The sequence below is a fragment of the Trichosurus vulpecula genome, chromosome 5 (genome assembly GCF_011100635.1).
Source record: "Trichosurus vulpecula isolate mTriVul1 chromosome 5, mTriVul1.pri, whole genome shotgun sequence".
Lineage (NCBI taxonomy): Eukaryota > Metazoa > Chordata > Mammalia > Diprotodontia > Phalangeridae > Trichosurus > Trichosurus vulpecula.
Window position 1 is genome coordinate 42,024,411 of NC_050577.1, and position 288,358 is coordinate 42,312,768.

The 288,358-nt window shown below is 42.5% G+C and overlaps 2 protein-coding genes and 1 pseudogene across 2 annotated transcripts; 2 read left to right on the forward strand and 1 right to left on the reverse strand.

The window, feature by feature from the left end:
- Positions 1 to 16,241: 16,241 nt before the first annotated feature.
- Positions 16,242 to 209,247, forward strand: TMEM108 (transmembrane protein 108). The gene is made up of 4 exons (XM_036760493.1): positions 16,242 to 16,318; positions 191,710 to 193,965; positions 203,618 to 203,772; positions 209,006 to 209,247. Exons 1-4 carry the CDS (start codon positions 16,279 to 16,281, stop codon positions 209,126 to 209,128), a joined length of 2,574 nt encoding a protein of 857 aa, XP_036616388.1. The 5' UTR covers positions 16,242 to 16,278; the 3' UTR covers positions 209,129 to 209,247.
- Positions 40,180 to 81,827, reverse strand: LOC118852093 (annotated as a pseudogene).
- Positions 209,248 to 215,162: 5,915 nt separating the features above from the next.
- Positions 215,163 to 277,444, forward strand: BFSP2 (beaded filament structural protein 2). The gene is made up of 7 exons (XM_036760494.1): positions 215,163 to 215,627; positions 252,554 to 252,636; positions 254,743 to 254,899; positions 256,481 to 256,642; positions 261,977 to 261,979; positions 267,744 to 267,872; positions 277,193 to 277,444. The coding sequence occupies exons 1-7, from the start codon at positions 215,169 to 215,171 to the stop codon at positions 277,442 to 277,444; spliced, it is 1,245 nt and encodes a 414-aa protein (XP_036616389.1). The 5' UTR covers positions 215,163 to 215,168.
- The last annotated feature ends 10,914 nt before the right edge of the window (positions 277,445 to 288,358 follow it).

The following is a 288,358-nucleotide window of genomic DNA, read 5'->3' on the forward strand; positions in this document are numbered from 1 at the left end:
ATTTCAATTCATCACATTGTCTAGATCTCAGTTGTCACGTCTGGCCATGTTGAGAACAAGAAATACATGATTATGTATTATCTGGACTTCTCTCCCTCACCACTCTCTCCTCAAACAAAGCCCATATTTCTTGTGTCTAGATTTTCTGGATTGTATATATTCACTATAATAATAATAGGACATTGCTGAGGCCATCTCCGATAGTCCTGATCCATATCTGGCCTGGACCCAGATGGCTCTGGAGGAGAAAGTGAGACTGGTGATTTCACACAGCCCTCTCTCACTTAAATCTAATTCTCTTGCAAGTCATGGCATCACCTTCCTGATGTTATGGTCCTCTTGGAGAATGAAGGATGAGCAACAACAGCAACAGGACATTAAGGCCGTGGCAACTGAGGGATATTTCAGATACACCATTACAATTCCAGTCCACAGCACAAGATGAAGAATTTAAAAGTCAATTCTTACATCCTATTTTGAACTAAAGAATTTTAAACACTTTCCTCCTTAATAAGCTTACAGACGGCCTAGAATTTCACTCCTTTCTCCCTTTGTAGAAAGGAGGAAGTTGGTCTGCTTGGTCAGCTCTAAATCCACAAGACTAGGAAACCAGTTTGTGGCAGAGAGCCAAGACTCAAACCTAGGTCTCCTGACTCTTAAGTTAACAACAGAGAACCACTGCAACAGTAATAACATCTGAAATTAATATGGTACTCTAAGACTTTTAAGTTCGTTACATGCATTAAGTAAGTGCTCTTTGCAAGATGCCCATGCCCGCCTACTCCCACAGCAATCACGGGCACTTCAAAGTGCTTTCTCAATCACAGAACACTACATAGACGTAGGTGATTTATTGATTTATTTAGACAGGTTTTAGTTTTGTGGGGAGCTCGCTTTCACAAAGGCATGTCTTTGAAATCAAGATTAGAAACCGAATACTCTCCTGCAGGTTCAAGTGCTGCTGTTGGGCCCCTAACAGGCTTCATTACCTTATTTGATACACTCACTAGAGTGTGGCCTGGAGATTTTTGACCTAGTTGGCCTCAGAAACTTTTCTCTAGCATTTATGAGCCAGAAACGGTGGGGTGTCTTGTTTTATTTTGTTTTGTTTTCCCCCCGGGGATCAGTGTTCTACTAGTACGTTAGCCCTTCAGCTCTGGGCAGGCAGGATCCCAGAGCCAGCAGGCATTTCAGCCAGGATATCGGATAGTTTCAAATTAATTGGTTAAGATGTTGTGGACTTTAGAATTCTTCCTTGAAACTAAGATCCCTAGTCAGTAGATCTTAAAGTCTTATCTGGTAGGTTCTTAAGTCCAGAGATAATTGCCATCACCCACCTACTCAGAAACATTCTTTGGAGCCCAACTGCTTACTGAATTATGTTTAGACCAGAGGTGTCCAACTCTCCAAAGCAGATTACATTGTAATTGGGAATTATTTAACAAAATAAATAAAAATATAATAGAACATAGATAATGGTAGTGTGTGGTTTTCTAAGTCAGTGTGGTAAACAGGGATCTTTATGGAGTGTTTAGTAACCCTGGGTTTCTATTTGAGTTTGACACCACTGGTGTTATCTCCAAGGGAGGCAAGTGATGCAGGGGATTTGGTGCTGGACAAAGTAGGTTCAAATCCCAGTTCTGCCACTTATTGCTTGCTTTAATGTATGCTTTAATCTCTCCTGGACTCAGTTTCCCCATTTCTAAAAATGAAGGAGTTGATCATTTTGAAAGTCTTATGTATTCTCTTTCTAATTAAGTGCCAAATAATCATGATGATAGGATTTAGAGGTGGGAAGGAACTTAGGATCTAAAATGAAAGTGAGAAGAACACAGGATTTGGAGCCAGAGGGACCTGGGTTCTCTGCTGCTTATTACCTGTGTGACCTTGTGGAAACAACACTGGCTCTGGAGTCAAGAGAACCAGAGTTCAGGTCCCATCTCTGAGACTTATTACCTGAGTGCCTTTGGACAAGTCACTTCACATCCCCAGGACTCAGTTTCCTCTGCTGTAAAATGGGAAGATTGAACTAGATGGCCTCTGAGGGCCCTTTTAATTCATAAGAAATAGGGGTACAGGGAGTAAAGAGAGAAAAACCAGGAAAACAATTTATGCAAAAAATAGCATTGTAAAAAGAAATCACTTTGAAGGGTGTGGGTAGCAGAGAATACTCAAGCACCCCCATTTTGTCTGTGGTCCCCCCTCTCCATCTCTGCCCCTGCTGTTGCTTTCCCCCTTCCTTACTGCAGAAACAGCGAGGGTCTGGAACAATCCTATCTATGAGGGCAGTTATGAGAAACCACTAACCTGAACCATCACCTTCCCTCTTGCCCTCCCCTCAATCTTATTCCCAAGCCCCCATTAATAAGCCCCGGGCAATCAAGAGATGCACTTTACCTCCTCCCTAATTAAAACCTATACAGGCTACCGTTTTATGTAAGTTTGAATTACACAAATTTAAAAGAATTTTGAAAGAAATCCACATTCCAAAAAACCACCCATGTTAACTTTAGAGTACTCTGCTCTTTCTCCCCTCCTGCCACTCTGCTCAGCGTTTCAGGGCCCCGCACTCCTCACACACCCCCACTAAAAAAAACAAACCTTATAAAAATCCTTCCAAGTAGAAGCAGGATAAGCGTTGAGAGCCCCACCAGTGCCAGGCCGGGGGCTTGGCTTGAGACCTCCAGCCCAGAGAGAGGAAGCCTTTGCCCCGCTCCCCACACTTGCTGGAGTATCTGGCCCTTGCTTGTCCCTCTGTGTTTGGGTGCCACATCTCTTGTCCCCAGGCACTATGTGTTGCCCCTACTCTCTTGTCTGTGTCCATGTCTGGCCCATACATGTGCCCCACCCCCTTCTTCTTCTGGACCCTGGCTCCATGGGTTCCTCCTTCTGCTCTTGCTTCTCAGTCCCCATGTGTCCTTGAACTCTGTGATAGCCCCTTCCTTCCATGGGTGAGCAGCCCCTTTCCTGCCTCCTTCCCTACCTCCCTTCTCCTACATCTCAGGAGCAAATTTACATAAGTAAAAATCAATATACAAAGAGGTCTGAGGAATTGGCTTCTTAAGTAAAGCAAGAATGTCTGTATAAGCTTTGTTCTTTTGTTCCTCCTGGGAGTCTCTGACTACATGTGGGGGTGGGGCTTCCTTGCTGGTAAACTTAATAAACCCTAGTTGGTTCCAAAATTTCTGCTCTGGTTTCTATTTCTGGTTTCTGTTTTTTCTGGTTTGGACAATTTTACCCACAAGGACTTAAGAACTACATAGCTAATATGGAAATCTATTTTGCTTGGTTATACGTATTTGTAATGTTTTTTTTCTTTCCTTCTCCATGAGTAAGGGAAGGGCAATTGGAAAGGAAAGAATTCAGAACTGAAAATATAATTTTAAAAAATAGACTTAAAGACTCTTCTCAATGTGGTCACTGACCATTTATCAATGATGATGCATGCCACCCACCTCCTAACAGAGAGCTGATGGATTCAAGTTGCAGAATCAGACATACATTTTTCGCTGTAGCCAGTGCAGGAATTTATTTTTCTTGACTAGGCGTATTTGCTACAAAATTGTTTTTAATTTGGTTAGGGGAAAGAGATCAAGGAAAGTAGAAAAGGACCCAAACAAACAAAAATATTTATAGCCGCTATTTTGCAAGGACAAATTAGAAACTGAGGGGGTGCTCATCGATTGAGGAATGACTGAACAAGTTATGGTGTATAGAAATGCTGAAGAGAAGGGGATGATTTCAGAGAAAACTGGGAAGACGTGTATGAACTGATTCAGAGTGAAGAGAGAAGAACCAGGAGAACATTCTGTAGTCAAACAACAGTATTGTAAAGACAGCCAACTTTGAAAATCTTAGGAATGTTGATCAACATATTAGTGGACCATGATTCTGGAGGACTCACGATGAAACAATCTACCCACTTCCTGATAGATGATGGACTCAGTGTATAGATGAGACATTTTTTTTTGGACATGACCATCGTGGGAATGTGTTTGGTTTGACTGTCCATGTTTGTGACAGATTTTTTCCCCTTGTTTTCTCAATTCAGGGATGGAGAGGGAGAGGGAGAAAAGGCAGATGTTTGGGGAGGAAATTAATTTTAAAAAGGAAAAATTGAGAGGAAGAGACAGAGAAAGAGATGGAGAGAAACAGAATAAGTGCTTCTTTACCGAAAAAAGTTGGGTTGGATGACTCTAAATTCTATTTCAGTTCTAGATTTATGGCCATGTGAACCTCCATTCTCTGACTCCAGACTTTCTTTTTTAACTTTATATTCTGCTGCTTCTCTAAACTTTCCCTTCACATCAAATTGGAGGCCTCTATACTTCAAAATACACTTTCCTATCTGCTTAGCTTTGCTTAAAGAATTCCAGGCACTCTTGATACTATCTTGACTGTTTAAATATTTCGTGTCCTTCAAGGCATAGATCAAATGCCATTTCTTTTGTAAACCTGATCTACTCCCTAACCAGGGAGATTCTTTCTCTTCTGAATGGCAGTGTTGCCTTGGATTTCTCTCTCTCTCTCTCTCTCTCTCTCTCTCTCTCTCTCTCTCTCTCTCTCTCTCTCTCTCTCTTCCTCTCTCTCTCTTCTCCTTTTCCTCTTCTCTTCCTCCCCGCTTACTATAGAAATTTAGTTTCTTGATACTAAGCCCTGTGCCTTATTCTCCTTACCACTCACCCCAGTGGCTCATAAATAGTAATTGTTCAGTGAACATTTTGAATGAATGAGAATACCCAAAGTGGCCAAGCATGATGGCACATACCTGTACTCCCAACTAATGTGGGGGCTGAGGCTGGCAGATCTCTTAAGCTTAGGAGTTCTGAGCTGCAGTGGGGATGTGCCATTTAAGCATTAATACATCAAGCCCCTAGGAGCATGCACTCTCATTTTGACTAGTGATGGGCAAACTGGCCCAGATCACAAATGGAGCAGGTTAAAGGTCCTGTGCTAGTCGTAGTAGGATGTGAGTAGCCTCTGAGTAACACCTGGACTTCGAACCTTGGTAAGATTGGGAAATCTGTCTTTAAAAAAAAATGACTGGCCAAAATGGTCATGTTGTCATATAATTCTCTCCTACTTGCCAGGATTCCTAATGGATCATAGGATCATAGAATCATAGGACTTGGGGCTGGGGGGGCAGAGTTTTAAGATTATCTTGTCCATTTCCCCCCTCCCTTTTACAGGCGGGGAAACTGAGATCCAGAGAGTTGAAATGACTTAACCAAGGTCATATAACTAGTAAACAACAAAGCTGAATTCTAATCCATGTTCTCTAATTCTGTGTGCTCTCTCTCCATCTCTCTCTCTCTCTCTCTCTCTCTCTCTCTCTCTCTCTCTCTCTCTCTCTCTCTCTCTCTCTCTCTCTCCCCTCTTTCCTAGCCTCCATCCTTCCCTCTCCCCCCCCACCCCCCAATTAGGAGTATAGTAGATGAGAGAATCTTCCATTGCCCCACTTGGGAATTTCACCAAGCTGTACCTTTTGTCTCCAGTTTCAGGGATTTAACTGTCATCATCTCCCTACCAGGTCATTCCAAGGTTCTGGGAGAAGCAAAAAGTCCCCCAAAAGGTTGGTCCTCCCATGTTAGAGGTTTGTGACATTTTACCTCTGAGTCAGTCCCCAAGCCCATGCACAATCTCCTGCCTTCTGTTCCTTTCCTTCCTGGTGTCTCACATCTTCGATTTCTAATTGTCATGTACAACATGGGACCATATGTGGCAACACTTTGCCTTTGCCTAGGTCCTTTCTTTGGGGGAGCTGAATTTACTCCACCGACACCATCTCATTAATCATCCTGACATTCCCATGAGCTAAGTGGCAGGTACAAGTGTGAAGTTGATTAAAGTGAGACAAAGATGAAAAATACCTTGTGTTGCTTAAAGCTCGGCTTGGATATAGAAGTTCAGATCTAAATATTTGAGCAACATTGGCTCATTTTCTCCTGTTTTAAACATAACTTGCAATTGCAGCTTAGCCTGTCGCCCCTCATTTTTCTAAGAGTCTCTAAAAAGCTAGTTTTAATAAAGAGAGCAGAAGTGTAACTAGGACACAGCACCCTAGCCATAGAGCACCATAGCTTAGAGGGCTTAGAAATGTGAAATAATAATTTTAAAGGTTAACCAGTGTTACAGTTAATTGTGTTTGCACTGTACCCCTTATCTTGGCCCAACCCGCCATTCCCTATCCCTGTTGCATCCCCAGCAGTGAGAGTGCCAGGGCGTCTATCTCCTCTCTTCTACTGAATTTGTCCTGATTACATTCTGTATCATTTTCAAATCTTGCATTACAAACTTGATTCGATGGGGTGTTTTGTGCTGTTTGATCCAGTTCCCAGAACTGCTACTCAGGCTCTGAAAGAGTACATGGAACTAAGTATTTTTAAAGCTACTTTGCTTTAGTCTAGGGTCACAAGAAGGAAGACTTTCTGTGTCTGTGAGCTGTGTGACCTCAAACAAGTCATGTTACCTGGCTGAGCTTCAGTGTCTCCATCTGTAAAATTTCTTCATTCGTTTTGTCCTGACCAATCACAAGTGGTAAGAGATCTTAGTGGTCGGGATATTAGTCAGAATCATTAGGGATGGAGAGTAGAATGAAGATCCGGCAATCATAGATCTCAAACTTAAAGGAATTTAGAGCTCTCTAGTATAACTTCCTCATTTTACTAGAGAGAAAACTGAGTCCTGAGAGGGAAGTGACTTGTCCAAGGTCACACAGCTAGTAAATGGCAGAGACAAGATTCAAACTCAGGTCCTGTGATTACAGGTTCATCAATCTTTCCACTTCACCACCCTGACCCTGGAATGTTTTTCTCCTTTTTGGCTTCCATTGCTTCCTTCAATACTCACCTCAGATCTCCCCTTCTTCAAGAAGCCTACCCTGATCCACCCCTCCTACTGCCTCCCTTCTGAGCTTGCCCCTCATTGACACTGTATACAACTTGTATGTACATAGTTATTTACCTGTTGACTCCACTATCAGGCTGTCAGATCCTTGAGTTCAGGGACCGCGTTTTTGCCTTTCTTTTTACCTCCAGCCCTTTGCACAGTGTCTGGCCTGTAGTAAGTGCTTAATGAATGCTTATTGATTTAATTAACCCCATTGCCTTTCATTGGTAACTAATCAGAAGTTGCCCTGGTCCTATTAAATATACAAAGAAGTTGAGAGTTTTACTTCACATCACATAGCAAGTTAAGTGTCCAAATTGGGATCTGCTTCTCTATAAACTTCCACCAGTGGTTCCCAGTTTTCCCTCTGGGGTCATTCAAAGCAGTAATAATTATTACTCTTATCAGTATAGCTAATAGGTATATAGCCAGGCACTGTACTAAGCTGTTATGTTCCCATCTCCACCTAAGTTGTTTTCTTCTCCAAGCTAACCATCTCCTTTACTTCAATCAGTCTTCATCTCTTATGGTCTCAGAGCCCCTTAGCAACCCGGCCATCCTTATCTGGACAGTCTCCTGCTTGTCAGTGTCCTTTCTAAAATATGGCACCTAGAACTGAATGTGAAATGAACTCCAGATGTGGACTGACCAGAACAAACTACAATGGCACTATCACCTCCTGAGTCCTAAATCTATTTCCATCCATCCTAAGATGTTGTTTGGTTTTCTGGGGGCTATACCACTCTCAACTCCTAGTGAGCTTGCTGTGGTCCACTAAAATCTCTACGGTTTTTTTCCCACATTAACTCTTATCTAACACGTCCAAATGTAAGGTTTTACATTTATCTCCATTAGATTTCATCTTGTTGGATTCAACTCATCATTTTAGCCTCTTGAGATCTTCTTGGATTTTGACACTGTCATCCAATACATTAGCTATCCTACTATCATCCAAGTCATTGGCAATAGTGCTATACAGTATTCTGAGGTCATAGGAACTATATTCTTTGATTCATTTCTCCTGTAGCTTCAGGCTTTGTAGAGCATTATGTGATGTTCAGTAAATCTTGGAATACCCTTAGCTTTTAGTAGTGCAGAGATTATCCCTACTGGTGTGACAGCTGGCCTTTAATCTCAACTTTCCAGGTGTCTGGGGCTCATGCTATATTCTAACCAATTCTTCTTTTGTCCTATATAGTTATCCACTCCATTTTCATTCCTTTCCAGCTATCTATTCACATCAGCATAATCTGCCTGCCCTTGTGGGGCTGCTTAACTTCTGAGCAAAATCCATTATATGACAGACTTTGAAGATTAAACCAGAACCATGAGTTGAAATTGATTCACACCAGCCAGCAATTTTGGAAGTGGTATGCTTTTTCTCCCTGGTCCTTTGTCTTAAAATCTGGAAAAAGAGAGAAAAAGACCTCACATAAGTAGTTGAATTTGAAAGATTCAAACTGGCTTGCTCCAGAGCTTCAAAATGCTGCAATGTTTTGCCTTTCCAAAGCCCTTGCAAGAGAGCTAAAGGTCAGTCCCAGGTTTAAAGCAACCTGATAGAGTTTTGGGAACTTCATATGGCCTCTTGTTCCCAGTTCACCCTAAGAAATTAACACATTTTTCAGGACAACTGTCCTGGTACCAGAAAGCAATATGCCTTCCTCCAGGTTCCTGAATCCAATTTCAGAAGATGTTTTTCAGGCATTGTTAAAAGAAGAAGAAGGAGGAGGAGGGGGAAAGAAACAGAAAAATAAGGAGAAGAATGAATTTTCTGTGGACAGAAATTATCTTTTTCATAAGCACTTCAGGCACCATGATGAAGCATACCCCTCTCATATTTGGCATCCAAGCAGTATCATTTAATCCCTTGACCTCACTGTTCAGTGTTTAACATTAGAACCATAAAAAGGGAGGATTTTAGACAGATTCCTTGGCTGGTACAAGCTCCGTTCTGTCTCCTTGAATGAGATAAATGATCTTAATACGCTTACATGCCATAAGAAGCAGCCTTGAATTCTTGTAACAAGCACAGGCCATCATTGATTGTCATTCTATTTATAGCCAGCTGCTGACTTCAGGACCCGGGATAGCGGTATGCCACACTACAAACAAATGCAAATAACGTCCAGCAGGAAGACAGGAGCCCATGAAATTGTTATCCCAGGCCCCAGTAGTATTCACCAGTAATTGGTACACTCAATACCGATTTCTTTTTAGTTGAGGAGCAGAATTTCTCCTTTGTTAGAAATTGTGCTTTTTCTGGCAGCCCTATCGACCTCCTTTTATGCTGTTAGAAAACCAGTCAGATCAGGAAATTAGGAAGGGAGGGAGTAGTGGGAAGTAGCTATGCTGGAGGCGACTTTTGCCTTTGCAAGCTATGGGGACCCCCTACTTGAGACAATGGGGTCATTGCCTACCATAGGTCCAAGTGCCCTGTGGTCAGGTGGTCAGGACTTAGCAGCAGGAGGCCAAGAGCTTGACTTTCACTGAATATTCCCCAGGGCTGGGGAGGTCCAAGAAGCCAAAGATCTTTAACGAACATGAAGGCTATGAGTTGGGATACCCCCAATGCATTTGAATAATGATGCAATAACCTATGAAGGCTTTTCTTTTCTCCTTTTTTCTTTTCTATTCTTTTCTTTCCTTTTCTTTTCTTTTTTTTTAACTGAACCTGTGATTTTATTGGTATAAAGAGGTCGCAGTAAGGGGCCTCCCTCTAAGACTACAGATTCTCACCCATTCTATAATGTTCTTAGAGAATCATCTAGAACCCTGAAAAGTAAATTGACTGGGCCAAGATCACACAGCCAATATGGATCAGAAGGATAACTGGAACCCAGGTCTACCTGACTCCTAGATAGGATTTCTGTGTACTGTGTATGTTATCATGCTGCCTTTCATGACCACAAGTATGAGAAAACTAATACTTTTGACACATTTCTTGGGTTCAAGTCTCAGTTCCATTATTTTATGACCTGAGGTAAATAATTATACCTCTACAGTCTCAATTTCCTCATCACAAATGAGAGAATTGGATGAAATTGATTAGGTTCCTTAACATTCTATGATTCTGGGGGAACAGGTATCAGGAGTACAGGTAAAGGTATGTGTGTGGGGAGGATGGAGACAGACATTCAGCTCATTGAATTATTGCCTAAGACCCCTCCAAAGTTTCCAGTGGTGAGGAGGTGGCTTGATAATAAAAGCCATTCCATACTTTTTTTTCTGCTCTGCCAGAAAAGCTCATCCTCCCCAGTTTACAGTGGGGGTTGGGGACACAGCTGTCATGACAAACTCTGTTCCATGACCAGGTGAGTAACTAGTTCTACCTATCCAGGAAACATGGGATTGTTGGAAGGGAAAACAGTAGTTTGAGTGGAGAGATAAGAAGTATTTTGAAAGGGCTGTTCTTTTTAGGCAAGGGAAATCAGGATGCTGATGTGGAAGTGTGTCTCTTAACCTCCTAGAGTGCTGTGGATAATAACAGAGGCACTTCCTTTGCATAGCTTAGTCAATAGGCCTGCCATTCCTTTGGGACTTCCCAAGCAGAAGACAAACATGCTCTCTGCTTTCATTCACATGGGTATTTGATCAGCAGAGAAGAACTGTTTGTTGGTTTGTCTCACGCGACTAATGTGTTCAAGAGCCCTTAGATAAATCACGGGGAAAAATGCCGTGCTTTGGCAAATGCAATGTATTGCAGGGAGAGCAGTGATTGCTTTATACAGGTATTTGGAAGCATTTGGTAAGAGGGTATGTGACTGTGTTCTGGAATGAGAAGTGAACCAGAAGGCAGCATACTCTGGGAGCCAGGTGCTCCTCCTTCCTGATCTTAGTCAGTAAACATTTATGAAGTGCCTACTATGTGCCAGGCACTATGCTAAGTGCTGGGGATACAAAGAAAGTCAAAACATAGTTCATACCCTCAAGGAACTCATAGTCTAATGAAGGAGACAACATGTAAACAACTATGTACAAATTAGCTATCTACAGAATAAATTCCTTAACTGTAAAATGGATAGGTTGAACCAAATAGTCTTGAAGAACTCTTCCATTTCATGATTGGAGCTCTGTCATTTTCCTTTCTCTCCCCCTGCCCCAATTTTCTATTACTTGAGTAGTAATGGTCATTTCATGTCCTAGCAAGAATCATAAATTCAGATTTGGAAGAGGACTCGGGAGATTATCTTATCCATTATCCTTGCCTTCAGGAAGGTAAGATACATTTTATAGATGAGAAAACAGGCCTGAAGGGGACATATATCAAATAGTTCTTCTTTCCAGAACTGCAACCCACATTTTGTTCCTAAAATCCCAAAAGTTGATACTGATGGCCCCGTATGCACTTGAAACTGAGGAGAGAATTTGATGCTGATGATAATATCTTGGCAACAAGTGTGAAACTGATTACAGACATTTTTGATGAGGTTGTGAGAAGATCTTCATGCTGAATCATAATTTCCTTCATAGACTTATAGAGTAATCCCTTTGATTCAATAATTATTGGCTGATTTAGTTCAACCAATGTTTATTAAGCCTGTAAGAGACAGTGGGGTGCTTTGGAACCAGGAGGAGCTGAGGTCCATTCCTTCTCCTCACACATAATGATATATGGCAAGCTGCTTCAACTTTCAGTGGCCCCATACCTCTCTTCTAGACTGGAGCTATCAAACTCAAATAGAAACAGATCCCTTCTGCTTGTGTATTGACCTACAAAATCCCAAATTTCCCTTATCTATGTTGTATTTTAATTTATTGTCTTAAATATTTATTTTTAGTTTAATCAATTTAATTTTATTTATTTATTACTTATTGGTTTAATTTATTGGGGTAGGGGAAGGTGTGAGTTGGACATCTCTGTAATATAGACCAGAAGATGCATAATAGTTGCTAATCAGAACTGCACCCAGCAGAGGACGTTTCCTCACTAAAAGTTGTCTAGACTTTTAAAGTTATCGGGTCTGGATCCCACCACCATATGTGCCACACATTAGACTTCATTTAATGGCTTTCTGGAGAAAATGACCATGATTCCCTTTTCCCTTTGGTTTACAGCATCCTAGATTCATATGGAGAGGATGCCTTAAGGGTCCTCTCCTCCAGTTTAATTGTACAGACGAGAAAACTGAGACTCAGAAAGGGGGAAAGGCTCATCTGAGATCATAGCTGATGAATGATAGAGCCAGGACTTTCACCGAAGTCATAGGAGCTAGCATTCGAATGAAGAAAGACAAGCTGAGAAGGCCCCAGGCACTAAGGGGAAAAGGATGGGCTGGAAACTCAACTTCATAGCCTTCTCAGTGAGTCATAAAATTGATGTGCTCCTTTCAAATTGATTTGAAATAGCAAAGCAGAGGGATCAGCCATTCTTCACCTTTCCCTGATATTTGGCTCTCTCTCACTCAAACATATAGGGCCATTAGATTGAAGAGTATTCCATCCAGGGAGCTACAGTATGCAGGGTTGTCCCAGAAGAGGCACAGAATAAATATTCTTTTGATTTAATAGAAAATGGAGTTCTAGGAGGTTTGCTTTTCTTGGTGTCTGGCCTGGTCATTTTCATTCCATTTGGAGGGAAGATACTTTCCACTATGCTGATAATTAGCTAAAACACCCTATCTCCTCTCCTATTCCTGAAGTTGGCCAGTATTTTCGTTAGCACCTTCTCCTCCTCCCCCCTCATTAAGCCATTTGGGTTGTACTGTGAGTTTCATACTTTATTAAAGACTTGGGCCAGATATTAGTTATTATTTATGGAATTCTACTAGTACTATGCATCCTCTGAAGAGAATAGACATAAATGGTAGCCTGATCCTTTATCAGTCTTCATTCTCCTTAGTCACTTGCAGAAATGGATGCCTTTGACTACCCTTCCTTTTTGAGAATCATCATTGGCTTCCAAGACTGCTCTCCACTGGTTCTTCAACCAGTATGAGTTCTAATTCTCAGTCTTCTTCACTGGTTCGCCTTCCTCCTCTTGATCCCTAAGTGTGGGTGTTTCCCAAAGCTCTGTCCTTAGAATGCAGATTTTCTTTGTCTCTATCTATGCTCTGTCTCCTATTCATCCACTTCTATGGCTTCACTTATTACTTCTATGCCAATAATGCCCAAATCTATATAAAGTGCACTGACCCCTGAAATCTGCTCTCATGTTTCCCATAATTTGCCTCAAACTCAAACTAAGCATGTGAAAAACTGAAACCACTACCTTCTCCAAAAAACCTAACCCTCCTCCAGACTTCCTTGTTTGCATTCATAGTACCATTATCACTTCCTAGTAATCCAAGCTGAAAACTTCAGACATCTTTGACTCTTCCCTCTAACACATTCACCATATCAATCCATAGCCAAGGCCTACCTTGGTAAAGTCTCATATCTGTCTCCTTCTTTAGAGAACCACCTAAATAATCTTCCCAAAGCACGGGTCTGACCACAGTCACTACCTTGCTCAAAAATCTTCAGTGGCTCTGCACTGGCCTAAAATAAAAGAAAAAGAAAACTCCTTAGCCTGGCATTTAAGCCCCTCCATTTTCTGGCTCTATCCTAATTCTCCAGCCTAATTTATGTCACTCCCATTTAAGCATTGTACATTCGAGTCAAACTAGATTACCAGCCATCATTCAATTCTTTCCTTCTCTCTCTGGCTACACACATTCACAAGTCTCTCCTCCAATCCTAGAATGCTCTTCTTCCACATCTTTGCCTGTCTAAAATCCTCTGCTTTCAAACCCCAGCTTAGATACTGCCTCCTCACTGAAGCCTGGTCCCAGCTGAAAACACTTTATTCTTTCCCAAATTTCTTATTGTCCATTGTCTGGACTTTTTGTTTCTACCTCATATCATCCTTATTTGTGTTTGCCTCACTTCTTCCTTCCCACCCCCACTTCAGAATGTAGGCTTCCAGAGGGCATGATCCCTCACCTTTGTTTCCCCGGTGCTTAACACAATGTCTTATACATTTATTGTTGTTCAGTCATTTCAGTCATGTCTGACTCTTTGTGACCCCATTTGGGGTTTTCTTGGCGAAGATACTGGAGTGGTTTGCTATTTCCTTCTCCAGCTCATTTTACAGGTGAGGAAACTGAGGCAAACAGGGTTATATGATTTGCCCAGAGTCACACAGCTTAAGTGTCTGAGGTAGAATTTTAATCAGGTCCTCCTGACTCCAGGCACAGTGCCCTATTCACTGTGCCCCCTAGTTGCCCAGTCTTATACCTAATAGCCCCTTAATAAATGTTGGTCTCATTGAATTGAAGAGAATTGGTATAGTGAAGAGAACAGTATTTAGAAACAGAATACCTGGATTCAAGTCCTAAATGTCATTTATGGTTTGTATTGGGCAAGTCACTTAATCTCTTTGATTCTAAGTTTCATCATCTGAAAATGCGTAAAATAGTATTTTTACCACCTGCCGCACAGAGTTGTTGTCAGCAAGTGCTTTGTAAAGAGTGAAATGCTAGATAAAATAAACTACTATTAATATCAAGAACTACTTCATCGATATGAAGAAATTATATATTATTATTGTCCTTATTATCATTATTATCTTTATTATTTTAATCCCCTTGGGTCATCTCATTAAATAAAAACAGTCAAGTAACAAGTATTTATTAAGCACTTTCTGTGTGCTAGGGACTGGGCTAAGTTCTGGTGATACAACTACAAACAAAAGGAAAGGCAGCCCCTGCCCTCAAAAAGCTTCCATTCTGATAGGGGAAGACAACACAGAAAAGGGAGATTAAAGGGGGCGGGGAGAGGTGCCTGCATGGAGGCATGCAGGAGAGTGAGAAGAGCTTAGAAGGGAGTAAAGGATGGCTGAGACCCATGCCCTTCCCAAAATGGAGGCTCCAGAAGAAACTCACCAATTGGAGAAGGGGGCCACAGAGCAGAGGAATGTTCCAGGGTGAGAAGGCAGCTGAGGCATGATGTTGAAGCCCAGAGAGTCAGAAGCAAAACCAGGAAGGAAATGGATAAATCCAAACGTGAGACAAGAATATAAAATAAAAGAAGCTTAAAGCTTTCAGACCTTCCTGAAGATAGGCTAATGAAATATCTTTGTTCTTATTCTGATGTTATTGGCTGAAATTTGGTGCATTTATTTTATATTCTTATATATTCTACTCCATGATAATATAGAAGAGTATCTCTAGAACATTCAAATAAATGTCTATTGTTAATTTTTAAAAAATTATTAGCCCTAAAGAAGAGAGTCGAGCAATTAAATAAATAATTCTTTTTATTGGTGTAGACCTCCTGTGTGATCATTTAAGTCAAAGGATCATAGATTTAGAGTTGGAGAAAGATCACATATGCCATTGTGCCCAGCCCCCTTATTTTAAGGAATGCTGATTCCCAGCAATATTGACTGACTTGCCCAAGGTTATATAGCTAGTAACTGTGAGAGTTGTTGTTGTTGTTGAGTCATTTTTCAGTCTTGTCTGACTCTTTGTGGCCCCCTTGGGATTTTCTTGGCAAAGATACTGGAGTGGTTTGCCATTTCCTTCTCCCATCGGTAGAGGCAGGATTCAAATCCACATTATCAGACTCTGAGCTGAGAGCTCTTCCTTCTGAATCTTGTTGTTTCCAATACATCCTTCCCCCCTCCTCACTCATAAGGGTTTTTTTGGTCAAGCACAGAAGAAGAGAGAGAAGTGGTTATAGTCTCATTGATTTGGAATAAGCTTCCATTCTCCATTTTTCTAGTATAGATCTGTGAAGTAAATGGACCAAACCAGTGAGAGAGTAAGGAAGGAGCTGATTGTTCAATTTTTATGAAACTCATAATTTGTCCATGACCTGATTTCTGCCCCATTTTACCTGTGTCTTCTTCCTCTTGGACTATAAGAAGCAGGAGATGTTGCTTCCTTTGAGTCATAGATATGGAGCCATAAGGGGCTTAAATGGTAAAGAGAACATTCTTAAGTGACTCCTTGTGGGTTCAACCATTCATCCAAAATTACACATGAGCACACCTAGTATTAAGAACATTTTGTTTGGGGGGTTGTCTTCTATTTCTGACCTCAGGAATTCAAATGAGTTCTCAGGAAACTCTTCCAAAGCTCTGAAGCCAGATCTTCACTTTACATTCTGGTTGGAATTTCCCTGGAGAGATGCACAGTTTGAGAATTTGATTGATGGCTCTGTTCAAAATGAACTATTTGTGGTTCACCCATCCCCAAGACCCCCTTCTGGAATGATAACATTGAGGGTGTTTTTAAATGGTCCATTACAACCGTGGTAGACATTAGTGGAACTGTTTCTGAACAGCTGGATTGGATTATGTTCCCTGAAGGGAAAAGAATGATTCTATTCTCATGATAAATTTTCTTCTCTCCATTTCCCAGACAGAATCATGAATAAACTGGAGGACAAGCAGGACCAGATGATACCATGAAGAGAAGTTTACAGGTCCTCTATTGCCAACTGTTTAGTAAGTAGAGTCTCTATTTCCTCTTGCCTCTAATACAGCAGTGTTATCATTGTCTGCTGAGTTCCAGCTGTGTCTGCATCCTCTAGACAGCATCTGCAGGAGAGCCTGGGATTGGTCAGAGAGATGGAATGCAGTGAATTATCCCTCTCTTTATTAATCTATATGTTCAACAGTCTCCTGATTTTCTCTTATGTGAATATGTACCACTGCTCAGTGTTAATTAATTGTCATATGAGTTATGAGTCTTATGGTTTCTTCAGAGAATTAGATGTTGAAAGCTCAAATGTTTCTGTGTCACTGGGTAGAATAAAAAGGTCTTCCATTCCAGTAGAGCTACATGCATTTTTTGGTTGGCAGGAATCAAGATTGTGACTATACCACTAAATTACTGTTGTCTTAAAAGTGCTTAAGCTCATGGTTGAGTGGGGAAGTGGAGCATCTAGCAGAGTGGTGGTTATAAGTCTGTTCCTCGATAGCCTGGTCTTCCTACCCACTTCCTCTTTCTCCATGGTATTTTCCTGACTTTGCTCTATACTGAAGATTTGGATTCATGGCTTTTTCATTAAGAGTCTGTTCTCTTGCCCAGTCCACAGTCACCCCTGGAATTTTCACTTTTGTAGATTTCTGACTTTTGATCTCAGGGCTGCTATTTTATTGATCTGTGGAGCTGGACATTGTGCTTGGACTGCTGACATACCCCCAAGCTAATCATTTGCCTCCCACCTGTTAATCACCCTGATGGATAGAAACAACTGTAATGGCACTGGATTTGTTATTCGTGGATTCTTTCTTTCTTAATCCTATTTGTTGGAATTGGCAAACTGACACCATTTCAGCCCTAGCTTTGCCCCCTCAAAGTGCCATTGGATAGTGTAGCTTAAGGGAAATTTACATCTTGACCCTTCCATAATCATTCTTGCTAAAGTCAATGGAAGCTCTGTCAGTCTTCCAGGGCTGGCTGTCTGGCTCATGTTAACACATGCTAAATTTGCTTTACATTTTTTTGGAGAAAACAAAAGGAGTTTGGAATGCAACCCACAAATCAGCCCTTTGATTTGAGTACTTCAGGGTAGATTACAGCCTCCATATGAAGCATAGCATCTCTGAATAGCATTCTGGCTGAATTTTTAATTGGCAAATTTCTGCCACCGAATTTTAATCCCTCTAACACTGATCATGTTAGCTCATTTGTATCATGGTGGATGGGAGCCAGTTATGTACAAGTCTTCTCTGGGCACCATTCTGGACTGTAGTGACATTTTGGTGGGGTTGGGGAAGGGGACCTAGATTTAATTGATAGGAGAACTTCTTCTACCAATGCAGATAAATAAGTAAATCATCTAGCCCTTGTTAAATGCCAGTTATGAAACAAGAGTTATTTTGGCACTGGGGATATAATGGTAAATAAGTTAACAGCCCCTGCCTACAAAGAGATGACATTCTACCAAGGGGAGACAACATATACAAGTATGGGTACATTCCAAAGAGATATAAGATAATTTTGGATAGAAGACATCCATAGCTTGAGATGAACCTTGAAGGAAACTAGGGACTCTAGGGATTAGTTACTGTTGGTAATTTAGAGGTTTAGAGTGTTGCCTGGGGGCACTGGACACTGGGCACTTGAGCGACTTCCTAAGTGCCCCAACCAGTATGTCTGAGGTGGAACCTGATGGGTTCATGTCCATGATCAGGTCTTTATGATTCTGAGACTAGTTCTGTCTCCACTATTCTATGCTGTTTCTCCTGTAGTGACTTTCCAATGCTTGCATAACAGAGGAAAGGTTTTAGCGCATGGAAGAAACCTCATTAGCCATAATGTTGTCTCCTTTGCTGACCAGGTACCTGAGAGTATATGAATATTCACTAGGTCACATATTATTTTGTGGGTATCGATGGGACTAATAACTCCTATTTATAGAATTTTTGGGTTCTCAAGGCACTTTGCTTGCAACAGTCATGTGAACAAAGTGCAAACATTATTGTACCCATTTCATAGATGAGGACTGAGGCTTGGAGAGATGAAGTCATTTGTCCACTGGGAGGGATGAAGCCTAAAATTCTGATGTGAAATGGAGACTAGACAGCATGGTGTAGAGTGAGGCATCACACTTGTGGCCACTAGCAGCTGCCTGCAAAGGAACCAGATTAAAATGCAATTAGGAAATGTTTAACAAAATAAACAAAGATACCATACAACATAAATGATATTAACTTGTGGTTTTCTAGATCATTATGTAGCCTTGCAGGGGTTCCTTTCTATTTGAGTTGGATATTACTCATGTAGAGGAAAGCCTTGCTAGAGTAGCTGCCTGGAGGACCCACTTCTAATCTTGCCTTTGCCACTATATAGGTGTGGGATGCCAGTCAGGGCCTCAGCCCAGCCCATTGAGGTATGTTGGACTAGATGGTCCATAGCCTCACAGATCAAGAGCTGGAAGGAATCATAGACATCATTAGTCCAAACCCCTCATTTTAAAAAATTGAATTTGTTTTTGTAATCAACAAAAATTGATTTTCTCTTTCTCTGCTCCTCCCCATTGTAAAAGCAAAAACAAAGTCCTTGTAACAAATATACATAGTCAAGCACAGTTGGTCATGTCCAAAAAAGTCTATGTCTCCTTTTGCATCTTGACTTTATCACCTTTGTCAGGAGGTGCGAGCCCTTCATTTTATAGACCAAGAAACTGAAGTCCAGGGAGAGAAGCGAGAGGCCCAAGATCATATAGGTAGTAAAAATCCAAGGTGAGATTTGAAGTCAAATTCTTCCATTCAGAGCTATCGGTCTTTCTCAAGCAGTAAGTGGAGCATGACGCTGCCTTTGGCTCCTGTTGGCTGTAGGATCCAGGGACTGGTTTGGATTGCTCCGTATGCCACTGCAATCATCATATGAGCCAAGCGATGTAGAATCAGTTTGCCATTTCATCTGTTTATTTTGTCATTCATGTTCTGTCCTATATCACAAAACCCCTCATTTACAAAGTTGGCTAATCAAAACAGAGGACATGTGAAAGATGAAGGGACATCTCCATGGAGACTGTCACGGGAGTTACTGAATGGAACTGAATTTGAGCTCTTCCATTTCCAGGCAAAGTCCGCACTGGAAATTTGGAATGATCCAATGGAGACTCTATTCTTCTACTGAGCAGACAGGGATATTCATTGAACCCACTCTAATTAAGCATTAGTCTGGTTTTCAGCCGTTTATACTGTCAAGTCTACATTCTGATATCCATCTTCATCTTTCTAGTTATTGTCTCTCCCACCACCCAACCTGGGGCCCTCATCCTATGCCATCTGTACTCTCGCAAGAGCCTTTGTTATAGAAACATTAGCTATTATTATTATTAACCAATCTTCTAGCCTCTCCTAGACAATCCATCCTCTATGATGCTGTCAAAATAATCTTCTGAAATCACAGCCGTGATTATCACCGTCTGGCTCAAAAATGGTCATTTGAACATTTCCCCCTAATTAATAAAGCAGTAAATTCCTTTTTCTGTTATTCAGGGCCTTTTGTGGTATACTACTCACCTTAGTGCCCTGATTTTCTATCCTGATTGCCCATGTTTGTGATATGAGTAGTGGAAAATGAAAATTTCTTTTGAAAATTAAAGAATCATAGACTCTTAGAGGTCATCTGCTTCATGTGCCTTCCAAAGCATGAATCCCCTTTGACCTTATCATTGACAAGTGGTCATCCAGCCCCTGTTAGAAGAGCTAAATAATGAAGCAGAAGAGCGGATGAGGGGTGCTGAATAATTTTTTACTTCACTTATGGCAAGTTAGGGAAGGTCTGCCTCTTTCAAATTTATATTTAGCTTTTGTTTGGAATTGGAAAAACAGAGATGTAAATAAAATAGGTGAAAGCTAAGACAGAGGCAGAGAGAGAAAGAAAGAAAGACAAAGTCTCTCTTATGGAGAAGACATATTACATATATGCATTTTCCGAGATGTGATGTTATCTCAGTACTATTTCTGAAGCCCAAATCATCCCTGCCAGTCACCAGTGATAATGTCAGGAGAAAGAGCTATTTATTTTCATGCAAAACTCTTCTCCTGGCAACAGTGTTTCTTCTCCATGCTGACTGCAGCATCAGCCATAGCCCCCAGCACGGAGCTAGCATAGGACAGTCATTTCAGTTGCGAACCCCAAATTCTCTTCTTACAAAACCTATGTATCAGGAATGAATGTTTGCTGTCTGAATATTTGTAGTCCTTTCATTGAGGGGGAAAATAACCTGACAAAAACAATCTTAAGAAACCGAGAAATCTTTGTGTCAGCATCAAACTAAAAAAAATCCTATTTTTGTATGTCTGTCATTAAAAGATGCTATTTAAGATGCATCCTTATGTTTAAAAATAAATTGTTAAACGTAAGTCTTAGAATCACAGATTTAGAGATGGAAGGAATGTTTAAAATCATCTGGTTGACTTTATAGACAAAGACACTGAGGCCCAGAGAGTCTAAATGATTCGTCCAAGGTCATATGGGGTAGTAAATATCAGAAGGGGGGTTTAAATTGGGCTCCTTTGTCTCCAAATTTAAAACTCTTTCCACTGATCCATTTAAAAGGGAAAAGTGCCAGGAGCCACTTGTCTGGACAGGTTAAACCTTTGGATTCATTAACAATGTGGTATTTGTGAGCTTCTATTAAGACAAAACACATGTCCACATTTTTTTTATTATTTGTTCCAAACATATATTTATGTATCAAGCCAGTTGTACTTGCATAAAGAGATGTGTAAATGACTTTCTCTCATGAGATTCTGAGAACACAATCTTCTTATACGAACAGCCTCTCTTCATCTCCAGGGCAAGTTGTCATTTAAACACCACATCCTATGCTGAGATCCACGTACTGAATGTAAGGTGATATATGTATGTACTGTGATTGAAATTTCATGTTGGAATAAGAGCCCAGGGTAAAAGAGAATAACAGGGGAGTTGTCAAGAAAAATCTACAGGCTCCAAGCTGTGGTACATCTGGCAGGATTTTGTCTTGAAGAAGCATAGTGAGCTAATCCTAAAGCCATGGGTTTTACCATAGATGCTATATTTTTTGCCATTCAGGGGGATCACATGATCTGGTATGGAGAGATGTGAAGGGAGAATGTTCTAGGCATGGCGGACAGCCAGGGCATATGCTTAGTAAGGAGATGGAGTGTCCTCAAGGCAGAGCTGTGATTTCTTATGAATGTGACTAGGACATCAACCATCGGTGACATGGGACAAACAACACATGTCACTATATGACTAGTCCTTGAGGGGGATTTAATTAAGAAAGAAAAAAGATAACTTAAGACAAACTAAGGTCCTGTTCAAGGACCTTACAAAATCATTGGGAATATAAATTAAAGCAAGGTAGTTAAAAACGGGCATCCAAACCTGCTGGTACTGTCTGTTTCTTCCTACCCGAGCACTAGTCCATCCATACTCTGACCCCAGTTTTGGCCCTGGGCAAAGAGCATGTAGTAATAAATAGAAGAGCTGAGATATGTTTCTTAAAGGTAGGGATTCTTAATCTTTTTGGTATCGTGGCCTCCTTTGGCAGGCTGGTAGCGTCTGTGCGTCCCAGCTGAGAACAATGTTTTTAAATGCATAAGATAACAATAATAATAATGGCATGTATATTGTCGTTGTTCTGTGTTCAGTCATGTCTGACTCTTCATGACCCCATTCGGGGTTTTCTTGGTAGAGATCCTGGAGTGGTTTGCCAGTTCCTTCTCCAGCTCATTTTACAGATGAGAAAACTGAGGCAAACAGAGTTAAGTGACTTGTCCAAGGTCACACAGCTAGGAGGTGTCCGAGGCCAGATTTGCCAGACATTCACAGCCCTCAGGTTGAGAAACTCTGCTTTGAGGTTGGACTGGTTTTTCCCTTTGTTTCCCCAGTTCTTGGCACACAGTGGTGCTTAACAAGTACTTGTGGATTGATTTGAATCATTGGAAGATATTTTTATGCATTTTATTTTATATTTTTATTCATCATCACAATGAAGGTTTTTTTCCCAAATATAACCTGGATTTCACTGACATAGAGAATTCTTGGTGGGGAGACTCCCTTTTCCAAAGCAGATAGTCTTATGTTCTGTATCTGAGAAGTTAAGTGACTTGTCCAGGGTCACACAGTTAATAGATGTTAGAGACAGGACTGGCAGCCAGGGCTCTCCTGGTCCAAAAGAGTATTCTTCACATCGTGTGCATGCTGCCTCTTAAATACAGAATCTAAGACTGTTTGAGCATCAAGGTAATTTTTACTGTTGGTTCCTAGGACCCAGTATCCAGTTCTTCTGCCTCTCTGTGCCTGAGTTTTACCTCTGTTGACTGATTTCTCTCCATCTGGCCTCTGCCCCTTTTGGTGGCTCTCTGTCTGTCTGGGCCCCGCCTCTGTCTTCCCTCTCTCTCTGTTCCTGAGGCTGTATCCCTGTTGACCATTTTCTCTCTCTCTCTGCATTATGCCCTTGTCTGATCTTCCTGTGCCTTGGCTCTGGTCCCCTTTGCCTTCTCTCTCTGTGTCTGGGTTGCAGAACCCAATTTACTGACATTTAGCAGTGTTGACCCCCTATTACCCAGGTTCTCTGAATGGATGTGCCTGATCTCCTGGATGCTGGTTTGCTTTCCTCCTTAGATTCCTATTTTCTCCTCAATAATACTTGAGCTCTCATTTATGACATTTTTATGCCTCTCCTTTTACTGATCTCCTGACCATGACCCATTGTTGTCTAGACACAATATTCATTCATTCCGTCTGGTCTGTCTGGATGTTAGTCCATCGAGCCCTAGTCTATCGCTGCCTTAAAACTCAGGCGGGCCAAACGTTCTAAGGATTTGAAGAAAGGGGCTCTTTAAAGAATATTTCCTACTTCAACTATTATTTACCAAAAATCTAGTTTCTTTGATTAAAAAAAAAACCTCTTATCACCACATAATAGTAAGTAAAGCTGAGACTAAAAGGCCTAGTTATCAATCGACTTGTATTGGAGCATATCTCAATTTGTTTGATCCTTTCCTTCAGTATTCATATGAACATTATTTGGTGCTAATTACTTAAATAGAAAGCATGCAGACCGCCTCTTCTCAAAGGAAATAACTTCCTATGCTCCCTCCTCTTTTCCCTCCACACTATAGCAATTCTTTTAACAGAGTGGCCCACAGTATCTTGTATCAACACGGACACCGCCTCGTTTTTTTTTCGTATTTGTCATTATAGTACCTAACAGTAGCAATTTCTTGTCCCATCTCTCCAATGAGACTCCTATTACCTCCCATCCCAGACTACTCTGTAACTGTCTTTAAAAACAAAATTAAAACAACCCCAAAAATGTTCTTTTATTTCCAGGTGCATTCAAATCATTCACCAAAAAAGAGAGAAATTTGGCTCCTTTAAGAGGAAAGTTGTCTTGAACAGAGGCAAAATGTGGCAGGGTGTAAATAAGCAATGATAAGGAAAGAGTGAATTAGCCAAGGAAAGTAGCCATGGAAGTCTGGTTGGCCTTTCTCCCTTTTTTCTTTTCTTTTTTCATCTTGGAAAACCATCAAGAGATCTTAAAGATTTGATCTCTCCCTCACATTTTTTAGTTTCTTAGCTGAGAAAAACCCTACAAATCCCACAATTTCCATAGGAAACTATAAAGAGAAATGACGTGTGAAAAACAGTATTTAATGCCTGCCTTCTGCGATAAGCCGAGCAAAATAATTAGAGGTTTTTTGCCATCCAGAAGAAGAGTTAGAGGGAAGGAGGAGCAGGAAGACGAAGGGAAATGGCACGTCCTGAGACAGAGCCAAGCTGGTGTTTTGAAGTCCAAAGCATTGTTGGAGAAGGAGGAGTCGTAGTAGTAGTAGTGGTGTAGTACAGTAATAGTAGTATAGTGGGAGGAGGAGGAGGAGGAAGAAGAGGAGAAAGAGGAGGAGGAGGAGTATAGTCGGAGTAGGAGCAGTAGCAGTGGCAGAAGCAGCAGTAACAACAGTAGCTAACACATATAGCACTTCAAGGTTTGCAAAGAATTTTCCTATATTGCCTAATTTAATCATCACAACAACCCCACGAGGGAGGTGTTGTTATTATCCCTATTTTACAAATGGGAAAACTGAAGCTGTAAGCGACTTGGTCATGCTCACACAGCTTGTAAGTGTCTGAGGCAGGATTTGAACTCAAGTGTTTTTGACTTCTTGTCCAAAAGTCTATCCATTACACCACCTAGCCACCTCTGTAATACAAGCTGTGAAGATTTCCAAGCCTAGAAAGAGAAAGGATGAGCTCCACCTACAACTGGGAAACCAACCTAGCCCTTAGTATTACCTAGGTATTTGTATTTCTTTCAATCTTGTTTCATTCTTTATCCCGCGCTCCCTGTTAGAGGCATGCCATCTGCTGCTTCCTTCTTCCAGTGAGAGATGTGAAAGCAGGGGAAAGGAGCTCCTTCAGTAGGGTCAGACACGTCTGGGGGATAAAGATGAGAAAATGTGCTCAGTCTAGTTCTTCTGAGGGCAGGAAGCTCGAGTCTCAACTCAGAGACCCGCCTTATTCTGCATTTTCAGGTTCTTCAAGGCAGGAAGAGAGGAAAGAGGAGGAAGAGGAGGAGAAGAACCTGGAGGAAGTGGTAGAGGAGGAGGAAGGGAACAATAGCTCACATTCATATGACGCTTTAAGATTTGCAAAGGGATTTATGTATGTTATCTTCTTTGATCCTTACAACAACCCCGTGAGATGGATGCTATTATTCCCTTTATATATATGAGGAAACTGAGGCAAAAGGGTGAAGTGACTTGCCCAGGGCCACAAAGCTAGTAAGTGTCTGAGGCCGGATTTGAACTCAAGGGAGATGAGTCTTCCTGACTCCAGGCCCACTGTGCCAGCTAGCTGCCCCCATTCAGGCCTACCCTCCCTTCGTTGTATCTTATGTTCCCAAATTACCTTTGTCAATCCTACGGCCATCAAAACTGTCTTTATCTCGGCTTATCTAATCTTAGCCCTGTTTTAAGAGGATATAGCAGTAAGAGGAAGTTAATAATAACTCACATTTATGGAACCCGTTAAGACTCACAAATGCTTTACATGTGTAAGTTTATTTGATCTTCCCAACAACCCTATGAGGTGGGTACCACAGGTGTTTTTGCTCATGAGTAAACTGAGACTTGGAGCTCACACAACTAGTAAATATTAGAGGCAAGTGGAAACTCTGTCATTCTGTCCTCCAAGTTCACACGCTTTTTCACTGTCTCAAGTTTCCTCTTTCTTAATTCACATTCTGGTACGAATGACTAAAACTGCCTTCCCCCATTCTCTCAGGGGGTATTTGGACTTTTGGGGGGCAGTGGGGGTGGAATTATTCAGGAAATTCCAACAACCCTGTGAGGTAGGTGTTATTATAATGATGACCGCTTTATAGATGAGAAAACAGAGGCTGATAAAGATTAAGCGACTTGTTTGTGGTCAAATAGAGTCTGTGGAGGGATTCAAACTCAGGTCTTCCTGACTCCAAGTTCAATGTTCTTGCAGTGTTCTTCATATTTCTACTTCTGTTCTTCACATCAGAGCACAGCCACTTTGGGGGACTGTTCCCCTGATAGCAGCCACCAGAAAAATACCACCTAAAAAGCACTGATCGCCTGGCTTAGAGGCTCGCATTTGTAAACCTACTGAATGTTGGCACATTTTCGACCCAATATTTTCTCTGCCACACATGTGTACGCACACACACACAGAATGAAACAAATCAACTTCAGCTTCTGGATGCCTATACCCCTGCTCACTCTCACTAATTCAGAATGATCATAAAATCTGACCCCAGAGAATAGAACTGTGACAAGAGGTGGAAAGTTCAGGCTCTTATCACCTCTCACTCCAGCTACTACCATAGCCTCCTAAATGGTATTTCAGCCTCAAGTCTCTCCTCCCTCCAATTCATCCTTCACATAACTAGTGAAGTGATTTTCATAAAGGACAGGTCTAACCATGTCACACCCCTTCCCCTGCTGATTATTTTATTACCATTAGGATTAAATATAAACTCCTCTGTTTGGCATTTAAAGATCCTTACAACCTGTCCCCTTCCAATATTTCCAGCCTCCTTGTACTCTGCTCACCGCCACATAATCTATGGTCCAGCCACATTGGGCTACTTGCTGTCCCTCTCACAGGAGGCCCCATCTCCTCTCTCTTTGTACTACCTGTCCCCAGGCCTGGAATGTTCATCTCCACCTCTTAGAATTCCTGGCTTCCCTCAACACTTAAATCAGATGCCTTTATCTGTAGGGGTACTTTCCCATTCTTCACAGCTATTAATGCCTTCCCTCTCAGATTTCATTCCATGCCTGTTCATAGCTTAAGTCCACCTGTTTATGTCTGTGCTGTCTTCTCTGTTAGAATATAAGCTTGTTGAGGTCAGGGACAGTGCTCAATCTGCTTAAGCTTACAAAATAAAATGGCGGACATGAAAATCTCTTCGTTCCAGTAGGTCTCTTACTCAGTACTTAGCTGTACTAGAATACTTGCTATTATCATAAGATGACAGATTTATAACTTAAGGGAACCTTACAAATCATCTAGTCCAGCCCCTTCATTTTTACAAATGAGGAAGCTGAGACCTGAAGAGGTAAAATAATTTGCCTGAAGTCACCCAGGTAATTAGAGGCAGGGGATGAATTTGAAGCCAGGTGCTTGGACTCAAAAATCCATCTCTCTTCCCATTGTCCCTTTATAGGGTTAATTTGTGGAAACAAGAATTTAGGGCTGGCACCTTTTTTCCCTCACATACAAGTATTTGTATCTATTATGCACAGATATGAGGCCATCACAATTCTGAAGTGAAAGTCCTTCACTGATACTGTTGGTTAAGAAACCATCTGAGGTTGGTGAAGATAGCTAGTTCACAGAAGACCAAAGAATTCAGACCTTTCAGATTTCTAATTTCGATTAAATATCTTTTCAAATTTCCACTGTAATTGAAAATTTACATAAGTCAACAGCTCCCTTGTGTGTACTTGCATTTCCATGTGAAATTAAACGTTGCCAGCACTCTCTAATTGCGAAGGCTGGTTTGGCTTAGTGAAAAGTAGTAGTGTGGAAGCATTTTGAAGAAAGGAAGCTTTATTCCATTCAAGTACATACAGTAAGACAGCTGGCAGGGCTATGTGTTTCTGTCTGTATGGGGGGGGGCAGGAACCACACTTGATACCTTAGTTTTATAAGTGCCTTAATTAACAGGATAATTTGTAATTAGCAAATTAATTGCTCTGTGTGTAAATGTTCCTGCTTAAGTAATTCTTACAGATGCTCAAAAAAGAGCTTGTTTAGTCTTTCACTCTTACATAGTTTAACTCCCCCCCCCCCCATTTTGTTTGCACAGTAACTTTAGGTACCAAATAGTTTTTTTTTTCTTTCCATCATGCAAAAGTGAATTTCACTCAAACATGTGCCAGCCCAGATTCCAAATTAGTGGAGCCCCACTTACTGAGATTTAACTGCCCAGTTCTGCTTCATTTCTTGCAGCTTTACTGATTGGACCAGAATGACTAAGGCTAACTAGAGTTGGACCGGAGGCTTTTTGGAGGAAGGGACTTTTCAGAAGAATTTTTAAAAGCCTAATGTTGATATAGCCTTGAAGCTGCCCTCAAAGCTTCTGTGGTTCTGGAAATTCAAACATCATCCTTGTAAGCTGTAAGAGGAGAGCTTCCTAGCCCTCAGGATGGGATTCTGGGGACCCATGAGAGCTAGTCATTGCTTGCCACTCAAACCCAGCAAGTCCCTTGAGGTCTTATTTCTCCAGTCTCCTCTCAGCAGCTCATCCATTTCTCTTCTCTCTGCTCTACTTGCCAAAAGTTCCGGTATTTTTTTCCTAAATAAGCATCCTCCCATTGAACACTCCCCACCCTGGCCTGTTTTGTCTTTCCTGCAGTACCTCATACAGAGCATTTAGGGGATCCCAGGGCTGAGGGCTGGGCTCATTATTCACCATCTCCCTCACCTAGCCCATTTGATGATCATCCTTATTGCTTAAGACACCACAGGATGTCATCCGACTTGTGAAATGATGACATCTGCTTACTTAATCGGCCCACAAGGAAGGAATTGACTTCAGTTGAGACTATGCATTCAGGCCCAGGGCCTAGTTACTGCTTAGCATAGGCTTAGAAGGAGTGGTCACTAATGGGACAGCTACGGACATAATTATATAGTTCTTAGCTTCATATCAAAAGACAGAAACAAATGGGGTTTCCTATGCCTCAGTTTCCCTGTCTCTAAAATGAAGAGGTTTGACAAGCCCATCTCTAAGGGCCCGTCCAGCCCTGAGACTCTGTGAGAGATCTATCCAGACATTTTCCATCGTTACTCCTCGTGTGATCAGTCTGGTTAATGTTCTGCATAATGACTTTCTTTATATCTTCTTGTCGAATTACAGTGTGTACTCCCTACAGCTCAGTAACTTAGCTTGAATGAGAATCCTGGAGACCTAGGAGATGAAAAGTTTCTGGGGTTTTCTTTGGAAGTTCTTGGTCCTGATGGTGTAGTTTAGGCTACTTGGCCAAGGTGGGTTGAGAGTAGGGAACCTGTCTTCAATAGAGGGCAGAGAAGCAAAGCCTGGTAATGACCAGTATCAGAGCTAATAGCCCCAACAGGAGAACCCCAATGGTACCATCAGGAATGAATCACCATGGAGGACCAGGAACTTAGGACCAAAGTACTTTGGCAGTGGTGACTCATTACTAAGACAACTTAACAGAAGCCCAGCTGCCCTCTCTCAGCAGCAGCCTGAGCCATCATTATCAGGGATGGTGTCCAGCCCCACAGAGACCCTCAAATGCCATGAAAGAAAACAGGCTCATTTGTTTAAATCTAAAACTAAAAGATGGACAAATTCAGCACTGATTGACATGTGAACAATGCATGTTTTTAGAATGAAGAATGAATGTTTTGGCTATCACTGCGTTAAAAGTGGGCACGGTGGACAGAGTGATGGACGCAGAGTCAGGAAGCCTCATCTTCCTGAGTTCAAATCTGGTCTTGGACACTTGCTAGCTGTGTGGCCCTGAGCAAGTCATTTAATCCTGTTTGCTTCAGTTTCCTCATCCGTAAAATGAGTTGGAGAAGGAAATGGTAGCTAGGATCTCTGCCAATAAAACCCCAAATGGGGTTATAAAGGGTTGGGTGTAACTAAAATGCATGAACAACAACAAAAATGCTAAAAGTAGGTCAAATGCCCAAAACAGGTACATTTAATGTCATCCTTTTGCCATCCTTTTCCCCTATGGCCAAGACAATACAATTAATAGTAAAAATGAAATAAAAATTAAGCTAACTCAGGGAACTTAGAAAGAAAAATCTAGGAGGAAGATACCAGCATAAATAAAATATCTTCATGATGTGAAGTTCTTAGCCTGGCACATAGTTGCATAATAAATGTTTATTGGTTGATCGATTGAAGGTTTGATGGTTCTGTGGTCTGATTCATGGAGCAGTCTTCACCAGTGGTACAGATCTGATAAATGATAATGTTTATTAACTGATTAATTGAAGGTTGGATGGTTCTGTGATCTCATTCATTGGGCACTTCACCAGTAGGGCAGATTTGAACCCACCTTTGCCTTCTCATCTCATGGGGGATCTGTTGTCTATCTTGTCCCATAAATTTTTCACAAGAGGCCCACCCACTGTGTTGGGGGTCTCCCTAGATCTTGTATGGATCTTGTCCATTGATTATCCATGATTCTTTCTGCACAAATCATGGATCCAGAGCTGGAAGGAACACTAGAGGCCATCAAGTCTAACCCCTTTACTTTACAGATGAGGAAAATGTGACCCAGGTAGATGAAGCTACTTGCCTGAAGTCACATGGGTAATAGATTTTGAACTCAGGTCCCTTGATTCCAAAACTAGTATTTCTTTTTCCTGTCATATGATGCTAACTTCCTAATCATTGGCCCATTTCTTTCTCAAGTCCTAATTTCTTTTGAAGTCTCTTTTGTGCCACTTTTCCTACACAATTCTTTTTTCTTTGCTTTTTTAAATTTAGTATTTTATTTTTCCCCAATTACATATTCATTTTAAAAATTAAATTCCAGATTCTCTCCCTCCCTCCCCGTCTCCCTCATTGAGAAGGCAAGCAATTTGTTATAGGTTGCACATGTGTAGTCATGCAAAACATATTTTTCTATATGATTCTTTATTCAATGTAATTCAATAAACATTTATTAAGCACCTACTATGTGCCAGGCACTGTACTAAGCCATAGAACTATCTGTTGCCTTTTGAGAAACCTACAACTTTTATTTTTTGGAGACAGTAGAGAAATAGTGTCACCTGAGCCAAAAGGATCCACATGTGGACTGATCTCTCTCTCTCTCTCTCTCTCTCTCTCTCTCTCTCTCTCTCTCTCTCTCTCTCTCTCTCTCTCTCTCTCCATCCCTCTCTTCTTCTCTCTCTCCCTCTTTGCCTCCCTCCACCCTTCGCTTCACTAACAGGTATCTCAACTGCATATTCTGTTACTTTTTCCCTTTATTGTTTTCCTAGAAGTTAATCAGCTGTTGCCAGAAGAGGCGCAGCATCACTGACAAGCAACCCTTTCTGTATATTTATAGGAGCCACTGTAGATTAAAAAATGTCATTTTGTGGATATAGTGTTCTTTTCTTCCTGAATGCTCAAATTGTTTCAGGACATGCTCAAATCCAAATAAACACTGAGTTAGATGTCAACCCAGACAGGAAAGATTACCCCTGATGGAGTTTCTCTCTTGGAGCAAAAAGGGAATAGGGCAAGAGCAGATTTTCTCAATTTGAGGATCTTTTTAAGGTCTAGGATTCTGTCTCCAAAGCAGTAATCATCCTGTCCAGGTAAATTCTCCCATTTGCATTGCAGATGATGGTTCACAAAGCTCTCTGACCACAATTCCATTTTGAGGTAGAGAGTGAAGGTATCATTCTCCCCATTCTATAGTTGACAAAGCTGAGGTTGTGCTTTTAGAACTCTTCATTTGAGTTTATCCTAGGCTTGGGTAATCTCCTGGAGTTAGGTCTAAGCTTTTCCAGGTTCCTTGCATAGGAACATATGAGCAAAACTCCTGTATTTCTCCATCATCTCTGTCACACCTTTTGGGATGGGAAGGAGGCAGTCATATATCTTGTTGTAATAAGGTTAATGGTTGCAATACTTCTCAGATAATCTTTCCTTCTTTTAGCACAAAGTACAGCTAGGATTTAAATGTCCTCTATGCTTGTTGGAGGATGCAAATCTGAATCATTTGAACCCCCACAATCCAATCCAATCCAATAAACATTTGTTAAGTGCCTACAATGTGCCAAGCACTGTGCTAAATTCTGGGAGTACATTTAATGAAGACAGTTTCTGCCTTCAAAGAGCTTAAAATCTAAAGGGGAAGAAAGTCTACAAAAGGAGGCAAGAAAGCTGGGTGGGGAGAACATGAGGGGGTACCAAGCCTGGGCACATCTTGTTCCATAGAGTTGAAACCAGGCAGAGCAGCAGAGTGGAGTGAGCTCAGAATTCAGGTTCTGCCCTCTGTAAAGGAAGGCATTGGGAGGAATTCAGTACTCCATTCTCCAGCCCTCCAGCCAGAGGGGAGAGGAGGCTGGGGGAGGTGGTGTCAGTCAAGGCTTGAGTTAGCAGCTTGATAGTGAGTTTGGAAGTGATGACCTTATTCTAAAGTGGTGTCTTGTTCCATGGGGTTGAAATCAGGCAGGGCAGCAGATGGAAAATAGATCAAATGGTTAATTCAGTGTAAGTTTCTCTCTTGAGCAAGGGATTTTCCCTGTGTCTCTCTGCCTGTCTCTGCCTCTTTCTTGATATCTCTCTCTCTCTGTCTCTGTCTCTCTGTGTGTATGTCTGTCTTTCTGTCTGTCTGTCCGTTTCTCTGTCTGTCTCTCTCTCTCTGTCTCTCTGTTTCTGTTTCTCTGTGTGTGTCTCTCTCTCCATCTCTGTCTCTGTGTCTCTGTCTTTCTCTGTCTGTCTCTCTGTCTGTCTCTGTCTCTCTCTCTCTCTCTCTCTCTCTCTCTCTCTCTCTCTCTTTCTGTGTCCCTCTGTCTCTGTAGTTCTCTTCCTCTGTGCCTCTCACAGAAATTTTCTTCCATTTTTCTCTTCTTGTTCTGTTGAGGGGGGAGGTATGAAGGGGAGAGTGTAAGATGGAGAAAGTTTTGAAAGAGCTCAAGTTGATTGCTTCCTCAGCATTGATGCCTACAGCTTTCCCCACCCAACCACCCACTGTGGATGGAAGTCTATTGCTTTATTTTCATTATTAGTTGTAATGATCACAGGACAAGCATATGGAATTTCTGTCTCTACCTATACCTCCTCTCTTTTCTCTGTGAACCATTTTCCCAGGATAAATGCAGAGACACTAGTTCAGCTCATCCTTACTGATGAGGATATGTGCCCTTGTTAGCAGGAAGGCATAGGCAAACTGAAGAGCATTTAGACAATAAAACCAAGAATGATATGATAGCTTCAGGGAAGGTATGGATCATTATCTAATAAATAGCATATAACAGGTGATATATGTGAAGCACTTTGCTAACCTTTATTGCTAACTAAACAAACACCAACTATGGAAGCAGGTCATGAAGGTGTGGTAGAGAGGCCTAGATGAAGCCCAAATCTACCTTTGCCTGTCTCTGTGCCTTGGATCATGCCTTCTCCCAGGTCTTGAATGGACCTCACTGCCCCCACCACCACTGGTTGAAATCGTTCCTTTCCCTTGAGGTCCAACAGAGGTACCACCTCCTCCTTGAAGCCTTCCCTGAGGTCACCATCTGAAGGTGATCTGTCTCATCTTGAATTTCTCACATCACTGTTTCAAACACTTCTTTACATTTAGCACATCCTATCTTTTCTACATCATAAGCTTCTTCAAGCCAGGTTTATATTATCTTTATGTCTCCAATACATGTAGTATTCACTTGATGCTTTTTGGGGGGTGTGGGTAGGGGGAAATCTGGACCTGCGATTTCATTTCCTTACTCCCAGTGAGGAAATCTCCTTCTACCATTGCAAATTACCTACTGCTCTCCAAGTCATAGACTTGGGATTTGTCAGAGTGTCTCACAACTAATTTGTATCAGAGAGGGAACTTGAACCTCAGTCTTCCTTCTACCATGGCCAATTGTCTTTCCACCATGCTATCCTACCTCTCAAGGCATATTTATTGAATTGTGTTGAATTGGGCCTCAGTTTCCTTATTTGTCAAATGAGGGAGGCAATGACTAGATGGACTCATAAGTACCCTATCAACTCTGAATATTTGACCCTATTAAGTGAATTAAGTAGGCAAATGATTTTTTATTTCATAAGTGCTGGGAACTCTCTCACTGTACTTCTCAAGTAGGCTATGACTTAGTAGTTAAACCTGAGGAGTTGCCTGGGGCACAGAAAGATGAAATGAATTGTCCACAGCTCAGATCAGAAGTGGGATTTGAACCCGGGTCTTCCAGACTCCAAGCTGAGCACTCTATCCAACATGCCAGTTTGCCAATCAAATTGAATTCTGATCTCACCTGACATAAGTACAGAAGGATGCATCTGATAGTCTTGTCCATGTGCTCAATAATAAGGCTATGAGTGGTGTCCAGTCCATTTGGGAGAATGATGGCATTGCAGACAAGAGCATATGTGGCTATCCTGAACCCCAAGTGGCCTGGAACTGCCCGGGAGCTCTCTCTGGCCACTCCAAAAAGGCCTTGCCTACATGGGGGGATTCTAACAGGTTCTTTTTAACACACACATTTGTGCCTGTGGGAATGTGGGAACGAATAAAGTACCTTAAGCGTGAAGGGTAGTGAGAGAATCAAGAAGAGCAATTGACCAATGTGGGTGGTTCCATAAAAAGATATGAGCAGGTGATTTGTGATGGGTCTGTGGGGAACAAAGGCATCTGAGAACCTTAGAGTCAGAAGAAAGCATTCCAGTCCAACCTATACCTGAGCCTTGGATCCTTTCTCGGGTAATAAAATTTCATTTCCCAAAGAGCAGAGAGGAGAGGAGAGGAGAGGAGAGACAGAGAGAGACAGAGAGAGACAGACAGAGAGACAGACAGAGAGAGAGAGACAGACAGAGAGAGAGAGAGAGAGAGAGAGAGAGAGAGAGAGAGAAAGGAGGTGGAGGGAGGGAGAGGGAGAATTTTAAAATAATCAATTAAAATAGAAGTAAATAAAAAATTTAGAAGGAGACACAAACAGGACAATTTTATGACTACCATGTTAAATTTAGTGAATACTTTTTAAAAAAACACTATATACCAGAAGTTCACAGTTTCATATCCTCTTTTTTGTTCACTGTAAATTGAAATGTACATTTTGATGATAAATGTTTATAATGAAAAGGGAAGTTAAAAAAATTTGTAAAGCACTTTGCATACATTCTCTCTGCTATAGAAAATGCATACCTGGATTTTAACCAGGCATTGGCCAATGTTTCCCATGCCATCCTCATAGAGAACAAGCATTTATTAAGTGCCTCCTGTGTGCCAGGAATTTATTAAGTGCTTTATGAATATTATCTCTTTTGCTTTCCAGACAAGCTGGAAAGGAATGGGCCAGATAAGAAGACATTTGAGCCTTTCATTTGAATGATATGGTTGGGTAAGGAGAGGTTCTTTATAACATTCTGAGGAATTTAGTCCATCAAATAACCAATTTGGGAAGGGCATGTGACAGATGTATGCATTAATGAATTGTTGGTTGAGTTGTAAGTTGGTATAACCATTCTGGAAAGCAGTTTAGAAGAAAGTGACTGAAATATTCATACCTTATGACCCAGATAGTCCACTATTAGGCAGAGACCTCAAGAAAGTTAGCAACAAAAGGAAAAGTCTCATGTACATCAAAATATTAATAGTAACATCTTTTTTTTAAATAGTAGCAAAGGCCTGGAAACCAAGTAGATGCTCACTGATTGGAGAGTGTCTCAACAAGTTGTGGTATATTAATATAATAGAAGACTGCAGTGCTGTAAGAAATAATGTATATGGTGAATATAGCAAAGCAAGGAAGACTTATATGACCTGATGTAGAGTGAAATGAGCATAACCAAGAGTGTATGAACAAGACAAATGAGATAATCTTTGTAAAAAGCACTTAGCACAATGCCTGGCTCACAGTATATCTTATTCCTCTCCCCCTTCCTTATAGAAATGTGCATGGAAAGAAAAACAAAAAATCTAAACTGAATGTTGAGAAGGTATAATGACCAAACTTGGCCCCAAAGAAGAGCTATGAGGAGGTGTCCCCTCTCCCTACTTCTTTGCACAAGTGAGGGGCTGTGGGTGTGGAACAGAGCATATAACGTCAGACTTTGGGGTATGTTGGCTTAGTTTTGCTGAACTGCTTTTCCTCCTTTTTATTCTGTGTTATAAGGGATAATCCTCTGGGAAGAGGAGAGAGGAAGGCTATACTAGACAATGTCTTGTTAAAAACAAAAGATAGTAATAAAATATATTTTTCAAAAGTACCTGCCAGATGCTAGACTAAACGCTGAGGATCTAGAGACAGAAACAATCATCCCTATCTTTAAGGAACTTACATCCTACTGTGGGTTTACATTACGTATAGAGTCTAGGGTCCTAGACTTCGAGGGAGAGGGGACTTTAGAGGCTGGGAAGGCCAACCCCATTGTTTTCTAAATCAAGAAACTGATGGCCAGGGAGGTACAGGTTAAGTGACTTACTCAAGATCATTCAGGGAGTTTCAGAGGTAGATACAAAGTAACCTGAGTGGGGTATGGAGAGACGGAGAAGGGGGGAGAGAGAGAGAGCGAGAGAGGGAAAGAGGAAAGGAGAGGGAGGGAGAGAAAGGGAGAGAGAGGAAGAGGGAGGGAGGGAGGGGGGGGGGTGAAACAAACAAACACATGACCCTTGCTGTCAAAGAGCTCATATTCTAACGGGTGGGAAGGAGTGCATTCCAGGCATGAGAAACGTGCCAGAGTGGTTATGAGGAGAGTACTATGCAAACTTAAAGCATTCTATAAATGTTAGCTATTATTTTAGTTACCATCATCACCCTCTTAGCTGCCCCGATCTTTTCCTTTATGTAAATCGGTTCTCTCCCATATGGTACAATAGAAAGGACACTGCGCTTGGGGTCAGAGGATGTCCAAGTTCAAGCCCCAGCCCTGGTTCTGATCAAAGCCCAGCTATTTGCTGCCCATGTTCACATGTCCCTAAGTCTCCCTGAACTTCAGTTTCATTATCTGTGAAAGGAGCCCAGTCTGCACCCTGCTCTAAGGCCCCTTCTTCCTCTAAATTTGGGCACCTGAGCCTCAGGATGGCCAACATTTGTTCAAAGGGCCCTTCCCTGAGTGGCCTTAGAGCAGGATTTCAGGGCTTCTTTTTTATTCTCTCTCTCTCTTTTACCAGCCTTTCCTTGTTAGCAGAAGTTAGCACGGTGGTGAGTAGTCGTTTACCATGTGTCTCTGCCTTTATACTCAACAAAGTGAAAAAGCCAATAATAGAGGGCTGAGATGGCCGGTGTGTGCAGGAGGACCAGGTCATGAGCAGCATCTCTCATGAATTGATGTCTGCTTTATGTAATATGGTCACAGCGGTGGGGGAGCACAGTGCCAGATGCCAAGTGACCTGAGTCTGCTGCTTTCTAGCTATGTGATAACAAGCAAGGTGCCTCCTTTACTTGCTCTTTTCTCTAAAATAAGGTGCTTGGACTCATGACTCGATATGGAGTCATGAGACCTGGGTTCAAAGCCCAGCTCTGTTACTACTTATTTGACTCTCCGGGCCTCAGTTTCCCTCATCTGTAAAAAAGGGGAAGGTCATGCTAGATGACTTCTAAGGACCCTTCCGGCTCTAAATAGTTGATTCTAAATGCAAGGTCCCTTCCAACTATAACATGTTAAAATACCACATTATAACATGGATATGAAAGACTCCTGTCAATGCAGGGGCTGTTTGTATTTTTGCACACAGTGCGAAATGTGCTGACTGTGGGTTTCCGGCTTCTCGCATCTTCGTTTTTAGACTTCTCCCAGCACTGTTTATTTAAGAAACCCAACGATCCTGCAAAATTAATGAGCACAAACAAAGTTGATTAGTCTTCCCTTTCTATGCAATTACCTCGCAGGGGGAAAAAAGACATGACTCCCATCAATATTTAGGAGAACTGCAAGAGACTGTTGATATGACACAGTAAATTCTTCTAAAAGCAGTGTGGTAAAGATGCCTGAAAGTATATGATTTGTAGTGTGATTTGCTAGAATTAAAGGAGTCCATTGCTTTGCTTTTGAATTATCCAGCCTTTTTGGATCATAAACTACTTACCTTCCAACTGAAAGGAATTCTCCTTAGATATATGGCAAATGGAGACTTTCCCACCTAGCCTTGTCTCTGGGGCGTAAAATAGGCTGCTGTATGGATTTACCTCCCTCCCATCTTCCCCCTTCCTCCCCCTGTCCAAGAAGTAGTTTATTTTCACCGGTGGAATTCTGTCCCTAGAGACTGAAAGAATAAGTTAGAATCATAGACCGACCCTTCATTTTCCAGATGAGATAACCAAAGCCTAGGGCATGGAATGACTGGCCCAAAGTCACACAACTAATTCGTAGCAAGGTTTTGAAGGTTGGGAGAAGGGAAGGGTTTCTTTTGAAGATCTATTTAGAGATCTTTTCTTCAAATACACAGAGTGTTCTGGCTTAATGAATCCATTTAAACATCCTTTCCATTGAAAAGCCTTTACAACCACATCTTGATTATTCAGGAGCTGATTAAGGAGTAGTTAGATAATGTGGGGCTCCTCCTCTCCTCTGGCCTTTCACCTTTGGGAAGTTTCATTGCTAATTAGCATCTACAGCAGAGGATAGGGAAATGCTAGAAAAGGAGGGTGAAATAAACATCAGACCTTTCTGCTATTACTTATAATTGAAGATAAAGTGCTTTTCCCCCCTCGTTATTAACAAAGGATTTCAATTCTCTTTCCTCAATTGCCAAGAATGATGGAGAGTTCCTTTGAGAATCTTAGAAATGGAAGGGACCTTGGAGCTCATCTAGCCTAATCCCTTCCTTTGACATATGAGGAAGCTAACACACAGAGAAGGAGGGGTATTTGACCAAGAGCATCTAGCTAGTTAGTGACAGATAATAATGATGATGATAATAGGAGTAGGAATGGCTGCCATTTATATGTGTTTTAAGGTTTGTAAGGCACTTTACAAATCCAATTTCATTGGAGAGGTAGGTGCCTGTATCACCCACATTTTAGGAAACCAAGGCCAGCAGAGGTTAAGTGACTTGCCCAAGGTCACACAGGTAATAAGTATCTGAGGCTGGGCTTGAATTCAGGTCTTCTTGATTCCAAGTCCAGTGCTCTACTCTGTACCACCCAGCTTCCTGATAGTACTAACATAGACAGATCCTTAAATAAACATCAAGAAAAGTACCAGGAAATCCAGAGTGGGCCTGGGGTAGGATGTCGAAGTGGTGTACCTGTCATCTACATTTTTTTGTAAACCATATTCTAAATTAGAAAAGTTGGCTTATCATCAGATTAGGCAGTTGATAGAGGGCTTCCTTATGACACAGTATATTAGACTTGGAAATCTTAGGTTGGAGTTAGAGGCCCCTAAAGGCAGGATGAATGGCCTTTATTTGGACATTCATCATCACCGACTTAGCAGGTGGGTTTACTGCCACTGTTCATAGCACTGGCAAGATTCCTCTCTCGGCCTGGCTCTTTAAATATGTCACCCTGCTTTCATACTTACTGAGAGGGTCTTCTCCCTCCCTTTCCCCCTCCCCTGACAATACTGGGCTTGTTTTATTTTGCCATGTCTAGTTCTCTGCGGAACAAGTATAGAGAGCAAGCTGACTGGCAAAGTCATCAATTTCAAATAATCCCTAGAAGCCAATCACCCCAAATGGAACTGACCTAAATATGGAAGTTGTTCCTCGTCACTGGCCTCTTCTCACTCATCCTATCTATTGCTATCACCTTCCTGCTCTCCAGTTTTTTACTCTTCCAGGACAATGATACATTACCCCCTCCAGACACTCTGCAGGTCAGCCAAGCCAGCCTTCTTGGTGGTCCTCATACCCAACATTCCATCTTTCATCTATGTGCCTTTGCACAGGATTTCTCTAATACCTGACTTTGCTTCCTTCAACATTGAGCTTACATGAAACCTCCTAAATGATGCCTTTCTTGATTTCACCCCGCCCCCAGCTCCTCATACTTCTCCCCACCCCCATTCCTTGTATTCATTTTGCATACACTTAAGTTTGTATTTTTTCTTCTTTAATAAATTGTAAGCCTCTGGAGAGCAGGGATTGTTTCCTTTTTTCTTTTTTATCCTCAGCACCTGGAACATAGTACAAATGTTATCTTGATTCATCATGGTCATGAATGATACAGATATACGAGCATTATTATCATCTTTTCACAGACAAGGAAACTGAAGTTTAGATAAACTAAGTGAATCCTTCATGGTTGTATTGCTTGCAAATGTCAGAGGTGGCATGAAAAGTCTGAAAGCAAACCAGTATCAGTGTAGCCACTAAGATGTGGTGCTAGGCACTGTGAAGATACAGAGACAAAAACGAAACTTCCCTTGCCATTACAGAGTTTAATTGGGATGTTGGAGTGGGAAATGGTGAGATGATATGTCCACAGATCAATAAATACCCCAAAATGGGGACAGGAACTGGACCTATGATGTATAGGGAGCTCCCAAATGAGGAAACCACCTTTCTACCCAAGCAGGTCGGCATCGTCCCAGCCATTTGCTTGCTTAGAAACATGCCTCAAGAATGGAGAGGTTGTGTCTTTTTCCAGTTATACAGAGCCAGCATGTGACTACGGTGGGACTTAAAGCCCGGTCATCCTGTCTTTGATGCCAGCTCTTTACCTCGGTGGCTCAGTGGATACAGCACTGAACCTGGAATCAGGAAGACAGGAGTACAAATTCTACATCAGACACTTAGTAGCTGTGTGACTCTGGGCAAAGCAAGCTCTCTCTGCCTCAGTTTCCTCATCTGTAAATGCGGATAATAATAGTCCCTGCCTCCCAGGGTTGTTATGAGGATCAAATGAAATAATATTTGTTTTGTTGTTGTTGTTTTAAGTGAAAGGTGTTTATTACAGTTTAAAGAGGAGGATAGTATATACAATGAGGCAGTCTGGAACTCTTCTGTTTGTTCACCATGTTGGCAACAAAGGCTTGAATGTTAACATTGAAGATATTTACAGCGCTAACCTTATTTTTACACACATCCATTTATCATGTGGTACATTATTCCTTAGAAAACATGTCCTATAAACTAAATAAATTCTTATAGTTTAAAATAAGCTTGTAGCAAAATATGTATCACCAAATAAGATGTTAGTTTTTTTGTTTGATTGGTTTTTGGCAAGGCATTCAGAAGGGTTAAGTGACTTGCCCAGGGTCACACAGCTAAGATATTAGTTTTTAATGCATAATACTTTTAAAATGTCACAATTTTGTGGCTTCTGTATGTTTAATTACTTGATTCAAACAAGGGAATGGAACAAAAAAGAAATCACCAAGACAAGCCTGTTTTAGGATTTTTAATTCAGTCCCTTCTACTTTCACATCATCCCCAATTAACTGATACACATAAGTGACAAGTATATAAGCCCAGATATCCATCAATATAAATGAAGGAATGATGTTTGTTTCCAGAGCATTATATGTTCTGGTGGCAGATTCTGGATTAGTATAGAATTTATCTTCATGTTCAAAGCCCTCAAATTTTGTGTGTGTGTCCTGAAATGAGAATATCCGCATCCCACTGCCTTTGTAGCAATACTAAGTTGGCCACATCACCCCATGGAATAACTTGATGTCCATGGACCAGACCAATTTTGAATGGCCCAGCTGTCACGACCTTCTGTTCTGAATAATTCAGATTCTCATCAAAGTCTCCTCTACCAACGCGAACATCTCCAGCTAGAGTCTTTATATACCTATAACTTTCTTTGGTGCAAAGGTTTCCAGTGCAGAGAATGTGCTGAATTTTTTCAGGCACCAGCAGTTTTTTGAATTTAGCTATTTCCTCTACACTATGTTAGCCGCCATGATAACAGTGATCAAATATTTATCAAGGTACTGCTTTGTGCAGGGGTCAATGCTTGATTATAGAGATCCAAAGAGACACAAGACATGGTACTTGCCCTCAACAGGTTTATAATCTAGATGGAGATAATGAACACATGCCTCAGAAGAGAGTTAAAATGACAAGAGAGCACCTAAGTGCCAGATGAGTGGTGCAGACACAAACTCTCACTGGAATTTGGAACAATGAATGATCACCAAAGGTGGAATGGGTGGGCAGGCTCCAAAAAAGACATGGGACTGGGGGCAATGGGAGAATTTACTTAGCAAATAGCTTTTCTGATAATGATCACCTCAATTCAGATGAACCTGGGTTGTAGACTGAGGATCAGGAGTAATGGGCTCTGTTCCTAGCTCTGTCACTAGCAAGTCTGTTGTGTGATATACAAGTCTCTTACACTCTCAGAGCCTAACCTGTATAATGAGTTGGGAGGGAGGAAAAAGGAGTGAGGAATCAGGCGTTAGGGTATAGAAGATTCCCTCAAGCTTTAAAATTCCACATTGCCAAAAATTACAAGTGGTAGTTGAGTTTATAAAAATTTGATTTCTCTCCACTGAAAATTGAAGTCTTGGCAGCCTGTGCTTCCTTAAAGACCAAACTCGTTGAATGTGTTTATAATTCATCACATGTGGTAATTTGAACAAGGAGCTATAGCCAATTCTTGATAAATTGGTATTTATTTTGTATATTCCATGCATTTACTTAGCTATGAATGTGTACAATAGACAGTAAACTCCCTGAGGTCAGGGCCTGTCTCTTGTATTCCTCTGTGTCTGCTAGAACAGTGCTGGGCACATAGTAGATAATTTTTTATTGGCCCTGTGATAACCTTAGTATAGGATAGGAAGCTCCAAGTAAGGAACTCCCCTGATGTAGATGGTCACTGTATAGACAGAGATGTTAAGTGGTCTGCATAGCATCATACAGCTTGTGACAGATATCAATCTCGAACCCAGGACTTCCTGACTCTAAAGCCAGCTATCTCTCTACTATACCATGCTGCCTCAGCCACCCAATGAATATTTTTATGTGATCAATGCTTATTGATCCAAGTGATTGATCTGTTGATCATCTAAGAGATGGAGGCAGAAGGAAAGAGGGTTGCTCATGAACACCCCCAAAGCAGAGACCAGTGTGAAAATTTGTCCTGCTTTTGTCATCAACCACCCTTCCAGTCAGGCACTCCACCCAATAGTCACATGGCAAAGATGGCACCCTGATTGACCGTGAGGTTGGCAAGCATGGAGAGCCCATTAGACATGGCTTTGGCACATTTTGTATAGCCACTTGGCTTTTATTTTCATCCTGCTGGGGAATTTCTCTGTAGGTGGTGAATGGTTTAGAAGAATGAGCTTTGGTCTGGACCTTCAATTTTCTTATGTAAGGAATTCCCTGTGCAAAAATGCCCCCTGCAATGCAGATCTTGGCACCTGGTACAGAACTTAGAGTTGCCCAGGGCACAGAGTTATTTAACTGGGAGCAAACCACACGCTTTCTCCTAAGCTTCCCTTTCTTCATCTGTAAAATGGGAATGATAATTCCTATAGTACCTACCTCAAAGGATTGTTGTGGATCAAATAGAATTCCCATAGGGAAAATACCTCATGATCTTAAAGTGTCCATTGCTGTTGTTTGTGAGGCAGCTTAGAGACAACTAGCTCGTGCTACAGTGGATAGAGCACTGGACCTGGAGTCTGGAAGACCTGAGTTCAAATCTAGTCTCAAACTCTTCCTAGCTGTGGTACTCTGGACAAGTTACTTAACGTCTGCCTCAGTTTCTTCAACTGCAAAATGGTGATAATAGCACCTACTAACCAGGGTAGTTGTGAAGATTGAATGGGATAATACTGGCACACAGTAGGTGCTTAATAAATGCTTGTTCCCTTTCTTTCCCCCTTGTCGTTATTATTATAGCTTTAACATGGGAGGTTCAGCATTCTTGGTATAATCTGGTTCTTCTTATGTGAACATCATCAGTTCTCCTTTGTACTTACTTCAGGTCTTTTTAATGTCAGGGTGGGGGTGGGGGAAGCCCACACCAAAGGGATGAAGCTAATGACACATGTCAGGTGCTGTCTCTGTAATATTCAGGGAAAAAAACGTAGCAACTTCCAAAAGAGTTGGGCCATTCCTTTAATATGTAGATGATTCTTTAGCTCATTTAAGCTCATTATTTTTCAGTTAGTGGCTCTGGTTGAGCCATCCTTATGGCTATATTTTTAGACGGCTTAGATTATTATAGCAACTGTGAAAAAGGGATGGGAAAAGAAATCTGGCTGCCAGCACACAACTCCCCTAATTACATTTCTTGAATTGAATTCCCCCTTCTTTTCTCCCTCAGAGAATATTGTCCCCCTGATTGAATGCCGTCACCCTTGGGTGACTGCTGACAAAGCTGCCAGCTGATGAGTGATGTTTGAGGATGCTGGTCCTCCTCCTCATCCAGATGCTTATTCTGTGCAACAGCTGGGCTTCAGGAGAAAGGTTGGGTACCCAGCGTGCCTGGAATGCCATCTCCTTCAAGCAGCTCAATGAGCCATTTGAAGAGTTGGTCTCAAGACTGCTATTTCTCAACAAAGCTTCTAAGAATTATAGGAGTTGATGTGGGAGAAGAGGAGGAGGGGAGGAGGAAGAGGAGGTAGAAAAGATGAGGGGAAAGCCCCAAGGAGGTCATGTAAGTAGCTGTGGTAGAAAGACAATTAGAATAATAAAGTATAGGTAGCTGTAATCTTTGGAACAGGATTTCTAAAAATGAGGCTGGTGAGAGAGAAGTTCTGAGAGATTTGTTAAAGATGAAATCTTCAAGAGGCTGCTGGGGAGGGGTAAGGAAGGGGAAAGAGCTTAGGTGGAGTGGGCTGACCTTCACTGCCATTTTCTCCTACTTCCCCTCTATCGAACTGTGTGCATAGTTCTGACCTCTATTAGAGCAGTGCTCAGGACCCCGAGGAAAAGAATCCAGAAGTGTGATATGGGGCATTAAAGCTGAAAATTTAAAAGCCTGGGCAGGTAAAGGGTCAAAGTTTCAAGGTGGAAAGAATTGGGAAATAGGAATAAGAAGGATAAAGTGAATGAGAAAAATTTCCATGATTGGGACCAGAGTTGGGTCACACATATGAGATAAAAAGAGGGAAATGGAGGAAAAGAAGGAAGAGAGAATGGGAAGGAATTCAGAAATGACTGAATAAATTGTGGTAAATGAATAGAATGGAATATCGTGCTGTAAGAAATGATTAAAGGGGTGGATTCAGAGAACCCTGGGAAGACTTTTATGAAATGACAGAGTGAAAAGAGCAGAACCAGGAGAATGATTTACACAGGGAAAGTCGGCTGTGAAAGACTTAATAATGATTGGATCATCCATTCAGTAACCAATCATGACTCCAGAACTTATGATGAAGCAGCATGCTTCCCATCTCTTGGCAGTGGGGTGATGGACCAGAATGGCATAATGAAACACACATTTTCAGACATAATCAATATATATTCATTCATTTTGGTTGACTATACTTATTTATTTCAAGGGAGGGCACTTATGTTTTTCACTGGAGGAGGTGGTTGGGAGAGAGTGGAATACTAGTAATAGAGATGCAAAAAAAAGGAAAAGAAAGAAAATAGCATCACAAAACATTTTTAAAATATAGAGAACAAAGGAAGTTTAGACGGAGACCTAGACAGGCAGGGTAATATTGGAGGAGCCATGTTAAATTTAATATCTACTTTTTTAAAGCCTTATCTATGCATAATAGAGATTTATTGTTTCCTATCCAATTTATTCTTTGTGGATGGAAATGTTCACATCTATTGATATTTGCCAGGTTCAGAATAAAAAAAGAAAAATGGGGAGAAATGAAGGTAAAGAAAAAAATTTAAGGCCACACATAACTGTAAGCTCATAGTATGAGGGATATGGGGGGAAAGAGGGGACTGGGCATGTTAATTTATTGGCATTTTAAGCTCTTGGTGAGGACTTTCCTCTAACCGTACCAATCAGTGCCTTCTGTTCAACATACAATCTTTAAAGAGGTGAATGGCTCCACTAAGAGGTTAAGTGACTATGCCCAGGGTCATACATCCATGTATCAGAAAATGGTGAAAGTAGGAACAGGAAGCAGAGACGCTTCAAGGTTGAGCTTCCTGGATGGAGGGAGCACAGCAGATTAGGAGAATAGTTAAGCATTGATTTTGGACTTTGGTCTGAATTTTTCTTATTTACTTTATCCTTCTTATTCCTATTTTCCAATTCTTCCTACCTTGAAACCTTGACCCTTACCTGCTCAGGGTTTTTAAAATTTTCACCTTTAATGCCCCACATCACACTTCTGCAAAACAAAACTCAAAGCAGCCTGGATTCTTTTCCTTGGGGCTCTGAGCACTGCACCAATGGAGGTCAGAAGAATTATTTTTTGGTCTTCATGATTCTTCTGAAATACCAAATGGGCCATTCCTCAAGTAACAGGATCACAAATGTGATTCTGTACCCCTGGAAAGATCTTCCATTAATAGGGATAAACAAAAATTGACATGCCTCAGAGGGAGAGGAATTTTAAAATCTAGGGAAGGACACTGAAAGGAACCCACTGATAATGTTTTTTTTTAAATAAAGTCCATCCACTAACAAGTACTTATTAAATACTTGTTTATGTTTATAGGGAACTGTGTTAGAGACCAAAGGGGATACAAAGAAACATAAGAAATGGAATTTCCATCCAGTAGCCCTAGGTAAAAGAAGAGTGATTGTGGAACATTCAGGATACCACGCTAGTCATCATTATCATCATGGAATCATAGATTTAGAGATGGAAAGGACCTCACAGACCATCCAGGTCAACACCCTCAGAGGGAGGTTGTAACTTGCCCAAGGCCATGCAATTAATACCTAGAGGGGCCAAGATTCATCCTCTGACTCCAAACTGGGTGCTCTTTCATCACTCAGAGAGAACTGGAAATTCAGAGATTGCCTGCCATATTTCCCTAAAGTGACACAGCAAGTACGTGGGGCCTTAAGAAAAGAAGTGATATGCAAAAGTTTGTGCAGCTTAGAGTCAGAAAGAACCTCAGGGTCCATTCCAGCCCCCTTACTTTACAGATGAGGAAACTGAGGCCCGAAGAAGAAAAATGCCCTAAACACAAGTAGTAAATAGTGGTGGGATTTGAACCCAGGTCCTCTGATTCCAGAACCATTGGCCCTCCCAATGTAGTTTGTTGTCTCGTGTCACTGAATATCAAAGCTGAGAGAGTCTTTAGGGGTCACCTTGAACCACTCTCTCAGGTGACATATAACCTTTGACCTGAGGTCAAAAGTTGTATACAAAATCAATAGCCAAGCAGAGACTCGAACCTAGATCGCCGTTCTAGGTCCTCTTTCCCTTCCCTTCCAAGAACGTCCACTCGAGATGTGGAGATAAAATTCCTCTTTGTGTCCTCTTGCCATATGTAGCACAGGTGCCTTATATGGAGCAGGGGAGGGGGCTCCATGTATATTGCATTCCATGAAAGTGTGAAAAGAGATCTAACTAGACCAAGCAGAAAGCAATCAATTCTCTCAAGTCTAATGTTGTAAACAGTGCAGGAGAAGCAATAAGGCATAGCTTAGGAGATGAGCCAGCCTTAACTGTTGTGCCCTGAAACTGTTAACTGCAATTTCCACTCCTGAGGATTGGGAATAAAGGCCTGAGCAGCCAGAACTATTGCTAATTTCAACTTCTAAGAGAAGTAAGGGGTAAACACTGGTGTTCACAAATTGAAAAGGGATTAAAATCAGGAGGGAAAACCCTATTAATTTTAAACTTCTTAAAGCATTGAAGTGGCAGTAGGTTGAGACTGTGAAGCAAGAGGAAGTCCTGGAAACTAGATGGTTTTAGGAAATTGTAATGAATTTAGTACATAGTTCATCAGCCTAAAAATCCTACATCTGGGAGGATGTTTGCTCACAGCTGTCTAGCAACCTAATCAAGGCTTTCCAAAAGAATATCCAGGGAACCCTTCACTCAGGAAAGCAGGAATTTTAAAAGATTGAGACTCCTGAATGAAAATAGCACAGCAGGTCAGGACAATTCATTGATTTTTGTACTTCAATCCAGGTCTAGAATTGGGCCTTCATGATTCCAGAGCAAAAGAATCCTGAGAGATACCTTAAGGAAATGGGATAAAATATGGACATAGAGAGATGCAGATGAGGTCAGAAATAGGGGAGGATTTTGAATGTGAAGAGACCTAGGAATATTGTAAAGCATTGGTTGAATGCAAGGGAAGCAAACTAGAAGAGCAGGGGAAAATTGAATCAGATTCTGGAGCCAAACCACTGGTAGAAAGCCTGTAGCTGTACCTTTCCCCCAACTCCCCTGATCAATCTGCCATCTCCTCAATGTGGGTATTCCCTTCCACAGTGAAGACTGCAGTCCATTCATGCCTGCCTATCCTTTTTGTCTCATCTTCCCCTAAATCTTTCATAAGGGGTCCACCTAACCCGCCTGAGTTTTTTCTCTTGTCTTCTTTTGACGTTAGTAAATACCAGTGGAGTCCAAGTGCTTTTTTCAGTTACCCTTCACCCATGCTACAACACCAAAGCATCCTCTTATTTCCCTCATTCTTTGTTCCTCTGATGGCATCCTAGTCACCCAACACTCCTTTACCCAAGAAGCCCAAAACAGGAGAAAAATGCAACTCTTCCTCTCTCCAGTTCCCTTCCCCTCAAATTCAAGTGAACTTTGACCCACAGTGATATCAAGAAGCATTAAAAAGACAAAGAAAAGCAGAGAAACAATGTTTAGTCCTTTTTAAATAATGCATTACAATTGTCATATTTTAAGCATTCATTAAACTGAACTGATGTTGACCATATGACTAATAAGGGCCCTTCATACTCTCAAATTCTCTGATTCCATGTTGTCATGGAGGAAACCAAATTAAATGAAGGTCTTATCAAAGGCCTTATGAATGCTAAATCCTGTGTGATTGAAATATTTGGGGGTTCATTTCATTTCTGTTTCAGGGTGCTTTCCTTCTGGTATGCTGCTCTTTACTTCTCTTCCTCCAATATATTTCTTATAGTACCACATCAGGGTGCTTTCCCCTGCTGCTCATTGTCTTTTGGGGGAGTTTTAATTTTCTTATATGAATCGGATTCCTAGACATTGCATTTCTGTTTTAGAGTTTCTCTTGTTAATTGGACAGGAAGGATGGTTTCTTTTCAACTTTTCACTACACCATATTTCCAGAAGTCCCCAGTGACTAATTTAGCCTGTGATGAGTGTCTGCCAAGCTCTTCTGGGTGTTCACAAAGACATAGAGACATGTGCTAAGCATCCATTGTGTGAACATCATTCTTTCAGGGTTAGTGGATTTACTAAGTGGGATAAGGCTATACAGTCCCTGTCATTATGAGGTTTACTTTCTTGTCTTCCTTAGAGACCAATAAAACCAAGCCCAAAAGTCACAGGAAGGAGTGAAAAGTGAATGCCATTTTAATTATCAAATTTGATAATTGACAATATGCAGGTATAGGAAAGCTATGACTCCTCCTTACCTCTGCAGGGCAATCAGCAAATCAGCTGTTGGAAAGATGCAAGGAAACTTTGGTGAGTTTATTTTTCTATGGTCTCATGTGATAGATTTTTGAGGGTTTCTTGGTACTGAGGCTGAAAGCCCACCAAATGTTTTCCATCCATCATGCCCTTCAGTTCTTTGCAGTTTACCTTCATCAAGGTGAACTAGGCCTACAGAATATCTTAGCAGGCATATGAGCATTTGCTTGGTGGCCTAGGTGACTTCAGGCCATCATCCTCCCAATATTCCTACCTCCATGGTCCCATCAACTCCCCTTAGGTAATACATGCTTGTCTTCTCTTAACCAGTTGTTATAGAGCTTGATAGAGACCAGTGAGGAAGGCAAGGAGAGTAAAGAGATAACATTGGCAAATGTAGCGAATGCAGTACAGCCATATAGAAACACTCAATAAGACTGTGGGCCTGATGCTGTGGTATAGTGAAAAGAGCTCAGTGCTCTTAGTCTAGAAAGTTAAATTCTGATTCCAGCTTTGCTACTGAGTAATGAAGAGTGTGATTTGGGAAAGGCACATAACTTTACGTCTCCATTTCTTCATGTGTAAAATGGAGATTGGGCAGTAAGGTGGTTCAGTGGATAAAGCGCCAGGCCTGGAGTCAGGAAGACTCATCTTGGTGAGTTCAAATTCAGCCTGAGACACTCACCAGCTCTGTGACCCTGGGTAAGTGACTTCACCCTGTTTGCCTCAGTTTCCTCATCTGTAAAATGAGCTGGAGAAGGAAATGGCAAATCACTCCAGTATCTTTGCCAAGAAAACCCCAAATGGGGTCGTGAAGAGTTGGAAGCAACTCAATGACAGCAAAAATGGTGACAGGAGACTTATAGATTCTTAATATTGAAATTACTCCAGCCATCTCCCTTTACAGATAAGCAACCCCAAAAAGGCTAAGTAACTTGCCCAATGTTGTGCAATCTGGGGCAGAATTAATAGATAGAGAGCCCTGAACTGACAGGAACAATCTTGTTTTTAACTCTAGCGTCCCGCACACATGATGATTACTAAATGTTTGTGACACATTTCAGAGAGGCGCAGGCCCCCTGGGGCAGAATATCATATACCTTAGGAGACAGTTTCTGCGTTGGATGTCTTTGTTTTTCTTTGTCACAAGGGAGGGTTCGAACTAAAGGGGGAACGAGTGGGGACTGACTGTAAGATAAAGGGATAAAATGTCCCAATAAGTTTTTTTAAAAAATAAATATTTGTTGAATTAAACTGATCCTGACAAGGACAAGGAGCCCAGATCTCCCAGCTCTTACCCAGACTCATCCTATATTAAAAAGCCGGGGAGACATCCCATCATCTCAATGTCCTTTCCAGTTTTGAGCTCTAGCATTTTAATGGATTTGGAAAACTTGACGAGACCGGACACAATGAAATGACAGCAGCTTCGGAAGTGGCCAACACTTGCTGGGCTGAAATTGACCCATCTCTCTGAAAATAAATGCTCTATTCTTCTGTTATTTTCTTATCCCAGCTTCCAGCCTGCTGCAGGTGGCATCTTATGGTGTTACTGAGGCCAGACAGCTTGAAGAAATTAGGTAGTACATCGTCCCCCAGGAAAAATCCAGATTGGCCGATATCTTTAATATTGGAAAATTATTCAGGGTATGGTAGCAGGAATTGGAATCAGGAAGGCAGGAGAGAATGTAGGTAATTGTTGCTCAGATAATTAGTATGGCACCAGCACCCTATGAGGCAAATCATTTAATCTTTCTAGGATTCCCCATTTTCTCATTTGTAAAATGAATGGAATGGATTAGAGAATACTAATAATAATGTTATATAATATCATATCATATCATATCATAATGATAATAATAGCAATAATGGCTCATAATTTTAGTGCTTTATGAACTTTGTCTTACAGCTATTGGTATTTTTACAGATGAAGAAACTGAGGCTGAGAGAGGTTAAAATGACTTGCCCAGGGTCAAGCAATTAAGAAGCATCCAAGGCAGAATTTGAATGTAGATCTTCCTGATTCCAAATCCAACACTTGAAACACTATGGTACAATACCTTCCAATTTTTACAAGTCCATGAGTCTCTGAAGCTTTCTCCTTCTTCGGTTTATGTCCTGGACAGCAAGGAGTGGGGTTTGATGGGGCCTATGGATATCTTGAAAACCACTTGAGTCTGTCTCTTTAATATTCATGATCTGGGGTTTCTGTGCAGTGTCAAGGTTGTGTACCAGGCATCTCTTTTATGACCTGAGTTGTCACAGGCTGGTGAATAATGAGATGTTTGGAGGAGCCATTGAAGGATTAACTGGAGGGTCTTAGCCAATCCCTGAGTAGCAGGAGCTAAGGGGCCTTCATGAAGAATTTATTGGAGTGATTCATCTTCAGCTCCTGTGAACAGATTACATTCTTATTCCATTGTGGAAAGTTTATAGCCAGTCTCCAAGTAGTACAAATGTATTATTAATAATCCTTAGAAAAGCAAGACGTTGTTGCATGGTTTAAATATTACTCTTGTTCAGTAATATTGAATTGTCTAACAGGACCTCATGCAATCATATGAATCTCAATATATTGAAATTTAAATCAATTTGAAACAAAGCCACAAGAAGATTTTGTGTTCTTATATTTGTGACTAGTAAATCTGCGTCCCTTCTTAGTGCCCAGCATCATGATATTATAGAGCTGGGGTTGATGAGTTAGGTTCAAATTAAAAAATGAGGCATGGCTCCCTGGGTTTCCTATTTTCTTGAACAACTGTCGATGAAATGACCAAGGAAAGAAAATGAGCTTCCATGTTAGTGTTTCCAGGGGCTTCCCTGGACAGGATATAAGAGAGGTACTAGGTTATAAGAGGATATAAGAATAAGGATATGAGTTGTACTGGGAAAATTTGTATGAACTGATGCAGAGTGAGGTGAGCAGAACCAAGAGGGTAGTTTACATGATGACCTATGTCAAGAAAACAAAAGAAGACAAAACAGCATTAAAAGACTTAAACTCTTGAAGCAACTGGTAGTTTCTTTGGAGAACTGACATGGAAGCATGCCTCTTGCCTATTGGCAGAGAGGCGATGAAAGCTGGAGGTGGAATGAGGCATACATTTCCCACCATGGTCAACATATTGGTTTGTTTTGCTTGACTGTGTTCATTTGTTGAAAGGGAGCTTTGAATTGTGGGCAATGAGGGAGGGAGGTCTTTGGAGACTGGTAATAATGTTTTGAAAATCTGAACTTTAGCAAAATGTAAAGGAAGGAAAAGGAAAGTGAAAGCATAGAACCCAGAGTTCTAGTTTTGTTTATGCGCTGTCCTAGCTGCATCCACATTAGGCTCCAGCCTTTTCTATCTCGGTGGTATTGGGAAGATCAAGGCATATTATGTAATTTGTAACAATGAAGTATAATTAATAATTATTATTATTATTATTATTATAATATAGAACTAGCCTCTCTGGGAGGGCTAAAGGGAGGAGGACTACATTGGGCTAGATGGTTTATTCTATTCCGAATGTCCCATGAAGGCCCATCAGTTCACTCACTATATTCATTCATTCATTTAATAGTGCACTCATTTAGAGAGAAGACAAAGATATGTATCTAGGGTCTTCCTACTACAAGGAAGGTTCAGAATGGATTATACCCAAGATCTCAATATCAGGTAGAGTTTCAGAATGTGGTTTGTGGAGTTTGGGAGAATCTTAGAGATCACTGGAAGGAAAGATAGAATCTTACTCAGAGGAGGAGGGGAGGGAGTGAATCTGTAAGGGAGCCATGCTATGGAGGAGGATCTCAAGATGGGTTGGCTTTAGCCAACAAGTGTTGCCAATTTGTGAACAGGAGTGAAGGAAGACCCAATAGTGTAGAGCAAGGGTGGGGAACCTACAGCCTCAAGGCCACATGTGGCCTTCTAGGTCCTTGTATGCAGCCTTTTGGCTGAGCCCAAATTTTACAGAACAAATCCTTTTCTTCAGGGAATTTGTTTGATGAAGCTTGGATTCAGTCAGAGGGCCACACTTAAGGACCTAGAGGCCACGTGTGGCCTCAAGGCTGAGGATTCTCTACCTCTGGTGCAGAGTATTAAGTCCAACCAGTAGACCTTGGTTTCCTGGTAGTTCTAAAGTTCTTGCTTGAGTTCCATGCTTTCCTCCCTATAGATTAAGTAACTTGTACTTTCAGCATCACCATTAGTCACTCACGAGGCTTCCTGCTACCTGAGTGGTGTACAAACTGATGCAGAGCATAATGAGCAGAAGCAGGAGAATCCTTTCCATGTTGTCCTACATCAGCGACAGAAAAGAAAACAGCATGGCCTTCCTCACCAGGGAAAAGTTGAGGATCCAGCGGAAATCAGAAGTGAAACTCCTGAATTTGGAGTCAGAGAGCCTGGGATCAAGACCCTGCTCTGTTACTTCCTAGTTAAGCAATCTTAGGTAATGGTGAGCAACGTGGTCAAGGAGAAAGAACGTTAACCTGGAGTGACAGGACCTCGTGCTGTCGCCTTCCTCCTTGTCTAACCTTGAGCAAATCATTTGCACTTTCTCAGCCTTAGTGTCCTCATCTGTGAAATGATAGTGTTGAACTAAAGGTGCCTTCTATTTTCATATCTTGTGAGCCTACGTGTGTGTGATGATAAAAAGGCTGGCGAGGTTTTCGTCGTACCTCACACACTTTGTCTCATTTGAGCCTCATAATAACCCTGTGAGATAGGCACCCTAGGCACTATGCCCATTTTGCAGGGGAGGACACTGAGAGGCAGTTTATGGTCTCTGTGTAGATTCTGGGGGGAGGAGAATCCCATTACTTTTCAACTCTCTTGATTTAAGTTGAGATGAGGGAGGGCAGTTTTACCGCTAAGATTGCTCACCTGTGTGCCCAGTGAGTTTACATTTCAAAACTGTGAGAAAGGCACTCTGGAATGACATATTTTCCTTATCTAGAAGATTCCTTCAAGATAGATGATGGCTTTGCCTTCCTGACTAGCCTTCCGTGCCATCCAGAATTCCACTGGATCATAGAATTTAGAGCCTAGAGGGCTCTTGGAGATTATCTAGTCCAATCTCATTTTCCAGATGAATAAATGTGTACAAGAGGTAAAGTGCTCAGGGCTCATTTGCCCCCTTTTCAGAAGCCTTCTGTCTCAGCTTTGGCATGCCAATGTAGCCTCTGATGATGATTAGAAGCAATTGTTATATAATCTAAACCTAAGCTATATGTGCATTTTTGCCCACTAAAGGTCCATTTCCTCCTGGGAATGCCTCTGTAGCGCTGTACCTAGCTCTTTCTGTCATTGCTATTTCTTCTCCACTTCCCAAGGTGAAAGAACTCAGACCTATGGGGAAAAAAATCCTTATTTCAAAGGCCTATTTATTTCTGAAGCATTTAATCATAGCCTGAGAGGAAACTGGGCTATAGTATGATTCGGAGAAGGGAGAGGCAAAATAATGGTAAAACATAATGCCAAGTTCAGCACAGCTCTGATTCTGACATTCAAATTGTATTGGCATGAATCCAAGGTTGGTGGGGGCAGGGAATCTTTTTGCTTCCTCTGAGTGGGTTACCTTGGCATTGTTTTACACTTGAAAATGCTAATATGGACAAGACTCCTTAAATGGGAACAATTGTAGTTGATGGTGCTTCCCCATGATGCCTGCTTCCTTCCCTCCCAAGGCTGGTGGGTTATATGTAAGCATTACTCTGTTTAATCCTTATCCCATAGCTATGGGGCAGGCTGGTAGTAGTAACCTTACTGGGAGCTGCTCAAACCAGGAGAAGGCTTCTATTGTTATTTGTCATCTTTGCAAATAATATTATTAAATTCTGCAGCAGTTTTTTTTCTTTGTTGCTGTATGGGATTTTTCAAGTCCCAGGCTCATCATAAAAATGGCACCTTACCCCAAACTGCACAGCAGGTGAGTGAGGAAGCTCTTAATAACCACCCAACCATTGTTCATTAACATCATCCCTGATGTAAAACTTCACATTTGAAGGGATTTTCAAAATTCTCCTCCTGTCAACCTCAGCCATTCTCTAAATAAAGTAAGCAGTTCATTTAAATGTAAGACCTTTGTAAAGAATTGGCCCTAAACTTAATTGTGGTACAGATTCTTTACTGCTTCTCTTCCCCAATCCCTCTGGAATCTGGTTTTCTCTTAGGCAATGACTCTGACGTACACTCCGTTGTTTTTCATCCTTTTAAGGCTGCTGGCTCATTTCCTGTAATCTCTCATTTATTTGAATGACTTGGCACAATTTACCCCACTTTGCCTCCTGTCCTGATGCCCTCCATCCAACCAGTCTTTCTGCCTTTCTTTTTATCTGTAGTTCTGGGTTCACTAAATGAGTGAGGCTAATGGAAGCAGTCATCTGGTTACCCAGTCATTGTACATCGTCATTGTTTGCATAATGCAAATTTGGTACAGTGATCCCATCAGGGGACAAAAGTTAATGTTGAAAATCAAGATGAATTCATTTTAGGTCTTTTGGAAGAAACCTAAGCCTAACTTCTTACCCTAGGCATAGGTGGGTAACATCAGTCAGTTTCAATTCAGGGGAGATTTCTTATTGAAATGCTTTTGAAAAAAGCAAAAAGTCATCCCAATAACACTGCCTTACCTAGAAAAAAAAGTTTTGGGTAATGTCACGCCTGACTGGAGCTAACAGTACCTAGTGAGCTCACCATGGGAACTAATTGAGTTCTACTTGGTGCCCTTTGCTTCAGTAAATACAATTGACAAGAATAGTTCACAGCCTCTTAGAGGTGGAAGGGACCTCAGATTTTAATTCATACCTGAATAAGAATCCCTTCTACAAAGTACTTAAGTGTTCATCCAGGCTTTGCTTGGAATACCTTTAGTCGTGGGAGGGATGTGTGGTGGCAGGATGAGGATGAGGAGGAAAACTACTACCTCCCAAGGGAATCATAGTGCTTTAGCTAGCTCTAATTGTCAGGAAGTTTGCCCTTCTACCAAGCCTAAATTTGCTTCTTTGAAGCATTACCTGTTGTTCCTGTTTGGCCCAAAAGTCAAGCAGAACAAGTCTCTCATCTTTCACAGCTACTGGAAGCCAGCTATCATTTCTGACCCCTTCTCCAGGCTACCACCAATTCCTTCAACTAATTTTAAAACAGTACGAACTCAAGGTCCTTTACCAACCTGGCCACCCTTCTCCTGGACATTCTCGAATTTATCAATGCCCTTCCTGAAATGTAGTTCTCAGAACTGAACATAATACTTCATACCAGAGAAGTATACACTGAAATTATGCCCCTCTTGATGCAGCCTAAGAATTTATTAGTGTATCACCCTGTTGACTTGTTGAGTTTGCGGTCGCCTAAAACATTTGGATTATTTTTTTTTCAGACAGAGTTCTGTCTAGCCATACCTTGTGCTTGTGAAGTTAATTTTTTAGTCTAATTTTAAAGCTTTACATTTACCCTCATTAAATTTCATTTTACTAGATTCAGCCCTTTATTTGTTTGCATAGAACTTTACTATTTATAAAGGATTTCCATTACAACGAGTCTATAAGAGAGGTCATGCAAGTATTGTTGTTCACATTTAACAGAAGAAGAAACTGAGTCATGCAGAGGTTAAATGATTTGCTCAAGATTATACTGCTGAGCTGAGGCACAAACCCAGAGAAGTGCTCTTAAGTTCCAGAGACAGTACAGGACTATGGACAGTAAAAGCCCTTTGATTGTCTAGGATCTCAAACTTAAATCTTTCTGTGCCTACTAGTCTGTCAACAAAACTATTTCATGTTTTGAGCTTTGTGAACCCAAGTAATTATAAGAGGAGCTAGTGGCCACCCTTGGAGGAGAGTGACAGATAATGATGTCCCCTGGTTATCTGGTTTGGGGCAATCAAACAGAGAAGTGAAAGGCCTTCAAGTTAAACATTGCGCCCCTCAGAACAGGAAGGATTCTCTGACACAAGGATTAACAGTGCCATGTATCAGAATAGTTCCAGAATATTGAGAGAGAATGGAGGTGAGGGAGGAACAGAAAGTAGGAACTCAAGAGGGACTTTAGGCTGCGATACTAGAGACCCATCATGCATAAGCCTTTCCTCTTATAACACATTTAGCATTTACAACTTCAGGCAGAGCATTTAAGCATTCCCATTAAGGTATTCACAGGCTGTAGATGCGTCTGTGCTTAGGATCTCACTCCTCTTCCATGACTTGAACCACATAATAAGTAGTAAAATTCAGTTCAACATGTATCTGTCTTGGCACTTACCTGTTAATCAACAAATACATTTATTGCATTCCTCTCTGAGGAGAATGTAAACTCCTTGAGGGGAGGGAGTTTCATTTTTGTTTGTCTCCTCATCACAAAGCCTAAAAAAATGCGTATTGAATTGAATTGAGAAGCATGAAACCATTTCTGAGGCTAGCTGAGAACCACTGACTGTATAGCTAGGAGCCTGACATTTCTCAGGCCTTGTTGATATCATTTACTACAGCGAAACATTACACTTTTCTTAAGGGAATGTAGTGGAGAAAGAGGAGGGATGCTTCCAATGTTTCACCCCCTCCCAATAAGATCCAAGCCGCATTAATTTATCATTTCACATTTCTATTTTAAGACGCTGTTAATTCCAATAACTTTTGATGGAGGTTTGAAACTCAAGTGTTTTAATGAAGGCATAAATCAAACAGTCATAACAGCTTCCTGCAAATGTTCTTGCACAGAGTCATCATCAAGAATGGAGGTTCCCTGAGGCATAACTGGAAACATTAACCCTGCCATGGTACATGCTTTGCTCCAGGGCAACCAGAAATTTACCTAGCTTGAATAAGATGTAAAGCAATCCCTGCAGCCCCAAATTGAAGTCAAAGAACTTGGCCTTGTGGCTAAAATGGCACCCACCCCATCCCTTAAGTAGCTGTCCACCAGAGACACCACTCCACCCTTGGGCTTGGAAAGCGTAAAGTTCAGACCAGAATTTCATGTATCAAAAGGAGGCGACTCAAAGTGATTTTCCCTTACCCTTTAGGATATTGTTGTCATTCTTAACTGTAGTAACCAATAATTGACAATCTGAATTTTCCAAAAATACTTTTCTTGAATCTCTCCTTTGCTTCCAGTACATTCTACTGAGTGTGGTATCCATCTTTTTCTATGTTCTATCTTTTCCTCATAGGATGGCAGCATTGGTGGCAGGGACTATGTCTATTTCATCATTGTGTCCTCGACATGTCTTCAACACCTTGCCCCATGCTTTGCACATAGTAGGTCCTTAGAATGGAATGGAATTTCAGGCTGTATTCTGAGTTAACATTTCCAGGAGCATTTCATAGAACCACATTTCTCAGAGATAGAAGGAACCATAGAGACAATCTAGGGCTAATCCTTACCTGAGCAAGAGTCGCCCTCTCCCCACATCTCTAACAGATGGTCATCCTATCTTCACTTGAAGGCCTCTTAGGGGCAATATGCAATCTTCCTTGTGCAACCTCTTCTTTGGGATATTAACTCTTGGCAGGTTTTTTCCTTTTATTGATCCCAGTCTGCCTCTCTATTCAGAGCTCAGAGCTATGTCCCCTGGGACTGAGCAGAATGGCTCTAGGCCTCCTCCCTGACAATCCTTCAAAGACTTGGAGTTAGCCATGGTTTCTCATCATCCTGATCACCCTCTTCTGGGTACTCTCCAACTTATTAATGTCTTTTCTAAGACTTGACACCCAGAACTGAAGATAGCACCCCTGAGATGGTCTGGCCAGGGCAGAGTGCACTGGGACAACCACTGTCCTATTCCTGGACACTCCGGACATTAGATCATGGATTGAACCACTGGAATTTTGCAGCTATAGCTCTTATGTCCTGAAATGAGAAAGTGTTTTACCCATGGACTCGATTCCCCCTGGTATTTCTAAAAATGTTTTAAAATATTCACTTATTTATAATCTCCTACTTAATGCAATTTCCCCATACTCGGGGTATTTCTGTTCCAACATACTGTATCTCTCTTCTATAGAGTTATGTATTATTTAAATGCATTTATTATAGGTTGGGACATGCACGAGCATTGCAGATTGCTTAGAATGTTGCCCTCTGGGCAAATTTTTTATATGAACTGCATCAATCTCTTGATCACCTTCTCCCCTCCCCCACCCACTTTCATTCGTAGAGTATCCTGGCACCAAGAGTTACCATGGTAACATAGAAAGATTGTTCAAACAAAAAAAAAAGAACAAGAGCAGAAATATATTGAGCTTTCTTTCATCTTCCCTGCTCTAGGTTCTTCTGAACCCATCAAGCAAAGAGCCAGAGATTAATAATTTTCTAACAGAGAAGTTTTTCTTTACATGTGTGACATCACAGGATTTAGAGCTGGCTCGGATCCCAGAGTTCATCTAGTCAAACCTCCTCATTTGAGTAAACTGATGAGTAAACTGAGACCCAGAGAGATTTTTTTATCCCAACCACACTGCTAAGGAAGTTCAAATGGGAACCTTAAATTGAAGTATTTAAAGATACCTCCTAGAGGTGAGAATTACTGTGTTGTAGATCGAGGGAAAGATTGTATATTATGGAATTGGGATGTTCCTTTCCCATGGTCTATTTGACTTGGACCCACTGGGGGGAAGGAGAAGGGGGTGAGCATGGTGGGCAGGAAACTAACGTGGTACTGTCAAAGGTCACGAAGTTATACTTTTAAGGATCTAGAATAGGCAAAGAGGTAAGCTTGGGCACAACAAAACAGTCAGTAGAGGGCTGGAAGCCAAGGCTGGGGGAGGGGTGGGCCACCTACAAGGTAATGAATATGATTGATGCCAGGTTTTTAACAGAGTCTTAGCAAGCTTAGAGGCAAATGGACATCTCTATGTGCAGCAAAATGGGCAGCATAAGGGAAATTACCTAAGACCTGACAGTGGAAACAGAAATAGAAGTCCAAGCTTAAAGCTAGGGTCAAGATGGGACCTAGAAAGATTAGCCAGGGATTTGTCAAACTCAGTGAATTTGAAGCATCTGACGGGACTTATGCCATGTACCTGATGTCTCCAGTGGATTCTCCATGGCTCTGGCTTACTCTGAATTCTCCTTAATGAGAGACCCCAGTCTTAGGTATGGTAGCATATAGTACAGTCCATAGGCTCCTAAGGAATCCTGTATGTGAGAATGGCTACAGTGGGAATTAAGAATGCTTTTGCCCTCTTAAAGCAACAAAGATGAAAACCATGCAAGGAATCGGGAGGAGTCATTGCAGTTGACTTGCGGGAAATGATCTGAATTTCTTTTGCCACTTAAAGTGGCTAACAGCAGGTTGGGCAAATTTATAAAGATGGCAAGTGCAAGTCTGCTGATGGAGTATTCCCAAGAATGAGCCTTGCTAAGTTGCAGAAGGTTTATCCCCAGGAAATTGGCTACCAGGTGATGGGGTGAGTTGTTTGTTTTTGGTCAGAGTCTAGAACCATCAATTATTAAGGTATGGTGAGATCAAGATCCACATTCCTTGAAGGATTTCCCCACAGTAAACCGAGGATTTTTCAAAGTACTAAAGAAATATGTTTTATATACTTCCTACCTAGGAAATGACCAAAACTGCCAATTTATCCATGTAACAGAATAGTCTTATACCCACCAATAATTGTGCCATATTGTATTTCAAAGTCAGATTCTCCCAGCATACAGGTTATTTGCTAGTAACAATGGCAACTGGAAAAAATAGTAATTTAACAAATAGTAGCCTAGAATCTTGAAAAAGCTTAAGGCAGCTTCTCAAGGACCAAATTTGTTACAATTTTTCAAGAAATACTTTTCAGTCTTCATCTCTTCATTTATTTTCATTCATGGCTTCTTAACCGTTTTTTGCCTCTTGGACCATTTTGGCAGTCTGATCAAGCCTGTGAGCCCCTTCTCAGAATAATGTTTTTAAATGCATAAAATAAAATAAAAATAGGACTGCAAAGAAAACCACTTATATTAAAATACAGTTATCAAAATATTTTAAGTTCATAAACTTCAGGATAAGAATCATTGTTATGAGGAGGATTATATAATTCCCTAAGGAAATTGATTTGTAATTCACTTAATTTTATTATGTAATTTCCTGTGGTATACTTTTAGGTGAGAATTCAGTTTGATTCAACACAAATTTACTAATAACAACAATAGCTAACATTCATATAATATTCTAAGTCTGTAAAGTGCTTTACATATGTTGATTTGATCTTTACCTAGTTTGTATGAGATGTTTGGTTGGGTTTGCTAGGTTTATAAGAATGACCCATTCCCTGCCCTCAGGAAGATAACATTCTATTGTAGGGGATACAATGTAGTCACAGATGAGTATAATTGAAGGTATAGAGTGATAGGGAAAGAGAGGGATACAAAGCTCTCTAGAAATGTTTGAGGAGTGGCAGAATTACCAATCAAGGGAAAAGAAATAAAAATAAGATATTACAACTTGTTAAAGGTTGTCACCTTCCTGATCCTGGAGTGGAATGAGGAGGAGGAGGACTTGATAGAGTCACTATGAACAATTCAGGTTTTGTTTTAATGATGCCAAGAAATCAGAGTAGCATCTCCATTGTTTTGAGAGAGACAGAGACAGAAAGGGAGGGAGAGAGGGGGGAGGGAGGGAGAGACAGAGACAGACAGACAGACAGAGAAAGGAAGCAGGAAGGAGGAGGGACAGACAGAGACAAAGACAGAGAGACAGAAGGAAGGGGGAGGGAGGGAGAGAGAGACAGATAGAGACAGAGAAAGAGAGGAGGGAGGAGACAGACAGACAGATGGACAGACATGGGCCTAGGAGTTGAGAAAGGCCTGGGTTCAAATCTTGACTCTGCCACTTAATCATTGTGTGATCTTGGGCAATTCATTGAGTCTCGATTTTCTCATCTATTAAATGGGAGTAAAAAATAGTGGGGGTGATGAGCTCACTGGTTTTGTGTTTTTGAGTGTATATGTGTATATATGTATGTGTTCATCTAAAGAAAGTGCTCTGTTAACTTTACAATGTCTTGTAAATGAATGGTCATTAGTGCCATCCTTCTGATGGAGGTACTTATGTGGAACGCTTGGACAATTCAAAAATTAAATAATTAGTCCTTGTGAATCATTATTATTTTTTTTTGAAAAGGGAAGTCCTCATCCTTAGAGCACTTACAAAAGGATAAGTCAGAGAAGAGATTTGCTGTCAAGGTCACATCCACCTAGGAGTTATTGTTTTCTGTCTGCCTCTCTTGGCACCTAAGAGTACCCATTCAGAATCAACTTTCTTGACCTGGCCATGTAGTAGTCCATGCTTACTAGTAAAGACAGAGGGAGAAATGTACACTGGACAAAATGGGATATTTGTGTCACGTTTGTTATAGAATTGAAAATTTTTGAACTCTGAATATATTCCCTCCTTGACAGAGAATTTAATTATTGGCTCAACCTAAACAAGATGTACTTTTGCATCATTTCCCAGTCTAGCAATGGCTTGCCTTTAGTCATCCACACTCTTTTGCCCAGTCTCCTTTTGACCAGGCATAGGCAACTATGAGACAACTGACAGCAATATGTAGCCTTCAAACTGGAGTTTTCTCTGTGGGAAGCCAAGTGATATTTCTTCTCACCATGTAGACTAAGATCTTGCATGACAAAGACTATTTTTTTATTTACCTTTGTATCTCCACTGTGTAGAACAGAGTAGGCATTTAATCAATGCATATGGAATTGAAATGCAACTTTTGCTGCCTTCAATCTGTGAAATTTAGTTTAACTCAACCAATATGTTAAGCATTTGTTTCGTATCTGTATGCACAGTGTCTGTGGTCTTGAGGGGAGATAGACATTTTGGATAAGACATTCAATCCCCCTGCCCTTGTGGTGCTGACAGCCTAATGAGAGGTATAGCACACGTGTCTAGACCTTTTATTAGCTCAAACAACTCTTCTGCTGTAAAATGAGAGTTGGGCTAGGTGGGTTCCTTGTCGACAAACATTTATTCAGCACTCAAAGTGGACAGGCCCAGTTTTTAGCAGTGAGAATTCAAGGAAAGGCCAAAATGTGGTCCCCTATCCTCAACAAACTCACATTCTGATGGGGGAGACAACTTAAAAATAATTAGCCGACAAGATGAGAGTTCATATCAATGGGAAGGCATCAGGGTGGGGGACGTTTAGAGGGATCCAAGAATTTGAGCTGAGTCTTTACAAGAATAAAGTCCACCAGCGGGCTGTCTGCATGAGTAGAGAGAGGGGGGCATATAGGAGAACTGCTGTGAAGGTAGAAAGGGCAGGAGGATCACAGATTGAACCAGGTCAGGATGGGGGAAGCTCTGAGGTCCCCTCCAGCTCCATTTCTTTTTAACGCCGAGTGTTTCTATAAGCCTTTAAGATTTCACCAAGTACTTGCCTCAGGGCAGCTCAGCAGGTATTATCTCCATCTGACAGAGTCTAGGATCAGAGATTTAGAGCCAGAAGAGACCTTTGCCTTCATCAAGCCTAACCCCCTCATTTTATGGATGAGGGATCTTCGGCCATAAAGATAAAGTGACTGGAAGGGGTCAATTATAATACGCAGCACATGTCTAAGAAAGGGGTGAGCAAAGTGTTGGGTGGGTATGGGGTTAGGGTTAAGGGGAGGAGATAGTTCCTAACTGGATGGACTTTGGAAGGGGAAAAAAAGGGAGGGAGGGTTATATATGGAAGCCTTTTAAATCTAGAGAAGGTAATGCACCCAGAAAGCTAAGCGTAGAAGGGAGAGCTAAATCACAGGGTTGAAAGAAGATGATGAGATAATTTCAGAGAAAAGCACCTTGAAAGGTAGAAAGCAGTAGCCAAGATATCCTGGTATTATTAACCCTGGTCCATTAAGCCTTTTAGGACATTTTCTTGCCAGCCCCTCCTGGGTCTCTGGGTGAGTTTTTCTCTCTTAGATTATAGTGAGTCCCTCCAGGAGTGCCATTAGTCCCTATGGTTCATTCTTCAGAACCACTGACTTTCTTTTGGAGCCACCTTTAGAACATGCCCTGGATTTTGCCAGGACCCCCACATTCCCAAAGGCATCATTTCTACCCTCTTCCCCAAGGATTAGAACCCAGGGTTATACAAGTCCAGAGAAGCCATCACTATCCTGGCCCAAGTGATTCCCAAAAGGGGATTCCCCAATGAAGCCATTGTCAATGAAGAGAAACACATTGGTCTAGATCCTTCTAGACTACTCTGGTCTTTGGGACCAGAGGGGCTCCTGTAGTTGCAACCCCTCTCCAGGTATACTCTAGAATAGATATTGCACTGATATTGCATAGTAAAAAGAATGCTGGAATTGGAATCATAGGGCCCGGGTTGCTATCTCAGTTCTACTTACTACTTACTTCACTTCCTAGGCTCCATTTTCATAGGATCATTAGAGCTGGAAAAGGCCTTAGAGGCCATAATCTATGACCCTATAATAATCTAGGGCCCCTGTTTCTCTCTGAGGCCCAGCCTTAATTCTTGGACTTATCCCTGTGACTTTCACAGTCATCCTTCATATTTAAGATGAAAGTGTAGGATGACCAAGGGTCACACTAGGGTGTGGCTGCTATATGCCAGGATATTCTGGTAGCTGTGGCAGAGTTGGTATGTGGGGGCAGTGGTGGGGACAAGGGGGAGGGGAATAGTCATCAGATGCCACTTTGTCATCTTTCTGCTCCATCACTACCAGACGTAATTCTGTGTCACCTTCAGGCATGAGTCTTTTGCATGAGATTTTCATTTTCAGAGCATGCTGTCTCAAGAATCTCTTCTCATTTCTCTTCATTCCTCTTTCCCACCTCCTGACTTTGAAATATTCCATTATGCATTAAGGCTCTGAAATTATTCCTCACGGAATGAAAACATTCTCCAGTCCACCTTTCACATTTCAGACTTAACTGGTAGAAGGAATGAATATGATGGATTTGGTACCTTCCCTGAAATTGGCACTGGAATGAAAGACAACCTACAGATGAAATATTTACATCCATATGTGCCCTTCTGAAGCTTCCTGGGATTCTAGGCCTCCAGACCAATTGCCCCTGCACCTAATCCCACATCTATTTTCTATTGGCTTCAACAACCCTCGAGAGATCAGCCCAGTGGAGGAAGAAGCACCAATCACCAAACAGGATGATGGCATGGGGTGATCCAACAGGTTAGAGGAGCATGGCCAGAGTCTGAAGCTAGCCCAGAATGTGGGGATCTAAGAGCCCAGGGACAAGTATTTATATACAATTTAAGCCACTACAAAGCTTGCTGTGAGCTCAGGGTTCTGTGGAATAGGCAAGCTACATGTGTACGCCATTTTCTCCATTTCGAAGTCCCAGCTCCTGCCTAAGAGCACCTTCCATCTATATCGATGAAATGGGTAAGTAGACGTGGCAGATATCTTCAGTTGTTGCTCCTGGCACTAGGAACAGGGGAGAGGGAAATTCTTCTCAGACATGTTTACAGATCAAACTTACTTCATCCTCACTCTTTCCCTGGTAAGTCATTCATCTCAGGACTTTCCTCTGGATCCCTCTGTCCTCATTCATACAAACAAAGACCTTCAGAGGATTCCCCACTCTCCAGGGGATTCAGAGAACCAAAGCCCCAGGATCTTAACCCAAAGCACCAGCCTAGGTGGAAACATATAGGGTTAAAACATATTGGGAGCCAGAGGCTTGGTCACCTGATGCTCTAGGGGCAGCTCTTCAGGGAATAGGTCCCAGTAAGATATCTCTCAGATACATGAGCCTGGATTACTATACAAGATGATGGAATGAGAGGCTATTTCTCTTAGTCCTCGACAGGAGGTTCAGCTTCCTTGGAGAATATGAACCATTCTGGGGCCTGGATAGAAGAGAAGGGAGCAGCATGCTGAAGCTTTGTGTGTGGCTGCTTCCACATCTCCCAGAGAACTACTCTCAAGGGTTCATCCCCATCCATAATTAAATACCATGAGAAAGACTCGTCTTTTTGCTGTTCAATTTTCTAACAACCCCCATAGCATAGTATGCACTTGGTGGTTGTTTTCCTTCCACAGAAGAACATTTCCCCCCACCAGTTATTTTGTTTAGCGTCAGGGTAAGCTTGTAAAACATGTATAAGGTGTCCCAAAAGCCTTAGTGCAATTTTAAGCTTTAATAGCTTTCATATCTATTAAATAGCCATACATCCAGACTCTCAGATAGAAAGACAAAAATTGGGATAAAGTCAATAAGCTAGGATTTGGTCAAGCTGAAATAGCGAGACAGCTTGGAAGTGGAAAGAAGGCTGACCTTAGAGTCTAGAAGATTGAAGCCCTGCCTGGCTGGGTAACCTTGGGCAAATCACGAAACTTCTCTGGGCTTTATTTTCCTCAACTGTAAAATGAAAGTATTGGACAGTAAATACAGTCTCTAGGGTCTCTTTGAGATCTAGATCTATGATTGTAAGTTACAAATTAGCTTCTGATGTGCGTAGGTGGAAGGAGTTTTTACATCAAGAATACTCAACACAAATAAAATCATAGTAATTGTTGAATCATTTCAGTCATGTCCAACTCTTTGTGACGCTATTTGGGGTTTTCTTGGCAAAGATACTGGAGTGGTTTGCCATTTCCTTCTCCAGCTCATTTTATAGATGAGGAAACTAAGGCAAACAGGGTTAAGTGACTTGCTCAGGGTCACATAGCTAGTAAATGTCTGAGGGCAGATTTGAATTCAGGAAGAGGAGGCTGGTGCTCTATCCACTGCATCACCTAGCTACCCACAATAAGAGCACAGACATGGACCCAAACAAGAAAGTTAGATAGATTCTAGAAATAATTTTGCCTTAGTTACCTGGTGACCAAAAGAGAAAGTTCAATAAGGGACCAAATAACTAGTGTGTGTCCTGCGGTAAATACCTGCTTGTGAATTAAATCCAATTCCGCAAGCATTTTTTGGTACCTACTGTGTGCCTGGCACTGTGCCGGATGCTGAGGATGCAGCGGCAAAAGCAAAATAGTCCCAGCCTTCCAGAGCAGAAAGACATGACACACACACACACACATAAGTTAGTAAATACAAATTAGGGATTGATGAGACTAAGAAAAAACAATTTAAAGAGCTCTAGAAATATTGGGGAAGAGAGAAAATAGTAACAGCTGGAGCGATGAAAGGAGGTGGCACCTTGAAGGAAGGAAAAGCTTCAGAGAGAGGGAGAGATGGGCACCCACTGCAGTTAGAAGACAACTCCATCTAACGGCTACGTACTCATTAAACGCGGTGCTGGTGTGGGGTTCTCTCAGTCCTTGGAGGTGCTAAGTGCCATCTGTCATTGTATGCCGCATGTCATTTCTTTCTCCTCACCCCTCCTCCCCTCCCTCTTTACATTTAAGGACATTATAGAAATCAGTTAGTTTACTTGATATTAGAACTGATATGAATGCTAGCCAGGTCCACCAAAAAAATTGTCTTTAATAAGCAAGCTATGATTCAGTAACAAAGTGAAAAATGTCTTATTTGTAAGGGTGGGGAAGGCTCCGTGCCTTTCAAAATCATCTCATCTCTTGGAGGAGAAAAACAGAGAGACTTGGAGGAGCCTAGATTCCCATTTTTCCTCAGGTGGACACATAGCTGCCCTTAGTGAAAAGGATGGAAAGATACCACGTGTTCATTCATCAAGGGGAGCATATCATTGGCCTGGAGACTTTTGGAGATTAAAATGGCTTCATTGTGAACAGTCCAAGTGGAAGATTTGAAGGGAAATGGTCCTGTTTCCTTGACATGTTTCACTCACCTCCAAAAAAGCCAGACTACCTGGGCAATGTAACACATCTTATTTTTTTCTCTGCGATGGGACATTGCTATTTGTAACAGGTCCCATGGAGACATCGCTGGATCAGAAGCTAGTGCTGCCGTGAAGCTTTTCTTGGTGATTCTCTAAGTGGATGGCCCCTGATGTGGCCCACTCTCTGTGATTCTCCCAGGATTCCCAGGATGGAAGGTAGTACAGCTGGCAATAATGGTGCTTTCTTCTCCACCCTTCCCCAGAATGTCAGTGTCGGCCACGGGCCTCCTTCCATCAGCTCCTCCCAAAGTCAAGGATTTAGTGGAATTAAAACCCAAACTTCCAGTACCCCTCAGTTGAGATCATTCTCTGACTTATTAAAAGAAGAAATCGTATTTTCATCTTGAATTAAACTATCCCTGACAAGACATCACTTTCTCTCTAAAAGATCTTCTTAAAGGCCTTTGTTCTTTTGTGGACCCAGGAGAACGTCAGTGGGCCTGGGCTGATCTTGAGGGGGCACCTGATGCTGATCATCATCAGAAAGGACATCACCAGGCCCGGCTCAGAAAGGAACAGGCACCATTAGCGTCTTCTAGCTCTAGTCCAGGCGTCGGCAACCTATGGCACGCATGCCAAAGAGGGTATACAGGCTGGTTTTTCTTTGGCATGTGAGCCAGTTGCTGCTGCCACGACCCCTTCCCTGCGACTGGAAAGCCACTGCCAGCGGCCCGACCCCCTCCCCCCTGCACCTGTGGGAGTCTGCACATGGTGAGGAACAGAAGGAAAGGGGTTGGAACCTCGACCCCCTGCTTGTTAAAGGTTGCCACCCCTGCTGTAGTGACTCTGGTGGGATAATGTGATGGTCTGGGTCTGATTCCTGTGGGTGCAATGTCCACATCAGGCCTATACCATCACTTTAATCAACCCTTTCTGAGTACCCGGAGTTGTTGGTTTTCTGTCTACAGTGGCTGAGGAAGGGATAGAAACCGCCTCCTCATCTTTCACTAGGTCTCTTCTGGCTGCCCACAGTCTCACCTCTTGAATAAATTGGAAGCCAAAGTGAACAGATTTCAGTGAGGAAAGCAGGTGAAAACGATTGCACATTCATTCAAAATCCATTCATTCATCCATCCATCCATCCATTTAGCGTAATTAGTGCTTGCTTTATATAGAAGCATGGTTCTGGGAACTGGGGAAATACAAAGTTAGCTAAGACATGATCTGGGACCTCTAGGCATTGACAGTGCAGTTAGAATATAAGATACAAGCGTAGGTAACAGTAATAAACAATCTAATAAGATGAGAGGTTCACCAGAGACTTCCAAAACCAAGTGTCCTTGGAGGTCCAAAGCATTTAAGAACATGAAATAACACCAGCCAGAGGCAGCATGGTGTTGTCAAGAGCCAGGAAGATCTGAATTTGAGTATCACCTCTGACATCTGCTGGCTGGGAAGTCCTGGCTAAGTTACTGTCAAAGCTCTGAGACTTTTGGTTGTAGAATGGTTGTGGATAGGCATTGGAAAATAGGTGTTTCCTATTCCAGTAACACATTAGAAATCTATTTCAAAGTAACAGCAATAATTGTAATTGATAGAATGCTTTAAAAATTGTAAAGCACTATGCACGCATATATTTATATATTTATATGTCATGTAAATATATGTTACATATATATATATATATATATATATATATATAATTTTATTTAAGCCTCCCGACAATCCTTTGAAATAGGGTATTATTACCCCCAGTTTACAAATGGGGAAACTGAAGCCAAGAGAAATGATTTGCCCACGACCACACAATCAGTAAGTATCAGAGTCAGGATTTGAATTCAAGTCATCTTGACTACATAGCTCGGGGGTGGGGAATCTGCGGCCTCAAAGCCACATGTGGTCTTCTAGGTCCTCGGGTACGGCCTTTTGACTGAGTCCAAGTTTTACAGAACAAATCCTTTTGTTAAGGAGATTTGTACTATGAAGTTTGGATTCAAAGGGTCACACTTGAGGACCAAGAGGGCCACAGGTTCCTCACCCTATACCTAGGCCTTTGGTTATCTCAAAGGAGGTGAGTGATATAGGCTAGTTGGATTAGCCCTCACTCTTCATTGACTGCTAATTTTAATCAAACACTCATCTCTGTGTTCTGGCATCGCGTAACCTTGCTCACAAGGCCTGCATTGGAAAAATGATCATGTTTTATTTCAGAAGCAGGCAATTAATCAACAGGCATTTATTAAGCACCGAGTATGTGCCAGGCATTGGGAAGACTAAGACTAAAATGAAATTGGCCCCTGCCTGCCAAGAACTTACATTCTGGTGGGAGAGATAACATATACAGTAGAGATGTCAGACACAGCCCGTGCAGTCCACAAAACTCCCAAGTGCAGCCCAAACCAGATTGGCAATACTTAACAAAATAAAAATACAGTAAAACATAGATAGCATTACATTTAAAAATTAAGTCAGTATGCAGTCTGCAGGGATCCTGATGTCTGATTAGTGGACCCTGTTTCTATTTAGTTTGATATACACACATAGGGGCAGCTAGGTGGTGCCACAGAGCATGGAGCCCTGGGCTTGGAATCAGGAAGACTCATCTTCACGAGTTCAGATCCAGCCTCAGACACTTACTAGCTGTGTGGCCCTGGGCAAGTCACTTAACCCTGTTTACCTCAGTTTCCTCATCTGTATAATGAGCTGGAGAAGGAAATGGCAAACCACTCCAATATCTTTGCCAAGAAAACCCCATATGGGGTCACGAAGAGTTAGACATGACTGAAACAACTCGACGACAACAAAATATACACATAGGGATATGTAAAACTGATTCAGAATAAATATAGCGTCTTCCAAAAGTCTTCATGCAGGTTTTAGCTTTAAGAGTTCAAGCTATTAAGTAGTCCTGTATAATAAAGTTATTTATCAAGGTAGGGGAAGGCACCAGCAGTTGGGGGTGGGGCAGGGAGATGAGAAAAGACTTCCCATAGAAGGTGACCCTTTAGCTGAGTGTTGGAGGAAACCAGGAATTCTGACTGGCAGGGATGAGGTAGGAATGCACTCCAGGCATAAAGGATGAGTCTGTGTGCAAAGATACAGAGGAGGGAGATGAACCAGCAAGGCCAGTTGGTCCAGACTGTAGAGCGTATAACAGGGAAGAATGTATAATAAGGTTGGAAAGGTAGGTTGGGGAGAAGTCATAAAAGGCTTTAAATGCTAAACAATTCTGATTTTATCCTCACGATCTTAGAGAGCCACTGGAGTTTATCAAGCGGGGCAGTGACAGTGTGAGCCCTTTGCTTTAGGAATAGCATTTCATTAAATATTATTAAAATGTACAAAGCACATAAGGATTTTGTCAAAGTTTTAAGCCTAAATTGTGAAGTGGTAGAAAGGAGGAGAGCATTGATGAAGAGGGAGATAAATATGTACACATATACTAGTAAAAGATTTCAATCTGTTTGTCTTTATGGGTAACACTCTCAGCTAATCAGTGGCAGGCATTAATGGCCTGGCTCAGCTTGCTTCCCAGAGCTGTCCGAGTCATGTGTGCATACTGTAAATGAGTGAATCCATGAGACAATGATTTGCACTCTGCTTATGTCAAGGCATATAAGCTGTTTAGGGAAAAAGGCTGGGCCCATGGCATTTCTGAGAGATCAAAGTCAAATTAGAGAGATGGCACTACATTGTGGAAAGGAGAAGAGGTGATAAGCATTTAGTAAATACCTACTATGTGCCAAGCGCTTTACAAATATTTCATTTGATCTTTGCAACAAGCCCGGGTGGGTAGGTACTATGATTATCCCTGTTTTGCATATAAGGAAACAGAGACACAAAGCGATTAAGTGCCTTCCCCAGCGTCACCCAGCTGGTGTCTGAGGCAGGATTCCAACCTAAACCTAACCCATTGCCAAGTCCCACACTGCCACACTTTAAATTTTACAGAGCGCTGTCCTCCCAACAGTCCTTCAGGTACATAGTCCATGTGTCATTATCTTCAGTTTACAGATAGATTATGTGATGGATTTAGAGCTGGCTGTGACGTTAGAGAAAATTAGTACAAAATCTGGTTTCTGCAAACGAAAACTCTGGAGGTCAGAGGGAGAAGGGGCTTGTCCAAGGTCACATGAACGAAAAGTTAAGACTTTATATCTGCAAAGTTAAGACTTCATATTATAGGTGACTGCTTTGTATGTATTTGTAGCTATTAACTTTTTAAAAATAGTATGCATATTTGTATATGAACTTCTTGCCCCCCTATAGACTCACTTCCTTGTGAGTAGGGATTATTTCATTCTTTGTGCTTGTATCCCCAGTAACAACGGTAAGTGCTTAATAAACGCTTGTTGATTGACTGATGAGCCTGAACTTCTCAGACTCCAGATCCAGCATTTTTTCACCCACGCTGCCACTTCTCCTTGTCAGGCCAGTCGCCAGCCCTCCACCCATCCATCCAGCTCTGAGACCAAAGCCCCCAGCTCTCCTCCTAGGTCTTCCCAAGAAGTTGGTTTGATCTCTGCATTTTGTGCCCATGAACCTAAGTCAGAACACCCCCTTCCCCTGCTCACTGGTAGGATTCATTCATCAAAAGTTTGGTTTTGTTATTTTCCACAAAGGGTGCAGAACAGCAATTAGATTTGGCCCTTGGCTGCCTCCTCACTAGCCTTTAAGAGATACCCTTAATTAGTTCAGGGTTTCTGAATTGTGGAAAGGGGGCACAGTGGGGTCAGTTTTTTTAAATCCTGTTGGCTTTTTCCTGTGTCAGCCTCCTTTTTCATATCCCTTTCATACAGGTCAGAGGCCCACAGCCCTAGAGCTCCTGTTGCCCACCCTCGTGGTTCTCCATGGTTATGTAAATTAGTCATCAGTGCTAGGTGGCCCAGTGGAGGAATGGAGGAACAGCCCATACACAAAGGTACAGAGAGACAGAGGGTAGTGTGGCAGGAGAAAGAGAAGACCAATGTGGCTGGATCACAAAGGAAGCTTCCTGAGCCAAGCTCACCCAACTTCTATTCTTAAAAGTGTCCCTAAAACTCTTCTGGGGGAAAAAACAAAAGGGGACTTCATAAAGAGAGAAGGACATGAATTGGGAGTGGAACAAGAGGAGCAAAGGAGGATCCCTACGGTTTTTATGTTTGCTCCTTGAGAGACATGTTTATTAAATAATCAACTGTTAATATTGGGGAGATTCAGGATTTTTTCCCTTCCTATTTCCTCATTTGGAGATCAGGTCAAAGCTTATTTCTCTGAAGGGCAGGGCTAACGAAGAAATGAAATCTTGGGCTAGACTTAACCAAGTGAGAGAGCTTAGATCTGATCAAAGGGTAAAGAGAGTCTGGTCTAGGTGAATTGTGGCCTATTGTGTTCTATTCAGGTAGGTCTGAGTGGAGGTGGATTCCCTTGGTCTAGATTGCTCTGGGAGCAGTGGAGATGGGGGAGAGATAAGTCTCTTCCTCCAAGACTCAGTGATCAGTCATGTCACCACTCCGTCATTAGACTATGCCCACCTCTTATTATAATATTCTCTTATTAACTCTTAATAACCAATCAGAGTTGATTGCCACCTGTCAGAAACACCCACTCCTCCAAGGGAATAGAAGTATCAAGAGGCCTCCAGAAAGGGTCTTTGGTTTAAGAGAGAAGACCAAATGACCATCCTTTTATTAATTCACTAGCCATAATTAACAAAACAATTAATTACCCAGAAATTATATCTCTTGGACTTTTTATACATCACATCCTGTAGCACAAACTGGACCCAACCTGGACTGCGTTCTGTGGTCCTGGTGTGAGTACATTGTACCTGATGTCAGGTGATCCTTGTTCTGTACAGGTTCCCAAGTTCAAGGAGATTTAAATACAAGTTCCAATTAATCCTTACTATGGGGCTGCAGGGAATATTGGCTTTGTAGCCATAGGCGGCATGTCCTCACAGATAGGTCAGTCAGGGAGGCAGCAAGCATTTATTTAACAATGACCAAGTGCCAGGCACTGCATATGGGTTCTGGGTATACAGATACAAAGAATGAAACAGTCCCTCCTCCCAGGGAGCTTACAGTCTAATAGAGGAGTCAACAAGTACATATAAAAATATCTACAGAAGAAACTTAAAGTTCACAAATACAGATATAGACCAAGTAAGAAACAAGGCATTTTGAAAGGGAGGGCGTGAGCATTTGAGGGGAAATCAGGAAAACATTCATGCCGATGGGGCTTGATCTGCATCTTTAAGGAAGAGAGAGACTCTGAGGTAGAGGTGACAAGGCATGGCTTCCCAGGCATGGGAGGTGATTAGGACAAAAGCACTGAGGTGGGAGACAGATGTCATGTGTGATGAACAGAGAAAAGACCAGTTTGTTTGGATCATAGAGTAGGGGAGAGGGAAGGATTCCACTGGGGCTAGAAATAGAGGTGATGGTCAGGTTGTGGAGGACTTTAAAAGCCAAACAGAAGAGTTTCCTGGAGGGACCAGGAAAGGCCTTCTGTAGAAGGTGGGTTTTGGTCTGAATCTTGAAGGAAACCCAAAAGGCAGTGGTGAAGACGGAGAGCCTAACAGAATTTTCGATTTGATTCTCAAGCTAATGGGGAGCTACTGGCATTTATTCAGCATGGGGGTGACGTGGTCAGACCTATACCTAAGGGAAATCACTTTGGCATTTGAGTTGAAGTCTATTGAGGTGGGTGTAGATGTAAGGCAAGGAGAGTAGTTAGAGGTCTCTAGTCTGTGAAGAGGACAAACAGCAAGGTCCCAATTCGTGTGAGTATTATGACATGTCTCGAGTTCAAATCCTCACAATTCCAAGTTCTAATTATGTAAAATATGGTCAATGGAAATTCAAATAATGTGACCGCTTCATGGGATTCATTCTTTGCACTAATCAGGATCTAGCTGTATAGTAGACATGTTATGAAGTCAGTTTTGAAGTCAGAAAAACCTAGGTTCAGACCCTGCCTCTGACACTAGATATGTGACCATGAGTGAGTCTCTTCATTGTTTTCAGTCTCTGTTTTCTCATCTGTAAAATGAGATAATCATATCTGTAGCATCTGTAAGATTCAAATGATGTGACTCACCTAAAGTGTTTTGCAAACTCTAAAATGCCGTGTAGATGGTTAGCTATTGTTATCATAAGAGCATAGATTTTGTTTAGTTCAACCTCTTCCTTTTACAGGTAGAGAAACTGAGACCCAGCAAAGTCAAGAGACTTGTTTAGTGTCACACGAGGTGGCAGAGTCAGGATCAGAACCCAGGCCCTGTGACTCCCGATCCGGCTCTGTCCACTGCTGGGGACTGAGCCAAGTCTGAGTGCTGGCTCTGCCGCTGACTATCCATGTGACCTTATGTTACTTCCCTTGGTTTCAGTCTCCTCCCCTGTAGAATGAGGGGGGTTGGATTCAATGACCCCCGAGTCCCCTTCCAGCTCTCAACCTATCGGTGTTATGATCCCAATGTCCAAAGTGAATTAGAGAAGAGTGGGCACCAACCCCGTGGAGAAGGAGAATAACCTGGCCAGGGTGTATTATCAAGGAAAGGGGGAAGAATAGAGAGGCAAACAAACTAGATCGTAGGACTCCCCCATTCTCGACTCTATCCACTGAAGGGCTGCTAGCACACGTCGTGTTAATAGGCTCAGGCTGCAGTTCTTTGGATCTCTTCCTCCGGAGCACATGTTTGGATCTGAATTTCCATCATTAGAGCCCCAATTTAATTGATTGAAATGTCAGGAAACATTGTTTCATACACAAACCCACCCCATCCACTTAGACTTTGTCCCTCATCCTTTCTGATTTTCCTTTGCCCCATCATTACTATTCATTCCCTTTAATAGAGGCTTTGAAAAGAGGATCATTACATGATTGGGGTGAGATCTACTTTCTGCCTGGAGGACGGGGTGAAAACCTCTCTCATCTGCTGCCAGTCTTAGCTAGGGAGATTTTCTGCTCCATTCCTGTTCTTGAGGTTATTCATTTAATTCAGTAAACATTTATTATGTGCTTACTGTGTGCAAGGCGTTAGGCTGGGCTGAAAATAGACACTCCCCCCTACCAAAAAAAGACCCTGCCCCCAATAAACTTACATTCTACCAGAGGATGTGACATCTAACCCTGGCTAACTGGATAGAAAGTAGCACCAATAGCATAGAAAGTAGCACCAGGACCTTGGAGGAAGCCAGGGACTCTTAAGATGTAGAAGTGAGGAGAGAGTGCATTCCAGGCATAGGGCACAAGGGAGATAGAATGTGGAGTTCAGAGGAACAGCAAGTAAACTGGTTTGGGGGGAACAGGTAAAAACAACCCTGAGAAGGGAGGAAGAAAGCTGAGAAGAGAAGAGCTTTAATAAATAGCAAGTTAATGAATTTGTATTTTATCCAAGAGGTCATCCAAAGCCACTGAAGACTCTTGAGCCAAGGAGTGACATGGTCAGATGTGTCTTTTATGATTAGGTTTTAGGCTACGTTAACTGCAGAAGAGGATGAGTCAGAGAGGGGAGTCAATGGAGACAGAAGGACCAGTTCAGTCACAGACATTTATTATGTGCCTGTTGTGTACAGAGTACTATGTCAGATGCTATTTCATACAAAGCAATATGGTATATAATATAATATATAACATATAAAAATATAAAAAGGTTTGCAAAGCATTTTACGTATGTTATCTCATTTGGCATAATAGAAGGAACACTGCAGTGAGAGATAGTCTAATCTCCTTCACTTTCCAGATATGTATGACTTTGGGCGATTCACTTAATCTCTTTGAGCCCCAGTTACTTAATCTGTAAAATGTGGATAATAATACCTTACTCGTTAGCTATTACTATTTATAATAACTGATATTTCTAAAGCGCATTAGGATTTTCAGGGCATCTTTCTCACTACAACACTACAAATTAGGCTGGGGGTTGGGCCGGTGGATGTGCCGGCAAATGTTTAGCAACCAGATCTCTAAAAAAATGTACATAAGATAACCTTTTATGTTTAATCCGAAGTATTAACATTCTTTCCATCACTTAAGTGTAAGTGATCAACAATAAATCAAGGTCCAGATTTGTAGCATTTGCTGATTTCCAAGGTATAAATGCTCACCCCATAAATTTAACCATCAGCTCCTGAGCTGCTTCAAGCTGTGTCTAGCACACCCCTAACTGAGCCCCTGATGGTCTCACCAGGGTCCTTTCCTCAGGGAACCATCATCCCAAGAATGAATCTCTTTTATCTTCCTGTGTATTTCAATACCGGTTTTTTTTTTAAAAAAAAGGCTATGATATTTGTGAATGAGGGGAGGAGGAAGAGTGTGTGGGAGTTAGCTAATTGCCTTCCGAAGGAATCTTTTCATAATCCCAAGAAATGACATTTTAATAACTTGTGTTTCCACATGTAAATGATGAGATGTTTGAAAGGTGGGACAATGCCTGAAGAATTTCTGCTAGAGGTATAAAACACTGCACAAAAAGTAGGCAGGTTCCTATTCCTCCAAATAATAATAATCTCTGATTAAAGTCAACCCCAAAGCTTTGACAGATTCACAAATCTGGTTTCACAGACAGAATCACAAAGCGGAGATCTCCCCAGCTGAAAGTAATGTCACGAACTTCCAGTTTTCCTAGAACTCTTTGGCTGGTGCTCTCTTCTGCCCCCATGACACAGTAGCTTGTTTTACATTTATCTTGAGGTATGCCTGCACACTGTGAAATGGAAGTTCCTTGAAGGCAAGGACTAGATAAAGTTAATCTTTTATGTCTTCTCCCCCTCCCCTTTTAATTCAATTCAACAAACATTTATTCAGTTCTTATCATGTGCCAGACACTGTGCTTGTCCTAGAGATGTGAAGACAACAAAACAGTCCCTGCCCTCAAGGAACATGTATTTGACTGGGGGTGGGGAGACATTTACAAAGAAAATTAAATACAAAATATACAGAGTATTTTCTGTGGGGAAGACACAGGTCTCACAGGAAGGACAGTTTCCTATTGAGCTCCTGAGGGCAGAGCCTTTTGTCTTTGTACGCTCAGTGTTTAGCCCTATCCCTGACATGTAGTACATACTTTATACATGCTTGATTGAATGGTTTGTGACCACGTAAGTAGAAAGAAGGTAATAGACGCTAAAGATGTTGTTGCTGCTGCTACAGGCATGTCTGACTCTCTGTGACCTCATTTGAGGTTTTTTGTTGGCAAAGATACTGGAGTGGTTTGCCATTTCCTTCTCTAGATCATTTGACAGATGAGGAAACTTGGGGAAACAGGTTTAAGTGCCTTGCCCAGGATCACACATTTGAACTCATGAAGATGAGTCTTCCTGACTCCAGGACTAGCGCTCTATTCACTGTGATGCCCACCTAGGTGTCCAATTGCAAGAAATAGTTTGACATTGGAATTGGCAGGACATGGCAGCTGATTTTATGGAGGAGGAGGTACAGATTGAGGGAGTCTGAAGATTTGAGAATGATTTAGGTTGTGAACCTGACTTTCTAAAAGGATGTGGGTACCCTCAACAGAGGTGAAGAGATTTGGACTAGGGGCAGGTTCAGAGGGAAAAATCATGAGTTCTGTTTTGGATATATGAGTTTGAGGTATATCCAAGAAGAACACCCAGATGAAAATGTCAAACTGGCCATTTGCAATGTGGCACTAGAGGTTGGGAGAGATTAGGCCCATTGTCTATAGATCTGGGAGCGATCTGCATAGATGATTCTGAGGCTATCACTGAAACAGCTAAGTGAACCTACAGGATAGGATGAGATCACCAAAGATGATAGGGAGAAGAACAGAAGAGTTTACAAGACAGCCATGGTTAGGCATTGGAGACCAAGGATGGTGATGACCCAGTCAGTCTAAGAAGGAAGTGTCAGAGGTGGGAGGAGAGGCAGAAAAGAGCAGTGCCACTAAAACCAGATGAGGATGGAGGATCCAGGAGGAAGCAGTGATTGGTGCTCTCACCAGCTGTAGCGAGATCAAAGAGGTTGGAGGACTGAGAAAAAACCATCAGATTTAGGCAGTAAATCATATTAATAGTCAGCTATAAATATTATTTTGGGCATAGGTCTTTTCATTTTCCCTCAAATCATACCATGTAAACAATCACCCACCACAGCTATTCAAAGGGCACCCCTTGTTGGGAGGAGCAATTTATTAATATGCTTTTGTTTCTGACAATAATAATAACTCATCCTTATGTAGTGTTCTAAGGTTTATAAAGCACTTTCCTCACCACTAGTGAAGTAGGTATTATGGGTTCTATAAAGTAGCCTCATTTTCTAGATGATTAAACCTAATCTCAGAGAAGTGATGTGTCTTCACCAAGGTCACCCAGCTGCTAAGCGTCATAGCTAGAATTCAAACCTAGATTTTCTGATGGCAAAGCCAAAGTCCCTTTTCCCCCCATATCATCCTGAATATATAAAGGATGGATTGGAGGGAGAGAGAAGATACCAAAGGTAGCTAGGATAAAGGGAACTGGGCTTTGTGTGATTTTGTTCCCTATATTAGAACAAGACTTTAAGAACGTTGAGGTGGCAAAGAAATTCCAAAGGGTACCTCTGGGGCTGACAGGCCCCAAAATCAGAGGCTTTTTCCCCTTATCTAGAGTCATAGAATCATAGAGCTGTAAGGGACCTTCAAAATCCAACCCCTTTATTTCACAGATGAGGAAACTGAGGCCCCTAGAGACAAACCAATTGCCTGAAGTCTTCCAGCTAATTACTAGAATTGAAATCTATGAAAATTCTACTCTGCTACAGAATACAAATATCCAGGTGGAGACAAACATTTAAAATCCATATGGCTGTGAGGAGTGACAAATGCAAAGCTGAAGTTAATAATACATTGGCCTTTGTAGGGTCTCTCTGCCCCTACCCTTTCCCTGTGGCTCTAGTGTTCTCTAGGTAGTTAGATTTTCATTCCTTCAATCATTATTAAAATCCAAAGCTTTGGATTTATTCCATCACTTGAGAATTAAGATGAATATTTCACAGCAACAGGCAAGGAGATGAACTGTGAACACCATGCCCACCATCCTCCCCTTCCTTCACTTTATTCTTCTGGCCCCTGTATTAAGAATAAATTGGAACTGTGAGCTTAAGATAATGGGCATCTTTGAGGTTAGAAGGGTTTTTCCCACTTTTCAAGCCCAGAAATGTCATCTGTGAAAGTGTGTTTTCCAGCTAATGTGTCAGAGTGATTGTATATCTTAAGTAGTAAATGGCTAAGTCTTAAATCACCCCCATATTAAAATAATCTGCTAAGAGGGCAATTTCTGACTAATTAAGCCAATGAAATGGTCACATGGCCTGCATTGGACTGTCAAAATCTGTCAGCTTGTGATGGCTATTAGGTAATTACATTTTGTGGTATCATTAGGACTATTCGGGTTTGTGGGAAAGGGAGGGAAGGAAAAAGAGACAGGAAAGATTTCTCTATTGTCTTAAAAATGGCCATCTTAAAAACACAAGCCGAATCCTTGGTAGTGTGCAGACATCCACCCACAAAAATTAGTCGATGGTGGAAATGGCAGCCTTATTAGGTGGTACAAGCCAGTGAACACAGGTGGCCTCGAAGCCAGCCAGCAGAAACTACCTACTCACACTGCCAGGAATAAAAGAGCTTCTCCAGAGAGGAACATTTATTAAGTCTCCCTGGGGTGTTGCAGGGTGTGCTGAGACAGCAAACCAAGCCTCTCATTTTTTAGTTAACTTCCCTGATGATTCATGAATCCATCAAAGCACAAATGAATCCATTTGACATGAGATACATCATGATCTAAGCCTTGGCTAAATCTCCCTTCCCCCTTTTGCTTGGCTCAGGATTCCTACTCTTCTGATGGGAGAGTTTCTGGCCTGTAGGCTTCCATCAATCAAAGGAATGACCAAAATAGTCAATCTCTGTGCCTGTGATTTTCTAATAGAATGTAAACTCCTTGAGGGCAGGACTGTTTCATTTTTACCTTCAGATCCCCAGAACCTAGTATAGTGCTTAGCATATGGTGGAAGCTCCATAAATTTGTAAATGAATTTAATTCTCTCTCACACACTTGGGCATTCCATCTCCTAACTCTGTTTTTGCATGATTATCCCTCCATCCCTCTTCACTTCTCCTCATTAAATCCATCCCCCACTCCCTGGCCATTCCTGAATAAACTATGAGCCTGCCTTCAAGGAATTTATAATCTAGTTGGGGGTGGGGGTGGGGAAGGTATGAGTTTATATTTATAAAGCACTTAGCATAGTGCCTAGAACATCATAGGTCCTATATAAATGGCTGGCTATTATTATTGTCATTTTAAACATGTCCACATATAACTATGGTGCAAATTAGAATATGATAGGTGAGGTCAGATGGAGTGTGATTAGAGATTCAAGGAGAGAGATTTCTTCCAGCTTTCAAGAGAGTCAGAGGTGTGAGGAGAGCCACTGAACTGGGGAAGACTTTGGAAGGGAGATGTCATTTGTCCTGGATCTTGAAAAATGTGTAGACAGTCTGTCAAAGGGAAGAGACAGAGGGAAGTAGATTCCAGGAATAGAGGACATCCTGAGCAAAGGGCAGGGGTGATTTTGGAGAATAATCCAGCTTAGCAGGGGGTTACAGAAATGGAGTGGACTGCTATGTGCTAAGACTGGAGCATGCCAAAGTTAGGGGTGGGGAGACTTGAATGCCCCACTAATGAGCTTTGACTTGACTCAATCGTCAGTGGGGAGCCATTGAAGATTTTTGAGCAGGAAAACGACCTGATCATTGTTACTTTGAAAAATGCAGCATATCCATAGTTAACAATCAACCCTGGCTTGGATGAGCTGCACTGCTGGGGAGGAGGTGCCAACTTCAATAAAAATCATAAACCAACTTCCACTTAGCTGGCAGCTTTGAAGTTTGACCCTCAGAGCTCTCTGTTTCTCTCCCCTTGGATTCATTTTTCATTGGCGTTTGCGTAAGAACAGTTGCAAGCTGATGGATTAACAAAGTGTCCCTACCCGCTTCCTTTCTGGGAGCTGTAATTATGGTTGTACCTAATGACTGGCTTCCCACCAGGATAATATTTAACATTCCCTCAGGTGCTCAGGAGCTTATTAACTGAATGCCTTTTGTTTAAAATAATAATAATCATAAAAGTTGTATTTGTTGTTTGTTGTTATCATTACTCATTGGCTTCTTTTTTTCACTTAGGGGTTTAGGAATGTCTTTCTTGGCAGGATTTCCCATACCTGACCCGCATCCCGCCTGTCAGATTAAGAGCACATCTTTCTGCCCTTTGGGAAAAAAAAATCACATTTTGTCATCCTAGGAAAGGACCTGAGAGGCTGTCTCTTCCTACTCTCTCATTTTATAGTCAATATGTCAATCAACATTTATGAAGCATTTACTATGTGCCAGGAACCATTCTAACCCCCACCCCACCACAGAAAATAGCCCCTACCCTCAGGTCACTTTCTGATGAAGGAGAGAAGATGCAGGTAATTGGGAACACACAAGCAAGGAGGTCATCTCTGAGGGAAGTGGTAGAATCAGAGAAAGGCTGCAGAAGGTGGAATCTGAGTTGAGTCTTGAAGGGAAAGGTGAGCAGGGAGAGCTTTAAAGTGTGGGATGTGGCCAGGGAAAGGCACACAGTTGGGATCACCATCAAGCAGTAGCACTGTAGGTCACAGTAGCTGATTGACCAAAGAGGTTAATGATTTGGTCAATATCTCAACGGTTGTAAATAACAAAACTGGGGGTCTAAGCCAGGTCCTCTTGCTTCGAATCCAATGCATGGTTCAGCTTTCTGCAATCACAAGGGGGATTTAGTTCAGTCTGAATTGTTTGACTGCAGGTTCATATTGGTTTGAGGTCTGGGGAGCTAAAGATTTCTCCTAAAAGCAAGTTTGAAAGATTTTCTCAAGTCCTGTCAAAGAAACATGGAGTGCTGAGCCTAGCTAAAGAACTTTGCCATTCAGAATTACACCACCATAACACAGAGGCAAGATGGCTGGATTTGAATCTAAGGACCTGAGTTCAAATTCTGTGTCTGCTATTTACTAACCTTGGTGATCTATAGGAATTCTCACCCTGATTTTAAATTCACCTAAAGAGGTAGTGTTAGATGTTGGAAAGGACAGCAAAACTGGGTTTTCTTTGCCACTGATGCCACTGGGCACATGGATTAACCTTTCTGGACCTCAGTTTCTTCACCTACAAAGGGGACGAAAAATTAGATGGTCCCTTCTGGCTCTACAGTGATGTGATTTTGTTGCTGTAATTAAGAAAGCAAGCAAACAAGCATCCTGCATTTGAGGGCTACTATGTGCCAGGCATTGTGTGAGGTGCTGAGAATACAGACAAAAATAGAACGATTCTTGCTCTGATCTCAAGGAGCCTGCACTCTGTTAAGCAAGTTATCAGCATAGAGATTGAGGATTTGAATCACACCTTTAATTGGTAGAAGTTCATCCAACCTGAGTTCAACTGCAACAGCCCAGTCTATCTCTGCTGCCGTTCTGTAGGCTGGAGGACACTGCTGGCATTTCAGGGAAGGATGCAGCAGCTGAGACTCCTTCCCATTTGTAACTGTGACTATGCCCTGGCAAGTTCAAGGCTGGGGGTGGGGAGGCAGGAATTTGATACTGTGACTAGCAAAGACCAGAGATGGATGTGACAAAAGACTTCCTTTCTCATCTGGTATAAACACTTGATTTGCCAATGCATTTTAAAAATCCCTAGAGAGCCAAGGGGGGATTTGGGAGTCTGGGAATGGAGCAGAGAATGGGAGGTCTGGGAGAAAGATGAACGTGGATTGGCTGAAAGCTAGTCCGTGTCAGGAATTCCAAATTAGCTGTCTGGCTCTGGGACTGTCTATGAAGGATGTCATAAACCTTTAAGCTAATCGGGCATTTGGTGCATTACTGAGTAGCTTATTCTCCTGCCAAAAGATTCCAAGAAGAGAGAAAGAAAGGCAGAAGAAAATAAAGGTGAAAAAGGAAGGAGAGAGGGAGGGGAGAGAGAAAGGAAAGGAAGGAAAGAAGGAAATTAAAAGAAAGGAAGACAGAAAAGGAAGGAAGAAAATTAAAAGAAAGAAAGACAGAAAGGGAAAGAAGGAAGGAAGGAAGGAAGGAAGGAAGGAAGGAAGGAAGGAAGGAAGGAAGGAAGGAAATTGAAAGAAAGGAAGAGAAAGAGAAGGGGAGGGAGAAAGGAAGGAAGGAAGATAAAAGAGAGGAAGGAAGAAAGATGGAAGGAAGAAAGAGAAAGAAGAGAAGGAAAGAACTAAAAAAAAACAAAAGGAAAGAGAAGAGTGAGGGGTTACCTCTTAACCCACAACTTCCCTGGCCAAATGTAAGCTGTGCCCTCTCTGAATAGCCTCCAGAATTATGAGGCATACAGAGTTAAATGGTGCATTAGGTAAGTCATTTGGCTCCTCTAGGAGCCAGCTTGGTGAGGAAGTTTGTAGCCTTCATAAAAACTAGCTTCTGGGTAATTTGACATAGGTATAACCATGACCCCTACAGAAGAGTTGTCCTAGGGCCTCTCTGAGAGACTTCCCTCAGACTAACCCCCTTTAAGCCTTTGATTACAACTGTGTATCTGACTTTTCCACCCACTTTGGTTTTTTGAATGGAAGATAACCTTTGGTTTATTGAGCCCTTCACAGTTCCTGAGTACTTACTCAGTATCCCATTTCCTCCTCGCCTCTCTCCTGGACCTGCAGTCACACAAAGATGGCAGAAGCCATGTTACTGTTGTTTTGAAGGTCCCGTTCCCTCCTCACCCCCCAATTCTTGAAACCCCCTCACCTTGACTCCCCAGGGCTTTTTTATAGATTGGCACATCAGGTGTGTATAGCTGAAGACAAAGTCCTCTGTCACATCCATCTTAAATCAGTGATGCAGGCAGGCCAAAGATTTTTGATCTTGCTCTGAGGAAGAAGAAATTGGGAAGTCAAGTGGCTTGTCTATGTCACCCAACCAAGATTGAAGCCAGTCCTCTTTCTCCTGTCCCATAATGCACCACATAACAGGTAGGCACTGAAACCTGCTCAAAGTCCAAACCTCGCTAGGTTTGCGTCTTTCCTAAAGAGCCTGATAAGGGGAGTTCACTAGGATGGAGCAATAGCCTTAACTAGATGATATGAGGCAGCTGGGTGGTATATTGCATAGCTAGACTTGGAGACAAAAGCAACCTGAGTTCAAATCCTGCCTCATCCTAGCTGTGTGACCCCAGACAAGTCCTTTAACCATTTTCAGTCTCAGTTTCCTCATCTGAAAAATGGGGATGATAGTAATAGCACCTGCTTCACAGGGTTGTTGTGAGAATCAAATGAGCTAGCATATGAAACCTTAAAGCACCATATAAATTCTATTTATTTTTATAGGAGTGGGAAAATATTGTGTAGTGGGGGGGGTGGGTAACAACCAGGATTTAGAGTCAGAAGACCTGGGTTCAAATCCCCAACTCTACCATTGTGACTTACTATATGTGACTTGGTACTTAACTTTACCTCCACAGGCCTCAGTTTCCCTATCTGTAAAATGAGAGGCTTGGACAAGATGATCTGTGATCCTCATTATAAATTCTGAACATGAAAAGGGAATTATGCCTTAGAGTATAATTCTGTTGGAGTGTAAATCCATGAGAACATAATTCTGTTTGAGCAGTTCTCAAACTGTTCTCAAACTGAGTTCTCAAACTCAAGACCCCTTTCCACTCTTAAAAATTATTGAGGAACCCCAAAACTTTTGATTACATGGGTTACATCTGGCAATACTTATCATATTGGAAATCAGAATATTTTATTATTATTATGAAAATTGTCTTGACCTCACAGACCCCCGAAAAAGGCCCCCACGCCGTACTTTAAGAAGCCCTGCTCGAGAACAACATGTCAGGTCTGGGGCGTTTGTGGAGTTGTTCTCCTTTTCTAGTCTCCCATTGAAAGGATCTATTCAGGACAACCTCCATCCTGAGATTTATCGTTGTGAAGCCAAGCACTCGTGCTGTGTTGAATGAATTGGGTTGGCCTGGATTTACAGGATAATTTGCAGCCTTGTTTGTTGATAATTGTTCAGCTCATAATTAAATTTTTTTTCCAAAAGAAGAGAGTGCAAAATGAGTTAAGGATCATCTCTCATTTCTTTGTAAGCTTTATGAAGCATTTACTTTACAGATGAAGAAACTGAGACTAAAAGACTCCCCAGGTCTCCTGACTCCAACTCCATAACTCTTTCCACTATACCTCCCATCTTTTGTTAAATTTTTATTTATTTTATTTTTAATTTATGGAATAAAACAAACATTTCTATAATATAACGTAATAAAAAAGATTGATTGCATATGAAGCTGCAAATCTACTTCACACAACTTGCTATTTCTTTTAAATATATAATAATATTATGTAAATTTCTTCCCCCTCCCCCTCAAATTTCCTGTGACTAGCAAACCATGTCTTATCTGTGAAGGAAAGGAAGTAGCTTCACAGGCAAGCCTTTCTTTGTATCCAGACCAAGGCCTTAAAGGGTGAATGCCTCTGAGTAGGATTCTTGTTTGTCTTTTCTGCCTCTTCTTAAAATGCTTCATCTTTCTTGGCCCTTTGTACTATCCATGAGCTCTATAGGGCCTCTCAGAAACTCTTAACTTTCTAGGATTTTTACCATCAGGGTGACTTTGCCACAGAGAAATAAATTCAGGACTTTTTCCAGACCCTAGAACAATGTTGGTATCAGTAACAGGTGTATGGGGTCCATGAGGGTCTTCCATTGGGATGTCTTTTGCTGTTTGGGCATTCCTCCCAGTAGTGGAAAGTAACCAGGAAAGCCTGCTCCATATAGATCACATGGACCTCTGTTTGAACAAGCTGCCCAGAGATCCCAGCCCTCAGAATGTCAGCCAATAGCAGGTCAATGCCTCGGGCTCAGCTATGACTGCACACCTAATGGTGTGCATTCCTTCCCCTAAGGACATGTTCATAGCAATGATCATAGATTCTGTCTCATTCAACTAACAAATTTTATTCAATTGGAACCATCCTATTCAAACTCTACTTTCCAAAGTTACCAAGGACCTACTTGATAGATCTATAGGCTTATTCTCGGACCTCATTTTCCATCTCTTGGCCACACTTGACATGGTTAAAGGGCCTTGTAACCTTGAAAAGTCCTTTATAAATGTGAGTTATTGTTGTTATTCATGTCTCTGTCTTTCTGGGTGATGAAACTCTCTCTCTTCCTTTGGGTTCCGTGACATTAAACTCACAAAGTTGTTCATCTACCAAGAGACCGCTCCTTCATCAGCTATTTCCTTCTCTTACTTCCTGACTGGGCATTTAGCCCCTGCTACCATCTCTGTGTTTTCTCCCTTTCTGTCTCTACATCTCTCTTTCTGTTTCTGTCTTATTCTGTGTGTTTCTCTGTCTCTCTCTGCATATATGTATATGTAGATATAGAAACACGTACACACACATAAATGTATGCATATATACATATACACAAGTTATTGTTTAGCCACTTTCAGTCATTTCTGACTCTTCATGATACCGTACACAGCTTTCTTGGCAAAAATACTGGAGGGGTTTGCCATTTCCTTGTCCAGCTCATTTTGATGAGGAAACCGAGGCAAACAGGGTTAAGTGATATGCCAAGGCTCACACTGCTAGTATCTGAGGTTGATTTGAACTCAGGTCCTCCTGGCTCCAGGCCTGGTGTTCTATCCACTGCACCATCTAATTGCCTTATATATACATGTGTGTGTGTGTGTGTGTGTGTATATGTATTTATATATTTATATATATATATATATATATATATATATATATATATATATATTTTAGCTAGATATGTTGATGTATATATTCATAGATAGATAGATAGATAGATAGATAGATAGAGGAGTAGATAAATCACTAGGCCTGGAGTCAGGAAGACTTCTTGAGTTCAAATTCAACCTCAGACACTTACTAGCTGTATGACACTAGATAAGTCACTTAACCCTATTTGCCTCAGTTTCCCCATCTGTAAAATGAGCTGGAGAAGGAAATGGCAAAACCACTTCGGTATCTTTGCCAAGAAAACCCCAAATGGGGTCACAAAGAGTCAGACATGACTGAACAACAATAAATATGTGTGTATAGTCTCTCCCTCATAAAATTTCAGCTTTTATGTCTATTGAAATGATTTCCAGCTTTAGCTCCAATCTCTTTCCTGAACTCCATTTCCATCATCACCACCAGCCTGCCACACATTTCTCCATCCTTGGAGGCATCAGGCATTTTTACACATCCTGTTGCATGGCAAGACTTTAGTTCAGGCCCCTATCTCTGACAGCCTAAATTATTGTCCTAGCCTACTAACTGGTCTCTTGTTCTCTATGTATAAACATGCAGCTGCTGGAATCATCTTCATTAAGAAACACTTTGGTCTTGTTATTCCCCTGCTTTAAAACCTCGAGTGGCTCCTTATTATCTGTAGAATAAAGTAGAAAAAACTCCTTAGTTTGTGTTAAACACCCATCTGTGAGCTGGCCCCAGGTTAATGATCCCCAGTTTGGTATAGTGGGTAGAAGACTGAGTTTGAAGGCAGAAGCTCTGGGTTCGATTCCTAGCTTTACCATGTATTGACTGCGTAGTACAGAGAACACTGGATTTGGAATGAGAGGAACCTGGCTCTGTTACTTACTTCTTGGATGATGTTGTCACTTTCTTCTCAGTTTCCTCCTCCATAAAATTGGGGGCTGGGAGGACTGGATGACCTCTGAGATCCCTTCCAGCTCTTAATCCATGGCATTATGGTCCTTTGCCCTTCGACAGACTACTTGTATTCTCTCGGTTTCCTCACCCGTGGAAAGGGGATAACACTTGCAAGGCTTAGACTTGTGGGGAGAATGCTTTGTAAATCTAAAATGCTGTATCAGTTTTGTGAATTGTGGTTATTATTATGCTTTAGCCCATATTCTTTAACTAGGCTGGCATACCAACTGTTCCACCTGCCACACTGGGCACATCTCTGCATCTTCCTGCTGTCTGGATTCCCCCATCACCTCATCTCTTTCTGTCCAAAATCTAAGCTACGCTTCAGCATTCAACTCAATTCCCGCCTTCTCTATGATGGTGCCAGCTGTCAGGGCAAGGGAGTTTTAGATCTCTCCTTCCTCCATATTTGCAAACTTTCAAACTCTTCTTAGCAAGGACCAGGCTTGCCAGCTCATACATTTTATTTTTTATTATCACCCAGCAAATACACAGACCCTTCTGACTCTAGAGGGGCCAATACCTTGAAGGCCTGAACCAATCCATTTGAAATTCCCTAATTATAAACACTGGTGAAAGACTGGTTCATTTAGCATCCCTGCAGAGGGCTCTGGGCTGCCGACTTCTCTGTTGCCAAACCTGATTGGATTTCCACAGCCTTCCACAGCAGGAGTAATCACTCCAGGGCACTGAGGCAGCACCAGCATCTCTGACAGGGCATTTTCAAAATCCCCATGGAAATCTTTCCTTCCATTGTTGCTCTGAAGCCTTGGGGCTGGTCAGGCTATTGGCAAGAGGCTTAAAGTAACAGAATAAATTCCCTGTTTTGACTTACAATGTACGTGAGTTCATATTTCTTCAAGGGAAAAGGGACAGGAAAATGGCGGGTGCCAAGTATGAGTGGATACTCATTTCTTTTTCTCAGGTAACTTGATTGACTTAAACTTGCTTCTTAAAATTCTTTTCTTGGCAGAAGCCTGGGGAGACTTTGCTGGGGGTGGATGTTCACACTGGGTCTAAGATCATGGGAATTGGAGCATCCATTTCTTTACCCATCCCCTGCAGTCAGTCTAGACAGCAAGAAGGCAGAACCAGCATCCCTAAAGTCCCACACAGTAACTGAGTACCAGCCCAAAAAGCATGAGACAGCCTCTGGTGAATGGCACCATACAGTCCAAGTTAAAGGGCCTTTATGGTGGCAAGATGGCCCTGAACAACAGTCCTCAATACGCAACTACCCATTCAGGACAGTCTTCTTTTCACAACTCCAGTGACCATTGTCATCAGTATAATTGACAACATGGCATCTATTTGTCACTGACCATCCCTTGTGTCCTGCAAGGCATTCATTGTTCTCTTGCAGAGACCAGAGAGAGCTTTGAAATTTATCCTTCAGATATGCTGCTGCAATGCAGGGGCTGACCAAGCTTGCTCCTCACGAATCCTCCCCAACTGGTACTGTTGCCAGGGGAGGGGGATCAGGACTCCTCGTGGTTCTCACCAGATCAGGGTTCAGTGCCCAGGCATGGCTGGCCAACTCCTCCTATACCGTCTTCTCCCTCTCAGTCCATACACAGACTCATTCATCCTATTATACATTCTTCTCTCTCTCCCCCACCCTCCCTCCCTTCACCCTCTCTCCCTCTCTCCTTCTCCCTCCCTCCCTCCTCCCTCCCTCTTTTCACACTTTCACAAAACATGATTTGTTTCTAGAATCTCTTCACACACACACACACACACACACACACGCTTCTACCACTATATTTCTAACACCTGCATAGAGGGTTGCATCCAAGAACAGTAGCTGGCAATGCCCTCACACCCTCAGTGATGGAGCTGTTACCCTTTCACTGGCATTTCCAGGCTCTAGCTGCATAGTTTACCGCCATGAACACTCCCAATACTTATCAAACATGCAGAACTCTTAAGGCTTCTACCAAGAAATCTGGGTGGTATACAGGCTAGCCCAGGGCAAGCTGTAAAGATTACTGCTAAGGTATGTATTGGGGTAAGTGAGGTCCCTTCCTATTGTGAGATTCTGTGAGTCTTTCTGTACTTTGCCTGATCAAATGCTTTAGGCAACAATATAATCTGTCTTCCCCCAAGGGTCCATAAAATGGAAAACTATTGGCCTAGTCAATGAAATATAACCTCTCCAGGGAAAACAAGCAGATTGATAAAAACCTAACTTCTGCAAGTTTGAACTTTAGACACGTTTATGCCAGGATAGGAAAACAGAAGCCTTCTCTTCATGGGAGCTGTGAGAGAAACAGAAAGGAAGGAAAATAACTCAGGAGCAGGTGAATGAGTGATGTCCTATCACTCAAACCAACATCCTGACGTTGAAGCAGTGTTTGTCATTTGCATTCAGGGAACTGAGCATCACTATTTTGGTAACATGACTTCTCAGACTTTCATACAGTGAGGATCCAGAAAGTTCAGGTCCTTAGATCTTAGGCTGAAAAAGAAGAAAGGATAGATAGATAGACAGACAGACAGAATGTTTGTTAGGTTCTTACTATGTGCCAGAAACTGTGTTAGGGATGCAAGCGCAAGTATCTACAATGGTCTGTATGCTCAGGGAACTTACATTCTAATAAAAAAGAAAACATAAAGCAGAGCTGGAATACTAGGAGGTGGGATGACTAGGAGGAAGGTACCTGTGTGGGAACAAGGCTGCTGGTAAAGAAGTCAGACAGTCTGGAGAGGAAGTTGATTTAGGAGTGAAATGAGCATGGCTGGGCCGCTCGTGAAATAACCTCAGGATGAGCTACTAAGCTAGCAAATCTACTGTTATCTTGGGTTCTCTGTAAAAATACTTTCAGTAGAGCAGCAGTGGAAGATGATGATGATCCCAAATGGTCTTATTTCCCTTTGTGGTAAAGGAAAGAAATAAGCTCAGCCCACCTGGTCCAGTGACAGGGGCTAATGAGGATAAAAGATGATGGAACTTAGGACTGCAAGGAACCAGAAGAGATTAGAGCTAATGACACTAATATGTGAAATCACAACCCAGAGATGAAAGCTGAAGGCCTTGCTAGACTGTGTGCTATAAAAGGGCATGGATTATATCCTACAGAAGCTTGATATCTCCCTCAGAGTGCTGGACAAAGAAGACACTTAGCATATGTTGACTTGGACTAAAAGTGAATGTGAAGGCTGTGATGCAAAGGAGGTGGAGGAAGAAGAGCAGAGGTCAAGATGAGATGGTGCCTTGTGGAATGTCCATAGTCATCTGATCAGAGGAGGAAGAAGAGCAGAGGTCAAGATGAGAGGGTGCCTTGTGGAACGTCCATAGTCATTTGGTCAGAGGAGGAAGAAGAGGAGAGGCCAAGATGAGATGGTGCCTTGTGGAACATCCATAGTCATCTGGTCAGAGGAGGCTAAAACCTAGTGAATGAGTCAGAGAAGGGGTAATCTTTTAGTAGCAGAAGAGCCAGGAGAACAAAATGTTATGGAAATTTCAGAAAGTGAAAATTTCCAGAAGAAAGAGGAGCTCTGCAAAGTTAGCTGTTAATAGAGAGGTGAAGGAGAATAAGGACCAAGAAAAAGCCAATGGATTAGCACTTAAGTAGTTGTTAGTGGCTTTAAGAATAGAGGCCTTCATTAACAGTTTGTCCATCAGCTGCAGTAATCCAGGGTTCCAAGCCCCATTTTTCTCCCTATTGAATGGCCCTCAGCAAGGAGGGAAGCAAGAGTTGGTGTCATTGAGGGGAAAGCAGAGAGACGGACAAAATGGAGATCCAGTCTTCTAAATCATAGAATCATGAATTTACATCTAGAGGGGTCCTGATAGGTGATCCAGGCCAACCCCTTCATTTTATAAATGTAGAAACTGAGGTCCATAAAGGTTAAATGATTTGTCCAAGGTCATGCTGGGATCTGAACTCAGATGTTCCATTTTGAGATGGAACACGTTCTACTGCCTCATTCTACCCCTACAAATAGGGAGGTCCAGAATAAGAGCCAACTTCAAGGGAAGGATTATGAGTTCAATGTGAGGCTTGTTTTCTTGGTCTCTGGACCTTTGGTTACCAATTTTTGAGACAGATGTGTCTGAGGGAGCAGGGAAAGTCTAGGAGGTGTGGTGAAGGATACATCTGCCATTGACTTGGGGACATAGCCTTATCCCTGCCCAGGCCTTTGGTGTGTGCCAGGCCTGTAGGACCTCACCACCAGCTCTCTATGGGATATTCCCTCCCCAGAAACACCTGCAGTGCATGGGAACCCAGACGCCTAAAAGCACTCAGGGAAGCTAAGTGAGTGCCCACTGATTGGGGAATGGCTGAACAAATTGTGGTATATGGATGAAACACAATATAATTATATCAGTCATTTAAAGGTAGCCAAGGAAAGGAAGAGGTGAAGCTAAGGGAGATGGGATTCATATATCTAGCTAGGTGGATGAATAGCTAAATGAATAAACGATTATAGGAATTCTATCCCCAAAGAATTTTCATGGGATATTATTCATAGATTTTTCTTTGTCAGTCTACTGAGCTTTCCTATCAGCATTCACAATTCATGTTCCTATTAATACCATGCCCTACATCCAATATATTTCTTTTCCTATCCTTACCTGCTCACTGCAAGAACTGGGAATAACAGAGTTTGATGGCAATGTGGGACCGGCTTCTCCATCTGCTCCTCCCTCTTCTACTTTCCTCAGAGGAAACAGTAGCAATACGAGCCAACAGTTACTCTGTCAAAATCCCCGTTGTGCTGGGAGTGACAGCGAAGAGGACGAGAGAGCAGACACCGAGCCTGTCCTGTGAACGCTCGTGAGCCGACGACCAAGACTGGCATAAAGAGATGTGGCAGCGAAAATATAAAAATATATAATCACATACATGCTGGCCTTAAAAAAACACCACCCAACAATAAATTTTGAATGAAGAGATAATGTGAGTATATGTGGCAGGCAGGTGGGGGAGTAGTGAGAGAATTTGTTTAGATTGCAGTGTAAAGATTACAACGTTCTGGCATTGGCTCTCTAAACGGATCCTGAAGGCTTGATCATGCCTCATATGAAGAATGTGAAAAGTTAGAGGTAGGTGGTACGGTGGAGAAAACACTGGACCCCAAGCCTGCAAGACCAAAGTTCAAATCCGGTTTCACTTACTAGCTTTGTGACCGTGGGCAAGTCACTCAGCTCTCCATTTTTCATCAGCAGGTCAGCCTGGTTTTGGCTCCACAGACCATCATGCCTCCAAACTTAGTGCCCCCTCATTCCCTGGCTCCTGCCCCACTTTTTAGCTTCCTTTTGTGTGTTGGCTTCCCCTGTTAGACTATAAGCATCTTGAGGTCAGGGGCTGTCCTTTTCTTATTTGTAGCCCCAGTGCTTAGCATAGTGCCTAGCACATAGTAGGCACTTAATAAACATTTATTGAATTGAACTTAACCTCTGCTGCTTCAGTTTCCTCATCCGTAAAATAGATACAGTAACAGATCCTACTTCCTAGGATTGTTTTAGGATCGAATGAGATAATATTGTAAAGTAGTTTGCAAATCTTAACCTGCTATGTTAATACTAGCTTTTAGCTATTAGCTATTATTAGGATAATGGATGACAACTTTATAATTATATTACTAAGAATAATAGTAATAGTTAATATCATTAATGCCATAAGAATACAGGAATTCTCACCCGCATTTTGTAGATTACATAACTTGCTCATAGTCACACAGTTGATAAATGTAGGAGGCAGGAGTCAAAGCCAGGTCATCCTGACTTCAAGCACAGTACCCAGTACACTGCATGATACAGCCATCCAGCTGTGTTTCAACAACAGGCATAAAATACCTAGCCTCAGATAAATAAGAATAGCAAAGCAGTTATTAACATGTATACAATGTACACTTTTTTATTTGATGCTCACAAAAACCCCAAGAGTGAGGTCTTCTTATTACCCCATTTTACAGATAAGGAAACTGAGGTTTTAAAAGATCAAGTGGGAGAGAGTGGTCCCCAGGTACCGTTTCCAGGGGTAAGGAGCCATGATTGGAACATTAAGTCCCTACCATGTATGTGGTGGGGATGGAGTGATGATGGGCAGGGGCAGACCTTCCAGACAGAGGGAGACAAGGCAATTTCCTAATTTTATGCCTCACTTCCATATGGTCTATTTGGAAGCTGAGGATTTCTTTTTTAGCTTGTAGAGGGTGATAACATTGGTTCAGGATGAATCCTGCTAGGCAAAAGTCTAAGTACCCTGGGAATGTGGACCATGGGGACACCTCTGTCCATGAGAAGGTCAGTCAATCAACAAGAGTTTATTAAGTGTTTGTCATGTGCCAGGCAATGTGCTAGGCACTAAGGATACAAATTATAAAGGGAGTAGTTCCTGCCCTCAAGACACTTAACATTCTAAATAGGGAAGATGACATATACATATATATATATATATATATATATATATATATATATATGTACATATATACAATGGACTAGGCATAGGACCTGGATATTTGGTTCCACTGGTAAAGAGTCCCCTTTAATGAGAAACTCCTCCTACTCATGCAGGACAGCTCCTTTTCTGTAAATTAAAGGAGTGGGATCAAACTCAAACAGAAATTGGAACCACTGAACTGTACATAAGGACCCCTGTAGTCCACATATTGACTTAGCTTTAAAAATACAATGTTATCTATGTCTAGTTGTATTTTTATTTATTTTGTTAAGTATTTTCCAATTACACTGACATGCAATTTTTCTTTTGCTGACAATTTTAATCTGGTTTGAGCCACACTCTGGAGTGTTGCATGGTGTGTGTTTGACATCCCTGGTCTAGAGCACTGATAAGTAAGTGAATTGCCCACAATCACAGCCAGTATGTATCAGAGGTGGGACACTTGAAGTAAGTCTTCTGGTTCTGAAGCCAACTCTCAGTGCCAATTGTGCCACGATAGTACATAGAAATAAGGTAACTCTTGAAGGGAAGGCACCAGTATCTGGAGGGACTGGTAAAGGCCTCCTGTAGAAGGTGGCACTTGAACTGAGTCTTGAAGAAAGCCAGGAACTTCCCCTCTTAGGAGGGGAAATGGCGAGGGATAATATTCCGGGGGGAGACTTGGGCAATGGACAGTGCAAAGATGGAGACAGGAGGTGGAATGTTATGGGCAAGAAATATGACTGGATAGTGGAAGGCATGGATGGGGGCAGAGAATAAGAGGACTGGAAAGGTAGGATGGGGCAGGGTTGTGAAGAGCTTTAAATGACGTAATTGGGAGACTAAATGGGGACATAATTGGGAGCCTTGGAGTCAACTGAGAAGAGGAGGCATGGTCAGATCTCTAGGAAAATCTCTTGGTCAGTTGTATGGAAGGAGCCTCAGAGTGAAGAGAGACTTAAAACAAGGAGGCTAATTAGGAGGCAATGAAGGAATTGAGGGGAGAGATGATGAGAACCTGAACTCAAGAGGGTTGTGAGGGGAGCAAAGGGGCCTATCTTAGAGACGTTGTGGAGATAGAAGTAACGAGATCTGGTCACTGTTTGGACCCATGAGGTGAGGAAGAAGGAAGAATTGGAATTGACCACCCTGGAGGACCTGGAGGAGAGTGGTGAAAGTTTGAAAGAGACGTGGCTTTGGGAATGCATACAATGAGTTCTCTTTTGGATGTGTTGTGTTTGAGATGTTTAAGGGACATCTAGCAGCCCCTTGGGACAGCAGATACTAAGCTCTCACCAAATAACCTCAGCCATAGGCATCTTTGCCAAAACCATACTCACCCTTTCTTTCAAGGTTAGGGAGCATTTGTGGAATTAAAAAGCCCAGGGACTGTACCAAAACTAAAAAATCTTCCCAACGTCTCCCTGATTAATATAAGGCATCAGTTCTCAAAGGGATTCCTGGGGGTCCCTTTTAGAGGGCCCATAGGGTCAAAATTATTTTCACAGGGGCAGGTACATGGTGCAGTGAGTAGAGTACCAGCCCTAGAGTCAGGAGGACCTGAGTTCAAATATGGCCGCAGACATTTGACATTTACTAACTGTGTGACCCTGGGCAAGTCACTTAATCCCAATTGCCTTGCTTTCCCCCCTCCAAAAAAATTGTTCCATACTAATACTAAAACATTTCAATTTCTAATAAAGCAAATATCCATAGATATAGCCCACACAAACACATGCTCTTTGGAGTCATCAGTAATTTTTAAGAGTATTAGGGGGTCCTGAGACCAAAAGGATTGCTAGTCTAAGTAATCCCAAGCCTGCATTCAGGACAGAATCATAGGAGTAAGGATCTAGAATTAGAAGTGATCTTAGAGCTCGTCTAGTCAAATTTCCTCACTTTGCAGAAGAAGAAACTGAGGCCCAGAGAGATAATATGACTTTCCCAGGGTCTCACAGGTGATAGAGCAGGGCTCCTTCTGGAACCCAGGGCCTCTGACTACAAAGTTATCTCTCTCAAGGGTAGATAACAGAAGAAAGTAGAGATTCAGGTCCTTCCCCTCCCTTCCCATTCACCTCATAATTGTTACCACTTGTGATTGTCTCCTTCCCTTATGTACACATATTACATATGACATTCCTACAAAACCTTCCTTGGCTTGACATTGTAACTCTCTGACAGTCTGGATAAGGAAACCTCATCAAATGGTATTAATGAAGCACCCTCCTATGCCTGGCACTGTCTTCGATGCCATATGCCTCTTGTTAACAGGCTTTTTTCTATCCCTGCCCGTCATGATTTTGTTCTCTCTTTACACTTGCCTTTCTGAGGGCACTGAACGTACTCCCCATTTTTCAGCTAGTTCATCTTTAATAAAAAGGCGATAATCAGGTTACTGCTTGGGAAGGAAGGACACAAGAATACATTGTGGACAGTCATTGGTCAGTATTTCTGATGTAATGTTACAGAATTATAGGAGTGGAAATCTAACCAGCTGGTTATGCTGCCGCTGAGGGGTTTTAATTATAGGAGGATGCAAGGAAAAGAAGTTTTCAGGAAATAAACCAGTGTAATCCAACCTAGATGGAAATTGCCCCCAAATGTCTACATTGAAGGTTTTAATTATTGTGTCATTTCAGTCTCACTGTCAGAGCTGATTCAGAGAAGTGACAGATTTCCCAAAATACCGTGCAATTTAATTATAATTAACTCCTTAGCAATTTAATTGCAATAAAACCCTCTTTCTCCAGAGTTCAAGTACTGAGGACTCTCTCCCCTCGGTGTTGGGAAGACTGAGACAAGAGTCAAGGAAGCCAAAACCAAGGATTTATTCCAAAAAAGCAGCTTTGGGGTCAAAGAACAAATTAGAGAAATAATGGACAATTTCATCAAAGAATTTGACAATGATAAGAGACCATACCAAAGCTTTTGAGATGCAGCCAAAGCAAGTCATGGGGGAAAATGTATATCTGAACACCTGTCCATCATCAACAAAAGAGAGAAAGAACAGATCGGTGAATTGGGCCTGGAAGAAAAAAGCAGCTTTTAGGATGCCATGGGGTCAGCACAGCTTTAGCCTAATCTCATATACCTTCTACAACTATAGTCCTGCACAATGGTCATAAATCATAGGTGTTAGAGATGGAAGAGACCTTGGTGACCAAGTCCAAATCCATCTTTTCCACATATAGAAGTGAGGCATATGGAAAGCAGGTGACTTGGCCACTGGACACACACGCAGTAAGTAGTACATTAAGAGGCAGGAAAAATGATGGTTTGGAAGAGGACCTGAGTTCAAATCCAGACTCTGCTATGTATTATTAACTGGGTCTTGGTTTCTTCATCTAGAAAATGAAGGTGTATCCCCCACCCTCCTTTGCTAAGCTCAGGGTCTTGCACTCGGCAGTTAAGTACAAACAGAAGTACAGTGGGAAATGGCTTGGCCACAAGGAAGATGAGAGCTAAAAAATGAAGGAGCTCTGAGGGGAGCAATGGGAAAGTGAATAAATAGCCATGGAACATGGAAAACCTGATCCAAGTAACAGACTCCCTGAAACATTTAAGACTAGACCGAATGGAACTCACCAAAGCCATGAGACAGATAAAGACAAAGCTAATAAATACTGTCACCCTCATTCCATGACCACTGTCCATTAGTACAACATGCCCTATTTAAACTGAGCTGTCAGTTGAGTGGGGTGGCTAGGTGGTTCAATAGATAGAGTGCCAGGCCTAGAGTCAGGAAGACTCATCTTCCTGAGTTCAAATCCAGCCTCAGACATTTACTATCCGTGTGACCCTAGGCAAGTCACCTAACCCAGTTTGCTTCATGAGGTTTCCTCATCTGTAAAATGAGCTGCAAAAGGAAATGGCGAACCGTTCCAGCATCTCCACCAAGAAAACCCCTGATGGGGTCATGAAGAGTTGGACATGTCTAAAATGACTGGACAACAAATCAACTGAGTGGAATATAACCCATGGCTTGAAACCCATTTTCATGAGACTATTCTTGTTGGTGGAAGTCCCATGCAAATGTTTTTTGAGCCCTAATTTATGTAAACAAGCCCTTACTAAGTGCCTAGTAAGTACATTGTGCTAGACATTACAGGATACGTAGACAAATACAAAATAATACCTGTCCTAACTGTGTGACCCTATGTAGCTGAGTCACTTAATCTCTTTCTGTGACTCATCTATAACATGAGAACTTTGGACTGGATGGTCTTTGAGGTCCTGTCCATCTCTAGATCTCTGATCCTATGAACTGAGGCTTGTAGGGGGTTCAAGGTTCTAAGGTAAAACACCTTCCATGCGTGATGGGATGCCATTGAGAGAACACTGTGAGTGGAACACATAATAAAGTTTAATCAACTTGAAAAGCTGTTTTGGAGGCATACTGTGCAAGCCTTTAAGTGTCCAGCTGAGAACCACTGAATCAGTAACCATTCACACCACACAATGACTAATATGTGTTTGCCCCCGAATAAGCCCATGACAAAATGTCATTTTAATCAAGTTCTTTGCCTCTGTTAAGTCAAGGAGGTTAATAGAGTTACTTCTGGCTGACTGGCTGCATGGGTGGGGGTGTCCCTGCTTGTTCATTTTTTCCAGCAATGCTGGTTTTGTTTGTGAAGGAGCTATATCTAAATTATGATCAGACAGCTGAGGCCAGTGATGGCAAAGCAAATGCAAAGAAAGGGGTGACTGGGGAAATTTCCAAGGCGGCTGCACAGTTATTTTTCGTAAGGGATGATGCTATCCAGGGCCAAAGAAAGCCCAAAGAAAGATGTTTGGGGGCCTCCGATGGATAGGATCAGCCAAATTAACTTGAAAATACAAAGGCACAGGACTGATAATGCCTCCAACTTTCTGAAACACCAGCTATATCTCTAAAGTTCATCGCCCAACTCAGTGAGTTCTCAGGAGAGGAGAACGTTGCTACAGTGGCATAAAAGGGCTGAGAATGGGCAGGATGGGAGTAGAGGGGGTTGTTCACCCCCACCCATCACACTCACTCTAAATAGGGAGCCTAGGCTTGGTTCACAATAATAGACAATGAAGCCCCAGGACAGGAACTATTCGAATTATGTTTTAATCAAGCCCCAGGAGAAAAGGGAGTGTTATAGATGAAGTCATTAATAGAAAACAGCAATCTTCCTTGCCCCTGGTAATGTTAGTATGCCTCATTCCTGCACAGCTTGGTAAATTGGCAGCTGCTCTCTCATTTACTCAAATGTTTATTCAGGGCCATTTCAGAAAGGTTCATCCTATGGCCTTGGGGCCTTGCTTTGGGCTGTTTTCTTACAATGAATTGTTAAAAGATCAGCAGAACTGCAACAGACTCAGGTCAAAATCCCAAAAACCAAGGGTCTAGGAAAGGACAGAGGAAGGAAGAGCTGTACAATTTAAACTTCTTCACAAAGCTGTAACTAGAGCAGGGTGATCAGAGCTTTGCCCCAGGGTGGGGAAATTTTGAGGACACTGACAGCTCTGTTCCAGGGTATACTTCTTCCCCTTCTCCATTCCAGCCCTGGATCTCAACCCTCAGTGGTCTTCTTCCCTCCTCAATAACTATGATAAGGTCATAGATTTAGTTTGAAGGGACCTTGAAGGTCATTGAGTCCAACTCCTTCCCTTTCCAGATGAGGAAACTGATACACAGAAAAGTTAGCGTTGCCCGAGATCACACAGGTAATAAATGGCTGACTCCAAATCCCATAGCTTGTCCACTGTACTGTTTCCTCTCCAGTAATTGCTTGATAATCCTAGCCAGTCTCCACCGCCCCCCACCCTCACCACTTGCCCAGCTGCAAAATGGCTATTTACAGTTTTCTTCCTTCCTCCACTCAAATAACTATCGATGGACATCAATAAGCATTTATTAAGTATCTCGCATGTGTCAGGCACTCTATTGAGGACTTGAGACACAAAGACAACATTGAAACAACAGTGGCCTTGATGCTGCTTATGTTCTGCTGGGGCAGGGGGGAGGGGGGACAGAGATGTTAAAGGACCTGGGTTTGAATCCTTGCCCTGCCACATAGGACTGAGCAAGTTACCTATCCCCTCTCAATCTCAATTTCTTCATCTGTAAAATGAGAATTGGACTAGGCCTCTAAACAGCTCTAAATCTGTGGCCCTCTTTATATATAAATTTAGTGTAAGTGCAGAGTAAATACGAGGTGGTTTGAGGAGGGAAGGCACTAGAATTTCAGTGATCAGGAAAGATGTCATGTGGAAGGCATCTTGAAATGAGTCTTGAAGGAAATGACCTGAGAGTTCTTCAGTGGGGGTATTCCTTCCATTGATGCAGATTGCAGCCCTCTGTGACTCTTTAGAATTTCTTGGCTGGTGGCTGGATTTCAAGCCATGCAGTCCGTTGCTGGGCTATGCTGAGCCTTTCCAACTGGTTAGGCTATCCTTTACAGAGCTTGTAGTCCCCTAATGCAACCTTCAAGAACCCATGGTCAAATCTTGGCCCCTGAGAAGAGATGAGAAAATATACCCCTGCCTTCCCACTTAGCAGAAGTGGAGGATTAAGGGTATGGTGGAATATTGCATATATTATCAGATTCATTTGATGTATTAGCTAGTTTTATGAAATATTCCTCTGCCCACCCCTTCAAAAAAAAAGGCTTTGCTATCAAAGATGGCTTGCTGGGCATTAAAGGGACATATTTGTTAATGAGGGTGATGTAAAAACAAAAAATAATGATAAAAATGTAAGATAAATTAATCTTAAAAGAGCCTGTGGTCATCTCCAGACCGTGGTGACACATATGTGGGAGAATTGCCCCTTATGCCTGTGATCTTTAGTAAATATCTGCAGGGTAAGTGCAGTTGGGAGTCAATACTCATCTTTGCAGAGTCAGCGAGGTTGGCAGGGAGGCAAACAACGGTTGCTCAAAGCTTTTTTCAAAGCCCCCAGCAGATTCCAATCAGACATAAATGTTTGATAATCAGATGGGATTTGGGAGGCATCAGAGTTTTGTCTTTATTTTTCTATTTTGTTTTATTTTTCCAATTCTCAAAAATTTATTTTCTCTCCCTCTTGCCACTCTCACTCCATTGGGCCGAAAAGGAAAATCAAAGAAGAAAGAAGGAAGAAAAATTAAACCATTGTAAAAAAAATGCTTAGCCAAGCAAAACAAATCCCCAGATTGGTCAGGTCCAAAAAATAGATGTTTCATTCTATGCCAAGTCCTACCCTGAAGCCTTCTTTGGAATTATAGGGCTGTTTTTGTTTCGTTTTCAAAAATGACCTTATTAGCTCGCTTTCTAAATCTTTTTCTTCTTCTGATTTCATCCTGTCACCTCCATTCACCCAACCTCCTAGGTTTGTAATCTTAGACTCTTCTTCTTCCCTCCCCCTTCACCTCTCGTTGATTCCACTCGACTACTTATGATCACCTTCCTTTCTTGATTCTCCTCACCTCCATCCTACTGCAAAACCTTATTGCCACCAGCCATGCCTATTGTAACAGATCTCCCTCTCTCTGCTTCCCCGCCCCCCACTTAAACCATCCTTTAGACTGTTGTTCAATCATTTCAGTTATGTCCAATTCTCTGTGACCTCATTTGAGGTTTTCTTGGCAAAGATGCTGGAGGGGTTTCCTACTCCAGCTCATTTTGCAGATGAGGAAACTGAGGCAAACAGGGGTAAGTGATTTGTCCAGGGTCACACACCTAGTATATATCTGAGGATGGATTTGAGCTCCTAATTCTAAGCCCACTGCTCTATCCACTGTGCCACCTAACTGCCAGCCTTCAAACTACTACCAGATTAATCTTTCTCATGTGGTGGTCACTCCTCTGTTCAAAAATCCTCAATAGCTCCCTATTGCTTTTGAACAACTGGTCAAAATTGCCTCTAGGTGAACTTGGGCCTGATATAAGGGAATATCTCCTAACAACTAGAACTCTACAAAACCAGGATGGTCTGCCTTAGAAATTAGTGGGTTCTTCCTTACTGGAGGTCTTCAGTCAGTGAGTAGATGACTACTTATTATGGGTTATGCTATAAAGGTGATTTTTTGGAGGGGGTGAGGGCCTTTTAACTTTTCTGGGCCTCAGTTATATTGGCCATAAAATGTGCATAATAATATTAGAAGGTTGAACCAAATGATCCTGTGAAATTCCCTCTAGATCTACTATCAGTCTGCCAAAATTTCATGTTTGGAAATTGATTCAAATGAAAAGTTTTGAAAAGAAAGATTGAAAACTGTCAATCGTATGGGGATAGGTGTGTAGGGATGTTTAAGCTCAGCAATAATGAAAGAAATACAAATTAAAACTACTCTGTGGATGCACTTCACACTCATCAAGTTTTAAAAGATAAAAATTATTGGTGTTGGAAAGACTGGATGGATGGATGGAAGGATGGATGGATGGATGGGAGGAAGAATGGATAGATGGATGGATGGATGGATGGATGTACAGATGGATAGATGGATAGTCACAATAATACAAGGTTGGTGCAGCTGTGAATTGATCCAAGCATTCTGGAAAGCATTTTGGTACTATGCTAGAAAAGTCATTAAATTGTTAATTGAGCATATTTCCTAAGAAGGTCAAAAACAGAAAGAAAAGTGCCATACATAACAAAATTCATAGCATTTATTGTGGTTGCAAAAAAAGAGGAAACAAAACGAGTGTCTATTGGAGGAGTGGCTAAGCAAATTTTAGTGTATGTATAAAATTGAATAGCAATATACCATAAGAAATAAGATTATGAGGAATTAGAGAAATTTGGGAAGATTATGTGAACTGGAACCAGGAGAACAATATGCATCCCCTTGCCTTGTATTTACCTGGCACAGGAAGGCACCAGATAAATAGAAATTGAATGAATGAATGAATGGAAGGGCCAGCCTGGGAAGAAGGAAAGCTGGGGAAGTGGACAACAAGAAAACACAGCTGGCATTTATAAGACCCATTGGGCCAAAAGAGCATGCTCGACCAGGCTTCAGTGCTATATAGGGTAAGGATACCTATTTAGCACAAGTAAAGAAAAGCAGAATGACCCTGATCCAGTAGTCTCCAAAATTCAGCTTCCTGCCAAAGACTGTAGTTGGAATTTTGCTTGCTTTTCATACTGCTGGTATAACCATCGTCAATGTCATCATCTTCACTACTACTACAAGGTTATTCAGCACAGAAACCCTCCCAAGACCCAGAAAACAAGCTTCAGTCAGGAGAACTAGGTGGGTACCCATGCTAGGCCAAGATGAAGCATAGAAGGGATGGCTACCTGGCCAGGTGTGGAGTGGACTAAACGAGTCTCTTCTTACACGGAGACTCTTCAGTTCTCTGACTGGTGAGATAGAATCAATGTCTGTGCAATGGCCTTGTTGAGAGCAGCCCCAGGATTGGAGTTGGCACCAGACTTCATTTTGGCTAACATGGAACCACAGCCAATGAGAATGCCACTGCACTGACTTCTCTATTCTGCTCTGTCCCCAGCCCCGGGTGGGGCTAATTTGCAGCCCTCCATCTTCTGGGGTAGCTGGTGCCTCAGCAGAAGAGAAGACAGACAGCTCAGCTGGGGCTTGAGACAGGACAGCTTATACAAAGCACCAGGCAGGAACAGCCCTGCCTCAGAGTTCTCACTGTGTTTGGGGGCAGAGGGCTTTTGTGTGTCGGAGACCCAGGAGTATATCTGTCTTTGAACTCAGCTTCTAGATTCAGCAAATGCTGCCTGAGTGTGTCTACTATGTGCAAGGAACTCATTATATGTAGATTAATAACATCGGAAGAGGGCTGGTTGTGACCATTTTCCTATAATAACAAGCAACAACAGTAATAGCCAGCATTTATATGGCCCACCCACTATAAGTTAGATATTTTGCTAAGCACCTTTTGAATATTATCTCATTTGATTCTCAAAACAGCTCTGGGGGGTAGGTGCTAGTATTATTTTACAGTTCAGAAAACCGAGGTTCAGTGACTTGCCCAGGGTCACACAGCTAGGACAAATCTGAGGCTGGGTTTGAATTTGAGTCTTCCTGACTCCAGGGCTAGCTTTCCATCCACTGTCCCACCTAGCCACCTCCCTGTCTTCAAGAAAAACCAAAATTAAAGGAAGCCTGCCAGAGTAATAGTAATAACCAATAATAATGTAATATTATAGTATAACAAAAATAACCTATTATTATTTTTTATTTAATTTTTAAATTTATTTTTATTTACTATTTTATTTTTTTATTATTTTTATTATATGACATTTATGTAGCCCTTGAAGATTTAGGAGATGCTACACAAACATTGACTCATTTGACCCTCCCAACAACCCTTTTAGGTATGTACTATTATTATTTCCGTTGAGTACTTAGTAAATGCTAGTAAATATTGACAGATGAGGAAACTGAGGCCCAGAACGTTTAAATGACTTGCCAGGGGTCGTACCCCCTAACAAATGTCTGAGGCAGAATTTGAATGCAGGTCCTCTTGACCCCATGGCCAACTGTACCAGACCCTCACTTACATTCAGAGATCTCCTGAAAAGACCATGGAGTCCTCAGTGCCATAAGCCACCCAGGTAGCACGTCCTTTGGGCCGCTTAAGGTCATTCCTTCCTGCTCCATCCTCAGTAGAGCTGCAGAACAGCCAAGTCCCAATCCGCTGTAGGAAACCTCTTCCCATAATTGAGGTCTCTGGTTATAAAAGCACTGAGCCTTCCAGGCTTGTGTTTGTCCTAGCTCGGATTGGATGGGAGGACAGCCACCCAGACTGGAACACCGCAGGGAAGCTAGGAAATTGCTTCATGGTCATAAAGCAGCCGGCTTGAGAAAGCTGTGCACCCACAACAGAAATGAGAATCAGGTGCCCTAGAGGAACCTTGGCAATAAGGAGGGCCACGACCTTTGCCTGAGGGGAGGCTCCTGGATGTAGCTTTAGAAAATATATGAAAGTGCTGCGGGACTGCCTCACTTCGTAGATTTTCTTCTCTGACTGCCCCCCTCCCCATCTCATTTCTTTGGCTCTTGGGGGAGAGCCTAAGGTTTAGCCACATGGCAAACATTTGGTGTTTTGTTAGGGGCAAAATGGTGTGTGGGAAGAGCTTTGGACTTGAAGGCAGACCCTCGGGCAGGCTTAGTGGTGAAAGATGACCTCCATGAGGGCAGGAACTGTCCCCCTTTTGTAGGTACTTAATAATGCCAAGGTCAAATTCCATCTCTTTCACTGGGTAGTAGGTGTTACTTCAGCATCTTATTTTCCTTTTCTGCACCTAAGCTTCATCATCCGTAGAATTAGGACAGCTGAATGAGATGAGCTCTAGAAAGCTCTGAGTCTAATGGAAAGAGCCCCTAAACCTGAACTCAGAAGACCCAGGTTTGTCGTGTATATTTGCTAAGTCACTCAACCTCTATAAGGGGAAAAGGGAACAAGCGTTTACTAAGTGCCTACCATGCACCAGGCACCATGCTAACGGCTTTACAAATGTTATTCCAGGTGGTCTATAAGCCTCAGTCTCCTCGTCTGTAAGATAAATGATATAAAATCCTATCATGCAAATGTATGAGCCAAAGAAAAAAAATGGGCCAGTGGCATGATGAGAGCAACAGAGGAGCGAATGACAGCCCAGTAGCCTCAGGGTGTGGCTGCACACTGGGTGGACCCAAGAGGCAAGTGTGATACAGGATCAAAAGGCTCTGGATTTGGAATTGCAGGCCCTGAGTTCAAATCCTTGCTCTGCTACTCATTACCTGTGTGACTTTGGGCAAGTCATTCCATTTCCCTTTCGTTGTTCAACCATTCCAGTTGTGTCCAACTCTCTGTGACCCCATTGGGGGTTTTCTTGGCAAAGATACTGGAGTGGTTTGCCATTTCTTTCTCCAGCTCATTTTACAGATGAGGAAACGGAGGCAAACAGGGTTAAGTGACTTGTCCAGGGCCACACAGCCAGCAAGTGTCAGAGGCTGGATTTGAACTCAAAAAGGGGAGTCTGACTCCAGGCCCTGCACTCTATGTACTATGGAGCTACCTAACTGCCCCTTCTACTTCGGTAGGCTTCACCTTTAAGATGATACTGGACTGAGTGACCTCTAAGGTCACTTACTGATCTAAACCTACAATCCCAGGAGCCTGTCAATTTATGGAGGATAGGAACAAAAGTCAAACAGAACAGGCAGGCATGGATGGGGCGCAGCTTGCATGGCTGGAGGAATTCCCATACTAATGAGATCACAGATCAGGAGTAAAGGTCCTTTACTATTCCTAGCACCTTGCACACTGGTCTGTCCCCAGTTTATTGGGAGGTAAACTCTTTGTAAACAGTAAAGCATTATTAATTTTATTTGTTAGCTTAGTGGTTCTAAAAATCTCTGGAATGGAGACAAAAGGGACCATCTTAAACCTAGACAGGGCCAATGGAAAATTTTCCAGGGAAGGGAATTGTCAATCAGGCCTGACTGTGTTTTGAACTTATCAGAAAGGCTTCCCTGGAGCTCTTTGAAATTATAAAAATGAAGATGTAAAAATTCAAAGCAAACCCTTGTGTTTGTTTTAAATTCTAATTTGGAATTAGGAGACCAAAGAATTATCATAAGACCAAAATAAAAGTTATGGGCCCCCAGATGAGGCAGCCCAAGATTGATTCACTTGGGGTTTTCTTTCCTTTCACAGATGATTATTTCTGGACAATTTAATTTAAATGCTGGTGTATCCAGGAGATGGGGATTCTCCTTATGTAAGAGTTTTCTTAGCCGCAGAAGGATACAATCAATTTAAGTAGCAATGTTGAGATACGTTTTTATTGGTTTGCCTGGTTCGTTTTTCTTTTTTAATCTTTTATCTTCTCTATTGATTGAAACTAATTAAAACTAAATGTGGTGCAGCTTTTATTAAAGAAGCACTATAGAGACAGGCTTGTTTGGGAAGTGCCAGGCCAATCAATCCCTTTTAATGATGCCTGTTAGTTCACAATTGGGGCAATTCTGCAGGGCTACTTCAAGCATTTCCTGAAGATTTCTTTTAAGAGGAAAGAATGGATACACTGCTTCCGATGTAATGAGAGCAAGACCCTCTAACTGGATTAATGAGATATCACCCAGGTTACCTGCCTGGAATCATAATTAACGTTATCAAACTGGAGAGTGTGGCCACCCACACCAAATGAGCAGAGGGGGACCTCCCCTACTCTGGGGGAAAGAACAGGACAGTCATCACTCGATTGCTCCCCTAAAGAGGTGGGCTTCCTGTAACGCCACAGCATTGTTCTAGCTGGTAGCCACTCTCCTCACTTTAATTTCAAATGGGAGAAGAGAAGGGTTGGGGTTCTGATTTGGGCTATATACATTCCTAAAGCGTCATGTGGTCTAGTGATGATAACAGAAATAGCTCACCTTTCTAGAAGGCTTACCTCACAACAACCCTGGAAAGGAGGAGGTGTGAGCATTATTATTCCAAATTCCTTAGTTAGGAAGCAGAGGCAGCAGGGCCAGCACTAAAACCCAGGCCCTCTGGCTCTAGGATCTGCATGATTTCCACTTCCTCACCCCTCACCCCAATAGAATACCAGCCCCAGAATGTTTCCCAGGTCTGTAGGTTACAGAGCAGGCTCTGATAAGCATTGATAGAAGACGTTTCCTCCCCAGAAGATTTCTATGCTAGTGAAACCCCAAGCCCAGATGAAAACAAAACACAACGTGGAGGCACCGTTAGGAATGGGGAGATGGCTTTGGAATCAGGAGAGGTCAGTCCTGCCTCTGACATGAATGAGCTGTGTGACCCTAAGCAGATGCAGGAGCATGCTGGAGCCAGCCTACCTGCTCGTGAGAGCTCATTGTTAAATGAATAACGATGATGATGACAAAATGTTACTGTTCGGCCATTTTTCAATGATGTCTAATTCTTCATGACCCTCTTTGGGATGCTCTTGGCAAAGATATTGGAGCGGTTTGCCATTTCCTTCTCCAACTCATTGTATAGATGAGGAGGTAAACAGGAAGGATCAAGTGACTTGCCCAAGGTCACACAGCTAGGATGTGTCTGAGGCTAGATTTGAACTCAGATCTTCCAGACTCTAAACCCGGTCCTCTGTGTACTGTGGTGCCACCTATCTACTTCATTCATCAGTGAGAGCATTTATACATCAGAAATCAACAAATCCTGCAAATCAGGGCTTGACTTCTTATTTTGTCAGTTGTCCAGATTAAAGAACGTGATGGAGAAAATGCTAATGATGCAGGATAAACTTAAAACTGTGGTAGGTATGCATTTTTTTCTGAAGAGCCAATTGTTAAACATTTACTAGCACATCCCAGAGAAAGTCCCTTAACACTTCAGCACCCCGGACATTACTGCCAAATGAGTTGAGTATCTGCATCATTAGACAGAGTTTGCACTTTGGGAGTTCTCTATGCCAGTGAAATCATAAGTCTGGACCACCCCTCACCCCCTACAAAAGAGAAGGAAACAATGAGTGAAGAATCAGAGAAACTTAGGAAGATTTATGTGAACTGATGCAAAGCATAAACAGGACCATATGAGAATAATGTACACAATGATCATCATAATAGAAAAGAAAACAATAATAAAAGGCATCAGAATTCATGTTAATCTGATAATTGATCATGATTGTGGAGGATTGATGAGGAAATTGAAGGAGGCCGTGTGGTCCAGTGGAAAGACCCCTTACCTCTCTGAGCTGACTCAGTTTCCTCAATTGTGAAATTGGAGAGGGTTGGACTAGTCAACTTTCCAATTCTAAGTCTATTATCCTTTGAAATATCCCTCCTCTCAGTTTAAAGGCAGTGGACTCTGGGTGTGGAAAAAGACAGATACTGTCTGACATGATCCATGTCTCAGTTTGTTTTACTTAGCTGTGTTTCTTTGCTGCAAGCGAGGTTACCATACGGGGAGGGTGATATTAGGAAATTAGTTCAGTATATTAAAAATATTTTAAATAGTCATTTATATTTGAGCATTTCACCCAAACCAAACTTAGTTAACATTTTCATTTATTTCCTTACTGTGTCAGGCATAACAGATATACACATGCTTTAGTCATACTTCTGTCTGCCCAAGACAGATGCTAGCATGTCAGGGCCTCCTTAGAACATATGCCAGCCACGAACTGTAGTTCAGTGTTAATAGAATTTTTATTAATGGCGGTGGAACAAGGTTACTCTCTTTCCCTCTCTCAGTAGGCCCATAATTTGCACACTTTAAAACAGAGACCCAAACCTAGAAAGAGAAGGCTAGCAAGGAAAGCATAGAGGAAGAAGGAAAAAGAGGAGAAGGAGAAGAAGAGAGAGATGAGAGGGAAGTTCCTTAGTACATGCAGAGGCCCTGGGGAAGAAGCCAGCTGTTCTCCAGGAAAATTCTGACAAGATCACAAAAAGAGAGAGACAGAGAAAAGGAGTGATGACAGTAAGGTCTCTATCCATTTTGCCCCCATGGATGATTTAATCTGTGCATGGGAGAGGGCCCTCAACACAAGAGACTACTGGTCAACTCCCTTCATTGCAGTTAGAACCAGAACTCAGGCAACTAATATTATGTGCTCACAAGGTACCAGGCATCGTGCTAAGTGCTGGGGATACAAAGAAAGGTTAAAAAAAAAACCACTATCTCTGACCTCAAGGAGTTCACAGTCTAAATATTTGTCTAAACTCATCTAGCCCAATGATTGCAGTCCAAAGATGCTGAAAATCCTGTGATAGGAGGGAGTTCTACCTAATAATGATTAAAACTTCCAAAAGCATCATTGAAACATTGAAAACTACACAAAGGAGAGGAGAAGGAAGATCAGCAGGAGACAGGCAGGCAGGGCAGTGTTAGAACTACCATATTAAATTCAACTATTCTTAAATTTTAAAAAAAGCTGCACATAATAGATGTTCTCTGTTTCACATTCAGGCCTCTTTTTCTGTTCTTATTTGTATGTGCAAGTGTTTGTGTTTGTTGACACTTGTCAAGTTCATAATAAAAATAATAATTAAAACTCATTTAAGAAAGTACTTGTCTGGTTGGGCATGGGAATGGCATATTTGGAAATGACTGGTATAAAAAATAAAAGGCAGCAATAAAACCTATTTTAAAATGATAATAACCACTTACTTTACATGTGGTTTTATTGTTTACAGCATGCTTTCCTCACAACCACTTTCTGAAAAGTAGAGAGTGTAGGTATTACAGATCATCCTCCTCTTCTCTATTCAAAGGTCCAAACCACTCATCGTCTCTCCCCCAGACCATCGTACAACCTCCCAACTGGTCTCCCTGCCTCCAGTCTTTCCCCCTGCTCACAAACCATCAGTGGCTTTTGCCACTGTGATTAAATAAAAATGTCAACCTGATCCACAATCCAGCCTTATTTCATGACACTCCTTTCAATCATTTTACATTCCTGCTAATCTGACCTACCAGCTGCTTCACTCTGTCCCACTTGGCTGCATTCATGTACACTCTACCCTCTTTTTTGTCTCCTCTGTTCTGATAAATCTGTTCATTGTCATCTCTACCTATTAAAATCTCTCTCCTCCCTAAAGGCTAAACACAGGTACCCCTCCTCCATGAAATCCCCCCTGATCCTGCCCCTGCTGCAACTGAAAGTTTTCCTTCCTTCCTTAAATTTTCTTAGAGCACTTTGTCTGAATCCTCCTTTTTCCTATAACTCTCTCCTTGTATTGTCTTTATTCATGACCTATTGAAGACACTGCTATTCTCAAGAATAGTAACTAGTTTTCATCTTTCTATCCCCGGGGCTTGCACGCAATAATCCCTTAACAGATGTTAATTAAATTGGATTGCTTGATGTTTATTAAATCTTGCTTTGCTTTCCAAACACCCTGGCTCGGGAGACAGAGAACCTACTGCCCATACAACATTGGCAGAGTCATTGATTTTCCTATACATCAGCTTCCAGATCCTGATCTTCCTTCCTCAGGTGATCATAACTAGTGTCCTTCCTCAACTACCTAGTATTTACTTAGCTATGTAGATGTTCTATGCCCCCAGCATAACATAAACTTCTTGAAGGCAAAGACTTTCTCTTTTGTCTTCTTCCATTTTTGTCTCCAGCATCCAGCAGAGTGGGTTTGAAATAAATAGACATTTGTTGATTTGAATTAAAATGTGCAAATGGGGAAACTGAGGCTGGGAGGTTAAGGGAATAGCTAGTGAGTGGTATTGCCGGGTCTTGAACCCTGGTCTTCTGAGTCCAAGTGCGTCACTCTTTTGACTCTGTATATCATACTGCCTCTCCAATGACGGCGATCCAAACAGGTGTGTGCTTAGGATAGTCAAAGGATCATAGATTTAGAGCAGGTCTAACCCTCTCATTTTACACATGAGGAAATCAAGGCCCAGAGAGGATAATTAACTTTCCAAACATCACCCAGTTAGTAAGTGGCAAAGTCAGGATTTGAACCCACATCCTCTGTCTCCAAATGCAGTGCTTTTTCTCCCACTCAGAACTGTCTTTACCCCAAAGCTTAAGGACAGAAAGTGGGAATCAGGAAGTCCTGAGTTCAAATCCTACCTCAGACATGTTCTTAGTTGTGAGACCCTGGGCATGTTAGCAAGCCTTGTTTTCCCCATCTATAAAACTGGGATAATAATAGCACCCACTTCCCAGAATTGTTGTAAGTATCAAAATGAGATCACATATATAAAGTACTCCAGAAACCAAATGGTAGCTCTTAGCTCTTCCAGTTGCCCTCCCTTGGATGCTCTCCAGTTTAGCAAAGTTCTTCCTAAACTGGGTCTTCTTAAACCCAAAATGCTTCCGTGGAGGAGATAATCCTCTTTTTTGAAATTGTCAGTACTTAACAAATAGCTTACCTAGAAACAAGAATAGTAAGGGGACAGGAAATTCCTCAGAAATAATCTCAGCAACATTTGGAAGGCTTAGAGCTTCATTTCTTGGATAGTGCCATACAACTTATGTGATGATAATTCAATTAATGCAATTCAACAAACATTAAGTGCCTACTATGTGCTAAGTACTGAGAATACCAAAGGAAAGAAAAAAAAGACAGAAAAAAAAAATCCCTGCCTTCAAGTGGTTTACATGGGGGAAGAAGGAAGTACAACACGTACATGGATAAATATGGCAAATATGTAGGAGGGAGAGATTCTTAACAAGTGAGAAACCAGGAAAGACTTCATAGAAGAGGTGCCACTCAGTTTGAGGAACAGCTTGTAGCTCATCTTGGCTGGAGTTCCTGAAGTGAAGTTATGTGAAGGAAAGCTTGAATGATGGGTAGGAGTTAGATTATGGAGGATCATAAATACATTTTATCCTAAAAACAGTGAGGAGCCTCCAGAGGATTTGAGCAGGGGAATATATTATTAGATGTTTGTCTGTCCTAGGAATATCATTTTGGTGGTTGTGTGGTTTATGGATTGGTGAAGGGAGAAGCCAGGGTAGGGAAACCAGTACAGTCTTGTTGTTATTGAGTCTTTTCAGTTGTTTCTGACTCTCCGTGACCCCATTTGGGGTTTTCTCAGCAAAGATGCTGGAGTGGCTTGCCATTTCCTTCTCCAGCTCATTTTACAGATGAGGAAACTGAGGCAAACAGGGTTAAGTGACTTGCCCAGGGTCACACAGCCAGTAAGTATCTGAAGCAGGATTTGAGCTCAGGTCCTTCTGACTCCAAGGCCAGCATTCTATTCACTGCACCACCTAGCTGCCCTGTATAATAGTCCAGGGGAGAGCAAATAAAGGACTGATGATACTGGATAACAGCCATGAGTTTGGAGACAAGACATAAGATTTGGTGGCGGTCATCTCAACACCTCTGTGCAGAGGGATGTGTCAAGGATGACTCTGAGGTTGGAAACCTGGGTGACTTGGAAGGATGGCAGTGCAGGTGTAGGTGTAGAATGTGTTACTTCTGAACATGTTAAGTTTAAGGTGTCAGGAGGAGCTGTCCAAATTGTAGTAAGAGATGCTTGACTGAAGTTCAAGAGAGAGAGAGAGATTAGGGCTGGATATATAGAGATTTGTAAAATAAATACCTACTGACTGATGAGCCGAATATAAGGCTGGGTCCACACATCATCCGAACAACAAATAATTCAGTGAAAAAAAGAGCAAGTAAACTGGCTGCTGAATGCCCCACAAAACAAACAGAAAGTTGCATGGCTGAATTTCACTCTGCAGCTGGTCACCTTGATGTCCTGAACTTTGGCTTGAGTTAGTGATCTGGACACTGAGTCACCAGGTAAAACTGAAACAAGGCTCATTGTGTTAATTGATCTATAAGGTGTTCCATCTGTGAAATTAACTCTTATTTAACAATGCATGTAAGCTAATGCTATTTCCCCAGAATAATGCTGTGTGATTAGAAACTCTGCCTTCCTTTTCCCACCTCCATACACAGCTCCCTCTCCAGCCTGTCCCCAGCTGTTAATGAATTCTCACTCCTCCTTACCTTTATACTTGCTGTATCCTCCCTCCCTTCATAAAATGTAAGTTTCTTGAAGATAGGAGCTATCTAATTGGGGTCTTTGTATCCCCAGCACCTAGGATAGTGCCTTGCATTTACTAAGTACTTAATAAACATTTGGTGAATTAAATCAGATCCTCTGCATCCCTTCCCCTACCTGCATCAATTGAGCACTTTTTTCTAGACCCTACCATTTTAACAATATTACATCTGTTCCTCATTCTCTCTAATTATAAATATAATTATCATATCCCATTAGCACATTGTATTAAACCCATACTTCCTAACACATCTAAGTGATAAATATGAAAAAATGGAGATAACAAAGGTGGCATGTCTAGATGAGGAAGGAGGTGGGGCAAGGGGTTCCTGATCTCCCTTAGATACTGAGGAAATCATCAGGAATGGGCTGGTTGGCAAGGGAGTAGTCAGGATGAGGCTATGCAATGGTTAATGTGGTGGATGGTCAAAGTTTGTATTCTGGCTTACTGCATTCATGCTTTTCTATACTTTTTGAAAATGATTGAGACCCCTAGAAATGTTGTTTGCTCATTAAGCTGCTTTTGAGTTGTGAATTCATTTAAGAGTGTAAAATAAATACATAAGGAAATCGGAAACTCAGAGGTGTTAATTAATGTCCACTGGCCATATGCAGCATCCCTGATAGTGTTGCCTAGCAACCACAGGAAAGCAAGTCACAGATCAACAAGGTCTCAAGCAAATAGAGGAACTGAGCTTATAGCCAATGGAGACATCATTATCCCCCACCACGATTTGCTGAACTGTGGGTGTGGTTAGAGTAGGACCAAAGAAGGGCCTCCCTATGTTTTATCTGCTTTAATGATTGAAAGGTACCACTGATTTAGGGGTTGGCTCCAAACGTAGGGAGCCTTGAAGAGTCTAATGGGAAGGCTTTCCCATCTCCTGTTTCCTTTGGTACTGATGATGCAGTGAGGTAGGCTGCATTCAATTTTACAACCAGGCAGGGTGCCTACCTTGACAAAGAAACCAATTCTTCTCTTCAGATTTGCTGTTAGGACCTAAAGATCATTTTATGCAGTGGCAGCAAGGAGTCTATTAGCTACAGATTTGAAAAGAAAATATTCCAACCACCCTGGACTCAGCTGCTGCTCATCTTAACACATCTCAGGCTGGTTAAGATGGAAAGTGATGTTTCTCTTGGCTCACCTCACAGATTTAGCCAAAGTCAAGACAAAAGATGTGTTGTTTTCCATTATGTGGCCTGTCTTCTGTCTTGTTCCTTTTGAGGTTTGAGGAGTTCCCCATCCCCCCTCTTAAAAAATCCGTATGTTATTTCATTGTGGTACTGCTTGCATTAATGGGAATAAACTGTTCCAACTCCTTTGTGCCTCTCAAATGGCTTGCAATTGTTGGCCGACTGCATTGTTAATAATCACTTGGGGGGATTCTGAACGATGGACGATCAGTGAATAAAATCTATGATTCTAGGGGGCCTGGGGAGGAGAAACAAATTAAAGGAGAAACATTTCACATAATCATGTCCTGATCATTATCACCCAAGTTTTCTTTCGTGTTTGGTGCCACCTTATTGAATAAAGCCAAGCACAGTGGTTGGCAGAGCTGTCACTTAAGCCTCACTAGGGTCTTGTCATTCATTGGCTTTTGGTTGTACTATTTTACTCTGTTTGATTCACACGTGACACAGAGAGACATATGCTAAAGTGTAGCTGTTCATGTCAACAGTTGTGGGAATATAGGTCTAGAGTGGGAAGAGACCTCAGAAGCCGTCTGGTCCGTTGCCCAAGGGATTGAGACCTAGGAAATTTACGGAATTTGCGCAAGGTCAGCATGCGTCATAGAGTGGATTTGAACGTGAGTCCCTGGCTCTTGAGCCAGTGCTGTTTCCACCGTACTAGAAAGAATACTGGTCTACCTTAATTGCCTGTGGTGTCCATTCCTGATTCCAGATACTTCTCCGTTTGCGTCCCAGAATCTCAGAATCGAAACTTCAGAGCTCATCTGTGGCAACACACTACAGTGCTTTCTACAATATCTCTGACTAGTCATCATCCACCTTACTCCTTGCTTTACTATCTCTAATGAGGAGGAACCTACTATCCCTAGAGATGGCACATTCTTCTTTGAGATAGTTCTCATCATCAGAAAACTTTTCTGGACAGCAAACCTCCAAATCTCCTTCCATGTAACTAGATGGAGGCAGCTTGGTGGAGCAGTTGCCAGACTTGAAGTTGGGAAGAGTTCAAATACTGCCTCTAACTATGTGACCTTGGCCAAGTCACCTTTCTCAGCCTTAGCTCCTTATCTATAATATCAGCAACTTTCCAGGACTGTTGTGAGGATCAAATGAGTGAACACATATAGTAGCTCTGTAACCCCTAGAGAACTATGTAAGTACTCGCTATTATCATCATCATCATCTTCATCATTTTCCACGTGACAGCCGTCCTGTCTCTCCCCTCTCTCAGAACTATGCATGGTCTCCAACTTGAATTGATAAATAGGGGGTGGGGGGAGAGAGAAAGAAAGAGACAGACAGACAGAGACAGAAAAACAGAGAAAGACAGAGAGACTGACATGTCTTTTGTTGATACCTTTTTGTTTCTCATACCATGATTACTTCTATGGTGCCTGTTTATGTAGACTGGGCTGGTTTCCTTTTAAGGGAAAAAAAGCTATTTTTAGACTCATCATTGTTTTAGCTTCCTTTACAACTGAGGCACAAGAAGTCCAGCCTATGAAGAGCCTATGGGAGGTTTTAATGAAATAATTCTGCCCTGTGGGTATGTCTATCTGATCAGTCTTTGCCTTTTGCCATGGCAAAAGCAGAAGTGGAGGAGAGTAGTATTTTATTTGAATTTAGTTAAGAATTGTATTTTTTTTCACCTTAGATGTCCAGGATGCTCTCCTTGCATTCCAACCCTGCATCTGAATCATTGTGCTGTCTAGTTAGGCCTGGCAGCCCACAATACTTGGCATTAATCAACAAAGGTTAATTGTAGTGACTTGCTGGTTAAATTCATTGTTGAAGTAAGGGAAAGGTAGTGGGAAAGAAAAGGAGGCATGGGTGATTGGATGACCAACTCCAGGACTGACCCTGGTATCCTGTGGCTCTGGCACTGCTGGCATAGGCTGTGAGCCCTTTCAGTGGAATAAGATGGGAATTCTCACTGTCCCTGTGTGATGAATCCAATGCATACTTAAGGAACTTGACAGGGAAAGTAGAAATATCATAAAAATCAAATATCTCCTATAATTTTATTAATGGTTTAAGAAAAGCTAGATTGCCAGAATAAGCAAAGTGAAAATAAATTACCTTTGGCATTAATCAACTACAGGCAAAGGTGAATTGTTTTTTTTTCATTTTTAAGTGCCTCAATGGCAAAAGAATGGCTTATGAATTTAGTAGCATCACAAATGGGGAGGACGTTGCTAATGGGAGTGGGAAGGAAGGCCTCTGATGCAGAGGTAATCTCACCGAGGTTAGGGCTATAAAGAAAAGAATGGAAGAGAGAGTAAGGAAGAAAAGTAGAAACCAATGTTGGTGATCAGCCTAAGGCTTAGCCTCTTATTACCCTAGGCTACCACCTCCCTTGAAGTGATGTCCTCTTTGGGAGAGTCAGGGGAAACTGGAAGACGTTTAAACAGCAAGTTAATGAATCATTAGCATGCCTCTTGTGGGTCAGAACTGTCTGATGAAGACTATCTTCTCCTTGGAATTGAAGAAAATGCTAAATTTCGGGTGAATGTCTTCAATGAAAATAAAGATGTGATTTTTTTTCCCCATCCAAGTTCTTGAACTCCCTGAAATCTACCCACAGACCCCTGGGGGTCCGCAGATTCCACTTTAAAAAGCTCTACCTTGGAACCATGGGGGTGGTCTAATCGGTAGCATTCGATGGCTTTTGGAGAGGTTTCAGGGGATTCCCTCTTTCAAAGTCAGCTGAACCAGTGAGAGGCTCCAGATGGGGATTTCCTTTGCACCTTTTTTAGGTGACTCATATGGGGAGTTTTGTATACTTGGCCCCATAAAGATGAATGCTCTCTTCAGCCAGTTTCCCCAGTGAGGGGCAAAAAGAGAGAAGCTAAAAATTTTAAGATATTAGTTTGATAGACTGGATTTATGCCTTTCCCATGATACCCCACCCCCACCCAAGGGGCTTTAGGTGCAATTAGATCCTAGGAGAGCCCCACCTGAATGGCATCAGGCTTCAGCCCTGGGCCTTCCCCCTCAGCCTCTCCTTACAGGGCTGGGCAGATGAACTTGAAAGTCTGAGTAGGATTTTGGGGCAGGCCCAGAAGGGGCTCTCCACACAAATGGGTTCTTCTGAGGATTATGGAAAGGAGGCAACAATGTGTCCCCACCACATTAAGTGGGCAGAGGGGAATGATATTCTTTCCTGTAGGTAGTTTGGGATGTAGCTTTTGAAACTTAGGGTCCACAGGAAGATGATCAGTAGTCAGCCTATAGTGGTCTTAGTAAAACTGAATTGGAACCTCAGAACTAGGGCACAAAGGTCCTTCTGACCCTCCCAGATTTAGCCACCCAAGTCTTTGAATCTAGATTCCAAGAACTATTGGGATGAATTCCCCTAGGGAGAGGGTTAGAGTTTACCCAAATCTCAGACCATTCTTATTGCAGGATAGTAAGGGAATAAGAGACCATACTTTCAAGTCAATATGGCTTGGAATGAAGAGGCCACCAAATATATAAGGACCTGCAAGATACCCGCAATCTGGTTACTGTCGTACCAGGGATTCTAATACCAAGTCTAAGTCACTGGCCCGGCCTGAAGTAGTCTTAGTCCAGCACAACTTCCCAGTTTTTACCATCCCCCTCCAGTAGGACCCTCTCTTATAAAAAAGAAACACTATTAACCAAAACCAGCCAACACAGCAACTACATCTTTTATCATACGCAATGTTTCATACCCATGGAGCATCAGCTTTCTGCTAAGAGAAAATAAATGTGTTTCAACCCAATTCTTCTGGAATCAATAACCATTGCATTTAATATGATTTCTAACATCTTGGAGCCTGGGTTATCATTTCATTACTTGTGGTCATTGTTCATGTTGTTACGGTTCTGTTGTCAGTTCATATGAGTCTTCCAGTGTTTATCTGACTTCCTCGTAGTCATAGTTTCTATTGACGTAATAATATTCTGTTTCATTATATATAATTTATTCTACTGTTCCCCAATCAATGGATACCCTTCTCGTGTCATAGGATAATAGGATGATGGATTTACAACTAGAAATTATCTCAGGTACCAATCCCCTCATTCTACAAATGAAGAAACTAAGGCCCATAGAGATGAAGTGACTTGCCCAAAGTCATATAGAGGTAGGATTAGAACCCAGGTCTTCTGACTCTATTTCCAGTGTTGTTCCCAGTGTACCACACTACTTTTAGCAGGGCTTTATCCTGACTCTCCCTCATCTTGTTGTTATCGTTCAGTCTTTTTCATTTGTGTCCAACTCTTCAGGACCCCATTTGGAGTTTTCTTGGCAAAGATACTGGAGCAGTTTGCCATTTCCCACTCCAGCTCATTTTACGGATGAGGAAACTTAACCAACAGGGTTAAGTGACTTGCCCAGGGTCACACAGCTAGTAAGTGTTTGAGGCCAGATTTGAACTCAGGAAGATGAGTCTTCCTGACTCTAAGCCTGCCACCCTTGCCTTGTAGGTAGTAAGCATCTCAAGAATCGAGAACTAGTATTCCCTTTTCTTTCTCACTTTGTTACCTTGGCAAGAACTTTGTTCAACAAACTGTTGAATGCTGTTGACTCAGTGATCCCACCTTAGTTATGGAAATGGGCCAACCTAATGGAAGCCTGACTGGTTGGTATATCTTCCAAAGATGGGCCACTGGGTCTCTGAAGAGAAAGAATGTTTAGATGTTTTCTGCAGCTCTAGGCAGAAGGGGAAAATGTTCATTTCTCATGACACTGCCAGTGAATGCCACCCCCTGTGAGGAGAGCATTTATAACAGTATTAGAGCCTGAAGATCTTTTTAATGTGTATTTAAGGCACTTCCCCTGATGAAAGGATGACTAGAATTAGCAGAAACTGCCCGCCAATTGAATGAAGGCTTTCTTATCCATATAATCTAAAATAAGATTTCTTCTTTTCAGTGGGCCTGTTCCTGGTACTAGTAAAAGTCTCTCCCTGATTTGATCCCATGCTGGCTTCATGAATAAATGATGGAGTAAGGTTCCCATAGGAATTTTTGAGGATTTATTTTTTATTCCATCAAAGCCCAATAAATGAACAGCCAAAAAGAAAAGAAGCGCTGTTGAGATTACTTAGAGAGAGTGTAGGTTGGTTTTTTTAATAGCTGAGAATTAAAAATGATGCTAACAAAGTCCAAAGAGTTTACCCCTCTCATCACTATCCCAGCATCCAGCTAATAGGAGGAGTGACGGCTCTGTTATTGAATTATGTAGATGCTAATTGAAGACACAACAGAATCGAGAGGTCAGCAGACTTTGAAAGCCACTCTCAGTTTATTAGCAATGCTGCTCAGGGGCAGAAGAATTCCTTGCAAGCCACTCCAAGCATTAGACTGATACTGCCCCAAGGAACATGCCTGTGTTTGTAAATAGCATTTTTACACAGCCCCCTAAAGTGATTCATGTTCTAGAGCCCGTCATTTTTAAAAATTTCCTTTGTCTCTGAAGGTAAACTCATCCCTCAAAATAGGGAACTCGTGCCTCAAAGTCCAGTTGAACACAAAGCTAAATTCTGTATATTGAAGCCAATGATTCCAGTTCAATTCAGCCAGCACATATTGAGCACCGACTGTGTGAGAGCATGTATTGAGCATCTACTGTGTGCCAGGCACTGTGCCAAGCAGTGAGGATACAAAGACAGAAACAGAACCATCTCCAGCTTAAGGATCTCCACCTTCTGGCTTCCCTGGCTTCTTTCAACCCCAGCTGAAATCTTGCCTTCTGCCAGAAGCCTTTCCCAATTCCCTTTAATTCTAGTTCCTTCCCTCTATTGATTATTTCCTCTTTATTCTATCTGTAGTTTGCACGTAGTTGTTTGTATATTGTCTCCTCCCATTAGATTGTGAGCTCCTTGAAGGCAGGGATTGTCTTTTGCTTCTCTTTGTATTCCCAGTGCTTGGCACGTTTGTTGGTTGGTCATTTTTTTCTTCTACTTTTTGTGACCCTATTTGGGGTTTTCTTGGCAGAGATACTGGAGTGGTTTGCCATTTCCTTCTCTATCTCATTTTACAGAGGAGAAAATTGAGGCAAACAGGGTTAAGTGACTTGCCCAGGGTCACACAGCTAGTAAGTATCTGAAGTCGGATTTGAACTCAGGAAGATGAGTCTTCTTGACTCTAAGCCTGGCACTCTATCTGCTATAACACCTAGCCACCCAGCTTGACACATAGTAGGTGTTTGATAAATGCTAGTTGACTGACTTATATTCTCATAATAGAGTTGATGGAATTGACAGGGAGCTTCTGCCTGGGATCCTAGAGTAGCCTATCTCTCTGCTCCTCCTTTTGGGGGGAAGAAATAATTAACTTGGCAGCTCAGTGATGCTACTTACTATCTCTGTGACCTTAGGCAAGTTTTTTAACCTCTCCTGGCCTCTGAGTCCTCCTCTGTAAATTAGGGGGTTGGAGTAGATGGTCCCTAAAGACGCTTCCAGTTCACACTTCTTCAATACTATTAAAAACACCTGGCCTTGTAGCCCCACTGAGCAGGACATGGCCTGGACCTGGCCACATAGCCTCCCTGGGCAGGACACAGCCTGAACCTGGCCCAGTAGTCCCCCCGCCCCAGCAGGACACAGCTTGGACCAGAACAGAGGAAGGTCACCTGTGGCCTCGAGGGTTCACCAGCCCTGGACTAGGATTTCCCCTTTTTTCAACAATACCCTCTATGCCTGGCTCAGCTGTGTGGCCTTCCTGGTGAAAGCTGTGAAAAGCCGGTCATGTAGAGAAGTCACAGAGAAATGTGAACAGTGTAGTTCACATTGTTCCCATCAGAGAATCATAATAAGACGATCCCTTGTCCACAGACTCGACAGTAAGAAATCTTACCACCCTCTGCCCTCCTTGCAGGAGGGGGAAGGGGATGCAGAGGCAGGGCAGCAACAATCATTAAGCCTGCAAGCAGGCCTCTCATACAGTAGATAAATCAGGGCCTCACCAATGGCTCAAGGTCTGGATTTCCCTAAATCTTCAAGAAACAGATGGAAGCTGTGTCCAAATTGATGAATTTCACAATTTCAGAGGTAGACCCATTTCGAGAAGAATTGAGAGAAGCGTCTTTTAACCTCAAACATGCTGTAAATGATTATCTCAAAAAAAATCACTTTTCAACACAATTGGTGCTCCTCCAGGCTTTTGAGAGAGAGACAGAGAGACAGAGACAAAGAGAGAAAGACAGAGAAACGGAGACAGAGAGAGAGAGAGAGAGAGAGAGAGAGAGAGAGAGAGAGAGAGAGAGAGAGAGAGAGATTACTTTGGTTTAATATTATTTTATTCTATTTTTCTCTCCCCCTACCCCTCTCCCACAGATGAATCCAGAGCAGTCACTCAAGCCTAGTTGGTTCTTAATGAACAAGTAAGGCCTGGCAGTTCAACAACTGGTCATTCTGACACATTAGCTGGGTGAAAAACTAATAATAGTTCATGTTATAAAGGACTTTAAGGCTTACAAAGCATTTTCCCAACCTTAGGAGAGTAGCTTGATGTAACGAGTTAAGTGTTGGACTTAGAGTAAGACCTGAGTTCGAATCTCACCTCAGGCATTCCCAGCTGTGTGACCACAGAAAATTACTTACCTACTCTGAACTTCAATATCCTCATTTCTAAGATGAGAGCGATAATAATGTCTGTGCCTGTGGTCCCTGCCTCACCAGGTAGTAGGGAAGCTCAAATGGGCTCATGTGTTTAAGGCATTCTGCATATCTTGAAAGTGGTATGTAAATAACTGTCCGTTGTTGTTATTACTATCCCAATTTTATAGATGAGAAAACTGAGATATAGATCACAGACCATGGAGCTGGAAGGGTCCTCAGAAGCCGTCCAGTCAAGTCCCTTTGTTTTATAAATGATGAAACTGAGGCTCAGAAAGATGGAGCAGCTGGATCACACAGTTTGTGAATGTCCAAGCTTGGGAATCAAACCCGGGCCTTTCAAACTCCAAGCTCTGCACTTTGCCCTCCTGATGATCTGAAAATGGTTGTTAAGGTGGTGTTCAAGACTGTTAACATTAGGGCTCAGATCAATATTTCAGGGTAGGACTGGAGAACAAATGGATTAAAGAACAGTAAGAGCCTTGAGTTTCTAGGAAATTAGGGCTTCTTTGAAGACACAGGTTCGAATGTTGTGTGCCCTTGGAAAACTTACTTAACTTCTCTAGAACCATTTCTTCATCTGGAAGATGATTGAGAGTGGGGAGGGGGTGTTACACTAGGAAAACTTGAAGGATTTTCCAGCTCTAAATCTTAGGGTCTGGTCCACAGGGGTGAGGAACCTGCGGCCTAGACCCTTGGTCTAAAGAATTCCAGCCATTGCTATTGTATTAGTAAGGATTATAAAGCAGTCCAAGCTTAGGCAAGAGCTGCTCTCTCACTCTATGAAGTCCTACTATTACCCTTCTAAATCCTCTGTTAGGAAAATTGAAGGGAATTTGGGTGCCCAAGAGACTTACAGCTATCATTACCGTATTACTATGATTGTTGCTGTCTGACTTATACCCTAAGCATCACCTTTTTCATGAAACTTCACTCACTTGCAATAAAAAGGCTGTATTTTTAGTCCTTTTGTATGGGGTCTGGGGAAGATACAGATATCTGCACTTTATAAAAAAGAAAGAAAGAAAAAGGAACTCAGAAGCAGGAAGAATCTCTAGCCAAGCCTTGAAGATCCTGGCACTATCAATGGTATGACTTTTGTAAGGAATGAAATTCCTCCAAATTGGGGCCAGCTGTACTGCAGATGGCCCAGATGGCTTAGCAAGCCACAGAATTTAAACAGAACATAAATTATGAGCAGGAATGTAAACAACAAACCCCATCTCCCAAGTCATCAGAGGCTGAAACCTGAAGGATTTGTAGCAAATACTAATCCCATGCACCTTGTCCTGTCGTTCCCATGTCACGTACTGGCCTGGAGATGGGGCTGTATCAGGAAAGAAAAACAATGAAAGTTCAATTGATTGTTAGAAGTAATTTTAAAATACATTAAAAATGGGGAAACTGACCATTCATCCCTTGAAACTGGCAAGGGCTGAGTGGAAAAAGCACAAGGCTAGCATTCAGGAGGCCTGGATTCTGTCTCTGTCTGGTCTTGTGCAAGACTCTTACCTACTCTAGGCCTCAGTTTCTTCATCTGCAAAATGAGGAAGTTTAATTAGATGGTGTCTAAGTTTCCATCCATCCCTGAAAATAAAAAGTTTTTTTTAAAAAAGTCTTTATTAAAATATTTTAATTTTTAAGATTTTTGGAAATGAAATGGTGCTTAAAGCACGAAACCACAGCTAGCAAGGTCATGTAAGGTTAAGATTAGGGGCATGAACTAGAACTGAATAAAATAAAAGAACAAAACAAGCTGCTGGCACCAGAAAGAGCCACTGAGGCCTAGTTTTCTATGTCCAGTACATACATAGGTTCCAATTAAGACCCCCATCATCGGACACAAGTTACCCTGTCAGAAGTCAGGTGTTCATCAAAGACAAATACTTTTAAGAGGCTCTAGTTGAGGCAGGGGTGGGGCTTCATGGTGAAAGGGAAATTGGATTTCAAACTGAGAAAGTGATTTACAAGAGGAAATCCTTTAGCAACTGTCAAAATGCAAGAGTCAGAAAAAAAAAAGTAGAAAACGGTTCTGCTCCCTCCACGTCAGCTGTCTTAGAAGCTTACAATAACCTGGAAATTTCATTCTCCCTGCCACAGCGGGGTGGGAAGGATAATGACTGGGGTGGTTCATTGAAACTCCAGTACTTATAGAGATCGATGATCTCATCACCTTTGGGATTTCCTTCAAAGGTACAGATTGTAGCCCATCAGCGCCCACTTATCCTATACAACTCTTGCTCATATTCTTCTATAAAACCTTCCCAGATAGCCTAGTCAACATACTAAGGAAATTTCTCCAGGTCTCTTGATATTCCATGATACCAATTGAGCACAAGGGCCATAGATCAATTATCCTTCACTCTTGCCCTTTGCATGCTTCTCATGCCCTCACTGGCTGATAGATTCGGAGCTGGAAGGGCCCTCAGAGGTCATTGAGTCCAACCCCCTCATTTTACTGAGAAGTAAACTGAGTCCTAAGGAAGTGAAATAACTTGGCCAGGGTCACACCAGAAGTAAGTGTCAGAGGAGTGGTTTTAACCCAGATCCTCCAAATCTTGAGTCATCCTCTTAGTGTGCTGCAAGGAACATACCTTCTTTTCTGACCATTTGTTGTTATTTAGTTGTTTCAGTCACATCCAACTCTTCATGACCTCATCTTTGCCATTCTTGGCAAAGATAGTGAAGTGGTTTGCCATTTCTTTCTCCAGCTCATTTTACAGATGAGGAAACTGAGGCAAACAGGGTTAAGTGACTTGCCCAGAGTCACACAGCTAGTGTCTGAGGCCAGATTTGAACTCAGAAAGGTAAGTCTTCCTGACTCCAAGTACAGCCACTCTATCCACTTTGCCACATCTCTCTAATTAGACCACCTTCGTACTTGAGCCATTCTTATACTTCATTATCGTGCCATTGTTAGACTTTATTATTGCTCTTTGGGTAACATCATTAATTCTTTGGGGACTAAGTATTAATAACTCACAGCTAATAGAGCATCACTTGAAGAATAATTGTGATAATAATAATCAATAATAGTCACTAGCACTGATATAGTACTTCAAGGTTTGTGAAACACTTCACATGTAGCCTCAGTTGAATATTATCTTTTTTTTTATAAAAGCAAGTCTTTATTTCAGGGACAAGCTTGTGGTTAAAAAAAAAAAAGTACCATGTGAAGCTCCCCAACTAGTTTGGAATATGAAGCAGTTCCCTTTGTAAGACCTCCTTATCAATGCCATACACTTTTTTTGGAAATACCCTCCCAGGGGGTGATGAAGGGGTCATTGCTTTAAACACAGAGGCAAAAAAGGACTTCATGCATAGTAGGCAGTTAGTAAGTGCGCATGGATGCAAACTGGGTTGGAGTATAAGCTGTTTAGTGTTACCACCTGAGTATATCAAATGTTTCTGTGTCCTGAGTAGAATTACTCAGCTTCCAAAGTAGCCTGACTCACAAATAAGCAGTAACTGGGACCTTCAGAGATTCCGTCTTAATGACGTTACTAACACAGTGTGAAAAGCAAAGGATTTGAGAAGAGCTGTGTGTAATAGAGATTCAGAGTTTCATATTTAGTCTTATTTTGCTGTTCTACCCACATGGAAATTTTGTATTTGTTGATATTTGTGAAGCTCAGAATGACAAAAAATTAAAATCCTAATAAAAAATGTGTTTGGAGTCGGAAGACCCGTGCTCAAATCCTAGCTCTGCCACTTGGATCTGTGTGGCCTCAGGAAAGTCACTTCACCTCCTATGAGCCTCAGTTTTCTCATCTATAAAGTAAAGGAGTTGGGCTCAATGGCCTGAGGTGAGCAGTGAGCAATATTTGTAACAGGTGTTGGAGCCAGATTGTGAAGGGCTTGAAATACCAAAAGAAGGGTTTGTCTTTTACCCTAGAGGCAAGTCACTGAGCTTTCTTGATCTAAGAGGACCTGGGAAGGCCTGTGCTTTGTAATTATCACTTTGGCAACTGTGCCAATGATGAATTAAAGAGACAGAACTAAAGCAAATTGAGCAATTAGGAAGCTATTTCAGTCTTACAGGTGGGAGGTGATAAAGGCCTAAGGCAGGGTGGTAACTTTTTGGAAACAAAGAAAGGGGACAAACGTGAAAGACATTTGGGAGATAGAGTCAACAAGACTTAGCAACTGATAAGATGTGGGAGGTGAGGGACAGGGAAGAGCGGAGGATGATTCCAGACATGGGTGACTAGAAGGACAGAGGTGCTCTTGACAGAAATAGGGAAGTTTGAAAGAGTAGGAGGTCTGGACAAGAAGATTATGAATCCATCTTGGACATTTTGAATTTGAATTGCCTGTGGGACACCCATGTAGAGCTGTCCACTGGGTGATTACATGGCTGCCATAAGGCACTGTTGATTCATATTGATCATACCATCCACTGAAACCCTTTGATCTTTTTCAGAGAAAGTACTGTCTAACTAGACCTCTCCAGTCTTGCGCTTATGAAGTTGATTTTTTTAACCTAACTACAAAAGCTTAAAATATATTCCTACTGTTTTCTACTAGGATATTGGGGGAGAGAAGAATTTTATAAATTTTGTAATTTTGCAAAAGAATAAATGTCAGGGGTGAGGGGATGTAATGGCATCCTAAAATTCTAGATTGAGACTGATTCCAATCTCAGGGCTTGTCTCAAAGGATTATTTTCTGTCATTGATTCATTGTCCATATTGGGAGTTTACTCCAGGAAAACATCCAAATATCTAGTTTATATCTAGATCTTGATTTGGGTAAATGGGTTGCCCAGCTCCTGAACAAGCACATCAGGTAATAAATGCAAAATGAGTAGAGTACTGCTTTTACTTTAACTCATAGAAAATGCCAAAGGCTCATTGAAGCCCATAAATACCCATTCAAGAATACAGGTCCTCCCTTCTATGCACTGACCTATTCTCTGAATAGGGAAAAGGTGGGGGGGGGGAAAGCAGAGAACAGGCTGTCACTGTCTTGAAGAAAGACACAGTGGGGCAGCTCCAACAAGTCTGCCCTCCCTATAGCCCTAGTCTATTTCTTGGGGCAACCCCAATTCCTGAAATCCAATCAGGATTTGTCCCATGTCCTCTCATCCAAGGCACCAACGACCATTCCTCACTCTCCATGAAGAGGTTAACTATATCAGTTGCCCCAAAGGCTTAACATTCCATAAGGTCTTTAAGTGGATCCAGGGAGCTCTTCAGATTTTGGAACTATAGTGACCAACAACCCTTGCACATGCAAATGTTTTTCTGGAATGTGAATACCTCAAAAGAGCCATGGGAAGAACTAGGGTGAGGAGAGGGTGGTATTAATGGATGGCAGCTAACTCTACTGGAAGCAAAGAGAGGAAAAGAAATCAAATACACATCTTTGAAAATCCTAGATTAAAGTTGGAAGGACCCTAGAGATCATTCAGTCCAACCCCCTCACTTTAAAGATGAGGAAATTGAGGCACAGGGTGATTGTCCCAAGGTCACAGAGCCAGTAAGGGACAGATCCAGGATTCCAAGACAGATCATCTCAACTCTAATTTCAGTGCTCCTCCCATTACACCAATGGCACATTCTGTAACAATACAGAGTGTCCCAAAAGTCTTAGGGTGGTTTAAAACTATTTAATAGCTTAAGTCATTTTATTTTATTTAAGCTTTAATAGCTTAAAACTATACTAAGACTTTTGGGACACCCTATAGTTTCAAAGCATTTTTAGGCTCCCTTCTTTCTGTATTTCAGTCTCTCTAGTCTAGGCTTTCAGATTCAGGAACAGTAACAGCAGGAGCATGGAAATATTGATTATCAAATGGAGCCGCCTGAGTCTAAGTGGATGGCATATCCAGGACTCATGCTGTCCCACAGGCATGCTTCACACAGCAGCAGGCCCAGAACCTAGCACACATCAAGGGGCCCTGGCAACATTTACATTAATATTTCTCACAATTCTGGTGGGTTTTCTCACCTAAAAAGGCCTAAGGGTGGTCATTTTCTTTCACCAGTCACCAGAGCGAGGAGCACAAGCTCAGGAGGTCAGTCCTAGAGAACCACAGGCCAAGCCTTTTGGGTGACAAGAGCATGCCTGTGATTTCCTTTAGAGGATTCAGAGATACTTGGGATTGAGAGCTTGATAGAACTTTTGAGACCATCCAGACCCCTCACTGGATAGATAAGGAAAGAACTGAAATTATTTTCTCCAGGTCATAAGGGCAGTAAATAACAGAGTCCAAATTTGAATCTGGCTCCTTTGAATCCAAATCTAGATTCTCCCCCCTCCCTCCCCATTATAACACAATGTTAGAGAGATAGCATATTCTGGTCCTCAAATAGATTCTACAATTCCATAGTTCCATGATTATTATCGAAATTGTTTTATTGTTCTATGAATATGTTTATAGCTCTTTTCTACTCATTCATGAAATGCTACAATTAAATCTAAGGGACTTAGTGCTTTGTCCTGAGCCCCATTCCAATGTAAAGGTAACATATTCAACTTGGGATCCTTTTGGTTTGGTTTTGTTGCAAACAACACAAAAATGGGAATAATAACCTTGGGACTCTTTGCCAGTCCAGTCTACAAAGAGGGGGGTGGGGAAGAAGATGGGGTGAGAGAAAGAGAAAATGAGAGAGAGGGAGAGAGAAGACAGAAGGAAGCAAAAGGAAAAAAGTCATTAGGCATCCCTGTAAATTATTGAACTAAGATAAAATTTGGTTATGCAATGGAAGCAGGACCTATTGCCAGAGGACTTCAGTTCATTAATGGCCATATAATGTGACAGTTGGGGTATGACTAGGAGCACTTTGCCTAGGTCCCATCTCCATGAGCTATATCTCCAAGCCAGTGGGAAGGCCCAGTGAGAAAGAAAAGGACAAGCTGAGCAGTGGTACAAAACCAGCTTCCTGGGAATCCTTTGCTCTGTGTGGACAATTGCAAATAACTTTGGTAACTGCACAGGAAAATTCTGAATGAGCCTCTACTCACATTTTTTCTCTCTTATGTTAAAAGAGGGGGGAAGGAAGGAAGGAGGGAGGGAAAGAGGGAGGAAGAAAGAGAGAGATAAAGGATACAAGGAAAGAAAAGAGGAAATGGGAAAGAATGAAAGTAACAGAGGAGATGGGAAGAAGGAAAGAGGAGGAACAGAAGGAGGCAAAGAAAGAAAGATAAGAAAGGAAGTATGGGAAAAGCAAGGAGAGAAGAAAGGATGGGAAGAGGGAAGGAGAGAAGGAAGAATAAAAAGGAAAGACAGAAAAACTAGAAGGAAGGAGGACAGGAAGGAAAGGATGGATGGAGAGAAGGAAGGAAACAGCAAAGAAGAGAAGAGAGAAGAAAGAAAAAGTGGAAAAAGAGAGGAAAGGAAGGAAAGAAAGGGGGAAAAGGAACAACCAGATAATCCTCATCATAGCTCATAGTGACTCCTATGTCCCCCTAATACAGGAAGCAGTCCTGAGAGGTGATTGCTCTGGGACAGAGGGGCAGGCACACAACTCTTTCCTGCTCAGTCTTCCCCCAAGATAGCTGTACATACAGTAAGTCAGTCTCAGAAGTCCTCTGGGAAATGAACAATTAATTGCTCATTAAATGTGGTTCTAGGCTGTGGTCAGGATTCCTATGAGAAGGTGATTAAAGGAAAATGTAGTTACATTGTCATTGCTTAGTGAAGATTAGGATTAAAAATTCCTGTTATTAGTTAGGGGCTACTGGACAAAACTGAAAGTTGGGGCTGTGGTGTGTCAAATGCTCTTATTAAGCCCATCCCTGATATTAGGGGAAGGGTTTCTATCAATGTTAGCACTCTTTGTATCTGGCCATACTGTCTTTGCAAGGAAGCCATTATAGTAACATAAAGGTGAAAGAGGAAGGGGAAAACATCCACATATCACCAGCACTCTTCCCTGACTCCCTGACTTGCTCAATTCTCTTCTTGCACACTGCTCATTATCATTGATAATTGTCTGTAGATAAAGAGCTTTCTCCTTGCCAGCTCAGCTCCTCTGGCTGGACCCCATGGTGAAATCATAGTCCTTTGTGTATGACCTCACAGTCAGTTGCCATGGAGAATCCGTTGTGTGACTTCAGTGATGGATTCCAGCAGAGTAGAAATTGTGTGGGAGGACATGCTTTTTTTTCAAGTACGTTTTCTCTTTCATAATTTTTGAGCGGGAAAAAAAAGATAGAGCATTAAAATCATTCTTTAAAGATTCAGCATGTGTGTGTGTGTGTGTGTGTGTGTGTGTGTGTGTGTGTGTGTGCATGCACCCACTCAGTTTTCTGTCTTGGGAAGTTCCTTTTGCAGTGACTCATGAAAGAAAAGCTTAGGCAGATAACTGCCTGATTTTCTAGTCTGGGTGTCTCTTCGGAGATAGCAGATCTTGCCTTTTCACAAAGATAAAGTGCTTACCTCTTCTTCCATCTGAAGGCTATATCCAGCCCTGTCAAGAAGATGCAATCAGCTGCCTAGGTCTTTTCAGTCTCTAACCTCTGTAATCTGTTCTGATTGAGTCAGCCTTTAGTTTATTTTCACATTTATAGAGTTGTTGCAGAAACCAATGAACAAAGAACCAAGCACTGAACTGGGAAAATGTTCTTCCAGGGTAGGAGAACAAAGGAGACTTCTGAAAACATTCAGGCACAAGACCCACTGTCCCTGGTGAGGAAGGAAACTAGGTTGAACCCAAAAGAAACCACGTCCCAACAATCCCACTTTTATCTAGCAGTTGGAGACTCCAAGGAAGTCCAAGACAGATAGAAATAGCACTCTGAATGGTTGTTGTCCTTTGTTCTTGAAGAGGACCAAAGTGACATCACTAAGTCAGGGTCAAGGTACAGTGTGTGTGTCTAACTATGGCTGATCAGACCAATATGACCTCAGAAGGCTCTACCACAGGTCTGGCAAAAATAGTCCATGTGAACATTTGGAATGGAGATGGCTCTAAATTTGTGCATTTCACATTTCTTTTGAGCTACTGCAAATCTGTTTTACTCATAAAGCACAGTGCTTTCTTTGATGTGGGCAGCCATGCTGGGCGGTCCTGTGCCAGTGTCTCCCATGTCTCACAATCAATTCCAAAGTTCTTCAGAAAGACGTTGAGAGTGTCCTTGTATTGCTTCTTCTGACCTCCCTGTTGTGCGTTCTTTGTAAAATAGCCTTTTAGGCAAACATATGTTTGGCATTCAAACAATGTGGCCAGCCCATCAAAGTTGTTCTCTCTGTAGTGGAGTTTGAATGCTAGATAAAGTAGCAAAAAGTAGACACAAAGTAGGTTCCCATTGACAAGGGAATGGCTGAACAGACTGGTAGAGGAACATAATGTAATATTGTGCAGTGATAAATGACGACTCTGAGAAAATCAAAGGAAAATGGAAAAAAACTTAGAAGCAGCATGATGTGGTAGAAAGAACATTGGGTTTAGTCCCAAAAGGACCTGGGTTTTGATCCCAGCTCTGCCACCCACTAAGAGACATAGTAGAAATAACACTGGACGTGGAGTTGGGGATCTCTGAGCTTGAATCCTGATTCAAAAACTTACTAGCTTCATAAGCCTGAACAAGTTAGTTTCTCTCAGCCTCAATTTCCTTATCTGTAAATTGGGGATACTAATAGCATTGACCTCACATGATTGTTGTGAAGATCAAATGATACAATATACGTAAAATGCTTTGCAAACCCTAAAGTGCTGTGTAAATGTTGGTCAAACTTATTGCTTTGACCAAGTGATTTCACCCCTCTTGGCCTCATTTGCCACATCTGTAAAGTGAAAGAATTGAATTGGATTACTTCTAAGATCTCTTTCAGATCTAAGACTGTGAAGCAAACAGAAATTAAGTGGCTTGTCCAGGGTCACACAGGCTAAGTGTCAGAGGCTAGATCTGAACTCAGGTGTTCCTGACTTCAAGTCCTGTGTTCTATCCACTCTACCACCTACCTATCCCAGATATTTGCTCTCCTTCTGATTAGTGTGCTAAGTTCATAGGCTTATAGTTTTAGAACCAGAAAGGACCTCAAGGGTCATCTAGCCTAGCCCCCTCATTTTTACAGATGAAGAAAGTAGAACCTAGAATGGATAAGGTCACAAGGACCCAGGGTCACAAGGTAGGCTTAGTAAATGACGCAGCCAGGATTTTAAACCAAGTTCTCCAGCACCAGCTCAATTCTTACTGCTGTTCCATGGGTTGGTTTTGTTTAAGCTATTTCTTCATTATAAGGGAGAGTTCAAATGTGTATGTTGGGGAGAGGAGTATTGTCAGGAAATGAGTATGGTATAAAGGTAAAAGGCATGGATGAAACCATACAAAATGAAACCAGGCCATGGAACAATATCTTCTCTACAATTTAAAATTTCACATTTGATCTGAGCATTATTCTTCATGCTCTATACCAGCAGATGCATCCATGCTCTGACATTGGTAGATGCAGGGCATCAGAGGAATGGAGGGTCCATAAGGATAGCTGTTTAAAATCTTTGTTGTCCCCCTAGCTAAGAGAAGACCAGTTTCATTGCTGACTTTCTATGGGTCATATTCTCCAGCTTTCCTTTTATGAAATGTTTTAATATCTCCAGAGAAGCTCATTTCATGATGTTGGGTTTTCCATATCAGCAGCAACACAGTCATTGCTTTCTGCAGCTTTTATCTAGCAGTTGGAAAATGCCCCTGTTGCCTAGTCTTAAACCCCATTAGGGAAACCAAGGGCATCTGGAATCTGCCCATAGCTATTTTCAGTGCCATTTCTGGGATGCAAACCAGATCTCCACTGGGCACCAGGGTCCAGCATCTATCAGTGTCTCTCTGTCTTCCACATTTATTGTGTTCTCCTTCCTGTGTACCATACTGAACAGCTTTCCTGCTAGGAAGGAGAGGAATGGGGGTAGAGGGGAATGGCACAGTTCTAATTAAATAAAAAAGCCAGGAGGAAACAGCCTAAATAATATTTGTCAGGGCAGCCCTTGGGAGAGAGGAGGAAAGGGAATAGAAAGACCAAACTCAACTTACATTGGACAGTCAATATTGAAATTAGATAATTAATTTCCAGGCTAGAGACCTGGAAGGTAATCTGCCTAGAAGGAGCTGATACATGCAATTTTGCCTCTGACCTCCCTGTTGTTTGTAAATGGGAATGGATAGTGCCAAGTCCTAGGAAGGAAAGAGGCATCCTTTGGGATCCCCTTACATCACTGAGATTGGTGGAATCTATTGACTTAAACCTGGGACCAGCAGGCAGCCAAAAGCCAGCGAGAACTGCACTGGATTCCAGCAGGACAGAGCTCTCAATGTTTAGAAGAGGAGAGTGGTCAGCAGTCTTTTCTTGCCAAGAGGCAGAAGTTGACAAATAACTGCGAACATCTTCCTGATACTCAGTTATTAGACTTGAACTAGCCACTCATCATCTATGCCCACTGTAGGAACTTTAAGAAGTTCGCAAGAAAAAGAACTGCTACTGTGTGGCAGAAGCCACCAGGCACTCAGGCTCTTCTTCAACTTAGGTACATCCACAACCTCACTCTAATATCATTGTTGGGGTCCCTGGGTCATGAGTGAGTGCCACCACAAGGGTCTTTCTCATTCTACCAGTGACAAAGGATAGCTTTAGTACGAGCCATCCCACACACCTGTCATGACTTGCCTTCTCACTTCCACCTGAAGAATCCTTAGCTTTCTTTAAGACCCAGTCAAAATTTGGCTATTGGGGAGCCAATCAATCAGCAAGCCTTTATTAAGGGCCCGCGTGCCCTGTAGGCATCAAGCTAGGCACTGGGGTCTCCAAGACAAAAGATGAAGTAGTGCTAATTCCTACTTGAAGCAGTACTGATCCCTCTGGTCATTAAGGTACACATTGCCCTCAAATTGTATGTTTCTGTCCCAATATTGTTTTGCTCTAATCCAGGAGTTCTTAACCCGGGTTCTGCCAACCTTGTTTAAAAAATGTTTTGAGAACTATATTTCACTATAATTTTATATCTTCTGTATTTTACGCATTTGAAAATGTTATTCTGAGAAGAGGTCGATAGGTTTGACCAGACTGCCAGAGGGGTTCATGACACACAGAAAAGGTCAAGGATTCCTGCTCTAGTTTTAGAATGTCAGCAACTTGAGAGCAAGGATTATTTTTTCTTTAATCCTTGTATCCCCAGTGCCTAGCATATAGTAGGTACTTAATAAATATAGCCAATTCTTTGGGGTATAGATCTAGTAGTAAGTATCAGCTTTTGGAGCATAATTCCAAGTTGTTTTCCATAACGGTTATGTTTATTCACATTTCTGCCAACAAGTACTAGTGTATTAATTTTCCCAAATGCCTTCCAGTATCTGCCATTTTCATTTTTAGTCATCTTGGCTAATCTGATGGATGTGAGGTGATAACTTAGAGTTGCTTTAATTGGTTTTTCTCTAGTTATTAATGATTTAAAGCATTTTTCATATAGCTGTTGATAGCTTTGATTTCTTCCTCTGAAAACTGCCTATTCATATCCTTTGACCATTTATCAATTGGGGAATGGCTCTTATCTTTATAAATTTGACTCAGTTCTCTGAATATTTTAGAAAGGAACCTTTTGTCAGAAAAAAAACTTGCTGCTAAATTTTTTCTGTTTCCTGCTTTTCTTCTCATTTTAGCTACATTGGTTTTGTTTGCACAAAAAAACTTTTTAATTTTATTTACTCAAAAGTATCTATTTTGTGATTCTATCTCTTGTTTGGTCATAAACTTTTCCTCTATCCATAGATTTAAAGGTTATTTCTTCCATGTTTCACTAATTTGCTTATAATATCATCCCTTATATCTAAATCATGAATTCAGTTTGAACTTATCTTGTATAGGATCTAAGACAAGTGTAGGGAACCTATAGCCTTGGGGCCTCTAGGTCATCAAGTGCAACCCTTTGACAGAATCCAAACCTCACAGAACAAATGTTGGATTCAGTTAAAGGGCTGTACTTGAGGACCTAGAGAGACACATCTGGCCTCAAGGCCACAGGTTCCCCACCCCAATCTAAGATGTTGATCTGTGCCTAGTTTTGTTGTTGTCAAATAGTGAGTTCTTGCCCTGATAGCTAAGGACCTTTGGGTTTATCAAATGCAGGGTTATTGTGCTCTTATATATTGTATGTCTAATCACTTCCAATGATCAGTCTTTCCTTTTCTTACCCAGTGCCAAATTCTCTTGACAGTTGCAGCTTTTTAGTGTAATTTGAAATCCTGGTACAGCTAAGTCCCTTTCCTTCCCAGTTTTTTCACCGATTCCTTTGATATTCTTGACTTATTGTTCCTCCAGATGAATTTTGTCATTATTTTTCCTGGCTCTATAAAGTAATTTAGCGCTAGTTTGCTTGGTATGGTGCTGAATAAATAAATTAATTTAGGTAGTATTTTTATTTTTATTATGTTTGTTCAGTCTACCCATGAGAAATTAGTATTTCTCCAGTTGTTTAGATTTGTCTTTATTTGTATGAAAAGTGTATTGTAATTGCATTCATACATTGTGTGTGTGTGTGCGCGCGCGTGCGCGAGCGTGCATGTGTGTGTCTTGGCATGTGGACTCCCAAAGAGATCAAAGAAAAAAAAAGAAAAAAGTACCCTTATGTACAATAACATTTATAATAGCTCTATTTGTGGTAGCAAAGAATTAGAATCTTAGAGGATGACTATCAATTGGAGAATGACTGAACAAGTTATGTGGTATATGATGAAGGAGATGGTTTCAGAAAAGCCTGGCAAGACTCAATTGAACTGATGCAAAGTGAAGTGAAGAACAGTTTATGCAGCAATAGCAATTTTGTAATGATGATCAGCTGTGAGACTTAGCTATTCTGATCAATGCAATGACCAACAACAGTTCCAAAGGACTTGTGAACAAATAGACTATGCATCCCCAGACAGAGAATTAATGGACTCAGAGTATAGATTGAAGCCTATTGTCTTTTCTTTCTGTCTGTCTTCCTTCCTTCCTTCCTTCCTCCTCCTCCTCCTCCTCTTTCTTCTCTTTCTTCTTCATGGATTACATGGAAGTTTGTTTTGCACAACTATATGTATTTGTAATGAGTTTTGTTTTTCTTGCCTTCTCACTGGGTAGGAAAGGAGGGAAAGAATATGGAACTGAAAATAAAATTGAATTTTTAAAAGATAGATAAATGAATGAATAAATAAACAAATAGATATAAGCAGCTAAGTGGCACAGTGAATCAAGTGCTGGACATGGAGTGAGGAAGACCTAAATGTCCAAAGTCTTCCCAAGATATTTGCTAGCCGTGTGACCTTGGGCAAATCACTTAACCTTTGTATGCCTCAGTTGGCCTATCTGTAGAATGGAGATAATAATAGCACCTAATCTCCCCCCTTTTCCCCAGGGTTGTTGTAAGGATCAAAAGAAATAATATATGTTAAGTACTTTATAAACATTAAAGCACTGTCTAAATGTTAGCTATTATTATTAAATTGATCAGACCACTTGGGCAAGTGAAAAAGTTTCATCTTCTGCCAAGTCTCATGCTTCTGAGTTAATATATTTCAGTTCTTTTGTGAGTTTTTTTAAATTCAAGAATTAACATGTTTCATAACTCCAATATCCCAGGTCCAACCTTCTTCTAGTTCTCAAAATTGCTTATTCATATTCACAGCATGTTCCTATAACCAGGGCTTCAGGGAGAGTGGTTGACCATTAGTTCCCTTTTTAGAAAAGGTGAAAATATATCATAAAGAGGAACTGAAAATAAGATAGAGTTTACATCCCCTGTTGTGCTTCCAATCTCAAAATCCATCCTTGCTTTTGGAAAACAATCATAGCTCACTCCTGAGAGCAAACCAAGTGCAAACCTATCTGTAGCCATGGTTCACTAGCTTTGCAGCAACATTGGCCCAATGACCTTCCCCAGCACCCCTCTTTTCTGCCTTTTCTGCAGTGTGAGGTCCTCTTTCTCTCAACTGTATGGCTCTTTTAAGGAAGATAAGCCCTTTGGGTCCATATTTCTAAAATCATCTAGTAGCCAAGTCCAACTATCTGTAGCCACAAATACTGCGTTTAGGAACTTTCCTGGGGTTAGTATGTGTGTGTGTGTGTGTGTGTGTGTGTGTGTGTGTGTGTGTGTATTTGAGAGAGAGAGAGATACAGAGAGATAGAGAGGCAGAGATAGAGAGACAGAGACAGAGGGGAGGAAAGTAAGGAGAGACAGACAGAAGGAAGGAGAGAGAAAAGCAGAGACAAAACAGAGGGAGAGGGAGAGAAGGAGAGAGAGAGGGAGGGTGGGGGGTGGGGAGAGAGAGAGAGAGAGAGAGAGAGAGAGAGAGAGAGAGAGAGAGAGAGAGAGAGAGAACAGGCACTACATGATATATTGGTCAGAGATGGCCTCACATTGGAAGTTGGATTTGTATCCAGTTTGGTAGAATTAGAATGGCAGAGAGGAGAAATCATTCAATGCAATGAGACATTGTGAGCAGAGTTTCCAAAGTTCTTCCAGATGTGTTTGGAAGATAGTAAGAAGACCAGTCTGGCAGGAATGTTTGTGTAGAGAAGTAAAGAAATGGAAGGTACCTTGAGGCATTACCTCATAGCCATTAAATTAGCAAGACTGGTAAGAGCTGGGAAAACTCATTGGAGAGGCTGTGGGAAAACAAGTATGCTAATTTACTGCTGAAGGAGCCGTGGACTGGTTCAACCACTCTGAAAAAGAATTTGTAATTATTCAAGAAAAGTTACTAAATTATTCATACCAGTTGAACTATTACTGACTCTGCATCCCAAGGAGTTTATTGACAAAAGGAAAAGACATGTGTATCCAAAAGTATTCAGCAAAAAAATTGCCTATGCCAGGAAGAAGCTAGCAATAAAATATGTGGACAAGTATTAGGAAATGGTGGAATAAAAAAGGGGATAGTGCAATATTGGTGTGCCAAAAAAAGAATGATGACCATCTAGAATTTTGAGAAACAAAGGAAGACTTGTATGAAGACAGCAATGGTATAGTAGAAAGAAGGTTGGGTTTGCACTTAGATGATGGGTTCAGGTGCTGGCTCGTTCACTTCTTGCCTATCTGACCTTAGGGAAGGCCATCAGAGGGTTGCACTAGATGACCTTAAATGTTCCTTCCCACTCTTTAAGCAAGACAGAGTAAAGCAAATAAAGCTATATGAACAATATGCATAACAACTACAATAGTGGAGATAAGGACAATGCTAAAAGACCAAAAACTTGCCTCATCTACATGTATTATAATGAGAGTGCCTTATAAATGATAATAATTAGAATAATATTTATAAAACACTTAGCACAGTAGCCAGCACAAAGTATGTACTTAATAAATGCTTATTCTCTTCCCCTTCCCCTCTGCTCCATTTCCATATATGTCAAAATTAAAGCATATATCCCTCCTTCCTATTAATAATAAACTATAAAATGGACAGTGACACCTGCTATCAGTTGCCATCATATCATTAGGAAGTTTTGCTTAACTTTTCAAGTAGCATAATTAAGGGAAGGGATCATTTGGGTATTTGTCAGGAGGTGTGTGTTTTGTTGAAATCAAATGTATGAATAAAAATATATTTTGAGAAGAATAGAACAGTGAGCCAGTCTATGGATGCTAAGCCCATAGGAGACTACACTGATTATGGGCATTCAAGTTCCAGAGATCTTACTATCCTTCTCTGGCCATTACAATCCAATGTGAGGACAGCACCAAGGAGAGCAATTTTCTGGTTAGGTCCTTGAAACAAACAGGCATTGAAGAGGTCAATGGGGTCCAAAAAGATCCCTGAGTCATTTTTTAAAAGAAGTTTTCCAAAAGCAACAAAGCAGTTGAATTAGTTGACTTCTGAATTGGCATTGGGCAATTTCATTTTTCAAATGACATTTTAAGGGTGATTGATATGCTACGCCCCTGGACTCCAGTTATGTTGTAGAAACTGAACCAGTTAATAACAAGGAGTAATTGCCTTTTTCCCTCTTTTCCGTTCTCTCTCCACACACACCCCCCTTCCTTTCTTTCTCTGGAATTGAGTATGATTGCTCTGCTTCAAGAATAGGTGACAACCCATGGTGTAGTAGAAAGACCACTGCCAGATGTGGGGGCACACACCTGTAATCCCTGTTAATAGAGAGGCTGAAGCAAGTGGATTTCTTAAGCTCAAGAGTTCTAAGCTATAGTGGACTAAGCTAATTGGGTGTCCACACTAAGTCTGGCACTATTATAGTGAGCCATTAGGTACAAAGTCTACAAGGTTATCTAAGGAGGGACAAACCAACCCAAGTCAGAAACAGAATAGGTCAAGGCTTTTGTGCCAGTTCGTAGTGGGGTTAGAGTGGCCATGTGAGTAGCCAATGTATTTCCATTGGACAAGATAGGGCAAGGAAGGAAGAAAGGAAGGACAGAAGGAAGGAAAGAAGGAAGGAAGGGAGGGAGGGAGGAAAGGAGGGAGGAAGGAAGGAAGGAAAGACCACTGAATTTGGGATAAGAAAACTTAGGTTTGAGCTCTTGTTCTACCATTATGTTATCTTCAACAAATCACTTTTGCTTTCCATTCTTCAGTGTCCCTACTTGTGGAATTAGTTGACCACTTTCAGATCTAGTATTCTATAATTCTATGATCCTAGAAGGAGAATATCTATGTTCTCTGTATGTGATGTCTGTCATAAGAGTGTAGGTCTAGAAACAGTAATTTCTGAAGATCAAGCCCACCTTCTTGTCCCTGGTATACTTTCGCAAGCTGTATCTTATGTGGTCACTAAGTCAACCCCTTTTGACTTGACTGGAGGGGTATCAGGATATCTGCCTTTGTAGATATCTTAGTAAGAGAGTATACAGATAAAATGAAGGCCCAGAGTAGAGCTTCGGATGACCATTCACACTTAGGGAACAGGACATGGACAAGGCCTCTGAGGTGAAGCTATCAGATAGTTTGGAGGTGAACCAAATTAAAGCAGCATCTTAAAAGCCAAGGGAAGAGATGTTGTAAGGTTAATGGGAAATAAGATCTTCCACACCCACACTAATAGGCCTCATGTGAAGCCCATTAAGGGAAGCTTGCTTAGGGGAATCTTGCTGTAGGCAGACTTCCACACCTTTTGGTACTAAGCTAATTAGGCACTGAATCAGGAGGATTGTGATGCCTTCTGGCTCTGAACCTATTAGCCAAAAGAGTATATATTCTGAGACACGAGCTCTTGCTTTGGAGGGCTTGCTTATGAAAAGGACCTTGTGATTCCCTGGTTGAGACTCTGAGTAGCCATGTGTTCAGAGCTTCCCCGACTGCTCAGAGGTAAAGGCTCTCTCAATTCAGTGGTGAATGTAAAGTATATATAGCAATATTGCTTTGATTCAGGCAGTAGAGCCCTGTCTATTGGTCTTTACTTCTCTACTCTGTATTTTCTCTATTTATATTTTATGTAATTAAAGAAGATTGTTGAGCCCTGAAACAGCTATCTTTCCTAGTAAAGCAGACCTAAGAACCAGTGTTACCAGCCATCTTGGTTATGCCAGTGTGGTTGCCATTACAGATGTCCAAGAAGAGGGCTGAGCTAATTAGCCCTGAGCTGAAGGCTGCAGAGATGTCGAGTAGAATGAAAACTAATTTTAGTAGCTCAAAGTTCATTGGTAACTGTAGGTAGTAGATTGAGTGCTACAGTTGGAAGCCAGACTGCAAGGGATTGAAAAATGAGGAGGAAGTGAGGAGGCAGAGGTAGTTGGTGGTATTGAAGATTCTTTCTAGAAGTTTGGGTACAGAAAGGAGAATTTATAAAAGGTAGATAGATAGCTTACAGGGAAGGACCGTTTGAAAGATCTTTATGGATGAGAGGAACACCTGGCCATGTTTGTAGGAGATGGAAAAGAAGCCTGTAGATAGTGATTGAAGATGAAAGAAAGTCAGGATGGTTAAGGAGGCAAGCTCACAGAGGAGCTGGGAGGGGATGAAGTTAAGAGAAAGAGTAAAGGGGTTAGTCAAAGAGAAGGGTTACATCTTCATCAGAATCTGAAGCAAAGGAAGAGAGGATGAAGAGGATGACATTCTGTGTCTTTGAAATGTTGACATATTGAAAAAGTTATATGGGGCAGCTAGGTGGCACAGTGGATAGAATATCAGACATGGAGTCAGGAAGACCCTAGTTAAATCCAACCTCAGACACTTAGCTGCTGTGTGACCCTGGGCAAGTCCCTTAACCCTGTTTGCCTCAGTTTCCTCATCTGTAAAATGAGCTGGAGAATGAAATGGCAAATCACTCTGGTATCTTTGCCAATGAAACTCCAAATGGGGTCACAAAGAGTTAGACATGACTGAAAATGACTGAACAACCACAACAACAGATAATCCTAATCTAATGAGATTTACAAAGATAAGCTAAAAGGAGGTAGTCTCAAGGCAATGGAGACAGGCTCTCAGTAAGCTGCAGGGCCAGGTTGCTTATTTTAGCTCCCTCCTGTCTACGCTCAGACCTCCACATCAGCAGCCAAACATCCAAGCCAACAAGCTCTCCTTTAGCTCATTCTGTCTTTTCCCTTTCACCACATACCCCCCCCTCCAGCCCCAACTCATCCTAGCTATCTGCTTTATTCAGCACTGAGGGAAGGATGTCATGTGTCAGCTTGGATTTGCAGCCTGAGTTATTTGGCTCTTATGAGCTTAAGGGAGATCCTTAACATTACTTAATACCTGTGTCCTGGTGGAAGAATTGATCTTCAGTCACCAGGGGGACACAGTATAATATATATCACTCTCACCATGGTAAGGAAGCACTGTCCATGGTCCCTAATGGATAAGGCTCTTCTCAATTCCCATGGAACCTTGTACAGGTTAGTTCTCTTATTTTTATTTTAAAAAATGTAGGCAATCACATTTGTCCCCCTTTTCCTGTTTAAGATTTGTTAATTAGGATCAAGGAAGTGCTTTTCCTGTTTAAGGTTTGTTAATTGGGATCAAGGAAGCACTAGGCATGAATGCCTGATGATCAACCAAACAGTCAGGGAAGGTAGCCAGAAGGAAATGTGTCCTTCCACTTCTTCTTATCCATACCTTTTCCCCTAGTTCTTGTTCTAAGTGTCAGATGAAGTGGTAGGGAAACTTGCATAACTCAAATCAACTCAACAAACCTATACTGAGCACTTTCTATGTGAAAGGCAAACAAACATATATTGAGCACCTTTTATGTACAAGGCATTGTGCTAAGCACTGGCGGGGGGGACTACAAAGAAACGAAAAATACATTTCTTGTCCTAAGAACCTACTGTGTAGTGGGTGGGATATGTGTATGTGTGTGTTTGTGTGAGAATAAAACATGTATGCAAATTCACTTAAATTCAGCAAACATTTACTAAGTGCCTACTATGTATCAGGAACTGTTCTGGGTGCCAGAGATATAAAAAGAGGAATAAAATAGCCCCTGACATTGAGGTACTTACATTCTTTTGGGGTGGGGGAACCACATGCATATTGAAGATTAAATACAAATTTTATACCAAGTAATTGAAGGGGATGGTCCTAGCAACTGAGAGAATCAGTCTCTTTCCTGTGGGAGGAAGTGCTTGAGCTGAGCATTGAAGGAAGCTAGGGATTTTAAGAGATGGAGGTGAATAGGGAAGATATTCTAGACATGGCAGATAACTTGTGTTAGTGGATACAGACAGTAGTAGTGGATACAGACAGAGAATTCAGAGTTCCAAGTTGAAGTCAGGAAGTCTTGGGTTCAAATTCTGCTTCTGATACTAGTTGTGTGCCCATGGGTAAGACCACCTCTATGAGCCTTGGGCAACAACCTAAGACTCGTCTACTAAGTGCTAGACAGGCCACAGCCTCTACTGGTGAAAGAAATTGTGACACTGATTAAATTAAAAATCCTTGTGGCCCAGAAGTAAATGGGATATGTAAAGAACTAGGAAATGCTATCTGACCACCAGAGATAGCAATAATGTCTTATCAACAAATTTCATGGCCCATTGTCATTCCTAGATTGTTATGTAGCACTTGACTCTCTTGACCTCCCTCTCCTTCTGTGTATTCTCCTTTCTGCATTTTCATGACCCTGATTTTTCTTGGTTCTCCTCCCGCAGTAACACATCTGACTACTCAGTCTCCTTGGCTGGCTTGTCATCCATATCATGTCTCCTAATTGCAGGTGTCCCTGAAGGCTCTGTCCTTGGACCATGATATTCTCTCCTTTTTTGATTTCATCAGCTCTAATGGAGTTGATGATCATCTCTTTGCAGAAGGTTCCCAGATATAGATAGATTAATAGATAGCCAGATAAATATACATACATAACATACATGCATAAACATACATACACATATATACACATATATACACAAAAACACATAATATCTCTCCTGAAATATAGTCTCATATTACAAGCTACCTTTTGGCCATCTCAAGACAAATGTCCCATCTAAAACTCAACATGTCCAAAACAAAGCCTATGTTCTCTCCTTTCAGACCCTCCCCTCTTCCAAACTTCCCTGTCTCTTCCAAGGGCACCACTATCCTCAGTATTGAAGGAAAACCAGGGAAACTAAAAGGGAATGATGAGGAGGGAGAGCATTCCAGGTATGAAGAATGGCCAGTGCAAAGACACAAAGAGAAGAGCTGGAGAGTCATGTGTGAGGAGCAGCCAACAGGCCAATACAGCTGGACTGTTGAATGTATGGACAGGACCAACATGCAAGAAGATCAGGAGATTTCAAAAAACTTCACGTGGCAAATTGAATTCCACAGACCTTTACAAATCCATCTCATTCTTTCCACTCACACATCCATCACCCTATTTCAGGCCCTTGTCCTTTCTCACCTGGACTATTGCCATGGCTTCCTAATCAATCTCCCTGCTTCAAATCTCTTCCCACTACAAATCACTCTCCACTCAGCTGTCAAAGAGATTTTCCTAAATCATAGGTCTGACCATGTCACCCTTCTACTCCATAAACACCAGTGGTCCCTTGTGATCTCTGGAGTCAAACAAAATTGACTCTGGCATTTAACTCCCTTTACAATATGGCCCCAACCTAGCATTCCAGGCTTATTATATATATTATACCTCTTTAAGAGCTCTTCAGTCCAGCCAAACTGGCCGTATTGCTCTTCCTCACACATGACTCTCTGTCTCCCCTCCCCTTGTATTTGAACTGGCCAGCCCCCATGCACTCCTTCCTCATCTCTACCTCCTAGGAAACTTTCTGTTTCCTTCAAAACTCCACTCAAATGCCACCTTCAGCATGAAGCTTTTCCTGATTCCCCCAAGTCCTACTGTCTTCAGCTGCCAGATCACCTTGTATCTATTGTGTATATATTTAGATATATTTAGGTATGTGCACAGCACCTTCCCCAACAGAATGTCAGCTCCTTGAAGGCAGAGTCTGTTTCCTTTTGTATTCTTAGGTCAACAAGTATTAATTAAGATCTGGAGATACAGAGGAAGGCAAAATCAGTCCATGTGCACAAAGAACTCAGTCTGATGAGGGACACACAAAAGCTAGAGCCCGGGTAGATTGGAGATATCAGAAGGAAGGCACTAAGGTTAAGGAGGATGGGGAAAAGCTTCTTGCTGAAGGTGGAGCTTTAGCTGAGACTTGAAGCCTTGTGGTAGAAATGAGAAGGGAGAGAGGACCAGGTATGAGGGAGAGCCAGCAAATGTCCAGAGTCAAGGGATGGAATGTAATGTACAAGGAAGAGCAAAAGGTCAGAGTCGCTGAATTGCAGAATAAGTGGAGAGGTGTTGGGTGTAAGAACACTGAAAATGTAGGATAGGGCCAAATTAGGAAGGGCTCTAAAAGGCAAACTGAGGATTTTATATTTGATCTTGGAAGTGATAGCAGCCTCTGGAGTTCATTAAATAGGAGAAGGGGTGACACAGTCAGACCTGCACTTTAGTAAGATAAGCTTGGTGAAAGAAAGAGAAGCTTGAGGCAGATAGAAAAAGCTGAAGATGATTACGATAGTCCAGGTATGAGGTAACTGTGGTCTATGCCAGGGTAATGGAATGTCAAAGGAGTGAAGGAGACATTTACAAGAGGTGCTTTAAAGATAGAAATGACAGAACTTAGCAACTGATTAGAAATGAGGAGTGAGAATAAAGAGTTGACCTAGGCTGTGAGCCTGGCTGACTGAGAAGATGGTGGCACCCTCATTAGTAATAATTAAGAAGGAAAGTCTTAAGGGCAAAGATAAAGGGCTCCATTTTGGACATGTTGAGTTTAAGGTGCCAATGAGATATTTGGTTTGATAAGTTGAATAAGCAGTTGGAGATATGAGACTAAAGGTCAGAAGAAAGGTTAGGACTAGACAAATAAATCTGAGAATCATTTGCATAGGAAGGATAATTGAACCCACAGGAGCTGATGAGATCACCAAGCAAAACAGTATGGAAGGAGTAGAGAAAGGCCAGAACAGATCCTGGGGGGACACCAATAGTTATCAGGTGTGACTCGGATGAATAACCAGCAATGGGGACTGGGAAGGAGTGGTCAGACAGGCAGGAGGAGAACCAGGAAAGAGCAGTGTCCCTGAAACCTAAAGAGAAGAGAGTATCAAGAAGAAGGCTATGAACAGGGTCAGAGGCTACAGAGAAGTCAAGAAGGATGAAGATTGAGAAAAGGCCCTAAAATTGGCAATCAGGAGACCACCGGTAATGCTTAGCATATAGTAGAAGCTTAATAAGTGCTTATTGGCTGATTGATTTGCTTAGTTCATGAGAGAGGGACAATTTCGGGTTACAGAGACGAAGGTACATGGAGAAGGTGACATTCAAATTGAATCTTAAAGGATGGACAGAATTTCAATTGGCAGAGATTGGAGACAAGGGGGCTATCCCAAGCCTGGGGAATAGATAAAAGTAGGAATTTGAGGGATATGACCAGGGGAGAGTGAATAGACTGGTCTGACTAAAGAATAGGACACACAAAGAGAAGCAATTTAAGATAAGGTAGATTGGAGCCAAATTGTGGAGGGACTTGAGTGCCAGGCCAAGGAGTTTGGATGCTGTTGCATAGGCAATGGGAAGCACTGAAGTCTTTTGACCAGATGCATGAGTTAGCATGAGACTTTTGCATGAGGAAGAGTAATGTTATTGTGGGAATGAAGAAAAGGAAACAGACCCAAGCGACATTGCAGCCAGAATGGCACCACATTGTTCCCATGCTGGAATGGCCCATGTGGGCCAGGCAGCCCTGAGATGGGAGGGTAGTAGCACCACATTCACCATGGACAAGTCACGAGCCTCAAATTAGTTAATATACTGCACATAAAGCAAATTCTGTAGCACTCTAGTGGTGTTTGTAATTTGAGCCTCCGTTTTCCTCATCCATAAAAATGATGCCTATACCTACCCCTACAGGCTTATTGTTGGGCTCAAATGATAGAATGTATGTAAGACTTTTGGCCAGACATGAAGCATTATATAATAAATGTCTACGTGTTTTTAAGGGGGTTTAGAAACTGATATAGGAGTGTGAGCTATTACTAGATTTGTCCCCACTGGGTTGGACTTGAAAAGTTATCTAGCTCCTAAATTTCAGCTTACCTCTTTGAAGCCCTACCTCACCTTTTCACTGCATAGGCATGAGACAAGGGATGGGTTGAATGTACCTGTGACCAGCTTCCCCTGTCACTGAGGCTGAGTCCCTCCACTCTGATTCAGAGCAGTGAGTGCCATATCATGCCAGTTACTCTAGTTAACTGCATATGTATGTATGGCAAATTTCACTTGAAACAGGGAGATTTCTCCTGAGCACTCTCCCTTGACCATTCTTGATATGCATTAATTTCTTCACGTTCTTTGTGGTTGCTTAGCAATAAGACTGGGAGCTGTCAGTAGGATAGAGTAGAATTCCAAAGGTGATTATCACCTTCCTCTTCTCTATTTCATTTACTTTCCACATTCTGGTGATGGATTGTCACAGGTGGGAACCAAGGACTTTCTGGGCTTGGGGGTTTGTATGTGTCCAGGGCTCAAATGCCCATCTGGACCAGAGGAAGGGAACAGACTGTAGACCTAGAGATGAGCCCAAAGTCAGAGGTGAATCAAGTTGAACCCCCTCTAATGAGGAAACTGAAGGCCAAGTTTACCCAGCTGGTAAGCATCAGAGGCTAGCTTTGGACCCAAGTCTTCCGACTCCAGGGCCTAGGCTAACAGCTCCAGTGAACTGGGTCAGGTGTCTGCTGGACTCCAATGATGCTAGTGGTGTGTATCACTGACACAGGGAGAATTATAGGACATTAGAGTTCCCTCCCTCCCTTCCTCCCTACCTCCTTCTCTTCTTTTCTTCCCCCTGTCTTTCCTTCTCCCTTCCTTCCTCTCTCCCTTCCTTCCTTCCTTTCTTCCATTGTGAGGACTGTGCTTTGCAAACCTTAAAGTACTATAATAACATGAGCTATTTCTATCATATTTATATACTTTTTCTTTTATATCAAGTATTAGCACTGATTAAGAGCAAAAAAGGATTCCTCAAACCTGAGATTTCTGTTATTAATCCTTTGTAGAACTGTCTTTTATGTATGTATAGGCAGCAAGCTGGAATGATGGATAGAGTGCTAGGCTTGGAGTTGGGAAGTCTTGAGTTCAAATCCTGTCTCAGACTCTTGCCACCTCTATAACCCTGGACAAATCACTTAACTTCTGTGTCTCAGTTTTCTCATCTATAAAATGGGAACAAAAATGATAATAATAATTAATAGCCCCTACCTCACCAGGTAAGAATCAAATGAGTTAATATGTGTGAAACGTTTTATAAGCCTTCAAGAACTTGATATTATTATTATTATTATTAATTATTATTATTATCTCCAGTTCCCAGCTCTATGTTCATAAAAGTCACCCCCTGATTTGTAGTTCAGTCTCCTGAGTGAGCCTGCTACCTAGGAAGAAGAGACACAAGGAAACCGCAGACTCTCATCCTTCTATCAGACACATTTCCTACTCTAATGTAATACATTGGCATTTGTTTTCATTACAAAACAAAACAAGTATCTGGTAACTAGAATCTACCTAAGGTAGCAGCCAGAAGCCCTGAATTTGGAGTTAGAGGGTCTGATTTCAAATCTTGCCTCTGTTACTACCTTTATGACTTTAAGCAAATCATTGCTCCTCTGTGGGCCCATTGATGTGGGTTTTTGTTTTACTTGTCTGTACATATTTGTTGCAAAAGAGGTTTTTTTAGAAATTAATTTACTTATTTTTCGTTTTCAACATTCACTTCCATAAGATTTTGAGTTTTAAATTTTTCTACCTCCCTCTCTTCTTCCTTTCCCAAGACGGCATGCAATCCGATATAGGCTCTGTATATACATTCATATTAAACATATTTTCACATGTCATATTGTATAGAAGAATTAGAACCAATGGGAGGAAGCATGAGAAAGAAAAAAACAAAATAAAACAAAGAAGAGATCAAAGAGTCTGCTTCAATCTGCGTTCAGACTCCACAGCTCTTTCTCTGCAGGTGGATGGCATTCTCCACCATGAGTCTTTTGGAAAAGTTTTAGGTCCTTGCACTGCTGAGAAGAGCCAAGTCTATCAAAATCAGTCATTGTACAATGTTGCTGTCACTGTGTACAATGTTCTCCTCGTTCTGCTCACTTCCCTCAGCATCAGTTCATGTAAGTCTTTCCAGGTTTTTCTGAAGTCTGCCTGCTCATCCTTTCTTATGGCACAGTAGTATTCTGTTACATATCATATACCACAACTTGTTCAGCCATTCCCAGTTGATGGACATCCCCTCAATTTCCAGTTCTTGGCCCCCACAAAAAAGGGCTGCTATAAATATTTTTGTGCATGTGGGTTCTTTTCCCATTATGATCTCTTTGGTATACAGACCTAGAAGTGGTGTTGCTGGGTCAAAGGGTATGCACATTTTTATAGCCCTTTGGGCATAGTTCCAAATTGCTCTCCAGAATGGTTGGATCAGTTCACAACTACCCCAACAACTGTGTCCCAACACACTCCACCAACACAATAGTGTTTCCAATTTTCCCACATCTTCTCCAGCATTTATAATTTTCCTGTTTTGTCATGTTAGCCAATCTGATAGGTGTGAGGTGGTACCTAAGAGTTGTTTTGATTTGAGCATTTTTCATATGACTATAGATAGCTATATATGACTATATATCTATAGCTATCTATAGTCATATGAAAAATGCTCCAAATCACTATTGATTAAAGAAAAGCAAATCAAAGGTTTTTTTTTAATGTGTGTGTGTGTGTCATATATACATATACATATATATGTGTATATATATGTATATATAAACTTTTAACTTGAATGGGCAGAATGAGAGGGAGAGAAAATAAATGCTTCTTCATTGAAAAATAAAAGGGGGGGGAGAAACACAAAAAAGGCTGAAAAGTAAAATAAGGGTGTCAGTCTTGGCAAGCTCTGAGGTTGTTCCAAGCTCTAAATCATGTGAACTGTGGTGTTCTCTTTCCCAGAAATGTCCCTTGAAGGAAGCCAATGTAGGTGAAGTTTAAGGTCCCTCCCATCGAAATGATGCTGGGCACAGAGAGGAGCTATGGGGCAGTTCCTCCCTGGCCTCATTCCCCCTCTGGAAGCTTCTGGAAGCCCAGGTTGAGGAGGGAGATTCTGGAGATCTGGCCACATGAATGAACGGCTGGAGGCTGCCAATCTCAATTTCTGTGTGACTCGTCCCTTCCCAGCACAGACATCTTTATCGAAATATAGCTTTCCTAATCTGGCTTTTCCTTTTACACATTCATTTAGCATATGCGCAGAGCAAATGCTAAGAAAATTAGTCCTATTTCTTCCTTTGAAATGATTGGCATGCTATACACTCTCATGCATAATTCATTAGGCAAATCTTAGAATACATTTCCTGATCACGTGGAGTAGAGATGGTTTATGCAAATGTCCTGTGACATCATCCTGGCCCATCTGTAAGAATTCTGTCGAGTGCATTTCCTGATATATGACTTTACTCCACAACCTCCAGTGTCCAGGTTCTCATGGCATCTGACTGTTGCTGCAGAGATTCAGGTGTGGGTGGAGGGGGAGGTTGTGTAGGGGAAAAAAAATACAGTAACCTCTTGTTGTCAAGGAAGTTTGTTCCCTGCTTTAGCAAGTGGAAATCAGTTAGCGTTTTGTTTAATTAGGCAAACTCATTTATTCAACTCCGTTCAGCTTGTTGGAGAAATGTCTGATCCAGGAAAAGAGAAGTAAGGGCATGCAGAATTCCTTCAGATGCCTCTTGCATCAACCACCATTGTTTGCATGTAATTGCTCTGAAAATTCATCTTGAGTCCCTTGTGTCTAACCCTCATCTGACCATAATTCTCTAATAGTATTGTTGCCTGGATCTTGTTAATCACCCAGTGTTCTGCCTTCAACAGCTACATCCTAGGATCTATATCCCAGAATGTAAGTCATTCTAATGGCTCGGTGTGCCACCCACCCTCCCCCCATCTCTTGGTCACAGCCATTCCTTTCCTGACCCAACTTACTGCTTCATTCACTTTGACTCAGATGGAGTAGCAGTTTAATTAGATTAGATAAGAGCATGGTCAAATTAAAGGCAAAAAAATACATATATCACAAAGTACACCATCCCCCTCCTTCCCACACCATCCTCTAAAGCCCCTTGCAGCTACATGAGTGAACAGAAGAGCAGGCACTCCATTCCAAGGTCCCCCGAACCCATTCCAGGATCTCCAACTGGGCTGTGCATCAGGATTTCTGGGGCAGCAGCCCCTGGAGCCCAGCCTGGGCGGGGAGGGGTGGGGATTGTTATAGTATCACCCCTGATCGATGGCAGCTGTCCCTAATCTATATCCTTCACCGTCAAGCTCCAACAGCCAGTCAACATGTGAATGGCTCTTCCATCTACCATCCACACCATCCCCTTCCAGGTTCTTTAATGCCTGGGAGCCAGAAGGACAAATGAAGCTTGTTTTTAATATCAGAGTTTCGGCTGCAGGTTAGAGGAGTCCTCTCCTATCCCCGTTTATCCTCCTATGTTCTTAAAATAGAGCATACAGATTATCCAGTACTAGAAATTCGGAAGATGACAAATTCATCCTCATGGACCAAGGTCAGTGGGTTTCTTATTAAAGAAAGAGGAATAGAGATTGAATGAGGAATTGGGCCCTGGGGCCAATGTTTTTATTTTATTTTTGGCAGCTTTAGATTCCTTCCTCTATTCTTCTTCCCCTGCCCCACCCTCCCTTCCCTTCCCTTCTTTCTCTGTGTTTTTCTTTCCCTCTTCTTTCTTCCCAGAGCCCAGAGTAGCAGCCTGGGATGCTGTGGACAGAGGGGGCTGAGTTTATAATGGATGCTCAATAAATGTAATGAGAGCTAAATTGAAACTTTTCACCGTCTTAAGGCCTGAACTCCTGGCTCATTTCCTGGAAATGAAGGAGGAAGATTCAGTAATTAGCATAGGGGAACTCAGGCTTGCCCTTTGTCAGATTGATAGCAGAGCTTTTCCTCTAAGGTCTTACATACTGTGCTCTGTGGTAGGGGGACATGAAGAAAAACCACCTGGCAGGAAGAGATTTGTAACCATACTCTAGGGTAGCATCGGGTGGCGGCCTCTTCTCTCTCCCTGCTGCTGCTGCCAGGCCCTGTCTTGTTCCTTTTCTTACCTGGGATTTTTTTTGCAGGGCAGAAATTATATTTTGTGAGCAGAACTTTAGATGCATAATTTAAAGAGTAACATTCTGAGTTTCTCCTCACGGGCTGTGGGAGAGGAAGGTGGGTTAGGGGGCAACCTGGGCCCTTTCTGCTTACCACTGCAATGCTTTGGCTACAATACAGCTAGCTCCTCTGAGTTACTTGTTTCTTCCCTCACTTCTCTCTGTGGCCCCAAAAGGCAGCTAGGTATAATGGAGAGGGAGCAAAGAAGACCTGAGTTCAAGTCTTTTCATATCCTGCTGTGTGACTCTTACCAAATACTTTTACCTCTCGGTATTCTAGCCAACATGAAGACTATAATTTGTAGAGAAGGCACTGACCTGTGTTGATAAAGGGTGTCTCCTCTACCTCTGAAAGCACAGGTTCAGACACTGTCCTTATCCATCTGGCTCTCACATTTCCAAAGACCTTTAACAACCAGCTTCCTCTTCTGCACAAACAATAAAAGAGACCTAATTGTGCTCACAATGATTAGTAGAAAGAGGCTGGACGACAAATAAAGATATCAGGTTTGGATCCCAATGATGCTTAATGGTCCTGTCTGTGTGACTTTGGACAGATCAGTTGTCATCTGGGCTTCTTCATCTGTAAGAGGGAGATCCTGATATTTGGATTCACTTCACGTACAGGGTTGTTTAGAGGGAAGCACCTTAGGAGTATGACTTGTTATTCATGGATGAGTGTTAATGGTCCAGCATCACCTGACTCGAGGTTTCTAGGTAGCGGTGATATATGGAGCCCAGGAGAGCATGAGGCTGACAAACAGAGGCAACAAGCCAAATCATAAGCAAATGTCACAGGGAGGTAGTTGGCGGTTGTTCTCCCCATAGCAGACGAGCATCCCAGACCCAAGGTCATCCCGAGGAAATGGCCCGGGTGTGATAGAAACCTCGCTGGGGTCACTGCCATCATACTTTTGGCAGCCTAATTGACAATGAATGAGTATGGAGGAAGAGCTCCAGGCGGGGCTTGCTGATGAATAAATAGGATGTAAATAAAATTAAATACAAGCAGCGGGGATTGAGGAGGAAGCATCTTGCATAAAGATGAGCACCCTCTGAACCCTCCGGCTTCACCCGCCAGCCCAGGCCCATTCTAAAACCTCCCCCAGGGATATCTCTTTTTACCCCCCCTCCCCCACTTTCTCCTGACCTAGGAAAGGGACATGGAGCGGACTAACCATGTCTTTCCTTCCATCTTCAGTTCTGCCTTCCTGACTCCTAGAGTACAAATTCTTAAGAGTGTATGCCTTATCGGTGTGGGCACAGCCAAATGGTAGCTCCCAGTTCTGCCCTTCTTTGGGAGCAGATGCTCAAAATGAAAAGGATTCCAGGCATGTCTAGCTCTGCTTCCATCCATAATGTGCCATGTCTTCGCCCTTGCTTTCTTGTGTGCCAGGTAGAGCTCCCACAGAAATGGTCCACTGTGTCAACACAAGCAAAGCAAGGCCAAGGACTAAGAAGTTATTGTGCATTTGTTCTGTCTCCACTTTGTATATACTTAGAGGTGTTCATTTTGTCACCGTGGAGAGAATGTAAGAGCCTTGAAGGCATGGATTGTTTCATTTGTGTCTGTATCTCCCGGGTCTTAGCACAGTGCCAGGCAGATGGTAGCTGTTTAATGAATACTTGTGATTTGGCTGGTTAATTGGCTGATGGAGTGAGTTGCATGAATGTCATCAGCAGATCTGGCTTATGCCTCTAAAGGTCATTTTTAATCCCTGAATCATTCAAATGCATACCTCACCTCTCCATTTTAGTATGTAGGAACAGCCAGGCCAGACAGCTCTTGATGTGAATGGGAAAAGCCACAGCTCTAGCAGAGATGAGGCCAAAGCTAGGAGTCGCTAGTACATTTCTACATGAGCATCATGTACAGCCCAAGGACAGGTAGGTGGTACAGTGGTTAGAGTATCGGGCCTGGAGACAGGAAGACTCATCTTTGTGAGTTCAAATCCAGCCTCAGACACTTAGTACCTGTGTGACCCTGGGCAAGTCACTTTATCCTTTTTGCCTCAGTTTTCTCATCTGTAAAATGAGCTGGAGAAGGAAATGGCAAACCACTCCAGTATCTCTGCCAAGAAAACCCCAAATAGGGTCACAAAGATTTGAACACAACCGAATGACCCAACAACATGTACGCTCCCAGAGAAAAGCATTCCAAGATGCAAATTCAGGGCATTCTTTACAAGATCAGGTGCTCTTCCATTTTCAGGACCCTTGTCAGATTAGTGAGCCATCTGGAGCCCATGCCACACACAAAAATAAACAGTAAGAAGAATATGGAATATTTCGCCTAAAAGAGATGACTTAGAGAAGATGAGATGGCCTTCTTCAAGTGTTTGAAAGGCAATCACACAAAAGAGGTGGATATAATATTGTGTAGCTTCAGAAGGTAAAATGAGGACCAATCAAGAGTTTAAAGTGTTAGAATTTTGCTCAATGGAAGGACAAGATTTCCAAAGGTCAGAGCTGCCCAATCACAGAATCATTTGCCTTGTGTGGTAGTGATCTCCCCATAGCTAGAAGTGTTCAAACAGATGGTGCTAAATGAAGACCATTCAGGCATAATGTAGGATATTGGATGGGAAGCTGGCCTGGGTATCCTCTAAAGCCATATTTAGAACTTTAAGAGACTTTAGGGATGATCTAGGCCAGAGAGACTTAACTATTTTATGGGTCATGGAACCCTTTGCAAGCCTGGTGAAACCTATGGACTTAATCATTAAAAATGCTCGAATGCAGCTAAAGGTCAGTGAAAACAAAGGTGTAGGGTTTTCCCTATCCAAGTCCATTGATCCCCTGAAATCTACCCGCAGAATTCCATTGACCCCAGGTTAAGAACTGCAGATATAATCCAACCACTTTGTTTTGTAGAGAAAGAAACTAAAATTCAGAGAAAGAATCCTATTTTTTCAAGGTAATGTTTTATAGTAAGTACCAGAATAGAATAAATGTAAAGTAAGTAATACATGAGTAAATATCAATATTTACAAAGTGGTTAAATACAAGGTAGCTTGGGAGGGAAGGCACTAGCAACTGGTGGGATCAGGAAGGGTGCAGAAGATATTGACTGAACTGAATCTTAAAGGACAGAGGATTCTGTCGTTCTGCCTTCATTTTCGAAGAGGACCAGTGACATAATAGGGTGATACTTTGACTTGCTCATGGATTGCATTTAAGTGAGGCAGGGTTGTACAGAGTCATCAGCCTCATTCTCTCTTCCAGAGCCATTGAAGTCCAGGTGCAAGACAGAAATCAAGATGACTGGCGATGGCTTAGGTTGCAGTGGATGACCTTGGTGACCAAGCTTTAAGCACTCCCCAGTGCCTGCTTCAGCTGCCTTCCTGCCATTGGAACAAATTGTTCTGATCCACCCGCTATGCCAGGGTAGTCTTCACATCCTTGGTGCATCCCCCCTTAACTCACCAACAGGTTTGAGGCCTGTTGGTTACCCTCAACCTGGTTTAGCTTATCTGCTGAGGTGATTTCCCGGAGTGTGGCCACGGTGCTTGCTGCAGCCTCTTGAAGCCAGGCAGAGACAAGGAGAAAGTGCATTCCAGGGATGTGGGACAATCGATGTAGAAGCATAGAGATGGGAGATGGAGTCTCATCTGGGAAAAACAGAGAGAAAACAGATTTGGCTGGACTGTGGAATGTAGGATAGAGAATGATGAGTGAGGATGGAAAGATAGGGGGAATGCAAGGTGTAAAGATCTTTAAAAGGTAAACAGAGGAGAGAATGCTACCCTATGACTAATAAGGAGCCCCCAAAATGTGTTGAGTAGAGAAGTAACATGGTCAGATCTGTGCTTAAGGAAAGTGACTTAGAGAGCTGTATTCAGGATGGGCAACCGATTGAAGGTACAGAACCTAATTGGGGGGCTGCTACAGTCATGTAAGTGAGAGGAGAAGAGGGCCTGAGCTGCAGTGGTAGCTTTGTGAGGGGAGACAAGGGGTCCAATGTTGTGCAGGTAGAAACTGCAAGATTTAGCAACTGATTGGTTGAGTGAGATGAGGGAGAAGGAAGCTGGCGATGGTGTTGGGAGACTTGAATGATGAGACAGAAATAGGGGCATTTGGAAGAGATAAAGGTTGCGGAGGGGAAGGGGAGTTGAAATTTGAATGTTTTGAGTTTGAGATGTCTCCAGGATGTCCGATTTGAAATGTCCGATAGGTAGTTAGCGACACAGAACCGAAACTCTGACTCAAGGGGCCAAATGACTGTGCAGGGTCCTCCTATTCCAAACTGGCTGTGATCAGTCACCTAAATTTATCAGAGAGAAAATTTGAGAAAGGATTGCTTTTTCTGGCTTGAAGTTGAAATCTGAGTGCAAATTTAGGAGGTAAATCTGATCTCATCCCCGTGGTATTATTTCTGCAGAAGAAGGAAGAAAATAAAGGCCATCAATCAAAAGGGCAAAAACTTCATCAGTAATTCAAAATCTCCTCCTAACCTTAAAATGACCATTGACTTAGAATATCATTCAGAAATGACCATGTAAATGTGATCGAAATGGTCTATTATATGCTAAATTATGTGCATTAATCTCTTTGCTCAGTTATTTACCTCAAGAGACCACACTGGCTACCTTGGTATCAGTTACCCAAGTTGTAGGTGGAGTAACTACTAGGAGCTAACCTGGGAGTATACTTTGAAAAATCAACCCTATTTGAGTACTGGGAAACATCAAGTGTGTGTGGGGCAGGGGGTGGGGGAGAGGCATCTAGATGGCACAGTGGACAGAGCACTGGGCTTGGAATCAGGGAGACTCATCTTCATGAGCTCAAATCTGGCCTCAGACACTTACTAGCTGTGTGAACCTGGGCAAGTCACTCAACCTTTTTTGCCTCAGATTCCTCATCTGTAAAATGAGCTGGGAAAGGAAATGACAAACCACTCCAGTACCTTTACCAAGAAAACCCCAAATGGGGTCACGAAGAGTTGGACACAACTGAAACAACTGAACAAGTATGTGTGCTTGTGAATTTGTGCGTATAGCAGTGACTCCTTCAGCACATGTACCAAGAGGAACTGGCTCCACCCCTTTCAGATGCATTTCAAGGCAGTGTTGGAGAGGTGACCTGGGAAGGGAAAATGTTGGCAAGGCCCTGGGAGCCATTTGAGGCCGGGTGATAGAGGTTTGAGTAAAGAGAACAGCACATGGGAGGAAGCCAAAGCCGCACAAAATCCCTAGAGGAGCATCATAATAGAAAAGAGCTACAGCAATATGGGCCGAGGCCTCAAGGAAAGAGTGTGATAAGAACTAGCTGTAGCCATGTAGACCCAGGCCAGAGGGCTTACCTTAGCACGATAGGCAGAGCCAACAACATAAGCCCCAACCCTCCCTTTGCTGGAGCCCTGCTCAGGTACCACCACGAGTCAAAGAGACTATGTAGAATGCCACTGGAGGCCCAGCAGAAGGGAGCAAAGAGCCCTCTTGAATGTTACAGCTAACGCTCCTTTTGGTGACTGATGTATAGATATAGATATAGATTTGTATCTGTGTGTATATGTGGAGATATGCATATCTCCACATATACACACACATATATACATACACATACGCATATATATATACATACACATATATACATACACATACACACATATATACATACACATACATATATACACATATACATACATACATTATATGTTTCAAATGTTGAGTATGAGCGCTTATAAGGAAAACCCATAGCCACTACGGGGAGGGGGGGGTAAATGGGCCACATACTGATATTCCCAAGTGTTGCCTGGGAAGAAAGGGCAGAGGTAGATGAGCCAGGATAGATGAACAATCAGTCACCCAGAAAGCATTTATTAAGTGCTTGCCGTGTGCCTGGTACTGTGTTAGGCATTGGATAGATGAAGTAAAGAGGAAAAATAGTCCCTTCCTTCAAGAATTTTACATTCAAGTGGAGCAGAGAAATTTGTAAGAATCCCCAAAACAATGTATGGGCCCTCCATGTTGGGAGGGAGCCTCTGGCACAAGGGTCACCCTACAATTTCTGTTTGGGTCGCTGATGGCGCAGGTGGGAACAAGGTGTAGTCTACTGAGGGGAATGGCCATTGAAGGAGCAGAGCAAAGACAGGATGGGGCAAGAGAATAGTTGCTCCTTCTGCCATAATAGTGTACTAGAACCTTGTCTCTTTATGTTCCCATTTTGGCTGCGCCTGCCTTGGCTGCAGCTCCTGCTGTCCGTCACATCTACCAGAGTTCAAAATGTCAGTGACCAGTTCTCCATCATATGCCGCTGGCACAAATATAGTTATAGAGGTCAAGAAGAATTTTTCATGAACTCTCATGAAATGTCCATGATTTGGGTACTCAAGGGCATTGATCTGGGTTTCTAGTTCTAACTCTGCTATTGTATGACTTGAGGCAAGTTCTCCCCCCACCCCCCACCCTCAGCCTCAGTTTCCTTATATGTAAGATAAGAAGTTGGAAATTCAACTGCATACTTTTTCCCCTTTCCATCACTATTTGTCAATGTCATATGAGTTCAGCAGAGAGAAAATCTGAGAGAAGATTGATTTTATTCCTTCCCTGGATTTTTTTTTTTGCTTTACACTTTGAAACAGACATCTGTGATTGTCACATGCAGCATTAACTACAGTTGTACCATACGGGGTTTTTGATGTGTGACTTTTTTGTTTATGAGGTTAGAATTATTCTTATAGAGAAATTTGGAGAAATAAAGAATTTGTCATGGGGGTAGGTACTCCAGGAGCTAATCCAGGATGATTTGCTACATTATGCTTAAATTTCGATTTATTTGCTCTCAACTACTCATGGTTCTATTATCTCAATTTGGAAGACCCCTCTGGTGAAGATTGCAACTCGTCTATGTCTGCTCAGTTGCTAGAGGCTTCCTCTGTTTCTCCTTACAGTACCAATAAAGCATTCTGGCTATCCACCTGACATCCCTCATCTTTGTCCAATGACTAGCAGATTTTTATCCTATCACACATTTGAGGACATCATCCACCTCCTACTCTTCTTCCACATTCCTCGTGAGTTGTATGATGCATCCTATTTTTAACTACCATGTGTTTCTCCATTGCCTTCTAGGGGATGCTCATTTTTCATTTTTTGCAGAGCAAACCTGAACGTAGAACTCTTCTTCTTCCCACCAGAAATTGCACTCTACCCCTGGGACCTTAAGCTCTGATGAGTGACTTTTCACCTTCTCTTTCCCAAAAGCAGTCTACACACCAGTTCCTAGCCATTTGCAAACAAGCCATGCCACCTTATACCTTCTCCTCTACTCCCCATCCCCCCATTTCCAAATCTAACTGCCCTTTCCATATTGTTCTCCGCTATTTGAACTTAAACAATTTGATGACAGGGAGTGTCTTGCTGCAAATGCTTTTTCATTCATTCAAGGAATCAGGAATGATTTTGATGGATGAATGGGATGAGCCTTTAAGGTGTCATTTTGTTATATTCAATCAAATTCTTTTTCATATCAATCGTAATTCGATCTTATGTCCTCTACATCTTCCAGTCAGTCACAAAATGGGAAAAAATGTGGTCTGCTGTTGACTATGACCTGTAAAAGCCTATTTGTTCCTTACCAATGGTCTCATCAAGGATGCCCTGATTCATGTATAGATGACTCCCATACAGAGAGGGTAATCTCACTAGTCAATAGTTAATGTTTCTTCAGTTGCTTTTGGAGGAAATTAAATGGTCCAAGATTTTGTTCATGACTTTGGTATCTTTTCCTCCTTGAATTACCTTACATATTGATTCCTCGGCTTCCTTACCCTTGTGTCTTCTCTATATATACTTGACCTTTTCTAGGTGTTTTCCCATCTTTGTGCTTCTCAGGGTCCTTTCTACCACTCCTTCAAGCCCACCTGGGATTGTGAGGTTAGGTTCCAAGTATAGAAATTCCAATAGACTTGATGGTGAAAACAGCCACTCTCGTAATCTTTACAGATCTTTTCCATTTTTCCTCTATTATTTGTCGTCCTTCCATTTTCATCTTTGGATGCCCTTGGGATAACTTTGCTTAGCCTCATCCCTTCCAATATTTCTTTAAACTAGTTTTACCCTCCACTGCTTCTCTCTGGTTTATGAGACTATATTGCTCATAATCATCCATCATCCTTCACAAAATTCTACAAATGACTCTGTCTTCTAAACCAATGTTGCTTTGATTGTTTGCATGCGACAAATCACACAACCCATGATGTGTTTACATTGGGTTAAAAAAATGTAGTTTTAATTTCCTCAATATTGTCTAATTTAAAGTATATACTGGAAAGTGATTAAATTTAATCCACTTTGGATTTAAAAATAAAATAAGGAGGTTGAACTGATCTTAACCTGGAGTCTGCGAATCTATTTTTTTATATTTTTATTACTATATTTCATATACAGTAATTGGTTTTCTTTATAACCCATGTATTTTATTGTATGCATTAAAGATATTATTCTGAGAAGGAGCCCATTGGCATCATCAGACACTGCTAGAGGGGTCCATGACCAAAAAAAAAGATTATGACTATCTGGACCAGATCTCCAAGGAATGCTAGTCAGAAGAATCCAAAAGAATCCTAGAAGTTAAATTGGTCTCAGTTTTTGTCTGTGTGAGTGTTGTTGGCAGATATGAGAGGAAATATTAGACTATGCATCAAGCTTTCTAAGATAACCAAATCAATGATATATGAAGAAAGGCTTCTATCCTTAATAATGATGATGATGATGATGGTGGTGGTGGTAATGGTGATGATGATGATGGTGGTAGTGGTGGTGATGGTGATGGTGATAGTGATGATGATGGTGATGATGATGGTGGTGGTGGTGGTAGTGGTGATGATGATGATGATGGTGGTGGTGGTGATGATAGCCAGCATTTGTATAGTGCTTTACGAATTGTCCCATTGGATCCCCACAATCCTGGGAGGCAGGTGCTGTTATTATCTTCTTTTTACAGATAGGGGAACGGACATGAAAAAAGGTTAAGTGACTTGCACAAGGTCACACAGCTGGTAACTGTCATATAAATACTAGTTAAGGATCTTTAGAAGGTCTCCTATATTAAAATCACATATGCCTGCCTGATTGTCAATGTTATATCATGAATATGGTGCTGAATTTGGAATCAGAAAGACCTAGGTTCAATTCCCACCTCTGGCTCTTATTAGCTGTGACACTGGACAAGTCACTTAGCTTGCTGAGCTTTAGGCTGCTCTTTCAGACTTATGGAGAGGTTGTGATCTGTATAGATCCATGAGGTTCTCCTGCATATAATTTATTCTGTAAAACTGAGAGCAAACATATCAGGGCTACGTACATATTTGTATTTTTTTGGAGGGGGAGGAGGGTTGTAAGTAGTTCCCTCTTCCTTCCTGCCTGGCTTCCTGCAAGGCCTTGTCTTTAATGTTAAGTCATTTCTACCTCTCAGGCAGCTCAGAATCTCAACCCTTTGAAATCCACTTCTGCAACCCTGAGCTCTGAGAGAGGTGGGAGGGTGAGGCCTGGGCAGGTATATTGTCCCTCTCTCTACAGTTCCCTATTTGGGGTGTTTCTCAGTAAATTTCATGCCCAATCCACTGACTATAGCCCATGAAAGGTCCTACTGTAATGGACACACCCACACATACCCGCTCCTCCCAAGTAAGAAAGATGCTTGTCTAGGACCCAGTACTTTGTTGTTGTTGGTGAGCTGTGTCCAACTCTTCATGACCCCGTTTTGGGGATTTTCTTGGCAGAGATACTGGAATGTTTGCCATTTCCTTTTCCAGCTCATTTTACAGATGAGGAAACTGAGGTAAACAGGGTTAAGTGACTTGCCCAGGGTCAAACAGCTAGTAAGTGTCTAAGTCTGGATTTGAACTGAGAAAGATGAGTCTTCCTGATTCCAAACATAGTGCTTTATCCACTGTGCCACCTAGCTGTCCTGATGCTATCTGCCCTCAATACCAGTTGAGTTTTCCTTCTTTCTTTTTCTTTCTTTCTTTCCTTCTTTCTTTCTCTTTCTTAATCAATCTCTCTCTCCCTTTTAGTTAGATTCTTTATTAATAAAATCACCTCTGACTTCCACTCTATACCCATAGATTTTGATGTCAACATTTTTGGAGGTTGGTAGGAGAGACAATAATTAATTAAAGCTAGAATGTGACTGGGGAGAAAAATCCACTCCCAATATTTAGGGTCCAGTTCAGAAGAAGCTTTATTCAGGACCACTGTCACTGGGGAGAGGGTTGTCAAAAGGAATAATTCCTTTGAACTTACCATCTTGAACTTTAACATCTTGACAAAAAAGCAATTTGTTATCTTTGAAGCTTTTTTTACAGCTTGTCTTAAAAGTAAAGCAGGACTTTTTTTCTATTATTGGCTTTACAAGCAGAACAGGTCAATTTACTGACCTCAGAATGGAGCAGCCAGTCAAAAAAACTTTATTGAGTGCCTACTATGTTCCAGGCACTATGCTAGGAATACAGAAAAAAAGGCAAAGGACAATCCCTGCCCTCACAGTCTAATGGGAGATACATGTGCAAACAACAAACTAGCTATAGACAGAGTAAATAGGCAATAATCAGCAGAGGGAAGGCACTAGAAATAAGGAGGTGAAGAAAGGCTTCTTACAGAAGGTAAGATTTTAGCTGGGACTTGGGAAGCCAGGAGGTGGAGCTGAGAAGGGAGAGCATTCCAAGGATGTATGATGAGAAGAACCACCTCAGCTTCTGAGAACTGTACAGAATTGTACGTGGCTGCTTATCTTGCTGCTGCAGAGTTGATTCCAATTAGGCTGAAAAATGAGAATCATCTGAAGATATAAATGTGGATGCAGAGGGAGCTCATGAAGCAACTAAGTGTTTGAAAATAAATGTACAGAAGTTTGAAGCCTGCCCACATAAGAGAACATGATTATGATAAGAGGGTGGCCTGACCCCATAGAAATAGTATTAGGAATGCTAAAGCCCAGCATGAGAGGCTGGGAGGAAAGCTGAAAACAGTAAAATGAGGGGAGGAAGGGACAGAGGGGTTCCATCTTAATGGTTCAATGTCTGTGTGTACCTCAGGGCTCCAGGATCCCAAAACTTGGCCCTAGGCTGTTTCATATTTTTTGTAAGTGACATGGATAATCAATGAACAAATAAACATTTATTGAGCATCTAATATGTGCCAGGCACTATGCTAAGGCTGGGGATACAGAAGGAGGCAAAAGACAGTCCTTGCCCTTAAGAAGCTTATGGTCTAATGGGAATAAAGGCATAGAAGGAACAGCATGAAAACAGGATGACCAAAGCAAGATCCAAGAGGAGCCTGATAGGCTAAAACATTGGATAAATCAAATAAGATGAACTTTGATAAAGATCAATATATCTTGGGTACAAAAAAATCAATTTCACGAATTTGATGGGGGGAGGATAGAAAGCAATTGTTCTGAAAAAGATGCAGAGGTTTCAATGGACTCTCTGAGTCATCAGTGTGATAGGGCAGCACAAAAGCTAACGCAATCTTGGATTTCATTAAGAGGGGCAGATCTTACAGGAATAGGGAGGCTAGGGTCCCCCTGTACTTGACTCTCTTTAGACCTCATCTGGAGTACAGTCTTCAGTTCTGGGTACTACAGTTTAAGGACATTCACAACCTGGGGAGTGTCTAGTAGAGGGTAGGCAAGATGGTGAATGGCCCCGAGTCCATGATATGAGAATTGAGAATTGGTTGAAAGAATTGGGCATGTTTAGCCTGGAATAAAGGGAGATGGGGGTAGGACATGAGAGCTGTCTTCAAGTCCCGTGCAAGGCTGTATTGTGGAGGGGAGATGGATTTGTTCTGTTTGATCCCAGAGGGCAGAACCAGGAGTGAAGGGGGGAAGTTACCAAAGTAGGCTTGATGTCAAGAAAAACTTCCTCACAGTTATAGATGACTATTAGACCAATTAGAATTCACAACTAGAAGTGAGATGAGCTGCCAGGAGAGCTGATGGGTCCTCCTTACTTGGAGATTTTCAAGCAGAGATGAACTTTCCTTGCCAAATATCTAATGGTGGGGATTCCTTTGGTGTATAGGTTGTTCTAGAAGACCTCGGAGTTCCCTTCCAACTGTCAGATTGTGTTTTTCTGAGTCACTGGTGCCATTGGGAAGGAGAAAGGTCCTGTTCTTTGTGCTTCTATGAATGTAAGCTTTTTGAGGGCAAGAACAGTTTCTTTTTGGTCTTCAAATCCCCACTGCCTAGCATGATATGTGACACATAGTAGGTGTTTTAATAAAAGCTTTTCGAATAAATGAATGAGTTGTATTGCTGGAGAGAGTACCCTCACCCAGTGAATTTTAAAAGTTAGAACAGTTTGGTTATAGCAGGTTGATATTCTTGAGAATTACAAGACTGTTGAGGTCAACATGTCCATAATGTCTGTGCATTTTATGTGCCTCATAACTGGTGCAGAGGCACCATTAGGTATAGGTTGAAGAGGACAAGCCATGTCCAAGGTCTTTTTTCCCTCTGAAATGTGTTTCTTTGTGACTCTTGTAAAATCCCTATGCAGGGTCAGAGGATCTAAACTATAAAGAACTTTAGAGATCATCTTTTAGTCCAACCCCCTCATTTTGCAGTTGGACACTTGAGGCCCAGAGAATGGAAACAGTTTCCCCCAGGCCACACAGCTAAGTAGCAAAGTCAAGATTTGAATCCAGGTCCTCTCATTTTAGATCCAGTATTCTTTCCATGGGCCCCTTGTCTTTTCCCCCCTCTACTCCTCCTGCCCCTTGACCTACTTATTCAGCGATTGTGACCCCAGAAAATGCCTGTGGAGAAAAGGACTTTGGCCCTGTGGGCTGAGGCAACCATCTTTCCATCTACAGGACCAGGTCAGCTGTCCAACAGTGAAGGTGACTCACCTCTATTGACTCGGCATTTTCAAGGCTGATCCGTGTGTTCTGGACAATCTTTCATAATAAATATTTGAGATGGGAAAGCTGCTGGTAGCCCAAAGGGATCTCCTCCCTTAGAAGGTTAATGCTTTTAATATCTTAGGAAGCTGTCCCTTCAGGCAGAACTTTATTGCAGGAGGCCCAGCCCCTTTGGGTCTGTGGATTAAATAACTTCATTAAACAAGGAGGCATGTGGCTAACCCCCGCAGGGTTAAAGGGAAAGCTAGGGGAGAGAAAAGGACAGATGCCTCATTTTCCTGGACTTTGTTCTTCAGTCATTTTTCACTTGTGTCCTTCTCTTCATTGACCCCATTTGGAGTTTTCTTGGCAAAGATAATGGAATGGTTTGCCTATTTCTTCCCAAGCTCATTTTACGGATGAAGAAACTGAGGTACACAGGGTTAAGTGACTTGACTAGGGACACACAGCTAGTAAGTGTCTGAGGCTGGATTTGAACTCAGGAAGATGAGTCTTCCTGCCTCCAGGCTCAACACCCTATCCACTGTGCCCCCTAGATGCCCTTCACATGGTTTATGACAAATCAGCTCAGCAAGAGTCAGAGGCAAAGTAAAGCACTTTACAAACCTTAAATCATTGTCTAAATGTTAGCTCTTAGTAGGAGGTTTGTTTTTATAAGAAGCACAAGCAGGTACCTAGTAGGTGCTTAATCCATGCTTGTTGACTTGAATCAGATAGAAGCTAGAAATCACCTAGTTCAAACCGCTCAGCAAATTGCAGGCCAATTAAGAATCAAGAGGCTTGCCCAAAGTCACACGGTAAGTTAATGATGGAGCTAGGACAGAAGTCAAGATCTTCTGATTCCCAAACCTGAGCCTTTGGATTCTCCCATTACTGTCTTCTCCAGTGCCTTATTAATATGTGATTCAGCAAATAACTAAACATTTTTTTAATTTTATTTTTAATTTATGGAATAAAACGAGCATTTCCATAGCATAGTGCAATTAAAAAAAGATGATTGCACATGAAACTGCAAATCTATTATGCAAAACTTGCTGTTCCTTTCAAATATACAACAAAATTATCATATAAATTTCTTTTTGTTTTCTTCCCTCCTGCTCAAGCTGGGAGCTGGGGACCCAGTGGCAAAGTTGAAAGAGTGGTCTGCACCCTCAGAGGCTCTTCATTCTAGGGGAGTGATGCCTAGAGAGGTTGGGTAGAGCTTTTCAATGAAAAAAATTTAAAATGGAGATGGTGAAGTTGGAGAGTTTTCATGAGACTGATGGATTTAGAATCAGAAGATCTAAGTTTGAATCCCACCTCTAGTGGTTACTTACCTCAATGACCTTGGGTGATTCACTTAATTTCTGTGATCCTCAGTTTCTCTGTCTGTAAAAGGGGGTTGGAGTTTGTTGATCACTGAAGTCCCTTCCAGCTCTGAGTGGGTGATCATACAGTACTACTAGCCTCCTCTTTCCCTTTCAGAGCCACTTCCAGGTGCCTAGACCCACCTCTCCAGCCAGCCTGTCACCCCTACTGGCCTCTTCCCTTTCGCCTCCAGAGGGAGAGAGTCAGAGACTCACTGGCTGGCCAGGCTCCTCAAAATGATGTGTCTCTGGTCTGGCATCTTCCTTCCTTCAGGGCCCAAGATATAAATTCACTAATTGGATAAATGTTGTCCTGTTAATGTGCTAATAAGAAAGAGCTAGATAACTATTCCTCAAAAATCTGTGACTAGAGGAAGAAGAGTCCAGAAAGCTGGTCCAGGTATGGAAACTTCCTCTAATGGTGCTGATCATGACCTCTGCACATCCTCAGACACTCGATTGTTGTGGCTGAAAAAATTGATCCCCTGATGGCTAACCCTCTAGTGATGTACTTCCCCGATCCTAGCAAAGCTGACAGCAGCAGCATTTATTAAACACCTACTATGTATCAGGCTGAAAGAGCCATAGAAGCAATGTGATGGAGTGGAAAGGCTTTGGTGTCAGAGGATCTGGGTTCAAATCTTGACTCTGACATTTACTATCTGTGTGACCTTGGACAAGTCATATAACCTCCTTGGTCTCTTCAATCTGATCATCTCTAAAATGAGAGGAAAAATGAAGGATTAGATTAGGTGGCCTCTGACAGACCCTCCAGTTGTAGATCTGTTAATCTATGACATGCAGTCCAACATTCAATCAACAAGCATTTATGAAGCCCTTTCTATGTACATGCATCTTGCTAAGAGCTGAGAATACCCAAAAGAACCTCAAGCTGCTTAGTAGGTCCTCACAGAAGCTATGCTGACATAGACTTTGAAAAGCCAGGGTCTCTCCCTTCTCTGTTATGAAGATGCATCAGAGTAGGACTTTAACAAAGGCTTATGTGCTTTGAATATGAACAGTAAACCAGAGTAACATAAGGCCCCACCTTATGTCCCTGATGCTTCCCCATGCTCTTAACTGTATAGGATAGCACAGCTCTTGGCCTTGGGTTACTCAGAGACACTGACCAGCACATGAAGGGGAGGCATAAGTCACAGCAAAGCCAATGGAACCAAGACTGGGAGGAATTATCCAAGGTTCAGAGGCTTGGGTAGACCTCACAGACCAATAGAGGCACTGGGTTAGAAGTTTGGGAAGAGTCTGGTCTGCACAGATCCAGAACTGGGCAGCAGAGAAGGCTCCATGGTGATATAATGGAAAGAGTCAGGACGTGGGGTGGCTTCAGATCCAGATTTTGTCACTGGCTGGTTGTGAAACTTTATTAAAAATCATTTTTATATCCCTGGGCCTCTGTTTCTTCTAGATTCTACATTTTCACTGGGCTTTCTCCCGTGCCTGGAATTCTCTCCCTCCTTCTCTTGGCCTCCTGACTTCCTTCAAGTTCTAGCCAAAATCTCACTTTCTGCAAAAAGCCTTTTCCTATCCCCCTCAATGCAACTGCCTGGCCTCTGGGATAATCTCTAATTTATCATACAAGATACATGTGTTATGTAATTGTTTGCCCATTACATTATAAGCTCCTTGAGGACAGGGATTGTTTTTGCTTTTCTTTGCTTAACACAGTGCCGAGCACATAGCAGGCATTTAATAAATGCTACTTGACTGACCCAGACCAAAGCACCCCTCCTTGGGACCACTCCCCAACATGAGTGGTCTTTCCCTATAAGAATGTCCTTGAGGCCATTGTCCCCAGTGCTTAGTACATAGAAAGCGCTTCATAATAAATGTTTTTTTCATGTGTTCATTCATTCAGAAGCTTTGTGGACACCGTTATTGCCTCAAGGACAAAATGCAAACTCATAGAACCACAGAATTTGAGAGATAGCAGGGACTAAAGTGACCCCCTCATCCAGTCCATGCATCAAAGAAATCCCCTATAACTTACTAACAAGGAACAACCTCACTTCTGCTTGAAAACCTTTAGTGAGGCCTCTGCCACTTTGGGGCAATTCTAGTTGAGATTGGGGAAGCTAGATGGTGCCATAGAAGATAGAATGCAGGCCCTGGAGTCAGGAAGACTCCGTCCTGAGTTCAAATCTGGCCTTAGACACTTACTAGCTGTGTGACCCTGGGCAAGTCATTTTACCCTGCTTGCCTCAGTTTCCTCATCTGTAATATGAGCTGGAGAAGGAAATGACAAACCACTCCAGTATCTTTGCCAACAAACCCCAAATATGGTCATGAAGAGTCAGACACGACTGAAAATCAAAACAAATTGTTGAGAAGCTCTTCGTTACATCAAGCTTTGATTTATCTCTTTGTACTTTCTACCCATTGCTTTTGGTCCTGCCCTCCTATGCTTGGCATTCAAAGCCCTTCAGAAACTGGTTCCGAACTAGGTTCCAGGCTTAGTTCACATTACTGCCCTTCACCTGACACTCTACATTCCCCCAAAACAGTTTGTTGGTAGCTCCCTGAAGTCAACAAGCCATCTCTGTGCCTTCACTAGCCTGGCCCTGAGGCCTGAGGGGCATTCATTCCTCTCCTTCACCTAATTATTTGTTCTGTTCTCCCCAGATGATCTCATATTTACTTATCCATTTTATGTGTTGTAGCCTCCAGAAAAATGTCAGCTTCTATAGGGCAGGTGTCTTATTTTTGTTTTGGTATTTATGATTCCCATATCTACCAGATACTAGACACTTAAGAAGGAAATACGTGTTGAAATGCTGAGTCTACATGTAGGTCGAAAGAATTCCGATCCCCTCAGTGATATCGGTAACAACATTGCTGTTATGGGCCAATAATAACAATATTTTATTTATTTACATTATCACATGTTAGCCTCACAACTACCCTGTGAAGTAGTTAGTATAAGTATTATTTTCCCTGTTTTATGGATAAGCAAACCAAGATCAGAGAGGCTTAGTGATCACATGGCTAGTAAGTGCCTGGTGTAGGTTTTGAACCTGGCTCTAAGACAAGGATGGTATCTATTGTACATCATGGGTCTAGCCTTCAGGAAAACCCTAGCAGAGATGGTTGTTCTAAAGAAATCATTACTGGAGACAAACTATGAGATTGAATTCCATGGAAACTCCCCAGAGCGCTTCATCTTTCTGTGGCTTGTTTTCTTATCGATTCTCTGGCACCTGGGACCAAGTGCTCACCACAGTCGTTCCCCTGAGGAAGGTATAGATGGGGACAGATTCTTATCTTCCTTGAGACTTCACGATGAGAAACAGGAGGTTAAGTTTGCATGGACTTTATGCTCCCCTGACTTGGGAATCACCATTCTTCCCCTCTTCTGGAAAATCTCCCTTCATGGAAAACTGCATGTAACTGGTTTAAAATCTTGTTTAAAAGTATTAACATGCTCAGATTTGGGAGGCGGGGAAGACATGTTCCTTTGAACAACACCTAGGTTAGCCTGAGCAGTTTTTTAAAAGCAGAAGTTATCAGGTCAAATTGAGTCTACAAGAATTTATTAAGCACCCACTAGGTGTCAGGCACTGTACTAAGTGCTCAAAAAGCTTCCAAAAGGACTGATTCATTGATAAATAATACTTTTAAATGAGTTGGTTAGTAACTTTCTTGTTTGTTAAGGGACCTTCCCAAATCACTATAGAATTAGGCACAGACTTCCTACGCTTCAGCCAGGCTCCTGGGAATCCTCTTTGACCCTTCCCTCTCCTTAGATCCCATATCCAATGAGTCACCAGATCTTTTAGATGCTCTGAGATTTTTCAACCAGTCACCCTTACAGCTCTTGCCACCCTAAAATCAGGCATGCCCTTATCACTACATGCCTTGATTCTGGCCGCTGTCTCCTAACTCATTTCCCATTCCTGGCCACTAATCTCTCCCCACTCTCATCCATCTTGTGCACCTTGAGCTGGTCATTCTTCTTTAAAAATGTTACTTCCTTGCTCTAATCCATCAGCAGCTCCCCAGCGTCTCCAGAGCAATCCATAGATCAATAAACCCTGATCAGACATCTAGCAGGTGGGAGGTTCTGGAGGAAATGCATGGAGTGGAGACATGATGACGAGCCCTGAGAATAAGAAGACCTGGGTGCCAGGGTCAGCTCTTCCATAAATCCGCCGATCTCTTAACTTCACAATGTCTCAATTTCTTCATCTGTAAAGTTGGGGTGTTGGATTAAACGATCTCTAAGGTCCTTTGGGACTTTCACACCCTGTACTGTGGACCCAACAATGGATACAAACAATGTACATGTTTGTGATGGACTTTGTCTTTCTTGCTTTTTCAATGGGAAAATGTTGGGAGGGAGGGAAAGCAGAACTAAAAATAAAATAAATGTGATTTTTTTAAAGAATCTACGCCACACAATTTAATTATATGCCAACTTTCATAGGATCGTACAATCCTAGATTGAGAGTTAGAAGAGCCCCTTTGTTGTTTCTCAGTCGTGTCTGGCTCTTTGTGACCACATTTGGGATTTTCTTGGCAGAGATACTAGGGCGGTTTGCCATTTCCTTCCACAGCTCATTTTACAGATGAGGAAACTGAGGCAAACAGGGTTAAATGACTTGACCAACGTCACTGAGCTAGTATGTGTCTGAACCCATATTTGAACTTGCAAAGATGAGCCTTCCTAACTTTAGGCCTGGTACTCTATGCAGTATGACACCACCTAGCTGTCCCAGAAGGAATCCTACAGGACTTGTATTTCAATCCCCTCCTTTTACAGACAAGGAAACTGAGTCCCAAAGATGTGAAGTGACTTGCCTAAAGTCACCCTGACAGCACGTAGCCAAGGTGAGATTTGAACTCAGGTCCTCTTACTGCAAACCCAATGCTCTTTCTAATGTACTGTGCTATTCTGTTATTCTGGGATATCTGGGGGTTCATGTTTGTCTTGTTTCCTAGACTCGATTGGAACCTCCTTGAGGGCAGGGACTGTGTCTTATACTTCTTTGTATAGCCATTTTCTCAAAAGTCTGAAGGTAAGGCATTTATCCAAAAGAAAATCTATGTAAGGGACTTTGCAACCCTTGAAGTAGCATATAAATATTAGCTATCATTGCTATCATTGTTTGAATCTGTATCACATGGAGAAAGGAAGATGATCGTTAGACCTGATCTTGGCTTAGAACTTGAAAGGATCTCCAAGGCTTTCTAATTCAATCCCTTCATTTCCAGATAAGGAAACTAGGGCCCAGAGAGGCTAATTTAAGTCACACAGGCAGTAAGGAGGAGGCCTTGTTTTGAAAGACTTTTTGAACATATATATGTCATATATTATATATTTATATGTGTTTCTATATGGATATATGCACATGTGTGCATACTGTGATGTTTTAATGTGTGTTCACTTATAAATATGTACATATATGTTCATGCCATGTTATATATTTTATATATTTCCCTATATCTTAATATAGTATATTGTATATTATATATAGTGCTGTATAACATGTGACATCTACATAGCATTAGTTGTGGAAGCACTACGATTCATCACACATAGGCCGACACTGTTTTCTGCAGTCTGAAAGACTATTTGAATCTATTTCCAAGGCCTTATTCAACCATTCTCCCATGTGAATTAGAAGGCAAACACCCCAAAGAGAATTGTGAGACAGTCAGATAGATCATTTGTTGTGGTTTTTCTTTTGTATGTAATCCCAGAAATAACTGAGAGAGGGCTAGGGAGGGGTGGGGCAGACGTTAATTCCCAGACACATACAGTCGCAGAATTTCAGAATTTAATTGTGAAATCCATCTTGGTGGCAAAACCTAAATTATGCCCTGGAGTATGGGCATTCTGCCTTGAAAGAGAAAATGAGGAAGTCTCGCCAGGCTGCACAACTGCCTCTATGTTTCAGCAAACTGGAATGGTTACGAACCTCTGTGGCAGCTGAAAGAAGCAGTGTGAGACCAGTGGTGTCAGGCCTGATGGGATATGGAGCAAGAATGCCGAGCAGCCCCTCAGACAGACCCTAACCCAAAGAGGAAAAGGCTCAGGAAAGACCCAGCTTACTCAGCCTCCTTATTACACAGGCCTTCCATGGGAAGCAAACATTCTTTTACTTTCCTGGACCTCAATGCAAGTCTCATCTACAGGTTGGATTCTATCATTGCCTTCCCTCCTCACAGACCCATTTTGACGGAGGCTGCCATGCCTTCCCTCCTCCCAGACTCACGGTGATGGAGGCTGCCAGCTCTCCGGTTCTCAGAGGAGCACCCCCCTCCATGGGGATGTGTTTGCATCCTTTGGATGCTAAGAGGTAATATTTCTAGCCGCGTGGGCAGATGGTGGGTGAGGATGTCAGGTGACAGGACCCAATGCCATTTTCACGGAAGTGATTCCCTAGGACAAATCCATTGGGTGCCCTGTTCTTTCCTTCTTCTTTGCAGCAGCAGCTCTGTTCTTTGAACGCGATAGATGTTCCAGTACTGCATAGACAGTAATGTAGATACAAGCAAAGAGCTTGACACACCTCCATGTGATTTTATGCCCCCAAATGGTTCACTTATTCAGGATGGCAAGATTAATTTTTCTCTGTGAGCTTACCCAACACCTACCCTGATTGTGAGCCTGAGTTGGAGACAGATGGCCGTTGGAAGACCATTTTAATGGGTGTTGGAGGCAATTGAAGGACTTAAAATATTGTATAATAAATGTTGCTGAATTCTAGAGATGTTATGCCTCTTACTGTGTCAAAGTTCTGGTCTCTCCTTTTCTTCCTATGAGCTCTTTCCAAGACTATCATTGGGGCTATTTTTTAGGCACATGCTAGTAAAAGACTGGTGTTGTACTCCATTTATTCGATTGTCTTCAGCAAGGCTCCCATTGGAGTTAAGCACTGGCATGAGATACAAAGACTCTTGAGAAAATCCAGTTCAAATCCTGTCAAACCTTAGGCAAAATCTTTCCCATAATCCTTTGCAGTCCTAGAAAGGAATGAAGTTGAGTTTGTCATATAGTACTTAGAAATGGAATGTTATAGGACTTTGCCTGTACCAGGACAAGTGATTCTGTATGTGGGCTTGTGGGTAGAGCCAAAGGAGGGTGTTCCCTATATCCCCAACCCCACCCAGCCTGGGCCTTTGGGCAAGTGCTCTGCCTTGTGTGTATCTTAGTTCTCCTTCCCTCATTAAGATCCTTTGGACTGGATATAACTAGATTGCTGAGAGGAGTTGGAGAGAAAGGTGATTCGCCTCATTACTAAAGTGTTTATTGTAACGTCCAGTTGTTTGTTTTTGGAGTCATCTCCATCTGTAATTTTGTTTCTGCTGTTCAGGGGTAAGATTAGCTGCCTCAAATGTAGGGGGCCAAAATCAGAAAGAATTTCTTTATCTGGAAGAATACACTTACGTCCAAAGAATCCATGACACCTTTTGCATGTTAATGCAGCAGGGGTAGGGGGAAAGGTGGCAATTGTCACCTCATTGTTAAGATGAATGTTTCCTTTTCATACAACCTGTGTCTTTGGTCAGTAGAGAAGGTGAGAGTGTTGAGGGGGGAACCATCTCCTTTTCATCTTTGTATGGCCAGCACTTAGTGTGATGCCTGCAGGGCACACAGTAGGCATGCTTAAAGTGGAAGGTGAGTAATAGAATAACCACACATTTCTGTAGGGCTTCAAGTTTTAGGAAGGGTGTCCTTACCACACTCTGTGTGTAGAGAGGACCATGATCATCAGCCCTGTGTTGCAGATGTGAAACTGAGGCTCCCAGGGATTAAGCAATGCGGCCGATTTTACACAGCTCTCCATCTTGTCAGAGCAGAGACCCCATCCCAGTGTCCTGCTCTGTTCACCTTGCCTACCTCACTCTTCTGAATGGCCTTGAATGGTTTAAATGGCTATGCAGCCCATGACCAACAATTTCACTCTCTGCTTATTTCATGTTTGGAGAAAAATGTGTCCACAAAATCAAGGCAATACCATGCCATTCCCTTTGTAATAGGACTGTTACCAGGAAGTGTGCATCAGAAGGAGGTCTAGATTTGGTGTCAGAGGACTCGGGTTCCAACATACACTCTCTTCCTCTTCGTGTGATCTTGAAATGAGTCCACTTAACCAACTAGTCTGGACTACAGATTCCTCATCTGTGAAACTGGGGGCTGGACCAGATGGCCTCTTGAGGTCCCTCCCACCTCTGAATCTATGATCCTGGAATTTCTTCTAGACTGGAATGAATACTCCTAGGAATTCCTCTTATAGAACTCTTTTCTTGCTTTGAGTATCCACAGCATGAATGAGCCAGTACTTATTAAATGCCAGCTGTATGCCAGGCACTGTAATCGGTGCTATAGGTTCAAGTACAAAAGAATGAAGCAATCCCTTTCATTCTAATGGAGGAGACCAGAAGAGCGTCCAAGAATGTATGTGACATAAATATAGGTAAATAAATAATGACTGAACACAGATACTCAGATGTAAGATCGTTTGAGAGGGAGCGCACTGGAGTGTCTCATTGGAGACAATGGCTCTATGTCCTAAAGCCCATGAGAAAAGAGAAGCTAGGAACTTCTCTTTAGGGAGCTACAGCTTATCTTTCTATGGGTTTGAAACAGGAGGAAGGAATAGTATCTGACCATGGGATGGGAAGAAGAGCTTATAGGAGATGGGGTGGATGGGGTGTTCAGGGAAGGTGCTAGTGCACCTCTGGTGTGAGGGCTGCTCATCCACCTTTGGTGTCCACCTGATTCACCCAATGCTCACCTGTGGCTCCAAGAAGCTGAAGCAGCCACACCCTGGTAAAACAGTCTTGGCAGACAGAATAAACCAGGTTGAGGGTAACCAACAGGCCTCAAACCCATCAGTGAATTAGGAGGGTGTCTACCCCAAGCATGTGAAGACTTCCCCTGGTGGAATGGGTGGAAGAGAACGATTTGTGCTAACAGCCACAAAGGCTGAAGCAGGCTCTGCGGAGCGCTTAGAGCCTGGTCAGACATTGAAGACACCAAGGTCATCCACTGCATCCCGAGCCATCACCAGTTGTCTTGACTTTTGTCCTCTCACTGGACTTCCATGACTCTGGAGGAGTGAGAGAGGCTGACAACTTTGTGCAACCCCCACTCACTTAAATCCAATTCATGCACAAGTCAAGACATTACCATGATGTCACTGTCCTGTTCAAAAACAAAGGACGAATGACAACATGAGCAGGCAGGTGAGGCGATAAACCTCACACCTGGTTGTTCAAAAGCTTCCATTCAGACCCTTTGTATTAACTGCTTCCCTCCTGGCCCAGCTGCTGGACCACACTGAACACCATCCAGGGGTTGGCTGACATTTATGGAATGTTTCTAAGCATCTCCTTTCTGGATATAGGAGAAAACAAGGTAGTTTTGCAGTGAGGTGTTCCTGTTTTTTTCCATCATACAAAGGGAATGATCTTTGCATTTTAATCTCCTATTATGTGGTTAGGGATAGAGATGACCTTTTCATCTGCTATTCCCAATTACATTTCTTTTTCTTTGATTCTGGCAAGCATTTGAGAGAGCACTGTTAGTGCTTATGTGTGTGTGTTTGGGTTACAGTTGGCTCAAACTCTTTCAGAATACAAGTGTGGGCAGGTGAAGAGTGGGGAGTGAGTCTCCCAATTCCACCTTCTACTGTTCCCTACATGAACCCTGCCCAGCCATTAACAACCTAACAAAAATGATTCTGTGTAGTTTCTCCCATCCTCTGTACTAGAAATAGTAAGAGTGATAGGCATTTATAGTGTAAAGTTTGCAAAGGGCATTACATACATTATTTAATCCTCACAACAACTCAATGAGGTAGGTAATATAGGTCATACGATCATGGGTTTATAGGCTCATAGATTCAGAACTAAAAGGGAACTCAGAGACTGTCTGGTCCAAACAACTTCATTGTACATATGAAGGAACTGAGGCCCTAAAAGGTTAAATGACTTACCCAAAGTCCTACAGAATGGGAGAGGCATTATTTGAACCCAGGTCCTTTGACTCCAAAGCCAATGCTCTTTCTAGTGAACCATTTTCTAGATAAGAAAACTGAGGTCAAAAGGTGATGGTCACACAGTGAGACGAGATTCAAACAAACTCTGCCCTCACTGTTTTATGGGATGTAGCATAAAATCCAGTGAAGTGTTTGGAGTCAGAAGACTTGAGTTCAAAACCTACTTCTGCTAGTTACACTCTCTGTTTTGTTGAACAAGTCACTTCAGGTATTTGACTACAATCTTGCAGGCTTGTTGTAAGGATTGACTGAATTAGCTTATACAAAGTGCTTTGGAAACTTTCAAATGCTATATAAATGAGGTGATGGTGGTAATGATGATGGTGATGATGGTGATGATGATGGTGATGGTGATGGTGATGGTGATGATGATGATGATGGTGGTGATGGTGGTGATGGTGATATAATGGTGCTGGTAGTGGTGGTGGTGATGATCATGGTGGTGGTGGTGGTGATGATGGTGGTGCTGGATGGTGGTGGTGGTGGTGGTGATGATGGTGGTGGTGATGATAATGGTGGTGGTGGTGATGGTGATTATAATGGTGATGGTGATGGTGGTGATGGTGATGATAATGATGGTGGTGATGATAGTGGTGGTAGTGGTGGTGGTGGTGGTGGTGGAGATGATCATGGTGGTGGCACTGGATGATGGTGTGGGGAGTTACCTAAGTTCACATGCCTAGTAAGCAGCAGAGTGAGGATTTGAGCCCACATCCTCTAGGACCTTCTGGAAGAAGAGCCGAGCTCCCTAGTGAGAGCAGTCTCACAAAAACCGAGAGAAAAGTGGTATTAAGCTATTTTAGAAAGAAGTTTATAGGACAGAAATATTTGGTAGGGAGAAAGAAATGAGAGAATCATCTTGTCTGGGCTTAGGCAACAGAGTGGAAACACAGCAAGGAAATGTTACCATAATTCTCCTTGAGCTCATTCATCAGATCAAAGGAAGAGAGAAGAAAAAAATGATGTCAAACTTAACTTCATATGAATGTACCTTGATCTTTGCATAAGAACTATCTCTGATGAAAGGGTTTGTCTTCTTTTCCATGTGGCTGGGTTGGTGGGGTTTTTTTTTGGGGGGGGGGCAGAGTCAGAAATATAGCAGGAAATAATTTATCTTGCCAGAATTATAGAGCTGAAAGGAATCTAAAGGTCATCCAGATCAGTTATCTCATTTCACAGATGAGGAATCTGAGACCTAGAGAGGAGGGAAGGAAGGAACAAGCATTTATTAAGCACCTACTATGTGCCAGGTACAGTGCTAAGCACTTTACAAGTATTATCACATTTGATCCTCACAACAACCCTGGGAGGGAGGTGCTGTCATTATCCCCATTTTACACTTGAGAATACTGAGGCAGACAAAGGTCAAGTGACTTGCCTATGGTCATGCAGTATGAAATTATCTGAGGCTGGATTTGAACTCAGGTCTTGGTCCAATGTTTGACCAAATGCAATATCTACTACCCTGCCTACCTGGAAAAGTTGCTATTTACTTACCATCACACAAATAGTAGTAGCGAAGCCAGTACTAGGACTCCAATCTCCTAGTTCCCATTTTGGGAGCTTTCCCTTAAGTCACACTGCCATCTTTGACACCAGCCAGAACCAAGTCATATAAGTAAAGAACGCTTCAATCCAGGATGAAAGATGATCTGACTAGACAAAGTCTTCTGGCACCTAGAAAAGTATATTGTCACAGGTAAGGAGTACCCTGTCTTTGTACCATTCTCAATGCACATATTCCTAGACTGCTATTACGGCTACCATGTTGTTGCTGTTGAGTCATTTCAGTCATGTCTGACTCCTCATGACCCCATCTGGGTTTTCTTGAAAGATACTGGAGTAGTTTGCCATCTCCTTCTCCAGTTCATTTTACAGACAAGAGAGCTGAGGCAAACGGGATTAAGTGACTTGCCCGGAGTCACACAGCTAATAAGTGTCTGAGGTCAGATTTGAACTCATGAAGATGAGTCTTCCTGACTCCATGCCCAGTACTCTCTGCATTATGGTGCCACCTAGCTGCCCCTATGGCTTCTGTGACCTGGGGCCAAACAAACCAAGCCAGAGATGTCCAAACACACACATGACTTTCCACATGTTCTCACCCCCTAGAAAAGTGTCACCAAGTACAGTTTCCTCAAAGGCCCCAGCCCTCCAGCCCTTCTTTCTCTCAGGGGTCTCCAAACCTATAATTTCCCCAGAATTCTCATCAATATCGTCTTTGACTTCTGTAGCATAGTTCCTGGCACAAAAAGACACACTTAATTGATGCATGCTGATTAACTCATTAATTAATTATGGTCTTAGAGAGTTGCCTGATGCTCAGAAAGCATTAAGACTTCCCAGGATCATACAACTAGTATCAGAGACAGGATTTGTCAAGGGTTTGGGGTTTTTTGTTTGGTCTTTTTTTTTTTTGGCTATCTGCTACACCAGCAGTTCTCACAATTTGTACAGTCTTAAGAATTACTGAGAACCCCAAAGAGTTTTTGTTTATGTGGGTGTGTGCTAGTAAATGTTTAACAACCAGCTCACTGCGGTTGAGGGAGTTCGTTAATCTGTATTTTTAACGTTTTTTCCCTCACTCTCTTAAGTCTAGAAATCAACAAAGCAACAAATCAAGTCCTGATGTGTAACATTTGCTGATTTCCAAGGTGTAGATACTCACACTGAAAATTTAACAAGTAGTTCTCTCAAGCTGGTACAAGCTGGATCCAGCACTCCCTGATATCAATATTTACCATATTAGAAATGAAAACTGACACATTTTAGAGTACTTATTAGTCATTTTAAAATAACAATAATAAACTAATTACATGTTAAGATAAATGACATATTTATATGAAAAACAACTAAATTTTCTGAAACAAATTAAAGGAGAAGAGTGGCCCTATTTTCATATTATTGCAAATCACTTTACTGTCTGGCCTAATAGAAAACAATTAGATTCTCTTATCTGCTTCTGCAATCAATCTCTTGCAATATGTTATTTTGGTTTAATTATATGAAGAAAATCCAGCCTCACACAGATATGAAGTTGGAAAAGAAAGTATTTTATCTTTTATTAATTTATTTTAAACTTAAATACACAATAAGACAAGAAAAAAAAAAGAAAAAAAGCCATGTGCACAGAAAAGATTCAAAATATACAACAATAAATTTCCATTTCAAGAAAGCCTGTATAATAAATACTATACATTGTATTCAGAGCTGTCCATCTTTTCTTTGCTTCCTTGTGAATTTTCTTTTGTTCTCTGCTGTGCACTTTTTACTTTGTTCTTTTTCCCCCTTCCTCACCCCCTCCTCCAAGAAGGCTTCAATTAAGCATGGATATATATTCTTTAGATAGATATACACACATTCACATACATACACACATACATATACACACAAGCATATATATATATACACACATATATACATATACTTACCTACACATATACTTAGATATCCATAATCATAGTCATATATAGACATATACATTCATATACATCTATGTAAAATCTTACTGTAATTATTTGTCCTCTGTTCCTCTGAGCATGGATAACATCTTCCTTCATAGGTCCAAGTCTTTCCATATTTTTCTAAGTCCACCAACTTGTCATTTCCTATACTACAACAATATTCCAACCTTATACTCGTTATAAATAATATTGATTAATATGGCTGACATATAGTGTAGTTTCCTTTTTTTCTCTTTAACTTTGAGATCATGATTACTACTCCTGTTCCTTTTTCCCCTCATGAATTCTACTTCTCATCTTTATTTTATGCTTATGTGTATCTCTTATTTCCTATCCCTCCAGACTCCTCTACTTTACTTCTATTCACTATTTTGTCCTCCTATTGCTTCACCTACTCCCCCCACCAGAGATCCCCTCCCTTACCTTCTCCCCTCACCCCTCTCCCTTATCTTCCTCCCCCACCCTAAAATCCTTCCCTTATCCTCTCCCACTTCCCTATCCCCTACACCTTTTATTTCTTTCTGAATTTAAAATATTTTATGCCTTTCTAGATATACACATATTGTTCCCACTTTAATCCATTCCTATTGAGAGTAGGGTTCCAGCACTACCAGCCCACTTCCCCCATCTAATTCCTCTATGTCAGTCCTTCCTCTCACACCTGATTTGTATAAAATAATTAGTCTTTTTACCTTTTACTAAATGGTTTACTTTTTAGTATCATATCATCCTCAGCTCTGTGCCAATCTTTCTTTTGACCTACCCAATTACTAATAACAATCTTAGATATACAGTTTATATTTCCTCATATTAAAAGTAAACAGTGTGTTCTTATTGAGTCCCTTGTAATCTTTATGTTTATCTTATATTTCTCTTGGCTCTTATATGTCAAATTTTCTATTGATTTCAAGTCTCTTTGCAACAAAATCCTGAAAGTCTAGTAATTCATTGAATGTCCATTTTTTTCAGACAACATTATGCTTAACTTTTCAGGGTATGGTATTTTCAGTGGCAGTCCCAATTCTTTTGCTCTTCGATATATAGTGTTCCAGGACCTGTGGTCTTTTAGCATAGCTGCTGCTAGATCTTATGTGATTCTAATTGTAGTTCTGCCATATTTGAATTGTTTTTTTTTCTTATTGCTCATAATATTTTCCCCTTGAGCTGGGGGTTTCATAATCTAGCTATGATATTCCTATAGATTTTCCACTTAGGATCTCTTTCTGGTGGTGATCAGTGGATTTTTCTATTTCTACTTTACCCTCTTGTTCTAACACTTCAGACAGTTTTCTTTAATTATGTCTTATAATATTATGTCAAGATTCTTTTTTTGATCATAGCAATCTGATTATTCTTATGTTTTCTCTTCTTGATTTGTTCTCCATATCAGTTGTTTTTCTTATGAGATGTTTCACTTTCTTTTTTTCCATTCTTTGTATTTTGTTTTGTTATTTCTTGGTTTCTTATAACTTCACTGGCTTCCCCTTGCCTAATTCCAATTTTCTTCCTCAAGATTCTGGCTCTCCTTTTCTAGTTGGTTGATTTTCTTTTCATAATCTTCTTGTTTTTCTTGGATTGTTCTTATTTTTTAAATTTTTCCTCAATTTCTCTCATTTGATTTTTTTAAGTCTCTTTTAAGTTCTTCTATGAATTCTTTTTGGGCAGGTGATCATTTGACATTACTCTTTGGGGTAAAAAAGGGTTTCTTTGCTCCAGTATCCTCTGAAGACCTTCTTCTCTATTCACATACTAACTTTCTATGGTTGGAGTGTTTTTCCTTTGCCTGCTCATTTTTAAAAAAATTATAGCAGTTTATTATTGTAATCACGTCTAATCTTGGGGTATGGGGGATGGTACCTCTGGCCTCAGGTCCTCCCTCAGTTCTCCCCTCTAGCCTGGAGCCAAAACCAAGAACTTTGCCTTCCTATAGGTGCCCACAGCCAGCAGCAACCCCACCCCACTGCTTCTGCACTCACCAGGAGTGTTCTAGTTCCTTCTCACCCAGAGCTGCATCTTGCAGCTGTATCTGGTGTTTCTTATCAGCAGAAGTTCCCTCAATCTTCCCCGGCTCAGCTGCCCAACTCCCCACACTCTCTCAGAGGTGAAAATTCCTGTGGCTGAGCTGATGCTACCCCAACCCAGCTAGACTCTGGGCTCACCTTGCTGTTTCAGTGTAACTAGCCTAGAGGTGTTTATTCTTCACAGAGACCAGTCTTGGTCTTGGGATTTTTCTTTCCATTGTCCCAGGAGGACCACTGTTCTGCTCTAACTCTTCTTTGTTTGCACCACTCTACATTTGCCGTGAGGAGCTGTTTTGTCTTGTTTGTAGGGGAAATCTGCAGAGCTTGGAATTTTCTGACTTACTCCACCATCTTCCCAGAATCCTCTCAAAAAGAGTATTTTAATAGGCAAATGTCATAGAATTATTTTGAAAACAGTTTTGGCCTCACAGAACCACTGGGCTCCACCATACTGCCTCTGTCTTACATGCTTCATAATCACAAGTCATAGATTTAGAATTGGAAAGAACCATAGAAACCACACTAGTTTAGTAGTCAATAAATCAATAAACATTTTTAAGCACCTACTATGTGCCGGTCACTGAGCTAAGTGCTGAGAATACAAGCTCATTTTACAAAATGGCTCAGAGAGAAGTTAAGTGACTTGGCCAGGGTCACACAGTTGGTAAGTCACAGTGGCAGTTTTGTCTTCCTGTTTCCCAGTTAGGTGCTCTGTCAACCACACTGTCCTGCCTTTGAAAATGTGATAAACATATGTGCAGTAATATAAGGTCATAAAAGGGAGAGACCAACATAGGAGCCACATGGGACTTGCTTGACACCCTTGATATATGTAGTATCTGACAAGACTGCCCATAGAAATTCTAGTCCCTTCCTCTATCCACCTCCAGGGGACAGCCAGGAATTGGGCAGGCATTTATGTTCCAATGAGCTTCCAAGAGTTAAGACTCCAAGGTAAGAGAGATCATATGCTTTTTGCCTTTCTCCTATCCTCCTTCTTCCCTCCTTTTCCAAATATTTTTCTCCCTTTCTCAGAATGTGTAACCTGAGGTATAGAAATGGCTGTTATAACTGGATGCCCAAACACAGGTGTTATATTTCTGGGACCCACAGCCACAGTTTTCCATTGCACTCATGGCCCCTGGTTGCTAACAGACATACTCTCATCCTCTGACTCTCTGAAGCAATTTTCTTTTGCATGCGTTCAGAAAGCTATACCCCAGGGACCAGCCCCCATGAAGTCAGTGACCTGATGAAGCAGACGGTTGAACCAGTGATCCCCAGACTATTCCCAAAGGAAGCCCAGGTGGCTGCCCAATTAGCTGTAACCACTCTGAGGGATTCCTTCTGCTCTTTTAACTCAGTGACCCAGAGAGTTACAGCTTAACAACCTCAAGCAGAAGAGACAGGGGCAATTAGTTATTGGTTTCTTCTTAGGAAATGATCCCCAGCTGATGCTGAAAATGGATATACATGTATTTTGCAGGGAAGGTTTCTGAACAAGGAAGACTATGCTCTGAGAAATAGAAATTCTAAATTTGTCTCACAATAAAATGTACTCTCAGAATGGGGCAGCTAGGTGGCTTAGTGGATAGAGCACCGGCCCTGGAGTCAGCAATACTCATCTTCCTGAGTTCAAATCCAGCCTTACTCCCTTCCTAGCTACATGACCCTGGGCGTTTGTTTCAGTTTCCTCATCTGTGAAGTGAGCTGGAGAAGGAAATTGAAAACTGCTCCAGTATCCTTGCCAAGAAAGCCCCAAATGGGGTCACAAAGAGTCAGACACAACTGGAAAAAAAATGCCTGAACCTTCAAAATCCGAAACATCAAAAACAGTGGTAACTGGACCATCATTAGGCTTTTCTTAATCCCCCTAGCTGCAGGGATCTTCCTTCTTCTGGCCCCAATTATCCTGTTTTTAATGTGTGTATTTTGCATATATTTAATATAATCTTGGTCACCTTCCATCTACTCTATATATCTCTTATGTGTATTTGTCATCAACTCTGATTACAATGTAAGCTACTTGAAGGCAGGAATTGTTTTTGCTTTTTCTTTGTATCTACAGCATTTTGCATTTAGCACAGTGCATGGGCACATAGGAGAGGTTTAACAAATGCTTATTGGTTAATTAATTAATTAATGTTTAGGCATATACAGGTTGCCTCCCCTGATAGAATGTAAGCTTAGAGATGGAGGGGGTCTCAGAAGCCTATCTAATCTGCCCCCCTTGAAGGTCCTTCCATCTCTGATGCTATAATCTCAAACCAGTAAGACATGCCTTATAAAAGAGCATGCGTTTACTGATAGGGGAAGAAATTCTAGACCAAGAGGTTGTTTAGCATTGATATGAGTGACTGAAGCAGAAAGTGGAATTGTCTTTTCTGGGATTTTAAACGTAAGGCACATTTCTAACTTTGCTGGATGATTTTCTTGCCCCAACATCAGGGGAATGGACGTCTGGCCTCTCAGAGTCCCTTCATTTTCTTTGATTCAATGATAGGTCAGACTTCAAGGAAAATCTAAAGAAAGAAACTCTTGGATCTTGCCAATGTTGTTGGAAAAGGAACCTAACCAAGTCAGGAAGGAGAGTCTGTTTGTGAAAAGAAAGGGGAATGGGTTTGTTGAAAAAGGCATGGAGCAGTGCTGAGAGATATAAGGGCACATTTTCTCCTTCCCACAAGTACTTTGTGCCTGAATGGGTTCACATAACATGTGAACCTTTCCTCTCCCAATGTATACATTGAACCCCTGGTTGCCAAGGAATTGGAGCAGGGATTCCCAACCCTTGTTGATACTGCAAAGTAGTACATGGGAAAGTGAACTGGGTCAAGAGGCAGAGGACTTGGGTTCAAACCCTAGCTCCCTTACGTATGACCTGTGTGGTCATATGTTTCTGAGCCTCAGTTTCCTCATCTGTAAAATGGGGTGGGGGGTTCACTACATGGCCTCTAAGGCACCTACCAGGTCTAAATCTGTGGTCTCTATGATCTATAGAGTATGAAGAAATTCTCGAAACAAAGTTAATTTTAATTCATTTTCATGAAGAAAACAAAAATAGTCCCTATAGTACTTTGGGTTTGGGGGGCATGAAAAGGAAATAAGAGGGAGTGTCCTAAAAATCAAACAAATCAATAATGTCTAAACTCCAAAAAGGCTATGAATCATTGGATGAAAAGACAATGGGAGGAAGCTTGGAATGAGAATGGTTGTTGATTTGAGAGAACAGCATGATTGATGTGTTCATTGAGTGAAAAGGGTTGTGTTTGTAGGATATATAGCTATAGATACACATGCACATATATATACAAACCTATACATATATGTATGTTTGGGAGTATATTTATGTGTGTACATATGTATTATGTGTGTGTATAAAATAATGTACCTTAGAAGAGTAAAGGAAAACACAATGCATTGCTTTGCTAGATGCCACCAAGGAGGACAAAAGCCATCATTCTAACAATAGAGACAAACCTGATTTCCCTTCCTTTGCCCCAGGCAATCATCCAAGTATCTTCACTAGGAAATCCCTGATCTTCTCACAACATCCATGTTATTCACCTCCAATGTGCCTGACATCCTTAATCTTCATTCTTTCATGGTTTAAAAATCAGCTCTATCTTTCAAGTACATCCAAGTCTGCCATATTGGGCTTTAATACAATTGTAGTCAGTTGACTGAATTATTTTAGTTTATTTCACCCTACCTATTTTGAGTTAGCAACTCCAGAACTCATTATGCCAGTTCATGCAAATGATATGCAAATTGGGGTGTCCCCCCAGATCAACTGGGAGGAGGGGAGCCAGGAAGCCTCCTGTAAGATGCCTTGAATATAAATTTGTATTTACTCTGCAAGCCCTTATTTAGAGGCCTTGGACAGTGTTTGAGAACCCTAATCTATTCACTCCTTCATCTCTTTTGTACTAAGGACTGTAGGTGAATGCTCAGCTGATTTACATACTGAAGGTTGCATTGGAGGATGAGGGCAGGAAAATAGGAGTATAAAACTGTAATAACCTTTTTATGATCCAAATTTTTTAAAAAAAGCAACTTTACAATCTGAGTGTTATCACCCAAATGGAAACTGGCTGTGCACCAGCTGTACATCTGTCTCCTTATTGTCCTATTTATAACACTGTTCCTTTGGAAGTCACAGGCCTTTCTCCATGAAGCTAGTCAGTTAAGAGGTATTGATTAAGCATTATAGCCCCTGAACTTGAGAAACTCATGGCCATATTGGGCAGACAACAAGTGAATAAAAGGTACATACTAGAAACATACAGAGAAGGTCATCTCAAAGGGAAAAGTGTTAACAGAGGGGCGGGGAGGCCTAGAAAAGGCCAGTGAATGGTGGTAGGTGGAATGTGCCCAAATACAAAATTATGTCCTTGGAAGAATAGTGGCCAAGGGCTCTGCACACTGGAGGGATAGTAGATAGATGTTTGAACTTGAGGTCCAGAGATAAAAAAAAAAGCTAGAGTGGCTTAGTCTGCCCCAAGAAAGACATCGTGAACAAAACTATAGGCCCTCTGTCCTCTGCCCTGGTCAGACAACATCTACCATATGTTTATTTTCTCTTTTATGGGGGGGGCGGAGGGGAATGTGGGAGGGAAAGAAAATAAATGCTTATGAACTGAAAAAAACAAAACTGGATTTAAAAAATGAAGAGAAAATAGCTTAAATATACTGAGAGAGAGGAAGAAAGAAAAGAGAAGAAGGAAGGATGGAAGGAAGGATGGGTGGGTGGAAGGAAGGACGGAAAGAAATTATGCTATGAGAACTTGGAATGTCTTGCCTGGAGAAGGGACTACTTGGATGGCAGGAGGGAAAAAGGTGGGGACATAATAGCTGTTTGACTCTTTTCAAGTATTTGGAGATCTGGCATGGAGAAGAGGGACCCAAAAGGCAGAAATACGAGCAGAGGGGAGAAGTCACAAAGAGGCAATTCAGACTTGAACATAAGGCAAAACTAACCAACAATCCATGACAGCTGTTTCCCAGTGGCATGGGCTGTCTTGAGGCCAGAGAAGGTGAGATTAAGAATTATAACTCCTCTTTATATGACACTTAGGAGTTTGCAAAGCATTTTTACATACATCATCTCCTCTGAGCCTCAACAGAACTCCACAAGGAAGGTATAGTAAGATGTACTGGTACATTACCTATCCCCATTTTATAGGTGAGGAAACTGAGGCAGATAAAAGTGAAGTGACTTACACAGGGTCACACAGATAGTAAATGTCAGAGGCAGGATGTGAATCAGGACTTCCTCACTCCAAGTAAGTGCCCTACCCACTGTGCTACCTAGCTGCACACTCATACACACACACACACGCATATATACATATTTTATATATATATATATATATATATATATAATGCAAAATACCATACAAATGCGAGTTTAAAAAAACAAGATAAAAATAAACATTTGTAGTGGTGGTTCAGGCTGTATAAGGGATTCAGTAAGCTGTCTGATTTAATTTATTTTCATTAATTCAATCTGTATAAGAGGAAGACTCTCCCATAGATGAGTAACTTGCATGGTTCATCATGGGACCCTTTCCCTGAAGGTATTAAATAGCAGGAAATATTAACACACCTGGTATGGTTAGATACAGCCTTCCTTGAAAGCAGGAGGATAAACTTAGTGGAAATGCCTTTCTACCTTTCAATCCTATGAGTCTATGACTACCCCTTGGGGTAGGTGTGATATATCATTTTCTGTTTTCAAAAATGATGCTTTCTATTTGGAATTATGCCCAAAGGGCTATAAAAATGTGCATACCCTTTGACCCAGCAATACCACCCAAAGAGATCATAAAAAGGGGAAAAGGACCCACATGTACAAAAAAATTTATAGCAGCTCTTTTTGTGGTGTCAAAGAATTGGAAATTGAGGGGGATGCCCATCAATTGGGGAATGGCTGAACAAGTTGTGGTATATGAATGTAATGGAATACTATTTTGCTATAAGAAAAGATGAGCAGGTGGACTTCAGAAAAACCTGGAAAGACGTATATGAACTGATGCTAAATGAAGTGAGCAGAACCAAGAGAACATTGTACACAGTAACAGCAACATTGTGTGATGATCAACTATGATAGACTTAGCTCTTCTCAGCAATGCAATGATCTAAGATAAATCCAAAAGACTAAAGATGGAAAATGGTATCTACATCTAGAGAAAGAACTATGGAGTCTGAAGGCAGATCAAAGCAGACTATTTTCTCTCTCCTTTTTTGTTTGTTTTTTCTTTCTTGTTTTCTTTCCCTTTGGTTCTGATTCTTCTTTACAACGTGACTAACATGGAAATATGTTTAAAATGATTGTACATGTATAGTCCATATCAGATTACAAGCCGTATTGGGGGGAATTAAAAACTCAAAATATTATAAAAGTGAATGTTGAAAATTAAAAATAATTAATTTTTAAAAAAAGAAAATGATGCTTTCTTTTAAGCCATTACAGTCATTTCCCAAACGCTGCACCTTCCTCATCAAAGAAGAACAATCCAATTTGCCCATTAAGGCTCACAGTGTAGGCCACATTTCACATCCTTAGTCCCCCACCTCTGCTGAGAGGAATGTGTGCTATCTCTCTGTTCTCCAAACCAAGGTTGTTCATTGCACTTAACCTCATTTCACCAAATCATCGTGTAGCTTATTCTTTTGGTCCTGCTTACTTCACTGGTCATCATTTCATACAATTCTCATGTTTCTCTGAATTCCTCATATTTGTTGTGAGATGGTGCAATCATTTCTCATTTCATTCACATGCCATATTTTTTTGTCATCCATTCTCCAATTGATGGGGACCCACTTTGTTTCTAGTTTGGGACTACTCTAAAGAGTTCAGTTAGGACTAAGTTGGTAGATACAATAACTTTCTGTCTTTGACCTCCTTGGGGCACACAGCCACTAGCGAGATCTTTGGGTGAAAGGGTATGAACAGCATTGTGTCTGATTTCTCATAGTTCCCAAACAACGGATCATTTTGCGTCTCTGCCAACGATGTACAGTCGGTCGATTTTTCCCGAACTGCTCCCCCAACCTAAATGTCTTTTGTTCTGGAGAATGAGGAGCATAGCTAGATTCTGGGATGAATTCCCCTCTGTCCTTTTTAGTCCACATTCCATCTGAAAGCAAGTTATGTTCTCTGTCAGCGATGCTAAACCAGGACATTTGTCAAGCCCAGGACCATAAAGGGACGCATGGTGTAAATGGAGAGGTCGGGACCAAAGGTGCTAAGAATAGAATGTCCTTGCTGGAAATGAGCTACAGTGGAGGGACGGGAATAATTAAGGATTGCTTCAGACGTTGGTGACTTTTGTTCCTCATGGTTATTGTTCACATGGTTATTTTTTACATCCTCTTTGCTGAATAGCATCAATCAGTGTTTACTCAGAATCCATAAGGAACCAGGTCCACTCTGCCCTCTCCCAGGTTCCATCCTTCATAAATAATGCAGAATAAACAAGGACAGGCTGTTCATGTTTGGGTCTGAATCGTGGATGGAAAATTCAGAAGCAATGACTTGGCCAGGGTGAATTAGGGGCAGGAGCAGATAAGAGGCCAGCGTTTGCCCTGACAACATACCACATTACTGGAAGTGGCATAGGGACTAGGGGTTCTGAAGAGCCATCCCTGGCCTAGACCAGACAGGGAAATGGCCCTCTGCAAAGCACTCCTCTAAAAGCACACTGCTTTGGCAAAAAGCTCCATCTGTATGCTTCCCAGAAGCTCAGGAGGGATCCTGCCTCTCTCGACGCTGCCAACACCTTCGTAGGGCACTCCCGACCTCCTAGGGAATACTGTGCCAGGGGGTGATGCAGCAGATTTCCAGCTCCAGCATCTTCTTTGACCAAATGGCTTTTTCTTACCCATGCAGACCAAGGAATTCTCAGCTGAAACCAACTGCCACTGAGGGTAGAGACAGACAATCCATTTGCCAGTCCAAAATGTAGTAGCCATTGGATCCTGGGAATGTCACAAGTTATGCATAGAGTCTGATTGCATTAGAAACCTACAAAAATCACACTATTCCTCTGATAGTCTTCTCTGGGGAGAGCTTTCCTAACCCATAGAAAGCTTTCTTTATAGGCTTGGTTTGTCATGATGAAAATGGCGGTCCTAACTCTGAGGGAAGAAGCAGGTCCCCAAACATGCCCTGCCAAGGGACAGGGTGTGAATGAGAAAATTCCTTGGGGAGCTGGTTATATGGTAGTAAGTGGAGTCAGGGAGAGGATGGTACAAGAGAAAATTAGGACAGGTAAGGCCCCAGTGTGCCAGCAGGTGGCTAAGAAGTCAGATCTGGGATACAGGGCACTGGCCATCCAAGCTGCTTTTCCCATGTACTATTCAGCTTTAAGACCATGATCACCACCTTGGGTAGGGCCGAGGGAATAAACAGCTGCCACTATGCCTGATCCTCTCCCCTCATAGCCACACTCCCTGATTCCAGCTACCTGTCATTCCCTTGAGCACTGGGTACCAAAAGCCCAGGCCTGCTGCAGCCTATTAGAATGATGGCTACATTCTCTGGATACATAGAAGCTTGTTTCTGTTATATAGACCATCAGAAGAAAGTAGGAAGGGGAGAGGGGAGGGAGAAGGATAGTCATATGTCCAGGAATATAAAACAAGACATCAGCAAAACTTTGGTTTTTCCGAAGACAGGAAGAAAAGTAGGAATGAGGACAGCAGTATGGCTTAACTTCTCTTCATTATCAATACACAACTTCCCTCCCCATAGGGAAGTGATTGAAATCTGTCCTTTACACACAACCAAGCAGACGTCCCTCCATTAGGTCCAGTGCTGCCACAGAGGTGCAGGGTGACAGCATCCATGAGGTTTCCCTTTCTGCTCCCAGGGTTTTTCAAACATCATCCATGAAGCCCAAGGCAGAGCTGGTATGTTGAGGACTCCACCCCAATCTCCATCACCTTCCTTTCTACATTTCAGTTGTTTGAACTCAGAAAGATCAAGGACCAATGACGAAGCATGCTACCCACCTCCTGACAGAGAGGGGATGGCATCAAGGTGCAGAAGGAGGCCCCTATTTTCAGAGACAGTCCATGCAGGATTTTTTTCCTTGACTATGCATTTTTGTTGTAAGACTTTCAGTTGAGGGTGGGGTGGGGGTAGAGATAGAATAGCCACACATTTAAAAAAAAAAAAGAGGGTCATTGAAACCCTTTTTAAAGGCACCTAAAAGAGTAGAAGAAAGACTAAAAAGAATCACAGAAGCAAGACAGCTTTCAGAGCTACGAGTTCAATTCAGTAGATATTTTTAAAGGAAAGTAAACTGTACATAATAGACACCCACAGTTCCATGTACAGTCCTCCTTTTTCTGTTCATCTGTATGTATAGAAATGCCCATTTTATTTAGTGTTAAGTTCAGAGTAAAAATCATTTTTAAGATTTTTAATTGTTCTCCTTTCCTCCCTCCCAAGGTGTTCTCTTGATCTTGGCACTGACAGAGGAGCTGGTATTTGCCACCCAGGAACCGTCTCCCAGGGAGTCAGTTGGGAGACTCCAGATGGACACTCCCCCTGCTGTTATGGAGACAGTGCCCCCCAGCTCCACCACTGTGGTGGTGACAACTCCCCAGACCGATGGACGCCCCCTGACAGATGCTGCCCCGACTGCTGAGGCAAAGAAACCCCCCCATTCCAAGAAACCCTCCCTAACAAACACCACTCCTGCTACCGTGGTGACAGCAACCCGCCGCCCGCCACGGCCACCAGGTTCTTCGAGGAAGGCTGCCCGCCCTTTCCCACCAGGCGGTGCTGGCCGGAAGGAGACTCACCGGGCACGCAACCAGAGTGCCCCTCATCTGGGACAGACTCGTCCTCTTGGGAAAATCTTTCAGATTTACAAAGGCAACTTCACAGAACCCACAGAGCCCAGTTCCCAGAGGGAGCCTCATTCCTCCACCCCCACCTCCAAAAATCCAATTTCTAATCACTCCTCTGATTCTCCACGGCCCCAGGTCATGGCTGCTACCACAGAGCCTGGTGGTGGAGTGTGGGCACCATCTATGGACAAAATGAAAGGCCTCAAGCAGGCAGAACAAGAGAGCAGCCCCTCCCAAAGCAGCCCCGGAAGGGAGCCTAATGCCACAGTCACGGCCACCGAGCCCCCCACTGACCCAGAAACCACAACAGTGCCTTCTCAGTCCCTGCACAGTGACCTGTCACAGGATGTCCCAAGACTCAGTGACTCCTGGCTTGCCCTGACCCCAGGAACCAGCGTACCTTTGTTTGCCAACCCTGGAGTCTCCACAGCCCCAGGGGGCCCCATCCAGGCTGCCTTTAACGTCAGTGTTTCATCCCCGGTGGTGGGGAGCCCTCAGGGAGCTACTTCGACAACCCAGCAGGCCCTGGCCAGCCCTGATCTGCATCCCAGCAGCACCCTCTCTACCAGGAGCCCTAAACTACTGTTGAGTACCCTCGCCTCCAAAAGCCCCGACCTGGTGTCCAGCAGCGCTCTTCCTACCAGGAGCCCCAAGCTACTGTCCAGCACCCTCTCCTCCAGAAACCCCAATCCACCGTCCAGTAGCACTGTCTCTGCTCAGAGCCCAACCCTGCTCCCCACCAAGGGCATCACTCTGCTCCCCAGCAGCAGCCTCCCCGCCAAGACCCCAACCCTGATCTCCAATGGTACCCTTCCCCCCAAGAGCTCCACTTTGCTCCCCAAGAGCCCCAGCCTGCTCCCTGGGAGCAGCCTCCCCACCAAGAGCCCCACCCTGTTCTCCAGCAGCACCCTCCCCAACAAGAGCCCTACCCCACTCTCCAATGGTACCCTTCCCCCCAAGAGCCCTACTTTGCTACCCAAGAGCTCCACCCTGCTCCCCAGGAGCAGCCTCCCCCCCAAGAGCCCTACCCTACTCCCCAGCAGTAGCCTCCCTGCCAAGAGCCCTCCCCTGCTCCCCATTGGCACCCTCCCCACCAGGAGCCCCACTTTGCCCTCTAGCATCACCCTCCCTTCAAGGAGCCCCACTCTGCTCTCCAGTGGCACCCTCCCCCCCAGCAGCCCTACTTTGCTCTCCAACATCACCCTCCCCCCCAAGAGCCCTACCCTGCTCCCCAGTGGCACCCTCCCCACCAGGAGCCCCACTTTGCTCTCTAGCACCACCCTCCCCCCCAAGAGCCCTACCCTGCTCCCCAGTAGCACCCTCCCCACCAGGAGCCCCACTTTGCTCTCTAGCATCACCCTCCCCGCCAAGAGCCCTACCCTGCTCCCCAGTGGTACCTTCCCTCCCAGGAGCCCCACTTTGCTCTCTGGCATCACCCTTCCCCCAAGGAGCCCCACTCTGCACCCCAGCAGCACCCTTCCCCCCAATAACCCCACCCTGCTCTCCAGGAGTCCCCTCCCACCCAGGAGCCCCACCCTGCTCTCCAGCATCACCCTTCCCCCCAGGAGCCCCACCCCATTCTCCAGCAGTGCCCTTCCTACTGCTGAGGGGCACGTGATCACACCCACCATTGCCAGCAGAGTACCCAGCCCCCTGTCTACGGTGGGCTCTACTGCTACGGGGAATTTCCTCAACAGACTGGTCCCTGCAGGAACCTGGAAACCTGGCATGCCGGGGAACATCTCCCATGTCACCGAGGGGGACAAGCCCCAGCACAGAACCACCATCTGCCTGAGCAAGATGGACATTGTCTGGGTGATTCTGGCCATCAGTGTGCCCATCTCCTCCTGCTGTAAGTGGAGCTGCCTTTCTCCTCCCTCTTCCCCTCCCCTGCCTGCTCCCTCCATTCCTTTCTTCCCTGTACCCTCCATGATCCCAACCTACAATTGGACCCAAACAGCCCTCACAAAGCAGGCTGTGCAAATTCCTGGCCTCTAGACAGTCATAGCTAGGACAGCTAGGTGGCACCATAGTGCAAGGAGCTCCAGGCCTGAAGCCAGCAAGACTCATCTTCATGAGTTCAAATCCGGCCTCAGACACTTACTAGCTGTGTGACTCTGGGCAAGTCACTTAACCCCGTTTGCCTCAGTTTCCTCATCTGTAAAGTCAGCTGAAAAAAGAAATGGCAAAACCACTCCAGTATCTTTACCAAGAAAACCCCAAATGGGGCCAGGAAGACTCAGTCATGACTGAAATGACTCCACAGCCACCACACAGACCATGACAGGGGGAGCAGATTACTACTGCTCCACCTCCTTATTCTCCAGATAGGCTGCTCCCTCACAATCCAGCCTGGTGGCAGTGGCCCATGAAATATCCCATTCTGGTTTGGGACAGCTCCAGCTGGCAGACACTGAGCTCAAACCTGCCACTCTAACTCCTTCACCCTGGCTTCTTGGTCCTCCTTCTACTCTCTGGAGCTACGTGGTTTTCAGGCCAACTCTTATCCACATGACAGTCCTTCCACTGTTTGAAGGCAGCCACTTCATCCCTTCCCACCCACCCAAATAGTCTTTTCTTCAAGGTTAAATACCCCTTGATCATTTCTCATGCCCTGATTTCCACTCTTTTCCTCCAACCAAACTCGGGTTTATTATTGGCCTCTCAAGTGAGGTGCCAAGAAGAGAAAGGTTCTAGGAATATGGAGACAAAGTGGAGGCAAGTCCTGCCCTCATGGAGTTTACCAAAGCTTACAGGAAGGAGGGGAGGGACTAACACCTAGAGAATTAGGAAACACCTGGAAGCAGGTGGTGCTTGAGCTGAGCCTTGTAGAGGGCTGAGGATCTCAAGGGGGCCGGGGTGGGGAAGGAGAGCCCTCCAGGTGTGGGGAAGGAACCAGTCATGGTACCTGAGGTTTCCATTAGGGTCAGTTTTTTTTCTCAGCCAGATGGCATTGTGCAGCTTCGCATCAGACATGAGGGAAGTTGGGAAAGATTTTTTTCCAGATTTCTTTCAGAAGAATAGCCACGCTTTTAAAAATAATCAGGCTGCTAAGTTTTGTCCAGTTTTTAAAACCCGATGCTTCATAAGCCTTTGTTTATTCGGTGCTGGGGCTCCCAGGCCAGTGAAATGGTTGTTGCTGTGCTAGAGGGAGAAGTGTGCTGGATTTGGACTCAGCGGGCTTGGGTTCAAATCTGCTCCCTTCCCCTCCAGGTGACCTTGACAAAAGCATTTCCCCTCTGTCAGGCCTCAGCTTCCTCATCTGTCCTATGAGGAGTTTGGAAAATGATTTCAAAGGGTCCTTCCAGGTCTAAATCCCATGATTAAGCCCAATGAGGCTTCACTGAGATAGCCAGAATTAGGAGGTGTCCTTTGCAATGTCCAGGAAGCCTAGAAGCAGGGCAGCTGGGTGGCGCAGTGAGTAGAGCACCAGCCCTGGAGTCAGGAGGACCTGAGTTCAAATCCGAACTCAGACACTTACTAGCTGTGTGACCTTGGCCAAGTCACTTAACCCTAATTGCCCTGCCTACCCCCCCTCCAAAAAAAGAAAAAGTCTAGAAACGGACAATTGTTAATAAGAAGAAAAAGAATGTCTCAGGTGTGTAGGACTTTCAGGACTTTCTTTTGACCCTTAAACCAGTCCTGAAAGTAAGCAGGGCAGGGGCTGATAGATGAAGAAGAGACAGAAGGTCTGAACCTAAACCCTGTCCACATGGGGGACTCGCCTCTGCTCCTAAATGTCTTCCCTTACACCACAATGCCCCTTCTTGGTTCCACCATCATCGCCATCACTGTGTGGGATGTTAAAATAATAACAGTAGTGGTGTTAATAACAGCAGTAATGGGGGCATTGTTAGACTGTCACCACCACTGGCCCTGAATCCCTCGCTTCATTGGAAGGCCAGGTGAGGCAGCTGGGCGCACTGGAGCAGGCCCCTTGGAGGAGAGGAAGATATGGGTCTGGGTGGGCTTGCTCACTTTTTACTCTCTTTGTAGAATGGTAGATCTTTAAAGGGAAGGGCTATTTCATCTTCATCTTTTAACCCTTCCCTCCCACCCTAGTGCCTAGTACAGTGTCTGGCACATAATAAGGGTGTACTCAGCCAATGTGCATTGATTGATTGGAGAGACTAGCCAGCTAAAATGGCAGCCGTCCAACCTGACAGTGGAGTGCAGGGGTCCTCCTCCAGTTCTGAACTAAGCGATGGCTGGAGGACACCCGTTTATAACAGTCCTGGATTGCTTTGTTTCTAGAACCTTATTCGGTGGCTCTCGGTGACACCCATTTTCAGACACGCTCACCCTAAACTCTTGACTGAGCAGCAGGTGTGGTGGAGTCTGCTGCCACCCTCAGGACAGATGCTGCTCACAGCTGATTCTCCAGCCTTTGAGCCCAGGGTCTGGTTCCCCAGGTGCTCTCCCTGTGCACAGGCAGATCTTGGATCAGAAAAGCAGGTCCAGTGCCCTACTGTAGGAAGATGGCCAGGCCCCTCTGCCTGCCTCTACCTCCCCATGGGTGATCCCAGGGAATGGAGCTATTCCTAAGAAAGACTCGCTCTTTGGGAGAAGCTTCTCATGGGAAAGGTGGGTTAGCCGCTTGAGAGAACAGAAGCTCCCCAGTTTGCCTGGGAGAAGATTCCTCTCCCTCTGAGAGGAATTACACATACTCGGTACACTTAGAGATACTCATTATCCACCTGAGATAAAAAAAAAAAACAAAATAGGAATATAGATATGGACCAGAGCTGTGACATCAGTGGTGTAAGGAGCAACCTTGACCCATGTAGGTCAGCACCTTCCTGAAACATGTAATCTTAGCTAGAGCAGCTAGGTGGCACAGTGGATAGAACACTGGCCCTGGAATCAGGAGGACCTGAGTTCAAATTTGGCCTCGGACGCTTACTAGTTGTGTGACCCTGGGCAAGTCGCTTAACCCCAATTCTTTACACATACCCCCCCAAAAAAAAGCCACATAATCTTAGCTGCCTGTATACATGTAAATAAGGATGTGTCAGATGGGATTTGAATTCAGGTCTTCCTGGCTCTGAGGCCAACTCTCTTTCTACTCCACCACACTCTCTGGTATACCCACTCCCCTCAAAAATTCTAGGTTAGAAATTCTGGCCCAGTCAAAAGCTTGGGGTAGGAACTGGGCAGGATGAGACAGCCACCTCGGGAAGGCTGTGCCCTGAGGACCAGTCCATTTGGGCCCTGCTACCTAGGAAACAGAAAAGAGAAGATGGGGAGGACAAGAAGAGGGGACCACAACAAGAGACAGGGTATTAATGAAAAGCTCTCTGGACTGAGAGACAGGAAAACTGGATTCAGGATTCATTAGCCTCTCATCCTAGCCAAATCTCCCTACTTCCTTTGCCATTGTCCAGTACTCCTTATTATATGGCTAGTTGCCTCAGACAGCCTGAAAGACCAAGGTCTCCCACTCCATCCCAGGCCATCGCCAGTGGTCTTGGCTTTTGTCCTGCTGCTGGACTTTGAAGACTATGGAGGAGGGAGTGAGGTTGATGACTGCCTCACTTAAATGCAACTCACATGCCAATCAAGACATCCACCGGTGATGTCCTGGGTTCTCTTCAAGAATGAAGGATGAACAACTCTATTATTATAATGGACCTGTGATCTCAGAGATATGGGTACTCCAACAATGCAGACAGCAGGCCATCCATTCTTTTCTCTAGGAAAAGACATTAGTAATACTTTTCCCCTGACCTTTATTCATTTCATTCCTTCATTGGGTGGGTTCGAGGTACTCTGGGGGAGATATAAACCTGAAAACATCGTGGTCCCTGCCATCAGGAAGCTTACAGTCTAACATGGCCAAGATGACCTAGGGAAGAAACGACAAAGAAATTTAACACCAGGCAGAGTGTGACAGCTCCATGAGAGGGTGAGTTACTACCATCTGATGAATCATGAAAACTTTCATGGAGGAGGTAGAATTTAAGGCTGGTTCTTGAAAAATGGGTAAGATTTCATCAGGTAGAGATAGGTAAAGAGGGCCTTACAAGCAGAGGGAACAGCGTGAATAGAGGCATGGAGGCAGAAGAGCAAAGGATATATTTAGGAAATAGCAAGCAGCGCAGTTCGACTGTATCCAGAGGTATTCTGGTAAATGTTTAATAACCGGCTCTCCAGAGGGGAAAGTGAATTTATGACACATTCTTGGGCTTAGCGTTCATTATTAATACTGTCTCTGTCACTTTCTTATGTCTACGCTAGATAATCAATAAAACAATAAATCACGCCCTGATTTTGCCAGTTTCCAAGGTGTAATGCTCACATTGAAAATTTAACATTTGGCTCTTACGAGCTGCTTAAAAGCTGGCTCCAGCGTACCCCTGGCTGTATCATAGAGCGTACGTAGCTACATGGCCCAGTGGAAAGAGTGCTGAGCCTGGTGTCAGGAAGATGGACTCACATCTGGCCTCAGATACTTACTAGCTGTGTGACCTTGTGCAAGTCACTTAACCCTATTTGCCTCGGTTTCCTCTTCTGGAGAAGGAAATGGCAAACCACTCCAGTATCTTTGCCAAGCAAACCCCAAATAGAGTCATGAAGAGTCAGGCACAACTAAAGTGACTGAACAACAGAGAGAGCAATGGAAAATAAGGCTGGAAAGATCAGTTTGGACCAGATTATAGTGGGACTTGAACACTGTGTTGGTAAACAAAATGGGCTCTTAGCATTTAGTTCAAGTGTTTAGCCCTTGAAGAGTTTGGCCTTTGTTTCCTTGATTAGATTTGGGAGTCCTTGGTGACCTCCTTGCCTCAGGGGAGGGCCTAGTTTACATGGGTTTGAGTGGCATGTTTGGGACATCAGAGGCTCTTAGACCACTGGGTTTAAGTCGCCTCTTTGTGACGATTTTAGGTCACGTGGGTGAGTTGCATGTGTGACTCACCCTGGACCCTGAAAAAGATATAAAACCAGGGGTTGGCTTTCTCTTCTTTGGAGCTCTTACCCACAGCAGCGGTGGTGCGTGTGACTCTGGGCCAGCCCACGTTATGAGCTCCCAGGCTGAACCTAGATGTTGGTAACTATGAATCCGTATTTGGTCTGTCTGTTGATGTTTGTAATTTGTTTGTAATTTGCTCTGAAGTTCAGTGTGCTGGTCTTTTCCCCTGAACTAAGTGAATGATATTTGTATGCTGAATTAAAGTAAGCTTGTCAACCCCTTAATATAGCTTTCCTTAGTTAAGCAGATCAAAAGAATCTGTGCTTTTGCAGCATGCTGGTAGCGTTCTTGTTGTTGGGCTTGGGTTTGTCTTACACCCCCACAACAGCTGCTAGCTGGATTGTTGAAACAAACACCGAATAAAAGGAGCTTTGACTTGATTCATTAGGTGATGGAGAGTCGTTGAAGGCGGTTGTTTTTTTTTTTTTTTTGACTAGACAAGAGTCTAAACCTGTGATTTCACTGGCATAGGAGCTTCTGGTGAGGAGTTGGCACCAACTCTGCCCTTTGAACATTGCCTAGAATGCTGGGAGGATGAATAACATTTTTGGAGTCACATGTCTAATATACTAAAGAGGCAGGATTTGAACTTGGCTCTTTCTGGCTCCAAGGTCGCTCTCCATCAGTTACACCCAAACTGACTCTTCTTGAGCTGGAGAACAACAAAATAAGAGCCATGCTGTAGGGATATTCATCTGAAAGTGGTGCGAAGGGTGGACTGGAAACAGAGAGAGACATGTTAAGAGATTAAGGAGGATTCTGTCATACTAGTTGAGGTTTGAAGTACTATGATCTGAATAATAATAATGGCAGCAGGGGAAGTGAAAGGAAGAGTTGTTTGAGCTGAGAGCTTGGGCTGGGTTTTGGTTTTGGTTTTGGTTTTTGGATTTTTGTTTTATTTGTTTGTTTGGGGTTTTGTTTTGTTTTTTGGCTTTCATTTATATCCCTGGTGCTAGCACAGCACCTGGTACATTTTTGTTGTTCAGTCGCTTTGAGTCATGCCCAACTCTTCGTGACTCCATTTGGGATTTTCTTGGCAAAGATACTGGAGTGGTTTGCCTGGTACACAGTAGGCGCTTAATAAATGCTCATTGACCTGACTTGACTTCATGAGGTGTAATCAGTCTTAAGAGTCAGAAGACTTGAGATGAGTCTCAGCTCTGATGTTAATTAGTAGGAAAGTCACCTACCCACTGAATCTTAGTCTCTTCACCCCTAAAATGAGGGTCATAACACTTGTATTTTCTACATGCCCTGGAGGTTATTGTGAAAGAGCTTTGTAAATCTTTTTGTTTGTTTGTTTTTGTGGGGGGCGGTGGGGGGGGGGAAGGAAGGGCAATTGGAGTTAAGTGACTTGCCCAAGGTCACACAGCTAGTAACTGTCCAGTGTCTGAGGTCGGATTTGAACTCAGGTCCTCCTGATTCCAAGGCCAGTGCCCTATTCACTGCATCACCTAGCTGCCCCAGAGCTTTGTAAATCAGCCCCCAGTTTCCTCATCAATAAAACGAAAGCATCAGCAGAGATGACCTTTCACCTCTAAATCAGTGGTTTTATGAATTATGAGTTATTATTCTTCTGCATCTCATATCATATGAGCTAATATTATTATCATCATCACTGAGAGCCGTATGGACATAAATTAAATAATAAGAAATAGTTACCGATAATAAACAGCAGCCGGGTAGACCAGCGGGTCGAGTGTTCAGCCTGGAGTCAGGAAGAATCCAATCTATCCCTGGATATTTACTAGCAATGTGACCGTGGACATTGAGGTCTGCCTTGGTTTCCCCATCTGTAAACTGAAGATAACAGTAGCACCACCTCCTAGGATTGAGGATCAAATGAGCTAACGTTGATAGAGCACTTTGCAAACCTTTGTAATTATTAGTATTGATCATATGGCTTGAAAGTTCACAGAGCACTTTACATGCATTATGTCCTGTGAGACAGAAAATGCAAGTGTTAATTAGCCCCATTTTAAAGATGAGAAAACTGAGGCTTGGGGCGATTAAGAGATTTGCCCACATCCTGTAAATGGCAAAGACCTCGCTAGGTCTTCTATCCCCAAAGCTGGTGCTTTTTCCATCCTGCATCTGGGACCCTTGGCTGGGAATCAGGAAACCTGGGTCTGCTTCCAGTTGGGTCACAGTGGTGTGTGACCTAGGATAGGTCTCCTAGCCTCACCTCTCTGGGCCTGAATATCCACCTCTGCAAGTTGAAGGGGTCAGTGCTAAGGTTCTGGATTTTTTTTTCTGAAGAAGGGGGGTCTATGGAATATAGATCCCACCCCTTGCCTCCTGCCTTTAAGTAAGATGGAAACTGCACATTTGTTCGTTAATGGGCTTTCTGCCATGATGAAGATCGTTGTTCTGTCGGAGCATTAGCTGGAACAGGAAATGGGACCTGGGTAAATAGATAGTTTGTTTGCCATAACACCTGAAATACCTCTGACACCCCTTTCCTTGTTTCCCTCTCTCCCAGGCTGTAATTCTAATAAATAATTTTAGCTGGAGCTGAGGAAAGGACTCTTTTTTCCCCATTTTCCAAATATCTCCTCTAACTTTCTGTTTATGATTTGTGCTTTGCCAGCCCAAACTGCCTGAACTACTTAGCCATAACAGGGGTCCTTGGCATCTCTGCAGGCTCAGGGTTGAGAAGAAGCCATGTGGACTTCTGAAGCATCCTAGGGAAAAAAAAGAATTAGAGGAGGGATAAAAAAATTAGAGGCATTTTGATCAAAATCAAAGCAGATCAGAATAGAGGGGAGCCTGCCCTGAGAAATACTGCTGCAGGAAGGCATGGTAAAGAAGCATGGTCTCTCCTCATTCATTCATTCATTCATCGAACACTTATTAAGCACCTTCTCTATGCCAAGCCCTGTGCTATGTTCTGGGGATATGAATACAAAAAAATGAAACAGTCCCTGCCCTCAAGGAGCTTATATTCTATTGGGAGGGAATAATATAAATACAGATGAGTAAATACAAAATCAATACAAGCCAGGGTTGGGGAAGGGGGATCAAGAAAGGCCTCAAATGAGAATTAGTACTTAAACTGAGCCTTGAATGAAACTAGGGATTCTAAGCAATGGACGTGAGGCTCATAGATTTCTAACCAGAAAGGATGGGGACAGCTAGGTGGTGCAGTGGATAGAGCACCAGCCCAGGAACCAGGAGGACCTGAGTTTAATTCTGACCTCAGACACTTCCTAGCTGTGTGACTCTGGGCAAGTCACTTCTCCCAAATTGCCTCAAAAAAAAAAAAAAAAAGAATTGCAAGGGATGTTCAAAGTGATTTCTTTGTTTTACAGTTGAGGAAACAGACCCAGACTTGCCCAATCTTACACAGTTAATAAGTAGCAGAACCAGAATTCGAACCCAGGCCCTCTGACTCCAACTCCAGCACTATTTTTCACATGCTTTAAAGTCTTTTTGATACAAATTATCCGAACTGCCTTTTCCTCCTCCTCCCTTTACCCAGCCAACAACTACCCATCCAGCTATTTGACTTGAAACAGTTCAGGACCTTGACTAGTCACTCCAGTTTGCTACAGCTTAGTGAATGCCCTAGGTACATTACTTCCTGAGTCTGTCTACCCTAAGTGTCCAGCTGTTCCCTATCCACAAATCCCTAGAGAAATCTTGGGCAGGACTTTGAAGAACTCATCAGGACTTCTTGTGGGTCCCTAGGATCTCATTTCCTCCTAAGCATCTCCCAGATCTCTTGAAGCAGCTTGGACTCCAGGTTCTTGCCAGTGTCGTTTGGACTAAGGTGGTTCAATCTCCAGGATTATTCTGTTCCAAACCTGCACCTAGGGAAGATCGAGGGCAGGGATGTAAATTAGAATGTGACCAACATGAACCTGTTGATTCAGCAAGTATTTTGGATCATCTTTCCAGCCCAGCTCACCAAAGGTACAACATGGCCTGTACTGAGTTTCCCCAATAGACCTAAATAAGATTTGTTGGGGGGACCATGAAAGGCCTGTTCTGAAAAACCACAGGTGGACCTTTTCCTTCAGCAGCCACAAGCCATTTATTTCCAATCGTAATAGCCTGGTTGCACACCCATCTCTGTCCCAGGCAATTGGCACTACATCATGATGGCTGGATGAGTCTTGGTTAATTAGTATTGGTGAATGATGATGTCCTGGGATATGCTTAGGGTGCTAACTACTAGGCAGGATCATCTCTGTTGGACTTAGGCTGGAGGTGTTCATCATCACTTAGGCATATGTACAAGGACTCCAGAGGCCTTTCCACCAGGATCATCATGGAGCCACAGAGTTGGAAGGGGCTTTACGGGCCATAAAGTCTAACTTCCTCATCTTACAAATAAGGAAACTGAAGCTGAGGCAGGTAAAGTGACTTGCCCAGGGTCACACAGCTAGTATTTAAGGCAGGATTTTAACTCGGGTCTTCCTGACTCCAAGTGCAGTGCTCCGTATACTATGGTACCACTTAGCTTCCCCTAAATGAGCTCTACCAAGAGTGATAAGATTCTTGCTTTCTGTCTCTCTCTGTCTCTCTACAGCGGTCTTGCTAACAGTGTGTTGCATGAGGAGGAAGAAGAAAACATCAAACCCAGAAAACAACCTGAGTTATTGGAACAATGCTATCACCATGGACTACTTCAACAGGCATGCTGTGGAGCTACCCAGGGAGATCCAGTCCCTGGAAACTTCTGAGGTACTGGGTCCATTTGGGGGAATGGTAGCACAGGGCTCATCTTGAGAGTGACTCTGGGCCCTTCTCCAAGGCTGCATCACAGCATGGAAGTGAAGGACCTTGAGTCTCAAAGGCCAGGCCAGCTATGTAAGCAAGTGTTAGTCATCCAGTTCAAACAAGGTTTTGAGTCACATGGTCAGACATGGACAACATGTCGGCTCTTTTTTTCCTTGATTAAACTGCATTGTTACAAGAGAGAATGCTATAGAAGGAAGGCGGTAAGTGTGAATCATTAGGAAGTAATAGCAAGATTTCTTTGTAAAACATTAAAACAGATAAGGGTGCTGTGGCCAGAAAGGAAGGAAAGAAAAAGGAGGGAGGGAGGGAGAAAGAAAGATAAAAGAAAAAAGGAAGAAAAGAGAGAAAGGAAGAGAAAGAAAAAGAATGAAAGAAGAAAGAGAAAGAAAAGAATGGAAAGTCTGTCAAGTAATGGGCTCACTGTCATTGGAGGGGCAGCCTAGCCGAGTTCAGAACAGCTTTTCACCAGAGTTGGCCATTTGGTGATGAAGTTTTTTGACCAAGGAACTCATAAAGAGAATACTAAAAAGAGAGGGTTTGCACCAAGCATTGGCAGAGGGAGCATCCATGCCGGTGAAGTCTCACATCCTGAAAATATAGGCATACCTTGGAGATATTGTGGGTTCTATTCCAGACCACTGCAATAAAGTGAATATTGCAATAAAGTGAATCACAATTTTTTGGTTTCCCAGTGCATATAAAAGTTATGTTTACACTATACTATAAGCTATTAAATGTGCAATAGCATTATGTCTTTGAAAATGTACACACCTTAATTTAAAAATACTTTATTGATAAAAAAAAATGCTAACCATCATCTGAGCCTTCAGCAAGTTATAATCTCTGCTTGTGGAGGGTCTTGCCTCGATGTTGATGGCTGCTCACTGCTCAGGGTAGTGGTGGCTGAAGGTTAGGGTAGCTGGGTCAATTTCTTAACATAAGACAAGGAAGTTTACCACATGGATTGACCCTTTCACTTGAACGCTTAGAGGCTGTTGTAGGCTTACTAATTGGTCTAATATCAATATTTTAATGTCTCAGGGTATAGGGAGGCCAGAGGAAAGAAAGAGGAGCAGTCAGAACACACTCAACATTTATCAATTAAGTTCACTGTCTTACATGGGCATGGTACATGGCACCCCAAAATAATTACAATAATAACATCAAAGATCACTGGTCCCAGATTACCATAACAGATATAATAATTATTATGAAAAAGTTTGAGATATTGTGAGAATTACCAAAGTATGACACAGAGAAATGATGTGAGCGCATGTAGTTGGAAAAATGGTGCCAGTAGACCTACTCAATGCAAGGTTGCTACAAACCACAAAAAAGAAACCACAGTATCTGCAAAGTGCAATAAAATGAGGTACGCCTCTATTGAAATCTGGGGATCAGAGGAAAAAGGGTCACTAGGAGGGATCTCAAGAGATCATTGGGTTCAGTTCTGTCAGGTCTCTGGAGGGGTCATAACCAAGCCTTGAAAACCCTACTTAATAGATGTGTTTCACTGCAAAATTGTGGCCACAGAACCCATGAAATGAGTAGGCGAATTATTGGCAGAGGCCTGATGGAATCATCCATGTGCTTCTGACTACACCAGTGAAGGAAGAAGCAGCAGAAAGGGCTAGCTATCCTGGATCTGGATAAGGGATGACTTCCCAAAAGTACTTCCACAGATCTATGCCCTACCTCTAAGCAGGCCTATATTTTTTCTAAAACATATTAAAAATCGTATGTAATTCTATGTAAAAATATCCAATGTCTAAAAAAATTTGAGTGAAATTACCATGTGCTTTTAAAAGGGCTTTTGGCCCTTTTTGGCCCTTAATGTGGTGCTTTTTGGCCACATTAAGAGAGGCGCAGCATCCAGGACTAGGCATGATGGTACTGCTCTCCTCTGCCCTGAGCAGACCATGTCTGAAGTCTTGGGTTCCCTCCTGGCCACCACATTTTAGGAAGGCCTTTGATCAGCTGGAACAGGGCAAAAGGAGCCAAGACAGTAAAGATTCTTGAGTTCATGCTGTATGAGCACTGGAGATGGTTAGCCCCAGGGAAGAGAAGACAAGGAGAAGGTGACAAAGTTGAAGGTGTGCTTTCAACTATTTGAAGGGTTGGGAAGGGAAAAAAAAAGAATTTCTCTTATTCTGCTTCGTCTCAGAGGACCAAACTAAAAGAAATGGGTCATTCAGTTAGTCAATAAATGTGAATTAAGCACCAACTGTGTTAATTAAGCCAGGCACAGTGCTGAGCATTGTGGATACAAAGAAAGGCCAAAGATAGTTCTTGCTCTCAAAGACCTCACAGTCAGATGGGGGAGACAACATGCGAGCAAATGAACAACATACAAGATAAATTGGAAATATTCAATAGGATGAAGGCATTAAAATCGGGTAGAGTGTCAACTAGGAAGAACTCATGGCACAGGATCCTCCAAAGCCCTCAGCTTGTACAGACTAGATCCAATCTCAGGATGACCCTAGAAAGGTACCTTTTCTTAACTCACTCTGCCTTCACCCAAGGTTTTACCTGGAAAATCTCCCAACATTTTCATGTCTAGGTTTTCAAAAATGGGGTAACAGGAGTGCCCAGTATCCTACAAGTGCTCTTTACAATGCCTATCAGGTATTGGGGAGCCTTCCAATCCCTGAGCTCCCAAAATGGGGAATTACTGACAACTCCCAAGGCAAGTCCTTTTCTCTTCTGGAAGGCTGAATTCCAGAATCACACTGCCTAGGAAATCATACCCCTCCCCACATCCCTACACAAGAAGTTGGAGTTCATGAACATTGTTCCTAAATTTCTTTCTCTAGCCAAGTGTGCAAGTCTGTGGCAGCTTATGCTACATTCTTCTCCAAGAACTCTATCCTGGCCCTGGCTGCTACCATCTCCTGGCCTGGAAAAGTCCACCACAGGCCACTGTGCTCTGACTTGTGTTTCAAAGGGGAACTAGCAGAAGGTGGCCAGAGATTTAAGGTCTAGGAACTCCCTTCTCAGGCCACCTAGACAAGAATATGATGCCTAGCAAGGACTTCTGCCATAAGTCACCATTAACTTTCCTTCCTTCCCATCCTCTCTACTCCAGAAGAAAGCTGCAGGGGAAGAAATGGGGAAAGGAATGAGCAGGCCTTTATAATTAGGGTGAAAGGACTGTTCCCTCTCACAAGAACCCATCTTCTCAAGAGTTCTAGGCACAGTATTCATCTTGGGGGCAGCCCAATCCTTGGACAGCAACCAGGACTCCATCCACTAAAAACTAACCAGAAGTCGTCTTTATCCACTTAACAAAATGCCAGTGGACATGCCCCTACTCCATGGGGGAAGTTATGCTTCTACATTCATACTCTATAAAGGGAAAGGCATGCTCATGAAGCTGATCAGGGAGAAATTATCCAGTCAGCTCCTCTCCAAAGACAAATTAAGGCTTGATGGAAGGAGAAACTTCCAAATCATTAGGGCTTAGCAAAAGTGGACTATATTACCTCTGTAAAGAGAAATATCCCCTCTCGCTGGTGATCTTTAAGCAAAGGCTGAATGACCTCTTGTCAGGTTCTGGTAAGGGTTGGACAGTGTGACCCCTGAGGGCTCACCCAGCTCTGTGATTCTGTGAGAATCCACAAAGTAGATGGACCACATGAGGATTACCATGAGCTGGACGCATACTCACACACGTGCACACATACATTTTGCTGGTCCAAAATATAGGCGGGTGATGGGTATAAAACCTGCCTCACCTCAAATGAGTGTTCTTTTTCAGTATAAACATATATTTCTTTCCTTTCAAAGAGCTCTCATTTTAAAGGTGCAGCCTACATTTAGGGGTGTTGCTTACAATTGCACCAATCTGGCACTTCAGCTTGTTTGTATCCAGATCCCCTTTGTACTCAGAATTATTCACTTACTCTTTCCCATTTAAGCTGCCAATTTTATGGCTTGCCAAAAGCCTCTCCAAAACAGATTTTTATAGTGGCATTTAAACCTGGTATCTTACTCTCCTGCTGTGTTGACGAACCTCCCATCTCGGCACGCTCAGCCCTCCACCAGAAGGGAGTGGAGAGAGGAGCTAATGGAGGAACGGACGTGGAAAATCAGACTGCCTGAAATATGCTTGGAATTTGGCCTCCTTTTCCTCTTTCCCTCCCTGGTTTCCTCCCTATGCAGTATGGTCTAGTGAATATCCACTTCACTCATGTCTTTCTAGTACTAACCCACTGACAAGCTTCCAAGTTCTAGATGGCTCCTTCCTATTTGGGGGGGAAGGGGGCACTCAGAAGGCAGGGAGGGGCAAAGCATATTCTTTATCTGGGTACTGTGGCTCCAGATGCGTCTTTCTCTAACTCCAAGACAAATCTTTGGGATAAGTTGATTTAATCTTTGAAAACAAATTATTTAATAAGCCCTCCTCCTTTCTGTCATTCATCTTTCTCTATCCTCTTTTCCCCCTTCACCTTTCCTTCACTCTCCATCCTTTTCTTCTCTCTCTGTCTCTTCTCTGCCCTCTCCTTTTCTCCTCTCTTCCCTTCCTTTTTCTCCACTCTCTCCTCTGTTTCTGTTTTCCTTCTACTCTTCTCCTTCCCTCCCTTCTGCCTTTCACTAATCCTCTGCCTCTCCTTTTCCACTTTCCTTTCTTTCCTTCTCACCTGACACTCCTTTCTGTCACACATATACCAAATGCACGTCCCCAGTTTGGCTTTAACGAGGAAGCACCATCGAGATTGGAGTTCTGCCTTTCACGTTATTGGTGCAACACCGTTAGTTCACCTGGAGAGGGACCATTTCATTTTTATCATTGTATCTTTCCCTCCCTCCAATACTGTGTACATAGTAGGCTGAATAAATGTTTGTTGAATTGTCAACTTCTAGCAGCGATGGCGACAATAATCACAAAGAACGCAAGTCTTTAGAATGTTCTTAAAATGTTACCTCCATATGAGGAAGCCCAGAAGCATCTCCCTCCCCACCACTATCATCTTATCCAAAGACCTACTGGTAGTTCCAGGGGTCTCTCTTGCCAGCCCATAGCTTATGTCAGAATTGAGACTGGCTATGACTTGTTAGTAAGTTTCCAGGGGTGGTTTTGAATCCAGAGCTTCCTGGCTCAAGTCTGGTGACCTCTGTTCGCTCTGCCCTGCTGCTATCTCTCTCATGCCCTTTCCTGTCATTTTTCCCCTAGGACCAGCTCTCCGAGCCTCGTTCTCCAGCCAACGGAGATTACAGAGGCAGTGGGATTGTACTCGTCAACCCCTTCTGTCAAGAAACACTGTTTGTAGGAAACGACCAAGTGTCTGAGATCTAGCCTGCACCAGCCCGCTCGCATTACAATTCTGTGCTTTCCGTCTCTAAATTATAAATACATATAGATATTATAAATATAACCTTTGTGTAACCCTGACTTAATGAGAAACATTTTCAGCTTTTTTTCCTAAGAATTGTCAACATCTTTTTTATAAGTGTGGTTGAAAAGAAAACTTTACAGAATGACCTGTGGCTTTATAAAATAAAGGTATTTCTAAGCAAAATGGTCATGCCAATTGCTTCTCTTGGTATCTCAGAGTTATGTGAGGGAAATTATTTTCACAAGACTCCCAAGTCAAGTAGGTTGCCTGACCTCCAGCCTGTGTCTGATTTATCCATACTCCTGATATGGTCAACAGCATTACCGTTGATATGGTCCATAGGGGTCAATCCCTTCTCGCCTGAACTTGTTCCCACATTTCCCAATGTTTCTCAAGTGCCCCAGAGAAGGAACCAAGGTCATTTGGGTGTTAGGGGTGACCAGATTCACAAAGCAAGGGGAGAAGGACCATAGGATCATAAAATTAAAGCTGAAATGGACCTTAGAAGTTATCAGTCCCAACTCTGTCACTTTACAAATGAGAAGACCGAGGCCCAAAGTGATGGAATGATTTTCTCAAGGTCCCATAAATAGTCAATGGCAGAGCTATCCAAAGAACCCAAGATCAATGACTACAAAATCCAATTCCCATCATACTAAACTGGGCTGCCTCCCAGTAACCACCTCTGAGATATTTCTCTAGGGCAGCTAGCTGTCCAAACTATTCTGTAACTTCAAAGTACCTTCCCTTTGCTATAAAGGAAAATTCCACCTAAGCTCTTGGAACTTGGTCAAGGAATTATAGTTATGGAAGTCCTAAATGGACCTCCTTCCAAGTCAATTCAGCTTATGAGAAACTCACAAGACACACACCAAGAGCTAGCATGCTATAATGAGAAAAAAAAAGAAAAGTGGATTTGGAGTCAAAAGACCTGGGTTCAAATCCTGTTTCTTCCACTTATGCCTGCAACTCTGGATAAATTATTTCATGTCTCTGGGACTCAGTTTCCCCATTCTAGAAAATAAAGGGTTTGCTGTAGTTGGTATTAGGAGCCCTTTCAGCCCTAAATCCTGTCACAATACCATATGCCATAGAACAGTATAATGGAAACGTTTCTGGTGGTCATAAAAACACTTTCTCTTTTAACTATTTCTCTCCCATTAGTAACTTAATTTTTAGATGGGAGGAAATTTGTGTTAGGGTTGCTGTCCAACCTTTTAAGAAGGGTAAGCCATTTGTCATGCCCAAAAGAACACTGAAGATAATAGCTAGTGATCAAATGTTTTGTAGGCTTTTTTTAAATTATGAAAAATTATTCGGGCGCGTGGCTACTCCTGCATTCCCCTGAAGCAAGCTACCTTCCTCCTGCCATCTTAAAAAGAATTAAATTTCCTTGGCAAATCATTTAGGAGAAAATGCCAAATAAATTCCTGCTACACACTTCAGAATGAGTCTCCACAAGCCCAAATCACCATCCCTCCTGGATTTTCCCAGGAATCCCAGACTCTTCTCCACCCAGAACCTCTGAGCGCTTTAGTCACCGTTGAGTGCCCACCCCCATCATTCTCCACCCACACAAGGATCAGGCAAATCAGTGACTCCGGAAGGACTCTTAAGGAGGGGTCACTTTTCTTTGCTTCGATAATTATCTGGATCCTTGGGAAAGGATATTTTGACTTTCTAATCAACAGTGGGGTGGGTGGATGGACTAGAGAGGTTTCTAAGGGTCCTTCCAAGGATTCTGTATCCCAGAAGACTTTGGGTTTAAATTAAGTGAGGCAAGATTACATTACAGAATTTCAATCCAGTGTTTATCATTTGATAAATGATTTTTAAATAGAATATATTTTGAATATGTGTTATTGCGATTTGATGGGGGAATCCAATAATCATTGTTTCATCTGCTTGTGTCATCGCATTAGGCTTTGTACCATGATTTTTTTTCTCTTTCCTCTCCCATTTCCTTTGAAGAAAAAGATGGCCCTCAATGTGTGTGTCTTCCCTGTTGTATGAGCTTACCTGTGTGAGTTATTTTGTCGTCTCTACTCTGAAGACTTTACCTTACCCACTAGGGGAACTGTGGCTTAGGGACCATTATTACCTGTCTCTGCTGTTGGGTTTTTTTTTTAACCTAAACATAGCATTTCTGTTATCCTACTGTGCTTAGTCTACCAATGTGTGTATATATAAAGATACATATGTAAAGTAAATCTATATATAATATATGTAATCAAAGATGCATATGTTATATATATATGAACGTATAACCTATTTTTCTTGATCTATAATATTCAGCTACTATGTATATACAAATAAATGTATTTTATTAGCCAGAGGCTTAAGTTCCTAACACCTTTTGCCTTTCTGTTTGTTTTTAAATAACTCATTAACTCATAAATTAACATCAGTGTCATGCCCATGTCCAATGGAATTGCCATGGGGGGTATTCCTGTTTGGGATAAAAAGTTAGGCTAGATGCCCTTTGAGGCCCCATCCCACTCTAAGAATCCATGGTTGCTGGGATTCAAATTGAGTTTTAAACTGGGTAGGACTTTGTGGGTGGGCTAAGCTTGTGTTATTAAGACTTGATCATTTGACAAAAATACAATGAGGCCTTAAGAAGTTTCAGCTACCTGCATTTCATTCCAAGTCTTCAAAGATGTTGGCGCCATTGAAAGTGTGTCATCCTTCCACTACAGGCATGAAAGGTTTCATGTGGGGTGATCTTTGGGAAAGAAAAGCACTGAGTTTATTTTCCTTGAGGGAGCAGGGGAGGTAAGCATCCAACAGTGGGTCAATTCTTAAGTAAATGAATCATGGGTGAATCATAACTAGATATGCCGAAGACTCCTTATGTAGTTCAGAATTCAGGAGAATCCAGGTCTATCTTGGAATACATCCAAGGTCAGGCCAGGTAGCAGAAATAGTTAAAGGATTTCACAACAATTCAGTTACATCTTGACCCTACAGCAGGATCCAGAGGGTGGCATCAAGTTGGTGATCTCAATCTGCCTAAGCTACTCAAAAAAGCTAGTCCCAAGACCTAATTTTTTGAGAAGATCTGACTCAAATCAATCAACAATCCTTTACTGAGATCTTACAGAACCAGGCATTGTGCTAGGTGCTAGAGATACAAAGACAAAAGCAAAACAGTCCCTGCCTTCAAGAAGTTTACATTCTAAGGGAGACACTGTGTGTGTGTGTGTTTGTGTGTGTGTGTGTGTGTGTGTGTGTGTGTGTGTGTGTGTGTAAAACAATAGAGTATTATTAGGATATAGTTAGGGTATAATGACAAAGTAATGAGGGGAGGGAGAGACAGCACTAACAGCTGGGGGTTGGGAAGGGTCAGGAAAAGATTCCTACAGAAGGTGACACTTAAGCTGACCTTTTCACAGAAAACTAGGAAATCTAAGGGGTAGCTAGGTGGTGCCATAGTGCATAGAACACTGGGCTGGGAATCAGGAAGACTCATCTTTCTGAGTTCAAATCTGGCCTCAAGCATTTGTTAGCTGTGTGACCCTGGGCAAGTCACTTAACTCAATTTTGTCATCTGGAAAAAGAACTGGAGAAGGAAATGGCAAACCACTCCAATATCTTTGCCAAGACAGGCTTTTAAGTTTAATTCGCATTATCAACATTTTTCTCCATCACTTTTAGTCTAAACAATCACCAAAACAATAAATCGAACCTGGATTTGTGGCATTTGCAGGTTTCTAAGGTATAAATGATAGGCTCTTCTGAGCTGGTAGGGGCTGGTTTCAGCATAAACCTGCATCCACCTCCTTGTCCTGAGACTTTAGATTTAGAGCTGGAGAGAACCTTAGATGCCATCAAGTTCAATTCCTTCATCTTGCATATGAGGAAACTGAGGCAAAGATATTGAACCACCTGCCCAGGGTCAGACAGCTAGTATGCTTGAGATAGAATTCAAACCTGGCTCTTCCTGATTGCAATTCTACCATGCCATAAGCCTCTATTTACCAGTACGTATAATGGGGCTAGTAATCGCCACCCTGCCTACCTCATCGAGTTTTGTGAGGATAAAATACATTCCCTGTGTGAGAATACCTTGTAAATAAGATAGCATTAACTGAATAGCAGAGTCTTAATAAGCAGCTTTGCTAAGTCCCACCTGCCCCAACCTCCTAGGCCTTTGGGGTATTAGAGGAAATGGGGGCAAGGGTGTGGCTTCTCAACAACCCTACTCTTTTCTGAAACAGTCCCAAGAAGATGTTTTGATGACCCAGATTTATGCCCTGGGGTGGCAGAGGCACCTTTTCTAAGCCAATGGTAGGTTGTCTCACAAAAAAAAATAAATAAATAATGGTATAGGTGAGAAAGTAGGCAGGCGTATAGATTGCTGGTGGCAGATGCTTTCTCATTTTTCAATTCGTGGAACTGAGATTTTGCCGCCCCTCCCCCCACCGCCATGATTTTGGTGTCTTCCCTCCTTTGGATACCTTGAGAGTTGATCTTTCAATACTCTCAAAATTCCTTTTATGGATCTCCTGTATGTATCCTTGGATTTTTTCTAAGTACTTGGAGAAAAAACAAAACAATAACCTGCATCCTTATCATGGTGGTCCATGCACACAAAGTAGCCAAAAGTTCCTTCTCCTGCTACTCAGATAACACCTTCAGCACCATAGCCAGCGATTTGTCTACCCAGAGCAAGCAGCACCTTAATTCAGTTTAAGAGGAGGCAGTGCAACCTAGATGGGAGAATGCTGGGAGGTTCCCAGGGGAATAGAGTGGTAAGATCAGGCTAGGTTAGAAGCTTGCCAGGAACATGAGTCTTCTTGAGTTCAAATCTAGCCTTAGACACTTATTAGCTATGTGACCCTGGGTAAGTCACTGAACCCCGTTTGCCTCAGTTTCCTCATCTGTAAAATATGCTAGAGAAGGAAATGGCAAACCACTCTGCCAAGAAAACTCCCAAATAGGGCCACAGAGAGTCAGACATGACTCAAACAACTGAACAACAAAAACTGGGTTTGGTGTCAGAAGCCCTGGCTTTGAATCCAGATTCTGCTTATTTACAGCCTTTTTGACTTGCAGCATTGTCCAACACACAACTTCCTCACTTGTAAAATGAGAGACTGGTTGGACCGGAAGATCTCTGAGCTTCCTTCTAACTTCCAGCCTTAGGAAATTCAGAGCCATCTAGTTCAGCCTCTTCAATTTACAGATGAGTAAACTGAGGCCTGGGAAAGGAAGTGACTGGGACAAGGTGACGTGACCTAGCGGAAAGAGCACAGACTCTGTTTGGAGTCAGAAGAACTGGACTCAGATCCCAGCTCTTCCATTTACTGCCACTAGGACTTTGAAGAAGTAACAGCAGTTCTTTGGGACTCTGTTTCCTCATCTGTAAAAATGAGGGAGTGGGAAGAGATTGCCTCTGAGACCTCTTCCATCTCCAGATCTATGACCCAAAGTGTCAGAGGCAGGATTTTGAACTCAGCTCTTCTGACTCCAGAGCTAGGGTTCTTGCCACATCCAGATCTATGAACCTAGAACCTTAGATGTGAAAGGGCTTGGCACCGTCTACAAATGGAAAATGGCCCCATGTTTTTCCATCCAAACCCAAACCTAACCTGTGTGCTGTCTCTTCCCCTGCCCTCTCCCCAAAGCCAGGGGCCAGTTTCTGGAAAAATCAGGAGGCACTGAAGTCCTGACATGGCAGAGAATGAGTGAATGGACACAACCCAGCGCCTGGGGCAGGGCCTCATTGTCTGGCTGTGCAGAGGCCCAAGTCCCAGAAGCATCCCCTTTCAGCTGCCCTGAATGAGGAAGCCCGTGGAAGGCCCAGAACAATGGGGCCCGGGACTCTGATCTGACAACTTTCCAGAATGCCTCATGTCAGAGGCAACAAGATCAGAGGGGGTGGAGGCAGAGGGGCAGAAAACAAAGAAACAATACCCCCTCCAACAAACCATTGCCTCATCTGGGCCAGGGGATGAGAGAAGGGAGAGGCAGTGCCCAGCAGGCTCCAGTGCCAACATGCCCTTCCCAAGGCGTCGGTCTTCATTCTTGGGGTCCCACCCTTCATCCAGCCTTGAGAGTCCAGGGGCCTCAGGCTCCCGGGTCAGTGTTATAGGAAATAACCTAGGTAGCCTCCCCAGACCCCCAGGAGTATATGTGGGGTCAGTGCCAACTGGAGGAGTGAGCAGCCTGGGCACCCGAGTGTCCCGCCGGGCCCTGGGCATTAGCAGCGTCTTTCTGCAGGGTCTGAGGAGCTCGTCCACAGCCCTCGCTCTGAGCCCAGGACTGGAGAAGAACAGAGGCATCTTCTTTGAGTCCCTGAATGGCTGCATGATAGAGTACATTGAAAAGGTCCGCGCCTTGGAGCAGGTGAACAGGGAGTTGGAGGAACATCTGCGGGTCTACCTGGAGAAGAAAGCCTCAAGCATCAGCAACTGGGGAGCCCTGCGGGAGACCTGGGAGAGCATCTACCATCAGGTGAGTGGGTCCAGCTGGTGGCTTTTGGTGGCTGAGGACCAATGCAAGGTTAGACCCCGCACCCCTGGGGCCAAAAGGCTTGAGAAGGTGAGCACACCCCACCACCAACACAGTCCTTTGCATCTTTTACCTAGACTTCTGGCATTGATACTGAAATGAAGGGAAAGCTAGAGCCAAGCCAAGCCACATCCATACACACATGAAAGAATCTATATGTATGGTTTTTTTAAAAGTAATTTCTCTGATTTATACTCTACTGCCCCATCCTCATTAATCTACATTTATTGAGAAGGAGCCTGGTACATTGGAGCTGGCTTCAGAATAAGGCAGACCAGGGTTCAAATCCAACCTCTGACACCTACTGTCTTCGTGACCCTGGGCAAGTCACAACCTCTGATAAGTTGCAGAGCAGGTGCTGAACTGCATTGATAGAGGGAGTTTCCTCCCTGGAAATTCCTCATACCAATAAAACCATAGGTTTGGGCTCTACCTCCCCCCTTAAAAAAAAAAAAAGAATTCCCATAGAGTGCATGACTATCTCTCTAATCTCTTCCACACTGTCCCTGCTATCTCTATTTGTCTCAGATGACTAGAACAGCATCCTAATTGGTCTCTCCTCTCACCAATCCATCCTTCACCAGCTCCCCAAATAATCTTCCTAAGGCCCAAGTCTGACTACATTATTCCCTTGCTCAAAATAGTTGAGATGCTGGGAATATAAAGACACGAATGAAGTATTCTCTTCCCTCTAGAAGCTGATATTCCTCCGGCAGGGGACAGAACATGTACAAAGATTAGCCAGTGCCAGGCAACTTAAGGAGAATGAACACATTAATGAGTGGGGGGCAGGACTAGCATGGAACGTTGAAAGGGCTAGTAGAATTTCTGCTCACACACCATAATTTGGAAAAAAAAAAAACCAGGGCCTGTTGGAGAATGGTGTCAAAGAAATGAGGTAATTTCATGAACATAAGACAGCAGTAGTACACCATCTTTTAGGTCAGTAGGCGCCTCGCCTTAATTTCTTCTAGGATGACCAGTCAACCAGTGGAAAAGTCCAAAATTCAGCCAATCACCATTCATTTCGGTCTGGATTGCAGTAAGCAGCCAGGTTGCTTGATTTTTTTTCTAAATTGATTATTGTTTCAATCACGTATGGACACAACCTTGTAATGGACTCAGTCAGCAAGTATTTAACAAATCTATCGATCCAGCCCTAATCTCCCTCTTGAATTCCAGTCACCCGGGATCAACTGCCCATTGAATATCTCCTCCTGGATGTTCCATAGATATCTCTAGCTCAACCCTTCCAAATCCTTATCTTTGCTCCTAAATTTTAAAGTGTTATCTATATAAATGTTAGCTATTATTATTCCTCTGGTCCTTTCTTTCTTGTTCCTTTTTGCAGCAGAATAACCTTCCTAATTCTATTTTACTTAGATTGACATTAAATTCAACAAATTCCCCACCCCGCATTTTTTTTTTGGTTGAGAACACCTCAATCCTCCTAGCACTCAAAATTCATAACCACTGAGCCGTCTTCTACTCCTCCCTCTCCAACATCCACCATGTCCAGTCAGTTGCTTAGTCTTTAGTACTTCTACTCCCACATCTCTCTTGTATCTGCCACCTTCTTTCTGCTCACTGGGTCACTTTCCCAATTCGGTCCTTGCCACCTCTTGCCTAGAGGACTGCAATGACCTCCCTACTTCTTGTTTCTCCCGTTTCTGATCTATCCTCTACACCAGAGGTGGCAGACTCAACGCACACCAACACAGCTCTCCAGTGCAACCTGAACCAAATAAAAATGTAATCGGGAAATGTTTAGCAAAATAAATAAAGATACAATTCAACATAGATAATGTTAACTTGTGGTTTTCTAAGTCAATATGACAATTTCAGAGACCTATTTCTACCAACTGTCAAAATAATCTCCCTCTGCACCTCTTGACTCTATTGTCCGTAGGATAGAATACAAAGTCCTTGGTCTGACACTCCAGCCAACCTACCTTTCCAGACTTCCTTGACATTAATGCCCTGCCTGTTCTTCATGTTTCTAGCTAACTCAGACTACTGAGCTGTTCATTGATGTCATTCTGTCTCCCACCTCCAGGCATTTGCAAATCCTAGTACATACCCCCACACACATCTTAGCCCATTGAAATGCTGTCTTTCCTCCATATTTATTCAGTCAACAAGCATTTATTAAGAGCTTACTAAGAAAAAGACAATGTGCTAAATACCAAGGATACAAAGGCAAAAACATGCTCCTTGCCTTCAGGTAGCTTACATTCAAGTACACGACCAGGTGTTGCCTCTTTGATGAAGCTTTCCCTGAATCTCTCCAAACAGAAAGTGAGCTCTCTCCCCTCCAGTTTTCTTAAACCATTTTGTCTGAGTCTCTCATTTGCCTTATCCAGTCCACCTAATGTTCATTTCTGTTTTCTGATTTCTGTTCATATTATATTCTCCCCCCATTATATTCCTGGAGGTGATAAATGTGTCATTTTTCATCTTTGTATTTCCAAAACCTAACAAGGTACTTTGAACATAGTGAAGTTTGAGATGTGGAAAGAAATAAGAATGGAATAAAATGGAATAGTGTGGAGGGGAAGGGAGGGAAGAAGAATGTATTAGGATGGCGTGGGATGGGGTGGAGTGGGATGGAATGGAATGCAATAGCATATCACAGAATACAATCAATTGGAGTATGGGGGAAGGGAGAAACAGATCGAAGAGGACTGCTTTCTGTCCTGTAGTCTAATGAATTCAAAATTGAAGTCACTCCTACCTTTAGCAGTATCCTTTGGTGTCTGTTACCTAGAAACAGGGCCAGTAACTGGGGAAGCTGAAAGGAAAGTTGGGTACAAGTAATATAGATCAAGCTTTTCCATAGTTTGTTTTTTTAACTGAAACATAGTTTTGTCCATTGGTACTTTCAAGGAGCTCAGAAGACATTGTAGATATTGTCCGAGCTCCCCTCAGCATCCTAACAAAGGATGTTGAGAATAGATCTCTCCTTCCTTCCTTCTTTCTAGTTTTCCTTCCATTCTTCATTCTTTCCTTCCTTCCTTCCTTCCTTCTTTCTAGTTTTCCTTCCATTCTTCATTCTTTCCTTCCTTCCATCCTTCCTTCCTTCCTTCTTTCTAGTTTTCCTTCCATTCTTCATTCTTTCCTTCCTTCCATCCTTCCTTCCTTCCTTCTTTCTAGTTTTCCTTCCATTCTTCATTCTTTCCTTCCTTCCATCCTTCCTTCCTTCCTTCTTTCTAGTTTTCCTTCCATTCTTCATTCTTTCCTTCCTTCCATCCTTCCTTCCTTCCTTCTTTCTAGTTTTCCTTCCATTCTTCATTCTTTCCTTCCTTCCATCCTTCCTTCCTTCCTTCTTTCTAGTTTTCCTTCCATTCTTCATTCTTTCCTTCCTTCCATCCTTCCTTCTTTCTAGTTTTCCTTCCATTCTTCATTCTTTCCTTCCTTCCATCCTTCCTTCCTTCCTTCTTTCTAGTTTTCCTTCCATTCTTCATTCTTTCCTTCCTTCCATCCTTCCTTCCTTCCTTCTTTCTAGTTTTCCTTCCATTCTTCATTCTTTCCTTCCTTCCATCCTTCCTTCTTTCTAGTTTTCCTTCCATTCTTCATTCTTTCCTTCCTTCCATCCTTCCTTCCTTCCTTCTTTCTAGTTTTCCTTCCATTCTTCATTCTTTCCTTCCTTCCATCCTTCCTTCCTTCCTTCTTTCTAGTTTTCCTTCCATTCTTCATTCTTTCCTTCCTTCCATCCTTCCTTCCTTCCTTCTAGTTTTCCTTCCATTCTTCATTCTTTCCTTCCTTCCATCCTTCCTTCCTTCCTTCTTTCTAGTTTTCCTTCCATTCTTCATTCTTTCCTCCCTTCCATCCTTCCTTCCTTCCTTCTTTCTAGTTTTCCTTCCATTCTTCATTCTTTCCTTCCTTCCATCCTTCCTTCCCTCTTTCCTTCCTTATCTCAAATGAGATATTTGCAGAGGGATTTGTAAATTTTCAAGTGGTGTGTAAATGTTAGCTATTACTATTCCTTCTGTCCTTTCTTTCTTGTGCTTTTTTGCCATAGACTAACCTTCCTAATTCTATTTTTCTTAAGTTGATATTAAATTCAACAAATTCAGCTCAACGTTTTAAAGGGTCTACTAGCAAGGCACAGTGTCAGATCCTAGAGACACAAAAATGGAATCCTATGCACAATTGCTACCCTCAAGGGGGATTAACGTCCTCTGGGGGTTGGGAGGGGAACGCAGCTAAGTACAATACAGTGACAGGGGCAATGGACAGTGCCAAATGTAAACTCTGATCTGCAAGATGTCTATTCTACATCTCTTTGACCAAAGGGAAAGGTGACACAGAGGACTATGGTGGAGAAATGCAGGACTGAATTATAAATTTGCCATAGCCAACCCAGAGTGTGGATAAATCAGAGTCACAAGTCTTAGAAGGTTGCCTAAATCTCAAAGAGTTCAAGTGACTTCCCCAGCTAGAAAGTGCCAGAGGCAAGATTTGCACCCAGTTCATCCTGATGACAAGTCCTGCCCTGCACTATCTGCTCCTCCAGCCTGTGCCCATTAATTGAGCATTGAGTTGCTGCATTCTTCTCCTCTGGCTCTCTGGCATTAGCAACACCTACCAACTTACTGTTGCAATTATCCACATGGTTTTCCTTTGTCCCTTAATACAAACATTTAATAAGGATGAACTCAGCAAACCTCACTTAGCTAGATATGTTGTTTACCGGCTTTCTGCCAGTTTTTAATCCATATAACAGTGATGGAGTCCAAGCCAATTAGGAGGAAATTTGCAAGTTAAATTTCATTATCTAAGCACATTAAGTGACTTTCCTGAAAATCCTCTACCTGGCCCTTCTGCCAGCTCTTCTGTTAGTGACAGTCACCTACAAAGAGGGGCTGGAGCTTTCTGGTTTGTTGGTTCAGGAGCACGCTCAGTTGAGGATGAACTTGCCCTCATGGTCAGGGTTTGTCCTCTTGTTTCCTTCCAAGATGATGTCAAGCTGACTGTACAGGCACATCCAGGCTCTTGGTCGGGCTCTTGGCCCAATCTACTAGCTGTGCGACCCTGGGCAAGTCACTTAACCTCAGTTTGCCTTAATCCACTAGAGAACGAAATGGCAAACCACCCCAGTATCTTTGTCAGGAAAACCCCACCAACAGTATGGTCCACGGGGTCACAAAGAGTCACACACGACTGAAATGACTCAACAACAGCAACCAAGGGCTGGATACACGCTTCTTCCCTTCCCTTCCCCCTCTCCTTCAGTTTCCTCACCAGTAAAATGATGATTCACAGACCTTTCTTTTCCTCTTAAAATCAAAGAAAATGACATTTCATCACGGGATCCATAGATCGTCCAATCATAGATTTCAAGCTGGAAGAGACTTCAGAGGCCATTTGTCCAACACCCTCAATTTCCTGATGAGGAAGTTGGAGGGAGAGAAGGAAAGGCAGGGGAAATGCATTTATTCTTATGACCCTTCATGACCCCGTGGATCCATGGGGTTTTCTTGACAAAGATACTGGAGTGGTTTGCCATTTCTTTCTCCAATGGATTAAAGCAAGCAAGGTTAAGTAACTTGCCTAGGGTCACACAGCTAGTAAGTATCTGAGGCTAGATTTGAACTCAGGTCTTTTGTGACTCCAGGCCTGACTCTACCCACTGAGCCAACTAGGGGCTCTTTATTAAGCACCTACTATGTGCCAAAGCACATGCTTTACAAACATTATCTTATTTGATCCTCAAAACAACCCTGAAAAGTAGGTACTATTATTGTCCCCCATTTTACAGACTTCGATTAAGGGACTTGCTCAGGGTCACACAGCCAGCAGCTGTCTGTGATCAGATCTGAACTCAGGTCTTCCTGACTCATCTAGACCCAAGGAAGTTAAGTGCTTTGTTCAAGGTCAGTGTTGGAGGGGGGATCTGGACCCAGGTCCTCCATCTCTGAAATCAGTGCTTTTTTCTTCCCCTAACAGTAGTTGTCAGAGGGGTATACGCTTGTGGCAGTATCATTCATTGATGATTTATTGATGTTTTTTGCTTCCTCACATCATTGTCATTTCCCAATAAATGTGTGCCCCTCCCGAAAGAATTCTCCTTTACAAAAGAAACATTTAAAATAGCTACATCTGAGCAGCGGACAGAGTACTGGGCCTGGAGTCAGGAGGACTCATCTTCCTGAGTTCAAATCCAGCCTCAGACACTTACGAGTATGTGACCCTGGGCAAGTCACTTCACCCTGTTTGCCTCAGTTTCCTCATCTGTAAAATAAGCTGGAAAAGGAAATGACAAAGCACTCCAGTATTTATGCCAAGAAAACCCTGAATGAGGTCATGGAGAGCAGGGCTCTGAAATGACTGAAATGACTCAACAGCAGCAGAAGCAGCAGCGTTGTAAACCTGGAACTCTCTCCCCAATAAGAGGGATGAGGGCTTTGTGATCTTGTTCAGAGGTCTTTCTCCAGTAGGGCTGGGCCCACCCTGATGCAGCCACATGCCTTTGCTTGGGCCCCTAAGTGCCAGAAATTCTTCATTCTTGAAGCTTCCTTTGTTACAACTTCTCAGAAGGAAGAAAATGCCTTTATTCCAGGAAAACATCTAGGTGATGAGTCAGAGGGTTGGCTGCACTGTTGTGCTCACCGGCTCACCTGACAGCTGCTACACGGGTAGTCCCGCATGCTTTTTTTGAGAAGGGCAGTGGCCTAGTCAGATTTTGGCACAATATTTGGGCAGTTATATAAAGACCAGATTGGAAAGGGGTGAGATTGGAGGCAATTATGGGAAGACAAATGATGAAGAAGAAGGAAATGATGAAGGAAGAAGAAAGACAGGAGGAAAAAAAATCGATTTCTCAAAAGCCACAAACAAAATGACTGAGTAGTCTGGGAAAAAAACTGAAAAGGTAGTGGAGGCGGGGAGTGGGATCACCAAAATATGTTCCCTTTGTAAAGGCCCAAAGGAGAAGCTTTCGCTTTATTGCAAGATTCTTTTCTCCTGCTTTCAAGTCACTGAAATTTTCTAAGACTCAGGAGCTCATAGGATTTCTCAAAATGTTTTACTAAAACGTTCACATCGGACCCCAACATAACCAACTGAACTTGCTTAGTAACTATGTAGATTTCAATTAATTTCAATGCAATGTTTCAGTCACTCCTTCAATAAATCCTAATTGGGATCACAGATCAAAGGTAGAAGGGACCTCTAAAAATACCTTGTCATTTTATAAATGTGGAAACTGAGACCCAGGGGAAATCAAGTGATTTACTCAAGGTCATACAGGTAGTATATGGCAGAGCCAAATTTGAACCCAGGGCCTCTGACTCCAAATTCAGTACTCTTTCCAGACAGTTATTTTTTTTAGGGGGGGGGTCCTTTTTTCTCATTTACCTTTCTACTTCTCTGTTATTGATGTGTCCTCCATTCTAGCCCAAAGGATTTAGAAGAGACCCTAAAGATCAAATAAGCTTCAGCTGTTCATTTTACAAATAAAGAAACTGAGGCCCAGAATGGGGGTCATGCAGGTGGTAGGTTGCAGAGGTAACATTTGAACTCTGACCCTGGGACTCCAGATCTAGGCCTCATTCCATTGTGCCACGTTGGGCCTTAGCTGCTTGTTTTGTTTCCTTTTTTATTAAAAGTACCCTCAATGTTTAATTTTCTCCTTGGGCGCTTTCCCCCGGATGCCCAGGCTACCCTCTGATGGTCAATCACAGCCTGCTGCTCCATCTGTGGTCATTCAGACATTGTCTTTTCATGTACTGTTTCTTTTTGTCTCGATGAACAAAGAACAGGGAAGTCCAGTTGAGCCAGGCCAGCTTCTCTGGCCCAATGCACCGGCTGCTTTCCAAGGCCCTCCAGAGTCACAGTAGCGGTCCTGAAAGGCGTCCAGGAAAATGACCTTCACATGCAAATGCTAGCTAATTTCTCATCTATTCCTTCCCAATTAGGTTTCATTATTATTAATATTATTATTAATTATTATTTTGCAAAGTAAATGGAGCTGATAATGGAAACTGCCATGAACTTTGGGCCCTCCTCATCTGGAACCCAGCTAGGCGGAAACCTGGCATTATTCAAATGGCTGGGGGCCAAGAGAGGGAAGGATGGAAAAGGAAGAGGTTATGGTACAGGGGCAGGGGAAAGAGAAGGAACTGGGAGTCAGGAGACCTGGGTTTGAATACTTACTGCCACTTACTAGCTGGAATCCTTAGAGAAGTCATTTTTCCTCTATGGGAAAAAAGATACTAAAATAATAAATAAATTTGTTTAAAAAGAAGATACTATAGCAGATGATCTCTATAGAAGCCATATCTAGGAATTTCTGTAAGGAAAGAGAAGAGGGAGGCCACCTGGGGCATGGCCACCAGAGGAAAGAGGAGTACCTTAGGACATGATGAGGTTTTCAGGGTGTCCAAAGATGAGCTACTTCAGGGTATCACAGACTAGCTACTTTTACAGGGAAGGGAGAGAGGGCAGGAGGACTGGTGATGAAGCCATGGGTAAAGTGAGGGAAATGCATCCTAGGATAGTGTTCTCTGTACCCGATAAATTTCAGTGCCCTAGGGCAAAGTCCTCATTGCCCTACCCTAGTAATGGCCTGAATCTCTAACTTTCTTTTCTGTTCCAACAACCTCTCAGTCTATAAGCCCAGATCACGCCAAGTTTTAGGAAGCAGGGGAAAGTCTGAGCAAGGCCCATAGGGTATAGGTCTTGGGATTTTACTGCTGAGTACTAAGTAGAAGGAGAAATTGATGGACTCTGTGGGAGAAAACACTAGATTAAATCTAAAACTGCAGAGCCCATCAGGGGGAGAAGGGGGATGGTGGAGTCATTGAAAGGTAAGTAGATTTGACTTTTAAATGAGGAGGGATCTGAATAATTTCTCCTGGTGCTTGTGAGCCCTGCTGTGCACGGGGCTTAGTATTCAGGAGGCTTGTTGTCAAACCTGCCTGTTTGTGGATGTGCTAGAAACAGGCAATCACAATTAGCACCAAGCCTGAATCTTCCTTAAAATATGGATCAGGGCCGCCAGGGTAACACAGTGGACTGAGAACCAGCCCTGGAGTCAGGAGGACCTGAGTTCGAATCCAGCCTCGGACACTTACTAGCTGTGTGACCCTGGGCAGGTCACTTAACCCCAAATGCCTCTCAAAATAAATAAAATAAAATGCCTGGGATCAGGAAGCAAGAGGTTTTATAACATGATGAAACAACAGCCTGGTGTCATGGAAAGAACACCAGATTTTAAGTCAGAGGCAGATCCAGGTTCAGAATTTTTTTAAAAAGCTCGCATTTATAGACCACCTTATGTGTGTTCTCCTTTGATCCTTACAGCAACCTTGCTGGGTAGGAACTATCAGTATTTCCATTTAACAGATGAGGAAACTGAGGCTGATAGAGGGTAAGTGATGGCCCAGGATCGCACAGCCAGAATGGCAGGATTCAAACTCATGACCTCCTGACTCAAGGGATCATAAGGACCTAGTTGCCTCACACATCCTGGCTCTACCTAGCCTGCGACCTGTGCAATCCTGAACAAATCATTTCAAGGTTCGGTTTCCTTATCTGTAAAATGGAGAGGTTGTTTTGAACAAAATCTAAGATTTGGAGGGGACCTCAGAGGCCACAGCTGAACCTGAATCCCTCTAAGATGTGCCCAACAAGTGGGCATTCAGCCTTTGCTTGAAGACTCCCCAAGGAGGGGAAACCCACTAAACCCCTAAAACAGCTCATTCCATTGTTTGGCTAGCTCTAGGAAGTTTGGTGAAGACCAGATTTGTCTCTGCACTTCTATCCATTGCCTGAAAAGCAATAGGGAGCCACTGAAGATGTCTGAGCAAAGAAGTGGCAGGACCACAGAAGAAGGGTATCATATGGAGCATCCTATTCTCAAGGAGCTCCCTTATGAACAGAGAGAACACACAGGGGAGTTCCCAGCTGCAAGGCAGATGGAAACACCCTGGAATCCTTAGGGGCAAGGTCCTAAGGACAAGGCAGAATCAAGGTCAGGAATCTTCTGGAGTGTCCTATCCATTGGTAAAAGTACCATTTGACAGTCCAATTAGTCCTTTGGTGGTTGTCCTTTCTGGGTCTTCTGTAGCTGTGGCTGCTAAAAAAGCAAGACTGTATAACACCTGGAGAGGCAATCCTCAGGTCACTGGCCTCTCCATGAGTGGTGGTCCCCAGGATGGTAGTGTTAACAGGTTAGGCTAGAAGCAGGGCCAGTGGTCATGGAGGCTCTGCTCTTCCCGGGGCTCTTGGGCATACTTGACCCTTGGTCACAGTTGATTGTCAGTTGGTACTGTTGGTGGTAGAGATGGTGGACCCCTTCCCATCAGGATTGTCACGCTGGGGGCTAAGGCTGGAAGCAGGGCTGGTGGGCTTGGAGAATGGGGTAGCCCTGCTGTTTCTGGGGCTCTTGGGTTCCCCTGTCATCAGTGGCAATGGGTCAGTAGGAAATCATGTTTTTTTTTCCATTACAATAGCCTGTTTCTGGGAGGTTGGCAAATTGGGAGGCATCCAGTAGAGGGAAGGCAACAAGATGGTGAAGGAACTGGAAACCATGGGACATGAGAAATAAGCGAAGGAACTGACAATTGGAGCTATGCAAAAATGAAATATGGTGTTGGCAGGGGGAGTTCCTTCTCATGGATTGTCTTCAAGTGTAGGCTGGTGGGTAGGTCCCTCATCAAGGATTCCTGCATCAAGTACGGGATCACAGATTTCAAGACAACAAAGGACCTTGGAGGCCATCTCAAGCTCAACTCCATTTTTTGACAGATAAGGAAACTGAGGCACAGCAAAGTGAAGTGACTTGCCCAGGTAAACACAATTAGCAAGTGTCTGAGATGGGCTTTGAACCCAAGATTTCCTGACTCCAATCTAGTGCCGGATCCATTAACTCATGGGAGTAAACTGGATGACTTTAACCCTTGAGGTTTTTGTCTAACTTTGAGATTCTTGAACTGGGGATGTTTAGCTTGGAGTTAAGAAGACCAGAGGATGTACATGCTTGTTACGCACAGTCAAATCAATCAATAAACATTTATTAAGCTCCTACTACATGCCAGGCACTCCGCTAAGTGCTGGGGATACAAAAGGAGGCAAAAGATACCCCTGCCCTCAAGGAGCTTATGATCTGATATGTAAAGGGCTGTCATGGGAAAAGTTGGCAACCAGAAAGCAGAGCTAAGAGCAAGGGACAGAATTCAGTTCAATAAATATTAAGTGTATACCTTGTACAGAACAAAACAAAAGCTAAAAAAACCCCACAGTCCCTGCTCTTAAAGGAATTTACAGCCAAACAAATGTAATCAAAGTTAATTTGGTGAGTGATTTTTTTTAAACCAGCCCTGTGTGATGAAGGCAAATCAGCCCCTGCTCAATAACTTAGAATTTTAGAGTTGGGGGCAAGGAGGGAGAATTGAAGGTTCAAGTGATTCATCCAAGTTCACATCCAAGTTTACAGCCAAACAAATGTAATCAAAGTTAATTTGGTGAGTGATTTTTTTTAAACCAGCCCTGTGTGATGAAGGCAAATCAGCCCCTGCTCAATAACTTAGAATTTTAGAGTTGGGGGCAAGGAGGGAGAATTGAAGGTTCAAGTGATTCATCCAAGTTTACACAGTCAGGAGGTGTCAACCTCCCACCTCCACCCCTTTTTTGCTGAAAGAGATTGACCTTTAGAGAGAATGTTATTAGAGGCAATCCAGGTGTCCCTGACTCCAGGGCCACCTCTCTATCCACTAGACCACACTGCCTCTCCTGATAAATGGAAAACAGCTGTTTAACAATGAGGCTGCGGAAAGAATGGGGCCATTCTGAGCTGGGCCAAGGGGGAAGCCAGGAAGATTCCTGGAGAAAGATAGAATGACAGAAGACCATAGAAGGTGAGATGAATCTTGAAAGAAAAGAAAAATTTCCCACAGTGCCAAGCTGTTCCTTATAGAAAATAGTGATGTTCAAGGAGTCCATTTCAGGCCAGGGTGACCTTGGAAAATTCATGGGGGCAGAAGGGGCAGGATAAGAAGAGGAAGAGGGTGGGGCAGCTAGGTGGTGCAGTGAGTAGAGCACCGGCCCTGGAGTCAGGAGGACCTGAGTTCAAATCTGGCCTCAGACACTCACATGTACTAGCTGTGTGACCTTGGGCAAGTCACTTAACCCCAATTGCCCTAACCCAAAAAAAAAAAAAAACAGAAGAGGAAGAGGGTCTTACTTGGAAGCTGGAGTACAGTGAGGGAAAATAAACATGAAATAAGACTGAAAAAGTAAGTTGCAGCCAGACTGTGCAGGGCCTAGAATGCCAAGCTGAGTAGCCTTAATCCTGTAGGCAGTGAGGAGCCACTCCATATATACTGTAGGGAGCTCTTACGGGTATCCAGCTGAAGTCAATTAAATTTCAGTCTGGATATCTGACCCAAACTGCTGGGCTCCTGGAAGGCCACTTGTGGCCTAGATCCTCCTCCCTCACCTTGTTCCATCTTTCTCTCTCACCTTCGATCTTGCCCTCCGTGCGTCTCTTCACAAACACGCTCCTTTCCAAAAATGAAGGCAAAGCCCCACACAGCTTCCTGAGATGTTGCTGATGCCTCAAGCTCTCATCTTTCCTAACTACACATCCAGAAAGAATAGTTTATGGCCTGCACCCGAGGGTGGGCTGGAGCCAGCTGGGACCAGTTTAAGAGAGTCAATTATTAAATGTTCAGTGTGAGCATTTACACCTCAGAAATCAGCGAAAGCTAGCAATTAGGGCTTGATTTATCATCTTGTTGGTTATCTAAACTTAAGAAAGTTATGGAGAAAGCATTAATGATGCATTTTTTTCTGGAGAGCAGGTGGTTAAACATTTATCAGCACACCCGTGGAACAGTCTCTCTACAAAATGCTGAGAAAAGACAATTAGGTTTCCCATCTCCCCCTCCCCCCCCCCCACAACTGACTCAACAGCTATCCTTTGTTCTTTTGGTTTTAGGGTTTTTTTTTTAAGTCCTAGTGGTTATTCTGATCCTGTTTTCTCTTCACATAAAACTGCTGGTGTCCACCCAGACATGTGCACTTCCTTGTGTCCATTTTGGTTCCTGACAAAGAGTACAAGCGGGGGGTAAAAAGCTCTGGTTACTGTAACTGTGTAACAGGACACTGGCTAGGAAGTTTTCTTCTTCGCATAGGGAAGAGATCTCAGTTTCACGCCAAAGGTGAGAGGAGGTTAAGGAAGATTAGAGTTCTCTTCTCTGACTTGGAAGGGGGTATGTGAAATGAGCTGACACTAATTAGGTTTTATTGGCAACCCAAGAGGGACGAGAGTAAGCATTTATTAAGTGCCGACTATGTGCCAGGCAATGTGCCAAGAGCTTTACAAGTATTATTTCAGTTGATCCTCACAACAACCCTGGGAGGTAGGTGCTGTTACTGCCCTCATTTTACACATGAGGAAACCGATGTAGACGGAAGGTTAAGTGAATTGCCCGGCGTCTCACAGCCAGGAAGTGTCTGAGGCTAGATCTGGACTCGGGTCTTTCTTACTTCCTGTCCAGCACTTTATCATCCACTGCGTCACATCACTAACTACGGCAACACAACTAATATCTGTGTCCCCTTTGCCCCATTCACTACCCCAATGAAGCCTCTTATTAACTTTCTCCCAGACTACTGCAACAGCCTCCTAACTGGTGACATAAATACCAGTATAATCTTCCAAACATATAGGTCTGGTCACATTGTATGATGAAAAGAATTTTGCTTCTAGAATTTGGTTCTAGAATTCTAGAGTTATAGAATCAAAGGACTTAAATTTGAATCTCAGCTCCCACGCTTACTGCCTGAGTGAATGCTGGGAAAGTCAGTTCAGCCATCTGGGTGTCCCTTTCCTCATTGGTAAAGATGAAAAGGCTCAATGACCTCTTATGACCCCTTCTAGCTTGAAACTTATGATCCACCAAAACTGAAGATTTAATTTATAATTAATAATATAATTAATAAATCTGGCTTGTTTGTTATCTAGTTGGATGGTAGGCATAGATGTAGATGATACAGATATGGATATGGATATGGATATAGATAGATACAGATACGGATGTAGATGTAGATATAGATGGATACGGATATGGATATGGATACAGATATAGATACAGATACAGATATAGATGATATAGATATACATATAGAGATGGAGATAGATATAGATATAGAGGCTTGTTTTTCTTATTGTCAAAAGAGCTGGATGCAGTTTACTGCCTCTATCATATTATTCAGGAGAAATGAGAAGTGATTTCAGCCCTGATTGAGTCAGCAAAGAATGCAGGAGATCTAAGAATGGAAATGCCTTTTACAATTGACCTGCTATCTGTCAGTGCCAAGGACAGAACCAGGCCTGCCTGAAAGCAGGAAGACAAGCTTTTGATCAATGGATCCTGGTACGTGGACTCGGCTTAGGTACAATGTGGGCACTGAGGAATACAAGGCCCCATCTCTGAATGAAGGATCAGTCTCCGTCAGCAGCATGTAATGAAGGCTGGTAGCCTCCTCCAGCCTGGCTCTCAAAGCAGCTGATGCTAATAAGGAAATCCAGGATTTGGGACGCTGCACCTTTGGGGTCCAGCCACCAGGCCAGAGTTTTCTTTCATTTTTCGTGTGGATGTTACAGATAAGCAATTGGGTTCCCAGGGGATGGATGGGGTCTGATGCTGCCTAGCAACTCACTTAGACCTTGAGATGTAGCTGCTCCCTGTTAATCTCCTGTTTTCCTGGTGGACTCACAGACTGGAAAAGAGGGATGCTGGGGTGAAAGAATGCCAGCCTCGAAATCTAAAGACCTGGCTTCAAGGACCAGCGTTGGGACTTATTAACCGTGAGGTAGCTGGTGATGTAATGGATAGAGCAGTGGGCCTGGAGTCAGGAAGACTTGAGTTCAAATTTGACCTCAGACACTTACTAGCCGTGTGACCCTGGGCAAGTCACTTAACCCTGTTTGCCTCAGTTTTTTCATCTGTAAAATGGGGATTATATCAGCACCCAACTGGCAGGGTCGTTGTGAGGATCGAATGAGAATAATAATTGTAAAGCACATAGTAGGTGCTTAATAAATGTTTGTTTCCTTCCCTTCTTCTTAGGTAGAAGGCTAGACCTGGATGTGATCTTAGAGATCATCTGCTCTGACTTGGTTATTCTACATGGGGGGGGGGGGGGGGGGTCTCTAGACCCTCCCCAGACTCAGCTGGTGCAATCCCAGGACCAAATCAAAGGGTCTCTCTACAACTGTATCTATATCTCACCGAAGTGTTCCGCTAACTGGGAAGATGTGTCAGCCCCCTTTGTGATGTGGGAGCATCTTTTTCTGATGGAATGGAAAGGAACAAGTGGGATTGGCTGAGGAAACTAATTAGCCACGCCCTCGCCCAAACTCAGCTTTAACTAGTTAAGCCCTGGCTAGAGGAGAGCTCCAAGCTGGGAGGCAGAGAGGGGTCTAGAAGGGGAAATTTGCTCTTGGCCGGCGGAGTGGGGAGAGGAAAGGATTTCTCCCTCCTTCCCCCCATTCCCAGCCCCCACTGGCCACGTCACTCGGAAATGGACATCCAGCAGGGACCAGAGACACACAGAGATACCCAGAGACAGTCACTGGTCAGAGGAAACAGCTTCCCGGGACCTGCTGCTTGGCAGTCCTCAAGAGCAAATGCAAGGTGACCAGAATATAGCCAGCGGATGGTCTCACCGAAAGTGGGGAAACGGAGCTCCCGAGACATGGAGAGACTTTTGCAAAGTCTCACAGCCAGTGGGCAGTGTGACAGGACAGGTCACATCACCTCTCGGCCTCAGTTTCCTTATCTGTACAGTGTGCACAATCATACTTGCACTATCTGTCTCAGTAGGATTGGTGTGTGTCACACCCTAGCTCTTAGACCTTTACAAAGATAGGTGTGCTGGTAAATGTTTAACAACCAGTCTAGGGGTGGGTGGGAAGGGGAATGTACCTACTACGTACTTTTATGAATCTGCATTTGTTAGAACTTTTTAAAGTCTAGACAATCAACGAAACAATAAATCAAGGCCTGATTTGGGGCAGGTGTGGGTTTCCAGGTATAATTGCTCAAATTGAAAATTTAGCAATTGGATCACTCTTAAGCTGGTTTGAGGTGACTCCAGCATGCCCCTGTTTATAAGGTCCTTCTTAATCCTGCAAGAGGGGAATATTAACGTCATCCAACAGTTCGATAATGAAGTGCCAAATCAACGGCGAGCTGTTCTATTTTAGGTGTAAACTTTAGCTGTCCAGACTACGGTTGGCTGTCTAACAACTCACTCTGTCCCCAATCTGCAAAAGGGGCAGGTGCAGAATCCACTAAGTGCATGCCCATCTCTGTCCTCTAGGGACTGAAGTATGAGGGACCTTCCCTTCCGGCTAAGATACCTCTCTGATTTCCCGCCTTCCTTCCTTTGGGTCAAGGATAGACATTCCTTCAGATGCTGCCAACCATCTGCTTCCCCCTAGATAGCAATCGATAGGGATGGAGACCAGGCTTGTGATTCCCCTAGTATATAGAGTTCCATGGTGAGGGGACACCCTGATATTTTTATTCATTTATATCAAGGCAGATCAGGACCTCCAAAAGTTTTAGTCTGGAAAAGGTACCTAACGCATTGAGAGATTCAATTCGGTACTTGCCCAGGGCCTGAAGCAGAACACGAACCCGGGTCTTCTTAGCTCTGAGGCAGCCTCTCCAAAAGCAGTGGCCCCAGATTGAGGTGGAATTCTTTCTTTGCTCTTGAGAATTCATAGGGTTATTAATAAAATACAAAATTAACTAATACAGCTTACTCACCCCAAGATTAGATGAGAATTTCTTTCCTTTAAGCACTGGCCAGAGACTGGAATCTCTGCCTTAAACTAGAAGGAACACTTCTTAGTGTAGTTAAAATAAACACACAAAAAAAGCATTCCTCCTCCCCTCCCCCCATTGCACCGTCTGACCAGGACCAGAATGTGCACAAAAATAAGGCTATGTCCAGCTCAACCACAGGTGTTTTAAGTGAAAACAGAACCAGAATAATAAAACAATTCGAATGTAACAAAAGGGACAATGGTTAGGCGCGCCTATCCAATAACAGGGGAGCGTATACCTGGGGTTCCTTGTCCTAAAGCAGGAGGCTCCAGGTGGGCCACCATATGTCTCTGCCCTAAGTGCACAGTCCTAATGGCCACGGCAGTCTGGTGGTTCTCTAGCCTCTAGGCCTCAACTCCATCTATTTCTATCAGAGACAAACAGGGAGGTGCCCCCACCCATCCTGCTCAGCATCTTGTCCCCATGACTACTCCTGGTTTCTGGGAATGAGAGCCAAGCTCCATGGCTCAGAGTTCTCCTAGAGTTTTTCACAGATTTCTCCCAGGAAGTCTCCGCCTCTCCCCAAGGGAAGGGAGGACAGGATGTAGAAGACAAAGACAACACTTAACAATAAATAGACAGCGACAATGTCTGCTGGGAACTGCATCTAAAAGCTTTTTATTTCTTTCCCTTTACCCCCCTCCCAATTCTTTCCCTCTCTCTCCAATGGCTGGCCTTCATTTTCTTCTCTTTCTTCTCTTTCTACCTTTTTCTTCTATTTTCTTTCATACTGACCTATAATTTACGCCTCCCCATGATTCTTACTGCCCCATCCCCGTTGGTAGGGCTGGTGTCTTGAGTCGCTGACTGTTGAGTTAGAAGGAGTTCTATATTTTCTGGTGTAAGAAGGGGTCGATCAATGGAGGCCTCAATTAACTTGATGAGCTTACAGAGTATGATCCTTAGCCTGACATAGCTAAGGGATTCCTCTTTCAATTTATCTTATGTACCTCCCCCTCTCCATAACGGAAACCCCTCAAGGGCAAGAACTATTTCTTTTTTTATCTTTGTATCATAACCGACTACCACAGTGCTTTGTACATAGTAGGTGCTTCATCGATGCTTGGTGGAATTTAATTGTATTTGAAAAACCTTAAAATGTTATACCAATGTCAGCAATTCTTATCATCATCACTGTTGACCTGTTCTAGTAGGATACCATTCTGAGGGTGGAGGCCTAGGGTCCAGGCTCCCGTACAAGGTGACAAAATGTGGCCACATTCTACCAAAAAAACTGATACAGTGAAGTTGGTTTAAAAGGAAGGAAGCAAGCATTTGCTAAGTGCCAAGCACTGCACTAAATACTTCACAAATGTTAACTCATTGGATCTTCACAACAACCCCATAGGGTGTTATTATTATCTCCACTTTATAGTTGGGGAAACTGAGGCAGACAGAGGTTTAGTGACTTGCCCAGGATCACACAACTAGTAAGTGTCTGAGGCTGGATTTGAACTCAGATCTTCCTGACTCCGGGCACCACACTGACAAACTGTGATAGTCCTGTCCCCCAATACCAGTTTTATAAAAGGATTTGTTGTCATTCAGCCATTTTTCAGTCATGTCTGACTCTTTATGACCCCATTTGAGCTTTTTTGGGGGGGGGGGGGCAAAGATACTGCAGTGGTTTGCCATTTCCTTCTCCAGCTCATTTTACAGATGAGGAAACTAAAGCAAACAGGGTTAAATGACTTGCCCAGGATCACACAGCTAGTAAGTGCCTGAGACTGGATTTGAACTCAGGAAGATGAGTTTTCCTGGCACTCTATCCACTGTGCTACCTAGCTCAGGTGCGCCCGCCCCCCCCCATGAGGATTACTGTTATTAATAACTAATAGTAATTGTAACTAGTATTTATATAGCACATTAAGGTTTGCAAAGTGCTTTACATATGTGGAATCATTTGTTTAAATCCCACACAGAAGATTAAGATATGCTGGGACCTTCTCTCTGTCATCTGTGATGCCTCACCCTTCCTATTTTCCCCTTTTCCTTCTCTTTTTAGAACTGTCACACACAAAAACCCAAAAGCTTGTGATTAAGCCTTGCTCCAGCATGGCGCTCCCTCGTCCTAGCTGCTCTAACCAGGACACACGTGACTGGGCTCAGACCCAGCTCATCAAGCATCTTCGGTTGATACTTGAGAGTTTAATAGCTGAGCTGCAGGAGGAGGGAGCAGCCCTTTCAGGGCTTGGGTTTTTAAGTGAATTTGATGCTTGGAAAAATGTGCCAGGCCAACAGTACTTGAGACTGACATTCTTCAACCTAGTCTAAGCCAGCAACTCCTTGGAGAAAGCTGTGGCATGATCTCCATTCTCCCCCTCAGCAAGGCTCCTGACTGATACCTTGACTGAGTGCCCACTTCACTGATTTTCAGATATCCTAAAAGCCTGGAGTCAGGAAGACTCAACTTTGTGAGTTCAACTCCATCCTCAGACATTTACTAGCTTTGTGACCCTCGGCAAGTCACTTAACCCTGTTTGCCTCAGTTTCCTCATCTGGAAAATGAGCTAGAGAAAAAAATGACAAACCACTCCAGTATCTTTGCCAAGAAAACCCAAAGGGGTCATGAAGAGTCATACATGACTGAGGCAAACAGGGTCAAGTGACTTGTCCAGGGTCACACAGCTAGTAAGTGCCAGAGGCCAGATCTGAATTCAAGAGGATGAATCTTTCTGACTCCAGGCCTGGCACTCCGTCCACTGTACCACCTAGCTTCCCCTAAAGACAAGCAATTTATTAAGCACCTACTATGTGCTAGGCATTGTGCTAAGCCCTGGAGGATACAAAAAAAAAAGGAAAAAGCATAAAACAGTCCCTGACTTCAAAGAGCTTACGGTCTGATGGGACAATGGCAAACAAATAAATACAAAGCAAGATATATACAGGATGAATAGGAAATAATATTTTATTATATATTATTATAATAATATTTTATTATTTCCTATTACTATTAATTCCTCTTATTATTTCCTCTTCATAATTCACTAACAGAGCACTGGAATAAAGAGGGCTTGGGGAAGGGTTCCTGGAGAAGGTGGACTTTAGTTAGGATTTAAAGGAAGCCGGGGAGGTCAGTGGTCAGAGCAGAGTTACTTTCTATCTGGGTGGTCTCAGACTGGTCTTCCCCTCCCTGGGCTTCTCTTTCATCTTCTGTAAAATCAGAGAATGGGACCAGGTGGTCTCTAAGGCCCCTGCCAGCTCTAAATCCTCCAATCAGGATTGGTCTGTTTCACCATGGTTACCACCAGCAGATTGCAGCTGCTCCCCCATTTTCCCTTAAGCTCACAGAAATTTTATACCCCAAGTCAAACCAGTGATTTCTGGCCAGATGGCTTTCTTCATTCCACCTCACACATTAGGAAGAGACTGAGTCTTCAGGGACTTCTCAATTATCTCAGCCTTTGCTATTTTCCACCAAATCACCATGATCTTGGAGAAAGCATTTCCTTCCTCTGAACTGTGACCTCATCTGTAAAATAAGAGGATTGGACAGGGGGCTCTAAGGGCCCTTCCAGCTCCACAGTCTATGACTCTCCTCTTGTCTCCAGGGACAGGTCTCAATTGTTTCGATCTACCTCCAGAAGAGAAGAGATAGCATCCAAATTAATCAATTTCCTTGTCCTTCGAAGCCCTGTTCAGTGACATGGTAGTTAAATTAAGGTTGGAGGACAATCTTCCGGATACATGGGTCAGCCCTGATTGTCCCAATTCTTCATTATGACCTCTTATTGGGTGGGTGCCTTCCTCTGGCCCAAATGCTCCAAGAGGAGCCAGAACAACCTTTTTCTATCATAATATGGAGAAGAGGAGAAAATAAAGTCCATACCTGCCTAGACATACTCTGGGATGTGCCAAATGGCCTTGAAAGTTGGTTATCAAGGATGTTTATGGGTCAGAATACGGCGGCTGCCTAATCGTCCAAGACCATAAGAGGGTCCAAGCTGAGGCTGGGTGACCATTTGTCAGCGTCCTGTGGTTTCGGTTTTTGCCTCTATACAGATGACTCTCAAGTCTGTAACCAGCCCCATCTACTCCCCACAATTCCAGTCCTATATGGCTGCAGATGAAGGTATTCCATCAGATAAGAGGTTTGCCTCAATGATATCTTAGGCCCTTTTAATTCCATCTATAATTGTATGAAGCAGTTAAGAGAGTCAGTGTTGCCTGGTGACCTCAAGAGAAAACTCTTTCGACAAATCAAGGAGGAGGAATGTCAGTGGCCAACCACCCCTGCCATCATGGGTCTATCTATGCGACTTTGGGGCCTCAGTTTCCTCATTTGTAAAAAGTGACTGGACAAATATCTAAGAGCCTTTCCAGCTCTAAAGATGGTGATTCCTACTTTTGTGTCCAAAGTCTCTACCAGATAGGACTCTATGTCAAAACCCTAGGTCCTGGGTCTCCTCCCACTTGGTGCAGGGTCTCTTGGCAGGTGGAGCCACCTGCTGTCCATTAGCTGAATTACCTTGCATTCCATCCTCCAGCTGCAAAAAGCTCCTCGTAGCAGAGCCCAGAGGACTATAATCATCCCCTCGTAGGGCTCCTCCTCAGCCCAGAGCCTGGCATCTCCCACCATGCTGGGCGGGTGCAGCTGGCGTCGGAATTTCCATGACAACTCCCAATTTTCTGAGGATTGTAAGTCAACCAGAAAAATGTCATTCTGGACTGAAGCTCTGCGTACATTAGGCAGGGAGTCTATTTCTGTTACTTGTCTGGGAGTGGTGAGGGGGCTTTTTTTCCTCTCTGGCAGTTTCATCTCCTAGACTCACAGGATAAGAAATCAGGAGCATGAGGGGCCTCAGGGACTGTGGGGTCCTCATTTTCTGATGAGGCAACCAAGACCTGGAGAGATTAAGTGATTTTGCCCAAGTTCATATACAGGCAGTGAATGAAAGAGGCAGGATCTGAAACCAGCCCCTCTGACTCCAAATCCAAATTTTAAAAAGCCACTTGGGCGATCTCCGCGTGATCGTGACTTATATTTTGTTCTATCCATAGATTTAGTGGTGGGAGGTGTCTGTTGGTCATCTCTCCCTCCTTAGACCCCAAATTCCTCAAAAGCAGGAACTTCAAAGGTCAAATGTAAATGTAAACCCTGGTGTGGGAGTCTGTCAATCTAGACTTGAACCCTGGCTCAAAGCTGTGAGACCCTGGGTGAGTCCCTTTACCTCCATCTGCCTTGGTTTTCTCATCTGGGGACAATGATCCCTTCTTAAGACAGATGTGACCTTCTGTGAGGATCACCTGTGTTGATGAACTCACAGATCAGAGAATTGAGTGAGAATCAAGTGATCCTTGCCATGCCTTCCTCACAGGGCTCTTGTAAGGAATTAATAATTAATAATAATAATGATAATAGGTAGCACTTTAAGGTTTGCAAAATGCTTCACAAATAGTGTCTCATTTTATCCTCACAACAACCCTAGGAGGCAAGCGCTTTTATTATCCCCACTTTACAGGTAAGGTGACTGAGGCAGAGTCGGTGACTTGCCCATGGTGACAAAGCAAGTGTCTAAGGTCATTTGAACTTGGGTCTTTTTGCCTTCACGTCCAGCACTCCATCCAATTAGGTACTTAGGGGCCTAGAGAGAGAAAAGCCCCCTGCCTGAGAGATTGTAGGCAAATGCTTTGTAAACCTTAAATCACTTTTTAAAAAAATAATAAATTATTTACCTGCCACAGAACCCAGATTGGCGGTGTTCATAAAACATACATTTGAGATGTGTCGAGGTTGTTGTTCAGTCATATCCAACTCTTCATGACCCTATTTGGGGTTTTCTTGGCAGAGATACAGGATTAGTTTGCCATTTCCTTTTCCGGATGAGGAAACTGAGGCAAACAGGGTGAATGACTTGCCCAGGGTCACACAGCTATTACATGTCTAAGACTGGATTTGAACTCAGGTCTTCCTGACTCCAGGCCTGGCACTCTAACCACTGCACTACCTAGCTGCCCAGTAAATGTAGAGGACTGAGAGTTTTGAGCTTTTCTTGATGTTCTTCTGGGGACCTCTGGCAAATGAAAACCCTTCCAGGTTCTGTGTGTACTTTGATTTTAAGAGCTATATATTGTAGTTGGTATATTTTTAGATCTTTTGGGAACAAATTAATCACAAGTGTATGGTTAGTTGTATGGTCTTGGCCAAATTGATTCATCTTCTTAGGCTTCCTTTTCCTCATTTATAAAATGAGTGGGACTGGGCCATGTTCATTTCTAACTGTTGCTTCTTGACCAGCCTAGAGGTTCCACAGAAGACAAAATGATCTGGTACTCCCATCTCTTCAAGGACTTGCCACATTTTGTTGTGATCTACACAGAGGCCTTAGTGCAGTCAAAAAAGCAGTAGACATTTTCCCCTTCACCAAAAGTCTTCAAGCAGGGATTAAATAAACACTTGGTGGGGGGGGGGAGTTGTAGAAGGAATGCTTGGGCAAGTAGGACCTGGATTTGATGGCCCCTGAGGTCCCTTCTAACTCTGTGGTCCTGTGAGTATCTTTCTATCCCAACTCATTTGACAGAGGAGAAATCTCAGATCTTTCCTACCCTGAGTCTCAGTTTCTTCATCTGTAAAATGATGAAATTAGACTAAATCATCTCTAGGGACTCTCTGTCTTCCCTAAATCCAGACCTGAACATAATACTTGAGATGTGATCTGAGTAGGGCAGATTACAGCAGAGCTATGCACTATTTAAGAGTAACTCACATTTATATAATAATCAATCATTCATTCAACCAACAAGCAATTATGAACGAGTAGATGCATTTTGTAAATCTCAAAGCACTATGAGAGCTAGCTGTTAATATGATGATTAATGATGTTAATTAACATGATTAATGATGATGACAAATACCTACAATGTGCGAGATACTGTGAGAAGTGTGGGAGATACAAATGTAAAGAAACAATCCTCAAAACTCACGGAACTCACATTTTAATAGGAGGGACAAGTGCATCTATAGGTTTTTGCAGAATAAATATAAAGAGTATAAATACAAAGCAGTTAAATACAGGTTACAAACCTGGGAGACTAGAGGAAAGGTGCTCCCTTTGACAGAAATAGGGAAGGTTGGAAGAGGGGAGGGGAGAGGAGAAAGAGAATGAATTTAGAGTCTACAAAGCTTTTTTTTTTCTCCTCCCATTAACCTCCAGACCATAGAAAGGGCTCTGGGCTTTGAACTTCCCTCCACCCCATGAGTCATGATGAGACCACACCTGATGCTGATGCCTTGGAAGGCCAAGGTGGTTGGGAGCCACCCACCCAAAGCATCACCTAAGTATGGCTGCCCAGAGAGTTTGTGTTCTCCCCGGAGAACAAGGGGTACCAGCTACTACCTCAAAAAACAAGGTGCTGAATTAGGTGAAAAAACCAAACACTTATATTCATGAACCCTTTGAGGTCAGGCCCAGAGGAAATGAACAAATGAGTGCGGTCATCTTGACAGCTTCTGACAAGCCAAGATGTCATAGCACCATGCAAGAGAAGAAAGATGAAAAAGATCGGGGGCTGTATTAGGAGGGCAGAGTTTATAATCTCAAAGAGGATCATAAACATGTCTGAAAGGTTCGGAACCGCCGGATATAAGAAACTCTCAAAGTAGAAGGCAGAAGAATCAAAACATATATTTAGGCTCCACAGTAACCAACCCATGAACCAGCAACCCCATTTTGATATATTGATCAAAAGCTTCCAGGCCCAATAAGTACGCCTTGAAAGAGTAACCAGGAGGCTACAGAGAAGCATGATTGCGTAAAGCAAAATCATGCTTCCCCCTCTATGGTAAAAAAGATTACCCACTGGCCTGAAGTCTTTGTTCAGCTTCCTCCCGTAGGTCAGCTCTGCTACTGGCAGCTCCTGCTTCGGCTGTGGCTATAGCTATAGCAGCCTCTGGCTCCAACGGGAGCTGCTTTTAACCATCCAGCTTCTGCGGGGGTGTAAGGTACGCCGGGGAAAGCACAGGTTCTTTCCATCTGCTTAAGCAAGGTGAAGGGGTTGACCAGGAAAGCACAGGTTCTTTCCATCAGCTTAAGCAAGGGAAGCAAGGTGAAGGGGCCGACAAGCTTACTCCAGTCCAAGATACAAACAGCATTCAGTTCAGGGGAAAAAGCCAAACTAGTCAAGGGCACTTGTGGACTAAGTGCTAAGGAGCCCATTTTTGGTTGCCAATACACTCCACCCCTTGTTATAGGATACATAATCTAATCAGCCATGTATCCTAGAACATACATTGTGATCCAATTACAAAGGAAACTAAAACATATCATTCATTATAAAGCAAAACATATCATTTGGTGACATTCCTAAATATTGGTTTACGATTCAAATGTGATCCACCCCTAGGTCCCAGCAAGATAATCTCTTCAATCAATCATCCCAAAAATAATTATTAATAATTCAAATGTCCACCCCTAGATCCTTGTATCCATTACATAGGATCAATAATATAACAATAAAACAACATGGCAAGGATAACACAAAATAAGTAAACATAGAACACTATCATCATTCCTACCCCCCTTGAATGATTGGGGCTCGAAATCTTGGGGTAAGGTGTGAAGGTCTCATTTTCTATAGCTTCTTCTTGCTGAAATTGGATGTAGAGATGGCCCTGCCCCCAAAAAGTCCCATTCCAGAGGTCAGTTCTTTCAGCGAGCTGGCAGGAATTCCAAGAACACTACATGCTTAGGCAGTCACTGGAAAGTGCAGGGTACTTAAGCCTAAAGGAGACAGAACTAGCAACAAAATTAACCAAAACAAAGAACAAAAAGAGTAGGCAAGTATGGGCTATTATCCTTCAGATAAAATCATCCAATATCAGAAGCCAAACTCAGGTGGGAAATGTTTCTTTTCAAAAGGAACATAATGAGGAAGCCAAGAGGATCCCACCCTAGATAGAGACTAAGATTGTCCTCTCAGCCTTTCCCCAGATGTACAAGGAAACACAATGGGAAAATTAAACTAAGAGGATCCCATCCTAGATAGAGACTAGGATTGTCCTCCCAGCCTTTCCCCAGATGTACAAGTTTTCATCTGTTAATCACACAAGGTCACCTTCACTCTGAGTGGCTTGTGGGCTTGCAGGAGCAGTTCTTATTTCCCTATCTCTCCTGTTATCAAGTCCTTTATCTCTATACATTCTATATAATTCATTGGTTGGAATTCCATCTATCATTTCAAAACCTACCCCTGCTCTCAATAGAGCAGTAAACATTTCTTTCCTTGTTACTCTCCTTTGGCGCCAAGTTTGCTGGTTATTTACCCTTCTCTCTCGAGGAGATCTATCCCTTCCCCAGTCACCTAAGTCATGTAACTGTAAAATCTTATTTATCACTGTTGTAAGACGGCTCCCTACTTCTCCAAGTAATAAATTCAAAATTAGTTGTTTATAAGCAGGGGGAGCTGTCCTAATTATTAAATTCCTATGAGGCAGTCCCATTGGATCATTGTAATATTTGTCTGCGGTTCCTATCATAATGGCAGTCTTCATCACCTCCTCCTTTAGTCTCATGATACAATCTCTAAGTGAATACCAGGGTCTGTGCTCAGTGGGCCACATAGAATCAGTAGCATATCTCTTATTGCATCCCACAACGGCTAATGCCAACAGAGTAGTCCTGCTATCACCATCTCCTTGCTGATGATGTTCCCTAAAAGCTTGTTGAACTAGAGGATCATGGCTGATACCTATGAATCTCATGCAGTCTGTCCTATCTACTGATATTCCACTGGCCCCTTGATCACTGAGTCTTACCATCCAAGATATCAATGGTTCTCCTATTCTTTGGCTGAATCTACTCAAAATATCTGTGACCTCTTGCGGTGAGAAATCTTCCTGAATTTCCCTTGTAACTGAATCTTCACCTCGGGTTTCTGTCTTCCTCCTTTGTATGGGTCGAGCCCTTGTCTGATCATTTAACCATCTCCTATTCTCTGTGTGAGGGACATCCTGAACCCCAGTAGTGTTTTGTGCCTCGACCCCTAACGTTGTCTCATTTTCCCCCCACTCACTTCCTCTGCCACCATGGCTAGGACGAAGCAGGCAGTCAGGCTCTTTCTGGGCTGGGTTGAAATGCACTCTGGGCTTTTTTGGTCTCCTGTTGCTCTTAGCCACATTAATAGAAAAGTTCTCATTTGAGTCAGTTTGGTCTCCTGCTATCTGAGATTCCCCTTCTTGCTGTGGGGTAGGAGTGCCCCCATGTCTTTCACTTAATCTCAATCTTTCGTATACTAGCCGGTAGGCTGATAACACTATCCAGCTTTGCCTAGATAGTGATGCCCCTGACTGAATCCCAACTTCTTGTAAACACTTTTCTAAATCCCTAGGATCTCCTCTCCGTAGCCTTGGTTCCCAGTTTTCACAGGGTCCAGCTTTTTTAGCCAATTCTTTTGCTAGGGAGGAATAAAATGGATCCTCCCATCCTGGGATATTCATCTCTTCCTCTGGAATTGTTCTGCTTCTAAATAGAGATCTTATACCTAGCGATCCCATCCTCGTCGCCAAATGTATTAGGAGGGCAGAGTTTATAATCTCAAAGAGGATCATAAACATGTCTGAAAGGTTCGGAACCGCCGGATATAAGAAACTCTCAAAGTAGAAGGCAGAAGAATCAAAACATATATTTAGGCTCCACAGTAACCAACCCATGAACCAGCAACCCCATTTTGATATATTGATCAAAAGCTTCCAGGCCCAATAAGTACGCCTTGAAAGAGTAACCAGGAGGCTACAGAGAAGCATGATTGCGTAAAGCAAAATCATGCTTCCCCCTCTATGGTAAAAAAGATTACCCACTGGCCTGAAGTCTTTGTTCAGCTTCCTCCCGTAGGTCAGCTCTGCTACTGGCAGCTCCTGCTTCGGCTGTGGCTATAGCTATAGCAGCCTCTGGCTCCAACGGGAGCTGCTTTTAACCATCCAGCTTCTGCGGGGGTGTAAGGTACGCCGGGGAAAGCACAGGTTCTTTCCATCTGCTTAAGCAAGGGAAGCAAGGTGAAGGGGCCGACAAGCTTACTCCAGTCCAAGATACAAACAGCATTCAGTTCAGGGGAAAAAGCCAAACTAGTCAAGGGCACTTGTGGACTAAGTGCTAAGGAGCCCATTTTTGGTTGCCAATACAGGGGCGGGGGGGGGGGGTAGCTTTTGTTGTAGGTAAGAAAGCATCAGCTGTGCTGTCATTAGGGTCCCAGACATCCTTCCACAATGGATTGGTCCCCACTCACTGGTTTCTTCTCTCACTAGCTCAGCCCGTGACATTGCATTGGAAAATCAGCTACATCCAAACACATACATTTCATTGGGTTGTCTCAGAATCCACAGCGGCCAAAATCAGTGTTTTCAGTGATAAATAACAGAATTAAGCTCTTGATTGCAAATAATTACCTTTTGAGAGATGTTACTTGTCTTGTGGTGAGGTTGGATCTTTAAAACCTGTGGCGTGGCAGTCGGATCCTCTCTTTCTCTGCTTTATTCCTTTTTTTTTTTTTTTTTCCGAATGAGCCACTGGAGATCATAGAAGATGCTTCTTCAAAGCCCTGCCTGCCCAGAATGATAAAAGGTAGATTATAGTCATGACCATGGAGTATAATGCATGTGTCCAGGCATACCCGAATGAAGGTCTCAAAAGAAATTGGTATTTTTTCTCTTTTTTTAGAAGTTTGTATTTTTAAAGTAAAATTCAGTCATTAATGTTTTTAAAATACAATTTAGTTCAATTGTGTTTCTAGTTTGATGAATAAAAATAATGTCTTTTGTGACTGAGTATTCAATAAGTCACCTTAAAATTTTTTCTGGGTATATACCCTAATGACACCCATGGAGATGGGAATTTTGTGGGATCAGAGAGCTAAAAAACCTGAGATCATTTAATCTGACCAGACACAGAAAGAGGAAATGGCTTACCTTCAAGGTCATACAGGTAATAAGTAGCAGAGCTGGGATCTGAACTCTTGTCCTTGTGATTTCAAATTCAGCACGTTTGCCACTGAAGCACATCATCCACCCTCTCAGCATCCTATGAGTACTGAGGATATTAAGGTATTGACTAGCAAGGTCAAAATTTGAACCCAGATCCTGTAAAGTATGACAGGGGCCCTAGATTTTTACTCTGAGGATCTGGATTCAAATCCTGTTCCTCCTACTTTATATCCTTGAGAGCTCGAGTAAGCCATTTAACTTCTCTGTATCTCAGTTTCCTCGTCTGTTAAATAGCGGGTTACCTCCTTTAGCTTTAAATGCTACAAAATCCCCCATTCATACAGATTTCTCTAGCCAACGATTTTTTCAAAGTTACACCACTAGGTGGCAGGCTTCACTTATTTTAGCCTAACAGAGGGTTACACATTTCATGGCGCCCCAACCAGAGACAAAACATTGTAGTATAATGAAGGAATGAGTGACAGGCTTTACAGTTGGAAGAGACCTTAGTCATCTAGCCTACCCCACCTCCCCACCCCCACCCCTAAATTCTAGATGGGGAAACTGAAGCCAGAATATAGTGGGGATTTTCCCAAAGTCACCTAAGTAGTAAAAGAGCTAGGATTCAAACCCAAATCCTTTGATTTCAAATTCAGGGCTGTTTTCACTTTTCACTTTCACTTTTCACCTTACATGTTATAACCCTACTCATCCTTCCTAGCATCACTCCCCCAGAGCGGGCTAAGTGGCCTCATGTGGCCCCTAACTGCCTGTAGCTGTCCACACCTGCCCCTCTACCCAGTTCTGCTGTCTTCGGGCTATATTTTGAGGGCTAGAGCAGCCTTCCCCACCCTAAACTATATGAAAACCTGATGAAATTCTCTATGCTCGTCAGCACCTCCTGGACTTCAGCACCACTGTTCTCGGGAGCTGCTCAGAATTGGAAGGACAAGGAACTGGGGAGAAGAGAGAAGCGAGGGGTGGGAGAACAGAAACCAGAGAAGCTGAGGAAGTAGAGTCAGATTTATTTATTAAGTAAATAGCTCTTAATAAGTAAGGACCTTTGTCAGTCAACAATCTACCAAAGGGTTAAAATTTGCATTGGATTCCTGGCTGGAAAAAAAAATTAAATATTTTGTCTCTCTAATCCATCACCAAAAAGCATTTCATTCCCTTAGGATCCAGCTAAAGAGTATTGCAAATTCCAAATAATACTTGTTAATGTATTAATAAAAATAATAATTATTAATTAATTAAGAATAATAAAGTAATAAAGAACCATAATGGTTCTTTTAACTAGGAGTCGACTGGTAGAGTTCCAAGTCATTGCGGGAGGTATTTGGAGGCCAGTCCAGGGCCCCTCAAATCACATCTTGCTGGCAGCCACCCACTATGTCTATCTTTAAGACTGATCTTGAATAACGCTATTGGCATCGTTTTTTTTTCATCCAAATTCTCTGTATTTATAGCAACCTGTAGTTGTGAGTCAAATGCTGGACTTGGAGTCCAGAAACTAGGTTCAAACCCACTTCTCTGTGCTGCAGGCCACAGGACACCTTTCATCCTTTCATTAAGCTGGAGACAAATAGTAGAGGAGGTGCCCTGTGCCGATGGAATTGGTAATACTTCTTACATTTTACAATTCTTCCCCAGCACCCAAGAAGCGAATTACAAGCAGTTGAAATTATATTTATGTCCAGTTTTATTTACCAGATCTAGACCAAATTTAACTTGATGGGCTTAATGAAATTATCTATTATAGTCAATTTTGGCCTATTTACTGAGGAGTTGTTTCCCTGAGACATCATCTCTCCAGGAAGTTTTCCTTATGAGTATGATGGGTTTATTAGCTGTTTTAACACTAAGCAGAAGGATGCCTAAGCACTCCAAGTCTCTTCATTACTTAGTTTGACATATGTTGTAGTGGTTGTTCACTGTTTCAATGGTACCCAACTCTTCATAACCCTATTTGGGGTTTTCGTGGCAAAGGTACTAGAATAGTTTAACATTTCCTTCTCTAGCTCATTTTAGAGATGAGGAAACTGAGGAAAACAGGGCAAAGTGGCTTGCCCAGGGTCATACAACTAGGAAGTATCTGAGCCAGATTTGAACTCCAGGTCCAGCATTCTATGGGCTATACCACCTAGCTGTCCCAAATTCGACATATAAGCACCATTCAAATACTCAAAATGTTCATTAAATAGCTACTATGTGTTAAGTAGGGACAGCTAGATAGCTTAGTGGATAGAGCGTTGGACCTGGAGTCAAGAAGGCCTGAGTTCAAATCCAGCCTCAGACATTCACTAGCTGTGTGATACTGGGCAAGTCACTTAACCTCTGTTTGCCTTAAAGAGAAGGAAATGGCAAACCACTCCAGTATCTTTGCCATGAAAACCCCATGGGTATGGCCCATGGGGTCACAAGGAGTCAGTCACAACTGAACAACAGCAAATGTGTCAGGCACTGTGCTGTGCACTGAGAATACAAAGACAAAAATGAACCAGTTCCTCCCCTCAAGGAGCTTACATTAGAATGGAGGTGCACAGTTTGGACAGAAACAAGGAAATACAAATGTTTAGACATAATCCTAGGATAGCACCACCTCTGGGCTCACTCCCCCAAGTCCTGATTGCACTGGAGGTTGGAGTCTGGAAAACCTGGCTTCAAATTCTGCCTCAGATATTACTGACTCCATGACCCAGGAGGAGTCAATTAATTTCTCCATGATTAGACTCTATGGCGTCTAAAGGTTGCTTTTACCTCTAAATATAGCAAAAATAATAATTATTATAAACTATATATTATATATAATATATATAAACTATAATAAATCATTACGGTAATAAACTAGCAAAAAAATTGATGACAATCAAGTTGGACTTGTGCCAGGAATCCAAGGATGGTTCAACATTGAAGAGACCAATAATGTAATTAATCCTATTTTAACCATGAGAGGTAATAGGGAATATTATTAAATGATATTTCTTGACAAGTATGTCATATTTTAGAAGCACCAATTTGGCCGCTGTGTGGAGGATGGATGAGACAAGGGAGAGACAGGATGCAGAGGGACGAATGAGACTGATAGGAGATCTCATGAAGGGTAAATTGACAAGACTCAGTAACTGATTAGATGGGAAAGGGAAGAGACAGGGATGATTTTCAGGTTGTGGCCTTTGGTGATTGGAAAAACAGTAAGCCTTAGAAACAAACACAAGTCAGGAAAAAGATCTTGTTTAGGCAGAAAGAGTTTGGTTTGGGGCTGGTTGCGTTTGAGTTGACTAAAAGAAATGAAGGGAACATGTCTAGCAGACAGGTGGGGATTGGGTACTGTGTTCAGTTCTGGAGGCCCTGTTTAACCTTGTTTTGATTGGCATCTTTTGTCTTGATATCACCTTCATTTGATCGACTGCACGGTGTAGAGGGTTGGGCTTGAAGTCTGGAAGACCTGAGTTCAGAGTCTGACTGAGAAACTTACAACTCCATGACCCAGGGGAAGTCAATTAACTTCTCTGTTCTTTATCTGTGGCATCTAAACTCTAAATCTATGAGCCTACAGTCAAGTACAAAAATCTTGGGTCAACAATATAGATGAATAATGAGCTGGGCCCAGAGCCATGCCTAGGCTGTCTCTGGCTTGATGTCAGGGGTCCCTAAGGAGTACAGAATTCAGCAGCCCAAGGGAGCATGGGGCATGAAATACATTAGAGCATCTGGCTCTCCCACCTGAGCATTTTTTAATATAGCTAAAAATAAGGTAAAATGGAATGACCTAAAAGGTAGTCTAGGGAGTAATAAAAGAGCAACAGCCCCAGGGAAGTTGGTGGAAGCCTGGGGCTCTTTGCAGAGGCTGATGGGAAAAGATGGAGAAAGAGAAGGGAGGTTTTGGTAGAGAGGTGGTGGACTGTGGCCCACAGAATGGGTCAGACACAGTCGATGTATCAATTTGATTTGCTTAACTATTTCTATTTGTTACAAGGGAGGGTTCTATGGGAGAGGTATTGGGAAGGGGTGTAAATAACTATCAAAGAAATATTTTTAAAAGAAATAATAGGGCAGCTAGGTGGCACAGTGAACAGAGCAACAACCCTGGAGTCAGGAGGACCTGAGTTCAAACGCAGCCTCAGACACTTGACACACTTACTAACTGTGTGACCTTGGGCAAGTTATTTAACCCCAATTGCCCTGCCTTCCCCCCTCCAAGAAAAAATATAATAGCTAACATTTACGTAGTCCTACTATGTGCTGAGTACTGTACTAAGTGCTTTACAGTGGTTATCTCATTTGATCCTCACAGCAACCCTCAGAGGTGGGTGTTATTAATCATTCCCATTTTTCAGATGAGTAAACTGAGGCAAATAGCGATTAAGTGACTTGCCCAGGGTCACACAGCTAGTAAGTGTCTAAAAGGGGGACTTGAACTCAGGTTTTCCTGACTCCAAAAGGCGTCAATGAATTTTTTTTTCTAAGAATGACAAGAGAAAAGAGCAGAGGAGTAAAATCACTGGAAAGGAAGAAAACATTAAGAGTCAGGGGGAAAAAAAGAGTGAGATAGAATGCGCATCAAGCACTCTTGAAAGGCAGGGGTCAGATCCTTTTTAACTGGTACAAAGGGTAGAGTGCTTGGCTTGGAGATGGGAAGACCTGAGTTTGGATCCTGCCTCAGACACTGTGACCCAGTCAGTTTACCTGTTTTAGGCTCAGTTTTCCTTTCTGTAAAATGAGAGGGTTGATCTACATCAGAGGTTTTTAACCTGGTGTCTGAGAGCTTGTTTTTAAAATTGTTTAAATAGCTATATTTTAATGTAATTGTTTTCCTTTGTAATCATGCATATTTTATTTTATGTATTTTAAAAATGCTATTCTGAGAAGGGGTCCATAAGCATTACTAGACCTAGAAGGCCTAGAAGGCCTTGAAGGCCTCTTCCAGCTATAAATCTGTGACCTGAGGGAACTTCTGCATTAGTAGAAGACTTTTCTCTTCCCACACCCCTCCCCTAAAGAATTTCATTTTGGTTCTTATTAAGGTATAGAGATGATCTCTCCTTCCTTGAGATTCCCTGGCTTCACCCAAAATGGTTCCATTTGCCTGCCCCACCTACCTAGTGAGGCATGAGGAGAATAAGACCAGATTTGAAATGCAAGGACCTGGGTTTTAATCTCAAGTCTGATATCCCTCCTCAGAGCTACGTGAGTCATCCACTTGGTTTTTCCCATGTGGATTCCTGGGCCAATGTCCTTTGAGTCATCATGGATGCCATTGAGGAGTGCCACCTTCAGCCAGCATTTTCATTGCCATGGTTCTCTGTTTCTTCATGGTGGGGAGTGACTTAGATGTTCCGTAGGAACCGTTCTAGCTCCAAATCTGTTACCCATGTTGGGATCACTACTCTTAATCCATGGAATCTAGACCCTGCTACCGTCAAAGAAGGAGTGCCATGATGGTGTCGTGGAAAGAGCAATGGATCTAAAGTGAGAGAATAAGGGTTTGAATCCCAGGTCTGCCACTTACTACCCACAGGGCCAGGGCAAATCACTTCCATGCTGTGGGTCTTGGTTTCTTCCTTTGTCAAATGAGGAGGTTAAATTAGATGACCTCTAGAATCTCTTCCAGCGCTCAGTCTGTGATCCTGGGACAAAACATTGGCCTGGGAGCCGTTTGCTAGCTGTGAGACTTTGGGGAAGTCATTTCTCTTGGCTGTAGTATCATATGAAATAAGAGGGCTGGATTAGATGATGATGATGATGACATAACATTTACGTAATATAATGATATAATAATATAAGAGGCAACCAGGCGGCGCAGTAAATGGAGCGCTGGGCCTGGAGTCAGGAAGACCTGGGTTCAGATTTGATCTCAGACACTTACTGCAGCAAATCCCTTCTGTTTGCCTCAGTCTCCTCATCTGTAAAATGAGCTGGAGATGGAAGAGACAAAGCACCCCAGTATCTTTGCTAAGAAAACCTCGACGTGTCAAGAAGAGTCAGACATGATTGAAAAATGACGACAACAATGTAATAGTTTATATAATATGAATTCTGTAATATAAAGTGTATAATATAATGATGATTATATAATTCCTCTACTACCATGGTAATTACGTTATCTAATTTATCTAATATGATAATTATACAATATAATGACTTTATTAATATAATTATATTATATGTTATTATATATCACATTATATAATTATACATAATGGATTGTAATATATTATTATATGATATATAATGTATACCATGTAATAATGTAAGGTATATTATATTTTATAATTAATATAATACTATAATGGCTTTAAGATTTGTAAAACATTCTGTTACCTCCCTTGCCCCACCAACAACCCTGTGAAGGAAGCGCTAGTGTCATCCTCATTTCACAGATGAGGAAACTGAGGCAAGAGTGTTTAAGTGCGCTGGCCCAAGGTCACACGGCCTCCTCCTGCCTCCGGGTCCAGCGCTCTCGGTCCTCTGGCACGCAGCTGCTCCGGAGGTCCCTTGGGTCTATGACCCTGTGAAGTTATCAGCCCCTTTGTTCCTCATCCCTCCAGAACAAGCTCGTTCCTCAGCGAACAATGAAAGGATTGGGAAGATGAATGATTCTCCCAGCACTGGTTTATTTTTAAGCCGCTTGTTTAGTACCAGCAAACCGCACTTTTGGCGAGTTGGAGCCTATAATTAGCCTTCTCTTTGAGCTCCCATCTATCCCCAGTTGTACTATGTGCAAGCCTGGAACCTGAGCAAATCCCAGCGGGTCTGAACCTCCCCGAAGGTACGTTTAGTTTGGCTTCCTCAGCCTTCAGTCAGCAGGAACGAATTCTCTAGAAAGAAAACCTCCTTGTCCTGACTCAAAGGTGAGGAATAAGTCATCTCAGGCCTGAAGCAGCCAGTCACTGGAGAGGGAGGAGTGTGATGCAACCTGTTCCCTCCACATCAGTTACTGGAAGAAAGAAAGCCAGCGTTCCATTCCTGACACCGCCTCGGTTTGTTGCATCGGTGGCCAAAGGACTAGAAGGGACATGGAGTTGGGCCTTAGTTTCCCTCCCTGTAAAATAGGAAGACTGGAGTCCCATAATCCCCAGACTACCCTCCCACCCTGACTCGAGCAGGACTTCATTTAGCCGTCCCAGACCCATAGCTATGTGGCATATGTTCTTTTTTAAGAATCACTAGCCAGCCGCATTAAGCTTCTCATTGACTCAGCTTTGCCATTTGTAAAATGGAAATGATAGATGTCAGGGACATTGTGAGGAAGGATGAGTAAATGCCTGAAAAGCATGTTGAGCATGTCTGGGGAAAGGATTGCTAAAAATATGAAATGCCGCTTCGTGGAGGAGGAGGGAGACGGATGGAGTTTATGTCCTGGGGAGATGGAGTGGAGCCAGGCCCAGAGCCAGGCTGCTCATTATTGAGTTTCCCCACATGCACCTTCCTCCCAGCCTTCTGTTCACTGAAATCTCTTCAGGGCCTTATGCCAGACAAACCACTCAGGAAAAGGACTTTAGGGTCTCAGATGAGGTGAAAGTTCCTAACCACATCTCCAGGGCAGATTTCTCTGACTTTGAACCAGCTTCTAGACAATCCATTTCATCTTTCCCTGAGTCTCAATTCCCACAATTCTATTCATAGAATCAGAGAATCTCAGACTTGGAAGAAACCTCAGAGATCATCTCATTAAACCCATACCTGACCAAGAATTCCCTCTACAGTATACCCAACCAGTGGATTTCCAGAATCTGCTCTATTGAGGGACTACCCATGACCTTTGAGGCCTCCTGACTGCCCCTTACTTCCTCGGTGACCGAGGACAAGGCACTAAAACTCTGTAAACTTCAGCTTTCTTCTCTGTAAATGAAGAGTCAGACTCAATGACCCCCAAGGTCCTTTCCAGCCCTAAATCTGTGATCCATAATATTTATGCTGTTATAATACCTGCCCGATGCTTTCTCCATTTGTTTTAAACTTCAATGATCCACCTAACGCTCCCGTCTCAAGGATGTAACATCCAGCATTTGCGCACTGAGTCTGGGGGCAAGTTCTGTGATAACGTAACAAATGTGAGAAGGCAGCAGTTGTATATTTGGCTCTAACCTGTGTATTTGTTCCAGGTGGGTGATGCCGTCTTGGACAATGCTAGGCTTATGCTGCAGACAGAGAATACTCAGGCTTGCGCCGAAGATTTTAAAGAGAGGTAAGAATCTCTTGTGGACTTTTGCCACTGTGCCGGCAGCCCTTGTCATCTACCTCACTCTGTCCTCAAGGCCACATTTTTCGTTTTCTTTATCTGATATTTCTTGACCAGAGGGCCAAGGGGTGCTTGAAGCTGTATGGAGAGCCACGGAATCCTGTGTAACCTCTCTCTGGGCCTCAGTCAGCCAGCCAATAAACATTTATCAAGTGTCTACAAAGTATCAGACACTGTGCTAAGTGTAGGAGGATACAAAGAGAGGCAAAAAACAGTCCCTTCCTCAAGGAGTCTAATGGGCAGAGACAACATGCAGACAACTATGTGCCGACAGCTATAGACAGATAAATTGAAGATGATCAACAGAGAGAAGGTGCTAGAATTAAGGGAGCTATGGAAAGGCTTCTGGTAGAAGGCAGTATCTTAGCTGAGACTTGAAGGAAGAAAAAGACCAGGGAAGCCAAGAGGCGGAGATGAGGAGGAAGAGCATACCAGACGTGCTGGAGAGTTAAGGAAATGTCTGGAGTTGGGAGATGGAGGGTTTTGTGCCAGGACATAGCAAGGAGGCCAGTGTCACTGGGCAGTACAAAATGGGAGAGCGTAAGGTGTAGAAAGACTGGAAAAGTAGGAAATGAAGGGGCTAGGTTAGAAGACAGGCAGCTAGGTGGCACCATAATGCACAGAGCACTGGGCCTGGAATCAGGAAGACTGATCTTTCTGAGTTCAGATCTGGCCTTAGACACTTACTAGCTTTCCGACCCTGGGCAAGTCACTTAACCTTGTTTGCCTCAGTTTCCTCATCTGTAAAATGAGCTGGAGAAGGAAATGGCAAATCACTCCAGTATCTCTGCCAGGAAAACCCCAAATGGGGTTATGAAAAGTCAGATACGACTAAAATGTCTTAACAATAACAGAATAGAAGTGGAACCCCGGGCTCCCTTTCAGCTCTTACCTAGGTTAGACACAGTACTTAATCACAGAATCTCACAGCTATAAGAGAGCTCAAGCAACACATGATCTAATCCATACCTGAACAAGAATCTTGTCTCCAACCTAAATAACATGCAGTCATCCAGTCCAGGCAAAGTAGCAACCCACTTCCTTTTCCCTTGTCCCTAAGAAGCTTATCAGCAAAAGAGGAAATAAGATAGAGAGAATCTGTAACTATGCCCAGTGGTAAGGTGGAGGGATTCCCTCAGCCTGGGCTCGCAGGACCCAATCCCAAAGGTGCAGAACACTCTAGTATTCCTTTCCATACCTTTCCTTTTCCTTTTCCTTCCCTTCTCCTTCCCTTCCCTTCCTTTTCCTTCCCTTCTTCCCTCCCTTCCCATCCCTTCCTTTCCCTTCCCTTCCCTTCCCTTCCCTTTCCTTTCTCTTTCCTTTTCTATTTTCCCTACTTGTGAATACTCTTCTGAGACTATTTCTAGAAACAAAAAACTAAATGTTAAAAAATGTTAATGTTTTCTCATAGGAATGTTGGGTCATCTGATATAAGAAGTATCAATCATCCCCCATGTACAGATAGGATAAACTGAGGTATAAGAAATTGGCCTGAGTGTCAAGATTATGTGGAGGAGGAATTATGAGGAGACCCCAGGCCTTAGGGGTCAGTAGCAACCCACAGGGCTGCCTCTATGAAGTATCAGATGAGTGACCCCAAAAGCATCATAGGTTCATAGATCTAAGGGCTGGAAGGAACCTTAAAGGTCCTCTAGTCTAACCCCTCATTTTACAGATAAGGAAATTGAGTCCCACCAAGGTCATATGACATGCCCCAGGAGTCTGATCTGAAGCAATGACTTCAAAGTACTTCTCTTGACTAACCCTGAGCCTCTCCTCATAACCCAGCACTCAGATTTTAAACTCTGGTTAGAAGCCACCCTGCCAAGGCAGCTAATGAGACCTCAACTGTCACAACAGGAATTTGAACAAATCAAGGTGTGATGAGAGTGAGGGCTGATTCTCTGTACTCTAGAAAGCTGTGCTGCTGAGGGAGGGCTCCCTCTTGGCTCTTGTCTGTCATGTAATTAGTGCGATGGTATCATTTCTAATATGTTTTTTTCCCCCTTTGGGTTAGCTACCCAGCTGTGACGATTATTTCTTTGTCTGCAGATATGAAAATGAGCAGCCCTTCCGAAAAGCAGCTGAAGATGAAATTAATTCCCTGTATAAAGTGATTGACGATGCTAATTTGACTAAAATGGATCTAGAGAGCCAGATTGAAAGCATGAAAGAAGAACTGGCTTTTTTGTCAAGGAACCATGAAGAGGTAGGCCAGACCTTGGTCTGTATCTGGCCACTGATTACGTATGGAGCTAGTCAGCTTGAGGTTAATAATAAGGATAATAACAGCTTTGTAATAGAAGCATTTTGCAAATATCTCATTTTAACCACCCTGGGAGGACTAGTATCCCCATTTTAGAGATGCAGAAACTAAGGAAGCAGAAGTTAAGTGACTTGCCCAGGGTCACACAGTTAGTACATGGTTGAAGTAGATGCTTTGATTGAGAGAATCAAATCACTTTAAAGAACCTGGGACAGACAGAGGTAAAGTCACTTGCCCAGAATGATACAATAGTAAGTATCTAAGGTGGGATTTGAACTCGGGGATGGTGTTCTATCCACCGTACCACCTAGCTACCTCTTATAAAGGGGGCTCTGCTAGACAAGTTACAACCTGCATAGCTCAGAGAAATAATTGTCTAACCTGGAGGTGGTGGCTTCTAAAGTCATCTAATCCATTCCCCTGGGCAAAACTGCATTGGATTCGAAACTACCCACAAAAAATGAATGTCTAACTGAATGCCTGGCATATAATAGATGCTTTAATAAATATTTGCCAGTTGATTGAGTGATAGGTCTAAACCAGGGGTGGGGAACCAGGAGCCTCAAGGCCACATGTAGCCTTCTAGGTCTTTGGTTGTAGCCTATTGACCAAGTCTAAGTTTCACAGAACAAATCCTTTTATTAAGGGGATTTGTTCTGGGAAGTTTGGATTCAATCAAAGGGCCACAGCTGAGGACCCAGAGGGCAACATGTGACATCGAGGCCCCAGGTTCCCCACCCCTGGCTAAACTCTAAAGCAAGGGGGATCAACCTTTTTTGGATCATGGTCCCCTTCGGCCCAGGCTACTGAAACCTACAGAGCCCTACTCACTATCATGTTTTTAGTAAGAGACATTGGATTATAATTATGTTGAAATAGTTAAAAAAAAATTTAAAACCAAATTCACAATTAATTGTCTTCTCTCTCTCTCTCTCTCTCTCTCTCTCTCTCTCTCTCTCTCTGTCTCTCTCTCTCTGTCTCTCTCTCTCTCTCTCTCTCTCTTCCCCCCCCAGCCCCCCCCCCCCCCGCCCCCGCCGTCTGTCTTGAGTGTCTCTTGGTCTCTTTCTCTATTTCCCCATTGAGCCAAAATCTGCCTCTTTATAAAATCTATAACCAAAAGTGATTCCTTGAACAATGCATTGAAACAATGAGTCCTTTTCTGTATCTAACCTTAGTCCATCTGGCCACTGTTTGAGCCTGTCTTCTCTTGTTTCTGGCATTAGCAGTGATCAGAACAACCAGCCATTGACTGTCATAGAGTATTCATTCATAAATTCCAAAATTGTTTTAAAGTCTTCCTTCTGTCAGGTCCTACATGAGGCATCTGCTCCTTCTATTCTTTGGTGGTCACGGGGTGAAATGCCCACATACCAAGCTGGGCATCAGCTCTCTTCTGCACTGTGTTGGAGTCTTACGGTAATGTAGGGAAAAGAAAAGGAATCCATTGCTGCAGGGCTAGATTCCATTGGTGGGATTTTCCTCAACTGATCCTGAGAGGCTCTCTAAAGTGAGTGTTGCTTTTAGGATGTGAAGGTGCTATACAAACAGCTGGCCGGGTCAGAACTGGAAGGAATGGATGCTCCCATTGGTACGGGCTTAGACGACATTCTGGAAACCATCAGAATTCACTGGGAGAAGGATATAGAGAAGAACCGGGCAGAAACAGGGGCCTTGCTCTATGCCAAGGTGAGTGGCAGTGTCCAGTAGTTCTGATCCCCCTCACTCCCACCTTGGAATGTTCTTCAATTGCGGAAACAAAATGAACAGAGAACATAACAAAATGGGAAGATTTTTCCGTTCTCCCCACACCCATTCCCAAATCCCATGACTTTGGGATTTGGGGAGTGTTAAACCTGAAAATTTGGTTGAAGGAAACAACAGAGCTAGGTGATAGAAAAATCCACGTTGTTTATTAATTTCCCTTAAAGCATTGCTAAGCTAGCTTACTTGTATGTGCAAGGAGTCAGAGCATAAGCTCTGGCTGCCTGAACAAAGGAATGAGAAAACTTATATACATTATTTTAGCAGACCCAGCAAGCCTGGGTTACCTCATTTTTTATGACCCCCATGTATGTTTAACCATGATACAAGAAGAGGATTTTCCTTAATGGAATAGGGTTGTAAAGACAAGAGTGTTGACAAAGGTCAGTTAATATTAAGCGAGGTAGTCTCTCTTGGGGTTAGGGTCTCATCCTTTAATGGCTAACAGGGGTAAGAATGTCCTTAAGTCAGTCTAATCTGACCTTGTTGACAGAGGTAAGGGTATTGCCTGAGCAAACTTTTAGAGAGAACAAAGAAGCCCAGGTCCTGGATCTTCTTCCAGTTACTCATTAATTCAGGCTCTGGGTCTGGTTGAAATTAAAAATGACATAAAATAGTATAATATTTTCCACAGGAGAAAGGAGAAGGACAGAAAAGAACAGGAGAGGAGAGTATGGGAGTACCAGGGAAAAAGGCAGGAAGGGAAAGTAGGAGTGACCTGGGTGATTTACATCTACTAAGGAGGAAAAGCAACACGAAGTAGGGATAGAGAGAGCTGACTCCAGAGTCAGGAAGACCTGAGTTCAAGCCCTGGCTCTGACACAGCCTGGCCAGGTGACCCTAGACAAGTCACTAATTTTTGTGGGGTTTTTTTTTAGTGCCTCAGGCAACTCTCTCTATTAGTGCAGAACAGGTGTTGATCTGCCTCAGCAAAGGGATTTCCATCTGGAGCTGGAAGTGACTGCAGAGGCCAGGTAGTCCAACTCCTCATTTTAGGGATGAGGAAAGTAAGGTCACTGAGGTGAAGAGTTTGTAATAATAATGACAGCAATTAATATTTATATAGTTCTTTAAGGTTTACTAAGGGATTTACCCACATTATTTCATTTAAACCTACCAACAACACTTGAGAGGTAAACATAATTATTTTTATCCCCATAAGAAATCTGGGTCTTAAAAAAGACTTGACCAGCCACATGACTAGGAAAGACCCAAGGTGGGATTTGAATTCAGCTCTTCTAACTCCCAAATCCAGAATTCTTAAGCATTGACATTAACTATTGTAATTGACCAGAGGTCTGTTGCCTCTCTATGTTGTTACTTACACGTGTGTTACTTAAATCTTTATTGCTACCATTTAGTATATATGGTTCTTCTGGTGTTGCTTTCTTGCTCTGTATCAGTTCATATGAGACTTCCCATGTTTGAAATCATGTTCTGAAGTCTTCATATTCATTGTTCTTTATGGCTCCACATGTGGCATAGTGAAAGAAACCCAGGAAAACCTGAGTTCCAGTCCTACCTCTGACATTCTGTCCCTGGGACCCAATCAAGTCAATTAACCTGTCAGTGTCCCCAAACAATTCTCTAAGACTATAAATTGAAGAGAAGGTAGGGCTCGGTATTATATAGGAATATTCCACCAAAGATATCAAACTCACTACCCAGTTGGCCCAGCAAAACTCCCTAATGCAGCCTGAATTAGATTAAAATGAAGTTGGGAAATGTTTTAAAAACAAACAAAAATACAATACAACATAGATAATGTTAATTTGTAGCTTTCTAAGTCAATATGTTGCCAGCAGGGATCAGTTCCTATTTGAGTTTGACACCATTGCCCTACACCAATGAAACCATAAGCCAAATACAAATGTAAATACATCCCATTACCATAATTTGCTCAGCCACTCTCCAGAGATTGAGCACATGTTTATTTCTAGCTCCTTGTTATCACAGGGAATGCTGTCATAAACATTTTGGGGGCATGCAGATATTTTCTTGCTATTAATAATATCCTTGGAATTTGGTCACACGAATGGAATCTCTGGATCAATGGGTGTGAACAATGCAGTAACTTCTCCTTCATCATTCCAAGTTGTAGTCTCCACCCGCTCCAAACCCATTGTTTCGTTCTCTTTAGGGTCTCTGTGATTCTTCTCAAAGGACACACATCCCCATTGCCTCAGCCATGCTAAGATGGCTGTCCCTTTTGCCAAGTATCTGCCCTTTTCTAATGACTACATTTTCCCTATTCACTCTTACTCTGGAAGGCTGAGATGCTAAGCTACCTCAGTTCCTAGAGTAATTTTTTGAGTTTTTTTGTCTTTTTTTTTCTTTTTTAGTTTTCAACATTAGCTTTTGTAAGATTTTGAGTTCCAAAATTTTTTTTCTGCCTCCCGCCTTCCTCTCCCTCCTCTTCCCCCTCCCCCAAGACAGCAAGCAATCTGATATAGGCTATACATGTACAATCATATTAAACATATTTCCACATTAGTCATGTTGTGAAAGAAGAATAAAAAGGGGGCGGGAACCATGACAAAGAAAAAAGAGAGAGAGAAAATAGTATGCTTCAATCTGCATTCAGACTCCATAGTTCTTTCTCTGGATGTGGATAGCATTTTCCATCATGAGTCTTTTGGAATTGTCTTAGATCATTGTATTGCTGAGAAGAGCTAAGTCTATCAAAGTTGGTCATCGCACAATGTTGCTGTTACTGTGTGCAATGTTCTCCTGGTTCTGCTCACTTCCCTCAGCATCAGTTCATGTAAGTCTTTCCAGGTTTTTCTGAAGTCTGCCTGCTCATCTTTTCTTATAGCACAATAGTATTCCATTACATTCATATACCACAACTTGTTCAGCCATTCCCCAATTGACGGGCATCCCCTCAATTTCCAATTCTTGGCCACCACAAAAAGACCTGCTATAAATATTTTTGTATATGTGGATCCTTTTCCCTTTTTAATGATCTCTTTGGGATACCGACCTAGTAGTGGCATTGCTGGATCAAAGGGTATGCACAGTTTTACAGCCCTTTGGACATAGTTCCAAATTGTTCTCCAAAATGGTTGGATCAGTTCACACCTCTACCAACAATGCATTAGTGCTCCAGTTTTTCCACATCTCTAGCATCATATTTTTCTTGGGAAGTTGAAGGCAGTAATAGCTTTAGAAACTTTTATTCAAGAATGCTAAATGATACAATGGATCAAGTATGGGACTTGGAGTTAGGAAGACCCAAATTCAAATCCTCCCTCAGACACTTAGTGGCTGTATGACTGGACAATTGACCATTTAGCCTCAGTATCCTGTTCTGTAAAATGGATATCATAATGGCACCTACCTCCCAAGGTTGTTATGAGGATCAAATGATGTAACATATGTCAATAGCTTTACAAATATTAGAGTACTATATAAATTTTAGCTATTATTATTGTTATTCATTCAGTAAGCAAATTCAGTGCTTCCAGATGAGATCTACTAGAAAGAGAGCTGGATTTGAAGGCTTTAAGACCTGGGTTAGAGTCTTGACTTTGCAACTTAGCAACTGTGTGAACTTGGCACATTATCTGCCTCAGTTTTCTTATCTGTAAGATGGGAATAATTATACTGCACTACCTACCTCACAGGATGGTTGAGAACAGTCAGTTAGATAATCTATGCAAAGTACTTTTAAGCCATAAAGCATTCAACGAATGTGAGTATTTCTTATTTACATTAGTTGTGTGAGCTACACTCTGGGGAGAAATAAAATGGTAAATAAGACACTTGAATGCCCAGAAGGAGACAACACTGTGATAGAAATATTAGATGTGAAAACCAGATACAGATGTTTATCAACAAATATTTCTTTATGTGTAGGGAGCTGGTTACTATACCCCCTCCCCACATTCCCTGAACTTCAGGGACAGCTTCCTTCCTCAGGGACTTTGCTATCAGTCCCTAAGCTAAGCCCATGTATTATTATGATCACTTAACATTCATAGGTCATAGGTCATAGATTCAGAGCTTGAAAAGGTCTCACCAGTCATCTAGGACAACTCCATCATTTTACAGATGAGGAACCTGGAGACATTAAGTGACTTGTCCAAAGTCACCCAGGTAGATAGTGGCAAAGTCAGGATTCAAACCCAGGATCTGTGACTATGAAGCCTTTACATTCTACCACTCTGCTTCCCTAGATATAGAATGGGCTTTAGAAATAATCTTATCCAGAGATTTTTAACTTGGGGTCCATGAATTTGGATTTTTAAAAAACTATTTTGATAATTCTATTCCTTCCCTGCCCCCGACTATTTTGTATTTATCGTATACATATATTGGCACATGTAAATAAATATGTGTATATATTTGTTGTTGTTGAGTCATTTCAGTCATGTTCGACTCTTCACAACCCCATTTGGGGTTTTCTTGGCAAAGATACAGCAGTGGTTTGCCATTTCTTTCTCCGGCTCATTTTCGTTTCTTTTTTTACAGATGAGGAACTGAGGAAAATAGGGTTAAGTGACTTGCTCAGGGTCACGTAGCTAGTAAGTGTGTCTGAGACCAGATCTGAACTCGTGAATATGAGTCTTCCTGATTCCAAGTCCAGTGCTCTCTATCCACTGAACCACCTAGCTTCCTCATGTATATATAGACACATACATATAATTGTTTCCATGTGTGTGTATATATTTAAATATGTATGTATATATAATTTTGATAATTACATTTGGCAGTAATTTGCATATATGTATACATGTATGTGTGTACCTGCATATAGATACATATATACATATGTATATATGGCTTCTTTTGTAATCCTGTTTTTTATTTTATACATTTAAAAACCCAATTCTGAGAAGGGATCCATGGCTTCATCAGACTGCCAAAGGAATCCATGATTCAGAAAAAGTTATGACCCCCGGTCAACCCTCCTCATTTTCCAAAGGAAACAAAGGCCTAGGGAGGGCAAGTGAATTACCCAAGGTCAGAGAGCCAGGAAGCAGCAAAGCTCGAAGAAGAATCCAGGGCCCCACCTCCAGCCCAGTCTGCTTCCAGTTCTGTCCACACTCCACCCCACTGCACAGAGCTACTGCCTTCTTCCTAGTCACAGGATATGATTCTTCTCTGATCGTTTCTTGTTGGTAGGAAAAAACAAACCCCAGTAACCTTATCTGTCAATCTTTCTAGACAGAGTCACAGCTAAACCTCGAGTCTGTTGGTATCCACAGGGTTTATTCGCTCAAGGCCCACTTTTGGGGGATGGGGTGGGGAGCGAAGCAAGTCTACAGAGATGTTTGCTTTCCTGTGTTTTCTTTGGCAAACCTGAAGGGAGCTCAAAAACTGAGCTTCTATGGCAATGCCCCTGGGGGGGTGGGGAGCGGGGTGGGGGTTAGACCCATTTTAAGAGCAGTTACAGCAGCCCAGCGATTTTTCCTTAAATGTAAGGAAGAAATTGGCTCACCAACTTGGTCAGCTGCACTATCCACTGCTTCTCATGGAGTTGAGACTAATTCTTGAAGTCTTTCTGTGAGGGTTACTGGCCAGGGAGGTCAAGATTGTCCACGAGGGTGCAAAATGATTGTAGAACACCACTGTTTGCTTTAATTTGACAGCTGGTGCTTTAATAATGATTTATAGCCATGGCTGATGGTAGCTCAAGTCAAAAACTGCTGTGAAAATGTGATGATTAATTTATATGTTATCACCATGGTGGAAGTCCTTGGGAGGGAGGGAAAGGAAGCATGGTGACAGAAAGGATCTTGCTTCTTCTTTCATCGGGGAAGGAATGACCTTGTTTGGGATCAATGTTCTAGAGCTCTAAGGAATCTCAGAGGCCCCCTAATCCAAGTCCCTCATTTTACAGATGAAGATATTGTGGCCCCGGAAGTTCAAGTGACTCGCCCAAGAGGGAAGGAAAAAGAGAAAGGATGGTCAGGTTCAGACAGGAAAGGAAATAAATCTGTGGTCCATGAGCTCATCTAAGAGGGAGGAAAATAACTTCCCAAAAGGATGACGTGTTTTGCCCAAGGTCATGTGGTAAGGAGCTGACTAGGACTGGAGACCAGGCCTCTTGATGTGTGGCCCTTTGTTCTTTCTACCACCCTGCCCAATGGACTTGACTTGGATCTCATGGAAATGAGGAACTTCTACTCAGGTGAGGCAGAAGGATAGACCGGGCCTTTTTATTCTGCCCTTTCTAATCCAAAGCCCTTTAGTTAGGAAGAAAGTGGAAGACCCCTCACGGTGCAAGGTCAGAAGCCCTGCCAACCCAATTCTTGTCCTATTCCTCTCCCAAGTACGTGCTTTAATTCCTTCCAAACTTGGGTGACTTATCCAGGGTCTGGAAGACAACCACCAGTGGAAGATTCATAACAATCAATGGCTCCCTAGTATCAAATACAAAGTTAATGCCTTTCACAACCTGGCTCTACTGATTTCACGTTACTCCCCAACATGTATGCTATGTACCAGCCAAACTGATCCCATTAACAGTATTGGCATGCTATGGTCCATGGGGGTCACAAAGAGTTGGACATGACTGAACAACTGATCAACAACAATCTTTGTACATGTTGTTTCTGCCAGTGGAGTGTAAGCCCCTTGATGATAGGACCATGGCATTTTTGTCTTCATATCCCTAGTGCCTGATACAATACCTGGCACACAGTAGGCACTTTATAAATATTTGTTGAATTGAGTTGAAGGATTGATGGCCAAGACTGGACCAGCTTGGTGCAATGGATAAAGAACTGCCCTCAAAACCAGGAATTTCCCTCAGCTCAAGTCCCTTCTCAGACAGCCTGACAGCATGACCCTGGGCAAGTCACTTAAAGTCTGTGAGCTCTAGGCAATTCTATAGAGCTCTAAGTTGTTGAGATAGTTTCATCCTGCTTTGATAGAAGGAGTTTCTTCGGCCAATAGCTCCCTATACCAATCAAGTTACAGACCTAGTGTTTGTCCCTAGCCCCTGATTATAGAGTAAAAATGGTGATTTTCCTATACAAAAGCAGAATTTTAACTTACATCTCCTGATCACATGACCTCCTGAGCAAATGCACTTGCTAAGGGAGCTGGGGAGTGGGGGCTATACTTGGCACCCCTCCCCCCTCCTAAAGAAGGTAGTATTTCTTCCTTTGTGAGTTCCACCACCATCACCCCCCCAAAAAAAGTATTTTTAGGAGCAGTAAAACCAATCTGAAGAGTGACTGGGTTTTTTTTGCCACACTTTGCTGACAGTTTTCAGACACATCCTTCAAATTCCTTCTGACTTATTTAAAGTTATGCTTTCCATCTTGTATGTACAATAGCATGCAAATGTAATCAAGTAATTAAAAAGTCAGAAATCTCTGATGACATTACAAAATGTCAACATTTCCCTTGCCTGGAAAATACAGATGGAAAGTAAAAAATAGGCCGTTCCCCTCTCGCCTCAATGAGAGCCAAACTTCCATGCTGTTTAGAAAGCCTTGGGACCCACTTAGCTGCATATCATTATGTAAACTAGACACTATAACAATATGAAATTTAGCCTCCCAATCTTATGACTTGCATCTTATCTGATCACAACATAACTAGGAATTGGGACAATAGCATTAAAACTATATGGTAATAATGTAGAGACATAAAGACTTCTAAAGATTCCTCAAAGCATCTTGGGTCAGTGGGAACAGCTTGCTAATGAGTCAGGGTTGGACTGAGTTTCTCCCTTTGTGAGCCAATTAAATTCAACTGGCTTGTCAATGTATGGGCAGCTAGATGGCACAGTGAATAGAATGCTGGGTCTGGAGTCAGGAAGACTCATCTACCTGAGTTCAGATCTAGCTTCAGATACTAGCTGTGGGATCCTCTTTGCCTCAGTTTCCTCATCTGTAAAATGAACTGGAGAAGGAAATGGCAAACCACTCCAGCACCTCTGCCAAGAAAACCCCAAAGGGGGTCACAAGGAGTCAGACACAACTGAAGTTTGTCAGTGTGTGGGCAGCTAGGTGACACAGTGGATAGAGTGCTGGGCCGGGAGTCAGGAAGACTCATCTTCATGACACTTAACTAGCTATGTGACCCTGAGCAAGTCACTTAATCCTGTTTACCTCAGTTTCCTCATCTGTAAAATGAGCTGTAGAAGGAAATGGCCAACTATTCCAGTGTCTTTGTGAAGAAACCGCTAAATGGGGTCACAGAGAGTCAGACATGACTAAAATGATACAACAACAGCTTGTCAATGTATGCCACTGGTTACATGGGACCCTGAGAAGAAAGTGTAAATGATTCTGTGTTACCTGTCATCCCCACTAAGGAAAATAAAATACCACCATAAAACCTACATTCTCTAAGGTGACAGTGAATTAATTAATGGTGACATCTATGTACAGTAAGAACACTTTTTCCTAAAAACATACAATAACTTTTATAAAAATCATTTGACAAGTTGGTATAGTAGAAAGATCACTGAATTTGAACTAGGAAACCTGGGAAGAATGATTTTACCAAGCACAAAATCATTGTTTATAGCTAGTAGATTTAGAGCTGGAAGGGAACTTGGAGTGTATCCAGTTCAATCGTTCCATTGTACAGATGTGGAAACTGAGACCCAAGGAGATAAAATAATTTCTCCAAACACACACAGGTAGTGAGAACAGTGATTTGCACCTAGATCATCTGACTTCAGATCTAGCATCCCAAGCCAGAACTTTTGCCCAGATCTTCTGAGTCCAAGATCCATCCATATGCTTACCACCATCCCATGCTGTCCATAGTAAACTAGACTGCACTTCCAAAAACCAAAAAGATTATAAAAATGTATTAAGTGCCTGCTTGGATCATTTAAACATCTGATTTATCCCTAAAGTCACAGCAATAGATAATCAGTATCCTAGAACAGGTATATATGTGATATATGTGTGTATATGTGTACATACATGCACATACACAAATGTGTAATTTATACACAGACACATAATAGAATCTGCCAGAGGAAAATCAGTCTCACGGACAACTTCTCCACAGTGGGAAAGGAAGCCACGACAGACTGTTTCCTCCTTAAAAAGTTTGCCCAGTGACCTGAAACCATGGTTATTTACCCAGCCAACTTTATTTGGGGATGTCTGCCCCTGCACATACCATCAATCAATCAAACAACAAAACATTTATTAAGTACCTACTATGTGCCAGACACTGCTAGGTGCAGGAATTAAAAAAACAAAATGAAACAGTCTCTGCCCTCAAGGAGATTATATTCTCCTTAAGGGGGTACAACGTGCGTGCACATAAGAAAAAGCAAAAATTAGTAATAATAATAATAAGTGGCTAGGGATGGAAGTTGTGGTCCTTGCATTTATAATAGTGGCTTCAGTACTTGGCTAAGTTCATTATTTCGGCAGGTAGTTCTTTCACCAGTACAATTCAAATCTTCCGGTTCTCTCATCTTTAGTGATTCTTGTCCATATCTTAAAGAATAGAAACTCCATGAGGGCAGGTACCATCTCACTTTTGTATTTGTATCCCTAAAGCTTTGCATATAGTGGGTGCTTAATAAATGCTTCTTGATAGGTTGATCTTGCCATAAATCATCCTTTGGCTGGATTTGAACTCAGAATGATGAGTCTTCCTGACTCCAGGACAACCATAGCAATATGGGTAGAAAATTGGAGATCTGAAGTTGAAAGGAAACATATAAAAAATAATAGATTTAGAGCTGGAATGGGACCATCTTGTCCACTCCCTCCTCTTACAGATATGGACGTTGAGGTCAAGTGAATTGCCAAAAAAAAAAAAAAATCACAGATGTAGGAAGGGCAGAAGCAGGATTTGAACCCAGGTCCTCTGACTCCCAATCCACCACTCTTTCCACTCTTTCCATGTTGTTGTTGTTGTTAAGTCATGTCCAACTTTTTGCATCGCCTTTTTGGTGGGCTCTCTTGGCCAAGATTCTAGAGTGGTTTGCCATTTCCTTCTCCAGCTCATTTTATAGATGAGGAAACTGAGGCAAACAGGGTTAAGTGACTTGCCCAGGATCACACAGTTAGACAGCTTGTGAAGCTGGATTTGAACTCAAAAAGATGAGTCTTCCTGACTCCAGACCCAGCACTCTGTCTACCGCAGCACCACCTAGCTGCTTTTCACAGTAGCATACCGCCTCTCAAGGAGGACTCTGAGGAGGTGAGAAGTTAAGTGATTTGCTAGTAAATGACAGAGGCAAGATCTGAACCCAGGTCCTTGGAATCGAAAACTACCGCTCTTTCTACTATGCCACCGAGCTTTTCATTAAAGCCCACCCTACGCGGGATGCCTTTCCTTGTCTCCCAAGTTGCTACTGCCTTCCCTTCTGAGATTACCTTCTACCTACCCTGTGTATGTCTTGTATGTACCTTGTTACTTACGTCTTGTTTCTCCGTTAGATTCTGAGCTCTTTGAGGGCAGGCACTGTTTTTGGCCCTCCCCCTCCCTTTTGTACAGCTACGTCCTGGTTAGTGCAAACATAGCCACCCTCCTGACGTGGTTGCTCGTATTCAAATTCACACTATTCTAAGTTATAATTATGTGAAATATGGTAATTGGTTCCAACCCAATGAAAATATGCAATGCAAATTCAAATAATGGAAGCATTTTAGGGGAGGCATTATTCCCACTAATCAGGACCTAACTGTATCTCCAGCACTTAGTACGGAAGCCTGGTATCTAGTAATTCTAATAAAGCATATTAATAATATAATGAATACGTAAACTAATATAAATTATAAATATAATAACGAATTTAATGAATGCTTGTTAACCAACTAATAAACTGAACGCACAAAAACTTTTAAAGATTCCGAATGGAGATGTCACGCAGCACCTTTCAGTTGGTGAGAACACTTTGCTAATAAAACATTTCCTCTAGTTCTTTCAAGTGGCATTGTCAGACAGTTTTTAATGATCAGAGGACAATTTCAAAAACTCTGTTTTCTCCTACTTGTGAGATGAAGCTCGTCTGAAAGGAAGGTTGGGGAAGGTGGTTTTCAAGTCCCCATTTCCAACATGGGCCCTTGGCATTTCTTTGTCGCCGCAGCATTCCCAAGTGGCCCAGGCAGCTCGGTCCCAAGAGGAAGAATTGGTGGAAGCCCTGAGGGTAGAGTTTCATGATACTGCTTGTAATATTCAGCGCCTTCAAGCTGAGACGGAATCCTTGAGAACCTTGGTAAGCAGCTCCTGGATGGGACATGTTTCTGCCCAGTCTCTATCTCTTTTCCACTATCTCCTGGTTACCTGACAGGCACTTTTTTCCCCAGGAATTTCCATTTCAGTGTAAGGACAAAATTACCCTTCAGGCTAGTAAGAAGGTCCCTAGTCTGATTAATTAGCACCTCTCCTGAAACTAGTAGTCCCCCCAAATGTTTTCTGAGTTCCTTGAGTATTTATCTAAGGGTGGGTCTGATGAATGGCATCTTCTATTCACAGGATCATAGATTTAGAACTAAAGAGGATGTTACAGGATATCGGGTCTGAGCTGCTTATTTTACAGATGCAGAAACTGAGGCATAGCAAGGTTAAGAGACAGACTTGGCCAAGATCAAAAAGATAGTAAATGGAAGACCTGAGATTTTAATTCAGGCCCTGGGACTCCAGGGTCTTTGTAGACCAGGGTGGGGTCATGAAGAGTCAGGAATGACTGAAGCAACTGAACAGCAATCCAATGCAGAATTTGAACCCAGAACTCCCAGAACTAAGTCCAGAACTCTCTCCACTATGTGCATTTAGTTTCTCTTCTATTGCAATATTAAGTAAAATTTAAAAAAACCCAGATATCTCTAGTTTGGCATTTCATCAAAGTGGCACCACTCTGCCCTTCTATTCTTGTAAGATGTTTGTCTTTGGTTTCGTTTGGTTTTACTGGTGGCAAATGACAGCAATAATCGTAATAGCAACATAGCCCTTTAAGGAGTGCAGAGTGTTTTCTTTCCATCAGTCTTATAAGGGTTGATCATATATCATTAACATATACTAATTAATATATTAATATATGATATGAGATAATTAAGGTGTTATTATTACTGCTGTTCACCAGATAAGGGGGTTCCCGTGGTTGAAGTAGGAGGTCCAAGGGAGTTTTTGTCCCACTGAAATGGGCCTCAGATTGTACCATTTGGGAGGTGCTTAGCTCTCGATGCCATACCACCCCTAGCATTGTGCTCACATTTAAAGAATTGGTACTGCTGCCAATCTCACACCTTCTCTTCCGCATAACTCACACCCACGTGATTTGTTTCCAATGCCACCTCTGCTGGGCACTCACTCTGACCATCCATATTTGCTGGAAACACTGAATTAACTGCATACAGTACCCTACGGAACCACAGCCCTTTTCAGTAATAACTTTTCAGTCTATCTCAATAGGTGCCATTCAACTGCCTCACACAATATGGCACAGTGGAAAGAACCCCAGAGTTCACCTAGTTCAATTCATCCCTGAATAGGATTGCCCCTATCATATCCCACCAAGCTGTTTTCCAGCCTCTGCTTCAAGACCTCAAGGGAGGGGGAACTCATTACTTCCCAAAGGTGCCCATTCCCTTTGGGATGGTTATCACTGTATATCTGGGCCTGATCTGTAGCAGAGTCTTCCAAGCTCATATTGGTCTGATCAGTCACAGTCAGATATACTGTACCAAGACAGTGATGTCATTTTGGTCCTCTTCAAGAATGAAGGACAACAACCAACCAGTTCTCATTGTTAGGAAGTCTATCCTTACCTCAAGTTCAAATTTGCTTCTCTGAAACTTTCACCTACTGGTCGGCACTTGATATGGTGCCAGGTACATAGCAAGTCTTTACCAAATGTTTGATGACTTGTTGATGTTTTCCTTTGTTGGCCCAAGCAGAATATGGCACATAGCAGTCCTTCAAATACCTGATGTCAGCCGTTGCATGCTCCCAAAGTCTTTCCTTCTCCAGGCTATACGTGACTGTTTCCTTACACTAATCTTCTGATGGCATAAGTCCACAGCCTTCTCACCATCCTGGTCACCCCTTTCAGAAAATACTCCGGTTTGTCTAGGTCAGGGCTTTCTTAAACTTTTTCCACTCGCAACCCACAACTTAAAAAGTGCTGGTCTAGGTATTTCCTAAAATGTGGTACCCCAATCTGATACTCATGTGGTAAATCATTCAGTCAACAAGTATTTATTAGGCACTTACTATATGCCAGGCACTGCGCTAACTACTAAAGATACAAAGAGAAAGAAAGACATTCTTCCTCACCTCCAGCAACTCACATTTCAGTGGCGGAGACAACACAAGAATGGCTCTGTACATACGAGATAGATACAGTGTAAATGGAAGGTCATCTCCAAGGGAAAATAGTAGCAATTTGGGGGGCACAGGAAAGGTCTCCTGCAGAAGGTTGAATTATAGCTGAGAATCTAGGGGGTGGAGATGAGGAGGGGAGAGCATTCCAGGCATTGGGGACAACCAGAGAAAATCAATGAGCTGGGAAACGGGAGCTGGATGATATCAAAAGAGTCAGCACAGCTGAATCATAGGGTGTACGGGGAAGAGTAAAATCCAAGAAGATTGCCAGGGTGGGAAGGGGCCAGGTTGTGAAGGGTTCTGAGTGCCATCAGAGGATTTGATATTTCACCTACTGGTCAGCACTCAATCATAGGGTGTATGGGGAAGAGTAAAATCCAAGAAGACTGCCAAGGTGGGAAGGGGCCAGGTTGTGAAGGGCTTTGAGTGCCATCAGAGGATTTGATATTTGTTCCTGGACATAATAAATAGGGTGACACTGGAATTTGAGTAGGTTATTCCAGTGCAGATCGAGCAAGAGCAAAGGAGTAGGGATTGGTACATGAGGGGAGAATAAGTGATCAAGAATCTTAAAGAGAAAAGGAAAAAGGGGGAGATTTATCCTGTCCCAATGAGAAAGTTAAGGCAGAGTGAAGGGGAAGTAGCCATCAAGATAGCAAATCAAATCTCTTGGGAGTATCTGTGTCTCTTGGCTTCTGATAAAATGAGAGCAGGAAACATTTTTGCCCGTGCTCTTAGAATCCCAAAAGACCTATTGGTATACCCTACCAGGCCACCTTGTATATTCATTCAGGCATGTATTCATTCATTTAAGAAGGGTTTAGAGCAGGGGTGGGGAAGCTGAGCCTCAAGGCCACATGTGACCCTCTAGGTCCTTAAGGGTATCCCTTGGACTGAATCCAAACTTTATGAAAGGTGAGTTTAATAAATAAATTTAATAAATCTCCCTTCAACATTGCTAACCTGTGGGTGGTCATTCACGTTGGATATATGTATGTGTGGGGGAGTGTTCAGAGAGAAACTTGGCAGTAAATGTGATCCATCACTGTAAAGGTTTTCTATTTCCTTAGTTTACCTCTATCACAAGCCCCTGGAATGTCTGCACTTAGCCTGGATCTACATAGGGAGAAATCATGAGAACCACCCCCGAGGGACCTAGCCCCACTTAGTGGAAAGAGCCTAAAAGACTGGGGTTCTGATGTTGGTACTGCTTTTCATTCCCTGTATGAGTTTAAATAAGTCACTTCATTTTGGGGGGCCAATGAGACAACTGGCTCGATCCTTTCTGGTATGGAATCCCCTTAATAAAAGGATTTGTTCTGTAAAACTTGGACTCAGTCAAAAGGCCTAAAAGGCCACATGTGTCCTCAAGGCAGCAGGTTCTCCATCCCTGGTTAGGAGTTAATATGCACCAGGCACTGCTCTAGGTGCTAAGTACTAATTGAGGCAGTTCTCTCAGTTGTCACAAGATGCGTGGAACCCGCATCAGCTGTCCTAGATGGGGCGTGAGACATTGAACTCTAAGGCAGACCTGAGAATTTTGTCAGGGCAGTAAACCAACTGGCTCACCTTAGCCCTCCAGATGAAGCTGGCCTCAGTCCATGCTTCATCCCATTCTGGCATCTATGGGGACACCAAGGCCTAGCCAATGTGGGCATCTTGCCACATGCCCTGCTGCAGCGTAAGTCCTATTCATTTTCTCCCCACCCTTTCTCAGGAAGGAATAATAAAATCAACATTATTGCCACTGGAAAGGAGGTGACAGACAATCTATTGCCGTCCCTGTGACTACCTAGACTGAAACTTCCTTTCCTGGCTACCACTCCTTCTATTCAAATGGAAGCTTCCTTGAGGGCCAGGACAATCTCACTTTTGTATTTGTATCTTCTGCTCTTGGCATAGTGCCTGGCACACGTTCTATGGTTAATAAGATGCTGGTTGATTGACTGTGGTAGCTCTAGGAGACTAGGCAGTTACAGTTACCCTTGCATCACCAGACCTGGTGCTTCTTCCTGTCTAATAGAAAACAGCTGTAAATACAGTGTCAGCCGCTCAGCTGATCGGGAAAGAAACTTCCTGATACACTGAAAGCTTAGGGATAACACATTAGAGGAACAGGCTTTTAAGGATTAGGATCTTAAAAAGAAGGAAAAAATCTTAGGGGACAGAAGCTTTCTAAAATTACTCCCATTTCTATAAAATGTTAACCTTTGCAGAGTAACCACTACCCTGTGAGGAAGGAGAAATATTATTACACCATGTATTTTACAAATGAGGAGTCTCAGAAATGTTAAGTGATTTGCTCCTCATCATAGAGTTAGCAATTGTCTGAGGCAGAATTTGAACCCAGATCTCCTGACTACAAGTCTAATACACTCTCTTTGCCACAGTTTGTCTCTTTTCTAGCTTGAATGCCTTGGTCTGAGGGCTTTACTGTCAATTATTAGGGCCCTTCTTTGACTCCTAGCTCAGGAATCCTATTTAAGACTGGATAGGAGGGGGCAGATGGTGGCACAGTGGACAGAGCATTAGCCTTGAAGTCAGGAGGACCTGAGTTCAAATCCAGCCTCCACTACTTACTAGCTGTGTGACTCTGGGCAAGTCCCTTAACCCCAATGGCCCCCCAAAAGGTGGGGACAGAGATTGGATAGGAACCAAGTAGTCCCACAACTTTGGAGCCATCATATGTAATCTTCCCATCGATATTACTGATGTGGACCCACTGAAGCCCCATGAGGACTCTTTTTAAATAGCAGGCAGGATTGTCTACATAACGCAGAAACCTCTAGGCCTTCTATGCTAACACAGCCATGTTTATATTGGCAGCCTTGTCCTAATAATGATTCTGGAGGCCTCCTAAGCTGCATGTTCAGTCAACTGAGATCAGGAATGTAACACAAGGCCAGAAACCACAGAAACCATTTAAGAGAGAGAAGGAAGGAGGCAGGGAGGGAGAGAGAAAGTATAACAGTTCAGCAAGTTCCTTTTTAACACCCAGATTTTTGGTCCCAGGGGTGAAATCAGTATCCATAGGTTCATCGATTTAGGGCTGGAAAGGGCCATCTGATCCAACTCTATCATTTTACAAATAAAAAAAACTGAAGGTCATAAAGAGCAATCCACTCTGTGTCACATAACTAGCGTGTCTGAGTCAGGATTTGAACACAATTTCAGCTTTCTATCCAACATACTATTCTTCCAGCCAGAAGTAAGGAAGTTACAAAGATGGTGGCTTTGGGCAAGTCAGGGCAACTCTGTGAGATTCAGCACAATGAAGGGTTTGGACATAGATGGCCTCTAAGGGCCCTTCCATCTCTCAGCCTATGAGCCTATGATCCTCTCAATACCTTGTTCTCTGTAAACATCTTCTATGTGACCATAAACATTTCCTTGGGTCTTTCCTTGGTCCCTATCATCATCTATAAAATGAAAGGATTGCATCAGTTAATCTCCAAGGCCCCTTAAATTCTAAAATTTTATAATCCTATGTTCTTCTATCCATGACAGAGCTCCGATTAACCTCCTATTATGCCATGGTATAACTGGGTTCCAGTTTTGAGGGGGGAATGAGCATGTTGGTTCTGGTCTCAGAGGGACAGAGGTTGGAAAGGCATGCCACCATGGATTCCATACCAAAAAGGGTCACCTAACCCACTTGCCTCATTGGCCCAGAAAAATGAAGTGACTTGTTTAAACTTACACAGGGAGTAAAAAGCAGTGCCAACATCAAAACACCAGTGTTTCAGGCTCTTTCCACTAAGTGGGGCTAGGCCCCTCAAATAGTGGTTCTCATGACTTCTCCCTGTGTAGGTCCAGGCTAAATGCAGACATTCCAGGGCTTGTGATAGAGGTAAACTGAGGAAACAGAAAGACCTTTAGACTGATGAATCACATTACTACCAAGTTTCTCCCTGAACACTCCCACACATGTACACATACCCAATGTGAATGACCACCCACAGGTTAACAATGTTTTAAAAAAACAAAAAGTTGAGGGGAGAGCCCAGGGAGATCAGAACATGTTTCTCAAGTTCAGGGTGGCCTAACTCCACCACCCACATTGCAGGGATTGGTTTCTAACCCCTGTTACGGCTAGAGTTCTCTTAAAAAGCCTGATCCAGAGGCCTGGCCTGGCCTCGTTTTGCCTCAGCAAAATTACCCAGGATCTGCTCTGGTACCTACATTCAATGGCATCTGGAGAAGCCGAAGTTAAGGTGATATGCTTGCCTCTGCTGAATGGTAGTTGCTTACAACTGCTCCCAGGTAGCCGGTATTAAACACTTCAGTTCAATTTAGTAATTCATTAGACTGTGAGCTCCTTGAGAGCAGGAACTGAAGTTTGGTTTGTTTTTTTTTTGTCTTTCTTTGAATCCCTACCACTTAGCACAGTGCCTGGCATGTAGTAGATGCTTAATAAATGCTTGTTGGTTGACTAAGCATTTATTAAATGCCTACTACATACTAGGCAGCTAGGTGGCCTAGTGGAAGGAGTGCTGTGCTTGGAGTCATGAAGACCTCAATTAAAATTCTGCCTTAGACACTTGCTGGTTGTGTGACCCTGAGCAAGACCCTTAACCTCTGCTTGACTCAGTTTCCTCATCTGTAAAATGGGGATGGTAATACCACCTACCACCAAAGGTTGTAGCGAGGATCAAATGAGACAATATATGTAAGCAGTTCTGCATATCCTTGAAGTGCTTTATTAGTTATTTATTATTATTGCTATGCACTAGGAATACAAAGACAAAACAAAAACGGTTTGGGCACTCAAGGAGCCTCCACTTTACTGCGAGGATACTAAATATTCACAGATAAGTCAGTACAAAATATGTACAAAGTAAATACTAAGTTATTTTTTGGTGGAGGGGAAAGGGTGCTCACTGGGAAAAATCAGGAAAAATCTCGTGTAACATGTAACAAGCCATAGGCAATGGTCTCCCGTAAATCTCCCATGAGGATCCATCCAATAAGCTGGGACTCTTCTGTTATGTCATCTTTCTATTCCTGCAAAGGAATTCCTACAACAATCACTGAAGTTATGACCCCAGCCATTACCACTCCCTATGTATAGCACTCCTCTCGGGCAGCCATTCCTTTATATATGTTGTCTTGCCCTATTAGAATATAAGCCCTTTGGGGCAGTTAGGTGGCACAGTGAGTAGAGCACCGGCCCTGGAGTCAGGAGGACCTGAGCTCAAATCCAGCCTCTGACACTTGACACATTTACTAGCTGTGTGACCTTGGGCAAGTCACTTAATCCCAATTGCCCTGCCCAAAAAAAATTTTTAAAAAAAGGATATAAGCCCTTTGAGGGTAGGGACTGTCTTACTAGCTTATATTTGTATCTTTAGTTCTTAGCACAGTACCCAGCATATAGGAAACCCTTCATAAATGTTTTTCATTTGCTCATTTTTAATATTATGAAAGTACCTGTGCATCAGGCAGTCTGTACAGCTTTTAACCTTCCCATTGGTTATCATCCTGTGATTTCTTTAGTGTAGGGAACTCCTAGTGAGGAACTCACCCCTTCACCAATGCAAATAGACAACTCTTCTGTAATGAAAGTTTTAAAGAGTAGCTAGCCTAAAGCACTGAGAAACTTAGCATATTGCCCAGGGTCACACAGACAGGATATGCCAGAGGCAAGATTTGTACTCAGGTCACCCTGGCTCTTCTCTGCCCACTATTTGTTACTAGTCATATGTTCTCTTAATTGCATCTTTTTACACTACTTCTTATGGAGACTCTAATATGTGGTTGGGTATGCAGCCCACTGGGCTCATCCACCGATACGTATGTCTTAGACAAACACTGCAGATGGGTGATGAGCTGGGCCCAGAGTTGAATAGGAGGAAAAGGACAAGTTGAATTGCCCTTGGGACGTGGTGCAGGGTTTTCAAGGACCCAAGCTCCTCCCAAACAAAAGTTCACCTTTATGCTGCCAACATTCTTCCAGAGAAAAAATCCAAGGCTGTGGATCATACACCATCACTGTGGCAGAAGAATAAAAAAATGTGAGGCCACCCAAAGGACACTGGAGAGTGTGAACAAGAAGTGGGTTAAAGATCACACATAAGTGCCAGCCCTGGAGTCAGGAGGACCTGAGTTCAAATCTGGCCTCAGACACTTGACACACTTACTAGCTGTGCGACCTTGGGCAAGTCACTTAACCCCAATTGCCCTGCTGTCCCCCATCAAAAAAAAAAAGAAAAAAAAAGATCACACACAGTATGTCCTCAGTGAATATGTGTTGAATGAATGGGGGTGGGGTGGGAAACTAATTTAAAAATCTTAGTTCTTTGAAAATCAGCATAGAAGTGCATGAATATTGTGTTTTTCAATCTTTTTCTCTGATCCACACAAGCAAGTGGGACACACGTGTTCTCTTCTGCATGATGGTTGCCTATGGCTTATTTCCTGGATCAGAGATAACAACTATAATGGAGATACTAGCCACAGCTCATGTGTAAATAGTACTTAATGGTTTACAAAGCACTTTACTTTGTACAGTAGGCAGTAAAAATAGTATTATTCCTATCTTACAGATGAACAAACTGAGGCTCACAGAAAGATGGTTTGAGCCAGATGAGATGGCTGGGGAGTGAAGTTAAGTGTGGCTGGAATTGTCCTAAGTATGGTGACAATCACCAGTCATCGATCCATCCTCCAAGTGGAAGTAACCACCAGCCCATAAAAATCACCCAGTATTAAATCCAGCCTATAAGTTTGAGAGAGGAAGCATGATATAGTTAAAGTATTGGAATTGGAGTCAGGAAGACTTGAGTTAAAATGCCGCTTCTAATATTTATTTCCGAGTCAAAACCTCAGTTTTCTTGTCTGCAAAAAGGAGGTACAATTATCCCTTCCACATAATGGCGGTTAGGGGTGAAAATCCCAACGTGGAAAGGATAACTAAAGATATCTGCCATAGCGCCTGGCAGAGTCAGTTGCTTTAATGTTCCAGTGAGACAAAGTGTGTAAAGCGTTTTGCAAAACTTCAAAGTGCTATAAAAATCTCAGTTATTATTATTATTATTATTATATTAGTGTATGGAGAATAAGGCACATCACTACCAGAAGCAGGACATGTAATTGGTCTGGCGGCATCCCAGATCATCAGCTTACTATGAAGGACTTATTGGGATGGGTTGTTATCTCCCTAGCTCCAGGAGGCTACTTTTCCCATTGTTTCCAAATGTTCTCTTCTCCTAGAAAAGAGGTCTGGAGAACTCGTTGTATGACGCCAAACACTGGCACGACATCGAGCTCCAGAACCTGGGCTCGGTTATCGCCAAGCTCGAAGCGGAGCTTGGGGAAATCCAGAGGGAAACCGAGCAGCAGCAAAAAGACCGGGAGCATCTGTTGTCTGGCAAGTTACAACTGGAGAAAGACATCGTGTCCTATCACTGCCTTCTGGATAGAGAAGGAAGCAGGTATTTGTTTATTCCAGTGTGGAAACCATAGCCACATGATTTAGGGCTCTGCTTTCCAGCCAGTTCTTTGCATGAACAGTTCTTTACAGGAAATCTTCAAGGTCCTCCTGGTTTTCATGCAATCATAGGTCTAGAGCCCCAAGGGACCCCAGGGGCCAACCTTCTCACTTTATACATCAGGAAACTGAGAATCCCTTTGTTAAAAAAAAAAAGTTTCATTAATTTTTTAACATTCCTATCACTGCCCACTAATACCTCCCTTGAAACAAAGAAATGAAGTGTAGCCCCTCCAAAAAAATAGCATGTTGACCACATCTGATCACGTATGCCTCATTTGGTACCCATGGTCCATCCTTATTCTACTTAGAAGAAAGAGGTAAGTTTCAAGACATCTAGGCAGCTCTGTAGTTAAGGGTGCTGGACTTGGAGAGCAGCTGTGTGACCTGGGCAAGTCATTTAGCCCCCCTCAGCCTCGATTTTCTCCTCTGTAAAATGGGGATGATAATAACATCCACCTCCTAGGATTGTCGAGAGGGTCAAATGAGGTCCTTAAAGCACTATTTAAATGCTAGCTATTGTTATTAGTTCATCTTTGTGTCTTCCTGTTTTCTCACAACTGTGCCACATTATCTGCCTCAGAATAAAGAGTGCACCCAAAGGACCACCACTCTCTTTCTCCTTTCATCCTCAAGATAGATTTCCAACCCATGGCTCTTTGGGGATGACTGATTGCTGTTGAATTAAGCAATTGTGGTTTAGAAATGATAGTCATAAAAATGCAGATTATCTTGCCAGTGCCCTATGACCAAAACCGGTTTTGCCAAGCAAACAATTTATAGATATTAAGTCTATAAAGTGAGTCTTGCTCCTGGGTCTTATTGGAGGTTGGATGTGGACTTGGGTTCTCAAAGGCTCTGTCAATAGGGCATAAGCTCTAGCAGGTTCTATCTACCAAGATATCAGACCATATGTCTGATGTCTGAACCAGAGAGGACCAGTTCAGAGTAGCTTATCAAACAGACTGGCCATTGGAAGGTGAAGATTTGGGGCCACAGAAGCTCTTGAAAACAAGAAATTTTAGCCTAGAATGATTGAAATCATCATCTATGAAGGGAGGAGGGTAATAGCCACTAGAAGAATAACAAATCCTGAAAGTATCAAAGTTCAACGAACTTGTAAAATTCACCATGTCTCTGTTGAGTCTGCGCATGTCTATTTTTAATAACTAATGTGTGTGTGTATTTTCAGCTAATTTGGAAAATTCCTGTTTCACAGAAGTCGATGGTGAATAGCTGAAGAAGGTGCCAGAAAAACTCTTCCCAGAAGCATCACCCCTGGCTTGAGTTGAATAGCTCCCCACAGATCCAAAGGATTATCGCTGTTAATATCATCGCTATTTCTTAATTAATATAGGCTTTAGTGTGAGATGCTTCCCTGGTTGCTCTTCAAATAAAAGCTTGACTATGCAATCTTCCATTCACTCACCCTCATCAAACGAGCCCCTTGGTAGGTGAATGTCTTGTGAGCTCACTGGTCTTTTTCTCATGGCCTTCAGCAGTCTAGTTGAACCATTTCCAAATAGGACTAAAGTATGAAGTCACCTGTTTGGCCATCCAGGGCTATGGAGCCAATGCAGACTGCTCTGGTGCTTAAAAATATAATTATAATGTTTAGGTAAAAAGAAAAAACAACCCCAGCATTAGCGCCAGGACAGATATCTACTTGTGGTTGCTAACAACCACCACCATCATAATAATTGTCAGCTGTTATTATGTGATTATCAGAAGTGGTATGCAGAGTGTATGGAGAATTAGCTTTGAAGTCAAGAAGATCTGGGTTCAAACCCTGCCCCGATACCTCCCGGCACCAGTGCCCCCAGAAACTCTCAGATACAATAAGTTTCAGAACAGCTTCTCCTATGCATCGGTAGGCGGAGTTTCTTATGAAGACTCCTTATATCCATGAAGTAATAGCAGCCGAGTAATCATTACATAAGTCAATAAGAAAAATAACACCCCACATTCATATGGTCTCTATTTCCAAACTGCTTTGCATATATTATCAAATGAATTATCCTACGTAAAAGCATCCTGCAAACCTTGTAGTTCTATATAAATGCAAATTGTTAATATTACCTGATTTGATATTCACAATGATCCTATGCTACAGGTAATCTGCCTGGAGTTGGGAATTTTGGAGGGTCAAAGGGTCCTTGAGTGCATCAATAACATCATTTTAGTTTCCTCTTCTTGGCTACTCAGTGGGCTCCACTTGGCCAAAGATGGCAGCCATTTTGCAGAAGAACAGACTGAGGGTTATCGAGGTTTAAGCAGCTTCCCTGGGGTCAGAAAGTGTCAGAAGCAAGATGGATAGCCAAGAGTTGCTGACTCTGAATCTGGCCCTCTATTGATTAGGCTACACTATTGTCACAAGTGAATTCTAGCAGATGAATGAATGAAGTCGCTGCTTTTTTATCTGGATGGATGGATCAGAAGACAGACAGATGGAGATGATACAGGGATAGGGTCTGGACCACTGATCTCACCATATATAGAACTCCCTGGAGAAGCGACTCCTACAAATGCAACTTGGCACCTTGCCTGCAACTTAGTGCCTCGAGCCCTGAAAATTTAAGTGACCTACCCAGGAGCACTCATAGCTAATATGAGTCAGAGATAACCCTTGAACCCAGGTCTTCCTGGCTTGGCAGTTGACCATCCACTACACCAGTGGTATTAAATGAAAACTAATCCATACAAAATGATCCCTTTGGGCAAAATATTGACAGTTTTAAAATGTGGTATTACCTATATTTTACTGTATTTTTATTTATTTTGCTAAAAATTTTTCCCATTACACTTTAATCTGATTCTGGTCACACTTGGGACTGAGGGCCCTGTCTGATCTGGTCCAGTCCTACAGATGAAGAAGTAGAGGCCCAGGGGTTCTATGACCTGTTGAAGGACAGCCAGAGGTCAGTGTTAGAATTTGAACCCAGGTCCTTTGACTCATAATCAGCACTTTACCTACTGCACCGAGCTGCCTGAATGATCATTGTGGGTACCCCTACCACCTGTCTTCTAGATCACAATCCAGTCATGTCTTATCCTGAAGGGTTCTTGAATACATCATCCCATAAATGTTACCAATTTATCCTAATTGGGGTGTGTAGGGAGGCAGGGCCCGTATAGACTTGTAATTTCATGGGTGTAGATCTGCATAATGTTACAGATTTGCTTGGAGCAATGAAAGGTTAAATAACTTGCCCAGGGTCACATGGCTAACACACGTCAGAAACAGGGCTTGAATACAGTTCTTCAAGGCCAGCTCTCTATCCACTAAACCACACTGGGGCAATTCCTCACATGTTTAAAAAAAGAGAAAGAGACCTTGCTCTCTCACATAGTGTCCATCCATCATACCAAAATGTTTCTTTGTTGCCCTAAAGATCCAAAGAAATATAAAAGGCATCACCCAATGATACAACTCAGCAGAAGGAGGAGGTTCCTCCCAGTGACAAACCACATACTTGTGGTACTACATTGTAAGCCAATAGACTTGCCTGTGGTGGTCACAAAGAGCCCAGCTAGATTGTTTAAAAAGGGATGCACCCCACAGCTGAGATTTGTTTCTTCTTATTTTTACAAATGTAACATTGCAGCCAATATCTGTCCCAGATCTGAAAAGCAAACACAAACACAGCTGGGATGTAAAAGGTGAGGACGCCCTCAGGGGTCACCTGTCAAAAGGGGGGAGGGTTATTGACATCTGAATGTTACTGCTGATTCAGACTTAGAAACAAGTGCTACCATTGGCTGGGAGGAAAAACAGGTTTGCAAACCACTTTTATATCTCCTCTTGATACCAAGCTCTAGGATTAGAGACTTCTGCTTCCTCTGGGCTGTAATTATAAGGAACAGCTGCTGAAAATCATTAAGTTAATCATTCATTGGCATAGAAAGAGGTGGTCTATGAGTGCCTTCCGTCCTGGGCACAATGTCTTGCTGTTTCTAATGATGCTTCATTAATAGGTATGGAAGGGCTCAGCCAGCCAGGCACAGAATTGGTTTGATTTAGAGTGCTTGCTCCAGCAGCTAGAATCCTAAGGCAATTATATCTTGGCATTAACACTCCAACAGGTGGGAGGGAGTGTCTTTGGTCAGCCTTACTCTGCCTTTGTGTACAGGGCAAAGCATTTTGACCAAGGACTTTTCAAAAAGTTCACTCCAAGGCCAAGGTAGGACTAGATTTCAGGGTTAAATGATCTTATCAGTCTCTGGAGGCGCACAGGATGAGATTTGAGTATCTTTGTGAACATCTAAAGACCACCAGCTATTTCTGAACTTGCAGGTATGACAGTAAGATGGGTGGTGATCCCTGACATCAAAAGGTTATTGAATACCTACTATGTGGAAGCCACAATGGTAGGTGCTTGGGTACAACAAAAGGTGGGATGCCCGTCCTTAACATGAAAGGGTTTACAATCTAGTTATGACAAAGTAGAAAACAGGGCAGGACCCCTGGGACTTTGACCCAGAGTGCTGAAATTTAGAAGGCATTAATAACCCTCCTTCAACACATAGAAAAGAACGAGATTTGCATCAAGGTAGCAAAAATAACTACTTGAAATTATTATCTAATGGTACCACCTTCTTCCCCTCTCCCTAAATTCCACAACTGACACCCCCAGTGAAATTCCTCTACCACACAGCAAGGTAATATCATTGCATTCTAGGGCTTCTGTCTCCCTCCACCAACTGAATTTGCTGATTTGCCTCATTTCTCTGCTAATAGGTTCTTAATAAGGGAGGAAAAGGGAGAGGAAGGCAGAGAAAAGATGAAGTTTACCCCAGATAGGAAAAATGTTACTTATGGCTCGGAATTGGGGAGACAGGATACGAACAGTAACAGGCTGGATAAGAGTATAAGTGGCCTATGGCTAAAATAAACCATGGGAGTCCTGCTTAATAATCCGCAAACCAGATGTTGACTTCAGTGGTCAAAGGCTCTGTTTTCTCCGAGGATGATCACAATAGCTCATTTTTATACAAGAATTTTTCAAAATATTTTCTCTCTAACAACCCTGAGAAGTAGGGAGCAGAAGCATCATTATGCCCGCTTTCCAGGGGAGAAAATGAAGGCTCAGAGAGGTCTAGGGACTAGTCCATCACACTGATAGTTAAGTATGGAAGTTGTATTTTGAGCCCAGGTCTCCTGATACCCAGCCTCTGGCTCTTTCTTCTATATAGTCTTCTATAACCCCAAACGCTCTCCTGGAATTATTTCTTAAATATTCTTAGCATGCCTTTGAGATGGGTATGAAAATTTCCTTCTTCCTATTTTTATGGATGGGGAACCTGAGGCACAAAAAGAGTTAAGTAACTTGGATTCTCATGGGATCATAATATTTACAGCACAAAGAGACCTTAGAGTTCATCTAATCCCCTCCCTCTTTATTTTACTAGTGAGGAAACTGAGGGACAGAAAAGTGAGTAACTTGGTTGTGGATCACATAGGATGCCAGTGGCCTAGTTCGTGTCTGAACTTAAATCCTGTGATCCCCAATCTGGTGTTCTTTCCACTCTACCAAATACTCAGGTCAAAGCTGGGTAATGACAAATGATCTTGGTCGATTTAATTTAATCCTGTAACTTTGCATTACGCATCTATTTGATCCAAGCCATTGTTCTAGGCACTGGGTACTTTCTTAGGGGGATTGGGGAGGAGTGAAGCCAGTTTGTCTGGAATATAGAATACAGTTATCCCTTCCATATCAGGACATTCCTCATCGTGGTTTTAATATATCGTGGGTCAGCATAGAAATAAATGGTAATTTGGGGGGAACTTTGCAGAAGCCAAAGACAACAGGCAAAGGTCAGCAAATGACACAGAAAAAAGTTTAGAAACTCAGAGATGAATAAAATATTTCTATAGTATTATATAATATCAACCCAAATTTTATAACAAGGTGCTGTAAACACCCCATAAAAGAAAAAGAAGAAAAAATTCAAACTTCTTCTCTGGTAAGAAGGGAGGGCCAAAATCACGGAGGTGCCACACCCCTAGCCCCCACAATGTGTAAAGGATAACTGTACATGAAGACAGTCCAAGAGAGAGCTTTGGGGGATTCCTGGGAGGAGGAGAGAGAGACGTAAAAGGCGGTGATGGGCTAATAAGAGCAAAGCCCAGAAAGAGCACTGTCCTGAAATTCAAGGCAAGAGAGATTGTCCAGGAAGAGAGAATGGTCAACAATACTGAATGCTTCAGGAGGGTCAAGGAGGATGCAGATTAAGAAAAAGTCATCCCACTTATCAATCAAGAAATCATCAGTCGTCTTGGAAGGGGCAGATTCTATAAAACGGTTGTGATGGAAGCTAGATTGACTACAAGGGGTGGAAGAGGACGTAAGTGAGAGGTGAAGGGAAGGGAGTGAGTGTGGGTTATTGTTTCTAGGAAAGGGAAAGGGAGAAGAGCTATAGGATGAAAACTTGAGTTGGCTTTCAATGATAGAGACTAGAGCATGTTTGCAGGCAACAAAGTCAGGGCCAAGAGAGAGAAGAGAAATGAAGGAGAGAAAGGGAGGAGATAATGAAAGGGGGTAAACCTCTGAAAGAAGTGAGGGGGAGTGGGATCAAGGACACTTGTTGAGGGATTGGTCTTGTCAAGAAGGGCTGCCTCATCCTATGAAACCTGACAGCAAAGGAGAAGAGTCAGGTGACAACACAAAGGGATGTTGGGGTGTGGAGAGGAGCTAATAAAGCATGGCTCCTTTCTTCTCAGTGAAGGAGATAGCTATCCATTGGCTTGAAAAGTGAGGAGAAGCTTTGGAAGGGTCACTGCGGGAAGGGAGAAGCGGTGGGGAGCAAATTAGACATAAACAAAAGGATCGAAATGAGTCAGAAAATAACCAGAAGAGACAAAAAGAAATGTCTGATGGGTAGGAGCAAATCAAGGAGAGAGCACTGTCATGAAACCCCGGGAGATAGTCATGTCCATGAGTGGGTGGTCAGTGGTGTCAAATGATCCAATGATGCTAGAATTCTTGGACTCTATGCTCTTCCTACTGACACACTGGAGATCTAGTCCCTCCATGTTTCCTTGATGTTATGCTCTGATAGTCCAATTATAACTTTATACCACCTTTGATCAACATCATCATGTAACATCTCATGAAGTTAGATGGTCTCTCAGTTGCACGGCGATCCAAAGTCAATTTAATTAAAATGAAATATATGGAAATTAAATGTGTGTGCATGTGTGCGCATGTATGTATGTATGTATATATATGTATGTATATATATACATGGATGTATATATATACATGGATTAGACTTGTGGTTTCATTAATGTAGGGAGTTCCCAGGTAAGAACATGCCTTGTGTCAAAGCAGGTCAGCACCCTCTCTGCAAATTCTAGTCTTGGAGAGTTCTTTGGGGCACTAAGATAGAAGTGACTTGGCTAAAATCACACTGTCACTAGAGGTGTAACTTGATAGTAAGTCCTACATAAATGTTATTGTTGTTGTTGCTGGCTCTGAGGCCAGGTCTCTTCCAGGCTCTCTCTACTATATATATTTAAATATACAGACTTAATTTAAATTAAATATTTCATATAGGGCTAGGTAGATAATAAGCAGTTATATATATATGTGTGTGTGTGTGTATATACACATACTCACACACACGTACACATACACAAACACATGTATGTGTTAAAGGAAGCTAGGTGGTGAAGTAGATAGAGCACTGGGCCTAGAGTCAGGAAAACCTGAGTTCAAATCTAGCCTCAGACACTAGTTGGGTGACCTTGGGTGAGTCACATGACCCTGCTTGCCTCAGTTTCCTTATCTGTCAAATGAGCCGGAGAAGGAAATGGCAAAACATTCTAGTATCTTTGCCAAGAACACCCCAAATGGCGTCACAAAGATTTGGACATGACTAAAACAACTCAACAACAATTAAAGTCTTCTCTTGGTGACTAGAGGGATTTGAAAGGTAGAGAAATTTAGGGGACTTAATAAAAGAAGCACTTGACAATATAAGTTCCTAAGGCACGCCTTTCCTACCTCCATTCATTTGATCATTTGCTGATGGTCTGTATTAGGTACAAAACAAGATGCTAGGTTAGGCACCGCTGGGAATCCGCCAAAGCGTGTCTGTCCCTGCTTGCTCTCAGGTTTATAGTCTGGTTGGGCAGATAAGGGACACACACATAAAAGCATAATCCTATATGAGATGAAGTTACATAATAGATGGTATTAGCTAGGGAACTCCACAGGGTCACAGTGGAGGTAGCTTGGTCCTGCTGACTCAATTGACTCAGTGGAAAAATCCATCAAACTTGTTATTTGACTAAGGGAACTAGTAATATTGGACAAACCAGAGGCCCTATGTAGACATTGCCCAAGAGGTCATTAACCCCTTGATTTGCTAATCAAGATTTTTTTTTAAATTTCTATTTCTTAACTAAAAAACACCCTTAAAAACCCCTCTCCTTTGACAACTCAACGGAAAAAAAAATCTCTTCATTCCTCCTCACCACCTAAGGACAGAAAGTTATCTACAGTGGGGGAAGAGGAGCTTTGGGTTCATTCACTAATCAAGCATGAAAGCCACGGACCACCTTTAGGGAAAGTCTAGCAGTGACAGCAGAAGGATCCCAAGTTCTGGCCAGTCTTACTGAGCTGGTGAGGTTTTGTGTATAGACCCATAGACAGATTGCGGCTGCCTCCTGAGGACCAGCCTCGATAAGTACAAAGAACATCAGCAGCAAGTTGTCCAGGAAATAAATTCTTTAGCTACATAAATCCATGAAATTGGATGAAATCAATCCAACGTTGAAATAATATGTGAGACAATAGGGAGGTAGCAACTATTAAAGGCACACTATAAGATGGAATGTGTAAGTGGTACCTCAAAGCTTGCATTTGCCACGCCAAACTGACAAGCAAAACTCCAATTCTTAACTGCAGTTCATCAGTCAACTAGCATTTATTAAGCACCCACTACATGCCAGGCACTGTGAAAGCACTGTGGTCGCACCAAAAAAAAAAAAATTAACAACAGTCCCTGGTGTCTAGGAGCTCTATTCTGGGAGGGAAGTAAGTTAAGTGATCTCCATTAAATACATGAATGAATGAATGAATGAATGAATGAATGAATGAATGAAAAAGCATTCATTAATGCTTTCTACATGCCAAGCAATGTGCTGCTGGCTGACCTACAAATGCAAAAGCAACACTGTACCTGCCCTCAGGGAGCTACATTCTAATGAAGGAGAGGTACCGTACAGTCAGTCTGCAAACATTTATTAAGCACCTATGCTAAGCACTGTGTTAAGTGATGGGGATGCAAAGAAAAGCAAAAAATAAAATAGTCTCCATTCTGAAGGATCTCACCAATCTAATGGGTGAATTGATCAAGAAGGTGTAGAAGGAGATGACTGAGGATCTTGCAGGTAGAGCTGGAAGGGATCTTGAAAGTTATCTAGTCCAATCTCCTCAATTTTCAGATGCAAAACCAGATGCCCAGAGAAGTAAAGGGGTCTGCTCAAGGTCACATGGGTGGTGAGCAGCAGAACCAAGATTTGAACCCAGACCCTTTGACTTGTGATCTAGTGATATTTTCTATTAACCATAGCTATCCCATTCAATATGAGAAAATTACTTGGGAAACCTAGTAAAGGCTGTTGGTCAAACTGGCTACATAATTAAATTGACCTACACAAAATTAAGACCTGTATTTCCAGTGTGGTCAGTAGGTATTGTAGCATGTGCATAGAAATGTTCTGCTTTAGTATTTCAACCATCTGAGAGATTTCATGGAGGTAAGTTCTTCCTCCACTATCCACAACCCCTCTCCATTTCTGAGTCACTGTGACTGAAAAATAGTCATCACCCTCCAGTGATTAGTCTCTCCAAGCTGGCAGAACTTTTGAGAACCTAGGGTCACTAGCATGCCAAGATGAGATGTCAAAATGAAATGAAGAAGACATTTCTTGAGAGGGGAAAAATGTTAGGAAATAAACTGAGTCTATTGAAAGGATTAGTACCTTTTAGTCTCAAATGCCATTGGCAAAGAGACCTAACAGGTGAAAAATAGGATTTTTAAACTCTTTTGTTTTTATGTTACAGTCATTTCAAAATATAAAATAGTAATAGCTTACATTGATATACCCTGATTTAAGCTGTATGGTCAATAAGTTAAATCAATAAGCATTTATTAAGAGTTTACTATGTGTTAGGCACTATGCTAAGTTCTAGGGCTACAAAAATAAAGGAGGCAAAAGACAGTCCCTGCCTTCAAGAAGCTCGAAGTCTAATGAGGGAGACATGAAAACAACTATATAGAAACAAAATATATCCAGGTTAAATTGGAGGTTGATTGGTTGTTGTCCTTTGTGGTCAAAGATGACCAAAATGACATCACTATGTTGGGGTCAAGGTACGGTGTATCTGACTATGGCTGATCAGACTAATATGAGCTCAGAAGACTCTACCACAGGTCGGGCACAAATAGTCCATGTGAACATTTGGAGTAGAGATGTCTCTAAATTTGTACATCTCACATTTCTCTTGAGCTAGTGCAATTCTGCTTTGCTTACAGAGCACACCTTCTTTGATGTGGACACTTCGTGCTGGACAGTCTTGTGCTTTTATCTCCCATGTCTCACAATCGATTCCAAAGTTCTTCAGAGAGACTTTGATAGTGTTCTTGCATATCTTTCTGACCTCCACGTGAGTGCTTGCCTAGTGTGAATTCTCTGTAAAATAGTCTTTTAGGCAAACACGTTTGGCATTCAAACAACATCAGCCCATCAGAGTTGCACTCTCTGCAGAAGAGTTTGAATGCTTGAGAAGACTAGGAAACGCTTCCTCTGGAAGGTGAGACCTTAGCTGGGACTTGAAGGAAACCAGGGAAAGCAGGAGGCATTGATGAAGAGGAAG

Coding starts and splice junctions, on each gene's coding strand:
- TMEM108 (XM_036760493.1), top strand. CDS start 16,279: ATGAAGAGAAGTTTACAGGTCCTCTATTGCCAACTGTTTA. Junction 16,319..191,709: donor CCTCTATTGCCAACTGTTTA/GTAAGTAGAGTC, acceptor CTCCCTCCCAAG/GTGTTCTCTTGATCTTGGCA. Junction 193,966..203,617: donor TGTGCCCATCTCCTCCTGCT/GTAAGTGGAGCT, acceptor GTCTCTCTACAG/CGGTCTTGCTAACAGTGTGT.
- BFSP2 (XM_036760494.1), top strand. CDS start 215,169: ATGCCCTTCCCAAGGCGTCGGTCTTCATTCTTGGGGTCCCACCCTTCA. Junction 252,637..254,742: donor GCCGAAGATTTTAAAGAGAG/GTAAGAATCTCT, acceptor CTTTGTCTGCAG/ATATGAAAATGAGCAGCCCT. Junction 254,900..256,480: donor TGTCAAGGAACCATGAAGAG/GTAGGCCAGACC, acceptor TGTTGCTTTTAG/GATGTGAAGGTGCTATACAA.